Source organism: Martes martes (genome assembly GCF_963455335.1).
Source record: "Martes martes genome assembly, chromosome: 2".
NCBI lineage: Eukaryota > Metazoa > Chordata > Mammalia > Carnivora > Mustelidae > Martes > Martes martes.
In genome coordinates this window covers 205,919,470-206,141,883 of record NC_137889.1, presented here as the reverse complement: position 1 = coordinate 206,141,883, position 222,414 = coordinate 205,919,470, and the positions used below count along the sequence as shown (strand labels likewise).

At 44.0% G+C, this 222,414-nt stretch overlaps 4 protein-coding genes across 10 annotated transcripts; 2 read left to right on the top strand and 2 right to left on the bottom strand.

The window, feature by feature from the left end:
- Positions 1-18,159: 18,159 nt before the first annotated feature.
- GPAT3 (glycerol-3-phosphate acyltransferase 3) lies at positions 18,160-109,336 on the bottom strand. Of its 4 annotated transcripts, none has more exons than XM_080797486.1 (13): positions 108,301-109,336; positions 79,252-79,543; positions 71,967-72,033; positions 38,602-38,872; positions 35,361-35,435; positions 34,798-34,887; positions 32,782-32,875; positions 29,179-29,294; positions 27,941-27,996; positions 26,899-26,984; positions 25,163-25,291; positions 24,365-24,444; positions 18,160-19,418 (listed from the first exon to the last, which is right to left on the bottom strand). In XM_080797486.1, exons 2-13 carry the CDS (start codon positions 79,390-79,392, stop codon positions 19,322-19,324), a joined length of 1,302 nt encoding a protein of 433 aa, XP_080653612.1. In that variant the 5' UTR covers positions 79,393-79,543; positions 108,301-109,336; the 3' UTR covers positions 18,160-19,321. The 4 variants fall into 4 exon arrangements, with proteins under 4 accessions (XP_080653612.1, XP_080653613.1, XP_080653614.1 ...); XM_080797487.1 differs by lacking the exon at positions 108,301-109,336 and adding an exon at positions 106,907-107,010; XM_080797488.1 differs by lacking the exon at positions 108,301-109,336 and adding an exon at positions 80,520-80,536.
- Positions 107,696-125,724, top strand: ABRAXAS1 (abraxas 1, BRCA1 A complex subunit). Its single transcript, XM_080797489.1, has 9 exons — positions 107,696-107,801; positions 109,615-109,705; positions 113,896-113,932; positions 117,158-117,224; positions 118,627-118,820; positions 119,558-119,677; positions 120,870-120,954; positions 123,796-123,910; positions 124,295-125,724. Exons 1-9 carry the CDS (start codon positions 107,715-107,717, stop codon positions 124,726-124,728), a joined length of 1,230 nt encoding a protein of 409 aa, XP_080653615.1. The 5' UTR covers positions 107,696-107,714; the 3' UTR covers positions 124,729-125,724.
- A 2,436-nt stretch (positions 125,725-128,160) lies between these two features.
- On the bottom strand, positions 128,161-133,004 carry MRPS18C (mitochondrial ribosomal protein S18C). The gene is made up of 6 exons (XM_080797490.1): positions 132,710-133,004; positions 131,350-131,402; positions 130,067-130,150; positions 128,993-129,050; positions 128,416-128,475; positions 128,161-128,332 (listed from the first exon to the last, which is right to left on the bottom strand). The coding sequence occupies exons 1-6, from the start codon at positions 132,807-132,809 to the stop codon at positions 128,256-128,258; spliced, it is 432 nt and encodes a 143-aa protein (XP_080653616.1). The 5' UTR covers positions 132,810-133,004; the 3' UTR covers positions 128,161-128,255.
- Positions 133,005-133,073: 69 nt separating this feature from the next.
- On the top strand, positions 133,074-181,226 carry HELQ (helicase, POLQ like). Of its 4 annotated transcripts, none has more exons than XR_013966449.1 (18): positions 133,074-133,385; positions 134,296-135,007; positions 139,334-139,512; positions 140,079-140,279; positions 140,712-140,784; positions 143,026-143,123; positions 144,610-144,708; positions 146,174-146,319; positions 151,052-151,291; positions 153,878-154,019; positions 154,387-154,491; positions 163,095-163,317; positions 165,043-165,200; positions 166,382-166,480; positions 170,636-170,881; positions 173,367-173,480; positions 174,402-174,536; positions 180,480-181,225. XR_013966449.1 is itself a non-coding variant. In XM_080797280.1 (18 exons), exons 1-18 carry the CDS (start codon positions 133,212-133,214, stop codon positions 180,585-180,587), a joined length of 3,180 nt encoding a protein of 1,059 aa, XP_080653406.1. In that variant the 5' UTR covers positions 133,074-133,211; the 3' UTR covers positions 180,588-181,226. The 4 variants fall into 4 exon arrangements, 3 of the variants coding, with proteins under 3 accessions (XP_080653406.1, XP_080653408.1, XP_080653407.1); XM_080797280.1 differs by having other exon boundaries at positions 170,636-170,809; positions 180,480-181,226; XM_080797282.1 differs by lacking the exon at positions 166,382-166,480 and having other exon boundaries at positions 170,639-170,809; positions 180,480-181,226.
- Positions 181,227-222,414: the final 41,188 nt, after the last annotated feature.

Here is a 222,414-nt window from a genome sequence, read left to right as displayed (position 1 = left end):
GATTCCTGGGAGAAGGAGAGACACATGCTTGTTTCTTAAGTGGTCATTCACTTCCTTCTAAAGCCGGCCAATGTCCTTGTCCTTTTTGGAAGCAAATAGACTCTTCCAAACAGACACTCAACTCCTCGGTCCCAAAGGCCCCATGGGTCGAGTTTGGTCCCCCGGCCCCAGACCCCCACCGGGAGGACCCTCCTGAGCCATCCTGACACAGCACATTCCCATCCGACCTGGGGAAGCGGGGCACAGGGCGGACTGAGCGGGGGCCTGGCTCCAGCGGTTTTCACCACCGCTCTTGAGCCTGGGGAAACAGAGCGTCTTCAGCTCACCACTCCGTCCTGTAAAACAAGCTGTCGTGCCTCACGGTTCCGGGTCTCTCCCAGCACCTCCCCGCTGCCCTCAGAGCCCGCAGGCTGCACGGACGCCTCTTCTGGTGTGTTTCCCACGGCAGCTCGCCGCTGCCTCCAGTGGTGGCAAGCAGCATTGCACCCTACCGTGCTCTCTCGCACCACGGCTCACCACGCCCTCCGGTGGCACGGACTGGCACTGCCGGGCCTTCTAGGGTCTCTAAATACAGCTCACAACACCTCCTTAGGTGGAAAGTCACACTGACAGTGTCCCTCCAGATTGGGGACCTCCGAGCCACACCCCAGGATTCCTCCTGGTGCCCAGGAGGAAACCATGCCATTCGGAGCTGCACAGAACCCTCAGAACAGAAGAAACCTGCATACCTCCCTGAGGCCATCCCCACTTTCGACAGCCTCCACTGGTCACAAACTCACAGGTTGCCGCGCTTCCTGACCCCTGTCCTTCACACAGCCCACCGGGGATCCCACCTCAGTGCCAGGCAGATCGGGCCTGCCATGCCCCTAGGTGCGAACCCTAACCCCAGGTTGGGTTTTCAGGCTTCTGTCCCCAGAGACCTGGCCCCCAAGGCATCCAGACTGGGGATACCTGAGCCACACCCCCAGACTTCCACCCAGGAGGAAAACATGCCGATCAGTGCTGCACACGCTCAGAGCGACAGAAATATGAATGGCTCACCTGAGGCCACCTACACATTCAGATCCCCACCAGCCACAAACGCGGAGGCTGGTGTTCAGCCAGACCCCCTCCCTCAACCTTGCCCGTGGAAAGCTCCCCCATGCGGGCGGGGGGATACTCACGGGAGCCACGTGGGTCCAGCCTATGTTCCTGGATGGTCTCAACATGCACATAGTGAGAAAAGTGCTCTAGAATGCCGGCATCCACACAGCCTGAATCACCACCCAATGCCAGCCAATTCTCACAAGCTTTCACCTAAATCGATTATCAATTTGGGCAGAAAGCTCACGAGAATTGGCCAGAAACCTCCGGCAAACTCGTTTCCAGTGGCAAGGGCTTGCGGGATCTCTGCCTGGGCCTAGTCCAGAGTCCCGAGTGGTCGTGGTCCACACCCTGGGAAAAAGCCCTCTACAACCCAGGCCCACGCAAGGCCAACGCCTCCCGCTACTCAGCCCCCTGGGGTGCCCACCCCGGCACTGGCAGATGGGCTCTGCCATTCCCCTAGACCCTGGCCGTAACTCTCGGTTGGGTTTTCAGGCTTCTCTCCCAGGGGCCTGTCCCTCAAGCACTCAGATAGGGGACCTCTGAGCCACACTCCACTACTCCGCCTGCCACCCAGAAGGAAACCGTGCTATTCAGAGCTGCAAAAAACCCTCAGAGCGGGAGAAACCTGCATGCCCGCCCCCCCCCAGCCGCCGAGGCTGCCTGCACCTTAGGCACCCCACCGGGTGGTAAACACAGAGGCTGAAACTCAGCCAGAATCCCCACTCAGCTCTGACCTGGAAAGCCCCCCCACCCCGGGGAACCTTGCGGGAGCCACAAGAGCCCGGCCATGTTTCTGGATGGCCGCGACATGAACCTAGGGAGAAAGCGAACTAGATCGTGGATGCCAGCGGGGCCCAAATTGCCACCCAACGCTGGCCAATTGGGCCAGGGCCTAGGAGCATGCAGGCCCATTCCGCCAGCATTGGGGCGGCACCCCAGGGGGCTGAGTAGCGGGAGGCGTTGTCTTTGTGTACACCTGGCTTGCAGAGTGCTTACTCCCAGGGCTCCGGCCGCAACCACTCGGGACTGAGCCTCGTGGGGCCAAGCCACTGGAAGTGACTTTGCTGGGAGATTTCCGCCCAATTCTCATGATTTGGGCAGAAGGTTCGTGAGAATTGGCTGGTGTGGGCCGCGATTAAGGCTGTGCTTGCACGCATGTTCTAGAGCGATTTCCCGCTAGGTGTGTGTTGCAGCCATCCGGGAACACGGGCAGGCCCACGCGGCTCCTGTGAGGGACCCCTTGCAGGGGAGCTTTCCGGGGACAGAGTTGAAGGAGTGGGTCCAGCTGAGCATCAGCCTCTGTCTTTGCAGCCCAGCAGGACACCAGAAGTGGGGGTGGCCTCGGGGGGGCATGCAGGTTTCTCCTGCTCTGAGGGTTTTGTGCAAGTCTGAATGGCATGTTTTCCTCCTGGGTGGCAGGCGGAGTCCTAGGGTATGGCTCAGGTGTCCCCAGTCTGGAAGGCTTGGGGGCGAGGTGTCTGGGGACAGAAGCCTGAAAACCCAACCTACGGTTAGGGTTAGGTCCTAGGGGCATGGCAGGCCTGATCTGCCGGCGCTGAGGCCAGATTCCCAGGGGCTGAGTCAAGGACAGTTTTCAGTTGTCACATCAGGCTCCGGGCTTTGTGGCCAGGGGGTCCACCGGATGTGGGGTTGGCCTCAGGGAGGCATGCGAGTTTCTCCCGGTCCGAGGTTTGTGCACAGATTCGAACAGCACATTTTCCTCATGGGCGGCAGGCTGACTCCTGGGGTGTAGCTCTGGGATCTCCAATCTGGAGGTCTTGGGGGTCAGGTCTCTAGGGACAGAAGCCTGAAAACCCAACTGAAGATTAGGGCCAGGGCCTAGGGGCATGGCAGGCCTGATCCGCGAGGGCCAGGGCGGGCAAACCAGGGGACTGAGTAGCAGGAGGCCCTGGCCTCATGGGCACCGTCCATGAGCACTGGCTCATAGAGTGCTTTCTCCCAGGGTTAGGGCCACAATAACTTGGGACCCCAGGCTAGGCCCAGGCAGTGGCGCTGCAGGATCATGCCGCCAGAAGTGACTTCGCTGTGGGATTTAGAGGAATTCTCACGAACTTTCTGCCCAAATCGATATCAATTTCAGCAGAAAGCTCATGAACTGGCCTGCGTTGGGTGGCAATTCTGGCAACACTGGCGTCCACGGTCTAGAGCGCTTTCTCGCTAGGTGCGTGTCGCGGCCATCTGGGAACACGGACCCCGCGCCGGCGGCTCCTGCGAGAGAACCGGCGAAGGGGTGCTTTCAAGGACAGAACTGAGGGAGGGAGTCCATCTGAGCATCAGCCTCCATGTTTGTGGCCCAGTGGGGCGCCAAAGGTAGGGGGTGGCCTCAGGGGGGGGCCTGCAGTTTTCTCCTGCTCTGAGGGTTTTGCACAGCTCCAAATGGCATGGTTTCCTCCTGGGTAGTGGGCGGGTGTGCCTCTTGGGTCCCCAATCTGTAGGGCTCGAGGGACAGGCCCCTGGGGATGGAAGCCTGAAAACCCAACCGAGGGTCAGTGTGAGGGCCTAGGGGCGTGGCAAGCCCAATCCGCCAGCGCCAGGGTGGGACAACCCAGAGGCTGAGTAGCAGAAGTCGTCGTCCTTGTGTGCACCTGGCTCATAGAGGGCTTTCACCCAGGGTTCATGCCACAACCACTCGGGACCCCGGACCAGGCCCAGGCGGCTGACCTGTGGGCCCGCACACCCGGGATCAACTTCGCTGGCGGTTTTCTGGCCAATTATCAGGATCTTTCTGCCCAGATCGATATCGATTTGGGCAGAAAGCTCATGAGAATTAGCCAGCGTTTGGCGGCGATTCGGGCCACACTGGTGCCCGCAGTCAAGAGCACTTTCTCGATAGATGTGTGTCACGACCAATCAGGTACCAGGGCCAGGCCCATGTGGGTCCCCTGAGGGCCCCCGTGCAGGGGAGCTTTCCAGGGACAGAGTTGAGAGAGGGAGTCCGTCCGAACATCAGCCCTCGTATTTGCGGCCTGGTGGGGCGCCGAAGGTGGGGGTGGCCTCTGAGGGGGCATGCAGGTTTTTCTTGCTCTGAGGGTTTTGCGCAGCGCCAAATGGCACAGTTTCCTCCTGGGTGGCACGCAGAGTCCTGGTATGTGGCTCATGCATGCCCAATCTGGAGGGCTCGAGGGACAGACCCCTGGGGACGGAATCCTGAAAACCCAACCGAGGATTAAGGCGAGGGCCTAGGGGTATTGCAGGCCTGATCTGCCAGTGATGGGGCAGGCAACCCAGGGAGCTGAGCAGTGGGAGGTGTCGGCCTCGTGTGCACCTGGCTTGTAGAGGGCCTTCCCGCAGGGTTCAGGCCACAACGACTCGGGACTGAGCCAGGCCCAGGCGGCAGCCCTGCTGACCCGCGCCGCTGGAATTGAGTTCAGTGAGGGTTTTCCAGCCAATTCTCATGAGCTTTCTGCCCAGAAGGCAGAATTTGGGCAGAAACCTCGGGAGAATTGGCCGGCGTTAGGCAGCGATTTGGGCCACACTGGCGCCCACAGCATGGAGCGCTTTCTCTCTAGGTGCGTGTCACAGACATCCAGGAACATGAGCAGGGCCACGTGACTCCCACGCTGGCCCCCTCGAAGGGGAGCTTTCTGGGGGTAGAGTTGAGGGAGGGCGTCCAGCTACGCATCAGCTTCCTTGTTTTCGGTCCGGGGCACCGAGGATGAGGGTGGCCTCAGGGATGGCTTGTAAGTTTCTCCCGTTCTGAGGGATTTGCACAGATACAAAAGGCACGGTCTCCTCCTGCTTGGCAGGCAGTGTCCTGGCATTTGGCTCAGGGGTCCCCAATCTGCAGGGCTTGGGGGCCTGGACTCTGGGACGGAAGCCCGAAGAGCCAGCCTAGGGTTAGCGTTAGGGCCAAAGGGCATGGCAGGCCTGATGTGCCGGCACCAAGGCAAGATCCCTGGGGGACTGAGTTGAGGACAGCGGTCAGGCGGCACATCGGACTCCAGGTTATTTGGCCGGGGGAGGCCGCTGGAGGTGTGGGAGGCCTGAGGGATGCATGTGGGTTTCTCCTGGCCTGATGGTTCTGCGTGGCTCTGAACGGTTGCCTCATGGGTGTCAGGCAGACTGCTGGGTGTGGCTGCATAGCCCTCAGTCTGGAGGGTTCGTGAGACAGACCCTTGGGGACGGAGGCTGAAAACCCAAGCGAGGATTAGGGCGAGGGCCTAGGGCCTTGGCAGGCCCGATCATCCAGAGCCAGGACGAGCACCCCAGGGGCCTGAGTAGCAGGAGCATTGGCCTTGCACGTGCCGGGCTCGTCGAGGGCTTTCTCACAGGGTTAGGGCCGCAACCACTCGGGACCCCAGGCCCGTGCCACAGGACGCGAGTTCGCCGGGGGTTTACCAGCCAATCCTCATGAGCTTTCTGCCTAAATCGACATTGATCTGGGCAGAAAGCTCATGAGAATTGGCAGGCGTTGGGCAGCGATTTGGGCCGCCATGGCGCCCACCATCTAGAGTGCTCTCTCAAGAGGTGGGTGTTGCGGACATCCAGGAACACAGGCCGGGCCCACTCTGCTCCCCCGAGGGCCCCTTCCCAGGGGAGCTACTCGGGGCAGAGGGGAGGGAAGTGGTCCATCAGCCTCTGTGTTTGCTGCCTGGTGGGGCTTGGGGGCCAGGTCTCTGGGGATGGAAGCCTGAAGAGCCAACCTGGGGTTAGGGTTAGGGCCTAGGGGCATAGCAGGCCCGATCCGCGGGTGCTGTGTTGGGATCCCCGGTGGATGCAGTCGAGGACAGGGCTCAGGCAGCATGTCAGGTTCCAAGTATTGTGGCGGGGGGGCCGCCGGAGGTGGGGGTGGCCTCGGGAAGCCATGCGGGTTTCTCCCGGTCTGACGGTTCTGCGCACCTCAGAATGGCATGATTTCCTCCTGGACGGCAGGCGGACTCCCGGGGTGTGGCGCCTGGGTCTCCAATCTGGTGGGCTCTGAGGACCCTGGGGACGGAAGCCTGAACCCAACCGAGGGTTAGGACGAGGGCCTAGGGGCCTAGCAGGCCCAATCTGCCATAAATAACTTGGACTCCATGGAAAGTTGAGTTGAGGGCATAGGTCAGGAGGCCATTCAATCTCTGGGTTTGTGGGCAGGGGTTCTGCCAAATTTTGGGTGGCCTCAGTGGGGCAGGCAGGCTTCTCCCACTCTGACAGTTTTGCACAGCTCCAAATGGCACAGTTTCCTCCTGTGTTACAGGCAGAGTGCTGATATGTGTCTCAGGCGTCCCCAGTATGGAGGCCTTCCGGGCCAGCCCTGTGGGGACGGGAGCCTGCACAACCAACCTAGTTTCAGGGTTACGGCCTAGGGGCATAGCAGGCCTGTTCTGCTGGCACTGAGCTGGGCTCCCTCAGGGGCTGGGTTTTTCGCGCTGTTCAGGAGGCCCATCAGACTCCGGGTTTTTGGCTAGGGGGTCCGCCGAGACCGGGGGTTGCCTCAGAGATGCATGCAGGTTTCTCCTGCTCTGAGGGTTCTGCACAGTTCCAAACAGCAGTTTCCTTCTGGATGTCATGCAGAGTGCTGGTGTGTGTCTCCGGAGGCCCCAGTCTGGACAGCTTCGGGATCATGCCTTTGGGGCTGGAAGCCCTCAAACACAACCTAGGGTTAGGAATAGGGCAGACCTGATCTGCTGGTGCTGAGTCAGTTTCCCTGGGAGATGAGTTGACTGCAGGGTTAAGGCAGCCCGTCAGACTCTGGGTTTGTGGCCAGGAAGGTCGTTGAACCTGGAGAATGGCATTAGGGATGCATGCATGTTTCTCCTGCTCTGTGGGTTCTGCGCAGCTCCAAACAGCACGGTTTCTGCCTGGGTGACAGGCAGAGTGCTGGTGTGTGCCAGGGGTCCCCAATCTGAAAGGCTTGGGGTGCAGGCCTCTGGGGATGGAAGCCTGATAACCCATTCTAGGGTTAGGATTATGGCCTTGGGTCATGGCAGGCCAGATCTATCAGCGATGCGTCAGGCTCCATGGGAAGCAGAGTTGAGGGCCAGAGTAAGGCCGCCCATCAGACTCCGGATTCGGGTCCAGGGGGGCCGCTGAATTTTGGGTGACCTTAGCGAGTCATGAGGTATCTCCCGCTCTGAGGGTTCTGCGCAAACAAACAGCAGGGTTTCCTCCGGGATGGCAGGCGGATTCCTGGGGTTTGTCTCAGGTTTCCCCAATCTGGAGGGCTTGGGGGCCAGGCCTATGGGGATGGAAACCTTGGAACACAACCTAGGGTTAGGGTTAGGGCCCAGGGGCATGGCAGGCCAGATCTGCCTGTGATGAACCGAGCTCCACGGGAAGTTGAATTTAGGGTGGGAGTCAGGCAGCCCCATCGGACCCTGGCTTTGTGGCCAGGGAGGCCGCTGAAACCTGGTAATGACCTCAGGAGTACATGAAGTTTTCTCCTGCTATGAGGGTTTTTTCCCAGGTCCAAACTGCACAGATTCCTTTGGGTGGAAAGTGGAGTCCTGGTGTGTGTCTCAGGAGTCTCTAATCTGGAAAACTTGGGGCCTAGGCCTCTGGGGACCGAAGACTGATGAGCTAACCTAGTTTTAGGGTTAGGTCCTAGCGGCATGGGAGGACTGATCTTCCGGAGGTGAATCAGATCCCCAGGGGGATGAGTTGAGGGCGGGGGTCAGGGGTTTCCATCAGACACCTGGTTTGGGGCCACTGGGCCGCCTAATGTCGGGGTGGCATCAGGGGGGTATGCAGGTTTCTCTCGCTCTGAGGGCTCTGTGCCGCTCCAAACCACAGGCTTTCTGCGCGTGTGGCCGGCGGATTCCCGGGGTTTGTCTCAGGTTTCCCCAATCTGGAGGGCTTGGGGGCCAGGCCTATGGGGATGGAAGCCTGGAAACCCAACCTAGTGTTAGGGTTAGGGCCCAGGGCCATGGCAGGCCTGATCTGCAGGTGCTGAGGTGGGCTCCACGGGGGCTGAGTTGAGGGCAGTGCTCAGAAGGGCTGTGAGACTCTCGGTTTGTCACCAGGGAGGCTGCCGAAACCTGGGAGCGGCCTCAGGATTGCATGCAGTTCCTCCCCCTCCCCCGAGGATTTTTTCGCATCTCCAAACTGCACAGTTTCCTCATGGGTGGAGGGTGGAGTCCTGGGGTGTGGCTCCACGGTCCCAAATCCGGAGGGCTTGGGGGGCAGGCCCCTGAGGACGGAAGTCTGATACCCCAACCTAACCCTAGACTTAGGGCCCTGGGGCATGGCCTGCCCGATCCGCCAGCGCTGAGGCATGCACCCCAGGTCGCTGAGAGAGCGAGTTGTTGGCCGCACGTGTGTCTGGTTTATAGAGCACTTTCACTCACGGTTTGGCTCGAGACCACTCAGGACCACGGGCCAGGCCCAGATGGACTCCCTGATGGCCCGCGCTGCCAAAAACGGGTTTGCTGGTGGTTTCTGGCCAATCGTCAGGAGATTTCTCCCCAGATCCATCCTGATTTGGGCAGGAAGCTCGTGAGAATTGGCCGGTGTTTTGTGGCTATTCGGACTATGCTCACGCTCGTGCCCACTGTTTAAAGCGCTTTCTTACTAGACGCATGTTGTGCCCACCTGGGAACAAGTTCTGGGCCCACGCAGCCCCAGTGAGGACCCCCTGAGGGGAGCTCTCCAGGGGCAGGGTTGAGGGTGGGGGTTAAGCTGAACATCAGGCTCCGGGTTTGTGGCCCCCTGGCGGGGGTGGGCGCCGAAGGTGGGGTTGGCCTCAGGGGGCATGCAGGTTTCTCCCACTCTGAGGGGTTTGCACAGCTCCAGACAGCAGTCTCCTTGTGGGTGGCAGGCAGAGTTCTGTGGTGTGGCTCAGGGGTCCCCAAAATGGAGGGCTTGGGGGCCAGGTCTCTGGGGATGGAAGCCTGAAAACCCGCCCTAGGGTTAGGGTTAGGGCCTGGGGCATGGCAGGCCCGAGCTGCTGGCACTGACGTGGGGTCCCCGGGGGGGTTGTGGCCTGGGGGTCCACCGACAGTGGCGGTGGCCTCAGGGAGGCGTGCAGGTTTCTCCCGGTCTGAGGGTTCTGCGCAGCTCCAAACGGCACGGTGTCGTTCTGGGGGGCAGGCTGACTCCTGGGGTGTGGCTCTGGGGTCTGCTATCTAGAAGGCTTGGGAAAAGGGTTAGGGTTAGGGCCCAGGGGCCTGGCGGGCCTGATCGGCCAGCCCGGAGGCGGGCACTCAGGGGCTGCACACAGGGAGGGCGGGCTGCGTGCCGCCGGCCTTTAGAGCACTTCTCACAGGGTTCCGGCCGCGACCACTCGGGACCGCCTCCCAGGCCCAGGCGGCTCCCCTGAAAGCCCCTTCTGCCAGAAGCGAGCTCGTAGGGGGCTTCTGGGGAAATGAGCTACCCAGGCCCTCCCCACTCTCTGCCGCTTTTACATAAATGTCTGTTTCCGGTTGGATATGGGGACTTACTTCTGACTACAGAGAGTGGAATCAAGTATCGATTAACAAGGAGAAATATTCAAGACCTCAAATGCTTTTTTCCCCACCTCACCCCGAAACTGTGGACAGAAACTTCTGGAAAGCCTTCCTCCAATTCCTATGAGTTTGCACTAGCTGGGCCTTGCTTCAGACTGCCTGGTTATCTGCCCCGGCACTAAGCTGGGATTGTGCGCTCTAGCGCCCCTGACAGAATCCACACCTTTGAAAGCTCCATTGTCTGCAAAACACCCCACCCTGGCTTCTCTGCCTCAGACAGGAGCTCTGCACCAGGCAGGAAGTTTCCAGAAGCTCCTGGGTACACTTACCTGTCTCAGTTAAACTCAAGTTTAATTCCATGAATTTCTGATTTAGCTTACTATTTGATGCTGTCCAAAGCACTATTCTGGGGGAGACATTTAGAGTCTATAAATGTTCAACAATTTTGTTGTACATATTTTGTATTTAAAGCTTCAAAATTAGATCCAGTATTGAAGGAGGACAATCACAGACCTGTGCCCCTGAAACAAATAATGCGTTACATGTTAAAAATCGCACGCTCACCGCATCACAGCCGTGCTCCGACTTTTGTCCCACAGAGCCTCAGCTCTCACCGGGTGCCCTAGAAGGCACAGATGGAGGCAAAGGGAGACCAGGCGAACGAGGCTCTGGCCTTTGGAGACCTATCCCAGATTCAATATTATGTTCTATAGACTGTGTTTTAGAGTCCTAAGGGAGGGAAAGAAAGAATACCTTAGCAAAAAAAAGAAAGTGCTTGTGTGTGTGTGTGTGAGTACACATGTGTACGTGTACATATGTACATATGCATATTACACACGTGTATTTGTAAAACAGTTTCTTTTAGGGCTGTTTAATTTGCAACACGCTGTAGCTATAAACTTAAGTGACTCTAAGTGCAAACCGACTACAGCTGAAATGGGGGGAAAAGATTTTATCTACTTTTGTATCCGGAAAATCAAAGGGATTTCTGGCTTCTGGCACTGTCGAATGAAAGGTATCATACTGTATCGTCTGGATGGGTCTCTTTTTCTGTCCACTTTCCTCTATGTTCACTTCGTTCTCAGGAAATGTTTTCCGTGTGATAGCAAAGATGACCCCCAGGAGCTCTAGACTGGGGTAGTTCTTTCCATGTGCAATCTCAGAAGAAAAGACTATCTGTGTCCCTATCACTCTTTCAGACAGTCTCCACTTGACACTTTCGGGTCATATGTCCACCCTCGGACCAGAAGAAATCCTCTAACTCGCCAGCCTAGGGGGGCACATGCCAACATCTGTGGCAGGGTAGGTGGCCGGGAAGAATATGGGAACGAGAAGGATAACATTTCCCCCTGCATCCAAGTAATATCAGACTTCAGTTTGCTTCGTGGTCATGTTAGGAATTAGTTGGACAGTTAGGTGACGGCCTGTCCCTGACAAGAAAATATGGCGTCAGGACATCTAAGATCAAACAGCACTGACCTTGTTCTGTTTTGCAGCTTAGACAGGACCACCACTAGCATTCTGCTCTGCAACCTTTGCAGAAATGACTTTTGCAGAATATCCCAAAATAAGGCAATTAACCATAAAATGTCTGTCACTATCACAGGCAAGAACAGCTAAGACATAAGCCCCCAGATGTCAGTGAAGAAGACCATCAGCACGTGGACATTAACCTAGCAGGTTGACAGATACATCACCAAAGCCCTGATCAGCACAACTCAGCACACTCTGATTGCTTAAGGTAGTTCTGCAAAAGAACTCATAAAAACCCCTACACTTAGAAACGCGGAGACAACCCTTGAGGGCCCCCCTCTCTCTCCAGGAGCTTTGTACTATCACTCAATAAACTCTGCTGCCCATTGCTCTTCGTCTGGTCTACCTCTTCCTTCTTCAAAATGGTGTGACCAAGAACTGTGCACACTAAAGGCAGAGAAATCCTGCAACAGTAATATCACACTTCAGTCCTCAAAATCAGACTTGAAAGCATTGACCTAAAACATGTTCATATTCTTTGTTTATTAAAGCCAAATTAAAATCCACCTGGGAAAGTGACCTAGTTATTAGAAGTGTCTATGTCTTAAATATGTCTTAAATACTCATCTATGTGTAATTTGAAGAAACATGTAAGGTTGAAAGTGAGGGCTGAAAAAAGATACACTCTGCAACCACGAATCAAAGCAAACAAGCAAACAAGCAAAAAGCAGGAGGGGCTCTTGCACGTCCCCTTTCTCCTTTCCTTCTGGATAATTCAGGCCTAAAGCTATAGGCAGGGTAGAGTCCAGTGGACCTCACCAGGGTAGAGGGAAGGCCCTGGCAAACCAAAGCAGGTGTCAGAGTCCACACCTGTTGATATGGTGGGTGGGGGAGATGGGGGGGCAGGCTGATAGGATTCCACAAAAACACTACAGCATGTCACTTCTTGGTATTCCTGCCAAAGAGATCTGGTCATAAAAAATATCATGAAAACATCATGAAAAAATTACCCACATTAGAGGACATACTATAAATAACTAGCTTGTGATTTTCAAAATTGCCGAGGTCATGAAAGTCAAGGAGAGATTGAAAAATGATCACAAACTTACCCATTTATTTAGCAAATATTAAGCTTACCATGTAGTGAAGAATGCATAAACCATATGTAATGTTTGGAAATATGGGCTAATGGAAAGGGAAAAAAAAAAACAAACGAAAAGTGCTTATAGTTTGGTTCACCAATGGAGCGACAAATGAGCGAATGGTGAACCAAACTACTGTAGAACCTACTGGATAGAACAGTTTCGAAGCCACTCCCCTGCCTCATCTTGAGCAAAATTCTGGCTCTTCGGGAGCAGTTTGAGAACCTCCCTCATAAGAAACCAGCACTGAAAATTCCTTCCAGTTAGATAATTTGGTACTCTTTTACTTGTGCCTGATTTAGCAACAACGAGACGTCAGGACTGCCTGCATCGGAAGTTGGTTGCTATAATAAACAGGCCTTAACCAAGGTCAAATCCTCAGTCGACTCAGCCATAAGCATTGTCAGGTGCACATTCCACAGAGCTTGGGTTCAGCCTTCTCCCAGTCACAGAGCGCCATTCCACTGACACCGTGTAACTGTAGGAGTCTGCTTTTCTGTAAACTCTTTCTAAGGAATGTTTAGGCACTCACTATCCCAGCTTATCTGAAAAAAATTAAAGGTCACTGTGAGTTCACTGGGATAGTTTTGTCCAAACATGCCTCTTGATTTTTAAAATTTTCCATCTGCCTCAGTAGATTTCCATAAACCTGGCCATCTTTATCATAGCTGTGTCCCCAGACCCAGAATGGTGATGGACACCGCAGGCACCAGAGATGCGTTTTACTTTATAAAGCCAGCGAAACAGTAATTTGAAAGCTTTCCCAACTCTAACCTGTGATTCCCAACTGATTTTTTTAATGGGCAAGGATATATCTTAACCAACTCAAGGATCTAATTTTCAAAGCTTTTCCAAAAAATAAAAAAATTAAATTCACTTATTTTCAAGAGAAATACATATCATGTTTCACTGTGAGAGGAGACTGACTCTTTGGTCTGGCTCTTCCAGACCTCCCACTCCCTAATCATAGCATGGGGCTCAAAAGGATCTAAAATATCTTAATTCACCAAGATAGAATACATGCTCTATTTTCAAAGCTATCTTGGCATCTTTTCCACATATAGAGCCAAGAGGCCAACAAGTAGCCAGGATCATTCTATGCTTCCCACAAGAGTGAGGGGGGATTTTTGACCCCCATGAAGTGCCATAAAAGGCCCTGACAGGACCTCAGCCCAGGGTGTAACACGGGCATCAAGGGAACTTGTCACTTACCACAGTGCAGAGGGTGCCAACGAGCCTGCAGCTGCTTTCATGCTATTAGGTTACTTATTCTCTCCAAATGCTAGAGACCTGACAGCTTTTCCTGTGTTGGTCTGTATCAACCCGTGTACCTTCATCTGAGCATTTAACTTATAAAGGAACAGTTGTAATTCTGAAGCAGAGAGTTTGTTCTTTATATTAAAATAATGGCTCAGAAAAACTTCTTTTTTAATTTAGAGTTGTTGCTTTCTAGAATCTTTGTCTCCCAACTTAGAACCCACCCTTTTTATATGATAAGAGAAAATTATTTTGAACACTTTCTTAAACTAGCAAGATTATGACTACTCAGGCCAAAGACTGAGGGAAGATTGGTTAACTCAGAGCAGCAGAGCACAGAGCCCACCTGTGGGCTTTCGCGTTGAAGGCATTGGCTAAACCAAACGAACCGGAGCAGCGGTTTGCAGAGCAAACAGAGGAACAGAGAAAATTGAACGCCCACCCATGGTGAGATCTCTAGTCTCCCTTGAAGGTCAGATCTCAAAGGGGTACATCCTTCACGGAAGAAGAAGAAAGGAAAAATCACCCATCCCCCACTCCCAGATGTCAGCGCTAACCCCAAGTGCTTAGTGAAAGAGAAAAATAATTTTCCCCAAAGGATTTAAAATGACTTGGCAATTAAAAGCAATGAACTGCTTATATACACAACAATATGGATGAGTCTCAAGCAGAGAATTCAAAACCACAAGATGGTTCTCATGTGGGTTTACTGGCTAAATTCTCACTGTTTACATGGTTCAATAAACCCCAAACCAATAATTTAGTTTAAAGTGGTACCAGATTGCTAATGCCCTAGAGTAGGAGTGGGCAAACTATTATGGGTAAAGAACCAGAGAGCAAATATTTTAAGCTTTGTGGGCCAGTCACTGCTGTCACTACTGGACTCTGCTGCTATAATGTGGAAGCAAACACGGACAAGGAATAAACAAACAGGTGTGGCAGGCTTACAATAAAATTTTATTTACAAAACAGGCAGAGGGCAGGACTTAGCCTATGGGCTATAGTTGGCTGATTCCTGCTCTGAAAGGCCTGATGAACAATAAAAATCCATAGAAAATGAAAGATCCCCATGAAACATCTCTAAACACAAAATAAAATAAGACTCCATTCATGAGGAGCAGTGCGGGGGGGACAACTCATGCCCTCAAAAGATGTAAGATTTTGGAATTATTGGAAAAAATATCAAATCAGTAAACATAAGATATTTCAAAACTTATTCAAGAGTAAGTACATTTGAAAAAGAACCAAATATAACTCATAGAACTGAGAAATCTAAAAACTAAAACTAAAAAATCAGTGAAAGAACAGTAGATCAGATAGAACTGAAGGGGGCATTGGGGAAATAGTACAACTGAAGATTGCCCAGAAAAAGTCTAGAGAGCAAAGAAATGGAAAATTCAAAAAAAGGGGATTAAGAGATGTGGGACAGAATGCGAATGTCTAATATTTGCTTCCTCAGACTTCTAAAAAGACAGGAGTAGATGTGGGGCACCTGGGTGGCTCAGTGGGTTGGGGCCTCTGCCTTCAGCTCAGGTCATGGTCCCAGGGTCCTGGGATCGAGCCCCGCATCGGGCTCTCTACTCTGCAGAGAGCCTGCTTCCTCTTCTCTCTCTGCCTGCCTCTTCATCTGCTTGTGATCTCTCTCTGTCAAATAAACAAATAAAATCCTAAAAAAATTTTTTTAATTAAAAAAAAAGACGGGAGTGGGGAACTGAAACAAAGACAATACATCAAAGGGTATCTGAGAACTTCTGAGAATTGATTAAAAGCTATCAGTCCACAGATAAGAACCCAACCTGTCTCAAGCAAGAAAATTAACAAGAGATCCACACCTAGATACAACAGGGTGAACCTGTAAAATAACAAAAACTAAGAAACAATTTTAAATACACTAGAAAAAATATTACTTCCAAAAATGCCATAACCAGGCTGGTAGCTGACTTCCCAATACCAACTACAGAACGATCTCTAATGTGCTCGGAGAAACAGAACTCCATCTGAACATACACTTCTACATCCAGCAATAACTTTCAAGGGTGAGTAAAAAATACACTTTCAGAAAACAAAAACAGGGATTTAGCCATTATCAAACTGTGATCCCAGATGGTAACATTAAGAGGTGAGGAATGAAAAAAAAAAAGTGGTAAAAGTGTGGATAACCCTGTATAAAGTAACGGGCACGCAGCTGCTGATGACAACGGTGGTGCTCGCTTGTGGGATTATGTCAGTAACCGAAGTTCATGATATCTATGAATTGGTGAGGGCTGGTGTGAATGACTGGAATTCAAGTTCTAGGGTCCTTGTATTGTCCAAGAGTGTAAGGATAGTGACCCATTTTACACTTTGATAAGTGTGCAAAGTGAAATTTATAAGGTAACCGCAAAACAAATAAAAACCCATTAACCTCCAATTTAAGCAGAGAAAATGGGAAAATGAAAGTAATAAGTCCAAAAGAAGGCAAGAAAGGAGAAAAAAATGGAAGAAAGAGAAAGTACAAAATAAAATAATGAAAAATAAATCCAAATATGTTGTTACACTAAATATAAATGTTGCTGTCCCCTACACCGACAGGTCATATAAAATGATTCAACCTTTTTGGAAACAGTTTGGAGGTTTCTACACTAAAGTTAAACATTCTGATATCCTACTATGGAGAAATCCTAATTCCTATTAAACATACCAATTAGCAAAAAACTCTTGCGTACACCAGGAGACATTTACAACAAAGCTATAAACAACACTACTGTCCATCAATATTAGAAGGAATGTCAAGTTATGACTTTGCATGCCTTCTAGAACATATAGTCATTCACATTCTACTTATTGGCCTGGGTAACACGTTACCAGGGTAATACTGGGAAATACGCTTGCAATTTACCATTGCCCTTAAAGTGTACCTGCACACTTTCATACACACTTGTGTGTATTCTATAACTGCACAATAAAGAAAAAGATAACTGAGAAGCAGAGAACTGTCCAAGGCTGCAACGCCTGTGAGCACTAGAGCCACAAGTAGAAAAGGTCTGCGTGACTCTCAGTCTCAGCAACTTAACTGTTCTTCCAAAAAATAACATCGAATACTACCAGCATCGATCCACTAGAAACCAGTGCTAAATAAACAAATGCAAGTCCACAGTTTCTGTCAAGATCCTTACCAGGACCTCTAGTTTTCAGCACCAATCCCAAATGCCAGCTTCGCCCCACCTCCCATCGCATCCTCCTCAGGCCTGGCGGGAAGCCACATCTCAGAGAGCAAGACTGAGAGCAACTCTGGCCAAAAGGCCCTCCTCATGACCACAGAAGATTATCTGTAGCCACGGGAAATGAAGAACCCTCGAGTTACCAACAGAATGCCCGAAGTGCAGCATATGCACAAAAGGGACGACGGCAAGCCGCCACCACAAAGCTGACTGTGCCTTGGAAAGTCTGCTTACCCAGGAAACTTCCCTCAGGACTGTTCTTTGCTCCAGACTATGATCTGGGACTATTTCCCATGCTTCGAGTATGTTTACTGTTTCCTACCATGGGTGCTCATCCAATCCTAAGATATGCCAGGATATTTCAGAAAATCTTGGCATTCCTAGAACACTGTGTCTGTAAAAAGACCAGGACAGATCTGGAATTTAAAAAGGCAAACTTGAGGCTCAATGAATGAATCTATGCACAGGTTAGATGAAAGGTCTTATCTCATGGGATTTTTCTACCAAATTCTCCCTACCCTTGATATCCCGTTATAATTACAGACGAGTCAGGAGTTTAGAAGACTAAAGTCTGGGTCAAGTATTTCTAAGGTAGGTATCATATAATATTGGGGAAGGCAAATGCAAACACGGGATTTCTAGGGAGCATATGCTAAGTCTGAGCAACACGTGCTCACCACAAACACGTTTGCGGCAGTACAGCAATTCCCCAAACAACTTGAAAATTAGTGGTGTGAGTCAAAGACACACAAAAGTTTTTACTGAGATAGCATTAGATTTTCTAATGACTTTGTGATACATTACTGCTCTAACAGTGCTCTTGGAAATATACCACTTATTGGTGTCCAAACCAAACAGTCGTTAGTTGTCCTGTCTGCTCTTCCAAAAAGTGGGCTAATTAATAAAGTGGCTGCATTAACTCAAGTTATATTGAATATGAAAAGTAAAAGGGAAAAAGGAACTCTCTAAGGGAAAAAAAAGACAAAGAGTCACCCCAACATACATAAATGAATTTGCTGGTTTCCAGTCAAGATCAAAGAGGAGAATCAGGGCACCTGCCTGCCTCAAGCAGCAGAGTAACTCTTGATCTTAGGGTGATGGGTTCGGGCCCCCACTGGGAGTAGAAATTACTTAAAATCAAAATTTTAAAAAAGAAAAAGAAAGATCAAAGTTAAGAATCAAAGTAAAAAAGGATCGGTGGGGGAGCATATAAGAACAGAAGAGTAGCTGATCGTTAGGGAAACCTGTTTGCAAATGTTCCTCTGGCATCAAACCCATCTGGTTCCATCGGAGAGTAAGTGATAGGGCTATGCTGGACATACCTAGAGTCAATTAGAAGAGAGTTGCCTGAGTTCACCTACAAATTAAGTGAAGTCTATGGCTTGCTCAAGGCAGAGTTCACAGGGTCAAAGTCCAGATAACTAGGCTACAAAAAAAGAAAAAAACAAACCAGAACTAGCTGTTCACATCCCCATTTCCCAGACGTTCCAGTCCAATAAAATCTAGCTATGTCATTGATATGGAAAACAAACAACCCTTGTTTATAAGAAGAAAAAATGTAACTTCCCCCAAGCCAGAAGAGGGTAGAGGAGTGGGAAAACAATGGACACACACTTAGAAATATAGAATTTATTTATAGTCACTGTAAGACAGTTTCACATTTTGTACATGGTTACCGGAAGAGAGACAATACTCTCCAGGTTTAACACGGCCATTACATTGCCATTGAACATTGCTTATGCTGTGTGAGTCGGGAAACACTTATTTCCCCTTTAAAAAATTTAAGGCTCAGTTTCCAAAAGGTAATTTTTCCACTTATTTTTCTGTTTAAGGAACTGGGAACATTCTGAAAGAAACCTCAAAGGGCGGAGGGTGAGGGGCAGCACACACACCTGGCTCACTCAGACCCCCGCCGAAGACAACGGGACGTGTTGCTGTTAAGGGCCCCTCCTGTTTGAAAATACGTTTCAGTACAACATCAAAGCAGGAGATAGGAGAGGCACTAGATATAGATCTTTAGTGTACAAACAAGGAAAACTTAAAACTTTATCACCAGTTGCCAGCTAAAAGGATTTATTCAAAATTCACCTACCCATAAATGCACACACAGTAACCTGCACACACTTTTCTTTGGAACAGCTGACCAAATTGAAGTTCGCCTCCAACACACTAGTAAAAAAAATATTTACATTTGCTTTCAACTTTCAGATCAATGGCCACAAATCTGTCCTTTCTCCTCCAGAACGTCCTCCATTTCTCTTTTCGATCTTGCAGTGGAAGGTGACCACGGAGGGGACCTGGAACTGATGTGTGATCGCGCTGTGCAAGGGACTGAAGGGGGGTTGGTGAGGGAGAAGGGGTGAGAAAATGAATCACGAAGACATCATGGGGGATTTTTTTGAGAAACACAGTGAGTTCCACAAGCGTTTGAGAAGCACTTTTTCCCTGCAGAAGTATCTCATTCGATTAACGATGACATCATAATTTTACAAAAGGCAGGATCTGTTTACACTCAGTAAACTACCGTACAATTCATGAAGCGACTGCTATAGCAACAACAAAAGCCGAAACGCCCCCCGCCCCCGTTGGGTTCTGCTTCTGGCCTAAAGAGGTAGAGACAATCCATCCTGCAGAAAAGATGAACAACAACAGCAAATAAACAGAAACAGTAAAACAAAACAACACTCCACTCCCTCGCCAAAAAACCCAACACTTCCCTTTCTAGGGCTGGTTCTGGGAAGCCCGACGTGCTGGCCAGGGCAGCGCTGAGTCCGAGTCAGGGGGCCCCGCCACCCACGAGCATCTCGCTGTAACTCTTCTGCTGCTCTTCCTTGAAGGTGTCCTTCACCTTTGCCCTCTTCAGGCCTCCGTCCCTGGGGTTAAACAGGCGAATTAGTAAAGGATACAGACCCGACAGTGAGCTGCCGATACCCGCTTGTGCCACGACACTTAAGTGGCTGTGAGACCAGGCTTTCCGTCCCTGTTCCACGGCGCACCGCAGCGCGGTACTTCGGGGAAGGAGCGATCCCGCTGACGCTTGACTGGCACATAGAATAAAAAGTCAGGGCGCCTGGGTGGCTCAGTCGGCTAAGTGACCGACTCTTGATTTTGGCTCAGATCATGATCTCAGAGTGGAGAGATCAAACCCCGCATCAGGCTCTGCACCAGGCACGGAGCCTCCTTGAGAGTCTCTCCCTCTGCCTCCACCCCCAGCCTGCCCCCACCCCTCTCTCTCAAAAAAATAAGTTAAAGAAATACACAAAATATAGAACAACATCTCCACTCAGTTTCTTTTTAGAATTTGGGGTTGCTATACTCATATTTCGACTTTATATTGAAACTAGAATTGTTTACCTCTCCTTTCCCCCAAGGAAAGCAAAGTATTGTTTTCTTTCATCTGATCAACTTATGTCTTATGTCAACTAGAAAATCACCTGGAACACTTAAAATATACACACAAGTAATGGTGAGGGTACTGTATGTGTATGGGTAAATGACTTAAAGACAGATGGGTTAATCATTATTCATATCTAATCCTACGTCTAACAAGTTGTATTTTCATTCAAAGCACTACATATTTCAAGTATTTATAATCTTCCATATTCCAAAACAGACTCCGAATAAAAACAAACAGCAAAGTCATAAATTGCATTTAAGCAGCAGTTAGTGCCTGTGTACGCAGCATTCCTTAATTCAGAGCCTGTGAATCTCTGAACCCTGTCCAGAGTGGCAAAGACGGCGCTGCCTGGGTTATAAGGACTTCTTCGGACAACACAAAGAAACAACAAAGTGGGAGCTCTGGGAGGAGACTGGATTATAAGGGGCCACAATTTCTCTCCTAATCTAATGTTTTTGATTTTGAACTCCTAGGGCGCATGGACAGTGAACTTGCTTACTTCATACTGTGCCTGTTTAATTTTAACCCAGCTAAGCACGAATGTTTACCAAGTGCTCCCTGATGAGGATGAATGGATCATAGGTTAGCCCATGAACTCAGTGCCACGAAGACAGAACTTGAGCGACAAACAAACGCCTGCCTGAACCAAATCCAGACTTGAATCCAAGACACAGCCCACAATAAGTCCTCAACTTGGAACAGACTGAGCTCCACACATCTTCCAGGGGCTCAGCTGGAGGAAATTTCCTTGAAACAAGGTTATAAATTGTTGTGAGCTCCCCAGAATTGTCCCAAAAGCCTCTTTTATCCAAAGGAGCTACCTCTAACTATTCACCGCATTTATGTGAATTCTGAATACTAAGAACTAAGTGGAAAAGGGAGAGGCAGAAGAAAGGCCATTCTTTCTTTCCTAAGGTCCAGGCCAAAACTGACCAAAAAGCAACATTTGCCCCAAGCATCCTGACATTATTTTGAGGCACTCTCCTAAGCACTGAGAAAACACACTGCTCTGAGCACCCCAACTGTGCCTTACCCCTTCTAGAGACTTTAAAGTTTTGCCCAATTCCCCTTTGCATTGGCAGCAGATCTGAGTTCCTAAGGAGACCAGCAGCCATATATATAAGCCTGTTTAAGATGATACAGTCAAGTTCCCATTTAATCTAGAAAAAAAAAATTCATACCCAGTGTGTGAATGACACATACACCTGAAAAGGCAGTGAGTCTTTTTTTTTTTTCTTTTAAAGAAGAAGCTAAGGGCACCTGGGCGGCTCAGTGGGTTAAAGCCTCGGCCTTCGGCTCAGGTCATGATCCCAGGGTCCTGGGATCGAGCCCCACATTGGGCTCTCTGCTCAGCAGGGAGCCTGCTTCCTCCTCTCTCTCTCTCTCTCTCTGCCTGCCTCTCTGCCTACTTGTAATCTCTGTCAAATAAATAAATAAAAAATCTTAAAAAAAATTAAAAAAAAGAAGAAGCTAGGTAATTAAAAGTAATCATTTATAACAAAATTGCATATGGCCCAATAAAAGAGAATTGAAAAATTCTGAGGGTCATTTTTTTTAGGATTTTTTTTAAGGATTATACTAATTTGAGGGAGAGAGCGCACAAGTGGGGATGAGGGGTGGTGAGCAGAGGGAAAGGGAGAAACAGACTCCCCACTGAGCAGGAAGCCTGACATGGGGCTCATCCCAAGACCCTGAGATCATAACCTGAACCGAAGGCAGATGCTTAACCCACTGAGCCACCCAGGCATCCCCTAAGGATGCTTTCTGACAGATTTTGTTTAAGCCAATCTGAATGAGATCTGTCCTGTGGCTGACTTGGGTAGGCTATTATCTTTCAAGGATTTCTTCCTCTCTTTGGTGTCTGAGGATACTGATCCAAAGCTCCAAGATTTTCATATGGTTTCCGGGAAGAAGCAGGGCTGAGAAGTCAGGTGAGAAAAAGCAGAGTAAAGAAATGAAAACAATGAGCAGGAAAGAGGAAGCCAGATGCACAGTGAACTTGGATCACTAGGGCATTTATAAGCTAGGACCTGTGTAAGCCTGTCATTTTATGATGCTGTGGTATCCGTAATTTAGTTTCCCATATTTCGGCTTAGGTAGTGTGATACGAATGTTTAGTTTCACCCTCTCTTGACCCTCATCCTGACCATAGGGCCAGCCAGATGGCCGTTAAGTCAAGAACTCACACCCCGGGGCGGTCAGCCAGGCATGGAATTAGAAGGCCACCTCCACAGCTGCCACTCTAAGGCTGCAGCTGTCTTTGTTTTCTATCAACTTTCTAAACCTTGTTAATTCACACAAGGAATTTTAGAAATGGGTTTTCACTACAGAAATTAGTGGCTTCCTAGTTAGCATAATGGATGCCAGAAACAAGTTTCCTGGGTGAAACTGGTTGTACTCAAGATGCATGAATGGAGGGCACCTGGGTGGCTCAGTCAGTTAAGCGTCTGCCTTCGGCTGGGGTCACAATCCCAGGGTCCTGGGATCCAGTCCCACATCGGCTCCTTGCTCAGCGGGGAGCCTGCTTCTCCCTCTACCTCTGTTTTCTGCTCCCCCTGCTTGTAAGCATGCTCTCTCTGACAAATTAATAAACAAAATCTTTAAAAAAAAAAAAAGGTATATGAATGGATAAAATATTCTGGAGACATTCCCCAGCCTTACATAAAGAAGTATAAGAATCCAGCTAGCAGGATGCCTGGGTGGCTCAGTCAGTTAAGCGTCTGCCTTCAATTCAGGTCATGATCCAGCGTCCTGGGATCGAGCCCCGCATTGGGCTCCTTGCTCAGTGGGGAGCCTGCTTCTCCCTCTGCCCCTTCCCCCGCTTGTGTTCTCTTACCCTCTTTCTGACAAATAAATAAATAAAATCTTATTTTTTTTTTTTAAGATTTTATTTATTTATTTGACAGACAGAGATCACAAGTAGGCAGAGAGTCCGGCAGAGAGAGAGGGGGAAGCAGGCTCCCCGCTGAGCAGAGAGCCCGACGTGGGGCTCAATCCCAGGACCCTGGGATCGTGACCTGAGCCAAAGGCAGAGGCTTTAACCCACTGAGCCACCCACACGCCCCTAAATAAAATCTTTAAAAAAAAAAAAAAAAAGGAATCCAGCTTGTCCTTATTAGTCCTTATTCCAGAAGTTCAATTCCTGAGCAGTCCTGGGTCCCTCTGCATGTTCAGTTCATGGTTGAACAGGCTGACAGCCTGACTCCGCCAAATCCTGCTCCGAGAACATGCCTCTAAGTGCCTCCAGTGAACTTTTCATGCAAAGTGTTTTGAAAACACCAAAAAAAGATAAACAGGGGGACTTTATTAAACTTACAGGATCTGAAGTATGATTCATCTCTCATTATAATGTAGGTAGAGTTACCCCTCACTAACACAGACTAAAAGTATATGCACTTCCCCCAAATTCACATATTGAAGCCTAACCCCCAGTATGACGGTATTTGGAGATGGAACCCTTGGGAAGTAATTAGGGTTAGATGAGGCCTTAAGAGCGGTCACTAATCTTCAAGGTAGGACTAGTGCCCCGATAAGAAGAGACACCTGTGAGCCTGCTGTCTTCTCTCTCCCTCCCTCCCCAAATTCACACAAAGGCGAGAAGGTGGCCATTTGCCAGTGGAAAAGGAGAGGGAGCCCTGACCAGAAAGCGACCTTGCTGGCACCCTGATCTCAGGCTACCAGCCTTCAGAACTGTGAGAAAATACATTTCTGTTGTTAAGCCGCCGGGGCTGGGGTAGTTCGTAACGGCAAGCTGACTAATACGCTCACCTACACACAACTTTCCTCAAACAAACACAAAATTAAATCCAAAGTTCCCATAACTAAAATATTTCACTTATTTCCTTTCAAGTCTTTAAGTTTTCTTCAATAGAGTCACAGCAAGGGTTAACTATGAACAAGCCCATACACTGCCCCTTGCTCCCAGGGCCCATTCCCCACCCCCAAATCCATTTTCACTTTCTTCTTCGGCAAAAGAACCCTCCGTTTTAGCTGGACATAGGGCCTTCCGGAACAAAGACAGGCATTCACCAGCCTTCTTATCACATAACTTGAGGTCAGCCAAGAGGTGGGAGTGACATGCCCAGCATCCATCCCGTGCTCTTGACGAGACGGGTGGGCCCCTATTTTCATTCCTGCCTGAAAGCCATTTTCTCCACGTGGAGTAGCGCTGGAGCAGGCTTCTGGGCCCCTGTGGCGGAAGCACACGGAGGCTGGGGGAACACGGAAGGACCTGTTACACCAGCCTGCACTGCCCGTGTTTAAGCAAGAGGGGCAAACCTCTACCTTCTCGAAGCCATCGCCCTTTTACGTAAGCCACTGTCACTTTCCGCTAAACCTCCGGCTAACCAGCACAATCAATGACATTACTGAAAGTGATTTTTTAATAAAAAGAAAATGATAGTACTTCTGAAAATGTCTTACCAGGGAAGCTCAGTCAACCCTCCTTGCACAGCAATGGCGGACTTAACCCTGTTAGCAAACTGGACGGCGTCTTCTCCTTCCTGGGGAAAAGACAGTTACCAGCACGTGGTGGGAATAGAGTTTTCAAATAATTCTTGAAATAAATATATCATAGTCTTCAGATTTGTTTTAAAATGTAAGATTCAGGGGCGCCTGGGTGTCTCAGTCAGTTCAGTGTCTGACTCTTGCTTTCAGCTTAGGTCATGATCTCAGGGTGGTGAGATCAAGTCCCACATCAGGCTCCACACTGGGCGTGACACCTGCTTAAGAGAATCTCTCTCCCTCTTCCCCTCTCCCCAACATGTGCATGTCCTTGCGCCCTTTCTCTCTGTCTCTTTTTTAAGAAAGAAAGATTCACGTTTTAGCTCAGCACTGTTCTCAATCATAGCAAATATCATTTGTTCTATCAAGAAAATGAAGTACTGTATTGTTTAATTTGTATCTCTCACATATATATTTATTACGCCCTTTATTAGTCTTCTCCAACATACAACATTCCATAATATCTGTAGGTTCACTAAACCAACAGCAACTATAAAAACAATTATGGAAAAGAGTTTCTGAATACAAAATAGCCTGATTTGAAGAAACCTGAATACATTTTTTTTCTTTAAATGACCCATTTGCTGAGAAAGCTGGGAGGAAGTCCATCTCTAGCTAATGGGGGTAAGGGAGGCACCCAGGATTTTACGTAAGTTTTCTCGCCGTGATCTGACTGGATAAAGCACAAAAGACCAGTTGCTACCTGTAGAGAGATACCTTTCTGGTCATGGGGGGCATGTACCACACATCACAGACGATGGCCCAGCTGGTCATCATTCGAAGCAGGTAGCTCACCATGTTGTACTTACTACTGTTCCAAAATGCATCCCCAAACTGAGGGTTATACTGAGAAAAAAGAAAAGAAAATACATCCCAGTTATGAATGAAGTGGTGGCCTCTCTTCTCCATATCAGTGGTTCCAAGATGACAAGCCAAACATCTCTATCAGACCCCCAGAGAAAGAGAAGCTACTTCGTTTGACAGAAGGGACCGAAGAAGTAAACCGGGCCAGCTAAGTCCTCCGACCCGAGCCCCAGAGTGCTGCAACAAGAGGGTTATCCCCCCGAGTCCGAAAGATCTGTCTCCCCACTTAACTGAAGGCGAGCAAAAGTAGGCACCGTAACTGTTTCGCTTATTACTGACTGTGTCTTCAGTACACAATACGATGCCTGTCCCCTGGGACCTGTCTGTACACATATCCATAGAGAGAGAAATATCCAGCGAACAGGACAAAATGTAAACAGTTGGTGAATCTGAGTAATGAGTACACAAAGGCCTTGAGGAAGACCTTATACACAAGAGGTCTTTAGAATTCGCTGGTTGGCTAAATAGTTCTAATAGAATGACATCACAATTTTTCCGCCGACCAACTGTGTGACTGGGAGGCAGATTATATGACATCTCTGAGACTCAGTTTACAAACTGAGAAAAAAGTTGTGGTTTCTAAACATTCTGGCTTAGCAGAAAATTATAAATCATTTTCTTCAAATTACATCTAACACAGAATGCAATTATGTAAAACAGATGTGAAAAAAGAAAAGATAGATATAGAGAAAAGGGAATGGTGGTGGGGATGTAAATCAGTACAGCCACTGAGAAAACAGCGTTAGTCCTCAAAAAATCAAAAATGGAACTACCACATGACCCAGCAATCCTGCTTTGGGGTATACGGCCAGGGGAAATGAAAACTAGATCCTGAAGGGATATCTGAACCCCCCAAGTCACTGCAGCGTAGTATTCATAACCAAGATCTGGAAACAACCTACGTGGCTGCCAACAGATGAACAGGGAAGGGAGACGTAGTGCATACACAGTGGGATGCTACTGAGCCACGAGAAAGAAGGAAATGCTGACGTTTGTGACAACAGATGGACCTTGGAAGCACCTTGCTAAGTCATGTGACTCAGAGAAAGTTAAGTTCTCTGCAGTAGCATTTATATGCAGAGTCTGAAAGAGCTGAGCTGACAGAAACAGACTAGGACGGTGGTTCCCCGGGGCCCAGGAGGAGAGCGGACGAGGTGGAGGAACCAGGGAGATGCTGGTTGAAGGGCACCAACTTTCCGTTCTAAGATAAATAAATTCTGGGGGCCTAATGCACAGCACGGTGACTATAGTGAGAAATACTTGATTATACACTTGAAAGTTGCTAAGAGAACAGCTCTTAAATGTTCTCGCCGTAACAAAGAAATAGTAATTATGTGATCTGATGGGGGTGTTCGCTAAAACTCTGGTGGCGGCAAGCACTTTGCAGTACGTAAGTGTATCAAGCCAACATATGGTATACTTTGAATTTACACGATGTTACATGTCAATATAGTTCAATAAAGCTCGGGCAGGGAGAAGGGTATACAAGTGCTTGTCATCCTTTCAGATTTTAAGGTTGAAGTTATATCAAAATAAAGTTACTGAGTCACTGCCCTTTTGGGGGGGCCAGGAAGGGGCATCTGTTTTACCTTAATTGCAACTGGATGTATGGTTCCTCCAATTTCAAAGCTTCCCTTTTTGAACATCATGACTGAAGTGTTGTTGATGCAAGTCCCTGCAGAGCGGTGGAAAGGAGGTGGTGAATATTTTTAAAGGTGGGTTTTTTAAAACAAATTTTATTTTATTTTATTTTGTTTTGTTTTATCTGAGAGAGAGTCAGTGAGAAAGAGAGAACACAAGCAGGGGCAGAGGGAGAGGGAGCCCAATGTGGGACTCAATCCCAGAACCCTGGGATCATGACCCGAGCCAAAGGCAGACACTTAACTGACTGAGCCACCCAGGCATCCCTCAAACAAATTTTAAAAAGGAATTATTTTGATATAAAATAATCTAAAATATTCAAATCAGAGCAAAATCATAGTTTACTATCATTTTGTGAAACAGGTCAATCCCTGCTTAAGGAAGTAATTTAACAGCTCTACACAAGTTTCATAACAAACTTTTACTTCGTTATTAAATGCTCAAGAGATATAACCGGCATAATAGGTGACAATTTCAATACTTTAAAATAAGGATCTTTGAGGGGCCCCTGGGTGGCTCAGTCGGTTAAGCGTCTGCATTAGGCTCAGGTCATGATCCCAGGGTTCTGGAATCAAGCCCCACAACAGGCTGCCTGCCCAGCCAGAAGTCTGCTTTTCCCTCTCCTCCCACTTGTGCTCTCACTATCTCTCTCTCTCTCTCAAATAAATAAATAAAATCTTTTACAAATAAAAAATAAAAATAAGGACTTTTGAAAAATTACGAACAATACCTGTCCAAGTTCATTACTCAGAAATGAGTTTTAAGATCAAAAAGGCACCATGACTTCCAAAAACAAAAACAAGAACAAAACACCATGACTTCCATCAAATGTCAAAAGAAAGCAAGGGATTACCAGCCCAGAGAAGGGCAGCTCATTCCTAGAGGACGGCAGAGATCTGGACCAAGAATGCGAGAACAACCCAAGTCCTTTCACGCTTTTCGTGCCGGTTGTTGTCAACTAAGGCTTGGTCGGCAGCCACCCTTCCTTACCTTCAGGAAAGATTAATATGGGTAGTTTTTTCTTATCAGCAATGTGTTCTTTCAGTCTGTGAGGAAAAACAAGGGATCAAAATGCCACCTTCGTAAAGGTAGAGGTTCAGTCCTCGTTGGTCCTCCGAACACTCTACCAGCGCAAATATAATTGTACAGCAAGAAGGAGGGAAAAATAAGACATAAGTAAAGGAAATCAACTCAAGTTGGCCCCTTTCAAAAGAGCCGAAGGTCATCTGTACTATCTCAGTTGCTCTCATGTCACAGCTAGCGACCTTCAGTGCCTTCTGCCGACTCCTAAGAAAGGATTCGAGGTCATCACTGACATGGGCTCTGGGGCCCCCATGTCAGGAGGGTTGTGTCCTTTTCCATGTACTTATATGTTTGTCACCTGAAAATGGGAATGCGGATTGCTGGACCAGTCGGCCTCATGGCCAGTAAGTATACAGAAGCTCCTTAAACGGGTAGGCTCAGCTTTCCTCTGACACGGACACCATAACGCTGAGAAGGGGCTTCCGGCCTTGAGTCCTGCCCTCCGTGGGCCGGCCCTGTGTTTCCAACTGCTCTCCAGGAGCTGGAAGGCTCAGATAGAGACTTAAAGCCGCCAGTGTCCCACTCAATGCTAAATATTCTCCAACTGGGGAACAGTTTCACTGACCTTAAACAGATTTCAACAAGGACTTTTCATTTTACTCTTAAAGGTGTGGCACGCCTTCACATTTCTAGAAGCAATAAACCACAGGGCCTTCAGTTAAAGGCCTCAGACAAAAAGCTGTTTCCCAATAAAAGCTTCTGGTAGCTCATCTCTATTCCAAATCCTCAAGGCTCCTTCTGTTTCATAAAGAGCTTTAGCTCTGTCTGTCTCTAGATGGACTTAAGTGAGAACGGACTTCTGGCAAGAAATCAGCCAACTCTTTACTCAGCTAAACAGGTACGAATTATTTAACTTTCAAGGTAGTAATTTTTAATTCTGAAAACTCAGGGACTGGGCTATACCCAAGCCACAGCAACACAAACGCATGGGCCTTCTAATCTCATATTTCCCGCTATGACTACAGGCTTAAAATTTTTAAGAATGTAGCTAGGACAGGTGATTCAGCAGAAAAAGCTAACCACAAAAAAAGCTCCACATATTTTAGGTTTAATCCTTAGTACTGCTCTGCCCTCTTTGGCAGGAAGGCCAAGATTTATCAGATTTTATGCTACCCCAAAGGATACCGAGTAATGTCACTGCTTACCTCTTAGTGACCAAGTGTCGATCCTTCATTTCTGAGCGTTCAAACCAGACATGCGGACAAGCCTTGACCATAGCTCTCTGAATAATTCCCATCAATCCACCATGGACCTGACCAACCTAAAATACCATGAGACAAAAAGAAACATATAAAGACATACCTAGGCAAGGAAAGCTTGCCTTTTTTTTTTTTTTTTAAGTACCAGTAAGTTCCTATTCCCCACCAAGAAAAAAGATTGGCCGCCTTCTACTGACTGACGTTCTTAGTCTAATCAAAGGACATGAATGGCCAAATATAAGCAAAAAGTCTTCTTTAGTAGCACCTTTGAATTTGAAGCTTAAAATACCCTAGCTTTAAAAAGTAGAAGTCTTTCAACTTAGTTAAGATAATAGAAAGGCAAATTAAAACTACACTGAAATACTACTTCTCACTCATTACACTGAAAAGGGCTGAAAAGCTTAACAATGCAATGCACTCTGAGCCCCGGCCATGGAAATCAGCATCCCCACACCCGGGGACTCTGCAGGACTCTTGGTTCCGACTCAGGTCTTGATCTCAGGGTCTTGAGATCGAGCTGGGTGTGGAGCCGGCTTAAGGTTATCTCTCCCTCTGCCCAGCAACCCCCTACCCTGCCCTGCTGGCACCCTATCTCTCCCACAAAAGAAGGGAAGGAAGGAAGGAAGGAAGGAAGGAAGGAAGGAAGGAAGGAAGGAAAGAAGAAAGGGAGGAAGGAAGGGAGGGAGAAAATGACACTTATTCATTGCTTGGGATGGGGGAGATTCTAACACCCACAGAAGGAAATTTGGCAATACCTATCAAATCTACATAAACATTTATCTTTCAACTCAGCAACTCCACTTCTGGGAATTTACCCTGAAGATATACCTCCAAAAAATGAAAATACAAGGTTTTTACTGTAACAGTATTTATAATTTCAAGATATTGGGAACCATCTAAATGCCAAACCTAAGAAATCAGATGAATGAACAATGCTACACACACAGAAGAGAGTGCCATGCGCTGGGAAAGGACCGGGGGTTGATCTCTACGACTGATCAGGAGTGACTTCCCGGAGATACTGGGTTGGGGCTTTCTTCGGTTGGGGTTTTAATTTTTTTTCATTTGAGTATAGTTGGCACACAACATTACCATAGTTTCAGGTATACAACGCAGCGACTGAACATCTCTATACACCATGCTAAGCTCACCACTCTGGCGATACCACTAAGTGAAAGAAGCAAATGCCAAAGAGCAAATATAGTATGCTGCCCTTTGCGTGAAATAGAAAGGGAAATATATACATATATTTATTTCTACGAAAAGAGGAAAAGTCCAAAGCAGTGAAGTTGGAAATCTATAAGAGTGGGAGGGAATGGGGCAGAATGGACGTGCGCGGAAATGACACTGTTATGAGTAAACCTTTATTGTTTAGTTTTGACATTTAGAAGCACTCCAACAATAAATCAACAAGGATGGGACTAGCAAACCCAAAGCAAACCAAAACAAACGAACCCGACTATATTTCAAATGAAAAACAGAACAACACTGAAGGAAGGGGGGGAAAAAATCTAAGAAATGTACAAAGATGGTATCTGACCATACACCCTCCGTCTTTCTTCAAGGAGAACTGCAAAATACCCTGGGTTTTGTTTTTTTTTTTTTTTACAACATTTGGTTTTGTAGTAAAATTAGAGAAGCAATTCTGAAACAATTTTAGGTGTATCAGAGGATCAAGAAAATAGGCAAATATGTCAGTACTGTTGGGAACCAGGGTATTCACTATGAGTAAAGGGAGATATAGATATGGACTGGGGGAAAGCAAGAAAGAACCCTGTGGATTACATGAACTGGTACAGACCCAAATTTCTGATATTATATTAATGTTAGAAATAAATACTAAATATCATTAAAAATAGACATACCTTACACACATTTTTATGCAGCGAGAGAGAATGCCAGCACATGCGAATGCAGATAGAGCCAACATAGCAAAAAACCGACAGGGAAACGTGAATAAAGGCATGTGGATGTTTATTATTACAACTTCTCTATGACTTAGCAAATACTTCTAATTCTTTTTAAAAAGTAGAAGTCTTTGTTTAGGAGGAAAAAAGACTCTGAAAAGCCACTGAGAAGAGATCTTGAATATTCTTCAGATACATAGTTTATGCTTAGCCAAAAGAGACCTGTGTGACCTCTGGAGGTCAGCAGTACAGGGTCCCCCCACGTCTGCCCTCTCCAGCCTTGGACTGAAACCTGAACTGGCTTTCTGTGTCTATCACTCCACTCACTGGAAAGGTGGCAGGGGCTATCTTTTTCTAAACTCTGGCTAGTATAACAGCAGTCACATATAATCAAAAAGCATAGAAAATTCCAACAAAATTCTGAGGGCTCAGTCACCCTGGAGTTGTATTCAACTTTTTGTTGACCAGGACACAGAATGAATATGGTCCTAGAAACAGAAAATCATAATTTGGCAAGTTGGTTAAAATGCCTAAACCTCTGCTTTCTCATCTGTAACCAGCCTGAATCTCGCTGGATTACGAGGAGGTCACACACAATGTATGTGAGAGTGTTTGTCCACATAAATGCCAGGAATTACCATATGCACCCAGAATGGTGCTGGGTGTATGTAAGGATCCTACCAAGAGCTGTTAACAGGAGGGTCCGTGAGTGGGCTTTTAAACAAAATCGTGCTTGTATGACACGTGTGAATGTCACTGTTCTTCTTAAGAAAGGGTACATACTATTAACTGATTCCTAACCCAAAAAAGGTTAAGAACTACCAATTCCCATAAGCCTTTTCCTAGAAGTAGAGCTTCCTTGGATTCAGAACGGGCTCCACAACTTAGACAAAATAGTGGATAAAATGTGGTTGCCCAAGAAATATCTATCTGAACTTATTATTTTAGACAAATTAACATTCTGGCAATAAATTAAGAGCTTTTACAAAGGCCTTCAAATCCCCTCAGTGACTAAGAAAGGCAACATGGTATATATATTTGTCTCTCTTGCTTGATCTTCACTAAAAAGTCTGATTTTTTTTTTTCAGTTGTATATGACTCCGTGAAGGAAGACACAACAAATTGGCTGGTAAGGGATTTGCACAGCTCTAAGGAGGAAGACTTGAACGTCTCAAAGTGTTATTTATTAAACATTGCAGGGATCTTAGAGAAAAGAGAATCAACCTTGCAAAGTCCTCTCAAACTCAAGTATGTCTACATTTCAGGAAGTCAACATTTTTACTAACTTTTTTAAAATTTATTTTTTATTTTTTAAAGATTTTTTTTTAATTTTTAAGTCATCTCCACACCTAACATAGGGCTCAAACTCACAACCCCAAGATCAAGAGTCACACACTCCGCTGATGAGCCAGTCAAGCGCCCCAGACTTTCTACTACCTTAGATATAATGGCTTAATGGCTCCTTTCTTTCTTTTCTTGCACATGTAGGGTTCGTTTCATGTATTCCACAACTTACATAGCTACAGTAGTATGACCCAGTCACTTTCTATGTAAAAGTCTCTAACGGGTGCCAAAATAAATGAAAAGTCTGAACAATCCACAAAAGATGCAATTACTTGAAAGGTCCCTGAGCCGCTCTTACCATGGCATAGCATCCGTCCGTGGTCAAGATCAAAACATCTATTGGGGAAGTATGGTTGGCAACACAAATGCCCCCCTTCTGGGGTCTGTACTGCCTGCAATTACAAACAATGGTAAAAAGAAATAAACCTGGAGAATCGTCATTACTTTGCGGAACAGCTTCCATAGATTCACCCTATTTTGCTTTAAAAAGGACATTAAAAAAAGACAGTTTCAAAGTATATGGTCCCATCTTAAAAAGGTTACCTCCAGGCAGTGTGATGGGAGTGGGGTAAGAGTCCAGGAAAAGGGGCCAATGACTTGCCCTTTATATATATTTACATTGTTTTTTTGCAACTATCCATTTTCCTTTTATAATGAAAAAGGATGATTTAAAAATAGTCGACTGAGTTATAAAGATTCCATAAATTTAATATTGGGATCTACAAGTTTCACTCAAGTACTTCCCTATGATTGCAGTCTTCATAAGCATCACCTTTAACAGTCCCACAGTGACCCACAGAGTCAATTTACTGTAGTTTCCTCCCTCCCATCCCCTTAAACAGAGGTTGGCAAACTTTTCCTATTGAGGGCCAGATAATAAGTATCTGAGGTTTTGCAAACCAGCCAATCCCTGTCAAAACGACCAGACTCTGCTGTTTTGACGCAAAGGCAGTCACAGACAAGATATAAATGAATGAGCATGGCTATGTTCCAATAAAACTTTATTCACAAAAAAACAGATGGCAGGCTGCATTTGGCCTCTAGGCCCGTAGTTCAGTTGCTGACCTCTGTCCTAGAGTTCAACCAGTATTTGACACTACCGAAGCAAAGCAGTCTTCATTGGCCCAATACAGAGAAGAAAAAGAACCAAGTGCGTAACAACTTTAACATGCTTTCCTTAAAATTAGAAGAAATTCTATACATAATAAGTTGTGAACTCTCTATGTAATTTAAAACACCTTTTCTATAGATAGTATCTCTTTTAACCACAGTTCTCCCAAAGCATTTTCTTCTACTCCTCATCTCCAAAACTCACAGCTCAAAGACAAAAATCATGTAATTTTAGAAACTTAACGGGCCTTTTATGTTGGTAACACACAGTAAGGCCAAAGAAGATAATGTCTCCCTTCCACAAATGAGACAGAAAGATCCAGTCAACAAAAAAAGAGAGGCTTTTCTAGAACTTTTAAAACAATGAAGTTAAAGGTAAAAAGAATAAAAGTGAGTTAACAGAAAAGTAATTCAAAAGCAATCAAAGTTACTTCAGTCGGCTAATAACTTCAGTCAGGTACCATTCTCCTCTACAGTTGGGGTGAGGGAAGCAGAGTGCGGTGATCTGTGTTCAGGCTCAGTTATGGAACTTCGGGACGGCGGGACTGAGGCTAGGAAGCAGGCCTCAAGGGCTAACGGTCCGTCCTCCTTCCCCCCACACCGCAGGCCTGTCAACGGCCTCACTTTTTACACCAACAGACCCAGCTCACAGCCTGACTCTACCACGAACTAGCCACGTGACCTCAGCCAGCCAGTCCCAGAGCTTCCCCTGTTCACCTACACGACAGGACAGCAGTGCCTGCCCGGGGGGACGACCTAGGAGAAGCACGGGCCTGGCCTGCACCCCAGAAATGCCCAATTATCAAGGGTCATTACATTATTATGTGGTTCCTTCAGCAAATGGATGGCTTTTTAAAAGTGTTTCACGGGGGTGCCTGGGTGGCTCAGTGGGTTAAGCCTCTGCCTTCGGCTCGGGTCGTGGTCTCAGGGTCCTGGGATCAAGTCCCGCATTGGGCTCTCTGCGCAGCAGGGAGCCTGCTTCCCCCTCTCTCTCTGCCTGCCTCTCCGTCTGCTTGTGATCTCTGTCCATCAAGTAAATAAGTAAAAATCTTTAAAAATAAAATAAAATAAAAGTGTTTCATGCAAAACCGTTACGTCTGTGACGCTCTAAGTAGCAGGGACGAACATACTGGAAGTACGCTGATTTCACCTGCTTCTTCTGTGTTTAGGGACGGAAAGGCAGATGGGAGCCGCAGACACTCACTTGTTATGATAATGAATGGTGCCAGAGAGGGCTCGCACACAGATGCGGCAGCAGGTCAGGTGGACCAGTTCACTCAGCCAGTTTCTGAGGCTAAAAGAAAGAGAAAACGGTTGGTGGTAGGCACTCCTAGGAAACAAAACAATAAAACCCTCGATGTGCTCCTTCCAGCAGCCTGTGTTCTGAAACACACGCACCGTTCACTTAAAGTCGCACTGAGTCGTTTAGGACAAAACGCCAATGGAAAATAGCTCCCACCCGACGAGACTACCAGGACAGATTCCTGACCATGAGAAGCTGAGGCTTCTTTGGTCTCACCCCGGTGAGCCCGACCACGTGTTTCTTTCCTGCCTTCATTTCCCCCTTGAAAAAGAATTTCTCACCAGGTACACGAAAGTGTGAAGGCAAATCAAATACAAACTATGGATATGAAAGAGGCCAAATTTTAATACTTGTGTCAAGGCCATAAATTTGATGCAATATGTAGGGATCAAATACTCTTCTTGTGGACACCACTAAAAGGAGTGACAATCCTATTTATGGCTGAGTGGAAGGGAACATTTCACCTGCTGTCTGGCAGCTGCCCAACCAGTGTGGTTCCTATAACCAACAAACTGATCCCAATGAAAGCCAAGGTAACCCTGAAAAAGACAAGGTAATGCAAAAGTTAATTGCACAGTAAGGGGCCAAGGGAAATAACTTAACAGTTCATAAATCATGAGACTGAAAATAAGTTCTATTCCCGCTACACTATGGAATACGGTGCTGCCAGTAAAAGCACTGAGTAAATCTATAGATTCTGACACGGAAGAATGGTCCTGGGTACAATCTGAGAGGGAAAAAAAGCAAAATAGATTTCAAAATAACATGTAGAGTATGACAGCATTTTTCAAAATAATACCAAGCATAACATACAGGTGTATACAGAAGGCCTGGAAACTTCCTTACTCACAAAACTCTCAAAATCAATCATGTAATCCTCCCAGGGTTAAACAGGCTTGTGAAAAGGATAAATTAAAACATTTGACCTTTTGCTTTTCTGAATTATTTTGTTTTTAAATATACTCATATTAACTTCTTGAATAATATAAGAAAAAATTTTTATATTGTATGAAGGACTCATGTTGAAAAGTAGTTACCTTACTTTGTCCAGGATGCACTGGTGGGCATAGTATGATCGTAACTATCTTCCAAAGGTCTAAAAATAACTTGCTCTTCTGTGTTTTTTAATGATGGGGGGAGATACAATTCAAATTTTTCTCAAAATTTGTGACATCTTTGAGAACTCTCACGTTGGCTTACTTAAACGGAAAACCAGAAGTTTTTATTTTTTATTTGCTCTAAATTTAAAATTTAGAGCAAATAGCAAGAAAAGCCCTTTCATAATAAGAACACCAAATTACAGCACCATGTAGAAACCCTTTAATGTAAGTCTGTTGTCCTTCTGTAAGTTCCTGCTAACACAGAGGAGGCCAGTAACAAGGCGACTCGCAATACCACTAATCTCCACATAGACCCTTTCTATTTTTGAAAGGTGCTTTTAATACTCACTTAATATTCATTTGAATCACTTCAAAAAGAAAATAGTTATTTTCAGAAATGTAAGCAGAATTACACAAAAAGATGATATCGAGATTTAAAATCTTTCAAAATAAATGGGGCTCCCTTATAAACACATTGTTAAGGCATTAAGCCTCATTAAAGTCTTAAAAAAAAAAAAAAGCAAAAACCTTGTTAAAGTCTTGGCTTAAGACCTTGTGACAGAGCAATTTGAAGGTCAGATTCAGTTTTCTTCCAATGCCATAGTTTCATGCTAACCACGGATGCAATAACTAAATCCCTGTTTAATTTCATCCACCAATTTTGCAAAAGTTTTAAAATAAAGGTTTGCTACCTTTCCCTAATGAGAATCATTTGTTCCCACACATTAAGTCAGAAGGGGTTACCTTTGAACACATTTAACAACTGGGTTCAAACTACTGCAAGTTTTTATTTGCTGGATTAACAGGCCAGAAGCTTCTTGTTTCCCGTTTAAATAAGCCAACGTGAGAGTTCTCATAGATGTCACAAGTTTTCAGCCACAGTCTGTTTTTTAGGAGTTTTACTGAGATACAGTTCCCCTAGAATACAGTTTCCCCATTTAAAGTAGTCAGTGGTTTCGGCATATTTACCAAGTTGTGCAATCATCAACACAATCAATTTTAGCACAATCTGCTCTTTGAGTGGTCACTTTGCAGCAACGGCTCATCTTCGAAAGCATGTACACGGCCGTTCTCTCACCCTGAGGAGGGTGTACGAAGCGTGGGAGTCTCCGTCCTTCTCTTGTCTTCCTCTTCTTCTTGGTGCTTACACGACTGGCTTATCCTACATCTGTGGTTTCTTTGCAAGAATCCTCTATGTTAACTTCTTCAGTTTGTGAGTGTGAGTTTAATCTATGTAGATCACAGAATCATAACACCATTTGCTGGCACCCACAGCAGGTGAAAGCTAACAGACAAACGAGGGCATCTCAAATACTCGGTCTTGCAAAAATCCTCACTCTTCCCCCGGTGGCCTTGGATACAGAGCCCGGCTCACGGGCCAAGCGCAGACGTAAGAGCAAATCCATACAGTCAACAGAAGCTGCATTTCTTGTTTAAGAATAAAAACAGAATAAATGGAAGCTCGAACTACAAGCCTAGAAATGTCTAATACATAAAAGCGCAACTATGTCCTTCACGCAGACCGATGGACAGTCTTGCACATGCTCAGAGTAAATGAACACCCCCTCAGTCGGGGAACACTGGCTTAAGGTTCAAGCAAAAGTATATGTGAAAACCTGAATTCCACTTTGTTAGCAGAGCTGAAATCATTTCCAAAAGACACACTGCACCCCAACTGGCAAACCGGCAGTATGGGCAAAAAAAAAAAAAAAGCCACACAGAAAGAACTTAGAAATGTGCCTCTGTCTATACTTAAGCAATCTTTCCAGTTGTAATAAACCTAAATGAGGCAAGTGTAGGCCACCCTAGGGAGGGTCAAATGGTTCCAAGTCCTGTGCCAACTTAAGGGGGCTGAGAGCAAGTGCCTGGAAAGCTCTGTTGAGACGGGGCCAAGGCTATGTCCAGGGAAATTAAGCAAGACCAACCGCAGGAATACTGTGACTCGTGCCTATGCCTACCACCCGCCGTCGCCGTGCTGGACACACTCTGGCCACCTGCGCTCTGTACGGCCCGCGTCACTCTGCTCCTCTGAGGTCCCTACGGTGGCTCCAGTAGACTGCACGGGAAAGGACCCCCTCCTTGGAGGCATTCCAGCTCAGAACCAGAGGCGACACAGCTGGGAGCTTTTAATGAGAAAAGTGAATCATGATGGAACTTGGTGGAACAAATTCCGTTCTTTAAATGGCTTTCTCTCCCATGCTAACCATTCTCAGTAATTTTTTCTCTCCTATGCAACTGTGATCTGCTACAGACCAGCGAGGAAAGGCAGTTACAGTTTGGCGGACACTCTGGCAAATGCAAAACCAGAAATCCTCTCTTCTTTTCTCCAACTTCCCTTTGCCGTCTATCCTCCGATGGTTTATGACCGAAAGAACAACATGGATCCCGACGGACATATATTCGATTCTGAATACACACCTTCATTTGGGGAAAAAATGTGAAAGAATAGATACCTCGCATGTTCCTGGGGAGTCCCAGTTGGTGGTGTTTTGCAGGTAGGAAGGGGTGAAATCAGTGCCCTAACACTCTCCTGAGGCCATCACATACGTGATTTAAAAAGAAAGCTGAACCAATGATACCATCAGTTACTGGGCCGGAGACGTACCTCAGGGGTAGCAGGACACAGTAGCGCACTATGACGCCCAGCACCCACACCGTGGTGAGCCGCAGACTGATGTACTGGAAATTCATGTTGGTCCTTGTGAGGAGATTCCATGACACCAGCTCCTCTGAGGAGAACCTCTGGGTCACTTCATCTTCCACAATGGCTTCCAAGCCCTTCTTGGAGAAATAAAACACGTCAGACAGCTCAAAGTCCCTTCCTCGCAGACCAGAGGGCCCTTTTTCCATGGGTGATTCATCTCTTTGGATAATACCTTAAAAGAAAGCATCAGGACATGAGAAAATGCCATATGACACAGGAACTGAGCAATGGGCAACTTGGTGCAGAAGACATTTCAACAAACCTAGTGGGTAACATGAAGCAGATTTCAAAAACAAAACACAAGCAACTGCAGCAGGCAAAGAGGCGGAATCAGTCAATCTGCATAAAATGATCGCTACCCAACGCACTCAACGCCTTACGAAGAAATCTGGTCCTTGATAGCCCTTTTCTTGTTGCACTGCCTCCCTACACACCATTAGGGAAAGAAGTTACAAAACAAACTCTCTCCAAGCATGGACCTAGGCTGCATAAAAATAAAACCTTCTTGGGGCGCCTGGGTGGCTCAGTGGGTTAAAGCCTCTGCCTTCGGCTCGGGTCATGATCTCAGGGTCCTGGGATCAAGCCCCGCATCGGGCTCTCTGCTCGGCAGGGAGCCTGCTTCCCCCTCTCTCTCTGCCTGCCTCTCTGCCTACTTGTGATCTTTCTCTCTGTCTTTAAAAAATAAAAATAAAAAAAAAATAAAACCTTCTGTTTTCCCCGATAAAAACCATAACGCCAAAAGCAAGCAAAATGGCAAAAGGTATTTACCACAAATGGCAAATATGGCAAATGCTGATGTTTCTCATATGTACAAATGATTTTATAAGAAAATCAGTCTCAAGGTCACGAACTGAATTCACAGAAACATTAATAGTTAATAGACCAAAACCTCTTACTAGCAAAGAAATGGGAATTAGACAAAGATTGCCCTTTTTACATCATCAAATCAGCAACATTTTTGTTTATTGATAAAGTTTAATGACACAAATAAGTATTTTCACACTCAATTTGTGTGAACGTGGAACTAGAATTAGTAGCAAGATGTCAAAATCCCTTTCACATGAAGAGACTAAAAACCGGTTCACTGATGATTCCGTGATTCCGATTTTAGGAATCTAACCCAAGAAAATAATCAGAAATCTAGGCAAAAATATTCACTGTAGCATTTTCCGTTAAAGTCGATCCAGACAACATGACACAATGCATCTAATAAATACTGTAGTTAATACCTTAATGTTAAGTGAAAAAAAAAAAAAGCAGGATCTAAAATTATAGTTTAACTAACTTTAGGAAATAGATACACATAAAAAAAATGTCAAGAAGCCCACATTAAGTGGTTAACTCTGGGCAATATGATTAGATTTTCCTCTTTATGCTGTTATTATCTTTCCCATAAAAAAAATAATTCAAAGACTTCTAAAGTAGCATGAATTTTGTAAATTGAAAAAAAATGATTACTGCCACCCAGTTCTGACTACTAAATAAGAATCATAGATGAGAGGATGTGTAAATAAAGAGCAGCTATATATACAATGACATAACTGTCCAATCTTTGCTCTGGGGTGTGTTGCAAAGGAATTTACCTCCTAAATTAGAAAAGCCTTTCCTTTTGAGGTGGAGATTAAGATATTAAATTCCCTAAAAGAAGATCCCCTCTGATTTCCTCACTTTCCAGTTTACTAAGAAATCAGTGAGGAGAGTGGAAAGTGCTGTATTACCTATCCCCTGGAGAACATGTACATGCGTCCATAGATGGAGAGGTGATAATACATCATTTTTTCTGAAGGAATAGCATCATGGTCTATGAGAAAAGAAGGTAAAGAGGACCCGGAGTCCAGAGTCAAGTTCTGTTTAGGACAGTCACCAGCTCTAAGACTCTGCGCCATTCTATGGGTCACCTAACTTGGTGTCCTCCTTTATAAAATTGGAGGTGGGAAAATTTTTAGTTTCTTTATAGGGCTAAAGTTTCATGACTTTACTTTTGGGTTTTTTTGGTAGTTTTTGCCTGTTTTTACCAACATGCAAATCCAATACCTTATCACCATAAGAATTAGAACAAAAAAATAAGTTCTTGAATGATTAGATTATCTTTTTCTGTCATCAAGTCTAAGTGGTTTAACCTTTCCTCACCCTTGGAAAAGGATTTGATTCCCATTCGAGGGTGAACCAGACCGTGTCACTACTGATTTACCCACTTGCTCTGCGGACAGCGGCAATACCTCCGAGCAGGTTACTCAATCCAAGTACTGGCCAATATTCAGTGCAAGAGTTTCATTATTTAGCAATATATAGGGTTTTGTGGGGTTTTTTAAGTCTAGGAAGGGGAGGGAAGAACAAATTATTTAGCAAATCTCAGAATGAAATACACTGGAGACAGTGGACAGTCTTTCTAAAAATAATATTTTTTGGAGGGGTGAGAGATAAGAATGCCCGTTCAAGTTGCACCTCATCATTTAACTGAGCCAGAAGAGAAGAGACATTTCAACAGGGGCCGGCCCCCAGCACCCACCCACCTGATGTGCAATATTCTCTCTGCCCCCGACCTACTTAATTCTGTGTAACTCAAATAAAATAGAACTCAATTTTAGATTTTTGTTAAGCCTCTTTCAAAGGTATGTGGGTGACTTTAATGTCTCTAATCGACAAAGGATTAATCTCCAGAATATATTAAGATATACAAAAAAAAGAAGAAGTAAAAAAAGTATATATGGCAAACAATTCATAAAAAGAGTAAGCCTCCCCCTTGGGGCTCCTGGGTGGCTCAGTGGGTTAAACTCTGCCTTCGGCTCAGGTCGTGATCCCAGAGTTCTGGGATCGAGCCCCGCATCCGGCTCTCTGCTCAGCAGGGAGCCTGCTTCCCCCTCTCCCTCTGCCTGCCTCTCTGCTGACTTGTGATCTCTCTGTCTGTCAAATAAATAAATAATATCTTAAAAAAAAAAAAAGTAAGCCCCCCTTTAATGACTACACATTTTAAAAGATGTTCAACTTCACTATCAGCAGAGAAACACAAACAAAACAACAATGAGATACTATTTCATACCGGTAAAGACTGAGGAAATTTTAAATTGCGTCCTATCGTGTTAGTGAAAATTTGGCCAATTATAACGTAACTAGTATAACCGTACTGGAAAACAGTAATTTGGTACCATCTAGTAAATGTAAAGATATTCACAGCCCGAGACCCAGCAATTCTACTTCCAGGTATAGCTCAGGAAGAGGTTTGTTCAGTAATTTCAAATAGACAGGAAAGGTGCAATGAGAGTTCACTTTATCCAGATTCATGAACTGCCCACATTTTGTCACATTTGCTTTATTGTGCTAGCCCTAGATGTATAAAATGACACTTTTTTCAAAACCACTTGAGAATAAATTGCAGACATCATGCCCTTTGCCCCTAAATACTTCGGCACTGATTTCCTCAAGACACAAGGTTTTAGTTACTTAATCACAATGAAATTGTCAAAATCAGGAAAGTGGACATTACTGCAAAACTAGCGTCGAATGTACAGACCTTATTCAAATTTCGACAATGGTCCCAGTAATGGCCTTCACACCACTTTTTTTCTGGCCCAGAATTCAACCAAGAATCATATATTAATTTACATGTCATCTCTGTAGTCTCCTAATTATATGAAAAAGTTCCTCGGCCTTTCTTTGTTTTTTAAGACATTGACATTTTAAACTAATAATATGTTATATGTTAATTAACTGAATTTAAATAATAAATAAGGGAAAAAAGACATTGGCATTTTTTAAGAGGACAAGCCATTTACTTTGAAGAATGTTTCTTAATTTGGGTTAGTCTCATGTCCCCTCATGATTAGACGCAGGCTGTATACTCTGGGCAGGAGTTCTATGTAAACAATGTGTCCTTCTCCCTAGTCGTATTGGGAACATGTGACTGGCCTGTCCCGTGACTGATGACATTTAACTTTGGTTGGTTTAAGGCAGTTAGTTATTACCAGATTTCTCCACTGTAAAGTTACTATCTTTCTCTGCTTGATCAGTAAGTGGAGAATTATTGTCTGCAAGTATCTGCAAAGGAGAGATACCTTGAGACTAAGGAAACATTCTGCTCCTCAAATCCTCACCCAATGACATTAGCAGCTTTGATGATTCTTACCTGAATAAATTGGTACTATGCGTCTTTTGTTTTAGGAATTTTAAAGATTTTAATTATTTATTTGACAGAGAGAGTGAGCCAGAGAGAGAGGGAACACAAGCAGGGGGAGTGGGAGAAGGAGAAGCAGACTCCCTGCTGAGCAGGGCGCCCGACGTGGGGCTGGATCCCAGGACCCCCGGATCATGACATGAGCTGAAGGCAGATGCTCAACGACTGAGCCACCCAGATGCCCCATGTATCTTTTTTTCTTTTCAAGATTTTATTTATTCATTTGAGAGAAAAAGAGAGTACAGAGGGAGGGGCCGAGAGAGTGGAAGAAGCACAGTCCCCACTGAGCAGAGAACCCAAGGCAGGGCTGGCAGGGCTCGATCCCAGGACCCCAGAAACATGACCTGAGCAGAAGGCAGATAGATGCCTGACCGGCTGAGACACCCAGGCGCCCCACTGTGTTTCTTTTAAATGGCATTTTCTCACTCCTTCCCCATTTATTATTTCCATTCCATCTTTAAAAGAGCTTTTCCGTTACACTCCATAAGTTCTTATAAAACTATGCAAAAGTAGACATATATAAGAACAATTTGCCACATTGTTTGCAACAGCAATCCCAAGGTACATTAGAGAGATGGATATACAGCAATACATACAAATATCAAACCATTACGTTGTACACTTAAAACCAGTATGCTGTAACTGTACCTCAATAAAAAAAAATAAAAAAACAAAGGGAAGCTCGTATAAAAAAGAGGTGGATACATCCAGGGCTACATAATAGCTAAAAGAAATTACCTGGAACACTGACCAACTTAGGTAATTTGCAAACATCATCATGAACAAACGACTCAGAACGATATGTGACGGTGATATTTTTATAGGGCCGGAATAATGCAAAACAATGAGTACTATGTGTTAAGATACGTACGTGTATGGGAAACATGAAAATATGCACAAAAATAATAAACATGAAAATCAGAGTAGTAGTTTCAAGGGGGGAATCAGGGACCAATACACAGAAGAATTTGATTGTTTCTATAAAGTTTTATTTATTAAACTAAGTTGTTTAATAAATAAAACTTTATAGAAACAACAACAAAAGGTTACATGGAACTGACAATTGTTCCTAAGATGAAAATCTATATTGTCAGAGAGCAGTTACCAGCTTAGAAGCTCTTCCATAAGGTACACAAAATCTGAAAGCGGGTATTATTATAAAATTTGACGTCAAAAGAAACACTGCCCAATACATAATATCACTTCCCTCCCTAACTAGACTGGCCACTGACGGTCAGACTTACTGATTCAATTTGCCCTAAGCATACCTTCTGAGAGAAAAAAAAAAAAAACTTCATTCAGTCAACATACGGTCACTATGATTCAGGCCTCAAAGTAAAGGTTAGAAAGAAAGAGGAAGCATTTCTTTTGGCTCCAAGAAATGTTCCTAAGTAAACTAAAAGTTTTCAAAATATAGATGTAAATGCATATCAGATTTAACTGGCACAGACACAATTTTGATATCAGTTTTTATGGTCATTAAGGAAACCTAGTTTTATCAGTAACAAATTAGTCCTGATCCTTCAGAGCAATCCACATTTCTGAAATTGATAAAACCCTGACTCTAGGAAGCATTTCCTTTTGTTTCCTAAGTCAGCTTCAAAATAGTAAAGCCATAGACATTTGGATTTTGTCCTCATAACGAATGCTCTGGTGAACCCGACAAGGTCCATGGTTGGATGGAAATAAAATGAGAAAAACTATCTCTTTCTAATATGAGGGATTAATTACACAAGCTGCCCTGTACCCTATGTCTTTAGCAAGTCATGGTACATCAATAACACCAGCTATGAAAAGTCTGTTAAAAGAAATGGAGGCTGAAGTTAAAACCATTTCAAATATAATTAACTCTAAATTAGCTGAGTGAACTCTCGGAATGACGGCTCATTTAGAAATCACAGTAGTTCTGCCATCCTCCAGATGTAAATCACGCTTTCTAGGTCAGCCGTTAGGGAAAATCAGGGTCCACTACAGATCAAGAGCGTATACAATAGGCTTTATACAGAGGAACAGATCCTTAACCTGCCAATGGGCTCTATTCCAAAAGTTAGAAGCTCAGAGTTCAAAACACACTCTCTCCTGGAAACTCTGATTGAATTAGTCTGTTTCAGCTCCAAGCCCATCCAGTCATAAGCCCAACTAACCCCAAAACGTAGGTGATCATACAGTAGCAGTCCATGAAATAGAAATCTTCAGCACTGTTTCTACCAGAAATTTTTAAATTAAATCTGGTTTGGAATTAACAAAAATACACTTCCTTGTCCTGCAGTGACATAAAGGGGATATTTGGGAACTTTCGGGGTTCTGGTAATGTTCCGTTTCTTGATCAAAATGAGACGCACATGAGTAAGTTCACTTTGGGAAAAACCATTAAGTTGTACCTTTATAATTTTACACTCTTGCCTGTGTGTGTTAAGTTTCAATTTTTAAAAACTTTACTTGCAAACTGCTGTACAATGTTGTCTATAGGTAATGATATTGTATTAAGTACTCAAAAATGTGTTAAAAGGGGCGCCTGGGTGGCTCAGTTGGTTAAGCGTCTGCCTTCAGCTCAGGTCATGGGATCGAGCCCTGCCTCCAGCTCTCTGCTCAGCAGGAGGCCTGCTTCTCCCGCTCCCACTCCCCCTGCTTGTATCCTCTCTCTCACTGTGTGTCTCTCTGTCAAATAAATAAACAAAATCTTTAAAAAAAAAAAAAAAAACCTTGTTAAAAGGATAAATCTCATGTTCAGTGTTCTTACCAAATTAAAAAAAAGAGAGAGAGAATCGAAAGAGACAGTATCTGTGAATCCCGTTTCAGTCATTTATCCACTATAGGATTAAATAAATACTTCCATTATTTAAAAAAAAAAAAAAAAAGTTCACATCTCCCTAAGCAAGGGGGCAGGGAGGAGTTTACCTGTGCGGGCACCAACCACCGGTAGTGAAGGCCTTTTCCTGGTGTGAGGAGCTCATCTGAGGGTCTCTGGTCCACCCTGCCCACGCCCCCGTGTCCTTCCTGACCCTCAGTGTGCTTAAAGCGGAGATCCAGGTGAAGCAGTTGTAAAGATGAGCTGCCTGGGCCGGGGCGGGGGTGGGGAGAACAGACACACTCACTGTCAAGCTCCAGAGGACCAAGACCTACAAACGCCATCGCTGGGCAGTAGTTAAAGACTGGAAGGTCTTTGCACATTTGGCACAACTAAGGGCCTGGGACGGATCCCTCAACCCAGGAGTCTCTGTCCTTGTTCTTGTCCATCAGTCATCGCACACATGCACCAACTACATAGTCACCTGACTGCACAGCTTTCCGGCCCTTTTTTGGTCCCATTTTCCACAAAAATTTAGCTGTAATGCTGCAAGGCTAAGCTCTAGATATACCACGTGCAGAAAATTCCCCGGGCCCTTAGTCGAGCCATAACTTCTAGCACGTAAATTTGACCACGCTTATTTCCCAGAGAATCCTTTGTGTTCCTGATTACCGCTGCTCTCCTTCCTAAGGACTTTTTTAAAAAATCCTGTTTATTATGATTAACTTAGTTAAGTGTAACAATGGTGTCAGGGTTATATTTAAAACAGAAGTCAGGGGGTGCCTGGGTGGCTCAGTGGGTTGAGCCTCTGCCTCCGACTCAGGTCATGATCTGAGCCCCACATCGAGCCCCCTACATCGGGCTCTCTGCTCAGCGGGGAGCCTGCTTCCCCCTCTCTCTCTGCCTGCCTCTCTGCCTGCTTGTGATCTCTCTCTCTGTCAAATAAATAAATAAAATCTTTAAAACAAAAGTCAGTTTTTCACGATGTATACACTGAGGTACTTAAAGGTAAAATGGCATAGTATCTAGGATTAGTTTTTAAAGTGCTTCCATAAAAGGATACACATTAAGGTGAGAACACGGTGTTTCTGGTCGCTTACCTGTATTCTCTAATTTTCTACGTTGCTCACATACTGCATCCGTAATTAAAATTTATCTAAAAAATACTTCCACAGACAAGCCATTAGAGACTCTTAATCTCAGGGAACAAACTGAGGGTTGCTGGGGGGTGGAGGGGAGGGGGAGGGTGGCTGGGGGATGGACACTGGGGAGGGTGTGTGCTGCGGTGAGTGCTGTGAGAGGTGTAAGACTGATGAATCACATACCCCTACCCCAGGCAAATAATACATTAGATGTTAATAAAAAAAAAGAAAAAGCTTCCACAAAGGAAAAACTGAAAAAAAAAGGATAGATGACATAAATTCTTGTTGAATTGGGTGACGAGTACAAGGAGATTAATTGTACTATTCTTGTTACTTCTTAAAAATGAATGCTATATTTTTAAAAAATCCATTTCAGAAACTCATTTGCAAAGTCAGTTTAGCTGGAAATCAATTTCTTCACCCAAATCCAAAGCATTCGTTCGCTTAATCAGTCAGTCAGCCACGACAGAGAGACAGCCAGGCACTAAATAGAACGGCGGGAAAGGGAGCTGAACTCAAGCACGGCTGCACATCAGAAATATCTTTGGAACCTATAAACATACAGCGCCAGGGCCCAGCCCCAGATCCGCTGCACTAGAATGCCAACTACATTTTAAAAAATACACATGATGGATCAAAAAAAAAAAAAACCCATAAGGAAATACATCAAAATATTAGTTCTTAAGCACAGGGTAGCTTCAAGGAGATAAGCACAATCTTTTTGGGTTGTAGTTACACACATATGTTCAAAAACACTTCTAACCTAATGACACTCAAGAAAATTAGGTCTTTTTTGCATAACAAAATTTCATATGGGTGATTTTTAATGTTCTTATTATGTATCTACGATGTCTCCTTTTTCAATAAAGTATATCACAGAGTGAGAAAAGAACTCACAAGTGCTATTTGTTTAAAACCGAAATGACATACGACTAACATACCCCCAAAATGCCCATCATTTAAAAGGCCCAAACTGCAGAGTGTTGAGGAAGACAGGCAGCGGCTAGACGGAACTCGCGCATTACTCTGAGTGTACAACTCATTTTGGATCACCAGTTAGCAGTTTCTAATACTGCTAAGCATACACTCGCCTACCCTATGACTTTCAATCGCCCTGGGTATTGTCCTCTAGCAAAAACCAAGCAAATAGGCTCAGGACAATGGTCACAGGGCTTTATTCCTAAGGGCTAAAAACTGCAAACAACCCATATGTCGATCAACATGACAACGAATTAAATGATGTGTTTCAATATAGGAATTCCACAGCAATTTAAAAAATTCACTGAGTCATACAACATGGAGAAATCTCATAAATATGATACTTTGTGAAAACACGGGTACAAAAGAGCACATACCCTCTGATTCCATTTATGCGAATTTCAATAATAGAAAGACTGAAGGATGACGGAAATCGGAAGACAGGTGACAAGAGGGTCCAAGGGATGAGTACTACATCTGGGCAGGGGCTTGAGAGACTTTTGAGAACTGGGCTGTGTTCTTTAGGGGAACTATGACAGATTCTTCAACAGGTCTATAAATACCCAAAAATACATCTAGCTGAATACTTGATAGCTGTGCATTTTAATATGTGTTAACTGTGCCTCCACTTTTTAAAAATCAGAAACATGTTACATTTAAGAGTTGCCACAATTTGTAGCTATAATCCCAATTAGAGGTTCTAGGAAATCATAGCGCTTTTTTTCCATAAATATTTTTAGATTTCCCATTCTAAACTAGAAGACAACTGACATTTATTGAATGTTTTCTGATGCCAGACTGTGCTAAACCCTTGACACCTACACTTAAATAATCCCCAGAATCCTATGAGGTTTTGTCTGTTACCCCCATTTTACAGATGAGGAAACTGAGACTCGGTAGGGTTGAGTAACTTTCCTGGGGCCACAAAAACAATAAGGAAGAGAACGAGGTTTTGAAACCAACTCTGCTACTCCAAAGCCGATTGCTTCCTCATATCCTTAAGCTTCAAATTCCACATCGCTCTGTCCAGCGCCTGCCCTTTGACAGGTCCCAAAGATATGAGACCTTCCCTTCGCCTCCACGTCAGTCCAGTTCCCCTCGCTAAAAAAAGAACCGAGTCACAGTTCTTCCCAGTGTCTCTCCCGCCTGTGAGGGAAGGAACGGAACTCTGATCTAGGAGACACTGTGCGTGGCCGCATCTAGCATTAATCTGGATACGCACTTGTCACCAACTCATTGACACCGCCTCATCCTTCCCAGATCATTGTAACCCACGTCACTTGTTTTCTTTCCTTTTTTTTTTTAACGAGGGCAGGAATCTTTCAGAGCCTGGAACACATCTGATTCGGTCTCTGTGCCTTCCCATGCTAAGCCCAACAAAACGCAGCCACTGGGCAGCAGCCCACTTGACGCTCCTTCCCCAGTCCCGCCGTTCCTCCAGGTCTGAGCGGTCTGAGGAGGCTCTTCCGTCCAACCCAGGACTCTGTGGCCTCAGCGCGCACGTCCCGCCGGGGTTGTTGCTCCTCACGGTCTCCTGAGGCACCATCAGCTGCCCCTGTGTATCGTGCAGGTCAGTCAAGGTTTAGAAAGCATAATCACTCTTGATGTTGCCAAGGTTTTTAGGAAACACCTTCTATCTCTTTTGGTCCCAACAGCCTGTTACACCCTCACCCATGATTCTAGGTTTGAGTTCAAGGTCGCTGAGACAAAGACAGATTGACCATGAAGCCAACACGGTTCATCTTCCGTCTCCTCACCTAAACGGCTCTTTCCAAGGTCCCACACCTAATTCTGTATATTCTTTTACCTAAAGAGAATCTCCAAATTGTATAAGCTTCAGGCACCCACAAAACTTGCATTTGCCCTCACTTCTGAGTCATATTGTCATTTTGTTGCTACAAGCAACACATCTGTGATAAAGCATTCACCTTGTAAATTAAATCGATTTAGAAGGAGAAATATTTGGGGCGCCTGAGTGGCTCAGTTGGTTAAGTGTCTGCCTTCAGCTCAGATCATGATCTCAGGGTCCTGGGATCAAGTCCTCGGTCCAGTTCCTGCTCACAGGGAGCCTGCTTCTTCCTCTCCTCCCTGCTCATGCTCTCTCTCTCTCTCACTGTCTCTGGCTCTCAAATAAGTAAATAAACTCTTTAAAAAAAAGTTTTTTTTAAATAAAAAAGGATAATAACTTAAGATGAGAGAACCAAGTTATTACCAATAAGTATTAGAACACTGGGAGTTCACAGACACACATTAACATCTTTCTGCTTAATTTCACTTACTATTAATAATACGTTATCTTTTGGATGATCAAATCAGCAATATACTCCTTAGAGGGGCTGCTGTTGGCTAGGTCATCTTTTGATTGTTGTTTTAAGGTCTGAAGTTTCTTTAATTTTGAAAGTGCAAGATTGAAGAGAAAAACAAAAAAATGTGAATGCAAGCAAAATGAAAAAATTCACTACATAGAAGGTGCACAGGTGTCCCTATAGCAGCAAAACTGCTTTAGAAAAACTAAATTACTACATGCCATATACTAGGTCCATAAAAAGAAAAGAGGGTAAAATCAGTACAACTCTCATGACTTGTCATATATATGAAACGTGCTCAAAATAAATGCTGGCTTAGCATCTCTTTTGATTTCCTAAGAGGTACTCGGTCATGATTGCCTCGTTCGGAAAAAAAAAAAAAAAAAAAAAAAAAAAGCATTAGTTATGAAACTATTCATGCACCCCGGGCCATGTTTCCCCAGTTGGCACATTTAAGAGACGTTCAACTTTTAATTCTATTTCTTTTTTTTAAACATAAAAAGGGTAAAGTTTGTTTTAAGTACCTATGTACCCCATCAATTAATCCAATTAATAAAAGTAAAATAAGGGGATGCCTGGGTGGCTCAGTGGGTTAAGCCTCTGCCTTTGGCTCAGGTCATGATCTCAGGATCCTGGGATCAAGCCCGGCATCAGGACCTAACAGATATATTCAGAACATTTCATCCTAAACTGGCAGAGTACACATTCACATTCTTTTCAAGGGCACAAGGAACATTCTCCAGAACAGATCACATACTGGGTCACAAATCAGGCCTCAACAAGCACAAAAAGACTGAGATCATGCCATGCGTATATTCTAACCACAACGCCATGAAACTAGAAGTCAACCACAAGAAAAAATTTGGAAAGACCATAAGTATACAGAGGTTAAAGAACATCCTACTAAAGAATGAATGGGTTAACCAGGAAATTAAAGAAGAAATTAAAAAATACATGGAAGCAAATGAAAATGAAAACACGATAGTCCAGAACCTTTGGGACGCAGCAAAGGCAGTCCTGAGAGGGAAGTGTAGCAATACAGACCTTCCTCAGGAAGCAAGAAAAATCTCAAATACACAACCTACCTTACACCTAAAGGAGCTAGAAAAAGAACAACAAATGGAGCCTAAAGCCAGCAGAAGACGAGAAATAAGAAGGGTTAGATCGGAAATAAATGATATAGAAACTAAAAAAACAACAGAACAGATCAGTGAAACCAGGAGCTGATTCTTTGAAAATATTAATAAAACTGATAAACCCCTAGCCAGACTAATCAAAAAGAAAAGAGGAAGGACCCAAGTAAAATCACAAACAGGAGAGAGAAACAACAACAAACACCACAGAAATACAAAAATGAACGACTGGGGCTTCTTCAAGATAAAAAGCTTCTGCACAGCAAAGGAAACAGTCAACAACTAAAAGGTAGGAGGTGCCTGGGTGGCTCAATTGATTGGGTATCTGCCTTCATCTGAGGTCATGGTTCCCAGGGTCCTGGGATCGAGGCCTACATCAGGCTGCCTGCTCAACGGGGAGCCTGCTTCTCCCTCCGCCACTCCCCCTGCTTGTGCGCTCTCCTCTCTGTCAAATAAATAAAATCTTTAAAAAAAAAAAAACAAAAAAACCTGGGGTGCCTGGGTGGCTCAGTGGGTTAAGCCTCTGCCTTCGGCTCAGGTCATGATCTCAGGGTCCTGGGATCGAGCCCCACATCAGGCTCTCTGCTCAGCGGGGAGCCTGTTTCCTCCTCTCTCTCTGCCTGCCTCTCTGCCTACTTGTGATCTCTCTCTCTGTCAAAAAAATAAATAAAATCTTTTGAAAAATAAATAACTAAAAATAAAAAATAAAAAATAAAAAAAACCCTAACTAAAAAGTAGTCTACAGAGGCACCTGGGTGGCTCAGTGGGTTAAGCCTCTGTCTTCAGCTCAGGTCATGATCTCAGGGTCCTGGGATCGAGTCCCACATCGGGCTCTCTGCTCAGCAGGGAGCCTGCTTCCTCCTCTCTCTCTGCCTTCATCTCCACCTACTTGTGATCTCTGTCTGTCAAATAAATAAATAAAATCTTAAAAAAAAGAAAAAAGGGAAAGTAGGCTACAGAATGGGAGAAGATATTTGCAAACGACATGTCTGGTAAAGGGTTACTATCCAAAATCTATAAAGAACTTATCAAACTAAACACCCAAAAAACAAATAATCCAGTCAAGAAATGCACAGAAGACATGAATGGGAATTTTTCCAAAGACATCCAAATGGCCAATACGCACATGAAAAGATGCTCAACATCACTCATCACCAGGGAAATACAGATCAAAACCACAATGAGATACCACCTCACACTAGTCAGAATAGCTCAAATTAACCAGTCAGGAAATGACAGATGCTGGCGAGGATGTGGAGAAAGGGGAACCCTCCTATACTGCTGGTGGGAATGCAACCTGGTGTAGCCACTCTGGAGAACAGCATGGAGGTTCCTCAAAAAGTTGAAAGTAGAGCTACCCTACGATCCAGCAATCACACTACTGGGTATTTACCCAAAGGATACAAAAATACAGATTTGAATGGGTACATGCACCCCAATGTTTATAGCAGCATTATCAACAATAGCCAAACTACGGAAATAGCCCAAATGTCCATCGACTGATGAATGGATAAAGAAGATGTGGTATATACACAATGGAATATTACTCAGCCCCAAAAAAAGAATGAAATCTTGCCATTTGCAAGGACATGGACAGAGCTAGAGAACATTATCCTAAGTGAAATAAATCAATAAATAAATCAAATACCATAAGATTTCATTCATATGTGGACTTTAAGAAACAAAACAAATGAACATAGGAGGAAAAAATGAGAGACAAACCAAGAAACAGACACTTAACTACAGAGGACAAACTTATGGTTACCAGAGGGGAGATGGGCGGGGGGGGGGGGGATCAGCTAAAATAGGTGACAGGTATTAAGGAAGACACGGACAGTGATGAGCACAAGGTAGTGTATGTAAATGATGAATCACTAAATTCTACACCTGAAACTACTCTTGCACTGTATGTTAACTAGCTAGAATGTAAATAAAAATTTGGTATGAATGGAAGAATAGAAAAAAAAATCAAGTTTTTCAATATACAAACAACAATCAGTTAGAAGATATGGTGAAAGAAGCCACTCCATGTACAACAGCAACCAGAAATATGATTTTAAGAGGAAGTATGCAAAACTTATCTGAGAAAAACTTTAGAACATTCCTGAGAGATATAAAAGAACACCTAAACAAATGGAAAGACATAATGTCCTTGTAGAGTCTTACTCAACCTAGATAATGTCAAGCTGCTCTCAGAAAATTCATACATTCTACACAAGTCCAATAAAAATGAAGAGTCGCATTTCCTCCGGTTCACGCACAAGCTGTATCTCAAGATCGCACAGTAAAACAGCAAGAATAAGCAGGAAGATTCCGTGGAGAAAAAGCAAAGAGGACAATAATCCCTACTGGGTATTAAACAACCTGTTACATCTATGAAATCACTAAACAATGATTAAAACAACATGATGGCCATCAGAAAAGTTCTGATTTTAAAATCATTTGGAGAAATATTTCAATCAGAGAAAGACTATTAAATGGTTTCACTCATATGTGGGCTATAAGAAACAGAGCAGAGACCATAGGGAAGGGAGAGAAAACTGGATGAGAAGTCATCAGAGAGAGAGAAAAACCATGAGAGACACTTACCTGTAGGAAAAGAACGGAGGGGTGCTGGAGGGGAGGAGAGCGGAGGGGGTGGTAACTGGGTGATGGGCAATCAGGAGGGCACGTGATGTGATAAGCACTGCATGTTATATGCAACTGATAAATTATGGAACACCACATCTGAAACTATGATGTAATATATATTAGCTGGTTGAATTTAAACTAAAACTTTTGGAAAATTAAAAAAAAAAAACATGATGGTACATAAGAAGGTAGGTAAACATAGGGAACAAATTAGAAAGTGCAGAAATAGATCCGAACAAACACAGGAAATTAAGGGTGCCCTACAAATCAGTTGTGCACAGATGAATGTTTTAACTGGGTTTTTCCACAACTGGATAGCCCTCTGGACAAACACACGAGAATAAAAGAATCAAAGATTTAAATATTTTTAAAAACACAAAACTAATCAAAGACGACACTGGAGAATTCCCTTAAAACTTGGTCAAAGGAAAATCTTTCTGCTAAAAAACTCAAAATCCAGACACTATGGAAAGAAAATATTCATAAATTTGACTACATAGAAATGGAAAATCCCTGCATAATAATAAGCATGATAAGCAAAGAAAAAAAATACGAGTCACAAACTGAAAGAAATATCTGTATCTCCTCAGAGACAGAGGTTTATCACCTTAATATATGAGAAGGTCCTAGAAATCAAAGTGAAACAGAAAGCTAGGAGAAACATGGGGTACCAGGGTGCTTCAGTTGGTTAAGCATCTGCCTTCGGCTCTGGTCATGGTCTCAGGGTCCTGGGTTCGAGCCCCGCACCAGGCTCCCTGCTCGGGGGGCGGATCTGCTTCTCCTCCTCTCTCTGTCCTTCTTCTCCCACCCCATCTTGTGCTCTCTTCCACTTTCTCTCAAATAAATACATAAAATCTTAAAAAAAAAAAAAAAAAAGAAAAGAAAAGAAAAGAAAGAAAGAAAGACATCTAGAAGAAACAGAAAAATAGCCAAAAGAAGTGAGTAGATATTTCCCAGGAAAAAGAAATACAAATGTTCCTTAAGCACTTTGGGGAGGGTATGTGCTATGGTGAGTGCTGTGAATGGTGTAAGGCTGATGATTCACAGACCTGTACCCCCGGGGCAAATAATACATTACATGTTAACAAAAAAAAAGCAAGAAAATTAAACTCTGCAAGCAAAAAAAAAAAAAAGTCCCTTAAGCATGAAACATGTACAAAGTCACTCTTTGTAACAGAAATGCATATTAAGACTACCCTGAGTTTCTATTTCTCACCTACCAGATTGGCACAAATCCAAAACTTGAACAAATTTATGCCTTTGGTGAAGCTGTAGGGAATAGGCACTTGGCACACACTCCTAGTGAAAGTACAAATAGTGCAAACCATTAATGAAGGACATCTAGCAACGCCAACCAAAGTTACAAATGCTCTTTGACAGAACAATGCATTCAGGTCACAGACTGATGTTACATGTTAATTCATGTTACAGATATAATACTGCCCCGTATTTTTTAAAGATTTTATCCGACAGAGAGTGAGAGGGAGCACAAGCACAGAGGGGGGCAGGCAGAGGGAGAGGGAGAAGCAGGCTGCGCGCTGAGCAGGGAGCCCGACGCGGGGCTCCATCCCAGGATGCTGGAATCATGACCTGAGCCGAAGACAGACGTTTAACCACTGAGCCACCCAGGTGCTCCCTGCAGCAAACCTGAACAGCACCAGGCCTAGAACTACAGTTAAAAAGAACTATTTGCACTCATGTAACGAAATTTCTTGCTAAAAAAGAAGAAACTTTCTAAATAATCAGCGGAAAGGACCACTGGATATAGTTGCTTACTAGACGTCATCTTCGGTCAAAAACCAGAAACAGCCGCATTGTAACAGATGTCCGCACAGCACAAAGAAACACTGTGACAACTAGCAGGACGCAGAGGTAGATGGCAGGAGGCGGAAGTTATACTATGTGGTCATCAAACCACGTATTTTTAAATGACTACGGTTTTGGCACCATGTGAACATATTGCTTATGCAAAAAAACTAAAATATTTTTTCAAGATGTAGAAACCCAAATTTAAAACAGTCACACAAACGCTTGCAGGCACAAAGCCTGCGTGTTCATCGGCTAGCTGTCCCAGAATCACATCACCTGATGGCTCAGCGAGTCCTCAAAATTGCAAAGACGAAACAAAGTGAAACTTGACAGTGACCACTTCCCATGTAACCAGTGCCACCCCCACATTTCAAACCTTACCCCAAAATACTCAATTTCTAGGTCAGCTTTAGAAGTCCCTGGTAATCCCCTACCTCACATGTGTACACACGCATGGAAAAGCACACTTCACAGAGAAGGCATCCAAGGGCTTTATCTCTCAAAAGGAGTTGGTAGATGACAACTATCATTCTTGGGAGAAAAACAGAGCACAAAAGAGTACTGGTGGGCAGAGGAACGAGGAGGAAGAAAACGCGAGTCTCCTCCCTCAGTTTCCGCTCTGTCTGCTCTTATTTCCTTCCCCGGTTGATTCTCGTCTCATTCGTGTATCTTCTCCTGTCCCTTTCCTGTGAATTTTTCTCTAGTGTTTGTAAATGTCTTTCACTCTGTGAGTTCACTAAAGCCATCATTTCAACTTTTACCCACCGAAAATAACTGTGCACCTGTAGCCTGACTTCTTCCCCAAGGCTCACACTTTATATGGCTGCCGGGACATTCCCCTCTCCACCAACCCACTGCTCGTGCTCTACAGGCCCCATAAGCTGGAGAAAGATTTATCATGCAAATAGATGTCAAGAGAAAGCCCAGGTAGCAATATTCATATTCAGAAGAAAGACTATAACAAGAAACAAAGAAGGACACTACACGATAATCAAAGAGACAATCCAACAAGATGTAATAATTGTGAATATTTATGCACCCAACATGGGAGGACCCAAATACATAAAACAGTTAAAAACAAACATAAAGCACCTAATCAGCAGTCATACAGTAACAGCAGAGGACTCAAGCACCCCACTTATGTCAGTGGCCAGATCACCCAAACAGAAAATCAACAAGGAAACAATGGCTTTCCATCTGCACTGGATGGACTTAATAATAGGTATACTCAGAACATTCCATCCTAATACAGCAGTAAACACATTGTTTTCAAGTGTATGTGGAATGTTCTTAGTATTAGGCCACAAAACAAGTCTCCACAAGCGTAAAAAGATCGAAGTCGTGCAATGCATCCTTTATGACCACAATGCTATTAAAGCAGAAGTCAACCACGAGGAAAACTCTGGAAAGACCACAGATACATGGAGGTTAAACATCTGCTACTACACAGTGAACAAGTGAACGGGGAAATCAAAGAGGAAACGAAGAAGGTCACGGAAACAAATGAAAACAAACACAACGGCCCCATACCCCAGGACGGTCCCACACCCCGGGACAGTCCCACACCCCAGGACGGTCCCACACCCCAGGACGCAGCAAAGTGGTTCTAAGAGGGAAGTTTACGGCAGCACAGGCTCACCTCAAGCAGCAAGAAAAGTCTCAAATAAACAACCTAACCTTACATCTAAAGAAGCTAGAAAAAGAACAAACAAAACTCAAAACCAGCAGAAGGAAGGAAGGAATAAGATTAGTTTCATTTGAATGAAATAAAATGGAATCTAAAACAAACAAACAAACAAAAAAACAGAACAGATCATGGAAACCAGGAGCTAGTTCTTTGAAAACATCAACAAAATTGATAGACATGGAGGGACGCCAGGTGGCTAAGTCGGTTAAGCATCCAACTCTTGATTTCAGCTCAGGTCACGGCCATGAGATTGAGCCCTTTGTTAATAAGCTCTGCACTGGACGTGGAGCCCGCTTGAGATAGTCTCTCTCCCTCTCCCCTTGCCTCTCTGCCTGCTCGCTCACTCACTCTCTCTCTCTTTCTCTGATAAGTAAATAAATCTTTTTAAAAAATTGATAAACATCTACCCAGACTCATTTTTTTAAAGGGGGAGGGGCTTAAATAAAATCACAAATGAAAGAGGACACCACAGAAATAGAAAAGATTGCAAGAGAGTATTACAAAGAATTATATGCCAACAAATAGAACAACCTAGAAAAAAATGGATAAATTCAGAGAAACACACAAACTACCAAAACAGAAACAGGGAGAAATAGAAAACTGGAACAAAGAGATTACCAACAATAAAACTGAGTTGGTATTCAAAAACCTCCCAACAAAGAGAAGTCCAGGACCAGACAGCTGCACGGGTGAATTCTACCAAACATTTAAAGAACAGTTAATATCTAGACTTCTCAAACTACTCCAAAACCTAGAAGGGGAGGGAAGACTACCGAATTCATCCTATGAGGCCAGCATCACCCTGATGCCAAAACCAGATAAAGACACCGCAAAAGTAGAGAACTACAGGTCAGTATCTCCGATGAACAGAGATGCAAAAACCCCTCGACAAAACAGCATCAAACCGAATCCAACAACACATTCACAAAATCATTCACCAGGATCAAGTGGGAATTATGCCTGGGATGCAAGGGTGGCTCAACATTTGCAAACCAAGGTCCCATGACCTTCCAGAATGACTTGCCGTCTACCGCCTCTTCTTTCTCCACTTCCCTCTCCCTCTTGCTGTCTAATCCCACTTCTGCAAAGCCACCAGATTCATCTTCCCAAACCTTGGATATCCCCTCACCTAAAGAAGTAATTTCTTAGCCTGGCATTTAAGGCCTTCTAGGACTTAAACCTAAATATCTATCCAATCTCAACTCCTACCTCCAACTCATTTTCACTCATTCTAGCTCAAACCAAACTAAATCAGTCCTTGGGCCCCTAATGTTTTCTGGGCCCTCTTACCCTCCTGCTTTTGGTTATAATTTCTTCCACTGGATACCACATCCCTAAAATCATTCAAAATTCTTCACCTCAGAACCCCATTTTCCCCTTTTTGTGTTTTCTTTGAGCCCATGAACCACCAACTCCAGTCACCACATGATGCAGGCAATGTCTTAACTGTTTATAAGCAAAGACCAAAAAAAAAAGACCAAGTTACATCAAACTTATGAAATGTCATTTCTAAGTTTCTAAAACAAGCTTGAACTAAAGGACACAAGGGGTGGCTTAGCCTATGGCAGTGAGGGTGAAATGCCAGGCAATGGCTTCCCTTAAGAAAAATAGGATGTTAGTTCTTTTTGCTGATTACAAAATGCCTGCCTTTCTCTCTCCTTGAATACACACCCCAATACACATGCTTCTCTGCTGAGAATAGAATGTCAGATGAGCGCCAGAGGCTGAACACCATCCCACGCGGGGACTCCATCACGCCTGGTGGCATCACACACTTGAGATCTATTACGGAGAAGTCGTGTGGACTGGCCAGCGACTGGCACATAAACTCACTGTCATGAACATATGAGTCATTGAAAATGAGGATGTTCGTTTATTTGAGTAGATTTGTACCAACATCATTGCAAGAGGCAGGAAAAGGGAGTGTATATCTGCATGATACACTAACAGATACCGACTTAAACAAAAAGCTTATCACACTTGGGAAAAAGGAATATACTCTTACTCTTTGCAAAGACTTGAAGTACTCTACACAGTGTACACAGCAGATGAATGTGACTAATTACTCATAGTCAAAGCCTGTACTCTCTGTCCAGTCTTAATCTCCTTTTTTCTTGTTTTTTTTGTTTGGGTTTTTTTTTTTTTTTTTCCTAAAGGGATGGTCTCTGGAATTCATGATCAGTTTCCTCTCTGTGTAAGCCAAGAGAATTTCCCCGTTCGCGAAGGGATACCGGGAATCATAATGCTTTTTCTCTAACAACGTGAGGACTGTTACTCAGTATGCATACGCAGTGGCTTTCCGTGAAGGCCAAAGTGAACGTTCCTCCAAGTTGCTGGACTCTCATGCAGTGCACTTTTCCAGATATGCAAAGGTAAAGGGGCCAAATTATCCTACCCCCAAAGTTTGTCCACGACGTCTCTACATCCTCAGGCTTTCGGGTCCGCTCCGTTTCCCAGTGAGATGAGCACGTGCAGGCTGCCCAGCACGCAGCACCAGAGCAGCACAAAGGCAAGGCCTGTCGATTCCAGAAACACTGAGGCAAGACAGGGTGAAAGGCTCTGCGGCCCCAACAGAAAAGCAGACCATGCCCCAGGCTTTCCTTTTATTCACCGGTGTCCCCAGAAGTACAGGAGCCGTAAGGGGTCTACAGGTTTTATTTTCCAAGGAACCTTCAAAAAACAAAACAGGACTCCAGGAAATGAATGTCCTTCCCTAGCCAGCCCAAGCTTTGAGGGAAACAGAACTCTGAGGGAGAGAAGCAGGAAAACCAGGCGTCTGACCTAGAAGTTAGTGAAGGAGAAACAGAGAAGAGCTTTCAAAATACTGAGGTTCACACCAAGAGAGGGTCCTAAGGGTTTTGCACATCCCCCGGGAATGCAGGCATCACTAGGCCACCAACTCATGTGACAGGTTAATTCATGTTCCAGTTGTCATACTGTAGCGTCCTCCTACTCCAACCCAAGAAAAGGACTCTGTCTAATCACAGGCCCACCAGGCTCTCTCCCTTCCCTGAGCCCCAAGAGCCAGTCCCCAACAGACACAGAACTATCTGCTCCCCCTCTCCCCAGTCTTCTGTGGACCAAGCCTACTCCGGCCCCCTGGCCCCTCACCTTCTTCTTCGTTCAAAAACTTACGCTGCGCTGGGGCATCTGGGTGGCTCAACTCTTAAGCATCTGCCTTCAGCTCAGGTCATGATCCCAAGGTCCTGGGATTGAGCCCTGCATGGGGCTCCCTGCTCAGCGGGAGCCTGCTTCTCCCTCTCCCTCTGCCCCTGCTTGTGTTCCCTCTCTGGCTGTCTCTCTCTCTGTCAAATAAATAAATAAAATCTTTAAAAAAAAAAAAAAAAAGGTATGCTGTACCAAGAGCTTCAGCAAGAAAACAGAGAAGATTGGGAAATGCCGTTATAAAACCTCCTAGAGAGAGGGGAGAAGGAGAAGGGGGCTTGAAGGCGCCGCTCCTGCAGAGGACGGACCTGACGAAGACCCTTCTTGCTTTCTCTGCTTATGGAGTCAGTGGCCCACAAACAGATACCAATGTTACAGAGATAAATACGACCAAAAGACAGATTAAAAACTGAAAAAGTTAAAATCTGTATGTGGAATGTATCACAACAAAGAAGACAAGGCACTGCTAACAACTGAAAGAGTTTTGTTACATAATCCATGCCTTTCCTCAAATTCTCAACTCTCCATTCTCCGTATAAAACTTTTCTGTGTAATCTACCCTGTAGCCTGGTCCAGTTTCGGGATCGTTTTTTGCTAAGAAGCTCTTTCTTACATAAAACATTTTGCTTTAATGTAGACCAGCCTTTCCCGTCTTTTATGGTTACGGAAAGAGGGATGGCTTCTTCCTTCTACTAATTAACCTACTGTCATATGAATCATCCTTTGGGTTTTTTTCCCAAATTCCACCATCAATCTTCACAGGTCTGGTTGGCCACTGCAGTCACCATTCGCAGGCTTCAGAATTTCCTCTTTACAGAAACAGAAACAGTAAGCCTGGGATTCTCTGTACCTTGACATCACGGCTAAACCACTCTGCATGGGGCCCGTCATATCTAATGTCACCCTCTTAGCCAACCTTATTTCTACGTTTGTCCCCGTCCACGAACCACACTCACTCCCTCTGCTACACAGGCTACTCCTCACGCCCCGAGTTTGGAAAGTCCCGTCAGCTCGGCTGATCCCAAGCCCCCTTGACGTGGCCGCCTCAACACTAACACATCCACCAAAACACCCTCTCTGAAGTCCCCCATCCAAAACGATCTCTTTTCATGCAGCAGTTAGAATTTTCTTCCTCAGGTTAATTACACTTATTCGGGGGACATGCAACGCCCTCAGCACCGCCTGGCTTCCGGTGGTCCCGGGGAAGTGAGGACACTGGGGAGATCTCCGTAAGGAGGCCGAGGGTTGCCGGAGGGCAACGTTCAGCATCGGACGTGGGTGCACAGAAAACACTCCGAAAGCGCTGTCCACGCAGAGACCGGGGCCCGTGATTGCCAGCGGCCCGTCTCTGCGGAGTTCTGTGACGTTCACGGCGCTGGTTCCCCCACTGAGGGCAGCATCATTCTAGGTTCTGTGCTTTCCGTGCCTGATAGTCTAGAACTCCGCCTCCTGAAGCGGCAGCCTTTTCCTACCATGTAACCAAGGCTGGCTTTTCTTTCTTCTTCTTTTTTTAATAAAGATGTTATTTATTTGTTTGAGAGAAAGAGAGAGAGACAGCACAAGCAGGGGGAGTGGCAGAGAGGGAGGGAGAAGCAGGCTCCCCGCTGAGCAGGGAGCCCAACTCAGGGCTCAATCCCAGGACCCCAGATGCTTCATCAACTGAGCCACTCAGGCACCCCGAAGCTGCCTTTTCTATCCCATTCTGGTGCATCCTCCTTGGGTAAAGGATCTTCAGTGTCACCCCTTCTCTGATGGTTCATTTACCAAAACAATCAAGATTACTTTAAATTCTACTTTGTGTCCTAGGTTACTTAAAACCCAGCTACGAGCATTCAGTCAATGATACCGTGCTTCCAGTTACGTGGGTCAGTACGGCTCCAGACAATACAACCAAATCTGCGTCTAAACCCAATTACTCCAAAGAGTCTCCTCCTTTCAGTTAGTGACCCTTGGGTAGACGGTGTGAGACACTCTATTCTCCAGATCCCGAGGGGTGACAAGGTTTCATCAGGAAGACCAACTCCAAAGCAGTCGGTAGTGAAAAGCTGTCTGCAGGTGTGTGTTAAGGAGGCTACATCATGGTTCAGAGGCAAGGACCCATCACCCAGTGACATCTGCCAGGATTGTGGGAGGGGTAACAGATAGTGGATTTGTCAGCCCGTTATTTAGAAGAGGATACAATCAGAAGCTTTACTGAAATAAAGGTACATTCAATTTTCCTGTTTTCTATAGTTCATGTATCTGTAATGCAATAATTTGCCCCTTTTTAAATTTTGAGTAATTTTCTTTTAGTGTCTCTCAGTTATCAAGACTAGAAATACTGAAGGTGTACTTGATCTCCTAAGAAAAGCAAATGAGAAGAACCAATTCCTTTTTCATCACCATATACCCCAGAAGTAAGAAACTTACAAAATAAGCAATGTTGATCATAAAAGAAGAGGATAGTAACCCCAGATATAAATACTGATCATGAAATTAACCATATGTTTATATCTATTTTGAAGCAAAAATGGAGTGGAAGAATGGACATTGTAATCAGCTGTCAGTCAACATTGCAGAGAAACTAACAGGCATTTAGAATTGACAGGCAGAGTTTCATTTCAACAACTAACATTTTATTTTTTACACTTTTAAAGGTTTTTTTAAATTTATTTGAGAGAGAGAGAAGAGCAAGCGAGAGAGAACATGAGTGGAGGGGGAGGGTCAGACGGAGAGGGTAGAGCAGGGTCCCGCTGAGCAGGGAGCCTTATGCAGGGCTCCTAGATTGAGCCAGGACCCAGAGATCATGACCTGAATCAAAGACAGATGCTTGACTGACTGAGCCACCCGGGAGCCCTAATAACTAACATTGTAACATCTCATCCACTATACTGCTGACCCATTTCTTGGCTGACAGCCCACACTAACTTTGTTGACTTGGACATGACTACTTTGATTAAACAAGAAATCCCACAACAGAGAAACATCTGTAAAACTTCATTGTCAAATGAGCCAACAAATCAATTAAAATGTCAACCTTAATGTTTGGCATTGATGTAGAGTATCTTTTAAATTATAATCCTAAATATTCTCAATAGACTCATTTCTTTAAAAGTTCTGTTGATGATTTGAAATTTAAATGTCATGAGTTTCCTAGTATGTGACAAAAGCCAACATTCAGCAGAGGAGTTCCCATTTGTGGAAGAGTTACTTCAGCCTTCAAAGGGAAAACGGAGAAGGCGGGATTGACGAGAGGACCAGGTAAGGAAGGTATAATTTGGGGAGGGAGAGGTGGCAATGGATTTTGAATAGGAAAGATAAATCAGATTGGGATTTCTTTTCAGTCTGCCTTCTACTCCTTATGTGATCTGAAGCAAGTTACTGACCTCCTTCACCTGTAGTTTCCTCGTCAGCTAAGTGATAAGTAACAAAACTTTCTTCATGTAAATAATTTTGCATGTTGCAGCCACTGTTTAATAAATGGTCATGATTATGTTATTAATAGGGATAGATTTTTGTCTATAAAGTAGAAACAAAGTGGAGAAGTTTTGTTCTTTTGACTGGGGCTTTCTCTGAGGGTAGGGTGGCCAGAGGGCTGTGTTAGGGGAGGACACTGCTCTGGGGAACACTTCCAAAATGACAAACTGGATTTTGGCTTTGATGGGTACCTGGTGAGATGTCTGCTCCTCCCAATGGTACAGAGAACTTCTCTAAAAAAGAATGTACTCTCAAGTTGACTCTCCCATCCCCTGGTCCCTTTATCTTCCCACTCTCAAAGAATCCCTGAGTCTCTACTCTCATCTGGCTTTTTCAACCTCAATCTACTGAGGACTCTAGGACTAAGAGAACTAAACCCCAACAAGATCGCCAACAACTAAATAGTGTTGGGGACAGAACTGTCTAACACCTGCTTTTATCACTTATATTTATTTCTTTACTTTTAAAGATTTCATTTATTCATTTGACAGAGAGACACAGCGAAAGAGGGAACACAGCAGAGGGAGTGGGAGAGGGAGAAGCATGCTTCCCACCCAGCAGGGAGCCCGATGCGGGGCTCGGTCCCAGGACCCTGGGACCATGACCTGAGCCGAAAGCAGACACCCAGTGACTGAGCCACCCAGGTGCCCCTTACCACTTATATTTAAAAGCAAAACTAATTTCATAGAAAATAGGGATAGGGCACAAGGCATATCACCTACTTTGTCACTGCTATGTGATAAGAAAAATGATTTGAAAAATAATGGGATATTTTATGAGCTTTGTCGCTGCTTTCTTAGCATGGGAGACTTCCTTTCTGTGATTTAGGGCTTCTTCACAATGCAATGAAGACCATTGGTCTGACGTGACCTTTTACCTTCTTTCCTGCCAGAACCACTCCTTCCTGCTCACTCACTGTGGGCCAGAATTAAATGCTAAGTCATCTCCTTTCAGAGGTTAGAGTACACAGTTATACCCAAGTCTCCAATCCAGTCTAAAGTAAATCTTCCTCCAAAACAGTATATTTTCATCAGATTATGAGGCAAAGTTTGAACAAAGAACTCTTGTCTCACTTTCTACTTTCCCTTCAAGAACCGCCTTCTCCCCGCCATCCGGTGTTGTCTGCTAACCCCGTTGTTCACAAGCCTCACCTCCCATGCCATCCTTCCCCACACCAGCCACCAAAGACTAGAAAGCAAGTTCTGCTCCTTCAAGGGCCTATTTATTAGAAAACTAAGAAAATTATGCTGACAATATTGGATACCAAGAGATGACCACATTATTCTCAGAGAGCAGTGGTTCCAAAGAAGTGGACAGAAGTTAGGGGAAGAGAAAGGATTTTGCCCCCAGGGGACATCTGGCAATGCGTGGAGACTCTGTTGGCTGTCTCATTAGGAGTTCACCACTATGATCTAGTGGGACATCTTACAGTACATAAGATCCCTCTCCATGACAAAGGGTCATTCAACCCAAAATGTCAGTAGTCCTGAGGCTGAGAATCCCATCTCTAAGAGATAATATGCTTTAACAACTCTTGTTCCATAGTTTTGAGTTTTAATTCCAGGCACTGGTCAGTCTCAACAGAGTTGTGTTTCAGAGCAGGTAACCATCAATCACACCCTTGAGACAAATATTTACTTTCTATTCATATAAAACGAGTTCTATGCCTCAGACTGAAGACTCTAGCTAAGCAACTCTTGATCCTTTATTTGGTTGTGTTCTTTTAATCTTTATGCTTAAAGAATAAGTTTAACCAAAAAAATATGAGTTCAACAAAGAAAAAGATTCCCATTGTCGTATTTGCTTCAGATATTCTCTAAAGAAAAAAACTGGACACAGTTAAAGCCCATCTCCCCATTCTTTCTCTTCCCACCTAGAAAATAACCACTAATCTGTGGTAATACCACTTTCACATTTATTTTATGCTTATCTATATATATCTACATAATTATGTAATATGTGTTTATAGTAGTAATTTTAAATGTTTTTTACACTACACATTTTCTTTTCACGCAACATTAAAATTTGTGTACTTTGTTCTTTTCGTAAATCCCGTTAACTCACTTAGACCGGCTCACATGTTAATTTTCCTCCTGATGAGTGACTGCGTTGTCCCCACATTTTCTTTTCTTTTTTTTTTTTTAATATAGCTCTCTGCAAGACAAAGTTTCTTTTTTTAAGATTTTTATTTATTTATTCGACAGAGAGAGACACAGCAAGAGAGGGAACACAAGCAGGGGGAGAGGGAGAAGCAAGCTTTCCCCCGAGCAGGGAGCCTGATGCGGGGCTCCATCCCAGGACCCTGAGATCATGACCTGAGCTGAAGGCAGATGCTTAACCACAGAGCCACCCAGGTGCCCCTGTCCCCACATTTTCACTATTTGTATCCACTTATAGCAAGTCTCCTAACACATACATGCTGAGCATTTGGCTAGGTTTGATATCTTAGGAGAAGTGGAAGTGAGGGGCTACCGACGAAATTTCATGTAATATGTAAACTTCATGTGATAAATTTCATGTAATAAATATCATGGAATATTGCACTTAGCAATACAGATGACTGGGGCCCCTGGGTGGCTCAGTGGGTTAAAGCCTCTGCCTTCGGCTCAGGTCATGATCTCAGGGTCCTGGGATCGAGCCCCACATCGGGCTCTCTGCTCGGCGGGGAGCCTGCTTCCCCCTCTCTCTGCCTGCCTCTCTGCCTACTTGTGATCTGTCAAGTAAATAAATAAAATCTTTAAAAAAAAAAAGAAAGAAATACAGATGACTAATCCTGCGATTTACAAATGAATGCAAAACGATCGAAACTTTGTCTTGAGAGAGCTGTATTAAGCTGTGAGGATAAAAATGTTCGTTATGCTAGAGAATTTTCTCAGAAACACCTGCTTTTAAGTAATTTTTGTTCCTTCCAGGAAGAAAAACCGTACTCCTTATGTCCAGTAGAGCAGTATCAATAAATAAATAAATGTATCTGTAGGCCATGACTGAATCTAGGTTCAAATAAATCAATTATAAAAACATTTTTAAACTGTTAGGGGGATTTATATATGGACTGTGTATTAGATGATATTAAAAAGTTAAGTTTGAGTTAACTTAGTAGCGCCATGGCTATTTTTCAAAATCCTTTTTTCAAAATGCACGAAAAGGGTGCCTGGGTGGCTCAGTGGGTTGAAGCCTCTGCCTTCGGCTCAGGTCATGATCCCAGGGTCCTGGGATTGGGTCCCGCATTGGGCTCTCTGCTCCGCGGGAGGCCTGCTTCCCCCTCTCTCTCTGCCTGCCTCTCTGCCTACTTGTGATCTCTGTCTGTCAGAAAAATAAATAAAATCTTTTTTAAAAAATGCATGAAAAGATATGAAATCTTATATTGCATTGACTATTTTAGCAAAAAATAAGGAGGCACAGGTGAATCAAGTGTGGCAAAATCTTGACAAATATTGCCTGTGTCAGGCTCATTATACTATTCCTCTACTTTTGTGTGTGTTTGACAATTTTCATCATCATTAGGCACACGATTTGTGAACAGAGGCAGACTAATAAAAGCAGGTAGACATTTGGGAGTGATAAGGAAACTCTCGCTCTATAATCCTTCCATATCCTGTAACTGAGTTATTTTTCTCTCTACAAGTAGCTAGACAAGTTCCAGTCTTTTACCAGCAAGATAACCCCATTAAATGCACTATACTACACATCTGTGAGGACAGCAGATACTGACTTATATTCAGGGAGTTTGCATCAAGACGATACTACTAAATCAACTTAAGTGATTTAAACAGACTATCAACCCCCCCCCCCCCACTTCCCACCAACCAGCTGCCCAGTGGAGCGAGGGAGCGCCTGGGTGGCTCAGTACGTTAAACAGCTGCCTTCAGCTCAGGTCATTATCCTGGGGTCCTGGGATAGAGCCCTACTTTGGGCTCCTTGCTCAGTGGGATGTCTGCTTTTCCCTCTCCCTCTGCCTCCCCCCACCCCCCCTCACGCACATGCTCTCTCTCTCCCAAATAAATAAATAAAATCTAAAAAAAAAAAAAAAAAAAAAGCCTGCCCAAAACAAAATGAGTATTGAAAATGATACTCAAATTTCTGTCACAAAATATTATCCCATATTTTCTACAAATGAAAGAGATTCAGTATTGATGCAACCAATGTTATACCAGAATCAACATGGTTAATCGAGTCTCACAGAAAGAATTCCAAAAGTAAAATCAGAGCAAAATGTCAGGCAACCTGAATTCTCTCTGAATAGGTATAAGATCCGAAGCTTCAGCACAGCATTTTGCCCTGGGGGTGGGGGTGGGGGGAGGAAGCCATGGGGACGGGAGCTGAGACATACAGGGCGGGAGCTTCATTAACAATAGGCCATGAGACCCCAAATCCCTGCGTGTGGTGCCTGTGGGCGTGGGCAAAGGGGGGGATCCTGAGGAGGCACTTCCCGTGCAGACGCCGGGCACGTTGTGGAGGACAGCGCCTACATAACCCAGCCACAGCCTCTATTTATTTGTATTGTTTGTGACACCACCAGGACAAGGGCCAACTCGGGCCTTTCTTCCTGCCTGTTAACTTTTGGTCGGTAAGCATTCAACATGGCCTAGTCATATAAGGCAATTTACCGCGGAATTAGTCTCTAGTTCTGAAAATGGCAGAGTGAATCACGTTCATTATAAGCACGACCCTAACCCTAGGTCATCGCAGTCTATAAGCACGACCCTAACCCTAGGTCATCGCAGTCTATAAGCACGACCCTAACCCTAGGTCATCGCAGTCTATAAGCACGACCCTAACCCTAGGTCATCGCAGTCTATAAGCACGACCCTAACCCTAGGTCATCGCAGTCTATAAGCACGACCCTAACCCTAGGTCATCGCAGTCTATAAGCACGACCCTAACCCTAGGTCATCGCTGTCTATAAGCACGACCCTAACCCTAGGTCATCGCAGTCTATAAGCACGACCCTAACCCTAGGTCATCGCAGTCTATAAGCACGACCCTAACCCTAGGTCATCGCAGTCTATAAGCACGACCCTAACCCTAGGTCATCGCAGTCTGTTGCACAATCAATCCTTGAAATCAGTCAGGTACCCAAGGAGGAGGCGGTGGCTCTTAACAGTCCACAGTCCCTCAGAGGATTTACAACGGAGTGAGATAAAAGTTGGTAAAATCTCGGGCGCCTGAGTGGCTCAGTGGGTTAAAGCCGCTGCCTTCAGCTCAGGTCATGATCCCAGGGTCCTGGGATCAAGCCCCACATCGGGCTCTCTGCTCAGCAGGGAGCCTGCTTCCCTTCCTCTCCCTCTGCCTGCCTCTCTGCCTACTTGTGATCTCTGTCTGTCAAATAAATAAATAAAATCTTTAAAAAAAAAAAAAAGTTGGTAAAATCTCAATCCACCACATTCCTGAGTCTACAAGATGCGCCTGTGCCACGGCTGGAGGGAGGCCCGTGGGCCTCGGGAAACAAACGAGGGCGGCGGGAAGTCGGAACGTTCAGGAGAACACGGTCCCCTGACGGGGGGAAAGACGCAGCTTCAACGTTGCAGCAACGATGAGGAAACGTCCTCAGCGCCGGAAGAAGGTGCAAGGACAGGCCGTCGGAGAGCCCCCGCCGGCGGCCCGTCGGGAGCCCGCGCGCTGCAGGTGGCGGCCGGCGGCAGGTGCCGGAGGCGGGGGAGGCGCTCGGGCCGACGGGGCTCCCGCGCTGCGGGCAACAGCACGAGAGGAGCAGAGCGCGAGCCGGTTCAGCGGCACAGAGGGGCTCAGGAAGTGTCTCCAAACCTCATCAGACACAGGAGCGGCGAGGAATCTGGGTGCAGCACGGCCACAACTGCCTTCCCTGCTTAGCCAAGCCCTCTCCGCTTGCTGGGCCTCTCGCCGGCCCCAGACGGCACCGGCACCCCTGGGGCCCTTGGCCTGCCTGGGACCCTTGGCTCCACCCCGACGGGCTCCGCGCCGACTGGGGTCTCGCCGGCCGCCGCACCGGGACACCAGGCTCCGGAGGCGGAAGGTGCGGCGCGGGCGCGCTTGGGTCCCTTCGGCCTCGGCCGCCGGTCCCGGAGGAAGACGCGCCCGCGCGGACCGCAGACACCGGGCGCCCCGACAGGGCGCACCCCCCGGGACAAGGCTGCCGGGCAGGATGGGAGCCAGGACGGGAGCGGAGGCGCACACCGGCCCGGCCGAGGGATTCAGAGACGAGGGCGGCCTGGCTGAGGCTGAAGCAGATGCCACGCGGTCCACGCGGTCCTCCGCCCACGCGCCCACCTGGGCCTGTATCGCCGCGGCCTGTCGGGGGCCTGTCGGGGGCCTGTCGGGGGCCTGCCTGCTCACAGGAAACGCAGCTTGGCCGCTGCGGGGCTCATCGCACTCACAGGCAGCAAATGCTCAGTGACCGCCAGTAGTCACCGCCTATCTCATGGCTAAAAGGGACAGCTACTCTGAATAAAAGAAGATAAATTTAGGAGACTTCAGCCTTACTCTAAACCACGATGACTGATATTTTCTCCTCTTGTTCACTTCCACTCTCTTCTGGAGGTACCATGGAAAAGACAGATGCACGGCAAAAACAAAAAAAGGAAGGAAGGAAGGAAGGAATCCAACAAGTGACACTCTTCACTTCAGTACCGACTAAACTAACGCTAAGGACACCCTCACCTACTGGTTTTTAATCCTCTTAGCCTACCAAATTGGACGCCTTGTGCATTAATTCATGGCCCAAGATGTGCACCACCACCCCCCCCAATCGATAGGGCTCCATAGAATTTCACTCAAGAACAGTGACACCCCAAATCTCACCAAGTACAACAGAAAACCAGCAATAAAGTTTGTTGTCTCCTTAATCATAAGGATACACATTCAAAAATGTACCTGGAAAAACTAAATATTAGTAGATCTGCTACATCCAAGAGAAGTTATCTGACAACAAAAGGAATGTGTGTAGCCAGAAATACCCAATCTTGGTAAAATGTTCCCAGTGATAATACCTGGTGTTCAAGGAAACACCAGAAAGATCTACTAGTTGTTTCAATCCTTTGAACGTAACAATCCAATTACACAAAATGAGCAGATGTTTTCATTCAAATACTTTGTTTCCAAAATGCACTATGGTATAATACAGTTTCTACAGTTCCTCTCAGACAAGCCTCCGGAAGACAAATTCCTCCTAGTGAAGTGTTTGACATTGTGATTATCTTTAATCCTAAATCAGATGGGCACAAAACTGTTTCTATATTAATTTTGAAAAACACATAAAGGTTTAGTCTTTTAATTAAATCAAATGGCTTATTTATTCCTAATTTCATAGTCATCCCTTCCATAGAATTCTACTCTCCTATGAACCCCTGTCTCAAACAATTCTTAAAATTCTTACCCTCAGTAAAAGAGTTTATTGGAACAATGGCAAAATACTAAAAGGCACAAGCACAAGAGAGTTCAGTGACTTAATTCACTTTTAACAAAAATTGACAAGGGTCTTTACTGTAGGACTTTTCTGAGCCCTTGTTACTATGTAATGTATAGTAACTATGTTACTACATTACTCTGTAATGTTACTTTCTAAAAGCAAGGTGTCACATGTGGTGGGAGTAATTATTTATTTCACATATTACCAATCAGCCTTTAGTAGGAAAGGGTTATCTTGAGGAACATTTTTGAGAACAAGTTAGAATAAGGTGCTAATAAAACCTCAAAAATAGGTTTGACTCTAAGATAGTCTAATTAGCATTATTTTCTTAAATCATGAACTATATCTTTAAAAATTACAGGCAACCACCTTTAAATGTACGCCTTTAGAAATGCCCTATAAGAACACAAAGATGAACTAGCGCACTATTACTTCCTACACAGTGAAAACTCATTCAAAACTCAGCCAGCAGCTCTTTTGCATAAAGAACAAAATTATGAGTGGTCCAAGGCCTATAGAATGCACTGCTTTCTGCATATGTCAAGTTCAAACTGGGTAGATGTAAATTTATCCAGTTTGGATACATTAACCATCATAAATGAAAAAGAAGACTTACCGACAGAAGCTGAGCTTTTAAGACCCGACTCCTTTGGGACTCCTTTTTCAATTCGTATTGTGGCCCACTGTTTAAAAACAAGTAGTGTTGTTAGTGTAAACGGTTCCATAGACATAAGGTAACATACTCGAACCTTACTTACACGCAAGTGGAATTAAACGGTAAGCCCAGCACTCTCTGAATTAGAGGCGCCCTTGTAAACCTCTGAGGTAGCGGTAATCAGAGGCTCAAGCACAGCCTTATATTCATCACTGATTATGCTCTAATAAAATGAGGACAAGATCGTGTCTACCCTATTGAAACCCCTCACGCACCTGGGACCCCCATCAAGGACTCCTTGAAGGCACAGGTTATGGCATCAAGTCTGAGTTCAAGGTACTTAATCCTTCTAGGCCTCAGTTTCCTCATCTGTAAAATGAGGACAATAGTTCCTATTCCTCAGGGTTGCCATGAGGATCGAAGGAGATGAACGCTCACCCTCGTGAATACCTACTAAACACAGGAGCCGAAGAATAACTATTGTTTTCATAACAAATAAGGCATTCAGGGGCTAGACACACTCAGAGACACCTAACTGCCTGCATCAGCAATAGGCTTGCGGAAGGGGGCTGTCCACACTTGGGGAACTGGAAAGGAAGTGGGGAAACGGCTAAAGACATCACCCGGTCACCTGGTCACTTGCCCCTATTGAGATGCACAGGGAAATGTTATGATTATGTGGAACCACAGGTTTGCAAAAACTTAAGAACAGGAAAAATCAATTCCCATTTTTGTTTTCAGTATACATAGGAATATAAAGAAATATACCAAGATGTGATTTGTTATTTTCTCCTTTATATTTTTCCTATGCATTTCCAAAATTATCCACCATGAACATCAGTGTTCAGAGACCACAAGTGAACTTTGTTGATAGCATCCCAGAAAATGACAATGGCTATTTTTCCAGTTTAGAAAAGGAATGATTAAAATTATTAAAATATGTCGATTACAATTCCAGAAGCTAACATTGTCTAAACTGAGTGATTGGAGAGGAAGTGGGAAATGAGAGGTAAAAGGCATTGTGATCATTATAAGTAGGACTTCAGCACCCTCGAAGGAGCAAAAAGAATTTTTCAAAAATATAGTGGCCAAAACCAGGTATTGCTAGGCTCACAAGGAACTAAACAGATTTTTTAAAATGCAAATAAGTAAGACAATGAAGGACAAAGACTAAATAACCTAAAACATATACCTGGAGGTCAAGGAGAAGGGCATGACCTGAGTACATCAGGACCCGCACAACAGCCCAAAGAGCCAAGTAGGAACATGCTATTTGCGCTTACAGAACAGCCTATAAATAGACACTTAATCTTCCTGGCTTCAAGTGGCAAGTCACAAATGATAATAAGACTCAATCTTAATCTGATCGTGCCTTTTTCCTTCTTTGGTGATTTAATGCAGGAGTTCTCAAACTCTAGACATACCTCTCATCTCCTCTCCTCTCGATAGAAGTGAAGGTTTATTTCCATAGTTTTTCACTTTAAAGCTTTTAGTACCTATTGTCATTTATAATTAGACCAAAGATAGAAGAAAATGAAATTTTGTCAATAACCAAACATTTGTTATCTTGGAGCTCACTTTTTATCTTGCGGCCAGGTGATTTTATTTTTTATATAAGTGGCAATGACGTTAGATTAGGACAATTATTCCATGCTCATGTGATGGAAAAAACTGATCTTTTGAGGCTGTTATGGGCTGAATTGTGTCTCCTCCCAAAATTCATACATGGAAACCCTACCTTCCCAGTCCTCAGAACGTGACTGCATTTGGAAACAAGGCCTTTTTTAAAAGGTGACCAAGTTAAAATGAGGCCTTTAGGATGTGCCCTAATCTAACATGACTGGTGTCCTTCTAAGAAGAGGAAATTTAACACACAGAAGCACCAGGGATTTGCACACAGCAAGGAAAGATCGTGTGAAGGCAGTCATCTGCAAGCCGAAGAAAGAGGCCCCAGAAGAAACCAAACCTGCCCACACCTTCATCTGGGACTTCCAGCCTCCAGAACTGTGAGAAAATAAATTTCCATTGTCTAAGGCACGCAATCTGTGGTATTTTGTGATGGCGGCCCTGGCGGACTGATACAGGGGCGTGCATCCTACAGCATGATGTGCTGCAGGGCTCTGCGTTCTGTCACCAGGCAAGTGTCAGAAGACATACCTGCTCCTCAGTCGGTAGCTCCAAAGGTCTGTCCTACAAAATGCAGTTACAGTGTCCAAGACCAGCAAAGTTTCAGGTTGGAGGAGAAGTCATTTAATGCCAAAGGGAATGTGTAGTAGAGAACCATTTTCTCCTGTGGGCTTACTCCCCAGGGAAGGTGGAAAGCACCCAAGTTTGCAGCCAGACACTGTGCATGCGAGTTCTGGCTCTGCACTTCCGGGCCGGGCTCATCTCAGAGGGGAGATTTTTCACGTCTTGGGACCTTGGCTTCATCATCCCTAAACCAGTGACAGTACCAAGATGAAAGATTAAAGAAGGTGATCTATCCAATGACTGCCACACAACAGGCCACAAAGTGGAAAATGTTGGCTTCCTCCTCCCTCCTCACACCCTACAATTTATTTAACTTCCAAAATGATCACTTTTTTCCAGACCGCCATTGCATCTTCCAATAAACAGCTCTGTCGCTTCTACCATGCCAACTGATCAGGTAAGCCCAGAGAAAGAGATGGGGAATATCTCTTCGGAAGTTCTACGCCTCTTCTAGAGGTTATCTCAGAAAACATCTGCCTCCAGGAAACATGAAAAATGCAATTCTGTCCACAAGAAGATCCTGAAGTATGACGGTGGCTTTTAGCAATCCCCATTGTCACTCCCATCTTACTTCCCACCCACCCCCAAAAAGAAAAGTTGAAAGATACTTCCCATTGGGTTCTCACTCTACTTTACTTTAAAAATCCTCTTGGGAAGCAAAAAGCAGCTGTCTCTAATTCACACACAAAAAGTGTTAGGTACGATTTTAAGGTATCTTCCTTTTTATTCATGTATTCATTTATTTGTTTTTTAAGTAGGCTCCACACCCAGTGTGGAGTCCAGTATGGGAACTCATGACCCTGAGATCAAGACCTAAGCCGAAATCAAGACTCACACCGGGCTTGAACTCACAGCCCTGAGTTCAAGAGCTGAGCTGAGATCAAGAGTTGGACACTTAACTGACTGAGCCACCCACGTACCCCTCAGTCTGAGTTTTAAAGCTTAGATCAAAAGCTTGCAAAAATGTGACACTGTCACCTAGATAATGACAACTTTCAGTTCTTACGCTAAAAAGACATTTAAAAATTAGCTAAAAAGGTAAAAGGAGAGGATGAAAATTATATAAAAATTCAAATATAAGGTTTATCCAAATAACAGCAGGCCACCATCCGTAGCATAAAACAGTTTCTCGACAGACCTGTCATCTTGGCAGAGTAAGAACTCGGGCTCTAGATTCAGATTAAAATCCCAATTCTACCACCAACAGCTGTATGCCGCTATCCGGACGAATCCGCTCTGAATAACCATTCCGTCACCTGTCGGCGGGAGTAACACAGCCTCTGTCAGAGAGCCGTGCAATTAAGCACACTGCCTGGGCAGCTTTATTATTACTTTCTGTCATAAACGGCCACGGCCTTTTAATACGCTTATTGTATCTCCAACAGCAGCAATAATGCCTGAGTATTAGAGTAACAGAGGGGTTAGAACCACCTGACATGACATTTATTGACATGCCTTTTAAAGAAGATGAAAAACTAATTGGTGGATGGTGGAAAGCGTAAAGGGAAAGAATAATAATTAAAAAGCAAAAATAGTCTGCTCTGGGTAAGTACACAAACTCATTAAAGATCTGAAGGTAGGTTACTTAGCCACATAAGAGCAAAAGCAAAAACAAACAAGAAAACAAAAACAAAACCAAAGAGTGTTCCAATTCAGGCAGCACTGAGATCGGAGGACCTCCCGCGTATCAGTGCTTTCCTCGACCTCCCCCATGCAGGCGCGCGGTAGCTCTGAGTCATTCCTCTCTACACCCATGCGGCATCTTAAGTGACCTACTCAAGGTCACAGGGCCAGAAGTTCCGAGGAATCTGTCCATGCTTCCAGCTTATTTCTCAAAAGCGGAGAGAAAAATTAGTCCATCAACATTCATTATCTGTCCATCGCCTGTGCTCTCTGGTTGGATTATTCACGTCTCACTGCCCTGTCTTCTCTACTGTTCCTTTACGGATACTCTCTTCCTACCTCAACTTTCCTGTAATCACGAGCCTTGGGCCAACACATAGCAGTCCTTCACCACCCTCAGCCCTGTCAGCTTCTGTGGTTGGAAATGGCTTTTTTTTTTTAATCTTAAATCTATGTTCCTGTTTGAAATAAACATGAAAATTACACACACACACACACACACACACCCACACACACCCCCTCCCAGAGATTCCGATGTGTACATCCTACCATCCAAACGCACCTCTCCACATCCCCACCCCAAAGTTTTACTGTTCATGGTCTGAATTCCTGAAACAATTGTCCCAATACGAAGTTGCAATAATGCTATATAAACTGCTTAGAAATCATGATATACCCCTGGAAAAACACCAGTTTAGAGAAAGAAACCACCAAATCCATTGAAAACTAAGTGCTAAGGAATAATGAGTAACAGAAAGACCAGGCCCTGCACAGAATCAACAAAAAGGCGATGTATTTGTCTAGAACTAAAAACGCCCGAATACTAAACAACCAGCACAATGTTTAAGGGAATTATCCCTATAGTCGAGAAAAGCAATCTACTATAGCACCCAACGGAAACGTCTGTGAAACATCTAAAGCTGTTCCAGCATGAGGAGGAGAAGCCGAGGGTCACCATTTCCTTCTTCTGTGTCTAAAGCAGACATCACTCTGGGATCACAGCTCCTTCCTGAGGAGCCCAGCTGCTCCCAAACACAGGCGCTCCAGTCAGCGACAAGTCAGAGTTGGCCTACAAAATGAGTCCCCATTCCAATTGCATATATGCCGACCATCACTCTGACCCAGTAACTTACGCTAAGCAAAGAGGGTATAGTTCCTTAGGCTGCCATCTACCTGGTTTCCAAGCTACGTGGTCTATCTCCCAGTAACAAGCAGCGCCTCTCTAAGTCTCTTCAACTCTAGACCGACAAGAAAAAATGAAAACTTCAGGCCCGACCTAACTGAAGACCAGGTTCTGAACTGGCTACATCCCTTCCAAGTATAGTAGTCGTTTGCCAGGCAGACAGCAACTAGCTGGTCTCTCTCCTTGACAGCTCTTTTAGTTGTACCTTGAATTATTAAAGCAAGACAGACCGGAGTCAGAGGCTGGAAGCCAGGGTGTGGGATCTCCCTCCACTCCAATCTCACTTGGGGTATAAATTCCAAAAGACACTACTGTACAGGAGAACAACTCAGTCATTTCAGAGTTCTGAGAAAGAGTCCTGAACACCAGCCAAAGAGGATCGTCTGCTACGGGGAGAGTATCTGAAGAAGACCTAGCAGTAAAGAAGCAGCCTAAGAAACTCACAGCGCAGCAGGACCAAGTTCAGAGTGTGAAGCCAACAGGAAAGTTAAACGCTGCCCTGTATCTCCCAGCAGAAACAACAGAACCTTTAAAACCTGAAGATGAGGGTGAAGAATCAAATCCAACTTCAGAGATGACACAGGAAAGCAGCCACAGAAAGAAAGTGCAACAAAAATCTGGGGCAAAACAGGAGATTAGCAGGTAGAAGAGCATTGCAGGAGGTTAGCAGGTGAGAGATTAGCCAGTAATCTCCACGTGGGAGATTAGCAGCTTAGAGATGTGTATCTGGCAGCCACCCCACTCACTGAGGGAGAAAAAAAACCAAGGCCTGCGGGTAGACCGAAGATAAGGGAAGAAAAATGAGAACTTGATTTGGAAGGTCCTGTAGGAGTTAGAGAAAAAAGGGTGGCAGTGTCTAAATAATAATATTATTCATTTTAATTAAAAGCCGCAGACAATGTTTTAGCAGCTAACACCTACAGGCACCCTTCTAGAATGCTTGACATGTTAACTCACTAAACAACCCTGTGCAGGGTTCCTGGGTGGCCCTGGGTTAAGCCTCAGGTCCTGATCTCAGGGTCCTAGGATCAAGGCCCAGCCTCAGGCTCCCTCCAAGCATCTGCTTCTCCCTCTGCCCCTCCCCCCACTCATGCTTTCTCTCTCTCTCTCTCTCTCTCTCTTACTGTCTCTTAAATAAATAAATAAAATCTTTTTTTAAAAATGAACAACCCTATGGAAATAGATGTTATATTGTTATTCCCATTCTACAGATGAAGGAAATAAAGCACAAGAAGTCGGTGACTTCCTTGAGGTCACAAATTGAGAAGCGGAGCTAACTTTGGAAGCAAATCTGAGCGAACCTGTATCCAGAGTCTCGTCCTCATCACTGGACTACAGGTCCTCTCCTCAGTAAGACTCCTGTCTCCACTTAATTCAAGCAAACCACTGACTTCTCTGAGTCTGCTCCCTCCCCTGGAAAAAGGGGGTAACACAAGCCCTCCCTCCCTTCCAAGGCAGTGGGGAGCATCTGATGAAAGAGCAGAAGGGACCCCCCCCCCCAGTCATGTAGTTAAGCTCTGTGTAAGGCTGAGCAGCTCTGGCTCCCCACCCACCAACAGCTTTCTGTGCAGAATCTGGAAGCAGGAGTGCAGGGAGAACAGAGGTCAAAAAAGATACATTTCAATGACATTTCAAGTGCTTTGGTTAGATAAAATTTCCATGACTCCATTAAACTATAATCAGATTTCTCTCCACCGCCCAGCAATCGGTTTCTTATCTTGAGCATAAGCTGGAACAGGATGCCTTCTGGACAGCCTTAGTGCGCGAAAGGACCTCTGAAACCCGGGGCTATAAAACCTGGGCAGAGCGAAGGGACACCACGCACTACATGATGGACAGACAAATCTGCAGCATAAAAGACATTTGCCTTGTCATTCTAACCAATACTAGTAATAAACCAGTGGTTTATGGTGGTCAGAGTGGTTTATGGAGGAAGGTGGTTATGCACCCAGCAAGGGGAAGGACAAGGTCTGAGCCCGGACCCCCTGCACGCTGCGGGAGTAGCCCAGACGCTGTCTCCGCGCGACTGCGGGGGACAAACGCGCACCCCGCGGGCCCGCTGACCTTCCGAGACGGTCTCCTCGCACCAGCTCGGCTCTCAACAGCTCTGCTGGAGGCCACCACCGCCCCGGGGTCTCTCTCCCTAAAGCCCTCAGCTGTGTCGGGGCGCCACAGCCCCCTGGCACTCACCTCTAAAGTTTTCACCAAGATTTTCATGTAGATCTCGGAGATGCCCAAAGACACCCCGAAGGCCGAAGGCAGGAGGATGAGGCCGAGCACCAGCGTCAGCCAGGTGGAAAGGATCTTGCCGGCCAGCTCTGCGCCCTCCATGGCTGGGCGCGCCCTCTCGGAAGGGGTCCACGGAGGCGGTCCGAGCGCGACAGCTGTGTCCCTGTCCCCCGGCAGGCGGCGGCAGCTCCGGGAACAGAGGCGCGGAGCCGGGCTCCGGAGGGTCAGCGCCGCCGCCTCCCGCCACTCACCTCTGCAGGGAAAGAGGAAAGGAAGGAGAGAACTTTGAGCACGACGGCAATTTCCTTCCTTCCCCTTCGGGCTCCTCCCGGCCGCGCCCGTTAACTCTCTCCCCGCCGGAGGCCCGGGCTCGCGCCGAAGCCACCGCAGCGGACGCAGACCTGGGCGCGCCGGCGGGCGACGGGAGCGGGGGTGAGCGCAGTGACACCGCGCGCGGGCCCCACCCGGTGCCTAATTTCCTCTGGGCGGCGTTCGCGACGACTCAGCGGCTGAGTCACCGAGGCCCTCCCGGAGCGCGCGGCCCCGCGGGCGCCCCGCACCACCGCACACGCGCCGCGGGCGCAACGGGCGCCAGGCCGAGCCCTGGGCCGGGGCAGGCTGCGCTCCCGCGCCGGGCGCCCTACTTCTGCGCGGGGCCTCGCCCCGCCTCCCCCGCCACCCAACCCGGAGCCTCCAGGCGGGTCCGCACCGCCCGCGCCGCCGCCCCCGCCCCCCGCCGCCCCCCGCCGCCCCCCGCCGCCCCCCTGCTTCCCCGCGCCCCGCCTCCTCCGGCTCGCCCGGCCAAGGTCCTTTGGGGAGCAGAGCTTTGGGCAACACGTTAGCATTTCTTCACCCCCGGAATGACGCATCCGGGACGCTGGAGGAGGTCGCGGCTGTAACACAGGCTCCTGCGGGGAGAGGGAAAGCACAGGGCGCGGCGGGGCCGCCGTTGGCGCCGCGTCCGGGTCTCCCGCGCCCCCTCCCCCTCCGCGAGCAGCGGCGCGGCCCCGACTCCCGCTCGTCGGCGGAGGGGGAGGCTCTCCCCGCGGCCGCCCTCTCCCCGGCGCGGGCGCCCTTCGGCCGAGGCTGCCCTCTCCCCCGGGGACGGCGCGGGCGCTGCGGCCACCCGCACGGCGCGCACAAGCGCGGGACGCCGGCCGAGCGGGACCCCGCGGCCTCGCCCGCCCGCAGGACACGGGGAAGGCCGAACCCTCCGTGGCTTTCGCGACCTGAGCCTGTCGGAGACACAGCATCGGGCTGCCCGAGCTGCCAGAGCGCGACCGAAAGGGGCCGGAACCTCACGCACACAGGCCTCCTTCGGGTGTCATTTCAAGCTGGAAAAACTGGGAGGGCGAGCGAACCGAAGCAGCCAGTGTCGACGGCAAACGCTTCACAGAAACCTGCCCCTGCCCAGGGCGGGGAGGAAATGCGGCGCAGAAGGGAGGAGAGGAGCCCAAGGCGAAGGAAGTAAAGGCTGGTCCTCCGCACCTCCTGCCAGCTGCGGAGCGCAGAGAAAGAAAACAATTACCACTCGGGCCCAGGAACCAAGTTACGGGGGCGGGGGTGTCCGTCGTTAAGCGTCTGCCTTGGCCTCGGGTCCTGATCCCAGGGTCCTGGCATGGAGCCCCACATTGTGGGCTCCCTGCCCAGCGGGGAGCCTGCCTCTCCCTCTCCCTCTCCCCCTGCTTGTGCTCCCTCTCTCGCTGTGTCTGTCTCTCTGTCAAATAAATAAATAAAATCTGTTAAGAATTCTTTTTACAAGGAACCAAGTTATGAATGAAGAAGTTTCGGGGTTTTGGTTTCTCCGTATGCCCTTCCAGGTTACAAAAAGAAGGAAGACACAATTGCCAAAACTGTCCCAGTTCTTGCTGAAAACAAACACCTATTTAGCATAAAACCTTAAAGATTATAACGACTCATTTAACATCTATACTTGAGGCAAAATTCTTACTCTCCTTATATTTCCTCAAAGGAAGGTGACTGAGGAATGCTGAATGACTGGGCCAGAGTTTGCCCAGCAAACACCCAGGGCCCGCAACTCCGCCTAAGGATGACTCTTTCTAGCCAGCCGGACACAGGTGCTGCCCACAATCCTTAGTCATTTCTGTTGCTCATGACCAAACTCCATGAACTGGCTTAGGTTTGCTGGTTTTGGTTTTTTCACTGCTGTGGAAGAAGTACTGTCCCACAACAGAATGGCAGAATGGGAGTACCGTGGAATGTGTGGTCTTAGCTTGACCGCAGACCAAAGCTCTAAGCTCGGGCTGCTAGTCTTTCTGTGCTTCCGCTTTCTCATCAGTAAACTGGACTCATTTTCGGGTCAGATGCCATTGTGAGTTTGAAACTACTTCGTTTAACAACACAGCTCTCCGCGGAGATCAGAAAGCGAGTGTGTGCAAGTGCGAAAGCTCTCCATCTTCTTCTTGCCTAAAACAGCAGAGCCAAGACAGACTCACCTTTGCAAGTGATGAGGGAGAGGGAGGAAAGGGGAGAGAAAGTGGGTGGTCCCTGAGCTCCCCGCAGCACTCACCTCACCTCTCCCCACTCCTGCAGCCCTTGAGGCGCTTTCAATGAAACCCAAGTAGGACCCTGTTTCCTCTCCTGCAGTTTGGACTCCCTGCACATACTCTGTTCTCTTCCTAGGGCTACCTTGTTACCAATGACCGCAGACTTAATGACTTAAAACAAGAAAACTTGATTTTCTTGCAGGGCCAAGCTCCTTCCAAAGGACTGGGGAGGAGTGGGGATGACACAATCTTTCCTTGCTTCCTCTCCCTTCAGGAGGCTCCCAGCATTCGCTGGCTGGTGGCAGCACCACTCCACTCATGGTCTCAGTCTTGCTAAGTCTTCTCTTCCCGTCTCTTCTTTTCTCTGATAAAGACATTGTCATCCTAGACTCAGGACCCACCCTCACCCAGGGCGATCTCATCTCGAGATCCTTCACTTAATTATACTCAGTCTGCAACAACCTTTATTCTAAATAAGGTCACATTCACAGGCTGGGACTTGGGCATGTCTTTCGGAAGGCTACAGTTCAATCCACTAAATCCACTACACGTATCATCTCTGAAAACTGAGATAAAAGACCCACTTGGAGAGGTTGTTACTGGGATTTGAGATTATATTTTAAAAATTCAGTTGAGGGTAAAATGCTCAATCATGAGGTTGTTCAGAACAATCCTGGTTTTCACCTTTTGTCCTGGCACATATTTTAATAATGCTTCCTATCACTCTCAAAAATATCCTGGTTTGAATGGAAATTACATGGTTCCCTTCTGCTTATATAGTTTCTAAGATCCTTCCCACTCCTAAAATATTGGATTCTCTGAAAAAATCACTGTCAAGTTCTGTGTATGACCCCTTGTCAACACCTGAGGCCGAATGAAGTTGTATTAGGGAATGAAGGAAAGGGATTAGGATCTGTTCACATCTTCTCAACTTCAGTGTGGATAGAAATCCCTGGGGCTCTTGTTAAAATGCAAGTACTTAGCAGGGTCCAGGTAAATCGCTAGAAGCCAACGCAAAAAGATTCCCAAGAGCTGGCGGCCGTTATCCAGGACTCACTTTGTGATTTTGTATCATCTTCATACCCCTGCTTTGATAGCAGTTGGGGGAATGTGAACAGAGGACTTAAGGTTAACAAACTTCGAGCAAATGTCAGTACTCTTATGACTAGATATCTCCAGCAAATAAGATGCCATACTTGAAGCTAAATGATGAATATTGATCTAACTTGAGAGGTAGGGTAGAACTCAGAAACCTGGGGTGAAGCAGATCGCTGAAGCATTTTATTGAACAGACAAGTTTTGCAGTTCTTGTCTCCAGCCTTGGTATGAAACCTCTCTTTTCTCTGATTTCACACCTTTCTTGGGTCTTCATCATATCCCGCCTTGATTCCCATGTTTGCTTTACCATTCCACTGTAAACTGCTCATTATCAGGAATCTTTTCATTCATCTGTATCTCCCTGACCATTATCCACTCCTCCACCGGCACAGAATCTTACTTCATGCCCCACTGTTGTTCAAAGCCTGCAGTGTGACCCTAATGGTGACTAAGTAAAGTCCAAACATCTAGGGCTAGTTCTTGAAGCACTCCAATTTTAACTCCCATCACCTTCCAACAAAACCTTTCTCACCTTCTTTTGGTTTCTGCTGGGTTTCTTCTTCTCTGGGTCTTTGATCACACCATAGTTGCCCTTCCCCATGCCCTTCCCAACATCCCCTCCAACACCCACCCCATGGACCTGTGCTAAACCTCCATCATTTTTTTTTTAATTTTGTGTGTCTTTGTGTTCATTATTTATGCACCACACCCAGTGCTCCATGTAATACATGCCCTCCATAATACCCACCCCCAGGCTCACCCCAACCCCCCCACCCTCCTCCTCTCCAAAACCCTCAGTTAGTTCCTCAGAGTCATAAGTCTCTCATGGTTTGTCTCTCCCTCGATTTCCCCCAACTCACTTCTCCTCTCCATCTCCCCGTGTCCTCCGTGTTATTCCTTATGCTCCACAAGTAAGTGAAACCATATGATAATTGACTCTCTCTGCTTGACTTACTTCACTCAGCATAATCTCTTCCAGTCCCGTCCATGTTGACACAAAAGTTGGGGATTCGTCCTTTCTGATGGAGGCATAATACTACATTGTATATATGGACCACATCTTCCTTATCCATTCGTCCATTGAAGGGCATCTTGGTTCTTTCCACATTTTGGCAACTGTGGCCATTGCTGCTATGAACACTGGGGTACAGATGGCGCTTCTTTTCACTACATCTGTATCTTTGGGGTAAATACCCAGTAGTGCAATTGCAGGGTCATAGGGAAGCTCTAGTTTTAATTTCTTAAGGAATCTCCACACTGTTTTCCAAAGTGGCTGCACCAGCTTGCATTCCCACCAAGAGTGTAAGAGGGTTCCCCTTTCTCCACATCCTCTCCAACACTCGTTGTTCACTGTCTTGTTGATTTTGGCCATTCTAACTGGTGTAAGGTGGTATCTCAATGTGGTTTTGATTTGAATCTCCCTGATGGCTAATGATGATGAACATTTTTTCATGTGTCTGTTAGCCATTGGTATGTCTTCTTTGGAGAAGCGTCTATTCATGTCTTCTGCCCATTTTTTGACGTGATTATCTGTTTTGTGTGTGATGAGTTTAAGGAGTTCTTTACAGATCTTGGATATCAGCCCTTTGTAGTGTCATTTGCAAATATCTTCTCCCATTCTGTGGGTTGCCTCTTTATTTTGTTGACTGTTTCCTTTGCTGTACAGAAACTTCTGATCTTGATGAAGTCTCAAAAATTCATTTTTGCTTTTGTTTCCTTTGCCCTTAGAGATGAATCTTCAAAGAACTTGTTGTGGCTGATGTTGAAGAGGTTACTGCCTATGTTCTCCTCTAGGACTTTGATAGATTCCTGCCTCACACTGAGGTCTTTTATCCATTTCGAGTTTATTTTTGTGTATGTAAACCTCCATCATTTGCCTGACCTCCATAAACTATTTTTACTGATAAATCAGAATGACATTTTGGGTTTCTAGGAGTTAGTGTCAATTCCAAAAGAGCCTCCAGTATTCCCTGAAAGTCGATTATTTCTCTTTCCTCAACGTGCAGTCACCTTAATAAATGGCCTCAGGTCTTTTGGTGGAAGACCAGGAGATATATTAACAGTATAACACTTTCAGCAGTCTTCAAAGGGACCCAGCCTCCCCTTCTTTCAAGTGGTTCTGAGTCTGTAAACTGGCTCAAGTTTGGGAATTAACTGAGGGACTAAGACTATCTGTTTTGTGATTCAAAGTAAACTTCTGTTGACTAAACCTAGAAGTCTTCCACTTATACAGGATACAAGTGAGAATTTAGTACACAACCTGTCTATTTCTTTTGCTCAACCAGTCAACACCAGAGGTTTCATGGATTCAAACTATTACTACTATGACTCTGCTGTCCATTACAGTCATCCTACTCACCTCGTCTGTGGCCGTTCAGTGCAGCCACTTGGCCCCTGTCTTCCTAGAGTCCCATCACATTTAAGGACCCCAGTTCAATGGTAGCAGTTCCCACTGTAAACTCTGACACAGAGAAAAGCAACCACAGAGCTTTTTAAGGATGCTGGAGCTCCCTTTCACAAATGTATTTGTCACCGTTGAAGGAAGAGGTATGTCTTTGGATTTGTGCCTTTCAAGGCAAGTGCCTTGGGGAGCCCATTCCAGGATCTTCTGGCAAAGGAGGGCTAAGTTCTTCAGGTGGAGGTAGAAAGCTGCTTCCGATGGCAAAGATGACTCAGCAGACTTTAAGGGTTCCATGTCCCCTAGCTCTGTCAAGACTGGTCCTGATATCCTCTTGTCAGTCTTCAGGATCCTGTTTCTTCCCAATCGATGCCATCAAATTTTATGTTATAATTCAGTCATTCAGAGGATGAGACTTGAGGCCTCCTTTTCAGAAATACTGGCCCATGGCTCCAAAAGACGTTTGCACATCTCTTACTGTATCATGCTATGGACTATCAGTGCCCTCCTTGTATCCTGAAAACAGAGCCATTGGTGCACTTAAATCCAATCAGATTAAAAAGACAACTCCAGAAAACTCATCCTTTAGATTCTGAATGAGTTTGTATGGGAATAAAAGGCACCGTATGGGAATATATGCAACGATATTGCAATAGCCTTGTATGTTGACAGATGATAGTTATACTTGTGGTGAATATAGCATAATGTACAACTATGCTGTACATCCGAAACTAATATAACATTGTGTGTCAACTCTACTCAAATTTTAAAAAAAATTAAATACCATCAATCTCTCATGTGTGAGAATGAGGGCAAAAAAGGAAAAGTAACGTCTAACTATAAAAATAGTAAAAATAAAGTATTATTATAAGAACAGTTGTGATCTCGTGTACCCCTGAAAGGGTCTTAGGGACCTCCAGGAGTCCCTGACTATATTTTGAAAACCAATGACCTAAATAGAAGTATTTTTCCAACAAAAATCATAGTGCATGAAGGCACATTATTTATGATAGAGTTGGCTAATACCTCATGCCTATGCCTCATTCCAACTTATCTGAATTAAATTATATGACTAAAAAATGAAAAAAAGCAAAAAAGAAATAGTGGTCATTCCACACAGGTAACATTTTGAGATGGGAAACATAAATCTTTTCCTTCTCAAGGTGTCAGTTCCTGGAGGGAGGGCGGGGGGGGGTCTCTCAAAGTGTGAATATTTTCCTTGCCAGGTATGATTCTAGCTTTAAAAACTAGAGTGCATATTTTTAAACTGCTTAGCCCTAAAAGCCAAGCATTTGCTTCATCTGTGCTCAGTCCAAGGAGCAATGGATCTGCTCCAATTTTGGAAGGAAAACTGACATTGGAAAAGGTAGTCTATCCATTTCCATGACGGAACGTTCCTAGGGAACTCTTCAAGGATGGTTTTGACACATTCAACTATCTCTTTATGGATAGGCTAAGAAACTAACTCTGGAATCTAGAATGTGACCCCACAGGGGGCCTGGGTGGCACACCTGGCTGAGAGTCAGAATCTGGGTTTCTACTCAGGTGGTTCTTGGGGTCATGAGATCGAGGTGGGTCTCCCCGCTCAGCCTGGAGTCTGCTTGGGCTTCTCTCTCCCTCTGTCCCTGTGGCTCATGCTCTCTGTCTCTCAAAATAAATAAATAAATCTTTAAAAAAATAGAATGTGACCCCACAGATTCTAATCTGCAGTATGACTGGGAACCACTATCATAGGACCTAATAGCTGAACCTACGCTACCTAGTCTCCAAATGTGGGAGTCAGAACTAGTAGTTACACTTTTTCATGCCATAGCAAGCTGTTATGATATAGTAATATAGTCAATGCACATTTGCTGAACTGAACAGAATGTCCCCAAAGAGCAAGAATGCAGCTTTCAGGAGTACGTCCACAGGGACAAGGGAAGCCTCTGACGAGAAAGCCCGAGCTCCCTTTTCCCCAGTGCATTTATTCACTGATTTTATGTAAATCAGCTGTCAGAAACTAATGGACCTTTATGAAGACCCATCCAACATTTTTTAAGAAATTTGAATTGATTGCCTACATATTAAAATCTTCACACTAAAATTAGAATTTCCAGACTCTCTTATAATCAGGCAACACTGAGCTTGCTTCCTCTAGGACAGAACCTCTTCACCTTCATCCCTCTCACGGTCTTTCGTCATCATTAGGGCACCAATGTATTTCTTACAGTAGGACAGAAATATGAGGGAAATGAGTTGTACTTTGTACCTAAGTCCTTGTCAAAATTTTTCTTCACCTCAGTCTACTTCTTCATTTTCATCACCTGCCCAGCCTCTCCCAGTAGGTGTTTGAATTTAAATCTCAGCCTGCCCAGTTAGAATTTCCTCCACAGGGAATTTTATTATCCCACTACTACCAAAGCTTTAGGGTTTCAGTATTCCCAAGAGCTGGATATTATGATGAAATGAGTTTCTTTTTCTTTTCTTTCTTCCTTTCTCTCCTCTCTTTAATTTTTTTTTTTTTTTTTTTTTTTTTTGTCAAAGACCAGAGATCTTCATTTAAGATTAGAGGAGTCTGGTGGCCCAGTGTCCTGTGTCCCTAGGACAATACTAAAACAGAAGACAGAAGACCCCACTACAGAGTTCGGTATCTCTGGGGAAGGGGAGAGAGATGACAACAAAGGAGAATAAAATTGGAGAAATAATAAAAATGTTGACAACAGTTTCCAGTAAGAAACTGTTGGCTTAGGGAAGGTCTTCTTCCTCAGACAGCTGTCATCACTTTATCCCCAGTAATATCCACTTTTACATAATTTACCGATATTCCCAAAATCTTTTTCCAATTTTGGAAGAATCATTACATTATTATAATAACCAGCAAAACTTCCTAAGAGATGTTAAAAGTTCACTTCATACTCAAAATTCCTGGATAATAGCAACATTTTGTTCAGATGCTAATACTCTATCTAGCCTTCTGAACTCACCTGGGAGTGGGTAAAGTCCTCGACCCTCTGATGGAAGGACACACATGCACTCACACAGTTGCTCGTACATAGGTCTTGGTGGTTTGATGATTCCAGGGATGATTTTATGATTTATCATTCTCTGATGATATAATCAATCATGCACTGAAATTCCTTCATGATTGGAAAACTTGTCATAGAGATTGATTTTCTGACTTTTGTCCTTAAAATATTCACATTTCAGGAAAAATAAAAAAACTTTGGAAGATAAAAAACTTTGAAAAACAAAATGCAACTCTACACCATTTATTTGGACAAGTGGTAATAGCTGGAAACTGGTATTTTAAATATTTTATTTTATTTTTTTAAAATATCTTATTTATTTATTTGACAGACAGAGATCACAAGTAGGCAGAGAGAGAGGAGGAAGCAGGCTCCCTGCGGAGCAGAGAGCCCGATGTGCCCGATGTGGGACTCGAGCCCAAGAACCTGAGATCATGACCTGAGCCAAAGGCAGAGGCTTAACCACTAAGCCACCCAGGCACCCTGGTATTTTAAATATTTTAGATGCATACCTTCCTTTTACTCAGAGTAAAAATAAGTAGATTAATAGTGAAGGAGAGCGGTCAAATTTATCCAAGGATTAGTCTTGGAGTTTTTCATTCTGCAAGTTCATAAGTTATAAACGTTTTCAAATCATAAGTTACCCTTAATTAATGGATTACTGTCACCACCCTATAATACATAGTGCTAAAGTTCACTTCTGCATCTTGAACAGAGAGCAACTAGCTGACAACAACAATTAAAAGAAAACAGCTTGCTGACTAATTAGTAGCTTCAGTGTACTCTGGCCTCTGTTAAAAAGAAAATCTCTTCAACCATCATGATGAGCGTTACAAGGCACCACTGTTACTTAGAATGCTTCACCCATTACTCGTTGTCTCCTCCTCATGCCTCCCCACTGAAGTGGGAGGAAAAACACGGCCCTCATCAAGCCAGAGTTTAAAAGAGACAGTGATGCCGAGCACATTCTAATGCAACTTCCATGCTTCAGTTATTTCCACCATCCTTTTTGCTATTCTAACAAACGAGAACTTTATTATTTTACTTACTTTAAATCCATCAGGTATTATTCTCACTAGAAAATGACTATCAGTGTTTTGGGCAGGACCTCATCATAAATGCAAAGAAAACTAGTTAACCCAACCTCATCCATGAACAAACAGTCAGGTGAAGGCAATCATCTCAGTGCTTCTCAAAATGGAGTTCCCGGAACCACAAGAAACACAAACAGAATCGTGGAGGATCCATAAGTCCTCTGTGAGGAAGCAGTGACCATCAACTCTTTAACTCAGCATTTCTTAAATTAGAGTATACAAACAGAGATCTCAGAGATCTGAGAATTCTCTGGGTTGAGCATCCCAGGAAGATGTTGACATGGTTCTGAGGCTGGTGAACTTAAATCTGAAGGAAATGTTCTTTGGAACCAGGAAAATCTCAACCTATGACTCTGTCATTAAAGACCTTAAAAACTAAATGGTTCACCTATACTATATGTGTTGAATGAATTAAGGAAAACATCAGCGTGCCCGCTGTTGACTAAGGTCTCAACCGCAAACTTTCCTACTGACCTGCATTTACAAAAGTGTGTCAGGGGCACAATCTTTGCAACTCCTGTCTGGAAAATACCATGACCCAGTCTCCCCAGCACTCCTAAAGCCAAATGCAAATGAGATTCTGCAAGATTGCCTGGAATGAGCTACCCTGAGGAGGCAGGTTCTTCTTATAAATTTCCAATGAGGTTAGAGAGAGTGAGACAGAACATCAAAATGCAGACCCACCTCTCCTTCAGTGTGATCATCTCCATTTGAGATAGCTAAAATGGCCCTTGGTTTTAAGATCTAAAATTTGGTTTTATTTGACAGACAGAGATCACAAGTAGGCAGAGAGGCAGGCAGAGAGAGAGGGGGAAGCAGGCTCCCTGCTGAGCAGAGAGCCCTATGCGGGGCTCGATCCCAGGACCCTGGGATCATGACCTGAGCCGACGGCAGAGGCTTTAACCCACTGAGCCACCCAGGCACCCCTAAAATTTGGTTTTAGATCAAGCTTTTGTGGCCAGTTCATAACATCAAATTCACAGGAGACTGAGCTATGAATCAGAAAGCCTAGTGCCATATATATGGGGCTGTGTATATTTTTCTAGTAGCCAGAACATGTTCAAAATATAGTACTTCCTCCTTCACTGTGTAAAAGGGTTGAAAGGCCAAATTCAGAATCAAAAGAAATGAGAGCAAGACAGCTGTACAGTGTTGAGGGTTCTTTCATCCACGGCCAAGTGAGCCCTGGAGCAGCACTGCTGCTGAGTGGCTAAAAGACGAGTTGCCACCCTCCAGCGCCTCTTCCGGCCATGTTATGTGATAACCACTCAAGTCAGCCTGTCTGGTTTCTCTCTTTCTCCTTATTCTACTTGGACTCTCAGCTTCCTACATCAAATAAGTTTCTCGATAGTCAGTGAAGTCATGGTTCTTTTCCTGTTAGTCATTTTTGTCACTCATCTGGGAAATTTATGCTAGTCACTTTCATGGGTGTTCCTCACATCTCTTCTGCAACACATTTACCAGGTCTTCCTGATTTTTTTTTTTTTTTTGCCACAAATGATTCATTATGCATAGTTTCATGCATCCTCTTAAATCATTTTTTGAAAAAAGTGAGGATAGGAGCATCTGGATGGCTCAGTCAGTTAAGTGTCCAACTCTTGAATTCGGCTCAGGTCATGATCTCAGGGTTGTGCAATCAAACCCCATGCTGGGTTCTGTTTTGGGCTCTGCACTGAGTGTGAAGCCTGCTTAAGATTCTCTCTCTCCCTCTCCCTCTGCCCCTTCTCTCTCTCTCTCTCTCTCTACCTCCCTCTCAAAAAAAATAGAGACAAGTTGGAATAAGTAATTTCTTCAAAAACAAAAAGTGATGAGCAACAAATGTATAAGTTATATACATTTATTAAATATATATGAAATAAATGTATACATTATTTTCATCCTCAAAGGATATTCTTATTTCCAAATTCTGGCAATCCAGGGGTATCTTGTTCCATTCTCTCTGTATTGACGTTTTTAGTAACTCCTAGTGAAAAAGTTCCTTCATTCAATAAGCAAATATGGAGGTCAAACTACTTATAAGCCAGATATTATGATAAATCTTAGAGGTTTAAAGATGAATAGAATGGTCCGTGGCGTGTGAAGAAATTGACTAAGAAGGTGCGTAAATACAGCATAACCTAGGATGAAACTACTTTTGCCCCTTCTAATCCACTTTCCACTATGCTATTGGAGCAGTCATTTTGAAGAAAGCATCAGCATATTTTAGCTTATTGGGTCTTACAGCCTTATGTTAGATATCAACAATCCAGCATGGATGTGGTTGCACCAAACGCAGTCCTATTCCTCATTTCTGTCTCTCCTAGTAGAAGATACAGACTCTGGGTCCTTGGCACTGATGCAAAAGCTCTTGATCTCCTGCAAGCAATTCTTAAAATTGGCCTCCCCAAGGGCAAGCCTCCTTTGCTGTTGCATAAGCTATAAGTATAAATAAAGTCAAGAAACCTTTCCCACCACGGAAGCAACTGACTCCCAGTGGAGTGATGGATTCCAGGGAAAATTGATAAAGGAAACCTCCCTAAAATGGAGTCAGGAGGCCAGAAGGGGCAGCTCTCACACCATGACACTCGACATCAGTTACACCAAGATTTGTCAACTAATTACACACCTCAACAGAGGAACGGTCGACAGGAAAAATCAATAGTCGTAGGTCCCAACAGGAAAAAATATACACCACATCTCCCACATAAGAAATCAACTACCACAGCCACTCAGCCAGATGAGAAACCATCATGCTGAACTCTTGCTTTTCTCCAGTGGACTTTCATTCAGAACAACCCCTCCATACAGCCTCTTTCGAGACTGGGCCTTGCATCCATACAAGAGACCCCAGAAAGCCAGCTGCCACAGGGTAACTGTGAGAAGGAGCCTTCATCAAACACTGACTCTGCCAGCACCAACCTCCAGAACTGAGAAAAAGAAATGTTTACTGTGAATAAGCCATCTAGTTTATGGCTGCTTTTGTTAGCAGCCCAAAGAGACTAAGACAGAAATACAAGAAAGTGAAGTTCGGTAATGAAAGCATGGTCTTGGTGAGGAGTGGAGAAAAGACAGTGGAAGATTAAGTGGGTTAGATTTATTTACAGCAAAGAAGTCAGCTATTTTAGGAAATATGTGAGCAAGCGAGACAGCACAAGCTTCAGGGGAGAGGCAGAGGGAGAAGCAGACTCCCCGCTGAGTAGGGAACCCATGGGGGGTTTCGATTCCAGGACCCTGAGATCATGACCTGAGCTGAAGGCAGATGCTTAACTGACAGAGCCACCCAGACACCCCTGGTTCTTAATTTTTGATGGCTGGGCATAGTAAATATTTCTTGGATTTTTTTTTCTTTCCTTAATAAGATTCTAAATTCTTGGAGAATAGGAATCCTGCTTTATATTATCCTCATATTCATGAATTCACAACTATTGAATATCTACTTTAAGTAGATAACTAGAATTCATATAGGAATTCAGCAAAGTGACAGAATATAAAATCAATGCACCGAAGTCAGTTGCATTCCTATACATTAGCAATGAGAGAGAAGAAAGGAGTTGATCCCATTTACAATTGCACCTAAAAACCATAAAATACCAAGTGAGTAGATATCTTATCTTATCTTAGATTAACCAAAGAGGCAAAGGATCTGTACTCAGAAAACTGTAGAACACTCATAAAAGAAATTGAGGAAGACACAAAGAAATGGAGAAAAGTTCCATGCTTTTGAATTAGAAGAACAAATATTGTTAAAATGTCTATGCTACCTAGAACAATCTACATATTCAATGCAATTCTTATCAAAATATGATCAGCTTTTTTCACAGAGCTGGAACAAACAATCCTAAAATTTATATGGAACCAGAAAAGACCCCGAATAGCCACTGGGATATTGAAAAAGAAAAACAAACCTGGTGGCGTCACAATTCTGGACTTCAAGCTCATTACAAAGCTGTAATCATCAAGACAGTACTGTACTGGCACAAAAATGGACACATGGGGCACCTGGGTGGCTCAGAGGATTAAGCCTCTGCCTTCAGCTCAGATCATGGTCTCAGGGTCCTGGGATCGAGCCCCACATCAGGCTCTCTGCTCAGCAGGGAGTCTACTTCCCCCTCTCCCTCTGCCTGCCTCTCTGCCTACTTGTGATCTCTCTCTGTCAAATAAATAAATAAAATCTTTTTTTTTAAAAAAGCAGACACATAGATCAATGGAACAGAATAGAGAACCCAGAAATGGACCCTCAACTCTATGGTCAACTAATCTTCGACAAAGCAGGAAAGAATATCCAATGGAAAAAAGATGGCCTCTTCAACAAATGGTGCTGGGAAAATTGGACAGCCACATGCAGAAGAATAAAGCCGGACCATTTTCTTACACCACACACAAGAGCAGACCCAAAATGGATGAAAGCCCTAAAAGTGAGACAGGAATCCATCAAAATCCTACAGGAGAACACAGGCATCAATCTCTTTGAGTTCGGCTGCAACAACTTCTTGCTAGACACATCACCAAAGGCAAGGGAAACAAGGGCAAAAATGAACTATTGGGACTTCATCAAGATAAAAAGCTTTGTACAGAAAAGAAACAGTCAAGAAAACCAAGACAACCGACAGAATGGGAGAAGATATTTGTAAATAACATATCAGATAAAGGGCTAGTATCCAAAATCTATAAAGAACTTATCAAACTCAACACCCAAAAAAACAAAAAATCCAGTCAAGAAATGGGCAGAGGACAGAAACAGACATTTCTCCAAAAAAGACATCCAGATGGCCAACAGACACATGAAAAGATGGTCAACATTACTCATCATCAGGGAAATACAAATCAAAACCACAATGAGATACCACCTCACACCTGTCAGAATGGCTAAAATTAACAACACAAAAAACAACAGGTGTAGGCAAGGATTTGGAGAAAGGGGAACACTTGTACACTGTTGGTGGGAACTCAAGCTCATGCAGCCACTCTGGAAAACAGCATGGAGGTTCCTCAAAAAATTGAAAATAGAGCTACACTATGACCCAACAATCGCACTACTGGGTCTTTACCCCAAAGATACAAATGTCATGATCCAAAGGGGCACCTGCACACCAATGTGTATAACAGCAATGTCTACAATAGCCAAACTATGGAACAAGACCAGAAATTCACAGACAGATGAATGAATAAAGAAGATGTAATATATATATCTATATATGTAGCTATATAGATATATAGATACACAATGGAATATCACACAGCCATCAAAAATGAAATCTAGCTATTTGCAATGATGTGGATGGAACTAGAGGGTATTATGCTAAGCAAAATAAGTCAATCAGAGAAAGACAGTTATCATATGATCTCACTGATGTGTGGAATTTAAGAAACAAAACAGAGGATCATAGGGGAAGTTAGGAAAAAATAAAACAAGATGAAACCAGAGAAAGAGATAAACCGTAGAGACTATTAATCTCAGGAAACAAACTGAGCATCCTGGAGGGGAGGGAGGTAGAGGGACAGAGTAACTAGGTGATGGACATTAAGAAGGGCGTGTAATGTAATGAAAACTGGGTATTATATAGGGCTGACAAATCATAGACCTGTACCTCTGAAAACAATAATACATTATATGTTAATTTAATTTAATTTAAATAAAAAATATTTATAAAAATAAAAATAAATTTAAAAATGCAAGTAAAAAGGTAAAAAAAATGTGTTTTTTCCTTGAAATGATTTGAATTTGTGTTAACCCACCCATTTAAAATGCCACAACTACTATATAGAAATGAATATTATTGGGTCCCATTTTTTTTAAGATGTATTTGTCAGAGAGAGAGAGAGAAAATGGGGTCGAGGGGCAGAGGGAGAGAGAATTCCAAGCAGACTCTGTACTGAGCGCGGAGCCCAATGCTGGGCTCAGCCTCACAACCCTGAGATCACAACCTGAGCAGAAGCTGAGCCGGAGGCTGAGCCCAGCCGCCCCCACTGGACCCCAGTTTAAGTGAGCAAGCATACGCCTCTCAAGAGTCAAATCTCCGACGAACGCCAGTCTAACAGAGCAGTTGAAGCGCTTTCCTTATTTTGATTGTTATCTTCTTTATTCTGATATTTAAGAACGAGGTCTATATGCAATATTATTCACAAAATTGTTACAGTGCAGGGAGCATAAACCCTTTTCTCTTATTTTCACTGGAATTCCAAACTCAGAATGAACTAGACCTCACCACGTGTTTCTTTCTCTGGAAGAAACACTGTGGCGTTGCTGTCGATTACAACATAGACCAATGTGTAGATATGAGTTTCCCCCATTTCAAAAACATATGTCAATATTATTAATGATAATAATTATTAATCCCTTATTTCTGTCCTTTTTTTTACTCAAATATTTATTTGTTTACTCATTTTTCCTGACATAATTATACAAAGTCTTCAATAAAAGAAAAGTTTCAATGTTTGCATTTCTTTTCTGGCCTTTATTTTATGATTCATTTTATTTCATGATTATTACTGAAAATAATTTTGTTGTGTGGAGGAAAGAATGTCAAAAAAAACCCACACTTGTTCCAGGCGTCAAATATGTTGGACTCACCAGTGGACGGGCTGCCTGCTGGTCCAGGTTATGTCCTCAGCCTGGCAATCCCAGCCTCCAATATTAGCTCTCCCAGTCTCAAAATATTAATTTCAGAAAAATTAATTTAGAAACTGGCTTTGCTTGGGTCATGTCACAGAACCATTCAGAGACCTTTTACATGAGTAGTGTATTAGGAGTTTACTTGTGTTTACTATAAGGGCCTATTTAGCCAGAGTGACTCCATCTCGGTTAAACAGTGATTTTGTTGTTTATGCAGTAAAAGTTAAACTGACCCTGCCCCCCCACCCCCACTCTGAGGAACATACTTAGAAGCAAGTCTGGGAAACCAGTAAAATATGGTCGAGCAGTCCCTGATAACAGAGCCCAAATACAAGGACAGGTCAGGTCAGGTGGAGACATCCAATCAGTAAAGCGCACATACTATCTCCCTAACTACCAAAGAATGTGGGCCCCACCTTTTGGGCACCAATTCTGACCAAGGTGATAGGCTAGTTCAAGTAGCTACTATAGGGTGAATTGTAATTCAACTGGCCAACCGTGTGTGACCTAGCATGACTGTGCAACTTTCTCCGTGTGTTACCATCTCATTGGCCACCTGTGTGTGGCCAGGCTCAACCACATGGCCTTTGCTCTATATAAGTTAGTCTGTGAGGCTGGGAGGGGTCGCTCTCTCCATCAGGGACGGCCTCGACCCATCAGTTTGATTCTCGGTGCTAGCACAAAATAAAGCTTTGCTTGACCTTTGCTTTGTATCAGTCTCGTTCTTTTGATCACGGACCCTAACATTTACAATCAAAGGTAAAAAAAAAAAATGTTAAAGGAGGTGATTAGATGGGAGGGGAAAAGTCTAGGAATAGTGGGCTCTGTTTTCTTTCACTTGAGTCATCTGAATGACTGAAGTTAGTGCTGAGGGCCCATCCCATAGTCTGCCCTGGAGCCTGCTGCTGGGTCCTGGGGGCAAACAATTTCCATTACTTGCAGATTCCCTTCAACCACGGTTCTCCAATGTTAGCAGGCAGTAGCAAAACCAGAGTGCTGTGCTGAACTGCTCATTGCACAGGGTTGGGGCGTATCTAACAGCTTCTCAGCTGCTCTTCCTCCGGGAACCACACCTTGAGACCATTGTTCTGGAAAGGCACGAAAACCCTAGTGATACTGTTTCACATCTACATTTGTTCTGCTGTTGATACCTCTATCTTAATTAAACCAGGACTGCATCATTTTCATCAGAAACTTTCAGTTCCCCCCTTTTGATTAATGTCAGCTCCCAAAGGAACTGGGTTGTCCATAAAGGCTGTTTTTGACATGGTATTTTTAGTTAGACTTAGCCTTGAGATAATGGCTGCAGAGCGACACTTAAACACCTGTATATCAGACAATGGGGAAAGACAAAAACATCGATGACAATCACAAATACCATAAGAAATATTTCGAACTGAATTTTATATTCAATTCTTTAGTCAACCTGGGATTATCCAGTTTGGGTCAGAGTCAGGGTTAAATTACATATCACAAGTTTTTGTTCAAGAGCTTGCAGTCAGGTCAAACAAAAAGCCTTGTAGAAACCAGACATGCAGGGTCTCAGACTGCTCCTGGTAATTTATCTTCCCAATAAAATATGAGCAACAGGTGGGCTTGTTTTGAATTTTGGAAAGTCCCAATGACTACTGGTGCATGCTGAGTTTTCTGAAAGCCAACAACACTGGGATGGAATTTTGCCTATGGGGCGTTTATTAGGAATGAACACCTGGGAGGTGGGTGGGAGGAGGATTAGGCAGAAGATGAAAACAAACTGTCACACAGACCTGGAAAGCCTCAGCCAAACCCACAGGGAGCTCGGGGACATACAGGACCCATCAGTCCTGTCCCTCTTTGGGCCAAAATGGCCAGGGCTTTACACCCCTGCGTGATCAGTTAGACGATGGCTGCTAGGGGGCTTCCTGGAGCTAAAGCAAACCTTGGGGGCTGAGCCTGTAAATCCTGCTCACCAGAATCATGTCCAGGGTACACGCTGTGTTTTGATGAGGTAAGTACAGGAAGAAATGTCCCAGGGATTCTCATCAAGGAAACATAAATGTGCAGTTTAAGGTAACTTGAAGATATCAGTTGCTGTCTTCCTTTAGTTGGTCTGATTGTGGAGGACATGTGCCCTGAATGGAGTTAAACAATCAAGTGAGGGTTTTTATATGGCTTTGTGAGAAAATAATAGATGACAGCTTCCGATATCGGTCCCATGTCTCTTTTCTCTGTTTTCTTTTGTTTTTGTTGTTGTTGTTAGTTGGCTCCACACCCAGCTGTGGAGCTCAATGCAGGGCTCGACCTCAAGACCCTGAGATCAAGACCTGAGTTGAGGTCACAGGTCAGCTGCTTAACCAACTGAGCCACCCAGGGACCCTCCCCCACGTCTCTTTTCTATTCTTGATGTCTCTTGGGTTTCTTTAAGGCCCTGAAAAGTAACAGTAATAACAAGTAGTTATTAGAGGCCTGGTTTCCAATTAAGGCATGTAGATGTACCGGGGCTGATAATATTCTAGAACGTTCCAGGGTCAGTTAATCCAATAGTTGGAAAGCCCAATGGTTGGAAAGAATTGTAGTCACTTCTATTATTTCAGAATGATATTTAGGAATTTTAAAGTTCATTGTTAGACCACGGATCTTTATCCAAAGATCATGGGAGAAAGATGTTGATACCAAGGACTATAAAAATTCTTGGCATTGGGGCCCCTGGGAAACTCAGTTGGTTGGATGGCCAGCTTTTGGTTTTGTGTCAGGTGATGATCTCGGCATTGTGAAATTGAGCCCCATGTCAGCTTGCCCCTCCCTCTGCCCTGCCCCCTCCCCCTGCCCTACCCCCTCCCCTGCTCCCATGCACATGCCTTCTCTCTCTCTTAAATAAATAAATTTTAAAAAATTTTCAAACAAACAAAAACTCTTAGCGCAAATGGCTCCAATCCAAACCCATGCACTAAGAAGCTTGACCAAACTCTAGCATGGTTCCTAGCAGACTAAGGCCAGGTTCCTGGATGACGAACAGCCCCCTCCCCCTGCCTGCCCCCTGGAAAAGCTCAAGACTGCCAAAAAAACTTGCTGTTTGTTTCAGCCAATACCTAATGATAGGCCCTGATGTTCCTTTCTTAGAGCATTTACTAAAAAGGACTTATAATTATAAATCCTTTCTGCATCCCTTTGAGATGTATTTGTATTTCCTATAACCAGGAGTGTCTTTCTCAAGGACCCAAAAATGTAATCATCAGGAAGGATAGGGTCTTTGCCTCCTAGAACTTTTGGGGGAGGGAGGGAGCTTAATTCTAATAAGTGCTAGTTAACAGAAACAGATGGTCTAATCACATCTATGTTGACCAAAACTTTTACCCTTTTTATGTAATTTTTCACTTCCCTGACTCTGCTCAAACCTATAGTTGCTGCCCCTCCTTATACTCTCAATCTCTCTTTAAAAAAATATTTATTTATTTATTTATTTATTTATTTATTTATTTGAGAGAGAGAGAAAAAAAAGTCGGGGGAGGAGTAGAGGGAGAGAACCTCCAAGCAGACTACCAGCCAAGTGCAGAGCCCAACACAGTGCTGGATCTCACGACCCATGCAACCATGACCTGAGCTGAAACCAAGAGTCAGCTGCCCAGCCAACTGAGCCACCCAGGCATCCCCTCCTTCTCCCTTTAAAACACCCTATCACCTCTGCACAAATTAGAATGGAGCTCAATTCTTTCCCCTATGGCACTAGTTACTAAGTAAAAGCTTTGTCCAGCTTTGTTTATCTATGACAATACCCAATGACATCTTGTTGATATATAGATTGTTTGGAGAAAGATTTCTATTTTTGGAAGTCTGCTTATGGAAACCACTTAATGAATCTCAGGATCAGATCTCCAGTGGAGCCAGATATCTGGGATCCCAAACACATCAGGCCGATGACATGAATTGCATCCACCCAAAATTCTTATGTTGAAGTCCTAACCAACAGTGCCTCAGACTGTGACTATATTTGCAGGTAGGATCTTTAAAGAAGTAATTAAGTTAAAATGAAGTCATTAGGGTGGGCCCTAATCCAAGTGACTGATGTCTTCATAAGAAGAGGACATTTGGATATACAAGAAGATACCAAGGATGCTCGTGCGTAGAGGGAAGACCATGTGAAGACACAATGAGAAGAAGCCCTCTGCAAACTCAAGGGAAAAGGCCTCAGAAAAAAAGCAATCATGCTGGCACCTTGATCTTGGACTTCTAGCCTCCAGAACTGTGAGAAATAAATTTCTATCATTTAAGCCACCAGGTCTGTGGTTTTTTGATACGGTAGCCCTAGAAAACTAGTACAGCTGGGAAGCACATTCCCACAAGAGTATGCATTGGAGTTTAGGAAACCTATATAAGGTCCAAAATGTTCCTTTGTAGTATGTTCTAAAGCTGACTTCTTCTGGTGTCTCTTCTTATATCTTATGGTAGTACATGAAGGAGGAATATGCCTAGTAATACTTGTTTTGGAAATGTATCTCCTACATGTTGGACATATACTATGAAAATGGTATTTTGAAAACACTTGGCAATATTAGAAATGTAGCAGGGAGGAATCTGTCACATAGGAGTCAAGCCAATCTTCATGAGAACGTACCATAAATGTTTCATGTGGTGAAAGTTTATGGGGATTTTGAGGTAGGGATTGTATTATGATGGTGATGATGACGATGGCGATGATGGAGTAAAACTTTGAATGAAGGAAGATTATGCTTTTTAGGAAATTCTAACTGTTCTGCTCTTGTACTAGATCGTCTCATATTGTATTCTTAAAGTTTTGGGAATGATATGCACAATGACATTTCTGAAAATGTCTTTCATAGTTCCTTAAGCATTTCACCTGTAAAACGGGGTGTTTTTAAAAATTATCATTAATAGACTATATTAAAGGAATTCACCCTGTTGGAAAAACTATGGCAAATTTTAGAGCATGGCAGAGAAGTTTTAGTGTGAACAGAAAATTTACAAACTATTACAAAAAATATTTCAAACATGTTCAAAGATTTACAATTTGGGTAACTGGAGGAGGCCTGTTTGTAACTTTGTTTTAAGATTATTTGAGAGAAAGAGAGGCATGCATATGCGCATGCGCACGAGTCAGGGAAGGGGCATGGGGAGAGAATCTCGAGCAGACTTCCCACAGAACTTGAAGCCCAACTCGGGGCTCCATCCCACAACCCATGAGATCATGACCTGACCAAAACTAAGAATCGGAACTTAATGTACACAGCCACCCAAGCACCCCTGTAAATTTTTTAAAGAGTTCTTAAAATAGAGATTCCAAAGTCTCTCCATTTTTCAGGTTTTCCTGAGTTATAGTATGCTAATTATAGATAAAGGAAAGTAAAAATCCCGTAAAGCAATTTTTCAATACTTCAATATTGTTTGAAGTATTTGTCTCTGTCATTATGAGTTATTCCTTATAGCACTTAGTTGTCCAGTTTCCTTAGTTTTCTTGAATCTAGAGCGATTTCTTAGTCTTTGGGCTTCATAACGTTGACCTTTATGAAGAGTACAGGTCAGTTATTCTGCAAAGTGTTCCTCAATTTGAGTTTGGTGTTTCTTTGTGATAAAATTCAGGTGATGCTCTTTTAGCAAGAATATCACGGATATGGTGTTCTATTCTCAGAGCATCCTATCAGGAAGCATCCGATCTTGATTTGTCTCTTTACTGGTAATGTTAACTTTCATTGGTTAAGGTGGCGTTTGTAAAATTACTTTTCCTCCTGTCATTCACAAACATCTTTTGGGAAGATACTTGGAGACTATATTAACAGCCTGTTACTCAAACTTTACCCACCAGTTGTAGTATCTGTTGCCTATATTGATGATGATGATGATGATGATGACAGTTTCAAAAGAGATTTTCTAATTTCATGATTTCATCTATATTTATTAGTTCGTATTCTACTGAAAGTAAAAGAGCTTTCTCTGATGCCAATTGTTTGTTAATTTATCAGTATGGATTCCAAGATTCTTATTTTATTTAATGGGACATAATCCATGACTATCATGATTTTGATACTTAAATTGCCTCAGATTTGGTCAGTTTCACCTTCTTCTAATTGATTCTTATGTCAACTTGACTATTTACGTCATTCTTTAAGCCCATCTTTACTTTCTGGAATTAAAAAAAAAGTTTCAGGCTCATCTTGTATTTTCTCTGTGTCAGTCCTTGATATCAGCCTTTTTCCCAAGGAGCGCTAGATCCTTTCAGTGAAGAAAGGTACCAATTATCTTTTTAAAAACCTTTTAAAAACAACTCTATTGTTTGTGTGAATCCAGCATTTAGACTTTTGGTAAACAATCTCTAGCATGGATCCATTCACCCATTAGTCCATTAATCCCAATTAGTAATAGCCTCTTATTTAAAATAGTGTTTTTTAGGGGTGCCTGCGTGGCTCAGTGGGTTAAGCTGCTGCCTTCGGCTCAGGTCATGATCTCAGGGTCCTGGGATCGAGCCCCACAGCCTGCTTCCCCTCCCCCCCCCACCTCTCTGCCTACCTGTGATCTCTGTCAAATAAATAAATGAAATCTTTAAAAAGAAGTTTTTAAATCATAAAACAGGGAAGTGTTCCTAAACCTGACACCTTAGAAAGATACAGAACATAAATGGAAGTTTTTTTTTTTTAAATATTTTATTTATTTGACAGAGAGAAATCAGAGCTAGGCAGAGAGGCAGACAGAGAGAGGGGGAAGCAGGCTTCTGCTGAGCAGAGAGCCTGATGCGGGGCTCGATCCCAGGACCCTGAGACCATGACCCAAGCCGAAGGCAGAGGCTTAAACCACTGAGCCACCCAGGCGCCCCATGAATGGAAGTTTTAAATACAAAGTTTTACATTTCTGTATTAGAAATGATTACCTTAAACACAGAAGTTAAAAAAAACTGGCAAAAACACTTTGAATACTTGACAGAGAAAACTTAATTCTTTTAATATATCAAAACTCTTTTAAATCAATAAGATAGAAACAACAATAGAAAAAGAGCAAATCTATATTGATGTAATTTACAAGAGAATAAATAAAAATGGCCAAATGATGTCTCAGTTTCATGAACAAGCATAGTACCAGTTATAATAATTGAAACTACCTAAGAGGAAATTTTTGACCCATAACACTGGCAAAGATACCATTTAGTGACTATTTTTTTCAGCACTCATTTCTTATGGAACTGTGAATTACAACAGTCTCACCATCAGACAATTTGATGGTATCAAGTAAGTCTTAGCAAATTTTGGTTCAAGAGTACTAAGCACTAAGAGTGCTTCCGGGCAACTAGCTTGAGCAATGAGGGTCTGAGGACGTAAACGGGCCCACAGTGCCCCCCACAGGCTGAAACGAACGGCCCGTTAGGCAACCCTCCTCAACACAGCTCTAAGCCTTAGCGGACCATTGGGCCCAAGTAAAAGGAAAATTCTATACGTTCCCATATTTCCTCACCTTCCCCCGCTAACTGCAGCCCCTCACCACTGACTCCTGGCAGACAGTCTTTGTGTCCTGCGTGCTGTTCCCTTGCAGGGTGTCCAATAAACTTCCATCTCCTCTGTTCTGCTTTGGGTGAATACTTCTGGTTTTTTTTTTAGGAATTAAGAGCCCTGGGTGCCTGGGTGGCTCAGTTGGTTAAGTTACTGCCTTCAGCTCAGGTCATGGTCCTGGAGTCTCGGGATTAAGTCCCACAATGGGCTCCCAGCTCCACGGGGAGTCTGCTTTTCCCTCTGACCTTCTCCCCTCTCATGCTTTCTCTCAAATAAATAAGTAAAATATTGAAAAAAAAAAAGAATTAAGAGCCCTGGTTTTCTGTGTCTTTAAAAAAAACAACAACATTGTATTTATTTATTCGAGAGAGAGACAGTGGAAAGAGCATGAGCGAGTGGAGAGTTGCTTAACCAACTGAGCCACCCAGGTGCCTTTTTTTTTTTTTTTTTTTTTTTTTTTTTTTGACAGAGAGAGACAACGAGAGGGAACACAAGCAAGGGGAGTGGGAGAGGCGGAAGCAGGCTTCCTGCTTTGATCTCCTGCACTGCTTGCTGGTCTCCACCAGAGCCCGTTGCCCCATGCTATGTAGGAAAATCGTTCCCCAGTCAGTTATAATATTGTTACAAAATAAAATTCAACTGAGTAAATGTTAAAGATCTCTTTGGCTTTATTCAATGATTCATAAATCGGGCAGCATCCAATCTAGCAGATAGAAAGGGCTGTACAAAATGCCTTTTCTTTTTTAAGATTTTATTCATTTATTTCAGAGAGAAAGAGAGAGTAAGGGAGGAGCAGAGGGAGAGAGCGAATCTCCAGCAGACTCCGTGCTGAGTCCAGAGTCTGACGTGGAGCTTGATCCCAGAACCCCCAGATTATAACCTGAGCCAAAACCAAGAGTCGGACGCTTAACCCACTGAGCCACCCAGGTGCCCCCAGAATGAAAGACTTTTATATGTAGAAGGGAGCAGGAACAAGGAAGTTATACTAGACAAAAAAGCAGGTTGGCACTTGCAAGTTTGCTTTCCTTTTGGGCATAGAAAGGGTCTATCGGGCAGATGGCCTAACTAGTGCTGATGAGGCACCAGCTGAAGATTCTGTCTCTGGAAGAGCAGAAACCAAGCTAAGTCTCAGTTTGGGGAGGGGGCTTTGCAGATGGGATGCCACTTAAGGCTTGTTGTCTTGTTTTTAACAGCATCTATTCCCATAAAACATTCAGATAAAGGAGACAAAACCTCTTCACATAAAGCCTGTTTAAGCGTTATAATCTTCACTCAAACTTTCACCTTAATTCTATCAACTCTTACATTTCTATATCCCTCAATCTGACTGAAGCCCCTGTTAGGGCTTCACCAGCAGGTGTTGCTACCACAGTGGATGCGTCTCCTGTGTCCAGGAATCTCAGGAACTTCTCTTCCTCATCCTCTGACCATTTTACCCATTCCTTTGGGTAACTTGCTTTGGGTCCCAAGGGAAGGGACCCTGGCCCATGTGTCAGTCTTTATCTAGGTTAATCTGCCTGCCCGTTTATTTATTGCACCAGGTGATTCCAGGCCAAGTTTCTCTTTGCCTTCCAGCTTTTTAAATTCCTCCAAACTGGGGTAAATAGAGCAAACTTGTTTGCAGCATTTTAATTTTGGGGAACCAGAAAGGGGTTCATTTGGTCTACCCAATCTTCAATAGTGCTATATTAAGAACTTTTTTCAACCCCGTCTAGGTCTGCTTTATTTACCTTATTTCTTAATAACCATCTGAAGATTTCTACTTACTGGGAGAGTTCTTTGACTGTCCTCTCTGCCTTTCCCCATTTCCTTGTTAACTAATTTAATTTTTTTATTAGTTTCTGAAAGAGAAGCTGAGACAACACATTCTATAAGACTTCTCAGATGCTTGCTTTTGTTCTGGGAAATCCCATTCTTTCTGTGGTGGTCTAGTGGTTAGGATTCGGCGCTCTCTCCCTTTTTTTTTTTTTTTTTTTTTTTTTTTTTTTTTTTTAGATTTTATTTATTTGTCAGAGAGAGAGAGAAAGAGGACGGGAAAGAGTGAGCACAAGCAGGGGGAGTGCAGGCTCCTTGCTCGACAAGGACTCCATCCCAGAACCCTGGGATCATGACCTGAGCCAAAGGCAGACACTTAACCGCTTAACCGACTGAGCCACCCAGGCGTCCCGGGAAATCCCATCCTTAAGGAGCCGTCATGGAGGTTTCATTACTTTCGCATGATTGATTAAATCATTGGCCATTGGTGGTTAAACTTAATCTTTAGGCCCTCTTACCTGAGAGGTCAGGAATGGAGCTAAAATTCTAGTCTAATCAAGATTTGCAGCAACTAGCTCCCATCCTTGTTATCTAGCTCTCCCACCCGCAGAGTCACAAGAGCAAAAGACACTTCTATCACTTTGGAGACTTAAGAGTTTTGGGAGCACTGTTCCTGGTGGCAGGGACAAAGACCAAATATATTTTTTATTATACCATTGCGATCCTGATGCGTGTGAAGCCCTATCTCCACTGTGGTTTTGATTTGCATTTCCCTAACGATCAGGGCCACCTAGGCGCCCCATTCCCTAATGATTAGTGGTGTCAAGTATATTTCTGTGTGCTTATTGGCCATCTGTATGTCTTATTCGGAGAAATGTCCTTTGCTCCTTTTTTAATTGGGTTGTTTTACTGTCATTCAGTTGTCGTTCTTTATATATATTCAGGAGATTAATCAGATACATGGTTTACAAATATTTCTCCCATTTTGCGGGTTGCCTCTTCTCTCTCTCCATAATGACCTTTGACAGACAAAGGTTTTAATTTGATGAAGTACAATTTGTGTATTTTTTCCTTTGTTGTCTGTGCCTTTGGTGTCATCCAAGACATCACTGCTAAATCCAATGTCGTGAAGTTTTCCCCTATGTCTTCTTCTAACAATTTCACAGTCTCAGGCCTTACATTGACATCTTTGATCCATTTTGAGCTAATTGTTGTCTGTGGTGTAGGGCAAGAATCTAACATTATTCCTTCGGATTTGTTGAAAGACTGTCCTTTCCCTAATGAATGGTCTTGGCCACTTTGTTGAAAATTATCCGACTTTATATCGAGGGTTTATTTCTGGTCTCGTGGGATAGTCTTACATTTTGTTTTTTAATCCTCTAGATCGTCACCATTCATAAAACGGAAGTTATGGGGAAAATGTTTTCATACGAAGAGCGATTTGCTAAAATGAAGGCAGGAAACTTAATTTCAGGTAAGAAACATAATTCTACGTGGTGTGACTCAGCCAACGGGACGCCGAGACCCGGGACGGAGCCGCACCCACTCAGCTCGAGGCGGACACTTAACCCCTCAGGAAACGCAGCCTCACGCGCTCGCGCGGCGCGTCGTCCGCCCGGGTCTGCCCTCCCCCTCCACGGCCGCGAGCGACCCAGCCGGCGGCTCGCGCGGCACGAAGCCGTCGGAACCGCTTACCGTCCGCGCGTGCACGAGAGCCCGCCGAGTCCTGATTCTCTACGAGTGGGCCCAACTGCGGAGAGACCCGAGCCGTCGCGCTCCCGCCGGCGGACATCGCGGCCGGCTCTGGGGGAGACGCGGGCGCGACCTCTGAAGGGGGCCGCAGCGCCGCAGAAGTCCCTGCGAGTAAAACGGGCTCACGCGCTCCGCGGCCGTGCACACGGCACCTGCCTCGGGCTATTACCATGACGTCAGCAGAGCTTCCACCCCGTCGGCGCCGCGGGTACCGGGCAGTGTGCACGGCGCCGCGGGTCGCCCGGCCGCAGCCACGCAAACGCGCGCTACGGTGCTGCGCGGCCGCGTCCCAACACGCGTCCGCTTTGAGCGCGGAGTCTGAAGCCGAAGCCCCGGTGCGACCGCGACCGCGACCGCGACCGCGACCGCGACCGCGACCGCGACCGCGACCGCGACCGCGACCGCGACCGCGACCGCGACCGCTCCGCCCGGGAAGAAGCGCCCCCGCCCCCTGGCCGCACCCTTGCAGGCAGAGGGCGCCCGCGCCTCTACGGGGCCGCTCCTCCCGCGGTGCGCGCAGCGTCTGGGGGGCCGACGCGGGCCCCGCCCGCCCGCTCGCTCGCTCGCTCGCTCGGCCCCGCCCACTCGCTCGGCCCCCGCCCACCCCCTCGCTCGCTCGCTCGGCCCCGCCCACCCCCTCGCTCGCCCGCCCGGCCCCGCCTTGCCGCCGCGACGCAGAGGAGCGGGCCCGGCGCGCCCCGCCCCTGCGCCCCGCCCCTGCACCCCCTCGCGGCGCGGCGCCGGCGGAAGCATGGAGGGCGAGAGCACGTCGGCCGTGCTTTCCGGCTTTGTGCTCGGCGCGCTCGCTTTCCAGCACCTCAACACCGACTCGGACACGGTGAGCCGCGGGGCGAGGCGGGTTCCGGCGTCGGCCTCGGAACGCGCGGGGCGCGCCCGCCGCCGCTCCCCGGGTCCCCGCCCACGAGCTCCCCGACGGCGCCCCGCGGGCTCTCGGCGCTCCGCCCTCTCTCGCAACGGGGCGGTCCCGGGGACACCGGGCCGGCGGGTCTCGGGCGGGACGAGCCCCGCCCCCTCTGACCCGAGTCTGTCTCCTCGCCCGACCGGCGTGTCCCGCGCCCGTTCCGCGCCCCCCGCGGTCTCCGTTCCTCGGGCGCAGCTCGCTCGCGAGCGCACGGAGGGTTCCCGGGCGCTCTGCCGCGGCGCGGGGCGGGGGCGGCTCGCGCTCCGCGCCCGCCGCGCTCCCGGCGCCGGAGGTTTGCGCGCGCGTTCGCCGGCCGGCGGGCCGCTGGGGTTCTCGTGCGGGACGCGGCCCGCGGCCGGCTGCCGCCGGGAGGGCTTCGCGGGGGGCGGTGTGCGCCGGCGGCCGGACCTCTGACCTGGTGCGTCCGCTCGGTGCGGGGGCCTCGGTGCGCTCCGGACGCGCCCTGGGACGGAAGCGCCTCCGTGTCTCCTCCGGTGCGGGCCGCCGGGTCGTGCTTGTGCCGGGCTCGCGGCCAAGCGGCGAAGCGGGTTCTCAAGTGCGGGACGCGGCTCGGAAACTTGCGGGAAGCCCGGAAGCTCTGAGCCCGAGCCGCCGCGCCTGGGAGAATTCCGCCCCGGGCGGAGCCTGCCGTGCGGCCGGGCGCTGTGTCGCTCGTCCTGCGACGCCTGCTGTCGCTGAGGCCGTTTCTGGGCACAGTCCCGACCAGGCTGGGACGGATGTCGTTCGCGCGCGCAGCTGCAGGGGCCGCGCAGACCCCCGGCCAAGAGCGAGCGCGGGGCGGTCCGGCCTGCGTGCGGCGGTGCGGCCCGCTTCGGGGCGTCTGACCGCGGTGTCCGCGGAGTGCGGGGGCCCCTGGTCTCTGCGGCTTGCGCGGGAGCGCGCGGGCAGGCCACCGTGCGAGCCGGGCCCGCGTCCTCTCCCTGACCGCTTCCCTCCCGGGGTTTGTGCGCGGCCCCGGGCGGCGGAGCTCCGGGGTCACCCGGAGACTCGGTAAAGCCTCGTCCCTGAAACCTTCTCCTGTGGTTTTGTTAATGGAGGGGAGGGGGCGATCTTGACTCTTTATAAAGGAGGCAAGTATCCGTACTGTCTATCAAGCCTTTCGGGTCTTTACATGCGCCAAGGGAAGTAATTGAAGAGCCCGAAATTCAAAGACATCGTTGCTGTCGTGGCAAATGCCTGCATTTTCAAGACGAGCAGGAGCCACAGCTCCGCGTTTAGAACTCAGACTGAGTTCCAGACCTTTAATACTCCGTACAGTTGTTAATCTGCAAACTCTAACCATTGTGTCACTTCATGGCTCAGAAGCATCCACGGGCTTCCAGAATCCAGGCTTTGACTAGTTACGGGACGTTCCGTGACCGCTGCTGCTCCTACCTCTGATTTCATGGCTCGGAAACGAGAGCCTTCTCTGTTCCCGGGCTGGCTGCTCTGCCCCTCCTCCTCCCAACGTGGTGTGTTCGTTTCTGACGTTAAGCCTTTTGTGTTCCGGGTGAGGTGTTCGCAGTCTCTTCTGCTCACTGCTTTACTCTCTACTGTTCCTGTTTCCCAACTACCCCGGGAGTGCACCGGGACTTCCCTTTGGGTACCTGGGGCTGTTTCCCACATTTTGTATGCGTTGTGAAACACTTGGGAAATACTGGTTCGTTAAGTGACGGAGTAGTTAATTCAACCACATTATTCCATATACTGCTTATTTTTATCCTTATAGGAAGGTTTTCTTCTTGGGGAAGTGAAAGGTGAAGCCAAGAATAGTATTACTGATTCCCAAATGGATGATGTTGAAGTTATTTATACAATTGGTGAGTCACTTATTTCTGTGTCTCTTATATTTGGTGATTTAGGCTGAACGGGATCAGCATAAATGAGTTTTTAAATTGTTTTAAGAAACAGATAAAGCATGTTAAAGCAGATTTTGTTGCATTCGTTTTTCAGTTAAAATTATGACCATGGTCTACTATAGAGCAAGAAAGAGTGTGGGACATAGGGTGTATGTAAGACTACCCTGCGGAGAAAGGATGGAATAGCTCCTGTTTATGTTTAAGTGGCAGGAAGATGGCCCAGCAAGCAATCCCCCCGCCCAAAAAAATATAAAACAGTTCAGACAAAAACATAAAATACCGCAGAAAAGTTGGAAGAGAAGAACTGAAAAAATACTGATTAGATCACTGAAAACCCTAAGTAGCTTGCGGAGTGTCATGGGGGAAAGGCCAGCCTGCAGAGAGGTTGAGGGATGGGTGGTGAAGCACCTGCAGCAGATGGCAGCTTATTTTTTCAGGAAGAAGGGAAAAGGAAACATAAAAATCTATAGGGGGTTTTCTGATTACCTAATGTATGATTTTTTTCTAAGCATATTTTGAAAAACAAGATTGGTGGTATGGTTTATAAAAGACGTGGCATGATGACATCAGATTGTCTCATGACCGCTTTCCCGTGTTAAACGAGTCTCTAAGTATCATCATTGGTAACTGCATTGTATTCGCTGTGTGACTTTCGCAGTCCTTTAAATAAATTACCCATTTTTCATTTTCATAAATTACACTACAGTGAACATCCTTAAACACTTTTCTACATTGATAATACATAGATTCCTGGGGGTGGTTTTATGGTGTCGGAAGGTATGAGCATTTTTAAGGTTTTTGATCTGTATTAGCAAATTGCTTTCCAGAAAGATTGTGTATCAGTTTATAGTCGTGTATGTCATTTTTTTGTTTGCCACTTTAAAAGGTTAGAAATGGAAGTATATGTGTAAATTTACATGTGTATATAAATGTAGCATATATATTTGAAGTAAGTATATAAAGTAAATTCAGTCTCCTTAGTCTCCTCTGCAGCATCCCCTGTTTTACAAGTATCTTTTTGCTCATTAACAATACACAGGTATATAAATGTGTATATATTTATATATATATACAAATGGGATTATCCTATACGTGGATAAATATTTCCAAGATAAGTATCTCCACTGATACTGTTCTATTAGCGCACAGTAGTATCAATGTGTATAATTTGCCCTTCTTTCTAATGGCTCTGTATTTACGCTGTATTTACATACCAGCACTTATATAATCAGCTATGAATGACTTCCTATTTTTTGTTGTTAATACAAAACAATATAATGATAAACACTTTTATAGTGCATATATCTATATACTTGAGTCTATTGGAAAGTCAGATTCCTTATAGACCACTGCCTTTGGAAAAGTCATGCTATCTTAAGATTCCTCCACAATATGTAAAAGTGCCTGGGTGCACATACTGTTGCTACCACAAAGTATTATCCAATTTTTTAATCTTTGCCAATTTGATAAATGAAAACTACTTTAATTTGTATTTCTTAATTACAGATGAGGTTGTTTATTTCTTTGGGGGCAGCTTTTGTTTTTGAAAAAGACAGGCCTGTTGCATGCTTTGACTATATTTCTGCTGAACTATTTTGCTTTTTCTTACTGATTTGTAAATTACATTATAATGTGAGGTAATTGGGCTTTTGGCCTGTGTTGCACATGTTTATACAGTTTGTAATTTTACTTTGTTAATGGTGTTTTTTTCAGCTCAGACACAAGCTTGCTTTCTTTATTTTTAAAGATTTATTTGTTTGAGGGACAGCTGGGTGACTCAGTCGTTAAGCATCTGCCTTGGGCTCAGGTCATGATCTCAGGGTCCTGGGATCAAGCCCCACATTGGGCTCTCTGCTCCCTGGGGAGCCTGCTTCTCCCTCTGCCTCCCCGTTTCTGACAAGTAAATAAATAAATAAATAAAACCTTTTTTAAAAAATAATGATTAAAAAAAAGATTTATTTATTTAATGGGAGGAGGGGCAGAGGGAGAGAAAATTTTAGCAGGTTCCACGTGGAACGCATGCGGGCTTATATTTCAGGATCCTGAAATCATGACCTGACCCAGAAACCAAGAGTCCTACGCTTAACCCACTGAGCCACCCAGGTGCCTCCAGACACAAATTTTAAAAGCAAACCCTTGGGGCATTTTCCCCCTAATTGTAAGTGGCATGCTGCCCAAGGTAACCAGATATATTAAGGAGTTTAGGCAACCATTTATTGAACAACTCCATTGTGCTGGGAACAGTGTTAAACTTCAGGGTATTATTAGGCAAGTGCTGTAGGAACACTTAAGAAATAGCTCAGATTATTTTAAAATGTTGGATTATTAGATGACTAACAAGTAAAATCCAAGATCTGCAAATGACTGCACTGCTTTGGCTAATGCCATTTTCATCATACACATTTTTAGACATACATCAGAGTATGTTTGGTCAGTAACGGACTGTTTCTGTTCAGTCTTGTTTTGTTTTTTTCAAATAGGGATTTATCTGAGGATAACATCCATTTGCTAGGAGAAAATTGTCTAAAGAGGATGGTCACTTTCACTTTTTTTTTTTTTAAGATTTTTATTTATTCGCTTGACAGACAGAGATCACAAGTAGGCAGAGAGGCAGGCAGAGAGAGAGGAAGGGAAGCAGGCTTCCCACTGAGCAGAGAGCCTGATGCGGGGCTCGATCCCAGCACCCTGGGATCATGACCTGAGCCAAAGGCAGAGGTCCTAACCCACTGAGCCACCGAGGCGCCCCTCCCTTTTTTAAATAGACTGAATTATTTTTATTAATGTACACATAAAGTTATTGAGATGATGATTTCATGTAGTTTTCTCTTTAAAGAGAAAATACAAACATGCAGAGATGTCTCCAGCCTTCAGATGTTTACTCGAAGAGATCGTTCAATAGCAATCTGATAACGGCTTTCCTCGTCTAGCTGAAGAGTCACAGATTCTCTGTAATCAAACTGCTGTCTTTAATTTTTTTTTAAAGATTTTTTTTTTAATTTATTTAACAGACAGAGATCACAAGTAGGCAGAGAGGCAGGCAGAGAGAGAGAGGGGGAAGCAGGCTCCCCGCTGAGCAGAGAGCCCAATGCAGGGCTCGATCCCAGGACCCTGGGACCATGACCTGAGCCGAAGGCAGAGGCTTCAACCCACCAAGCCACCCAGGTGCGCCCTGCTGTCTTTGATTTAAGTGACTAAAAAAATTTCTAGTACTCTGGCTATGATCTGACACACAAATAGGACATGTCACGGGAACCGTCTGAAATACATGGTTGTTGTTAGAGTGATCCAGTAAGTGCCGTCTGGTAAAATTTGATTTTTGACACAAGGGACCCTTAAAAGTGGGAAGCCTGGAAGAACTTACATTTTCTTTGTTGTTTTTAAACTAATCTCTGCACCCGGCGTGGGCTCAGATTCACGACCCTGTGGTCAGGAGTCACATGCTCTGCCAGCTGAGCCAGCCGGGCGCCCCAGAACTTGCATTCTCTTGGCAGGTTGCCGTGTTACCAGGTGTGGGTGTTTCGCTCCTGTCGTTCTCCAGTGATTTTGAAAGGTCTGATAGCTTGAACTGCTACAGGGAACACTGTATTCATCTTGGTATTTCCTACAAGATTTATAGTGATGTCTTATGCAATAGAATTTTCTCTCTTTTGCACAGTATCTGCAGCTACCAGAATTTAGGTGTATTTTTATTGGCGAGAATAAAACTCGCTTCCTAAAAGACAACTGGGTTTTTGTATCTTAGTCTGGAGCTAACATTAACAAATCTTTTATGAAGCAACTACTTGGAGTAATAGAAGATAATCCCTTTAGCTGCTACTGTTGTCAACTGGGTAAAATTAGAGTATGACCTTTTTAGAACTCAAAGAAAATAGAGCGACTTTAAATTCATCTCTCATGTTGCCGTTCGTTATGAAACCTGTTTAGAGGGAATGTAGTGTTCAGGTTAAGACTGAGGCACTGGGTTTGAATTTTGGCCCCACCACTCTCTCTGCCTGTTACCTCATCTTTTAAATGGAAGGAATGATGTAACATCTGTGTCATAGGTTTGTTGTGAGGATTAAATGAGATAATGTTAAAGTACTTCCTCACTCAATATATGCTATTCAAACGAATATTAATGGAATCATAGCGAAAAAATTTCTTTTTTCCAGACATCCAGAAATACATTCCATGCTATCAGCTTTTCAGGTAAGTAGTCACAGCAAGTAAGTGATCCACTGTGAAAATTGCCCTCTGCAATGAAGTCATTTTTTATACAAAACATTTTAATTATCAGTTATACATGGTGGTACTGATAAAAAATGAAAAGACTTTTAAAAAAATACCTGAAAATTCCCTGTTCATTTCAACCCTGTCTGATAGTTGCTTCTCTGTGTTTGCTGTGTGCTTGCATAGCCGGTCTCTGCTGACTCCCAGCTGCCCGTTCACCAAGAAGGTTGCTTTTCTCACACTCAGTCACCTCACTGCATAGTGTCCGCTCACTGACTCGTTCTCATACAGCAGCAGCCCTTTTTCCTACTCTTTTATTCAGCCTGTTTCATCACTTGTTTTCTCACTTACCACATATCTAATGTCATCTTTTGTCTGTTAACTGGTTAGGTTCTTTATCTAACCTGCTTCCCATTGCCTTCCTATGGTGAAAATTTGTGTTATTAGTCGCACAGATTATAATAGTACTGTAGCCCTAATAGGCTATGGTATTTTTTTTAAAGATGTTATTTATTTATTTACTTGAGAGAGAGAAAGCGCGTGAGCATGAGAGGGGAGAGGGTGAGAGGGAGAAGCAGGCTCCCTGCTGCTCTGAGCAGGGAGCGCGATGCGGGACTCGATCCTGAGACTCCCGGATCATGACCTGCGCCGAAGGCAGTCATTTAACCAGCTGAACCACCGAGGCGCCGCTAGGCTGTGGTATCTTTGAAAACTTTTTATTGAGGTATAACATACATATAGGAAAGTACACACATAAGTGAATTTTCATAAACACCTATAATCACAGCATGGTGTAGTCTTAATGAAATAACTTTATGATTTATATAAACTATACTTGAAAAACCAGTGTTACTGTCTTACGGTCACACTGTACATACACTGAGGTTGTGTAAGAATTGCAGTGGAGCATATGGTAAGGGTGAAAAAGATCTGTGGTAGGGGATGACCGAAGTCAAGGCTTCTTGTGGTCTTAAACTGCTGCACCAGAAAGAGGGAGATCTTGGGTAGTGTTTTGCATACAATGGACATACGAAAATACTTTCTGAATGAGGGATTCTTGGTGGAGACTCATAAAAAGTACTTCCCTAAGGACTCTGGACCAGCAAAAAGATCAGGAATGAAGAGTGAAAGGGAAAAGTGATTCGGTGTCTCCTGGCAACTGCCCTAAGAAATTATACCGATTTAATAGAGCCTTAGGATGGAGGAAGCCCGTCTGACCCAGGGACGAGAAACCCATGCCTCAGCCTTTTTGCCTTGTAAGATAAAGAGGAAGGAGGCATAAGGAGAACCACCGGAAAAGGCTGTCACTCAGTTAAGTTTTCTACACACTTCATTTTTCCTTAGCAAAACCTTAGGACTAAAAAGTTCATGATGGAACGAACGCCGTAGAACCAGTTAGCAGTAAAACAGAAACTAGAAGAACGAGGATTTCATCAGTTCTGCTCCCAACAGCATACCATGGTGTCGCTTCCTTGTTTTGAATAGTACAGTTAAACATATTAAAGCCTTTTGATACCATACTTCTTGGACTCCCAGTTGGATAAGCTTTAATGCCCACTTTTATGTGCTAATACAGAGGGTGGCAAAGTATGGCCCATTTTTATAGGGCCATCTTGAATAGTTAATGTATTTTTTAAGGGTTGTTAAAAACAAAACAACAGAAGAATATGCAGCAGATACTATGTCCAGCAAAGCCTAAAATATTTACTCTCTGACCCTTTACAGAAAAGGTTGCCAACTCTTTTCTAATAACATTGTTTCTCAGAGGTTTCCACTGAAAAACACTGAATCACTTATCAAGAATCTAGAGGAAACATCTGGAAAAGAGTCCACTGAAGCATAAAACTCAGTCACTTAAAAAATTATGCAGTTTAACATGAATTCTGCACAGTATCATTCTATATAAAAATGTGCCTCTCCTCCCCAGGAATTTCACATAAAATCGTGTTTGCACAGAGTATATACTGTTATCCTGTTGTTTCTTATATACCTCGTGTATTGCCTGATGCCCCAGTTTGAGAAGTGGAAAGTGGACCAGGCTAGAGAAATACAGGAATAAACTCTTGTATTTAGAGTATTCATGTTAGAATAACAGCTAAAGTGGAGGGATCTGTTTGATCAGTGGAAATCCCCTTTTGATAGGTGGAACACTTCATTTTGTCTATTTTCCCATTAAAATTTTTGATGGAAAATTTTTAATGTAAGTCGTAAATTTAAAAAAAAACATTGCTTATTAAAATATATTTTTTTCAGTTTGACATACCTAAATTTTTTCAGTACAGATTAGAACCACCAGTAAAAGCCTTATTACAGTGAATATTATTTACAAAGGAGTTTGCATAACAGGTATTTCACCATCATAGAAAAGAATATTGTTGATTTCAGTCAATGTTAAAAAGAGGAGAATATTATCTGCAACCCCTGTTATTGGAGAAGGAAGAAAGCTGAAAGTAAACACTCTAGAATCTTTTTTTTTTTTAAAGATTTTATTTATTTATTTGACAGATCACAAGTAAGCAGAGAGGCAGGCAGAGAGAGAAGGGAGGAAGCAGGCTCCCTGCTGAGCAGAAGGCAGTGGCTTTAACCCACTGAGCCACCCAGGCACCCCGCACTCTAGAATCTTTTAGGGTTACCCTTCCAGTTCTTCCTACATCTGTGACCTTCCAACAGAACAAAGACAACTAAACCGATACCTAAACACCTTGTCCCCTCCCCCCCCCCAAAAAAAACCCAGAACGATCAGCTCCTAAAGTGCTTCTCAGCTGAATAGAAGTATAGCTTTTGGAATTAGCAATAAATAAACTTTTGTTGTTGTGTTTCATTACTCATACATTCTTTTGTATGTATCAATATTGTAAAGTTTTAATAAGCAGATTGTGAATGAATTGTGAACTGGCTATGTAAGACTTTAAAACTTTTTATATTTAATGGATAGTTTGTTTTAGGCTTAAGAAAATATGATGCCCAAATTTATTTCTTGAAATTTCTCCACTCCTTTTCCTTTCTTGTTGTTTATGGGTCTCACATTTCTACCACTTTAAGTCTGTTAATTTGAGAAATTTCTCTGTTATTATTTTTAGAACTTGATCTGACCAGCAAGTGGGTATATGGATTTTGGTTGGGTAAGGAGTAACTAAAATTAAAAGTGCTAGTAAAATCATATTTTTAGCCTATTTGAAATGCTTTTAATTTTGGCTTTTACAGCTTTTATAATTCTTCTGGTGAACTAAATGAGCAAGCACTGAAGAAAATATTATCAAGTGTCAAAAAGGTATTCCCTGACTTACCTTTTGTTTGTTTGGTATTATATGTATTATTTTCAGCCTGAAAAGCATCTAATACTTCAACAGAATTTTTAAGCAGCACTTGTCTTCACAATGTCCTATAAGCAGGTGAGGAAAGGCTTGTTCTTTCCAGAAATTCAAAGTTGTGCTCTGAGAGCACAACTAGTCATTAAAAGTATTAATCTTGTTCTCCTCCTCAACTGTTCTAATTAGCATTGATCTCTTCCTCTTCTACATTCCTGCCACACACCTTCCCAGTACCATTTATTCTAGGACCTAATTCATTACTGTTATTTTACATAGCTGGAGTTACTAGCACTTTGCTATATAGAACCTCATTTGACCCCTCTACACATACTTGGTGTTAAGATTTGTTGAGTGATCAAAATAGGGGTTTTTTTCCAAATACAAAATGGCGGGGGAGAGGGGGTTCCTTCTTAAAACATTTTGATCTCTGAGTTGAAAATAAAAGTAGATTCAGTAAAAGAAATTTCTTTTAAAAACCATCTTTTGATGAAAATGCTTTTTAAATATTTATTTTATATTTTATTATAAAATTACATTATATTTTACATTTAAAATGTACCTGTAAAAATTTTTTGGTTTTAAAAAGAAGAGAACTCATTTTAATTTCCTCAGTTTAAATGTACAGATACAAAACTTAGTTGCTAAAGTTGACATACACAGATCTCTAAGCAAAGTGGTTGCTTTCGTCTTATAATTACCAAGCTCTCAGCGAATGAGATTTATTTTTCCAGTTTAAAAAAATTTAGTAATACTTACAAGTTTGTTCAGCAGATGTTACAGTTTATAAAACCATTTCATAGGATCTTATTCAATTTTGAAACCTCTGTGAGGTAGGTGATATCATTTCCATATAAATTTCAGTTAAAAGTTGTTGAGTTCAGCTTACTTATTTAGCAAACCAAGTACCCAAACAGGATGTTAACTAGTTTTCCTTGACATTTTCTTCATTTAAATTTTGACTGAAAACTAAGATTTTAAAATAGCAAATACCTCTAGGAACTAGAGGAAGTTAGGAATTTTTTTTCTCTATATTAACTAAAATAGTAGCCATGTAACTGAATGGAAAGTAATTTGACTATAAATCAGTTTGCATACTTTAAAAGTAGTGTAGGGATGCCTGGGTGGCTCAGTCAGTTGGGTGAGTATTTGCTATTTTAAAAATAAAATATTTTAAAAAATAAATAGAAAAAAGAGCGAAGTATATATTGAAGTCTATGCTTTATCTATGCCCCAAATCTTGCTAAATTTAAGAAAGCCATTTATAAGGCTGTCAACTTCATTGCTTAATTTTGATAGTAAGACACATAATAATTGTAACCGTTAAGGTATACACCTGATTTTTTTTTTTGTATTTTCTCTCAGGCTGTGGTTGGTTGGTACAAATTCCGACGTCATTCAGACCAGATCATGACATTCAGAGAGAGACTGCTTCACAAAAACTTGCAAAATCATCTCTCAAGCCGGGAACTTGTTTTCCTACTGTTAACACCAAGCATAATAACAGAAAGCTGCTCTACTCATCGGCTGGAGCATGCCTTATATAAACCTCAGAAGGGGTAAATGTTGGCCAGTCACTGGCTATTTTAAGTTAATAGAAAAATATACCCAATGCTTTCATTTTACTTTTAGCCTCTCACCAAACATTTTCAAATATTGTTGCATTAGATTGTCACAATAACCCTCCAAAGTTGGTCTGCCATGTGTCTTTGTAGATGGGAAAATGAAGGTTAGATAAGGAAATTAGAAGCCCGGTATGGAACGTTGACAGGTGTTTTTGGCACTGAGCATTTGTTCTTATTTCCCATAAGGTAGAGAACTGGTTGCCGAAGGACATGACATGGAACTAAGCCTAGGTACTTGAGCAGCTTTTCTCTAACTCTGCAAGGAAGCAAGGTCATCCTTGATGGCCCACCAAAATGAGTTAATACCCCCTCCAAGTTATATAACACTCTCATGGAATGTGAGAGTTAAGTAAAAGAATACCAACTAATTTTATTATTCATGGAAGACAGGATAAATCTCAACAATACTGCCTATTTTTACATGTTAAAATAGCCATTGAAGTATTATTTTCACACAACTATCTTACACTATGCACATTTCACTGTTTTTAGAAGGCATTTGCCTCGAGTCAATAAATTCTATTGCAGGTGAGTAGTTTAGAATGGTTTTTGTTGTTGTTTTTTAATCTTACAGGGGAAAGGTACTCTGTATATAACATGTATAAGTTTATGTAGGTATGTAATAGGTGGATGCTAATATTTCACTTGAAGTTAAAATTTTATTTCTTCAGACTTTTTCACAGGATACCGTTAGTGGTGGCCAATCTGGGCATGTCGGAACAGCTGGGTTATAGAACCGTGTCAGGCTCCTGTGAGTCCGCTGGTTTTAGCCGAGCAGTAAAAACACACAGGTGAGGTTCTTCAACTGCTTTCCCACTAAACTTACTCCTGTTCATGTTTTGAGATTTATTTTTTATTACACAGAATAAAAACGAAAGGAGAACTAATAACCACCTTACACGTAAACCAGACTGTTTTTACTTTCTCCGTATTTCCTTCTAGCACTTGTCCATTTATAATATACAAAAAAGGAGGGGTGTTTCATATCCTGTATAAGTCCACATATGTATTCTAAGAATAAATAGCTAGTCTCAAAATAATTTTCTAAGGCAGCAGTTTAGATTATAAAGGCATGAAATTAGACTGAATATTAAATAATGACAAAAATATGAGGCTTTAGCCAAGATTCACTCATACTGTATAGGCTACTGAACTGTAACTTTTTTGTGGGTTTTTTTTTTTTAGATTTTATTTATTTATTTATTTGACAGACGGAGATCACAAGTAGGCAGAGAGGCAGGCAGAGAGGGGGGGTGGGAAGCAGGCTCCCCGCTGAGCGGAGAGCCTGACATGGGGCTCGATCCCAGGACCCTGGGATCATGACCTGAGCCGAAGGCAGAGGCTTTAACCCACTGAGCCACCCAGGTACCCCACTTTTTTGTACTCTCTAAGGAAATAATGTCAGAAATAACACTGGGACTATAGAGTGCTATATAGTCCTGGTGGAAACTAAGAATAAGGGACTCAATTTTTATTTATTTTTGTGTCCCCACAGGATTAACCATTTTTAATAGAAACTGAATACCACATTTCATTGATTCAGAGATGCAGAGTTTTATGTCTCAAATTGGGGTATTTTACAAACTATGCCTTAGCCCTTTCCTTTTTTTCCTTTTTGTTATATAAAATAATGTTTCTTTCAATCAGTGATGACTTAAATTCAATAAAATATTTTTAAAATTGACTGGTCCCCAGTCCCCATTGCCAAGAAGGAAACCGTTTTCTTCCCCTCTCTCTTTCAGTCTTTATTTTTACTTACCTTCTTTTGAGTCCTGGCAATAGAAGTTAAAAGAGTTTGAAGTCTGCTAATGGGAAGATATATGAACTAAGTTTTCTGATTGATTTTGCTGTGAACAAGTGGGTTGACAAAATATGGTCCCTACAAAACGAGTAAAAAGAATCTTTTCAACTACAGATACGTGTTTCATTGTGGCATTAAAGCGACTTCTATATATTTGCCTGACGAAATGCTAATTTTTGCAGCCCTGAATTTTTTACAGAAGATGGATCTTTAAAGGAGGTACATAAAATAAATGAAATGTATGCTTCTTTACAAGAGGAACTAAAGGTAAGTTAACATATCAAACACTTAAAGACTACTTCCAGAGTTCATATCAAATTGATAACTGAAATCTTTAGGGATAACTTGGCATTTGATTAGGTTTATATTTTTATAGCAGTTTAGGTTCAGTAACAAAGATCTCAGTCTCAGTGTCCTACAAAAACTAAAGTTCAGTCTCACTTACATTATATTCTGGCTGTAGCTGTACTCTTTTTTTTTTTTTTTTTTTTTTTTTTTTTTTTTTTTGTAGCTGTACTCTTCTAAGTGCTATCTTCATTCCAGGATCCAGACTGAAAGAGCACCCATATGTGGGACATGCTCTTCTCATGACAAGGGAAAAGAGCAAGAGAGATGAGACATTTCACAACAGCTCTTAAAACTTCTCAGAGCTGGCATGTCACTTCCACTCACATTTCATTGGCCAGATTATATATCCCTATTTCATGGCAATAGATAGGGATATATATAATCCTTTTACGGGATAAAAAGGGAAGCAGTATTTGAGAACAAAATAATCTACCACCCCGTGCTAAATTCTATCTCATTGAATCAGCTGGAGAAGTAGACCTCAGGATGGGATTAGACATGTAAGAGATTTATTAGGCCTGAGAAAGATAAAAGGGGGGAGGAACAAGAGCAGACAGAGAGAGTTGTGATGCTGAGTCTGACACCGGAGAAAGGAGACAGAGAGGAAGGGGAGGACGTTTGGGTAGAGCTTTAGACTGCAGGGCCAGAGTGGTTTCAGCCAGGCTGCTGGGGACTCTGAGCAAAGCTTTCCTACTAGAATGGATTTGTACTAATAGCCCACTGTGTTCAGCCATTGGTTAAGAGCAGCCTAGGGGAAGCGTGGCTTCAGTAATGGACCCAAAATGATGGTAGCTGGGGCCTTTAGTCAACTAGGCTTCTCCCAAATGGAGATGTGAGTCGTATATTCCATGGCCACCATATTCATCGATAAGGCAAATTAAGAGAAGTGAGGTTAATACATTTTACGCTACTAATACTGCTCACTATTTTTTAATGTGAATGGTAATATGGGAATTTTAGAAAATAGAGAAACATCCAGAACCCCATCATTGTAACATAACTATTTGCACTTTGCCATATTTTCTAGTTTTTCCCTAATATATAAATGCTTTTTACATAGTTGACAGTGATGGAAACTTACAAAATTTCTGCCATGATTTTTATTTAACGTCATGAAGCATTTTTCATTTCAAAAACATTAATAAGCATTTTTGTTACATATTCTTTAGTTCTGTGTATTTCATATTAGCAATATATTAGAACTTCTATGTCAAAGTACTAACTTGGCCTAAAACAAGGAATGTAGAGGTATGTTACAGGAACTGTAGACAGAAAGCAGCCGAGCTTCAGGAAGGAATTGGTACCAGGAGCTGGAATGCCACCAGAACTTATTTTCCCCTTGTGTCTGCACATTGGTTTCCTGCGTAGTACCTACAGATCTGTTTGTTCATTCACTGGCTAACCAGAAAACATTAAGATCTGTTCAGAAGATTGGGATTTGTCCGCTGGCTATGTGATATCTCTGCTTGGGTCAGTTAGGGTGAACGTTGGTAAAGGGGTTACTGGTAAACTTTTATGGCATGGTGGACAAGATGGTGAGAAATAGGCTGGGCAGATAATCCTAAAATGTATCCATTTTAAAACTAAGCATGAAGAAGTAAAAAAGTAACATTCTAAAACTAGATGTAACAACATATTACCCTATAATTGGAAATTAGTTACTTGTGATTTGAAGTATACCAAGAAACATCATCTTACCATAAATTTTTATTATTTCCTTAAAATGTATTCCCAAAATGAAATTGTAGAGTCAAAGGGTATTTTAACTAGTACTTAAAACTAATAACTGGTAAGGCCAGTCTGCTTTTCAAAAGTCATTTCTTATACACTAATTAAAAATCTGTAACAGTTTTTTCATAACAAAAAAAGTTACTTTTCCTTATTGTCAGTTTAATGTTAAATGTTTGCAGTAAATGTGCATCTCTCAAAATACTGCAGTATTTTTTTGTTCCAAAGTGACTGAAATGTTTTTTTTATTTCTGTGTCTTACCAAGCAGATAACTGGTGTGATAAAGCTGTGTATAAATGGGAAGTTACTACATCTGGAAAACATTTTATTTATTTTTTTTTTTTTTTTTTTTATTTTTTTTTTTTTTTTTAAAGATTTTTTTTTTTTTTTTTTTTTTTTTTTTTTTTTTTTTTTTTTTTTTTTTTTTTTTTTTTTTAATTTATTTGACAGAGATCACAAGTAGGCAGAGACGCAGGCAGACAGAGAGAGGAAGGGAAGCAGGTTCCCCGCTGAGCAGAGAGCCCGATGCGGGGCTCGATCCCAGGACCCTGAGATCATGACCCGAGCCAAAGGCAGAGGCTTTAACCCACTGAGCCACCCAGGCGCCCCCATTTTATTTATTTTTTTAAATATTTTATTTATTTATTTGTCAGAGAGAGAGAGAGGGGGAGAGCGAGCGAGCGAGCACAGGCAGACAGTGGCAGGCAGAGGCAGAGGGAGAAGCAGGCTCCCCGCCGAGCAAGGAGCCTGATGTGGGACTCGATCCCAGGACGCTGGGATCATGACCTGAGCCGAAGGCAGCCACTTTACCAACTGAGCCACTCAGGCATCCCTGGAAAACATTTTATAACCTATAAAGCACCATATAAGTGCTTGTTGAGTTCCTTCAGAAAATAGCAAAATAAAGTGTTTATAAAGGCTAATAATACTTGATACTGTGTTACCACAAAGGATTTCCTATACTTTGTGAACCTAGACTGTAGTACACAACTTGAATTTTATCCATGCCCTTAAATTCTTTTATTTGGCAGAGTATATGCAAGAAAGTAGAACACAGTGAGCGAGCAGTAGAGAAACTACTAAAGGACGTAACTAGATTGAAACGGGAAATTAAAAAAAGAAAACAGGCACAAATTCAAGCAGCACGTAAGTAAAAAGTTCACACATCACTACCTTCCATGCGTTAAAAAAAATTCTCACTGATGTGAATTACGGTACGGGTGAGCTGACTATGCTAACTGATCATCTACCTTAGGGTAAAAATAATTGTTTTAATACTCTTAAATCCTACTGAATGAAGGTATTTGTAGCTAGACTATATTGCTATTAAAAAAATACAACTTAAACTTTCTTTTAGAATATAGTGCCGTATAAATTAGAATTTGGGATTATGCACGCCATTTTTCTCAATTTAGAGGATTTGATGTAACTGTTCAGTTAAAGTCTTTTTAACTTTACTGAAAAACAGATTGCTACAAAAGCTTTGTAGAACAAATATTGTATGTTGAACTGTTGTTTTGTTTTGTTTAGGAGAGAACATCGAAAAAGACCCTCAGGAGAACATTTTTCTTTGTCAAGCTTTACGGACCTTTTTTCCAGATCGTGAATTTCTTCATTCATGTGTTATCTCCTTGAACAGTAGGCATATTTCTAAAAGTAGCTGTACTGCCAACCACCAACTCAATGTGATAGACAACCTGACCTTAATGGTAGAATACGCTGACATTCCTGAAGCTAGTCCGGCTAGTGGTGCACCACAAATGATTAAACGTAAAGCTTTAGATACCGATGATGGATGGCAGTTCAAGAAGTCACGGCCATTAGAGACACAAAACAAACCATCTAAAACAGATACTGATAGTAGTAATCAAGAAAAAGCATCCACAATGAGCAGCCCTGAAACAGATGAAGACATTGAAAAAATGAAGGGTTCTGGTGAATATCCACAGTCTCCTACATTTTGATCCTTTTAGGCCAGAAGGACATTTTTAATTGGCTGAAGGGTAAAGCCATTTATATTGTTTTTACTATGTTTAGGTATCTGCAGTAATACATAAGTTCTGGTACATTTATTTTTTAAAGCACTTTATTTTAAAACCATAACCTTTTTTGTCCACCCCCCCTCCCCGCCTTTGTTAAAGATTTTAAGTAATTTCTGCACCCAACATGGGGCTTGAACCCCCAACCACAAGATCAAGAGTTGCATATTCCACCAACTGAATCAGCCAGGCGCCCCGCCCTTTTTTGCTCCTTTTACAAAACTGTTGAGGGAAAAGCTTAAATGATATTCTTTTAAACTTCTATAGCATTCTTTAGAAGTGGAAAAGAAAGACTAGCCTTATTTTCACAACAGAAAAAAAGATGTCTAAAGTTAATACGAAATGTATTTCATTTTTATCTAAGTCATTGCAATTCCTGCTCTTTAAGTTATAAGTGGCTAGAGTTGCCAGATAAAATGCTGGACATTAAAAACTTACTGTTAAATGAGTAATTGAATCTGAATTGGAGTTCAAATTTAATTACATGCCCTATATTTCTATTTGCTAAATCTGGTAGTTCTAATTATGGCAGAACTGTAATGCAGCACAAATCTCTCTCCCTAGTCTAGATCCCTCTACACAAAATTGAGTGAATCCAGAATTTGAGTACAGACCAAGCCTGGTAATGCAGTGTGTCTGAGATCAGCAGCTGGTCAAGTAGCTGAAAAGACCAGTTAAAATGGGACTCAAAAATGGTACATATGTGTATCGGTATACATATGTCTATCACAGAGATTTCATTGCAACATGAAGCAGAATTGTACATTCATTTGTCAACCTCTTGTTGTAGGACTAGGAACTTCTCTGTGAGAATATTGGTGTTCCTGTGTAAATCACATACATGACTTAACCTTTACAATTCCAAGTTTTAGTTTCTTAAGAGTGAAGAATTTAAAGAAACTTTTGAAAAGCAACCTAAGTACAAAATGTTGGTGTTTTTTTTTTTTTCATTTCACAGCACCCTCCTACTTGCAGCTTTCTTCAGTTGTCCTAACCACACCTAATCTGACAACTCTTTTTCTTTTCTTACTTTTTTGCAAGTCTTTCAAAAGCATTTACTTCATTTTCATTGCAAGAATAACTTTAATGCTCATACTTCATCAGTACAGTGACAGACAAAACTAACACAGGTCTGGGGACAGAACATCTGCCTCTTGGCGCAATGCAAAACTCAACAGGTTTGAAGAGTCCTGGGCTTCAGTATGATTTTGAGTTTAACTCCCAGTTTAACCCAGTGAGTTGGTTAAGTGGAAGTTGGCTAAGAGAGCTTTTACTATGTTTTTTGTATTTGTCTTTTCCTTAATTGTGAGAATTTTCCACGAAGCTTATACATCATATGAAGCCTTCATGTTTTACTCACTGGATGAAGTGCTGAACACACACTTTGACCATTTTACTAAGTGACAGAACAAATTCATAGCTATTATCAAGACTATTTTTTATCTTTAACATGCATTAGTTACCATGGGGTGCTAATGAAGCCCACATTAACAGCAGGGATGTTTTGTACAAATTATTGAGTTTCTGCTGGGATTCTCTTAACTGGTTACCTAAGCAGCACTGTGGTGTCACAACCAGGGCAGGAGGAGGGGTAATAGGTTGGCAGTCTAAAGCCTAATTTAAAAATAACCATAAACAGGGGCACCTGGGCAGCTCAGTTAGTTAAGCATCTGCTTTCGGCCCAGGTCATTAACTCAGGGTCCTGGGATCAACCCCTGCATCAGGCTCCCTGCTCAGCAGGTAGTCCGCTTCTCCCTCTCCTTCTGTTCCTCTCTACCCCCTCCACCACCACCTTGTGCTCTCTCTCAAATAAATAAATACAATCTTTTTTTAAAAAGTAACCACAAACATCACTAGAGCATTTAGAACATAACCTAAAACAGATAAAGACTAAATGCAACCAACAAATGAACTACTGGAGGAAGTCCCTGAAAGCACAAGACTGCTGGACTGAAGCAAAGGTTCCTCACCCACTCCTGTCCTTGGACTGTACATTTTTGCCTACTGTTCCCACAGTGGAAACTGTTGCAAGGACATAGCCTTGAGAAAGTAAGGTGTTGACAACATATGGATTGTGTGTGTGACTGAACCCAGTTAAGGCCTTAATATAAACTAAAACTAGCAGGCAGGTGCGGAGATCTACTTGGCTTGTGGCCACCCAAGACAAACTTCTAAGTTCCCTTGTTTGCTAAGGGAAACTTAAAAATCTTGGAGTTACCTGCCCCTTCAGTCTCTCCCTGCCCTCCATGTACCAGTTTATGAACCAACAGATAAAACAGGCTAGACATGTGCGAATAGATGTCTTCTGAAGGCAATAGATTTTTCAAAGGCTGCTTAAAAGAAACATGCCTTCATACAAAGTTCAATTCGCTAAAACACCATAGAGAGGTAATGCATTTAGCTCATACTTGTGCACAATGATCCATCATCTTTGAAGAAAGAAATGCTAAATTTCAGAGAATCTTGCTGAGGTCAGTACCAGCTGAACTTCCATAATTAAGTTTGATGACCCAAGTTTCAAGGTATTAAAAGAAGAAAAAGGGTCCCAATAGGTCATTTTTCCCCAATTCTCATCTTTTGGTGATTAGCCTATCACGAGTGAGATAGTTCTAGACCATATGCCTATGGATCATTTTAAAGTATGCTACCAAGTTTTAAGATAGACGAGCCCAGGAGTAAATCTGAGGTCCTATGACTGCACTACTATCCATCCCCATGTAACATCTCTACAAAGGGAAGAACCAATGTCCTAGCCAGGCATACTTCTCTTTGCCAGTTAGAAAATCTGAGCAGGGGTTCCTGGGTGGCTTAGTCATTAAGCCTGAGTCTTTGGCTCAGGTCATGATCCCAGAGTCCTGGGATCAAACCCCGCATCAGGCTCCCCTTGGCCAGGAAGCCTGCTTCTCCCACTCCAGTTTCCCCTGCCTGTGTTCCCTCTCTCCCTGTCTCTCTGTCAAATCAGTAAATAAAATACTTTAAAAAAGAAAAAATCAGCAATTTTAAATCCATACCCTGCCACATGGAATTTGTACATTAACACTAGCATTCCGCCTTCGTGCACCTATATCCCTTAAATCCCATTTATAAGACAGAATCTGGGCCTAAAGTAAAATTGTAATATAAGTCATCCTTTCCATATTTGAAATCCCAGTGAGTTGTATGAGCCTACTGGGGACCACCTTACAGTATCAGTTTTTAAAATTTGTATGTATATAAAATGTAATGTGTATTAACATTTTAAATAACTTGTTTTCATTAAAGAACAGTGGAGAGGAAGCCTTACTTTTTCCTTGAAAGATTTCAGTGAAGAATTAAAAACTTAATACTTCAGTTTCAAAAGATTTAGCTGATTTTCTACCCAAAGGTTATTAAATCTTGTAACTTGAGTCAGTATTAGAATCATATGACCATTTATTATAAAATATGTTTATTGATGATAAGACTCATATAATTTACTCCCGATACTTGATGTTACAAACTTTAGGGTCTTTGAGATATGCAGGATCCTTGTATGTAACTGGCATAAACCCTGTAAAAGAAAATGAAAATGCTTCACAAACAGTCACAAGCAAACTTTGGATTAGCCTGATTCAGTTTTTCAGGTGCTCTTACCCATTATTTGAGCTCTCTTAATTGCTTTTGTGATTTCTTTCTGTTTCTTCCCACAAAGACCTATAAAAAAATGCTTTCATATTCATAAAAAATGTCAACACTCAAAATGCATAGCAACTATCTTCAGTCAAGGAAAGGCTGGCAATAGCCAAGCAGTAAATCTCATAGGCTTTGCAGGCCATACAGCCACTGTCGTAAATACTGTGATGTAGTTCACAAAGCAGCCATAGGCACTATGTAAATAAGCTACTGACAAAAACAGGTGGGAGATGACTTGGCCTATAGGCAGTAGGCCCTGGGTTAAATAAGTAGTCTAGGAATGATTACAGTATACTCCAAAACATCAATGCAATTTTCTTAAGCCCTCATTTTTTACATGTTTTCCGCCTATAGTTAACTCTGAGCATAAGAAGACATGTAAAATAATAATCCTTTTGGCCTACGAAGAGGCTTTCTCAAAGTACCTGTAGTATCTAGTGATTTATAGCACAATTTGAAAATTTGACATTTTTCTTAAATAACAGAAGTAGATTTGTATAATTTTTTTAATAAGCTGCTAAAATAGAAAACAAAATACCTGTTATGTGCCTTCCATAAATGCATCCAGTAAATGGAGAAATAAACTGGGACAAAAGCTGTATGAGTTTTATTTGGAGAAGAAAAAAAATTTCTATCAACACATCTGTTCAACTTTATGTAAATTTAAAAAATTATACATCACTGTCAAGTTATGTAAAGGTTTAATAAATTTCAGACAAACTTCTTAAAAATACTGAACTATGCTCATTCTATTAATAGGTCATTTTTAAAAAATTTTTTAAATAATTAAATGAAAAAACTGATTACTAAAGTTAACTTCTTTTACTCAGTGTGTCAAAACAGATTAATGTACACATTTCTTCAGAGCTAAAACTGTTTTCTTGAACTTTTCCACAGATACTTTCCTATAATACTATTGCTTGTAATAAGGCACTAAGCATTTCATCTGTCACAAGAGGCTATCACATTGTATCAGACGTCAGTGAGGTCTTCAAGAGGTACAGGTACATCACACCACTTACCATAATTTATGTTTTATTCATGTAAATTATTTAGTACTTTTCAGGTACCAGGCACTGTTCCTGGCACTATGCATAATCCTTCTGGTAAGATGCATCTTTAACCTTCTCGGTTTTCATCTAAGGTAGCTACCACTTTTTGCTGCTGTCAGTATACTTAACTCCGGCATCATCCTCTCCCCTACATTTGCCACTTTTAATTTGCTGAGCCCTGGACAACAGATAAAATTGCATCTGAAGCAGTTATACCAGCAGTGTTATTAGTATGGAGTCCAAATTCACCAGAGGAGATTTTTCGAAACTATTCAACTCTACCAACTAAGAATCACTGCACAGTGAGCTGCTGGTGACCTCCAGGGAAGACAAGAGAACACTGACCTGAAATAACAGTGGATGAGGGAGAGCCAAAGGGCTCTCATTAGAATAAAACAGAGATGCCTTATACATAGAAAACCAGATTTGAAATTATGAAGCTACTAAAACAGGTGCCTCTAAACAGAGCCTGTTATGAAACTAACTTGATCCTCCTTAATTATGACTAACAAAGGAGCAAATCCTAAAATCAAATATAGCGAAGTAAAACTGTATCTCACCTGTACGTTCTTATAATCTACACGTTTTCCACACAAGATGCATTTTTTAAGAGGCTCCTTATAAGGATTTTCCATTGGAACGGGCTAAGATAAAGGAAAGGAAAAAAATCTGGTAATACAGTTTAATGTGTTAAATTTAAAAAGATTAAATCTTAAGGTTACCACATTTAAATCTATCCAAAGGATTAGCTGTACCCTTCTATGAAAAAGAAAAAATACAACAGCTTGGCTTATATAAGAAAAATCAGTGTATCTGAAAAGGAGTCACCATTTTAAAGATTTCAGTGTGCTCGTACATATTTTGTCCAAGTACTCTGGTTTGGCTAAGGAGGAATTAAATCCTGGAGGAGGATTCTGGGATAAAATACAATCCTTGGGGAAAACAAAGGTTTATGGGAGGATAACTTTTGTGGTCCCAGGCTGCTTTATCTATGCCAGATATAGACTCTTAATCTAGAATGGCTTTCAAGTCCATAACCCCCTGTAGTTGTATGCAAATTTTCAAATGACTGAGACTGTGAGCTTTTTTCTGAGAGCCCACATTTCATTAGAACCTAGAAGAGCTCTAGTAATTCCCTTTACTCCCTTGAACTCTGGTGTGCATTAGATGACGAGAAGGATGCTCAAGGACTGGAAGAGTTGTGTGTTTTCCAACTCCTCACACCTTCTTAATCCAATTTACACGCAGCTCCCATGCAATGACGACATTCCTTCTCTACACTGCACTAAGTGCTTTGTATGCTTTGATGAGTGTCACATCATCTTTGCAGGTAGCAAGAAAATTTACACTGGCTAAGCCCAATGCTAGTACTTGAAACCCATAAAGACACACCTACAGGCTAAAAGACACGATATAATGTCCCAGCATAAACTTTAATTTTGATCCTTCATTTACGAAAACAGCCCGTGCCCACCGCCAGTAATGAAGAGGACATGGGGAAGAGAGCCGAGGTACAGGTAGACTTTGTAATCCCTCTGTGGATATCTGGCAATGACTGCACCCACCCAAACTATCTTTTTTAATTTCCTAAGCATGTATCCTTAAATTTGGGATCTAAGAAGAAAAATGTGGTGTCACACAAGTGATGCTTCTGGTAGGACTCTAGGAATTCTCTTACTTCAAAACTCAATTAAGTGACAATTCAACAAATTATAATTTTCAAACTCAAACTGCTGATCACCTTAATCGTTTTGTCCTTCAGCTGAACTCTATTCCAATACCTAAAATGTAAGAACGCGGTCATATTTGCAAATGCCTTAAAAGGGAAGGAGAAAAGTCTTACCAGATCGTCAGGGCCGGCCACCCGCTGATACCGTGCACAGCCTCTCCAGGGCACTGCAATTAAACAAACGGCAACAAAGCAATTCTTTCGTCCGCTCTCAGCTCCAGCCGGATTCCGTCCTCATGGCAGCACGACGAACCGGGAGTGCAGCGCAAAGACCGGCTTTATACTCACACCCGGTGCGCGGACAGACGCCTCTGGACGAGCGGCAGCGTGAGGCCGGAGACCAACGGGCTTCCCGAGGCCTGCGGGAAAGCGCCCGTCGCGCCCCGCCCCACGCACCTCTCGCCTGCCCCTTCCTGAGACTGACTTTCCCCCACTCCGCGGGTAGGGGCAGATTTTAGGGCCGGCACTGGAGGGGAAAGCAGGAGGAAGCCCCCGGAGGCACAGGCCGGCTGGGCGGCCGCCGGCCGGGCTGCAGCAGGGCTCCCTGCGCCGTCCCAGCGTGGACGGTCCGTTGTGGCCGCCGCTCCCGCAGGGGGACCTGCTGCGAGGACAGAGCCTGGAGAACACCACGCGGACCGTGCGTGACTGAAGCCAGCGGGGGGCCCCCGAGGAGCCGTCACTGGCGGAGATCAACGCCGGAGGAGAGACGCCAGTTCCCCCTCACACTCGGGCCCGCATCCGGGACTCCGGACGACCGCAGTGCACTACCCGGGCCTCCGGACACGTCCCGTCCTTGCCAGCTGCTCCTGGAGCTCGAGGCACGTCAGTCCCTGCCGCTGCTCGAGAGTCACGCGGTCGTTCTTTCCGCGTGTGTGATAGGGAGGGGAAAGGACTGGAGGACATCCCTGTCCCCTTCGCTGGACGACACCGGTCACGGCGGCGACCGGGGGCGGAGCCGGGGAAGCGACTCGAAAGGTTCCGAAGACGAGTGACCCAGGCGCAGCGCAAGCCCAAGCGAAGATGATTTAAAACAGGCCGGGGGGGGGGGGCTCCTCTCCAAATCCCGTACCTGCTCGTTTTAGACCAGGAGGTCCCGGAAAGGCGACTCCGCTCTCCACGGTCGGCTTCGATTCCGTTTTACCACTCGGGAAAGCAAAGCGGGGCGCCCGGGCGGCTCGGCGGGCTAAGCTCTGCCCGCGCTCAGGCCGTGGTCTCCGGGTGCCGGGATCGAGCCCGCTTCCCCGTCTCCCTCTGCCCCCCGCTCGCGCTCTCTCCCGGCCTCAAATAAGTAACGTTTTATAAAAATAAAGTAAAATACGCGTCAGGAACCACGACGGATCCCGTCCCCCTCGGGGAAGCTCCTACTGCCCGAAGAGCCGGCGTCCTCCGGCCCACAGGACGACCCCCGCACCCAGGGAGCACCCAGGGAGCGCTGCGGCGACGGCCAAGAAGGGTCTGGGACACGGAACCGTACCCGAGCGGGTCCCACGGCCCGGGAGGCACAGAGCGGCCTTCACGAAGTGCGTCCACGGCTTCCTCCCCGGACCACCGCGAGCAGCGCCCAGGGCCGCCATGGGTCCTCGCTCCTCCTCTTCCGCTCCTCTCTCCAAGCCGTCCTGACGAGTCCCGCCGCGGCTCTTCCCCGGCTGGCCCGAGGACTCGGTTCAAAGGTTCCGCGGGCGAACAAGAGCCGGTCAGGTCTTCGACGCGCCGGCGCAGCACCTTTCCGCTCTGACGCTCCCGGCCGCGAGCCTGGGACGCCTCTGACTGGAGAAGGAAAAGGCGGGTCCCTACGCTCGTGCTTCCGCTTCCGGTCTGAGAGCCCGCGCGATTGGTCTGTGGTCTGAGGTGGATGGAGGGGCGAGCGCGGGGTCCCGCACCTGCTGCCCGCGCGCTGCCCCGCGCTCCCCCTTCCACAGGGGTCTGGCGACGGGGTCACGCGAGGCGGGGTTCGGCCACGGCCCTCGGCCCCTGCCATGGACGAGGGCGCTTCCCGCCTCCGCCGGCGGGTGTCTGTCCGCAAAAGGGACCGTCCGAGCCCAGGGAGCGGCCTGGCCGCCGGCAGCGCGGCCGAGCCCCGGCAGGAGCGGGAGGAGGGGCCGGCGGCCGGGAGCCGGCGGAGGAGGACCGCGGAGGTGCAGCCGCTCGAGGTACGGCCCGCGCAGCGCCCGGACTCCGCGAGCGCCCGGCTCGTTGCCCGCGGCGGGGCGGGCGCCGACGGCGGGGCGGGCGCCGACGGCGGGGCGCGCCCACGGGAGGAGCCCGCAGGCCGGCCCGGGCGCGCGTAGAAACCCCGAGGCCGCGCGCGTGCCTTTCCGCGTGCGCTCGGCGCGCCCGGTGTCCGCGGCCCTCGTCGGCCTCGACTCCGGGGTCGCTGGTAGCTGTGGCTCGCGGGGCCTCGCCGTGTCATTCCCGTGTCCGTCTCCAGGGCGGAGCCCGGGACGGCGTCGTCCGTGCCGCGCGCGGGGCGGGACGGACGCAGACCCGGTCCCGGCGACGGCTCGCCCGACGGCCCCTGCCGCACGCCGGGCTGGGGTCTTCCTAAGCCGCGTGGTCGGGGGGGACCCGAGATCGCCGTTTCCGACTGCGGGTCCCGTTTCCTTCATCACTCGCTGTCAGTTTTCCCCCCAGTTCACGTCTCTCCCGCCGAGGAGACCGTCGCAGGCGCTGTGCGGGCCCGTGCGGGCCCGACTCCCGGGAACAGTCTCCTTAGCGCGTCCGGTCGCGCAGGGGCGGCTCTGTCGCCCGCCGGTCTCCTTGCGTGCGGGTCTGCGGCGAGCGCGGTGCTGCGGTTGCCCCAGACGTGCGGCGGCCGGCGTTCCCGCGGGGGTCTGCGGGTCTCGCTGCGTCCTGGCCGCCGGCAACACGTCCCTGCACCCCCGCACCCGGGGACTGCCGCTGGCGCAAACCACTTCCCCCCTCTGGCCTTGCGGAGCCGATAATCTCCGCTTCGTCGCTGACTGACATTTAGGAAGTTGTGTACCTGGGATAGCTCTGCGCTGGAACGTCTGTTCTTAATGAAGCCAGAACTGACCGTAAATCTTCTCGTTTTCTTTCCAGAATAATGACAGTGAAGAGGACATGTTCGGTGACTGTGACAGCTTTGCCGAGAATTCTTTTTTAGCTCAAGTTGACGACGTGGAACAACAACATATGCAAGTTTCTGAACGTGGAAAACATGCCACCGGGCTTAGCACCGAAGGTCTTTGTTTGGAAAGCGTCAAACGCAGCGCACTCGGCACCACTGCTGTAGGCAGCTTCGCGGAATCAGAAACGGATGAGCACGTGAAGAACCGGAGCAGGCATGAGGATGTCTCTGCTGAACTTGACATTTTGTATGATGTACCTTCTTCACAGGTTTTATACTTTGAAAATTTGCAGAACTCTCCAGATGATTTGGGCAACCAGTGTACTGAAGAGAGGGATTGGGACGCGTCCTCTCACAAGACTCTGAATGACGAATTACCCCAGAATAGCGTAGAACAGCGCCAGCAAACTGATGATTCCTCTTCAGAAGTCAGAAGTGGTTCAGAAGAAAATAGGAGAAAAAGTCTTAAAGAACATCTAAAAAATGCCATGACTGGAAATGCCAAGGCCCAAACGCCAGTGTTTTCTAGAACTAAACAGCTCAAAGAGACTCTCCTGTCTGAAGAAATTAGTGTTGCTAAGAAAACAATCGAGTCATCATCAGATGACCTTGGTCCTTTTTATTCATTACCCAGCAAAGTGAGAGACCTTTATGTTCAGTTCAAGGGAATTGAAAAATTATATGGTAAATGCTTTTTGCTGAAATGAAAAAAATTTACCATTATTACCACGATACCAGTGCAAGTCAATAGAAATCAGATGCTCCTGCGGTTCTATATTTCATCTTAAGAAATAAAAATATCGGTCCTCTCAACATTCCATCCCTAACATCCTGCTACTGAACCTCTTTCCTTCCCTTCATGGTCACATTTCTCAAATCTGTTATCATTGCTGTCTCCCTGTCCTCACCTCAAATAATTCCCAGCCCACTTTGGGGTCTGTGCTCTCGTTTAAGATGCAAGGACAAGGGTGTCTTAAATCCATTGATACTTTCAGTTCTCACTTGCCTGACTTCTCAGTAGCTTACATGACACAATTGACCAGACCCTTGAAACACCTGTTTCTTGACTTTCTGACATTCTCCTCCTGGTTTTTTCTCTGTCTAGCTGCTTCTCAGTTTTCTTAGCTGCTGTGTCTTTGGCTGACTCTGTCTTCTGTACAAAAACTTGGAACTTCCTTTGACTATTCATGGCCTGAGTGAAAATGTCACTGTTAGTGATACCATTGATTAAAACTAAACATCTTTAAAGACAGCAGAAGTTAAGAGTTAAGTGCAAGAGATAGTATTAGTAACAGTATATATTGTAATGTTTCTCAAAAATCCTGGGTCCTTGCATATATTTTTGTTATGTGTCATTTTAGACAAAGAAGGGATGGTTGCTGACACCCTCAAAGATGAGCCTGTTGACTGATTAGATACTTCATCAGTATTTCCGAAACTCCTGTGTTAGTGCCGTAGGAACCCTGTGAAAACATGGTTCTCATCTTGGGGAGGAGATAATCGGGTGGAGAAGTAGAACTACAGGAAACAAAATAATATAAGACCACAAGAGTCTAATAAATTCTGAATTGTGAGGTTTGCAGTTAAGGAGCTAACGGTGTGTATTGCTCTTGAAATAGGTATTAACTTTCTTCCCTCTGCTTTTCTCCTAGTACCTTGTTCTTTGTTTAAGCTGCATCTCCTGCCAGACTGAGTACCCTGAGGACAGGGCTCTAACTCAGCTTTTTCTTATAGAACTAGTTCTGTGCCTGGTACACTCTGGTAGGTTCTGAACTGCTGGGGGTCGTCAGCTAGTTAGGAATTCGGGCCCTGTCACCGAAACACAGGTTTGTTTTTTTTTTTTTTTTTTTTAAAGATTATTTATTTATTTATTGTCAGAGAGAGCACAAGCAGGCCGAGTCGCAGGCAGAGGCAGAGAGAGAAAGAAAGCAGGCTCCCTGCTGGACAAGGAGCCTGATGGATCCTGACTGGATCCCAGGACCCGGGATCATGATCTGAGCCGAAGGCAGCAGCTTAACCGACTGAGCCACCCAGGCGTCCTGAAACACAGGTTTTGCACTCTGAATCTTAGTTCCTGATCTCTTAAAAAGGAATAATACCAGTAATGATTGATTTGTAAGTTATGTTCTGCATCAAGGACATGCCAAATTAGATTGTGGTAACTGTCTGTAGCTATATTGGTAGCTGCTAAGTAAGAACTTCAGTAAATAACAGGTCTTTAAATCTTTTTACTTATAAATCTGGCTTAATGACATGACCAATTTAAAGCACAAGTGTGTGTGTGCCACCTTTGATTGCGCTAAAGCAGTGGTTCTCAAAGTGTGGTTCCTGGACCCCAGCATCAGCATCACCTGAAACTTGTTGAAATAGGCGTTCTCAGGCTCCGCTCTAGGCCTCCTGAATCTCAGGTTGTGACCTGCCAATTGGTTTTAACGAGCCCTCCAGGGGATTCTGATGTGCCAGAAGTTTGAGAACCACTGAGCTTGAGAACCTCAATCTTGTACTGTTACTTTTGCCCTTTTATTATAGAGTTGCATGGTTAGTGTGTTTTATATAAATGTTCAGAATCAATATCTTTTTTTAATGTGTGAAGTGATATTACCAAACATTTGCTATTTTGGTCATTGTAGTCTTTAAAAATTAGAGTTGGATAAAATGCAGAAATGGTCAAGTTGTATTTTCTTTTTTTTTTTAAGATTTTATTTATTTATTTGACAGACAGAGATCACAAGCAGGCAGAGAGAGAGGAAGGGAAGCAGGCTCTCCGCCCAGCAGAGAGCCCCATGCGGGGGCTCGATCCCAGGACCCCGGCATCATGACCTGAGCCAAAGGCAGAGGCTTTAACCCACTGGGCCACCCAGGTGCCCCCTCAAGTTGTATTTTCTTATAGACATCTGAAGTTCCATAGATAATGGATGATACCAGTCTGAAATATCTTTAATATATAAATATTAAGCTTAAGTATTTAAGTATTTTTGAAATATTTAAACTGAAAAAAAGTCATTTGCACATATTTGGGAATCACCAAAATATAAGAAATTAATGTCACTTGCCTGTCATTCAGACGTAACTTTTTTGTTGTTGTTGGGGTTTTTTTTTAGATTTTTTATTTATTTTTCAGAGAGAGTGTGCACGTGCAAGCGAGCACAGGCAGACAGAGTGGCAGGCAGAGGCAGAGGGAGAAGCAGGCTCCCCGCCGAGCAAGGAGCTGGATGCCAGACTAGATCCCAGGACGCTGGGATCATGACCTGAGCGGAAGGCAGCCACTTAACCAACTGAGCCACCCAGGCGTCCTGCAGACATAACTGTTTTTAATACCTTTATAATACATCCTGTTAGTCATTTTTTAATTTAATTTTTTTGGAAAACATAATACATTCAAATCCCACTTTTCTATTATATATTTGTTTCTAATATCTGTACATAATTGGGTTTATACAATCCAGTTCACATTTATGATCTTTTACTTAACTGTACATTGAGCAGTCAACCACCTGTTTTCAAGCTGCAAAGAATGATACAGTTGTGCAATAATTCATTCACCTTTTACCCCTCGAAGGCTCTTTGTTACATACAAACACTGCTGTGATGAACATTCTTGCACATAATCTATGTCCTTGCTTTTATTTCTGTAGGTGTAGAGACCTAGAAGTAATACTGCTAGCTCAAAGACAGTGTGCAGTTTTATTTTCGATACTGTTTGCTTTCTAAAAAGATTATAGTATTTTATGCTCTCAAGGACCACCCTAAGAATGTCTATTTGTCCCCAATCAAGTCAGCTCTGGATTTTCCATGTGTGAAGCTTTTGTGGTTTTTGGTGGTAGTAGTTACTTGTACTTTGTGTCTTTATTTTGCCAACCCAGTAAGTAACAGTGGAGCATCTTTTTGTGTATTTCTCTCTGCTGTGAAATGTCATCCTATCTTTTGCCCGTTTTTCTAGTGATGAAATACTAATGTGCGTTTTGAAGACTTTCGATGATCGACGTTGTCAGGTTAGCCTACAGAGTAGTTACACTAGATTTCACACTATGTTTTGGGTCTGATATCCTTTTTATGAATTCCACTTTGCTAAATTGTGAAACTCCTAGATGGGCCAGTTAATAATCTTAGTCTTTTGTATTTTAAAGATTTTTATTTTGGGGGTATAAAAATAAAAGCCATTTTGGGTGGCTCAGGTGGTTAAGCATCTACCTTGGGCTCAGGTCCTGATCTCAAGGTCCTGTGATCGAGCCCCATATTGGGCTCCCTGCTCAGCGGGGAGTCTGCTTCTCCCTGCCCCTCCCTGCTTGTGCGCTCTCTCTCTCTCTCTCAAATAAATAAATAAAATCTTCAAAAAAAAAAATAAATAAAGATTTTATTTTTAAGTCATCTCTATACCCAACGTGTAGAGATCTTACAACCCTGAAATCAGTAGTCGCATGCTCTATCGACTGAGTCAGCCAGGCACCCAATCCTAGCCTTTTATGTTTTAAAGATTCTTAACACTTCAAAATGGCATTCAGACCAGAGTTCAGCTCCCCACGAGGGCCAGGTGAATAGTCTTTCTTAGTGTGTGTAAAACCTCGTAGATATCTTTTTCGTCCTCCCCCTATTTCTCTAGGATGTTGTTTGTGTAGAAGAGGAAAGGAAGCTTACATGATCTCCTTGCAGAACAAAAGAGGAAAGCCTAAAAACTCACACAGATCCTCGTACTGTCCTTTAGCTCTTCTCATGTCTCAGATTACGTCCCAGGCCACTGTTGGAATCTTAGACCTAAGTGCACATCTGGCAAATAGATGGCTTAGTGACCCACTGTGCTACCCAGACTTGAATTAGAATTAGATTCTAACTGGCTGTGTCCACGGTGCACTAGGGATGCTTACACTTAATGTTGATGTATAATTACACTTACCGTTTTGAGAAGATGATCTATAGAGTGGGATTTGCGTTTTCCTTCTTAGGAAACTTTCTTGAGACTGAATTGCAGAAGGGGAAAAAAATGCCTTTTTTTTTTTTTTTTTAACTCCACAGAATGGCAACATACTTGCTTAACATTGAATTCTGTGCAAGAAAGAAAAAACTTAATCTATTCCTTGCCAACGAGTGGTGGAAAAACCCTTGTGGCAGAAATTTTAATGCTGCAAGAACTGCTTTGCCGGCGAAGAGATGTTCTAATGATCCTACCATATGTGGCAATTGTCCAAGAAAAGGTGTGATTGCTTTTTAACAAACAGCATTTGCTGACATTTTCACATTAAAATATAAAAAGTAGCATAAATGTAACAACTTTTCATTGAGAAGAGGTAGAGGATATTCTCAGGATGTGCAAAAGCAAGTGTAGGACCTACCAAAAATCACTTCTAATACTAATTACAACAAGAATTTTATTCTTTTTTCTAAACTGGCAGATTAAATTCCATTTTAATACTGATACTTAATATATTGATATTCAAACTGCCTTTTCAAGCAGAAAGTAACCAATTATTATGAAAGTAAGTAAATTATTCTGGGTTTGTTTTTTTTTTTTATATCCGAGGAGACAGTTGAAATTTATTTCCACATCGATTATGTGGTTTAAAAGTTACATTCCTTTTGCAAAGAGCCACAGATACTAATTATGACATTTCTTAGATATGGATGTCTTATCTGTGACCTTGTTCTCATTCATTGGTATTATATAGTATTTTAGATTTTTTAAGAAATCAACATGAGCACTTGGTAATTGAGTTCATAATTATCTGATTTTTTTGTATGTTTATTTTAACTAATATTCTAGATTTCAGGTTTGTCAAGTTTTGGTATAGAACTGGGCTTCTTTGTTGAAGAATATGCTGGAAGCAAAGGAAAATTTCCTCCAATTAAAAGAAGGGAAAAAAAATCTCTATATATTGCCACTATCGAAAAAGGACATAGTCTGGTAAACTCCTTGATTGAAACTGGAAGGATTGGCAGTCTGGGTCTGGTTGTTGTAGATGAGGTTGGTAACTGTTTTTATAATTATCAACATTTTTATTATACTAACATTATTATGTGTATCTCCTTAGTACCTCTATGAAAATAAGTAACTTGTTTTAATAGATGGACTATACAGATGAATACATTTCATGCATGCTTGGTAATCTTAAATTCAGTTTTGTGTCAAGTGTTTTTTGAAGAGTGAATAAATGTCTGCATGTATTCAATTTTATAATGGTAATTATGAATTCTAGATATGTCAGGATGTTGCCCCCAAGCCTCATTAACCAAAATATCAGTGATACAGTGCATATGTATTCTGGTTGCTATATCCAAAATGCTTAAGAGTTATAAAGCAAAGATAACTTCATTTCATATAAATAAATGCATGTTCTATATAGGCATTATATGCAAATTTACTTTTCTTCCTCCCTTCTGTTTTTAAATTTCAAAGTTGCACATGATTGGTGAAGGGAGCCGTGGGGCTATCCTGGAAATGACCCTATCAAAAATCCTCTACACTAGCAGTAAGTATTTTTTTCAAATGTGGTCCCTAACTGATTTATCCTCAGGAGGCCTATGAAAGACTGTTTTATCACTAGCTAGATGATATCCCCTTGGGTAAGATACTTAAGCTTCCGTCTTTGGATTTTTATTTCTAAAGCAAATTCAGAAAATTTGGTTGGAAAAATGGGTAGATGAGCAGAGCTGTGAATATGAAGGAGATTAACATCCGGACATCCCATGTTATTCTCCACTTACCAGCTGTGCATGTGTGGGCATGTGACTCAACCTCTCTATTTCTTCATCTACTAAATGGGGATGATAATGGTACCACCTTGAGGGGGTTGCTGGGGGATCGTATGAGTTAGTGTAAAGTAGTCAGCACTTGCTTAGCACGGAGCGCTCAATGCGCGATTGTTGCTGCCGCTGCCATCAGTCTCACCCTGGTCAGACCAGGAGAGCGGCGAATGCAAGTAGCCACTCGAAGAGCTCTTTGCGACATCGGATGTTCTTTTGATACTTGTTCTGAATTTATAGATTTATAAATTTATATTTATATTTATTTATAGATACACTATTTATAGATATTATTTATATTTATAGATACACTATTTTAGTGTATCTATATTTATATATATATTTATAGATACACTATTTATAGATACACTACTTATATTTATAGATATTTATAGATACACTATTTATAGATACACTATTTATTTCCTATTTATACACTATTGCAATAACTTTCCTATTTATAGATATTTATAGATACACTTTCTATTTATTTCCTATTTATAGATACACTATTGCAATAACTTACTAAGTTATATATTGCAATAGCTTATTTATGGAAAAGTTATTTTAAGGGCCAAATATTAAGAATTATTTTTAAAATTTTGATAGCTATGGTATCTAGGCAGGTCGTGGCACTTTATAATCATTCATTAAAAAAAATTACTGAGTACCTACTTTGTGCCAGGCACTGTTTTTAGTGCTAAGGATATAACAGTGCGTAACACACAAAAAAATAACCCTGCCTTCATCAAACCTGTATTTTAGTGAAAGTGAGCAGACAATAAGCAGATAAACAAGAAAACATACAGTGTGTCAAATGGTGACAAATTCTATGGAAGAATGTAAAGCAGAGGAAAAGAGGAGAAGCGTTGCCTGTTTGTCAAATCCAGTGCACACTGACGGTCCTTGGCTGGCTTTCCTTCAGCATTTGATTGTTTATCAATTTCCTTTCCTTTGAGTGCTGAAGCACTCTCTCTGTGGGGATCGTGTGTTACCATGAGAGAGAGCATAGCGTAATGGCTGAGGACGGACTTGAGCTGGATTAAAATCCTGACTCACTTTTAACTGCATATGTGACCTTGAGCAAGGTATCGCAACTGCGCCTCTGTTTCCTTATGCGTCAAAATAGATGACAGTGAAATGGGCAAGATTGGTGAGGGGGAGTAAGAGGTACAAACTTAGAGTTACAAAATAAGTCACGAGGTTGGGAAGTACAGCCTAGGGTATATGGTCAGTAATATTGTAATAACGGTGTATGATGACAGATGGTAGCTGTACTTATCGTGGTGAAAAGTGTGTCATGTCCCGCATTGCGGAATCACCATGTTATACGCCTGAAACTAATACAACACTGCATGTCAGCTATACTGCCATAATAAAGCATTTTTTTTTTTAAATGGATGATAGTAATAGGTCCTGCCTGACCGAACTGCTCTCCTGTGGAAGGCAGCCACTTCATACTGCCCAAGAGGACATGTAGTTTCGAGTTTTACTCCACCTTTGTTTAAAAAGAAAAAGAAGTTGACAACCTGATAGCAAGATCCCATTAAGGGCTTTATTTGGCAAGTGTTGAGGACCTGTTCAGCCCTGCATCCTACGCTGTACCTCTGCCTTCAGGCATACCTGTGGCACATGTCCTAGCTCTTCGTGGCAGTGGTCCAGAGAGCCAGCAGCAAGTGTATTTCATACTCATTATTGCTGCTTAGAAGTCTTGATGAAGATGGGACTTTTTGCCGAGTGTGAAGTTCTGTAGAATTCCAAATGGCAACTTTCAGGTCACGGAAAGTTTTCAGTCTTTGTTTGCCAGAATAATACTCTGCCAATATCTTTTTATTTTTCTTACCTCCTCTCACTCCCTCCTTTTCCCAGATCACCCAGGAAGAGTCCTGAACACAGAAAGGTTACTAACTTACTATTGTGTTACACCAAGTAACACATTTTCCTCTCTCCTTTGGATTTTCTTTTAGAAACAACTCAGATTATTGGCATGAGTGCCACACTGAACAATGTTGAAGATCTACAAGAGTTTCTTCAAGCGGAATATTACACCAGTCAGTTTAGACCAGTATGTACCTAAGGTTTGCACTGTATGGATTTGTTATGTATCATCTCACTCAGAGAGACAAGGAGGAAACATACCAGACAGTAGGGAAGGGGCATAATTCCCCCGACCGTGGCTATATGCTAATAAGAGTTTGTGTATAGAGAATATAAACTCTGGGGTTAGGGATTGTGGCTCGGGTCACTACTGTGTCTGTAGCACCTGGAACAATGCTTTGGCCCATGGGCCTTCAATGAATACTTACTGAGTGAAATTTTCCAGGCCCATTCTGTTTTTCCACTTCTTAATTCTGTAAGGTAAATTTTTTTCATTTGGTCAAAATTCAGTCATGTTTTGAGTTATTAGCACATAAAACCGTTTATCTTGAAAGTTAAGATGTTTTCAGATATTTATGCTTTTGGTAGTTAGCAATGCTCTTTTAATAAGTTAAAATGTCAGGGAACCTGGGTGGCTCAGTGGGTTAAAGCCTCTGCCTTCGGCTCATGTCGTGATCTCAGGGTCCTGGGATCAAGCCCCACATCCAGCTCTCTGCTCCGTGGGGAGCCTGCTTCCTCCTCTCTGCCTGCCTATCTGCCTACTTGTGATCTCTGTCAAATAAATAAATAAAATATTTTTTAAAAAATAAGTTAAAATGTCACGTGGATTTAATTTAAACTCGCTAGTAATGGTATCCCCAAAAGACTTAAAGTAAATAAATATAATTCACAGTTATCTGAAAGTAGCTTATAATGAACATATACTCTCTGTGCGGTACTAGTGTGTATGCATGGTCAGTGTCCAGATAGCTTTTCAGAAAATAATTACTGAGAATCACCAAATTTTAATTTGAGATTGGATGTTTTTGCATTTGCACCAAGAGAATTTTCAGCAGATACTTGCTGACTCCTTTTAAAAACGCAATGAACTGTATTTATAAACATTTTTTATAGGGCGCCTGGGTGGCTCAGTTGTTTGACTATCTGCCTTTGGCTCAGCCAGCATTGGACTCCCTGCTCAGTGGGAGGTTTGCTTTTCCTCCAGCTCTGCCCCTCCCCACTGCTCACGCACTCTCTCTCTTCTCTCTCTCTTTCTCAAATAAATGAATAAAATCTTTAAGATTTTTTTTGTCTACAAATACTTAAATTAAAAATAATGTGATATTTACAATTAAAACTGATGACTGTAAGACAGAAAATTTGAGATCTGAGGAATAACACAAGAATGTGAACATTGACTTATTTGTCCTTCTTGTGACGAATACAGAAGTGTCTGCTTTCCTTTTAGATAGTGCCTGTTCAAAAGTATTTTTTTCAAGGATAATAATCTCCACTTTGATTGAAAGGGAAAAAGAAATGGTAAAGAAAAAACTTTTACATTGAAGCATGTTTTACATACCTTAGAAAAGCTACAGTTTTTCTGTTGTCCATTTTTAGAACATTTTATGAAATTTAAAACTCTGGAAAGAGGAATTTGTATATGGTATTAATTGCAAATGTCTTTCCAATCCAAGGTTGAATTAAAAGAATATTTGAAAATAAACGATGCCATATATGAGGTTGACAGCAAAGCTGAGAACGGCATGACTTTTTCACGTCTCCTTAATTGTCAGGTAACATTGATAACCCTTGAATATGAGGTTCCCACCCTTGGTGCCCTAAGAGATATTAACGAGAAGCAGCTGGTGCCTGACATCTGTTGCACACCCTACAAACTGCTGGTTCAAGGTAGTTTCCAGCTTGGACGTCAGATCACACTGTGTTCCTTTCTATGATATCAGGTCTTAGTGAAGTTTTCTGTTGGTTTGTTTTTTGCAGTTACTGTAAACAAATACCATGTGAAAATCAATGTGGGGTAGAAAAAGAATGGCCATTTCCAATCTGATTCTAACATCTGAAAGACTATGCGGTGCCCAGCTGTGCGCACATCCTGTCAGTGGGCTGTTACGGTTAAGAATGAGATTATATTTTCTTCATTCAACTGATGCATATTATTTATTCAAACGGCTACTGAATTGTGAGGAAATACATATTTAAGTTGTGTGAACCTAAGTACCTAAGAAACAAAGCTGTTAGGTATTTCTTTTGGCCCTGGAGCTCCATGAACCAAGAAAATCTGCAGACCTCTCCCTTAAATGTTCATTCATTCAGCAATAAGCACAAAACGAGAAGAAATTTTTGTGGGCTATGTAGTTGAGATACTGTGTACAAAAATGTTAGTGACTGCTGTGTTAATGTTCTGTGACTTATATTAAGGATATTAAAAAGGGGAGAAAGGGATTTTATAATATTTTAGAATTCTGTAAAGGTGTATTCTAAATCTGTATCTTGGTTTCCAATAAAGTTGAAGGAAGTGAGATTTTTTAAATTTAAAAAAAATTTTTAAAGATTTATTTATATATTTATTTGATAGAGCGAGATCACGAGCAGACAGAGAGGCAGGCAGAGAGAGAGGGGGAAGCAGGCTCCCCATTGTGCAGAGAGCCCAATGTGGGCCTCAGTCCCAGGACCCTGAGATCATGACCTGAGCCTAAGGCAGAGACTTATCCCACTGAGCCACCCAGGCACCCTGGAAGTGAGATTTTTAAATAATTTTGTGTTTTTAATATTGTATTGTTAAATATTTTTCCATATGTTGGGTTCCATGTGTCTGCTTGACAAATACATTTTTTATTTCAGAAAATTTATACTGTAGTATGATTGAATCCTGTGTTTTTGAAAACTATTAGTAATAGTAAAAGTATATCTTGTTTACGTGGTCCTTTGGCTGTTATTAGGACCAATCTGTGTTTCTCTCTGTGGACCTCTTTGCTTTGCTCTGGTAGAGATGAACATGCAGTGGGGTTATTAATAACATTTGCTATTTTCACTTCTTTAATTTAAAACCAAATACACCTAACAAAACCATAATGACCTAAAAGTGGGACTTAACATTTTGATGTTTCATCTGGGTTTCATCTTTTCTTTTAAATGATCAGATTTATCAAATGAGAAGTTCAAAATTACAGAGCAGTCTGGTAAATGACAGGTTTTCATGGTTGCTAACTAACTACCTTGTTCCTACATCTCGTTGTACAGTATTCTGATACTCTGAAAAAGGTGGATCCCGATCACTTGGTAGCATTGGTGGCAGAAGTCATTCCCAATTATTCCTGCTTAGTTTTTTGTCCCACTAAGAAGAACTGTGAAAACGTAGCGGAAATGATATGCAAATTTTTAAGCAAGTATGTTAATCTTCAAAAAATACTCTGTTTTATTTTACCATGGTTTACATGCTGTGTATTCTGTTTATTCAACAAGCACTTATTATTTCTTGTAGAATGTTACATTAAGTTGCTGTACTAGATTCTAAGGGCCCTAACCCTGAAGAAAGTGTAACTGTGAAATTCATATCTGTGAAATAGCCAAAGAAAAATTCTAAGACTACGTGAAAGAGAGTGCTGACCAGTATAATGGCTTAGATCAGTGATCCTCAATCTTGACTGCAAATGAATCCTCTCAAGGGCTTTTAAAAATCCCAGGGCCCAGGTTACATCCCAGACAAATCAGACTGTCTGCGGATAGGACCCAGGTATCATTATTTTATAGAACTTTCCAGGCAGGTTCAGCATCCAGCCAAGGTCAGGAACTGGCTGTGATAGAGGATCAGTCACTAATCACTGCAGATATGAATCATTATCGTTTTCAAAGATTTTTTTTATTTATTTATTTATTTATTTATTTATTTTTAAAGATTTTATTTATTTATTTGACAGGCAGAGAGCACAAGTAGGCAGAGAGGTGGGCAGAGAGAGAGAGAGGAAGGGAAGCAGGCTCCCTGCTGAGCAGAGAGCCCGATGCGGGGCTCGATCCCAGGACCCTGGGATCCTGACCTGAGCCACCAGGCGCCCCAGATTTTATTTATTTATTTGAGAGAGACAGAAGCAGAGAAAGAGAGCAGCAGAGGGGTGGGGCAAAGGGAGAGAGAAGCAGACTCTCCGCTGAGCAGGGAACTCGACTAGGGGCTCAATCCCAGGACCTTGAGACTATGACCTGAGGCATATGCTTAAGTGACTAAGCCACCCAGGTGCCCCATGAATCATAGCCCAGGTGCCCCATGAAGCATAGTTTAGTTTAACCTTCTCTTTAATTAAATACTGTTGCTTTTGTTTTCTTAGTAAACTTAACACTTATGTGGACATTTAAATTAAATTTCTTAGGTAATTAAGTAATTTATTAGTTTGTAATTTGATAGTATTTTAATATTGGCTCTGTTATATTCATAGAGATAAGTGTAAAATGACCTTGAGTATGAACAGTTGAGTTTTTTTCTGTACCTTTGTGCCATGTGTAGTTTCATCGGATTTTTCAGACTTCTTTTTGGCCCCCTAACCAGTGCTGTATTACCATGGACCATTATTACCCTGGATTCTAGTTTAGGCAGCTCCCATCTCCCCTTCCAGTCCTGCTGTCATGGATTAGTCTGATAGAGTTAAATTTATTGACCAGCACAAAGATCTAGATGTTTGGGATAGAGTCAAGGAATTTTCCATTTTGGTAACTAATAGTCTGCCTTTACAATGATGATGTTGATTTATAAAAACCTAAGGAAATTAAATTGTCATTGAGGTGGTCTCAGTAAGTCATTTGTTTTCATAGACTAAGGGAATTTTGGCACTGGCTAAGTGATGTGGAGATTTAGAGACTAACATTTGACTGGAAGACATGCGATTTATTAGTTATACCCTTGAATTATTTTGCTTGTGGATGATAATAGTTTACTTGGATCATAAATGTTGATATTTAACACTGAAGCACTTAAACATCTGGTTTTCCAGGACCCTTAGTTAATAAATTGTAATGGATACTTTTTTTTTTCTTTTAAGATTTATTTATTTATCAGAGAGTGTGCCCGAGCCAGCGCAGGGGCAGAGGGAAGGAATCTCAAGCAGACTCCCTGCTGAGTGCAGCCCCTACACAGGGCTCAGTCACATGACCCTGAATGACCTGAGCCTAAATCAGGAGTCGGATGCTCTACAGACTGCGCCACCCAGGCACCCCAATACTTGATACTTTCTTTTTTTTTTAGATTTTATTTATTTATTTGACAGACAGAGATCACAAGTAGGGGAGAGGCAGGCAGAGAGAGAGGAAGGGAAGCAGGCTCCCCACTGAGCAGAGAGCCTGATGTGGGGCTCAATCCCAGGACCCTGAGATCATGACCTGAGGCAGAGGCTTAACCCACAGAGCAACCCAGGCGCCCCCTGAGCTGACACTTTTTTTAAAGATTTTACTTATTTGAGAGAGAGCAGAGCACAAGAGAAAGCACAAGCAGGGAGGGGCAGAGGGAGAGGGAGAAGCAGGCTCCCCGCTGAGCAGGGAGCCCGATGCGGGGGCTCAAACCCAGGACCCTGGGATCAGGACCTGAGCCGAAGGCAGATGCTTAACAACTGAGACACCCCTGGACAGGCACTTCCCCTAGACATTTTTAGTGGGCAGAGGTGCCGCATAATAGTTAAAGACAAAATATCGCATGTGTTCACGCTGACACTTCCCACTCAGATCCAGGAAGAAAGGCTTATCGCATGTCCTTTCTGTGTTTGGATCTTCTTCCTCATGAGTATCTTGGTTCCCAGGGACGGTAGCATCACTGTGTGATTGCAGGAAAGAGTTTATATTTCTTTTCTTTCTTTTTTTTTTTTTAAGATTTTTTATTTATTTATTTGACAGAGAGATCATAAGTAGGCAGAGAGGCGGGCAGAGAGAGAGGGGGAAGCAGGCGCCCTGCCGAGCAGCAGAGAGCCCGATGTGGGGCTTGATCCCAGGACCCTGGAATCATGACCTGAGCCGAAGACAGAGACTTAACCCACTGAGCCACCCAGGCATCCCTATTTGACACTTTCTTAAAGAAATAGGACTTAACACTTTCTGAAGGAAAATTTCCTCTAAAATCTATTTTGCATATTACTTGCTGCTTTCATAAGCTGAATATTCTAAGTATAGTTTAGCACCCTTTTTTATGGGCTATTGATTAAGAAATGGTGAATCATGTTTTACTCATACTATTTGATACTATTCTGTAATTCACATGTAGCTGAAGTAAAATCCTAAGCTAAATGGCTTCTGACCCAAGCCGTGTCTGTAAAGCATGATTTCTTGAGCATCCTGGGATGTCCACTGTATCCTGTAGACATCCTGGGATGTCCTCCTTATCGTGAATGGCATGCGAAGCTATTGCAGTAAAGCCGCCTGAGCAGTAGAATAGGCGCTATGTCTGTTTAAGTGCAAAGACTGAAACAGATTTTTCCCAAGTGATTGTCTCAATCGCAAGGAAAATTATCATCTTTTTTATAGCTGTCACTACCTTTGACTTCTAAGTCAAGAACGACTTTTAGGGGCGCCTAGGTGGCTCAGTGGGTTATGCCGCTGCCTTCGGTTCAGGTCATGATCCAGGGTCCTGGGATTGAGACCCGCATCGGGCTCTCTGCTCAGTGGGGAGCCTGCTTCCTCCTCTCTCTGCCTGCCTCTCTGCCTGCTTGTGATCTCTCTCTGTCAAATAAATAAATAAAATCTTTAAAAAAAATAAAAAAAGAATGACTTTTAAACACCATTTGCCGACAACTGATAAAGCTCTAGTCATATCAGTTTCTGTAACAATCTCCCCCAAAATGATACCACTGTGCTCTCTTAGTGTAGAATTCAGGCTGGGATCCAGCTCACTTGTGCATCCTTATTTCTTTATGCTTCATTCCCCTCGCAGTTCATCCGGATGACTCTCTTTGTCTATGCTCTGAACTTCTCGTGTCTGTGCCTTTGATCATGCTTTCCCTTCTGCCAGGAAAGGGTGCTCCCCTGCCCCTTCACTGTCACCTCTCTGATACTCCCTCTTCGAGAGCCAGCTCAGACCTCTGCTTCTGCCGTGACCCCTTCGCCGTGTAACCATGTCTTACCCAGTCAGCTATCAGTAGCGTCTCCCTTCTCTAACATTATGTGGTGATTATCCATATTTTCACCCCACGTAGGACATAATTTCTTGAGAGGAGTTCGTCGTGGACATCCCTTTCGTGACCCCACCCACGGACTGGGAAGTGGTAACAGAGTCTGCTGCTCCCTCCTCCGCTGTCACTTCGAGTTCTTACGCCCATGACTCCTGACCACGCTCTTCCCAGTTCTTCTTTGTCCTTCTTGTATTCCTTGCGCCCTGTTTCTCAGCTTCTTGTGACGTCACTGGCCTCCTGTTGGTAACATCAGAGTAATAGAGCCAGGGCTCTCCCTTATTTCCACGAAGCACCCTGAAACAGAGCGCACGTGTCATAGACTGTGTTTTTTGGCGGCTGGTATTCGAAGTGAGTGAGTTATTCGTTGCACTTACTCTTTCAGTCCTTTCTCTCTTTTCTAAAAGGAACTTTAATAGGTGCTTTTAAATGCAGAGACGTTGTGGGATACCACTGACGGTTCTAAAATACTAGTGTTTAGACAGTCAGTGTTTTACATTAATACCTGTGATTTGATTGTAAGTAGGTTTCCATCTTGAGAGAAGAACATTTATGACTTAGAATTTTTTTAAAATTCTATAAAAATCATCAATAAAAATATATATTCTAGTGACAAAAATAATGGTGAACATCTACAGGAGGCATCCAACCCAGCGTCCATGGGTTCAGAGGCAGTATAAGAACGAACGTCGGGAAGTCCATGAACTTAGAAGCAAAGTGTTACGTTTATATTATGTTTTTTTTCTTCCTTAGCTTTAATCAGATTTTCATAGGGTTCTGTGATCCACAAAAAGGTTGAGAGAGTGCCTAATAGTTGATGAAATCAGAATCAAATTCTAAGAACATTTTGTATACTGAGATTCATGAAAGTAATATATTTTTTAATAAAGAATGTTTACATGTATCTACTAAAATTAAAACAGTAGGCAGTTTGTCACTGTAAGACCGAGGGTTTATATTTCTAACAGATCTTTTTCCCTAGGGAGTATCTGAAACACAGGGAGAAAGAAAAACATGAGGTGATTAAGAACTTGAAGAGTATCAGCGGTGGCAACTTGTGCCCCATCTTAAAGCGCACCATCCCCTTTGGTGTTGCTTACCACCACAGCGGCTTAACGAGCGACGAAAGGAGGCTCTTGGAGGAGGCGTATTCCGTGGGAGCTCTGTGCCTTTTCACCTGCACGTCCACCCTGGCAGCGGGTGTGAATCTACCAGCTCGAAGGTACGGTAGCCGTTGGCCAGGCTCAAAACTTTTTAATTCTTAGCTAGCTAAGAGCGTGGGTTTTTTTTTCTTTTTAAGATTTTAATTATTTATTTGACAGAGAGAGAGATCACAAGTAGGCAGAGAGGCAGGCAGAGGCAGAGAGGGGGAAGCAGGCTCCCCGCTGAGCAGAGAGCCCGATGCAGGGCTCGATCCCAGGACCCTGAGATCATGACTTGAGCCGAAGGCAGAGGCTTTAACCCACTGAGCCACCCAGGCACCCCTGTTGTTGTTTTATTCTTTCTCAGGAGTGGCTGAGAATTTATCAGACGCTTTTTCATCATTTGCTGAATTGATTGTTCGGTTTGTTTCCTTCAGTTTATTTATTTATGTTTTAAGATTTATTCATTTATTTGAGAGTCGGGAGACGGGGAGGGAGAGTCTCAAGCAGACTCTTCACTCAACACTGAGCCCAATGCGGAACTCCGTCTCATGACCCTGAGATCAGGACCTGAGCCAAAACCGAGAGTCCGCTGCCTAACCAACTGCGCCACCCACGTGCCCCTCATTTGTTTCCTTTAATATTTTAATGAAAAGTAACCAGTAGATTTCCTGGTATTAGAATTACTTCTTTGGTGTTCTCCCTATCTGGTTCGACGTTAGGGTTTATTTTTCTAGTTGCAAACAGCAAGCTCTACCATTTTTATGAACTGAGTTTATTTAACATAGGTATTTCCTTGAAAGCTTAGAGAACTCATCCATAAAGACTTCAGGTCTAGTATCTTTTCCAGAGTATATCTTTGACCATCTTTTCAGTTATTACCCAAGTTATGGGCTTTTATAACTGATGTCTGCTCTTTATAATTTTTATTTAAAAATTTGACTTTAAAATTTGTGACATTTTTTCAAAAGCTTGGGTGATTTTTAAAAATCATCCACATTAAAAAACATACGTATTTTCTGTTGGATACGCAGTTTTATACATCTCCATGAGATCACAGTTATTTATTGTGTTATCAGCTCCCTTGATTTTCTTACTATTTGTGATTCTTCGATCTGTCCATTTCAGGGAGTTGTGTTAGTCTCCCACTATTATTATGGAGTTATCTTTCTCCATTTTGCATTTCTAGAAGTTTTTGCTTTGTATTTCAAAACTGGTTAGGTACACAAAGGTTCATTTCAACTATCTTACTGCTGAATCATACTTTTTATCAATATAATTGGTCCTTGTTTTTCTCACTGAGTGTTTTCACTTTGAACACTAGGATTACATTTTCCTTGCAAAGTATATCTTTCTTTGCTCTTTTATTTTCATCTGTCACAGTTTAAATTTTCCATTTTTCAGACAATTGGAGAATGAAAAAAGAAGTTAAATATCTTATTTCTCTTATCCCAGTTGTTACTCTTCATTGTAACAGTTGTAATCAAACATGCTTTTCTGCCATTTTTTAATTAATCAATGACTGTTTCCCCTCCTGAACATAACAGTAGTCTTACTCCTTGTGTATTCTCCTGTAGTGTCTCATGTATGTTGCAGCTATCCGGAATTTTAGTGCCAGATTTTTAATTGTGTTTCATCTTATAGTCCGTAATTATTGAAACCTTCCTGTGAATTATACTTGTTTTTTTGCTTACTGCTGCCTCTTATATCCCACGTCTTCCTTCTATGATTTACTTTTTATTTTGCCATCCTTGAATAATTCTTTTTTTTTTAAGATTTTATTTATTTATTTTTTGATAGAGAGAGCATGAGTGGGGGACGGGGCAGAAGGACAGGAACAAGCAGACTCCATGTCGAGCGCAGCACCCAGTGTGGGGCTCAATCCCAGGACCCTGAGATCATGACCTGAACCGAAGTCAGACACTTAACTGACTGATCCACCCGGCACCCCCCAATTAAAGTTTTTTAAGGTTCTTTCTGTTCCCTGTTTCTGACAGACATTTATTCTGTGTATTCTTGCTTTTCTTCATGCCCTTAGTTTTCTTCAGGTGTTTGTAATCCTTGCTGTCTACTGAGGTTCGTAAAGGAGTAGGTTGATGAGCAGATAGATGACATAGGTCTCTCACTCTTGAACGGGAGAGCTGGCTACAAGCTTCGAACTACATTAGCAGAATTGAAATTACTCTATTTATAGGTCAAAAACAGTCGAAACCTGCAATGTTATATAGTTGACATAACATAAATTAATAAATATGCATATGTTGGTGATGCGTGACCCTATTTTTCCTATATGGGGTGTAGAATCAGTCTTTGGAGGCTGTTGCTCTAGTAACAGTCAAGCTCTGTAGGCAGGCCAGCATGGTCCTGGTAGTTACTAAGTTTTGTGTGTTGAGGTGAACCACTTAGTTCGTCTGTGTTTCACTTAGCCCCTTCATAAAAATTAAAGTGAAATAATAAAGAACGTTGTTACCAAGAATTTTGTAAGAATTACTGATAATGTACATGAAGAATCTAGGACATCACCGGTTCTTGTTAAATAGCAGTGACTTATTTTGAGTTAACATGTCATTAAATTTAATATCACCATGTAATGAAATTAAGAATTAAAAAAATAGGCAGTATTATAGAAGGAGTATCACTTTTAATTAATATTATCAATTCCATAGAGTTATTTTAAGAGCTCCCTATGTTGCAAAGGAATTTTTAAAGAGGAGTCAGTATAAGCAGATGATTGGCAGAGCTGGCCGTGCTGGAATAGATTCTGTTGGGGAGAGTATCCTTATACTGCAAGAAAAAGACAAGCAACAGGTAACCATCTGGCTGTTGGTTTGTTGTTTTATCTTTTTTTTTCGGTCTTTGGTCTAGCCCTTTTATGATATCATCTTTTAAAAATTAATGATTAATATTTCTTTCAATAATGTTTCTTTCTCCTCTACGGTTGGGAATTATAAAGAATAGTTTGAATACTTTTGTAGTTCGGGCGAGCAGTGAAAAGTATTTTCCTTATTTATAGTTCTTCCATTTTCATGAGAACACCTGCTAAATTCTTACTTGTTTCTCTTTATGTCCTTAACACCCCTGTTTCCACAAAATCTATGCAAAATATAAAATTTTATATGGAACACTTAATTTTTTTATAACAACACAAAACATAATATTGCTTTAACTTTTGTAGGTATCAGAGTTAATAAGCAGACCATTGGAAAATTGTTACAGCCATCTTGTTCAAGAATTCACCAAGGGAATCCAAACTTTGTTTCTCTCTTTGATTGGTTTGAAGGTATTTTTCATTATTTTTAAATCTTATCACCATTACCTGAGATAATAGAGGTTTAAAAGTTATGAGAACTGTAAGTATGAAAAAAATGCTGACTTCTAATCTAATGTGGAAAAGAAAAATCTGACATGATAAATCTGAATCTAGATGTATATGTCCATTTTAGTGCTTTGAGTTTTATGAAATATGAAAAATGAGCAAATCATAACTGTACATTATTAGAAGTGAGAGACTTTTTTGTATGCTCTGGGGGATATAAAAAGCTGTAAGGACATAGGTCCTGATGTGGGATTATCCATCATCTCTATCCTGGTTAAGAATAAGATTCGCCGGTAGTCCTGTGATCATTCTAGGATATTGTAAACATTTGTGAGATTAGTATAGCCTTTATCAGGCAGAAATTTTATTTATTTTTTTTTAAAGATTTTATTTATTTGACAGAGAGAGATCACAAGCAGGCAGAGAGAGAGGAGGAAGCAGACTCCCCGCTGAGCAGAGAGCCGGATGTGGGGCTCGATCCCAGGACCCTGAGCTCATGACCTGAGCAGAAGGCAGAGGCTTTAAACTACTGAGCCACCCAGGCGCCCCCAGGCAGAAAATTTAAAAAGAAAAAGGCACAGCAGGAAAACACTCTTTTTCTTAGAAATTAGCTCTCTCTTTTAGGGTTACTCTTGAGTTAAACTTCTTTTTTATGGTTGTACTTTTTTTTTTAAGATTTGTTTATTTATTTGAGAGAGAGAGAGAATGAGCTGGGGGAGGGGCAAAGGGAGACAAAATTTCAAGCAGACTCAGAGCTCACCAGGGCTTGATCCCATGGCCTTGAGATCATGACCTGCGTGGAAATCAAGAGACAGATGCCTGGAGTGCCTGGGTGGCTCAGTCGTTTAAGCATCTGCCTTGGGCTCGAGACATGATCTCAGGGTTCTGGGATTGAGCCCTGCGATGGGCTCCCTGCTCAGTGAGGAGTCTGCTTCTCCTTCTCCCTCTGCCTCTCCATCCTGGCTTGTGCTCTCTCTCTCTCTCACTCACTCTCTCAAATAAATCTTTTTTTTTTTTTTTTTTACTAAAGATTTTATTTATTTATTTGGCAGACAGACATCACAAGTAGGCAGAGAGGCAGGCAGAGAGAGGGGGGGAAGCAGGCTCCCTGCTGAGCAGAGAGCCCGATTCCGGGCTCAATCCCAGGACCCTGAGATCATGACCTGAGCCATAAGCAGAGGCTTAACCCACTGAGCCACCCAGGTGCCCCTCTCTCAAATAAATCTTTGAAAAAAAATCACTAACCAGCTGAGCCATCCAGGCACCTCTGTGGTTATTCTTAAGTTAAGTAAATTTTAATTTTGTGCGAGGTCATTTGGCCATAAAGTGGCAAAGCCAGGGTTTGAATTTGTTGTTCCACGACAAAACCAATGCTCTTGGGGCACCTGTAGTGGGTTAAGCCCCTGCCTTTGGCTCAGGTCATGATCTCAGGGTCCTGGGATCAAGCCCCACATCAGGCTCGCTGCTCAGCAGGGACCCTGTTCCCCCTCCCTCTTTGTCTGCCTCTCTGCCTACTTGTGATTTCTGTCAAATAAATAAATAAAAATCTTTAAAAAAAAAAAAAAAAACCAGTGCTCTTAACCTGTCATGCAGTCTGCCTTCTTTAACCCATACAGTTTAGGTGAAAATAAAAGAAGAGATTAATAAACAAAAATACCATAAGTTTTGATTACCTTGTAGATGTATAGTGGTAACATTCCCTGGCAGTTCCGAATAGTGAAAGGTTATAAGGAAGAAAAGGAATCAGTGCTGGGTAGTGAAAGAGATAGAAGTTGTAGATCTGCGGGGCGCCTGGGTGGCTCAGTGGGTTAGAGCCTCTGCCTTCGGCTCAGGTCATGGTCCCAGGGTCCTGGGATCGAGCCCCGCATCGGGCTCTCTGCTCAGCGGGGAGCCTGCTTCCTCCCCTCTCTCTCTCTGCCTGCCTCTCTGCCTGCTTGTGATCTATGTCTGTCAAATGAAGGAATAAAATCTTTAAAAAAAAAAAAAAAAAAGAAGTTGTAGATCTGCGGAGAGAAGGAATAAGCCGCTCAGAGTACTTCACGTAGAACTGACGGTGAGAAAGCTTAAGGTGATGTGAGGTGACAGTCAACAGAAGAGATTGTGTAGCTCTAGACGAGGGCTACAGATCCTGAAGAGTTGAAAACTGGGTGGGAAAAGGTAGGCCAGAAGTGTGCTGTAAATTGGGGGAAATGGGAAAGCGTGCTTAAATTGCAAACTATAGAGTTGTGACACTGTCACTTGTCAGTGGAGAATTAGTGACATGTGGTGGTTGAGAGCAAGTGCTCTGATATCACACATGGCTGTGTCCCAGTCCCAACTCTGTCTCTTATTACTCTGCTTAAGTTATTAGCTCTCTCTTAGACCTTCCTCAGTTGCCTTATCCGTAAAATGGGGATAATAGTGTAGAGAAGTATTGAAAGACTAGTTTAGAAGCAATTGTAGTAACCCACATAAAATGTAATAAGACCTGCAGTAGAAGGGTTGCCAAGGAATTAGTAAGGGAGGGGGAGCTCATGAAGATCACCAAGTCTTATTACATTTATATATTCGATAAGGTAACAGACTTAGAGTTGGTGAGTAGTGTAGCATCATTCAGTGAGTTACGGTTTAGATTGGACTGTAATTTGGGTTCCTGCCTTGCTGGCCTGTACTCTGTCCAGGACACCATTGTATGTGTAGAATATTCCTCAAATGGGGCGCCTGGGTGGCTCAGTGGGTTAAAGCCTCTGCCTTCGGCTCAGGTCATGGTCTCAGGGTCCTGGGATCGAGCCCCGCGTCGGGCTCTCTGCTCAGCGGGGAGCCTGCTTCCTCCTCTCTCTGCCTGCCTCCTGACTACTTGTAATCTCTCTCTGTCAAATAAATAAATAAAATCTTTAAAAAAAAAAAAAAGAATATTCCTCAAATGCCCGTGAAATATCTCATCATCGTATACCGTATTCTGAGACTGTAGACAAATATCAATACATTTAAAAGCATTGAAATCAAATAAAGCACGGTATCTAATGGAAGCAATTATAGTATACCAGCAGTAATAGAAGGGTATCGGGAATTACTCAAATATTTGGAAATTAAATAAGTATACTTTGACCAAAATCATTAGGGATATTAGAAAATATTTCGAATAGAAAGAAAATGAAAAAAGATGTATCAGAATTACTGGCATGAACCCAAGGAAGTGCTTAAAAGGACATTTATGGCTTTAAATCCTTGTTAGAATACAAAAAAGATCTAGATTCACTGGTCTAAGTTTTACTTTAGGAATCTGGGTGGGGGGCGGGGGACTCAAAGTAGAATAAAGGAGATAATACAAATAAAAACAAATGAAATAAAAAGTAAATAAACAGGATAAAAAATAATGAAACTACAAGCTAGTTCTTTGAAAAGATCAGTAAGATTATTGACTGATTTCATCAGAGGGAAAAGAGAGAACACTTCAGTTACCAATATTAGGATCATTCCTAATAGGGTCATCACTGAAGATCCTAGAGATATTAAAGCTATAGTAAGGAATAATCCTTGAATAACTAACTAAGGTCTTGAATGCTAAAAAAATGAATTCAACTACAAATATTCTTGGAAGACACAATTTCCAAAATTGACTGAAGAAGTAAAAAATCTAGTCCTAGATCTATTAAAGAAATTGAATTTATAATTTAAAACTTGCCACAAAGAAAACTCTAGACCTGACTTCACTGGTGAATTCTATCAAACATTTAAGGAAGTAATATCAGTCATACACATATTCTTCCAGAAAGTAGAGGAAGAAGGAATACTACTCATCTCACGAAACCAGCTTTTTTCTGATACCAAAATCAGACAAAGATGTTACAAGAAGAAAAAACTACAGGCCAGTATCTCATAAAAATAGATAAAATCCTATCCAAGTATTAGTAGTCCAGCAACATAATCAGAGTTTATTCCAGTAATGCAAAATTAATTTAACATTCAAAATTCAATGTTACCGTTCATTTGACAGAATTCAACACCCATTCATGATAAAAACTCAGCAAACTAGGAGGAGAAGAGGTAAAGGAAGTTTATTTAAAAAAAAACAAAAACAAAAACAAAAAAAACTGGGGTGCCTGGGTGGCTCAGTGGGTTAAGGCCTCTGCCTTTGGCTCAGGTCATGATCCCAGGATCCTGGGATCGAGCCCCGCATCGGGCTCTCTGCTCAGCGGGGAGTCTGCTTCCCCCCCCCCACCCCTCTGCCTGCCTCTCTGCCTACTTGTGATCTCTGTCTGTCAAATAAATAAATAAAATCTTTAAAAACAACAACAACCACCACCACCACTACAGGTACCATCACACTTAATGGTGAAAGATTACATGTTTTTCCGTCTAAGATCAGGAAAAGAAAGGAGGTCTGCTCTCACCCTACTTTTCAGCATATATCGGAATCCTGGCCCGTACAAGACAGGAATGAGGGCATATAGATTAGAAAGGAAAAGGTAAAACTGTCTTATTTGCTGATACTAGGTTCAAGAAAAAAATCCAAAGGAATGTAGGGAAAAAACTAGAGTGTAATCAGCACTGTCATAGGATACAGGTTCAGTGTATGAAACTCAGTTATATTTGTGTACTCACTACAAATAATTGGAAAAACAACTCCATTCACAATAGCATCAAAAAACATACAATACTTAGGGACAACTTTAACTAATATGTGTCAGATCTGTACACTGAAAACTGTAAAACTTGAGAGAAATTAAAGGAGACCTAAGTAGATGGAGAGAGATACCATGTTCAAGAATTAGAACATTCAGTTTTGATCAGATGTTACTTCCCAAATTGGTCTATAAATTTAATGCAATACCAGCCAAAATCTCAGTAGTTTTGTTTGTAGAAATTGAAGTCTGGTAGAATTTATTTGGAAATGCAAAGGAGTAGATTAACCAAAATTCATTTTGTGAAAAAATGACAAATTTAGTGTGTTCACACTATTTCAAGAACTAACTATAAAGCTTGAGTAATCAAGACAGTGCAATATTGGCACAAGGATCATATAGACCAATAATAGATCAGTAAGTCCAGAATTAGGTCCACGTATGTGATCAGTTAAAAAAATAATAATCTCTACACTCAGCGTGGGGCTCGAACTCAGGACACCAAAATAAAGAGTTGCGTGCTCCACCAACTGAGCCGGCCAGGCATCCCTGTGTATCATCAGGTTTTAGCAAAGGGTGTCAGGATATTTAAAGGGACAAAGGATAGTTTTTCTCAATAAATGGGGCTGGAGCAACTAGATATCTATGTAGAACAATAACAAAAAACTAACCTGTACTCTTACCTCTCACTAATTTTGTCAAAAATAATTAATTTAAAGTGGACCATAGACCTAAACTTAAAGGGAAGAACATATAGGGAAGAATTTCTTGTTACCTTGGGTGATTTCTTATGTGGGAAGCAAAAAACAAAAACCATGAAGGGAAAAATCTATCAAATAGAATTCATCATAATTTTAAAAATTATCTTCAAAAGACAGTGCTAAAATGAGAAGACACAGGACATATAATACATATATCTGACAAATATGTATGTGAGATAGGACTCTGAAAAATGTGGAATTGGGAGGGAGTTGGGACTCACTTAAGACGGGAGCACTCAGGTAACAGACTGGGAGGATGGACTTGGCCACAGGGGTACGGTTTCATGGGCCTGGCAGTCCAAGATCTATGGGGCACAACAGTTGCATTTAAATCCTGTTTTAACAGTTGAAGTACAGCAGCAAGAAGTCTAGGCAGGAGATTAGCTGGTGGGCAGCTGTTGTTCCAAGCCTACCCACAGGAGGCAGAACTCAAGAAACTGGACCCATCCATGAAGAGGTCAGGCCACCAGGGTTCCTCTTACACCTTGGGGTAAGGGCTCACAACGGGGCTGTTCATGGAAGAAGGCTGGAACTCCAAACACAGTGGAAAGCAGGAAGACCTTTAAGAGTTGGAATTAAAGCAGCAGTCAAGTCCTCTGGACAGAAGCACGCAGGTAGAAGAGAGGGGAGAAGCAAGAAGGGCAAGGTCTGTGACTTGGGCAGTGAGGTTGGGGGCAGGAGGATACAGATGAGCACCCCTGGAGAGACTAAGTCCTTGCTGTGGTGGACGAGAAGGAAACTCTAGGAATTAATGAGAGCACTTAAGTTGGGCCATAGGATTCGGGGAGCCTCCGGTTATTTATTGGTCACAACCATATTTCAGACACCCTGTTACACACCATGTGTTTTATCCGGTCCTTGCATTACCTTCAAATTAAGTGATGTAATTCCCCTTTTACAAAAAAAGAATCTGAGGCAGAGAGGCAGGTTCTGTAGGCTGCTTGTAGCTTTATCCCCGCACCTGGACACTGGAGTCCGTGCTCCTAGTGTCTGCTGTCTGGGTCAGTGTGGTTGTTCCCTCACTGGTCTGACTGCTTGCATCCATTCTGCCATGCCTTCCCACATCCCCTCCAAATGATCATTCACGCAGATTGGTCTTGTCAAAATGTAAACTCCAAGTGTGCTACCCACCTCTGCTTAAAATTTGTCCCATTGGTTTCCCATTGTTGTTAGGATTTAGGAAGCCCAAGTTCCTTGTCATGGTCTACCATGGTAGATTTGGCCTGTGCCTGTCTGCATTGTCCTCTCTCACCAGCCTCCTTGCAGTCTGCACTCCAGGCACACTGGCCTTCTCGGTCCTTCCGCACCAGTGCTCTCTAAGCCTGGGACTCGGCCATCTTCCCCAGTCCCTCTCTCGTCTCACCCTCACCCACTCGACCTGGAGGCTTCACTTAACCATCCCTCCTCAGGGAAGCCCCCTGTTTCTCTATGTCCAGTCAGTTTACTGTATGCTTGAGAGAACCACATTGATTTAGTAGAACCTATCAGTTTGTAATTATATGCTGGTTAGTGCAGTGATCCCTGTTGGAATGTAAGCCCTGTACCAACAGGGCTTTTTGTTTTTACTTGTTTTGTTTTTACTTGTTTTTGTTTTTTTTGTTTTTACTTGTCCCTGACTCCCAGTGCCCAGCACAGTCCCTGGCTTGTGGTTGGTGCTCTGTCAGTACTTGAACGAATGAATGGATTAACTTTGGAGTCAGGCATGGGTGAACCTGAAGGTTGGGGCAACAGTAGAGAATCTAGCTTTGAGCTGTGGAGGCCAGAGCAGAGGCGAGACCAGTGGGTGTGAATCACTGTGCTGTAAGGTTTTTGTAGAGGGATAGAAAAATAACATGATGGTAGCTAGAAGGATCAAGTATCCCCAGTGTTAATGGAAATCAACCAGGTAGAAAACAGTTCAGCGACTAAGTTCATTGATAATCTACACACTGAGAATCAGTCTTGAATATCTTAAAACTGCAATTTTGTCCTAATTGAATATTATATTTAGAATGAATTTGGGGGTGCTTGGGTGGTTCAGTCAGTTAAGGGTCCAACTCTGGATCTCGGCTCACGTCATGATATCAGGGTTGTGAGATTGAGCCCAGCATCGGACTCCCCACTGGGTGTAGATCCTGCTTAATATTCTCTCTCTCAAAGAATAATAATAGTAATAATAAGATATCAGAACATTTCCAAGAAAGTGAATTTTACTAAAAGGAGGAAAAGCAATAGGAAATGTCTATGCCTCATCATGTTTTTTGTTAACCCTTATTTGGGTTTGGTATCAAATGACTACGTTTTCCAGCTGAAAGTATCATCAGAATTGTAAGAGAGAGAAATATGCTTATTGATTGGCTATATTTTAGTACAACATGCTGATTTCATTAAAATTAGCTAATACAAAATTTGGGACGCCTGGGTGGCTCAGTTGGTTGGGCGGCTGCCTTCGGCTCGGGTCATGATCCCGGCGTCCTGGGATCGAGTCCCGCATCGGGCTCCTTGCTCGGCAGGGAGCCTGCTTCTCCCTCTGCCTCTGCCTGCCACTCTGTCTGCCTGTGCTCGCTCGCTCGCTCTCTCTAACAAATAAATAAATTTTTTAAAAAAAGTTTAAAATTAGCTAATACAAAATTCTAATTCAGCATCATCTCTATATCTGAATACCAAATGGAGGGTTAAGTATTACTTATGATTGCCCTTATAGGTTTTAAATAGTGACTAAGGGGGGGGAAGGGAAGGCAGCAGCAGAACAGGAATGAGAGAGGCAGAAAGAGAAGAAGACTGCTGTTTATTTTTAGGTGATATGCAGGAAATATTGCCTGGTCCTGTTTCAGTGGAGACTTTCGGTTGTGTTTTGCGCGGGGGTGTGTGTGTGTGTTTTAATATCATTTCTATTGCTAAAGAAAGCTTTTCCAGGTGGATGGAAAGGGGTGAAGGGAGGATTTCTGAAGGAGGCTGAGTGGGATCAGTGACAATTGGAGAGTAAACAGCACAGCTTTGGAGATACTGTGAAAAGTTACTCAAAAATCTGAGGAGTTTTTGAGTGAAAAATATGTACATGTTTTCACTAGAAGTATGAATATGATAACTTCTTTAAATTGTTTCTCGTTAATTTTAAAACTTCACTATACAGTTATCCTTATATACATGAATATGTCAATTTCATACTAATTTATTTCAGTAGCTTTGAAGTATGCTCCAGTGACATCCTGAATTGTTTCAGATTGCAACAAATCTCGATGACATATGTCACTTTATGGGTGGTACATTGTTTGGTGTTCAGCAAAAGATTTTGTTGAAAGAAAAAAGTCTGCGGGAAATAACTGTCGAATGGCTTAGATACCTGACAGAAAAAGGACTTCTACAGAAAGACGTTGTTGATAAGTCCAAAGAAGAGATCGAATACAGCTTTCATATTACAAAACTGGGACGAGCTTCTTTTAAGGGTAAGAGTTTACCTAAGTTTCTAAGGAAATGTGCTGGGGAAAAAATAGAAATTAAATCATTCTCTTTCTTTAAATTGGAACTGTAATTTCATATTAATAACATTAATCTTATAAGCTATTAGACTACTTTAGTTTTTAAAAGTTGAAAAATCAGGGCGCCTGGCTGGCTCAGTAGAGCATGCGACTCCACCTCGGGGTTGTGAGTTCAAGACCCACATTGTGTGTAGAGCTTTCTTTAAAAAAAATTTTTTTTTGTAAATAAATAAGTTGAAAATATGTTGGGGTTTTTTGGGTTTTTGTTTTCATTTTTTTCAGAGAGGGACCAGGGAGGGGCAGAAAGGAGGGAGAGAGGGAATCCTAAGGAGACCACATCCACCAGGAGTCTGACTCATGGTTTGATCTTAAAAGCCTGAGATCATGACCTGAGCCGAAATCGAGAGTTGAACGTTTAACCAACCGAGCCACCCAGGCGCCCTGAAAAATGTTTTGAATTACAAGTAATTTAAGATACTGTAGAAGTATTTGGGGAAATAGATGGTAATCCCCCTTCACACACCCCCTCCCCTAGCAATCATGCAAACCTTAATATCCTACCGAGGATAACAATTTGGCATATGTCTTTTCAATTTCTGCACATTTCCTTTCAATGCATAATACATACTTGTATACAAGTTTAAGATTTTTTAGCTTTTGTTTTTAAATAAATAATCATTTGTATTGTTCCAGAATTTGCTTTTTTTTTGCTTAATATCTTAAAAATTGTTCCATAGCAGTGAATGGTTTTTTCTTAATGGCTACATCATAATTTACTTAATGAAAAATAATACAGGTCTGTTGTTTAAAAAAAAATCCTTAGAACTCAGAATTATGTAAAGGAAAATCCCATTCTCCTATCCCATTTCCACTCTCCCAGGGGCAACCACTGTTAACAATTGGATGTGTATTCTTCCATATGTTATTATGTATATAGATAAATATGTGTATGTATATACATTTGTGTATATGTATATATGTATGGATTTTATTATATATCATATATAAAACATTTATATATGTTTTATACTTTATTTTTTAAGATGAAATCATAGTTGTAGGTATTTTTTGGCAGCTTGCTTTTCTTACTTAAAATATTAGGAGCATCTTAACATGTCAGTCCCTTTAAATCTACCTCATTTTTCTTTGACTACTGTAATCATCCGTAGTCTGGATACCGTCATTTAGTTAACCATTCCCCTATTGATGGACATTTGCACAGGCTTTTTGTTTTCTCAATTGTAAACAAAGCTGCAATGGGCATCACTATTTATGTATTTTTGAGTATATGTGGAAATGTTTCTCTGGGTTAGATTTCCAGAAACAAAGTATTTGGGTCAAAAGGTGTGTACTTATGAAATGTTGACATATACTATCAAAATGACCTCCAAAATAGTTATGCTAAATTACATAAGAAGAGATTTTGGTGGGGGCGAGGGTGAGATAGATAAAGGGGATTAGCAGTACACTCATCATGATGAACACTCAGTGATGTACAGAATTGTGGGATCACTCTATTGTACACCTGAAACTAATATAACACTGTATGTTAACTATAATGGAGTTAAAAAACTTGAGAGCTTTTGAAGACTTTTTGCTATATTTAGGAAACTTCTAAATAAGATGCTTTAAAAATCACATCGTTTCCCTTTTGGTAATTGTGAAAGATGAAATATTTGATCTTTCTTTTAGGAACTATAGATTTGGCTTATTGTGACATTCTCTACAGAGATTTGAAGAAAGGTCTCGAAGGTCTTGTGCTTGAAAGCCTTCTTCACCTGATTTACCTAACAACCCCCTATGATATGGCTTCTCAGTGTGTCCCTGACTGGATGATATACTTCAGGCAGGTGAGATTATAAGGTTCTTCAATATAGGCTATTTTATTTTATTTTTTTTTTGGCTATTTTATTTATTAATGACAATGGAATTTTTGTCAAGTGATTATTCACTTTTTGTCTGTCCTAAAGTATATTTGAAATTGGGTCTTTCATGTTTCAGTTTTTTTAAATAGTAATATGGCAATAGCATCTTCAGTTTATTTAACTTAAATACTACTTTTCTGTTAAATATAAACATGTTCATTATCAGAGGAAAAAAAAAGAGGATCATCCCTGGTCCCATTCCGCAAAGATCGTCACTGTTACAGTTTGGTGACCACTCCACTTTATGTTGCCTACAGTGTGAAGAAAACCGTGAAAGCTGGGTTTTTTTGGAGACTTTAATTACCTGAACGCTCTATTAGAGCCAAGCATGATGACTAAGCCTAGTGATGTTAATACTGAGAAGGAATGTTGGTTTTATCACAACAGGAAGGTGCAGCTGGTCCTGCTTACTATAAAACCAGGCGGTTGAGGGTAGTCTATTATGACTTTACTGTGAGCGCAGCAGACGCAGGAACGTGTGTTAAGCAGAAGCAGTATGCAGCTCTTAATTGCAGGAAATTACCTTTCTTTTAATGTCCTATTTTAAAATTGTAACTAAGTTTTTTAAGTGGTACCATACAATGCAGTTACTGTCAGAAGCTTTCCCTCTTCTTCCTCCCCACCAGACATCATCTCAGTATTAAACATAACCACATAATCTGTGGAAACCACAATGCTTGTGACCATGCCCTTAAGTATTCTGCTAAAATATGTTATATTTTAATAATGCATGTTTAAGCTTACAATTTGTATAAATAAGTTGGTGGTGTTTTTCTCATATCCTTTAAAAGCGTGAAAATGTGGTTATCAGGAAATACTGGATTTGGTTCAAAAGGCAGATTTTTTTAAAGTTACAATTTGAGGGGTGGCTGGGTGGTCCAGTCAGTTAAGCGTCCCACTTTTGATTTCCGCTCAGGAGGTGATCTCAGGGTTGTGAGATCGAGCCCTGTGTCAGGCTTTCCGCTCAGCAGGGAGTCGGCTTGAGATTTGTCTCTCCCTCCCCCTCTGCTCTCCCACACACACTCTCTTTCTCTCTCTCAAATAAATAAATATTTTTTTAAAAGTTACAATTTGATTTTTTTCTATGTTGCTCTTTTTACACGTAGTTTAGCCAGCTCAGTCCAGCAGAACAAAACGTAGCTGCTCTTCTTGGAGTCTCTGAAAACTTCATTGGGAAGAAAGCATCAGGTCAAGCTATAAAAAAGGTACCATAGTCCTTTTTTCTCTTCCTAAGTAAGTTGACTTAGCAAAATTAATGCTGTTGTATCATCTCTTTTGTTGATTTGGTCTTTTCATATTTTTTTCTTTAAGTTAATACGATTCCCATTTTGCTATTAAAAACGTGAGGACCAGAAATTTGGGCATTTTTTAAAAAATATTTTATTTATTTATTTGACAGATGGAAATCACAAGTAGGCAGAGAGGCAGGCAGAGAGAGAGGGGGAAGCAGGCTCCCCACTGAGCAGAGAGCCCGATGCGGGGCTCGATCCCAGGACCCTGGGATCAGGACCTGAGCTGAAGGCAGAGGCTTTAACCCACTGAGCCACCCAGGCGCCCCTGGGCATTTTTTAAAAACAGTATTTTCGGATGGTGTGATGCGTTTTTTTGTATGTGTACCTTTGCATTTCTGAAACACTCTGTCAAGCACATATAAGCTTCTTATCGTAGGAGAAGGTAAACCATCTTAATCTCTTTTTCTTGGGCTACTTATGGCTTACATTATAAAAATTGTAAAGTTTTTATAAAATGTTTTATAAAATGTATATAATGTATATAAATGTTTTATATATATAGCATATACATATATATACTATATATATACACACATATATATACATATATACATATATACATACTATATATATATATAATGTTTATAAAATGTATATAATCCTGAAATAATTTCAGTTCAAGGGAGGAAAATGTATCTTCCAGAAACTTTTTCTTTAAGTAATCTCCACACCCAGCGTGGGGCTTGAACTTATAACAAGATCAAGAGTCGCATGCCCTTCTGACTGAGCCACCCAGACAACCCCTAAAACATTTTTTTTTTTTTTTTACATAATCTCTACACCTCATGTGGGGCTTGAACTCATGACCCCAAGATCAAGTGTCATATGTTCCTCTGACTGAGCCAGCCAGGTGCCCCCCCACACCTAGAAACTCTGTTAGGCATTCTGCTTGATGTCAGAGATTCTAAGATAGGGTGGGTTTGAGGTTTTCATTGTTGTTGTCGTTTGTTGTTCTTAAAGAACTCCCAATCTAGTTAGTGCTTGAACTACATAAAATTCTGTAGAAGGTTGAAGTTGATAAATTAATACTTTTTTGTGTAATATTCTTATGTTACAGTGTTTTGAAGTTTAGTCAACAAATATAAAGCAAGTGTCTAATACACTAACTTCAAGAGGAATGGAAATAGGGGCGCCTGGATGGCTCATTTGGTTAAGTGTCTGCCTTCAGCTCAGGTCGTGATCTCAAGGTCCTGAGATTGAGCCCCATGTTGGGCTTCTTGCTCAGCGGCAATCTGCTTCGCCATCGCCCTGCACCCCCACCCCCACCCCCCAGCTAGCTTGTGCTCTCTCTCAAGCAAATAAAATCTTTAAAAAAAAGAATGGAAATAATTTTTTGGCAAACATGCCTTCAAATCCTAAAGTTAATATCATTTTCTGCCTTATAATATACTTTTTTTCATTTTTAATTTTATTGGTAATCTGATCTTTATTGAAACCTAATTATCTTACCTGTCATTTCCCCTGTATCTTTAACTACATAAATATTACTAATTTCATTTTGAAAAGTGAAAGATGGTGGGACGCCTGGGTGGCACAGTTGGTTAAGCAGCTGCCTTCGGCTCAGGTCATGATCCCAGGGTCTTGGGATCGAGTCCCACATCAGGCTCCTTGCTCAGCAGGGAGCCTGCTTCTCCCTCTGCCTCTGCCTGCCTCTCTGTCTGCCTGTGCTCACTCTCTCTGACAAATGAATAAATAAAATCTTTAAAAAAAAAAAAAAAAGAAAAGTGAAAGATGGTATTTACTTACATTAGAATTGAATGTTTAGTTGTTGAGTGTTCATGTTATCACAATATTTTGATTGGGTCTTTTACCTCAGAAATGCCTATGCTGCTTAGACATTCAAAATGTTAAATAAAAATATTTCATAAAACAAACGTTTTATATACAACTTTAACATATAAAATAAAAAATAAAAATAATTTGAGGGGCGCCTGGGTGGCTCAGTGGGTTAAAGCCTCTGCCTTCGGCTCAGGTCATAATCCCAGGGTCCTGGGATCGAGCCCTGCATCGGGCTCTCTGCTCCATGGGGAGCCTGCTTCCCCCTCTCTCTCTGCCTGCCTCTCTGCCTACTTGTGATCTCTGTCCATCAAATAAATAAACAAAATCTTAAAAAAAAAAAAAGAAGAAGAAGAGTCCTCCTTTAAAAAAAATAATAATTTGAAACTCATTAACAAATAATAAATATTTACAAAATCTTTTTAGAATAATGCATCTTTTTAAACTTGTATCAGAATTTATTTATTTTATTAACATATAATGTATTATTTGCCCCAGGGGTACACGTCTGTGAATCATCAGGCTTGCACACTTCACAGCGCTCACCATAGCACATACCCTCCCCTGTGTCCATCCCCCAGCCACCCCCTCTCTCCCCACCCCCAGCAACCCTCAGTTTGTTTCCTGAGATTAAGAGTCTCTTATGGTTTGTCTCCCTCCTGATCCCATCTTGTTGCATTTTTTTCCTTCCCTTCCCCTCATAACCCCCGCCCTGCCTCTCAAATTCCTCATATCAGAGAGATCATATGAGAATTTATTTTTGTTAATGAAATATAGTCAATAAACTTTCAGTTGATTTCATTTCTAGAGAACACATTTACTTAAAATCAAATTTATTTCTCTACATTGAAAAAGACACTCCCGTTTTTCTTTAGATATTTCTTATGAAAGATCTTGAAATTGGTATAAAGCATCTTATCCTACCTTGTAAAAAAATTATATCATTTTTCTTGGCTTATAAAATACATTCTAAGCAAAATCTACATTGACTCAAATGAAGGTGCACCAAAATTGGGAAATTGAAAAGCAATTTCTCCTTACTAGCAATTCAGTTATCGTGATTTTCAGCTTGATGCTTTTTAAAAGTATCAACATGTAGAATCCGTAATTCAGTCTTCAATATGCCACTGTAAGTTCTCATCCCATTCTTTTACCACCATAGGGGATACAATTTTATATTTTAGACCCACTTTTTCTCCTTCCAGTTCATCCTGTCTTTCCTCTGGCTTTAAGCATGAATTACGCAGTTTCTAAGTTAGCTTGATATTGGTTATGAGATACTTTACACAAGAACTGGTCATTAGATACTGCAGGCAGAAGCAGGTACACAGAAATTGTCAGCTCTAGGCAGGTTTTTCTGTCTCAGTGTTTTAATTTTAGAAACATTAATTTTTTTATCATGACCATGTAGAAATCATAGAATCTAATATTTACTCTTAGTCTACAATATGGATAAGCTTATTAACATACCTATCCAAATAAATGCATTTGTTTAATTACATTCACGAATATATATAACCTGTAAATACCACAGTAAATGTAAAGGTCTTCCCAACTCCTTCCTTTCCTATATTCTTTTCCTAGGGCTACCACAACAAATTAGTCCAAACCGAGTGTCTTAAAACAGCAGAAATTTATTCTTTTGCAGTTCAGGAGGCCGAAAGTTCGAAATCAAGATGGCTTCCTCTGGAGGTTCTAAGGAAGAAAACATCTTGCTTCTCTCCTAGCTTTTGGTGGTTGCTGGCAATCTTTGGCGTTCCTTGGTTTGTAAATGCATCCCTCCAGTGTCTCCATTGAACACTGCCATCTTCACATTGCTTCATATTTGTGTCACTCTGTGTCCTCTCCTCTTAGAAAGACACTGGCCACTGAATAAAGAGCCCTAAGTGTGCAGTATACACGCAGGGTGATTTCATCTCAAGATCTTTAATTAATTACATCTGCAAAGATCCTATTTCTAAAATAATGTCACATTCACAGGTACCACAGGTTAGGAGGTAAACATACCTTTTTGTGGGGGCAGACACGATTCAACCCACTACAGCTTCCCCTGTAGAAGGAAGTTTAAATTGGAAGTAATTTGGCATATTTTCTTTTTTTTAATACTTGGGAAAATGATCATCTGAATTAGTCTGAAGTACTTATGGGAGAAACTTAGTTTTATTTCTGTGGAATCATTCTGTTCTGGCTTTTCTGTAGTATAACTTCATTCAGATTGCCTTCTGTCCAATTTCAATATAATGTACATTTTTAGCAGGTCCAGGACATAAATTTATTTGCTTATCTTTCTAGAAGGTGGACAAGGACATTGTCAACAGACTATACCTGTCTTTTGTTCTTTATACCCTGCTCAAAGAGACCAACATCTGGAGTGTATCTGAAAAATTTAATATGCCTCGAGGCTATATACAAAGTCTTCTCGCTGGAGCTGCCTCATTCTCCTCTTGTGTGCTGCATTTCTGTGAGGTAATTCCACTGACTACATGACGCATGCCTCATGCATCTTTCTGTTTTGACTGCTGCTAAACTCATAAACCGGTTAGTCATTATTTCCTCACTGTTGACTTGTCCTATTAATACTAAGCACTCTGTATTTAATATATACTTGTTTTTATCTGCTTATGAAAGTCCTATATACTAACTTATGGTAAAGATACAAAAATGGCAGAGTCACCTAAAATATATAGCAAACGAGTAGAAAGCACCTAGTTATGGGGCCCCCGGGTGGCTCAGTCAGTTAAGTGTCTGTCTGCCTTCAGCTCAGGTCGTGATCCCAGAATCCTGGGATCGAGCCCCGCATCGGGCTCCCTGCTCAATGGAGAGTCTGCTTCTCTCCCTGCCTCACTCGCAACCCGCTTGTGCTCATCTTCTCTCTCTCAAATAAATAAATGAAATCTAAAAAAAAAAACCTTAAAAAAAAACAAAAAAGAAAGCACCTGGTTATCCCTACTCATAGAACCACCACTAGTAGTGACAAGTCTTTGGAATCAACTCTTAAAACCACAGTTCTCCACCGATACAGATTGTGGGGGGTCTCTCTCCCTGGTGCTGACCATGGCACGTGTTTGATGAGTGCCTTACCGACACCCAGCAGCCACCTTGTCACCCCTGGGACCACGCTCTCATGATCGCCACAGTATTTTGCCATTTTTGCTTCCAGTGTCTGGCAGCTGCTTTAGGTTTCTATGTCAAATGTGTAGTTTAATTAACTAAGAAGAAAACTTTATTTTGGCCATTTGCATTTGGGATGCATTTGTTTAAGACTTTACTAAAACCAGCTTTCAGAGTTTCCTTAAATAGCATAGCAAAGCTTACCAGACTTTCTACTAGGACAATTTTGGGGATGAATTGATAATATAAGCCTTTTTTGGCTGCATTTAAATTTCTTCTAATTAAATGGTGTAATAATCCTTCCATATTTGTTTCTATACTGAATTTTTTAAAAACATTTTTCTCTCATGAATCTTATTTTTAAATTTGAAATCTTCATTTTCCCCATCTTAAATTTCCATATTCTATGTACGTATATGGCAGTTAATTCTGTCATATGTATTAATGAGTAAATAATCCAGAATACTGACTTTGGGTTGAATGATAATTATTTTAGCAAATTTGCATTTAATATCTCCTACTTATGCTAAGTTTTAAATATTAGCTTACATTCCCTAATCATGTGCTAGCTAAGCAGTAGACAAAATTTATAGGTAGTTAGAAGCTAGCCTTTATTTTCTTAAGTTTTCTGTGTTTGTTTTTCTTCATATTTAAAGGTACTTCCCCTAAAATTCTTTTTTTTTTTTTTAAAGATTTATTTATTTGACAGACATCACAAGTAGGGAGAGAGGCAGGCAGAGAGAGAGAGGAGGAAGCAGGCTCCCCACTGAGCAGAGAGCCCAATGCGGGGCTCGATCCCAGGACCCTGGGATCATGACCCGAGCCGAAGGCAGAGGCCTCAACCCACTGAGCCACCCAGGCGCCCCTTCCCCTAAAATTCTATCCCTTTGTTTTACTTAGGATTTTAAGGACTTCAGCCTTATAGAATTGTTCAAGTAAAAGAAACTGTATCAAATTTGAAAAACAACTATAACTTGATAGTTGATCCTAGACACAATCTACCCAACAACTTGTGCTCTCATGAGTGCATTTTCAGTATTTTAAAGTGTTTTTTCCTTTTTAAAAGCTATGTCAGCGGTATGAAATAGTACATCAGTAGTATTAGTTAAAATGCCTTCAATTACGAGTAACGGGAAAAACCCCACAGAGGTTTAAACAATAGCAAACCAAGATTGCCACGTGTAACAGGAGAGCGGGAGCCAAGGCAGTTCAGGGTTGGCGGACTGGTTGTTCTGGTCAAGGTTTTCTTCTCTTCACTCTGCCATCTCTAGTGCATTGGCTGCTCTCCTGGTGGTCAGAAAGTAGCTGGCTAATGCCACTGCATGTATCACGTGTGCTCACAGTGACACCCAGCCGTTAGAAAGTGACCTTTAAAAAACTACGGCAGAAATTTTCAGACATAAAATAAGACAAAATAGTATAGTAAATGCCCATTTACCCACCTTTAGCCGTGATTGACCAGTGTCTTCCGGTATTTTTACTGTTAAATACGGCTGCTAGGATTTTTTTGTTTTAAATATTGCTGCATCTTGCATTGGGATCCTTCCATATGTAATGTTTTGGCTTCAGGATGAACCCCCAGAGCTGGGGAGTGTTTTCAGTTACTTGGGAAAGAGAAACTGTGTGTTCACTTGCTGGCGTTCTGATAAAAAATGAACAGAGCTCTTCTCAGTGGCTCGTTTTCCAACTTTACGTCTTCTTCCTCATCCCAGAACCACTTAATCAAATCCCTCAGTCTCTGCCCATGTTTCCTCATGATAAGTTTGTGTGGAATTGTTGTTCGTCTCTGGCTTTACCAAGTTTCAGAACTTACATGAGGGAACACCCACCCTCTCTGGGCCCCTACCGTGCCAACTAAGCTTAGAAATGACTTACCAGATCTAAATTCTATGTATTTCTTTGTATTTTGTAGGAACTTGAGGAGTTTTGGGTTTATAGAGCCCTTTTGGTAGAACTTACCAAGAAGTTGACTTACTGTGTCAAGGCAGAGCTGATTCCTCTCATGGAAGTGACTGGAGTTTTAGAGGTTAGTGGCTTCCCAGTTTCCCAACTGAGATGATTTCAACTAAAGAAAAGTCAGGTTTGACTATTTTGTAAAGTCTTATCACAAGGTAAATAAGAATGGTCTTATTCCTCATTTATCATGAGAGGTTGGGGTGTGTGTGTGTGTGTGTGTGTGTGTGTGTCTGTTTCTTTATTAAATTGTTGTCATGGCCTCCCAGAAATCCCCCATCGATCTGGAAGCAGTTCTGATGAGAAAAATCACATTTGTGGAAAAACACAACAGTAGGGATAAGATTGAGACTCCCCGGGTATATGGTCCTTAGTGTCTCCTCCTTCACTGCAGCTGAGAATTACCTCCTATCGGTGTAAACTCAGTGCTTGTCTCAGGAAGTGGTGATTCGGAGGCAACAAGGCTTCCTTCCATTTCCTAAGGGAGTGAGAACCAAGTATCCTCACCTGGTTTCTCAACTTTTTGTTTTTAGCCAACTGTTGATTTCAGCTTATTCTGTTATTCAATCCTTCCATCAGAAGCGTTCTTCTGCCTGGGAACACGCACACACACACAGATGCACGCACACGCACGCACCCCAGCAGTCCCCTGAGTAGATTGTGAAAACATTTTAAGGATATTGCACTAGAACATCTTGACCGGGCATCTAAAATAATGCCCCTCACCTTAGTGCCTGAATGAATTTCTCATTCCTGATTGCAACACGCATTGGCTAACTTAAGCTGCACAGAAAGCCGTCTTGCAGTCAGATTGGGACTACCCAAATTCATATTTTAAAATTTCTCTGGATTCAGATGTGTTATCTCTTCATATTTATTATTACCTTAGTCTGTTTCTATCTCTTGCATGTGAAATTTTTCCTTCAATAAGACACTTGATTATTTTTTTCTAGTCCCAAATTCTGACCCTGCTGATTTGTGTAATACCTTTTAGGGTCGAGCAAAACAGTTATACAACGCAGGCTATAAAAGTCTGATGCACTTAGCTAATGCAAATCCTGAAGTGCTCATAAGGACAGTTGATCATTTATCAAGACGCCAGGCCAAGCAAATTGTTTCATCAGCAAAGGTAAGCAAACAAACCGTTTTTTACCCTTCATGATATTTTGTAGTGTTACCTCCTTATACTTTGGACATAAAAGCAAAAACATTTAACTATAGACACAAAAGTATGTACTTACAATATGTGGATAAAATAGTGCATCTGTTATGATACAAGGCTCGCAAAAACAGAAAAAGCACCTGCTAAAAATTAGGCAGTCTCAAAAGTCCCCTGAGGTACAGAGAATGCTGGAACTCCCAGAATTCTGCCTCCTCACGCTTTCCACAGAAGGCCCCTCCTCGGCATCCCTGATATCTGGTCTTCCCACCTTTGCACACCTTCGTTGACAAGGAGCTTACGACCTCAAAAATTACGTAGTTCTACTTCTGGACACTCTCCGTGTTCCAAAAAGCACCCCAATAGTGAGGCTAACTGTTGCCGCCTTACAATATCAACCATTACGTCGTAAGTTCTACCTTCTAGAACTAGTCTGTTTTCTTTGTTCCTATGGTTGTTCTTCACATATTTGAAAACAGCTCTCTTTGTGTCCAAGCATTTCTCTTTCCTGTTTCTTCATCTGTATTAAATGATGTAGCTTTAGGCAGTTACTGTCCTCCTAGTTGTCCTTTTCTAGACAGGGGCCAGTTTGTCTTTTGGACCTGTCCCCGTCATTGTTGGGCTTTCTTACTTTTGGGGTATATCTGTTAGAGTCTAATTATTAGGAACAGAAAGCACACAGTAATTTGAAGAGGAAAGTTCAATATAAAGGATTAGTGACTATAACAAGGTTATTAGTTGACTTCCAAGGGGTAGACAGAACTTCAGCAACCGTGGGACGGAGTAACGAGAAGAGCATCCGCCCTCACCCACACCACCGATGGGATTCACTGGAGAGAGGGTGTGGCCAGGGCTCTGGGGATGGCAGATAAGGTGTTCAGCGTACCAGACTAGCACTGCAGGAGCCGTAAGAAAAGACACACCAAAACCGGGAAGAGAAGCCCCATCCTCCGGCGGTCCCTCCAGTGCCCTCTACTGACAAAGCTGAACGTTGTCCCAGCTGGCAAAGGAGACCGGTTTACAGGATTCACCTCTAGTGTCTGTCTCTACAAGACAACGGGGGATGGATTTGGAGCTGAGAGACAGTAAAATTGATAACTAGGCTCTTGCGCAAGATAGTCAAGGTTCGGCTTGCTTTAGTCATGCAATCAGCCATTTTTCCAAAGAGCTGTAGTTCTTTTTGGTGAAGAGTGGTATTTTAGAAACCCAAGTTTGAGCAGCTAAGTCTGCTCATAACCAGAGAGAGATATCATTGTTTCTAGGTTCTTTTAGCAGAGAGAGCCCGTATATGGAGAAATGTATATTTTTCTCTCCTTACACGTAAATTGTTAAAGGCCATGAATTCGTTCGGTAACTCCAATTCTAATTTTTCCAGGTACATACTGCTGCATAACAAAGTTTTACATCACAATTTAGCAGCTTAAAACAGCTATTTTATTGTGCTTATGTTTTTGTGGATTAGGAATTCTGGAAAGGTTTAGCTGCGTGATTCTTACTTGGAGTTTCATGCAATTACAGTCAGATTTGGACTGGGGCTATAGTCATCTGAATCGGACTGAACTGGATATCCGAGATGGTTCACTCACGGCTGGTGGTTGAAAACGGCTGCTCTTTGGGGCTTTCAGCTTGAGCAACTACATATGGCCTTTCCACGGGGCCAGGGTTTCTTACGGCATGGCAGCTCAGCTTCAAGAGGAAATGTCCAGAGAGGGGGCATTTTGAGAGATCAAGGCAGAAAGGGCAGGAAATCTTCTGAACTAACCTCAGAAGTTAAGTAGTTTCACTTCCGCTGTGTCCTGTTGGTTGCTAGAAGACCATTAAGATCAGCCCAGATCCAAAAGAAGAGGAATTAGACCCCAGCTCCACATGAGGGCAGGGCCACATAATTTGTAGTCATTGGTGATGTCCGCCCTCTGGTCACAGATTATTTACATTCTTCCCACACGCAAAATATACTCATCCTTAAAAGATTTATCCCTTTGTGGCATCAGACTCGGGCTCAAGGTCCGGTGTTTCTTCTAAATCAAGTCTAGGTGCAGGTAATGCTTCTTGAGCACAATTTTACAGATATGTTCCTCTCACTCTGAAGAGCTGTGAACGAAAGAGACACACATACCATGGTGGACAGAGACAGGAGAACCACAGTGTCCTGCCATTCAGAAGAGGGAACATGTGCCACACATAGAAGCAGTTCTGGTATCCAGCTGGGCACGTGGGGCTAGTTGCTTGGTTAGGACTTATTTCTCCCTGGGAATGATTCTTCCTGGCTTTGAATCGCTCGTTAGAATCATTCTTTCTTTCCCATAAGGAATGGCCCATGTTTGCAGCTGGGTAGCTTTCTCAGTCTTTTCCCTGTCCATAGACGTTCAAGGGCTCAAAGGTTCTTTTTATTTTGTACCATCTCTGCCACTTTTTTTTCAATCTGGTATAATTTCTTTTAAAATATTGTGTGTTTCTTATTTATCTATAGCTTAGGTTTCTTTTCTTTCTTTCTTTCTTTTTTTTTTTTTTTCCGTATGTAAGCTCTATGCTCAGCGTGGGCCTGGAGCTCCTGACCCCAAGATCAAGAGTTGCAGGTTCTACCAGAGCAGCCAGCCACCCCTAGCTTGGGTTTCTTATAGCATGGGTCTGGGATATGAGCAGGAACATTCAGGAGATCTTGGAATGGTCTCAGTCCAAGAAACTAATGCAGAAACTGCAGTTTCTTGTGACTACCTTTGAAAATCACACAGCATCATTTCCACTACATTCCATTGGTTACAAGTGAATCCAGGTTCAAGAGAAGAATCAAATCCCACCTGCCAATGTAAACGTCAAAGAATTTCCAGTCACCTTTAATCCACACTGATCCCACACTACAGGACTCATTGTAGTTCTACCCTTTCTCTTATTTTTACTTCCTTTCTCCAACAGTGAGACACCCAGCTCCTGTCTTCATCAGCATATTTGTCTGTTTTGCTCAATCCTAGAATGCACTGGAAATAATTTCAGAATTGTTAAACCATACTATTGCAAAAAAAACTATGAGTTCAGTATTATATATGCTCTTTTTGTCTTTAGTCTGAGAATATATAACTGAAATAATGTATTCAAATGTCACTTTTTAAAAAAATCTGCTTCACTGTGGTTATGTAGTTCATTTGAAGAGCAGTTAGATTCTGTTTGTATCCCATTTTAGTTCCCCCCATCCTTGTGTATTTTTAGTATGTAAAACATGAATATATTTTCTGTATTTTAAATTGAAGTAGTTTTACTAGGATATCTTTACTTTCTTTTATTTCTGGAAGTTTCCTTGGACTGTAGTTTTATTTTTGTAATTAATTGATTTATTTGAGAGAGAGAGAAAGAGAGCATGACACACTCACATACACGTGTGATCTGGGGGTGCAGCGGGAGAGAATCTCAAGCAGACTCTCCACTGAGCATGGAACGAACCCAACCCGGGGCTCGATCCCTTGACCCATGAGATCCCTATCTGAGCTGAAGCCAAGAGTCAGTTGCTCAACTGACCAAGCCACCCAGGCGCCCTAGATTGTAGTTTTAAATATTAGTTCAGTATGATCCACTGTTTCATTTTTCTTTCTTAGCAACACTAGTTGTATGTATGTTGAATCTTCTTTGCCCATCTTCCATTTCAATCTCTCTGACCCTTTTACCTTTTTTTTAAAGATTTATTTATTTATTTGAGAGAGTAGGGGTGGGGGTTACAGAGGAAGAGGGAGAGAGATACTCTAAGCAGACTCTGCGCTCAGCATAAAGCCCGATGCAGGGCTCTATCTCAGGGTCCTGAGATTATGACCTGAACCAGATGCTTAACCAACTCTGCCATCCGGTGCCCCTTTACTTTTTTCTTTATCTCATTTTCATCATCTTGTTTTCTTGTCCCACCCCTGTTCCTGCTCTCATGACCCTAATTAAGTTTTATTATAACCTACTCTTCTTTGATCACTTTGTTGGTTTTTATTTCTAATATGATTTTGCCTGTTTCTTCCACTTCTTACCTGAGCTTACTCGACTTTGGTTTCATTTCTTCCTGTTCTGGGTCCATCTCTTTTCCTAGTTTGGGACTTATTCAGATGTGTTTCCCCCCCGTATCTCCTAATAATATTTAATTTAATAATATTTTATATTTTATATTAAGTAGTTTATTTAATAATATTTAATTCAGTTTGGAATGTTGCATTACAGTTCTTCTGCTTCATAGTTTGCTTTCAGGAGAATAAATTTTCATGAGCTGAAGAGCTTTGATTCTCATTTTCTGTTTTATTTTATACAGTAATTCAGTATAATAAGAACTGCTTGTGCCCCTGCACTTGTCAGACAGAGATGGCCATCTGGAGTGGCTGATGAGAATTCTGGTTTAAAAGTCTCTTCTGTCCATGTAGCAAAGGATAGTTTAATGAACAGCTTGAAGTGGGAGGGGAGTGCAAAGAAAAGTGTGTTCTTTGATTTTTTTGTATTTCCTTTTGTCCTACAGCATCCTAAATTTTGCCCTCTTATTCCCCCTGCTGCCGCCCTGTGCAGCTTAAAGGGCTCCTCTCCTTTTTTACTCATCTCCCCCAGAGGGATTGCCTTTCCAAGGCTGCCTTCCAGAGTTGCATGGGCTTTCAGTCCCTTCTTGTAGGCAGTGCTTCAATCTATCAAGAGTCTTTTCTCAGTGTTTTATACTTGGGGTGGCCTTTCTCTCTCTGGAGGTGATTATGTTGAATCTAAAACCTTCTGTTTCCCTCTTCTCCTTCCCATGTATTTTTTTCTCAATCTCACCATCTCTGCAATGCCTTGGACTGGAAGCTTGAGAAAAGGTTCTGCTGCAGTTTGGCAGGTATCTTTACCATAATACAAAGAGACTGGTGTTCTCTGTATTCTAGCAGACCCGGCACATGGCTTCTGTGCCGCGTATCTGCTGCTCTTCTTGGTCTGTATAGCTCTTAAAGGGGGCACTGGGAGATTAGTTTACGTGGCCACCATTACTTCGGCTACTGGAAAGCTTGCCTCATTGCCTTTTAATCTCTTTTATCTATAATACTATGCAGTGCTGTGCTTTATGTCAAATGAGTAGAGTGTGTTTTCCACTTTCATTTTGTGTCCTATGATTTTTTTCTCCTCCATGTGATTTTGCTGAACTATTTGTTATAAAACTTCTGTAACAGAAGTAATGTAAATTCTGCACCCCAGTATACCCAACACCTAGCTGCAGCAAACACCAAAACTATACATCTGGTTTTTTGTTTTTAAAGTTTATTTTTTTAGTGATCCCTACACCCACTGTGGGGATCGAACTCACAACCCCAAGACCGAGAGACTCTACCAACTGAGCTAGTCAGGTGCCCCTTTTTCCGGTTTTTAAAAGAAAGAGGGAAGATCATTACTCAGCAAATATTCATTGACATTTACTATGTGCCACATTCAGAAATATTTTCTTGACTCATTATGGTTCTTTTGAAATTAGCCATGTTAATTTTAGGAGCTTGAACAAAATTTTTCTTTGAAACGCTGATAGAGATTTTTAAAAGATAGCATACTAAACTTTGAGGAATAATAAAAAGCATGTATAAAGGATAACATTTTCAAGAGCTAATTAAATTTTTGCAAAACTGCCTTAAATTTTACAGATTGAAAGTTAATTTTTAAGTAGCTGAGTCTTCAATAAAACAGATCTTTGAGACTAATAAAACTCCTTTATTTTTCATATACCAAGTGCCCTGATCAGCTAAAATGGCTTTAGCTAAATGCTTCAGTTTCATTTCCTATAATCACTTGTGCTTAAGTGGCTATTTTTCATTCTCATTATTGGTCTTAGTGTCTGGATTGCTGATGCATAAGGGTTCAAGTATCTAATAGACAGTGGTAAAGATGGCAGCGGCTCTCTGACAATGCATATTCTGGCCTCATGTCTTGATGTTTTTATTGTAGATGCTGTTGCACGAAAAAGCAGAGGCTTTACAAGAGGAAGTGGAGGAGTTATTGAGATTGCCTTCCGATTTCCCCGGTATTGAGGCCTCTTCGACTGAAAAGGCGTGAAGCTGTCTGACGAGCATTTTCAAACAGTAATGATTTATTGTGCATATTTTTATTGAAGATTCCTTATAATTTATCAATGAAAAAATACATTTTAATTATACATGAAGAACTGTGGATGATGTTTGAATATACTCCTCACCTTCCCATTAATAATCCATCTTCTTTGACACTTGTACATGATTTCTCTGCTCAGATGTTTAGTGTCCAGCACCTCAATGAAATCCAACGGCTTCCACTTATCTGCAGCCTGCATCTGCAGCCAGACCTTGTATTATTCTCTTACACATTTTTTCATCAAACTAGACGAAATTGAAATTGAAATCCCAGAAATCCTCCCAGAAGGGATTTCCAGACCCTTCATTTCCTAATTGTTTTTTGGTTTGGGGTTTTTTTTTGCTACCCCCAGTGCATGAAAATTTATCTTTAAGATGTAGTGTGTGGGTGCGCGTGGGTGGTCTAGCTGATTGGTCATCCACCTCTTGGTTTTGGCTCAGGTCATAAGCCTAAGCCCCACGCCAGCCGCCATACTCAGCGTGGAATCTGCTTGAGATTCTCTCCTCTCCCTCTGCCCTTTCCCCTCCTTGTACACACACACATGCTCTGTCAAGTAAATAAATAAAAAATCTTATTTAAAAATGTACCGTGTGCTTCAGGTGTCAGCTACAAACTCTAAAGTACGGTCTCCTCTATGAAATTGTCCAAGTGCGTGCTCTTCCCCACCCCACATGTGGGTTCTTCCCTCCTGTGAGTATTCTGGGCCCTTCATTACGCCCATGTCTTTATTCACACCACTAGTTTGAAATCCCCTGGAGGGCCGAGACCTTTTTTGTCATCTTTGGATGCCATGCGGCACTTAGCCCAGTCTATCACACAAAGTAGGGACCTGTGCAAAGAAGTACCCAAATTAGCAACTCAAAGATTCTCTTTAAACACAACTTAAATATTGCCTCTCCCCATCCCTTTTTAGATTTATAGCTCAAATGTCGATTATAGGAAACGTAATAACTAGCAATGTTTTTGAGGGCTGGACCGGCTTAAAGATTTACTCATCTGTCTGGGACACCCACTGGAAACATGGAAAGAGATCCACGGTCTCAGTTCTTTGTGCCTTAACATTTTAGACGAGGCTATTATAACCATCATTTCCCTGGTAATTTCTATGTGCCAGGTCCTGTTGTCTTTCATGTGTCTGATTTAATCCTTACGACAACATGTAAGGCCCATAATATTATTACTTCCATTTTATAGATGAGTAAACTGAAACACAGAGAAATTAAAATAACTTTCCCAAAGTCACGTACAAGTTAGTTGCACAGCAGAAGTTCAGACCCAGGCTCTCCCAACTGAAGTGTGTGCACTTAACGTTCATCCAGTCTTGTCTCAGTAGGACCCGCCCATTTTATCCACTCCTAAGTGTCCCTTTCCCCTGGCCTTGATCATATCCCTAGCGCCACATCTCATTCATTGACACTCCGCCCTTTGTACGAGCCGAAGTGTGGCGTCCAATGTCTCAGTAAGATCTTGGGTTTCCCCGCACATATTCCGCTTGTTACAGCTAAAAAAGTTGTGAAAGAGCCACTGGCTAGCCTGCTGGCTGCCCGGGTCCAGCCATCGAGGTGTGCTCACAGTGGCTCATAGTTCAGTCTTCATTTTTTTAAAATCTAGAAACCCCAGTTTCATGAGTCCGCCCGAGTAAGCAAGCCTGAAGATGAGTGCTGATTTTTGCTAACCAATTTATAAGAAACTGAGAGGTGACCTTGATTTATTTCTATTTATTTGCTTTTAATTGAAGTATAGTTGACCAACTTAATTTAAGATTAGAGATGGCAAGATTGGGGGGAGGGGGAGCTACCTTTACAGAAACCAAAGTAGCTCCGTCAGCAGTCTGGGACAATCTCCTGTGCCCTCAGTCAAGGTTTCTCTAGGTCAGTTCAACTAAAAGGCTATGTGAAGTGTAATGATGCAGTAGGTTAGCCCTAGAAGATTTTAAAATGTAAAGAAATATGAATGTTCCAGCTCTACAGAAGAAGGGAAAAGGTCAATGGGAACAGGGTGAAAATAAACTCAAATACACTTAAGAATTTAATATATAAGAAATGTTTTTCCAGTTCATGTGACAGAAATCCACATATATCTAGTTTCCACGAAAAGTAATATTTAGTGACCACATTCTCAAGCCACAGCAGGGATAGAACTGGCCTGAGAACGAGGAGAACCAGAGACTCAGCACCATGGGGGACTTGCCACCTCCCCTCAGGCAACTCTGCACTTAACAGCTTCAAGACCCAAGCAGAAAGAGCTCTACATCCCATCATGACAAAGGAAACACCAAGGATACGTAAGCATTGTCATACTTGGTTCTCTTTGACAATTTCTAGTCATAATTACATTGATAAGTGTATATTTTCTTTTGTAACTTAATGGTAATAAGGATGACAAGAAACTATCATTTATTGAGGGTTTTGTCACATGCCAGGACTACTAAACCATTTGCCCATGTGTTATCTAGATAATTCCTCTCAGCCATCTGAGGTATATGTTATTTTTTACTCTAAATGTTACAAACAAAGTGTGCCTTGCCCTGGATCACCCCATTAAGTAACAGAGCCTCACACCCGCATCATGCTGATAACTCTTTTTTTTTTTTATCATTATTGTTGTGTTTATTTACATTATGAGCTACCCTGCACATGTTTGGGAAGGAGTTGATCAAGATGGCAGACTTAACTGGGGATGGAGATATTATCCTGAATTATCTAGTGGCCCCACCTAATCACAAAAGCCCCTATAAAGGAAAGAAGAAGTTCAGGAGAAACAGAGTCAGATGATGTGATGTAAGAGACCCAACGAACCATTACTGGCTTTGAGGGTGGACTGGGGCCTCAAGCCAAGGAATGCAGGCAACATCTACAAGCTGGAAAATGCAGAGAACAGATTGTCTCCTACAGCCTCAGGAAAGAACTCAGCTCTGCTGATACCCGTTAGCCTTCTGAGACCCTCTTGAGACTTCTGACCTTCAGAATGGTAAAATAATAGAATTGTGTTGTTTTAAGCCAGTGATTTGTTGGTGGTTTGTTATAGCTGTCATAGGGAACTAATATATTTGAAAATAGCATAGAACACAATTAGAAAACCACCATTCTAGAGGGCCCTTGCGGATCACAACATATGAACATTCTAAGTTAAATGTATTTTGCCCATTGAAAGGACAGTTTTATATTCCTGAAAATTGTAGAAATTAACTGCAACAAATGCCTACCACTTCTTGAAAGATTTATTTTTTTTATTTTAGAGAGACAGGGAGAGTGGTGATGAGGGCCAGAGGGAGAGGGAGAGAGTTCCAAGCAAACTCCATGCTGAGCACAGACCCTGACACAGGGATCTATCCCGCAACCCCGAGACCATGACCAGAGCCGAAACCATGAGTTGGATGTTCAACCAACCACACCACCCATGTGCCCTGCCTTCCATTTTTTTTAATTGCACTTTTCTCCAGTGAAAAGTTTTTTTTTTTTTTTTACTTATCCTGTTAACAACAGCTTAAGTAAAACATAAAAGTCCTACCTCTGGTTGATTAAAACAAAAGAACAACAACAAAAAAATCCAATTACCACAGACACTGGAAGTTTGAATCCCTAACTCTGAGGAGTTTTACAAGCCATCTGGTCTATTAGATTTTCCCACACCTTCTTTTTTTCTCTCTTAAATGGGCATAGAGTGTGTTATGATAATAAAGAGGTCTGTGTAAAACTATGAAAATGTGGGCCAACAACAAGGGACAAAGATGTATGCTAAACGATTTTTTTCCTTGGATAAAATATAATATTGTCTCATCACACACAAAATTAGAGAAGATCCACAGGAAGTAACCTGACTCCTCACTCTGTATAAAGTGCAGTAACACCACCTTGATTCTGAATAAATGTGTAAGCACTTAGAGAATTATGATAACATCCTGCTGCCCATCCTAAAAATGGTGAGGGAATTCAACATCATTTTGTTGAAATTTCCCAAAGCTGTTTGAAAGCTCCATGAAAATATAAATGCATTTTACTGAAGGTTTTGGATATATTTGGCCTGATGCTTGATACTGATGGAAAACAAATTTGGGATATTTGGTTCTTGTTTCCTGCCTAGTTAACATGAACCATGAGCCACTGATGAAACAGATGAACCAGGGTACAAAAGACCAGGGCTTATCGACACTAGAGAGAGAGAAGTGGGAGGTGGAGTTTTTGAGAAAGACCTGGTAGAAGAGGTCTGCCGTGAACTAGTTGCTAACAGGGCAGAGGAATTGGGAATGTCTGAGATAGAAAGGGAGAAGGACGTCTGGGAAGGGCAGACATGAAGAGTCTAGCTGAAGTAAACAAAGTGAAGACTAGCCCACACCATCTGGATATTTGAGCTCTTAAAACAGTAATGAGAACCCAAAACAACAACAACAAACAAACAAAGCAGCAAATGGTGACTACTCTCTACTTTCTAATCTGGTTTCCCTCCTGATCATTGAGAGGCACTGATGACACCTGACCGAGGTGCGCACATTGTGGCCATATGGACAGAGCCATGTGGAGATCAAGTTCATAACCTCAGCCCTGTGAACATGGTGATCAGTCTAAACTAAACTAAACTAATCCAGACACTGGTTAAAGTGGCAAGGATAGACTTTATTCAGTAATAACCACTGCAGTGGGGAAGAGGGTCCAGTGTGAACAGAGCTCAACTTCTATCCATGCAGAGGGGATGGGTGTCTTAAAGCCAGAATGAAGGAGTAAGGAGGGGAACAAGTGGGAGTCCCAGCAGACTGGGTTTAATCATTGGTGCTTATCTGGAGGAGAAGCAGACTTCTAGTATCTTTGCGACAGGAGGTAGTGGTGTGAGTTAGAACAAGCTGCCCATTGCCAGGATCGGGGAGCCGGAGGTGCCCTGCACATCTGCATTTCAACAGGGGACTCCAGGTTCTTGAGCAGGCAGTGCTGGGTAGTAGCAGGCTGCATATTTTTCCCATTAACATGTTGACTATGACATGCCAGTCCTTCCTGGCCTGCCAGGCCTCTGTGGACAGGTCTGCTGCAAGACTTATGTGTCTAACCTTGTAGGTTAAGGACCTCTTGTCCTGAGCTGCTTTCAGCATTTTCTCTTTATCTTTGAAACTTGTGAGTTCACTATTATATATTGAGGTGTTGACCTATTGTTATTGATTTTGAGGCGGTATTAATGCTAAGCAAAACGAGTCAGTCAGAGAAAGACAAATACCATATGATTTCACTCTTCTGTGGAATTTAAGAAACAAAACAGATGAACACAGGGGAAAGGAAGGAAAAATAAAATGAGAACAAAGAGGGAGACACACCGTAAGAGACTCTTAACTCTAGGAAACAAACTGAGGGTTGCTGGAGGGGAGGTGGATGGGGGAAGGGATAACCGGGTGATGGGGAGTAAAGAGGGCACTTGATGGAATGAGCACTGGGTGTTGTAAACAACTGATGACTCACTAAATTCTACCCCTGAAACTAATAATACTGTATATGTAAACTAGATTGAATAAAAACAAAAAACAAAAATCTGGGGAGACGAGATGGACAACTGCAAGCTTCCCAAAGTAGCTGTGGAGGTTTTGGGTGGGGTATTTCTGGGGCCTCATTATTACCAGGTTTTAGCTGGAACAAATAGTACTTCTCTGGGCAATGTTCTCAGGCAGATAGTTTAAAGAGATTTGGGGCCTCCTAGGGGTGCAGCCTTGAGCAATTAGAAGTCATGTTAGTGTTTGCTCAGGTCTTTTAGCAGGGCCTTCTGGGGGCTACAGAGTGGATGAAATCATTAACGCTGAGAGTCTGTAGGTTTTATAGTTCCAAGCTGAGGCCTGGTCCAAAAGAGTGCCCTGAGGAGACTATCTAAAGTGTGGTTAAAAAAAAAAAAAAAAAAAAAAAGTTTACTCAAGGAAAGGACCTCGTCACTCTTTAGTTTTGTTCAAAACGCATCACGAACTCACTTAAAAAAATTCCATCACCAAGACTGATATCTGTTTTCCTTCAATCTATATTACACAACCTTAGTTCTTGGTTCTTTTTCTCAGCATGATCACAGGGTGGAGGAAGAGGGGTTTGTGTAAGTAATCCCCAGTCTTCACATAGCTTTTAAGTTCATCTTTCAAGACTCCTGTAGCAGGAAAAAGCTGAAATGACCTTGAACAGCTTCCCCTACCCCTCGCTTGGGCCCAACCAGGTGCAGTTCAGAATAACCTCAAAGGGACTTGAACTTTTATAGGCAACAGGCTACTTTATTCTTCCCAGCCAGTGCAGACATACTAAATCAAAATTAAATGTTAATGATGGTGGTGTCTATGCCACTCTGCTGGGGAAACTAAAATGCAGAGAAACGAGCCTCTAACAGCTGTCGGTAATTGGGTCACTGCCTTCCCCTGTGCCCCAGCTTCCTAGAGTTATGCCAGATCCCTCCATCATTAATGACCCTGCTCCCGGAAAGACTCGCCTGTGCCAAGATGTTGGGCTGGAGGAACATGTGTTCTTGCAGCAGCTGAAAATCCTTGAGAGAAGCACAGAGAACATGAGTCCACATCCCACAGAGAAAAGGTGAGAATGTTGTGATGCGTCCCTAACCAGGACGAGAACAAGAGGCACAAGCTTGGCAGCTGCTGCATATGTCCTTTTGTTACTGAGGATAGTGCGTACTTTGTTACCTTTTCCTGCCAAATGAGCAGATTCTAGCAGATGCTGCAAAACCTCTTGTCAGTTCGGCAATGAGAGTCTTCCCATTATTTATTCCAAATGCAGAACTGGGATGTTTCTGATGTGTAGCAGCTTATGATTTCATTCATAAATAGTGGCTGATTGGATTCCTACGTCTGATACAAGCCACTAAGCAGGCTAAGACCAAAGAATCCCAGATTTCTGCTCTTCCGTCATGAACTTCAGTGAACTCTAGAGAAAGAGAAGGTTGACTCCCACCCTCGAAACAGGTGCCCTGGCTGGTCTCTGCTAGAATTCCGGTCAGTTGCTCCCTAGGTGCAATGGCTTATTCCGTATCTCTGGGAACACGTGTCACATCTGCATTGTGAATTAAGAGGTTTCCCAGTGTTACTCGGGTGTTTTATTTGGACAGTTTGCTGCTGCTTATAAACCAACATAAATTGGTAGTTTTCATGTCTGGGACCGCTGGGGGCATGGTGGAGGCCTCTCGGATGCAGAGCTCTGAGGGCTATCAGGCAGTACCACTAAGGTAGCAATGCGAGTAGACCCCGAAGTGAGCCACTGGGCTTGCTGTCTGGGCACTGTTTCCTCCACAGTGGAGGACTCGAGGAGAGGCAAATGGAAAAGCTGTATGACAGTCGACCACAGAAAAAGAGACGGGTCAGTCGTTTGCTGAAAAGCAGCATTCCCTGCTTCTTTTTTCTCTGAATTTCAGGGCCTGGAGGCTGGACACTTCCATTTCCCAGTGTTATGCCCCAATGACGGGTCCGTGATTAAGGGAGCGAGAGTGATACAAAGCGAAGGTCAAGCAAAGCTTTATTTCGCACCAAGCATCAAGAATCAGACCGAAGGTTCGGGGCCGCACCTCTTACAAGAGAGGGTGACCCTTCTCTGCTTCACAGTCTTGCTTTTAAGGGCAAAGGCCATGCGGTCGGGCCTGGCCACGCACAGGTGACCAATTGAATTACAATTTACCCTAGTAGATATTTGAATCAGCCTATCACACCTTGACTAGGATTGGCGCCAAAAGAGTTCCCAAAGGGCGGGGCCCATACTCCTGGGTAGCTAGGGAGACAGTATGCAACCCCCTACTGATCGGACGTCTCCACCTGGCCTGACCCACCTTTGTATCTGGGCTTTGTTACCTAGAGCTGGTTTCCGGGACTTGTTTTTAAGTGAATCCCCTGGGGGAAGGGGAGCAGGGTCAGTTTAAGGGTTAAACAACAAGGTTTTTGTTTAACCTCAATGAAAGCCTCTTGCTAAAATATAAAAATATAAAATAGGTCCTTACACCAGGCTCTCTTGCCTAGCTGGCCCTCAGTTGGGTTAAACCTGTGGGGACCGTAGGTAAGGAAGAAGTTTTCCTCAACCATCCAGGGCTCTAGGCTGGGTCTGAAAATTAAGCCAACAGGGACAGAATTGATGAGGGAGCAGGAGGCTGGCTGAGGACAAAGCAAAAGCTGGCACCTTGCACCCCCTCTCCATCCGCCCCCCTCGGTGATGTATGTGACATTCCTCAGGTACCCCTGACTGCCAAAACAAATAGTTAACTTGCTGAGATCACAATCCCACAAGACAGGAGTCTCCCTTGGTTTAACAAAGAAGTTACATTATCAATAGCACAATTTCCAGAGGCAAATGACTCAGTTCCTCAAGCCTTAAAGTCACCCTTCCCTCCATAAACAAAACTGAAGGAGGCTGGGGTAGAAGGAAATGTAAGTGAAGTTAAGTTTCTTCTGTACCTAAATCTCACTAACAAAGACGCTTGATAGCAGGATTGTGACATGCCACCAGGAATCTCCCAACTATCTTGATGTTAATGGCTCGCCAAAAGACAGCATTGATCAAGCCCCTAGTATCCCTGCACCTTGTAGACCCCTTTAGCATATGAAAACTCCGTTCAGACCTCCCTTTCCCTCACCTTCTCCCAACCGCAGGGTGCATAACCTGCCATCCCTCACAACCCGGGGCGGCAGCTCCTCCTGCCCACGGGTCCTGTCCCCGTGCTTTAATAAACCACCATTTTGCACCAAAGATGTCTCAAGAATTCTTTCTTGATCATTGGCTCCGGACCTCAGCCCACTGAACCTCACCTAGGTTCTAGAACTTCATCAGAATAACAGGAGAAAAGTACACAAATTTATTTAATATAGGTTTTACATCATGCCCGAAGAAACAGTTAAACCTCAGTATTGTTATGCTCAGTAGAATGAGGAGTGGGCAGTTGTGTAGAAATAGAACAGGTAAGAGAGTATGGGGTAAGCCTAGTATAGGAAGCTTGATAAGTATAGGAAGCTTGATAAGCCCTGTTTGTTCAGATGCTTCTCCGTGTCCCTTTGTCTTTGGAGATAAGGATATTCCTTTCCTGGGCTGCAGGGAAAACACTTCTCACATGGGGGTTTTATTACCTATTTTGGAAGAAGGGCAGAAGGAAGGTCACTGTGACCTTCCAACTTCTGTTTTCTGAAACTCCTTCAGCTTAAAATATTCAACGTGCTCCGGTGCTCTATTTGTGGGTAGCATGTCCTGAACCCCCTGAGGACCCATCGGAACCCCAGATAATGAAGATTATCTTAACTTGAAGATACTTGATTCAACAGAAACAGCAAGAAGCTCTCGTAGAACTTCCCTTACGTGACTCAAAGGAGAAACTTCTGAGAAATTTAATTTCCATAAATTCCCTGTGGGGGTGGGTTTGCTCGCAGGAGAGAGACCAAGAGTAAACCTACCATATTCCCCTTCCCTAGGGCAATGTCACAGTGGAAAGACGACCTGCGCCTGTACAGACAGACATCACCCCACATTTTCTTATCCTGTTTGTTCTCCTAAAACCCACCCGTCTTTCTTAGAGAAACTGTTTGTTCTCCCAATAGAAGGCTTTTCTCCAGCTTCTCTTTCCCTGACTAATTTAGGCATATACATTCCCAAATTCTCGTCACAGCATCTGGTGTGTGAAACTGACGGCCCACACAAACTAACTCTGCCTTTTCTCTTGTTAACCCGCCTTTTGTCAGTTAAATTCACAGGCCCCCACTTACTGAACCTGAGAGGGTAGAGGAACGGTTTTTCTTCTCCAGTTTCTCCCATGAGAGACACCGGTAGGGAGCTGGGCAGCGTCTCCGACCATGGCTCCCCTGGGATTCCAGCTCCTGCCCGGCAGCCCCTCTTGGGCCGCAGCTCCTCTGGGAGCTTCCCGTGCGGGAGGTTCTGTCAGGGAGCGGGAACTCCTGTCCCGTTCACGGTCCTCCCAGCCAAACTAAGAATCAAATAGACCCGAAACAGATTAACAGGAGAAAAATCAAATTTAATAACATATTTACGGAAATCCACATAGACACGGAAATTCCAAAGACAGTCAAAAGGAAACATACATGTCATTCTGAACTAAGCAGAAGGGGGTAGGAGTCTGTGTCTTCAAAGAGAAGGAATGCGATCGTCCGGTAAGCAAATGTTTGCCGAACCACTCAGAAACGACACAGAGGACTTGGGTCAAACGGGCCTTGCTAGGTTCTTCCCTGTCCGCCATGTGTAGTTCAGAGTGTAGGTAGGTCGTTGTCTGTGGTGATAGTTCTCTACCTGGAGCAGTTCCTCTATCCAAATTCTTTTTAGGCAGTTGTGGGGGAAGGTAAAGAGCTTTTCCTGAATCGGCTGGGTCTCGATTGTTTTAACTAAAAACAAGCTTTATCCTAAAGTGGCCCACCTTGAGGTGGCCTGCCCTTGGCCTCTATGGTTCCCACAGATGGTGGTGGCTCTGGCTCCTGGCCCCCTGATGATACCCTCTTCTCCCTAACGGCGGCTTTCTGCTCTTGCTAACAGATGCTTGCTTCTCCCTCTTTCCTCCCCCATCCTTTCTTTGACTTTTCAACTATTGCAACACTTTGTAAGCAGTTGCCTAAATCCTATTCCCTCAACTGAATTATCTAGGATGGGCTCTGGTTTCCAAACTGCACCTTCTCCGATAAACAGTCACGGCTTGGTCCTGCTCAGCACCATCGGGGCCCCTCCAACGCCTGCCACGCTTAGACTCTTTGCGGGAACAGGGCATCCGCTGGTGTTTGAAGACCGCAGGAACTCAGGAAGCATGGACCGGCTGGTAAAGAGAGGGACAATGGAGCTGTTTGGCCCGGGCGTGTGTCCGTAGCTATGAGAAAGGAAAGATGGGGCCCAGACAGTTGAGGGGAGACAGACGGCCCAGCTCCCGGAATCTGAACATTGCTAAGACTCCCCCAATCTTACTGCGGACACCGGGACATCAATGTAAGACACGTGTAGAGCACTGAGCTTGGTACCTGTTGAAGTTCCTTCATGTAACCCAAACTTCCGAGGGTCTGGTGTGTGCTGCAGAGGATATAAAGATGAATGTGGGGACGCTGGGGTGACTCAGTTGGTTAAGTGACTGACTGTCTTCGGCTCAGTTCGTGATCCCGGGGTCCTGGGATCCAGCCCTGCTTCGGCTCCTTGCTCAGTGGGGAGTCTGCTGCTCCCTCTCCCTCTGCCTGCCACTCCCCCTGCTTGTGCTCTCTCACCACCTCTCTCTGTCAAATAAATAAATAAAATCTTAAGAAAAAAAAAAGAGAGAGATGAATCTGATAGGATCTGGGCCTTAAGAAACATGTAGCTTAGCACCAGAGAAGGCTTTCTCATAAATAACCCACAGCAAAAGTGATGAGGAGAGGAGCTTCAGAACGAAGGTAGAGCCCAGTCTGGGGGAGATTAGAAGGGGATGTTAAGGGGCGCCTGGGTGGCTCAGTGGGTTAAGCATCCTCCTCCAGCTCAGGTCATGATCTTGGGTGCCTGGGATCCAGCCTTATGTCGGGCTCAGCCACCTGCTCCGCCGGGACCCTGCTTCTCCCTTTCCCTCTGTCTGCCGGTCCCCGCTTCCTGCGCCGTGAGGACTGAGAAAGACGACTAAAGCTATTGTCGGGCTGGAGCGTGGGGAGGTGAGGGAGACTGGCTGCTGGTGGTGCAAGGAGGGGTGTCCTCCTAAGGGGCCTGGCCGTGGATTCCCCTGGAATAGCGGTGCTCGGACTGTGCACAACCAAACGCTACACAGAGCGCCTCCGACGGGTGTGGCTCAGGGAGCGAGAGCCGAAGACTTGTTGGGATCCCGGCCCCGGTGAGGCTCAGCTGCCTGTTGGGGCTGCAGTTTTGTTGTCGTATTTGTTGTTTTTAAGATTTCTATTTACTTGACAGAGAGAAAAAGAGCATAACCAGGGTGAGCAGAAGGGGGGGGCTCCCCGCTGAGCTGGGAGCCCAACGTGGGGCTCGATCCCAGGATCCTGGAATCGTGACCTGAGCCCAAGGCAAGATGCTTAATCCACGGAGCCCCCCAGGCGTCCCTGTTTTGCGGGGGTGGTGGGGGGAGAGGTCGTTTGTTCTTTCGTTTCTAGAGACTGTGTGCGTGTGCCCGCACCAGACAGGGTGCGGGCTGGGAGAGAGGGGCGGAGGGAGGGGGCGAGCGAGCGTCCGGCGGACCCCCGCTGAGTGCTGAGCCCCCGGGGGGCTTGATCTCACCGCCCCGGGATCGTGACCTGAGCCCAAGCCGAGTGGGACGCTTTACCGCCTGAGCCAGCCGGGCGCCCCGAGGGCTGCGTGTCTAGACCGTTGCCGAAGCCGGTGGTGGTCAACGGAGGGCGACCCCCCCCCTCTCTCCGCGGTGGACATTTGATTATGACCGAAGACAGTTTTCGCTGCCCCAGGGTTACGAGGCTACGGCGCTCTTGTCTCACGGAGTCAAAGAACGAATCTCGCGGACACACAAGGGTGAAGCGGAGTGAACGTTTACCAAGCGACGGTGAGAACAGAAAGAAAACAGCTCTCTAGGGGACAGGGGTCCGGGTGGCGTCTTTCACGGAGCACTGGCCGGGGAACTCAAACCCTCTCGGTCCTCCAGCACTGAGAGCGCCACGTGCGCCCTCTTGGTGCTGGCTAAGTTCCCGCGGTCCCGCTCCGGGCGTCCCGGTGGTATCTCACCTCGGCCACCGAAGACCAGCGGGTGCTCGTCCCGGTCTCCTCCTGTTCTCCTGTCTCCGGCTCTGTAGGCCTCGGCGTCTCTCCACGTCTGGGACCTCCGTGAGCCTGGTCCCGTAGCCCCTGCGCGAGCCTAGCCCAGCCTCGGGTCTCTCCCTGCCCACACCTTAACCCTTTCCTTACTCAACAGGTTGGGGAGGGGCTCGTTCTACGGGCATCTAGGGGGGAAAGGGGCCAGGAGTGGAACTTAACACCCTACAATGCACAGGACTGTCCCCGCCACACAGAATCATCGGGCCCCAAAATGTTAACAGTGCCGTAGCTAAAAATTCCTCGGTCTAGGCAATCAGAAAAAATATGCTGCTGCCGCTTTGCCAAAAAGGAAAAACTGCCAAAAAGGAAAAACTTGACATTCGCTGAATTGCTTTTCCCTCCTGGTTCTCTGACGCTCACACAGTGAGTGAACTGAGAATTCACCCACGCTGTGTGTAAGGGCAGATAAGGGCTTCACTGGGCCTTTTGGAAACAAAGGAAGAGAGCTTCCTTTCCCTTTTCTTTCAGAATTTCTTTCTCTGGTTTTTCAAGCAAAAGATGTAAATCTTTTTATTGGCTAAATAAGCCTGTCGCCAGTCTCACAACTCAGGAATGTTTCCCTGGAGGACCTAGGACCAGGAGCCATCTCTCTGAAATGTAATCATCAGGGAAGATCGCGCCCTACCTCCCAGTTCGCGGGGACAGGACGGACCTAACTTCAACGATCATCTGACTTCAAATTGCAAAACCCACCGACTGTCACGGGTGCAGCCCCTGAGCTGCGAGAGAGGGAGATTTCCTTCTGTCTTTGCCGTTGGTAGCAGATGGCCCGAGATGCGTATCACGTTCTAGCCTAATGCTTATTCAGTAAAAAGATGATTTTCTTTCTCTTCTTTGTAGACAGGTTTTCTGAGTTACGAAAACATTTAATTTTTAATTATAATTTCCCAACAAATGCCAGTTTGTTAGAATAGTTAAAAAGCAAAATCTGTCCAAGACGTGGACGCATATTTCTTGCCTTTTCCTAGTAAGGCCGTTTGACACCCATTAATTCTTATTTACTTTTTATCTCGATTCAATTCAAGATTAAGCTCTCTGTTGTTTAAGTGTCCTTATAACCTGTCCTTAACCAAATGATAAGAAACATTAGTATTGTTTTCAAGTAAGTTGTATGTGATCTTAAAATCACCTTTGTTTAGAAAGCACATTTCACTATTTCATAATTCCTTTCCGAGAAATTATTCTACCCATTTCTTTTTTTTTTTTTTAATTTTTCCTTTCCTTTGTGAATAGGAGCTTTGCTTGATAAAAATAGCTCCCAGGACTGGGCTCTAGTAAGAAGTAGTGACCAGCCCAGGCATTTTTGGCAAATAAAATAAAATGAGCTGTGGTTTCCAGTTTGGGGGGCAAATATTGAAACCCTGAGATAAAAAATAAAATTTAATTGAGTAAATGTTAAAGATCTTGTTGGCTTTATTCTACAATTCATGGATCAGAATCCCATCTAGCAGATAGAAAGGAGCTCCAAAGAGCTGTACAAAACGAAAGACCTTTTTTTTTTTTAAGATTTTATTTATTTATTTGATAGAGAGAGATCACAGTAGACAGAGAGGCAGGCAGAGAGAGAGGGAGAAAGGGAAGCAGACTCCCTGCTGAGCAGAGAGCCCGATGCGGGACTCGATCCCAGGACCCTGAGATCATGACCTGAGCCGAAGGCAGCGGCTTAACCCACTGAGCCACCCAGGCACCCAATGAAAGACCTTTTTAGGCAGAAGGGGGCAGGACAAGGAAGTTACCAGCAAAGAGTGGATTTTTGGCGGCAAGGTCACCTTCCTTTTGGGGGCCAGCAAAGGTCTGGGAGGCAGATTACCTCTGCAGAGCTCATCAGGTGACTCCAGTCTGACTGGTCTCAGACTCCATTCCAGGGAGAGGCTGAGACATTCTGATGTAAGCAGGAAGGGTGAGGGTTCCCCAGATGATGGGTGACATCATCAAAACGATGTGACCTCCGACAGCTGGACTAGGGCACTCAAGACTCCCCACCCGCTCCCCTGTCCTTGGAATGTGGGTTGCACTTGCCTTTTCCCGCTCCTAGAGGCTGCTCCAAGGACATAGCCTTGAGATGGTGATGTGATGTTGAAAACTCCTGCCCAGTATGCTTGACCGAGCCCAGTTAGGGCCTCTTTATAAGCTCCTAAGATTTGGAGGACAGGTGCGGGGATCCATTCATCTCGCTGCCTTTCAGGACAAGCTCCCTGTGTGAGTCAGATCCCTTGGCTGATATTGAAATTGTCCCCTGCCAGCCTGGTGTGGCCTGTCTCTCCCTTTGGTCTCTTCCTGCCCGGTGAGTACTGGGGCTGGTTTCGGGTTACACTGGGAAAGCTCCCAAGAGGGTTGTGAGCTGGAAAAAGAAAGATGAGACAGAGCTTTTGTGAAACAAGAGAAGTCATTTTAGATTTTCCCTGGTCTGTGTTTGATCATCCAAGCGCACGGCTTGCAGAACTTCTCAGGAGGTGCGGAATTACAAAGAAACTCAAAAACCTTCCTTGTGAAGGGTGTCCAGGGAATGCGGGAACTATTAGTCTCTTCAAGGTCTGCGAATAGCCTTTCTAGATCCAGAGACAATAGATCAGTGCTGTTTCTAAAGTAAGCAAGGCCCCACACACCTCACCTAAGATAAGGCCCCCAAGACCCCACTCAGTCCATTCCTGCTCTTGGGGCTTACCCCTAGCCCCTTCCCCTTGTCCAAGTTTCCTCTGCTTCATTTTAATGTTAAAATCTCCGCCCAAGGAGGAGCACAGGCCTCTGTAACATCACTTACAAGGAAGGTAGTGTGGTATCCTTAAGATGCATGCTCAACCTTATGCCTACCCCTATGTAGGATGATAAAAATCCCTTTCTGAAGATTTACCTTAACCCTAAAGAGAAGAAACCCACTCAGCCCTGCTGCCGGAGCTACGGCTTTGGAAGTTATTACTTGTGATCTCATTTGCTGCAAATAGAATTCCCTTTGTGTGACACCTCCACCTGGGGTGGTCCCCACCTGTCACTCACCCAGGAACAAACTCACGTGAGTTCAGTTACAACTGTGGTGACATTAAGTTAGGAATTAAATTTTGGTTTGGTGACGTGGGCTTGCACAAGTGTCTCCACTTGGGGCCTGCGCTCTCTCTCTTTAACACTTGCATCAACTACAAAATCCTAGAAGAAATGACTCTTCTATCTTCTCTGTAACCAGTGAACAAGGAATGATGAATATATACGTCAAGTTAAAAAGCCATGTCAAATCTGCATTAAAGGTGCCGCAGCAACTTCTTCCTAGGAACATCGCCAAAGGCAACAGACGCAAGGGCAAAAATGAACTATTGGGATTTCATCAAGATCAAAAGCTTTTGCACAGCAAAGCAAACAATTAACAAAACCAAAAGACAACTGACAGAATGGGAGAAGATACTTGCAAATGACATATCAGGTTAAGAGCTAGTATCCAAAATCTAGAAAGAACTTATCAAACTCAACACCCAAAGAACAAACAATCCAGTCAAGAAATGGGCAGAAAACATGAACAGACATTTCTGCAAAGACGACATCCGGATGGCCAACAGACACATGAGAAAGTGCTCCACATCACTCGGCATCAGGGAAACACAAATCAAAACCACCATGAGATACCACCTCACACCAGTCAGAATGGCTAAAATTAACAAGTCAGGAAACGACAGATGCTGGCGAGGGTGCAGAGAAAGGGAACCCTCCTACACTGTTGGTGGGAATGCAAGCTGGTGCAACCACTCTGGAAAACAGCATGGAGGTTCCTCAAAAAATTGAGAATAGAGCTACCCTACGACCCAGCAACGCACTACTGGGTATTTACCCTAAAGATACAAATGTAGTGATCTGAAGGGACATGTGCACCCAAATGTTTTTAGCAGCAATGTCCACGATAGCCAAACCATGGAAAGAACCTAGATGTCCATCAACAGATGAATGGATAAAGAAGATGTGGTATATATACACAATGGAATACTATGCAGCCATCAAAAGAAATGAAATCTTGCCATTTGCGACGATGTGGATGGAACTAGAGGGTATTATGCTGAGTGAAATAAGTCAATCAGAGAAAGATAACTATCATATGATCTCCCTGATTCGAGGAAGCTGAGAGGCAACGTGGGGGGTTTGGTGGGCAGGAAAAGAATAAATGAAACAAGATGGGATCGGGGGGGAGACAAACCATAAGAGACTCTTAATCTCACAAAACAAACTGAGGGTTGCCGGGGGTAGGGGGGTAGGGGGGTAAGGAGAGGGAGGCTGAGTTATGGACATTGGGGAGGGTATGTGCTATGGTGAGTGCTGTGAAGTGTGTACACCTGACGATTCACAGACCTGTACCCCTGGTACCCCTTGTAATACATTATATGTTAATAAAAAATCTGCATTAAAGGTAAAAAAGCAAAAAACAAAACAACAATAATAAACCCAGCAAACAAGAGTGATCTAGGAGATACTGCCTGTCTTGTATCTCATTACTTAGTTTTGCTTTTTAAATAATATTTATTGAGGAGGAAAGAGCTTTTGTATTACAAAATTAATATTTGCTGCTAGAAATTTAGAAAATAAAACCCCCTAAAAAAAGACATTTTAAAATGTCTTCACCCAGAAATAACTCATGCTAACACTTTGGTATGTATTCTTTCCTTCTTCCCTCGCGAAGGCACACATTTTCACCATGTAATTAAACACACTGCCTGTTCCTTCTGTGTACAGGAGAGAAGGGTCGCTGTGGACGTCTGTGGTTCAGACATGGTTCAGCAGTTGCTAGAAGCAGATGAGAGCAATAATGATCACACTGGGTTTTTTGGCAGAATCATCCATCCTTGTCAAGATAACATTCCAAGATGTTTATATTTGTACATAGTGGAGCTGCACAGCCACAGATTAAAAAAAAAAAAAAATAGCTCTTTTCCAAAGGTTTTGTAGCAGAAAAGACTTTTTCCTCTATTCTCTTAGGTGTAGGGCCCATGGCCTGTGAATTAAATGGACAAAACTAGATTTTTTTTTTTTTTGACAGAGAGAGAGATCACAAGTAGGCAGAGAGGCAGGCAGAGAGGAAGAAGCAGGCTCCCTGCTGAGCAGAGAGCCCGATGCGGGGCTCGATCCCAGGACCCTGAGACCATGACCTGAGCCGAAGGCAGAGGCTTAACCCACTGAGCCACCCAGGTGCCCCAAAACTAGATTTTTTTTTTTAAGATTTTATTTATTTATTTGAACCAGAGAGAGAGGGAACACAAGCAGGGGGAGTGGGAGAGGGAGAAGCAGGCTTCCTGCTCGCCGGTTGCGGGGCTGGATCCCAGGACCCTAGGATCATGACCTAAGCCAAAGGCAGACGCTTACGTCCTAAGCCACCCAGGCACCCTGACAAGAAACAGGGTAACAGGAGAAGGTTTATCAGTGTGCACACAGGAGCTGGTAAAAGAAGTAGCTGGCTAGTTAAATGGTTAAAGGTTTGTATATCCAACAGCTTCTAAGAGAAGAAGTCGATTCCTTTAGCAAACACGAGTGGATTTTTAACAGCACAAACGGGAGATAAAGAAAATCATGGTTTGTTTATATGGGTGCCGGTGGTCTTTCTGTCTCCTTCGTGGCTTCCCTGGGGGATACGGGGTAGGTTTATTCTTGGTCCCTCTCCGGGAAGTAGAAACAACCCCAAAGAGAATTTATGGCAGCCTCATTTCTTAGGTTCTGCTTTTAGTCAGATAAGGGAAGCTCCAGGAGGGCTTTATTCTACATTGGTTGAATCTCAAATATCTTCAACTTAAACTAATCTTCATACCAATTCTGGGGGCTCCTAGTAAGTTCCTACACCTTCCAAGACAGAAGAGCAATGGAAGGGTCGGAAGCACTTTCTGAACCATGGCACTGGGCACAGTCCTTTATTCACACAGTTCCACAGGTTAGTTTTGATTCATTCTGTTTGACAAATAGCACACCAGAGGCTCAGAGGAGCTAAGTAATGGGCCCCATAATCGGAGACAAACTGTGTTTGAGAGTCTAGAACCATCCTACTTTTATTCAACGACACGCTTAGCAAGTGAATCCTATGTGGCAGGTTTGACACGAGGGACTGAGGATCCCAAAAACAAATTGCTCCTCCCTCCAAGGCATTGCAGTCGAAGGGGAAATCAAAGCAGAGGGGTGATTAGTGCCGAGCAGGTGCTGTAATAGCGACGGGCCCTCTGCTCACAGGTGCAAGCTGGCGCTACGGAAACCCAGAGGACGGACACCAGGATCAGCCCGCTGACAGCCCTCCGGCGAATCCGGCCCTCCCAGACCTAGCCGGCCACTATGGGTTGGATTGTGCCCTCCGAAAAGATAGGTTGAAGTCCTAACCCCAGGACCTCAGGTGGTAGTCTTACCTGGAAATAGGGCACCGTAGCAAGAGTAAGACAAGGTCGGCATGCAGCGGGGTGGCCCGGAAGTCCGATGTGACCAACGTCCTTACGAGAAGACGATGTGAAGACCCAGGAAAGAAACCCATGGCAGAGGCAGAGATCAGAGCAAAGCGTCCGCAAGCCTCCGCTCAACTGCCTCCTAGGAGTGACCCTGTCCTGACGGAGCCTCTATTCTCTCCAGCTCTTCCATGTTACGAATGTTAGCGGGACAGGCCTCCCTTTGGGGGTGGGCCTCTGGTCGGGTTCCCCAGATGCAGAACCTGAGATGCCAATTCACGTTCAAGCGCTCTACGGGGAAAGCGTCCCGGGAGGAGCCGAGTGGGAGACGCAGGGCAGAACAGGGGAAGACGCCGAGGCACACGGTCTCCGCGGAAGCCGGGCTGCGTCTCATCACCTGGAGATGCTCGTGCCCTTGGAGGCTGCTCGTACCCTTCTGCACGGGTCAGTCATTGGACAGCTCGGGGATAGGCGAGGGGCTAGCAGAGCCTCCCGGGCAGGCCAAGGCAGCACCTCCGTGGCTGAGGGCAGTCTCTAGCTAGGGCAGCAAGAGTGCGTGTTATCCGCACGCCTCCCCCCCCCAGCAGCCGTAGGGGAGTGGGTGACCTCTTGGCAAAAGGGATCTGGTCCCCCCACACCAACCACCTCTAGCACAGGGAGCCTGCTGCGGCCCTGTGCTCTTCTGCCTGGGTGGGCCAGTGTGTCTCATCTGGGAAAATAAAGACCCAGACCAGAAACAGAAGGCCTTTCCTCCTGCAGTGTCCCTCTAGCACTCTCTGTCGACAAAGTCTAACAAAATGCTCACTGCCAACAAGAAGTGCTTAAAGGGTCTAGCCCATTATCACAGAGCAGACAATAAAGGATAGATTTTGAACCAAGTAGCAATAAATTGATAGCTGGTGTAGCCACTGAGATCACATCTCCTTTTGCTTTTCTTCTTTATCTCCATTCTTTTTGCATGTTTATAACATTCACCCCAAAACATGAGCAAAAGAGCCTGTGCCGCCCCACTCTCTCACTTGAGCCTGCAATGCCGGCCGGCTAGGCCAGTGCTCAGTCTCCCACTGCCAGGAAGCCCTGAGGCGCGGATAGGACCGGCGTGGCCTGGAAAACAGTAGGAGAAAACCCATTGGAGCAGCTCAAAGGCCAGCTCCTTTGAGGGGTACTGGAGAAAATAGGGGTCAAAGCCAAAGAGCTTTGACCAAAGAGCCAGATTCCGCCGTGCATTGTCGGAGCAGATACAGCTGCTCAAACTTGGTGAGAAAAATGATGAAGTTCTGGTTGTTGAATTTGGTCTCAAAGGTCATGCTGTTGGGGACATTACTGGAGTCTGCCTTCAGGCCGTCAAGTAGCCAGAGTCTCTCTTTTGTTCTTATGAGTTTTCATAATGCAAATGGGGTATTAATACATTTTCATAAAAACATTTAAAATTATATTCCTATTTTCTACTAAAAACACATTTGAAAATAAATTTCCAAGAAATTAACAAAAGAAAATGGAACAGCAGTCTGTTTTCCAAATAATATCTTTTTCATTGTCATAAGGAGAACAATTTTTCGTTATTATCCCCAGAAGATACAGAGGACTGTGCAAAGCTCCAGGTAACGTCTTCTCCCATCCTGTTCTCTGTGGTGACCGACCTCCAAAGTCAGTTTCGCATCATGTGCTCAGAGCCTTAATTTAGGATGTTAGAGCTGAGTGAACCTGTCAGGCACAGAACTCATTTACACTCAACCTTGCAAAAGCAAAAACAAAACTGCTCGTGGGTATTATACACTTCCTTTTTTCCTTTTCTTTTTTAAAGATATTATTATTTTTTAGAAAGATTTTATTTATTTATTTGAGAGAGCAAGAGCACGAGCTGGTGAAGGGCAGAGGGAGAAGCAGACTCTCCGCCAAGCAGGAAGCCCTTTTTGGGGCTCGATCCCAGGACCCCGGGATCTCAACCTGAGCCGAAGGCAGACACCCAACTGACTGCCCCATCCAGGTGCCCCTAAAGTTACCATTTTTACGTAATCTCTACACTCAGTGTGGGGTTCGAACCCACAACCTGAAGATTAAGAGTCCCGCGCTCTACCAACCGAGGCAGCCAGGCGCCCCACACACTTCCTATCTCTAGGCATTAGGAAACAGTTTTACATTACTTGTTCTGCTGGATTTTTTTTTTTTAGCTTTTAATTGTGCACTTACATGTATCAGAAAAGCTATTCATTTTCTTCCTAATGATCAGTAAAAAATGTACTGAAACTAAGAAAATGCCACCATCTTTATGAGGTGACGTTAGAAATTATTATTATTATGTTCTTACATTTTCGGGGACGTTGCCATTTAGAGGATTAGTGGTAATTAGTGAATACCATAATACAGTATATTTAATGAAAATGTCATTGATGTTCTATTATGTCTACTTTCATGAGTGAACCAAATACTTTAAAATATTTGTCAATTTGCTGATACAGGTGAGCTTGGTGAGCCGACCGGAGCAGAACACTGTGGAGCTCCAGGTTCTGGTGACTTCTCTGTAGCCACATCTGATGGCCACAACAAACAGAATCAGAATTCATTCTGTTAAATGCCTCATTCTGCCACCCGTCCCCCGTTCTTACTGTTCTCAGGGGCTATCAAAACACCGACTGGGATTGCGTTACGTGAAGCAAGTCAATCAGAGAAAGACAATTGCATCTGTTTTCACTCGTGTGTGGAACACAGGAATAGCGCGGACGACCGCAGGGAGGGGAGAGAAAACTGGACGGGAAGAAATCAGGGAGGGAGACGAACCACAGAAGCTGGGTGATGGGTGTTAAGGAGGGCGCAGGTCGTGGTAAGCACTGGGCGTTATACACAACTGATGTACCACCGAACAGTACAACAAAAACTAATGGCGTGCTGTATGTCCGCTAAGTGAACATAATAAAACAATTTAAAAACACCGTTTCTCTGCTACCCTCCGTTCGCACCTGTTACCCCTCCGAGCTGGTGTTCCCCAGACCATGCTCACGGTCCTCTTCACTATGATCACGGCATTAAATTGCACCTTGCTGGTTCTGAGCTCCAAATGCGCACCCCTAAATTACCTTTCTCCAGAGGTCTGCATGCAACTTTCATATCCATCTACAAGCTCACCGCCGGGCCGCGAAGAAAACTGGACCACAAATCAGAACTGGAGGTAAACCCGTGTGAGTTCGATGGTGCCACCTGGCCTCTCCGAACCTGCTTCCAAATCTGTAAACTGGGGATCTTTGTCCTGCTTTGTGCGAACCTCACATGAGATCATGCATAGGAAAACACTCAGTAAAAGGCGACTCTTCTTTCTCAAGATCTTACGGACATGCTGGTGCTGCTGAGCATACTTTACACTTATTTCATTTGGTTCTAACAACTCTGCTTTTTTTCTTTATTAAAGGTTTTCTTTATTTATTTGAGAGAGGGAGTGAGAGAGAACATGAGCAGGGGAGAGGGAGAGGCAGGCTCCCCACTGAGCAGGGAGCTCCATGCAGGGCTCGATCCCAGGACCCCGAGATCATGACCTGAGCTAAAGGCAGAGCCCAACTGGCTGAGCCCCTCGGCGCCCCAAGACACAGATTCTTATTCTTATTTCATAAAACGAGAAAAATTAGGGCTTAGAATGCTTAAGCCTCTTGTCCAAGACCACAAACTAGTACCGGGGACAACTCTAAAACCCGTGCTTAGCTCTAAAGCCCCCCACAAGCAACAGAGCCCTCGGCTGCAAGCGACAGGAAGTGGCACGGGTGAGGCTAGTAGAAGCGCAGTGCGGGGTGCCACGTGGGCCTGGGGCCCGGGGCCGCGCGGGGCAAACTAGCTGGAGGGAAGGACACTCCAGGAAACAAAACGGAAGGACATAAAGTCATCTTTCAGCCACGACGGTTGGGAGGGGCCTTGTGACACCAGGCACGGCCGCCGGCTGCCGTTGCTGTAGGACGTCACCGCAGTTGTGAAGAGCAACTGTCTGCCCGGATTCAGAGTCCCAGGGGAGCGTCAGACCGAGGGGGCCCGGCACGCACCCCCCTCACCCCCCGGACCGAGAGGAGGGAAGGCGCTGGGGCAGGAGAGGTGGAGACCCCAGGTTCCGCGCATCCCTCCGGAGACAGAGGACTCCAGGGCAAGGAGGGAGGTAGATTTGCAAGTGACCCGCCTACGCTGCCTCCTCACAGGCCGAGGGATGCCCCAGCTGAGCCGTGGAACCTTCTGGTGCTCTTTGGAACCCGCGCGTAAGTCGTGGGTGCAGAGCAACAGAGTTGCGCACATAGACATGGACAACAGTCCAGGAAGGACATCATCACAGAGCGGATGAGAAAAGGAAGGCTTGTTCAGAAGCTGATGTGGGAGGGGTGCCCGGGGGCTCAGTCAGTCAAGCTCCTGGCTGTGGACCTCGGCTCAGGTCGTGATCTCACCGCTCTGGGATGGAGCCTACGAAGGGCTCGCTGCTCGGTGCAGAGTCTGCTTGTCCCTCTGCTCACACTCTCCCTCTCTCTGAAGTGATAAATAAATAAATATCTTTTTTCAAAAAAGGTGATGTTGGAATAATTAGTTAAAAATTTGGAGAAATAAAAACCGTTTAGGTTCTCACTTGAATAATACCAAAATAAGTTTGAGAGACTTTAGTTATATAAGTAAATAGAACAAAAAATTAAGGAGCAAGTGGGTGGCTCAGTCTGTTACAGCAGCAGACTCTTGATTTCGGTTCAGGCCGTGACCTCAGGGTCACGGGATCCAGCCCGGAGTGGAGCCCCACACTGGGTTCCAGGAGCAGCGGGCCGTCCGCTTGTCCCTCTCCCCCTGCGCCTCCCCACTCCCCGCTCATGCTCTCTCTCTTTCTCTCTCTCAAATAAGTAAATAATATCTTTTCAAAAAAAGAACAAAGAATTCAAAAACTATAATTAAAAAATTGAACAAAAGAAAGATGGGCATTGTTTGACTACATAAAACATCTGACTCCTTTATCTAAAAATAAAACTAGGATTTGGAAACAAATGTGTTTGGTATGAACGATGCTGAGAGTTCAGCAGTTTAATCGGCGAAGGACATTGTTATGGGCTGACTGTCCCCTTAAATTCATGTGCTGAAGCCCTTATCCCCAGTACCTCAGAATATGAGCGCATTAGGAGAAAGGGAATTTCAAGAAGTAATTGGGTTCAAACGGGGTCATCGGGGTGGGCCCTGATCCGTGTCGCTCTGGAAGAGCAGATTAGGGCAGAGAAGCCCAGAGGGCCGGCCGCCCGAAGACGCAACCGTCCGCAGCCACGAAGAGGCCTCGGTCGGAAGCGCCGCCGCCAGCACCTTCGCCACAGACTCCAGCCTGCGGACCGCTCAGAAGACAGGTTTCTGTGTTGAAGGCGTCCGGTGTGTGGTAGCTGGTACCCCCACCTGCGCAACTCATGCAGACACGCACCGAGCTCTCACGGAAGAGAGAATGACGCAAAGTCCTCCAAGCCGAAGGGGAACCCTCACAAAAGAGGTGACTTTGGAATCTGGTTCTGAGAAATGAAGGGGAATCATTGACAGTCAATGAGCCTGGATATTTTTTAGAGTTGATTTGCTTGTTTTTAAAGAAAAACACTTCGTGTTTTACCAAAAATGAGTGACTTTGAAACACTACATTTTAGTTAGGGAATTTGTAGGAATGAAACAAACCCAGACAACAAACTAAATGAAGCTTTGTCCAAACAGGAGTCGTGTCAGGAACCATCTAGAAGCGTCCGTATCCCTTTGACGGGCTTGGGGGCGAGCTCGTCTTTGGGTCGCCGAGGACGGATTCAGGGCGTCGGATCTGTTCGTGCCGAGTCACTGCTGCTGTGGCCTTTCTGCGGCCGTGGGCTGTGTGCGGTGGACAGCCCGTTGCTGCCTTCCCGGCTCCCTCCTAGCGCGCCCGCGAGAGCTGCAGGGCTGGGGAAAGCAGGAGTCGTGCTTCGCCTCCCAGACTCCGCTCGCGAGGGTCTGAGCAGGAGCTCCGCGCCGGGGAGAGCCGCGCCCGCCTCTGCTGCCTCCGTGACCGGCCTAGGCCCTCTCTCTGCCTCGGGTTCCTTGTCTGTAAAACGGGGCTGACACGGCCTCGGCCTCCCAGGGCTGTTATGCGGACTCCGGGGTTCGGTCACGCACGCTGCCGAGACTGGTCCCTCGTACCAGCCCGCGTCGGCTCGGCTAACTTGGAATCGTCGCTGTGGTCGTTCTGAGGCAGACGTGAGCGGGGCCATCGCCGCGGCCATTCCGAGGCCGGACGTGAGCGCGGCCGTCGCCGTGGCCGTTCCGAGGCAGACGTGAGCGCGGCCGTCGCCGTGGCCGTTCCGAGGCAGACGTGAGCGCGGCCGTTCCGAGGCAGACGTGAGCGCGGCCGTCGCCGCGGCCGTTCCGAGGCGGACGTGAGCGCGGCCGTCGCCGCGGCCGTTCCGAGGCGGACGTGAGCGCGGCCGTCGCCGCGGCCGTTCCGAGGCGGACGTGAGCGCGGCCGTCGCCGCGGCCGTTCCGAGGCGGACGTGAGCGCGGCCGTCGCCGTGGCCGTCCTGAGGGCAGACGTGAGCGCAGCCGTCGCCGTGGCCGTTCCGAGGCGGACGTGAGCGCGGCCGTCGCCGTGGCCGTTCCGAGGCGGACGTGAGCGCGGCCGTCGCCGTGGCCGTTCTGAGGCGGACGTGAGCGCGGCCGTCGCCGTGGCCGTTCCGAGGCGGACGTGAGCGCGGCCGTCGCCGTGGCCGTTCTGAGGCGGACGTGAGCGCGGCCGTCGCCGTGGCCGTTCCGAGGCGGACGTGAGCGCGGCCGTCGCCGTGGCCGTTCCGAGGCAGACGTGAGCGCGGCCGTTCCGAGGCGGACGTGAGCGCGGCCGTCGCCGTGGCCGTCCTGAGGGCAGACGTGAGCGCGGCCGTCGCCGTGGCCGTTCCGAGGCAGACGTGAGCGCGGCCGTCGCCGTGGCCGTCCTGAGGGCAGACGTGAGCGCGGCCGTCGCCGTGGCCGTTCCGAGGCAGACGTGAGCGCGGCCGTCGCCGTGGCCGTCCTGAGGGCAGACGTGAGCGCGGCCGTCGCCGTGGCCGTTCCGAGGCAGACGTGAGCGCGGCCGTCGCCGTGGCCGTTCCGAGGCAGACGTGAGCGCGGCCGTCGCCGTGGCCGTCCTGAGGGCAGACGTGAGCGCGGCCGTCGCCGTGGCCGTTCCGAGGCAGACGTGAGCGCGGCCGTCGCCGTGGCCGTCCTGAGGGCAGACGTGAGCGCGGCCGTCGCCGTGGCCGTTCCGAGGCAGACGTGAGCGTGGCCGTCGCCGTGGCCGTTCTGAGGGCAGACGTGAGCGCGGCCGTCGCCGTGGCCGTCCTGAGGGCAGACGTGAGCGCGGCCGTCGCCGTGGCCGTTCCGAGGCAGACGTGAGCGCGGCCGTCGCCGTGGCCGTCCTGAGGGCAGACGTGAGCGCGGCCGTCACCGTGGCCGTTCCGAGGCGGACGTGAGCGCGGCCGTCGCCGTGGCCGTTCCGAGGCGGACGTGAGCGCGGCCGTCGCCGTGGCCGTTCCGAGGCGGACGTGAGCGCGGCCGTCGCCGTGGCCGTCCCGAGGCCGGACGTGAGCGCGGCCGCCTTCCTCTGGCAAGGGCCGTCCCCGGGTTTTTGCAGCAGGTCCTGACGGCCGTCGGGAGCTTCATGGGCGCCCAGAGGCAGCTGGTCGCGGACCGAGGCCGTGGAAGTGGGTCTTTGAGAGCAGCGAGCCCTGCTTCAGCCCGGGATTCCCTCGTCGGCCAGCTGTGCAGGATGTTCTTGAGATGGTCCCCGAGGTCCAGCCTAGCGCCCTCTCCGACAGCCCCGGCAGCCACGGCCTAAGTTGTTCTCACCTTTCCAAAAAATCCCTTTCTGAAACCACACGCGGAGTGGCGGAGCGGCCTCTGTTTCTGTCAGCGGGTGCTGAGTGACCTGCCACGGGAGCCCCCCTCCGCTTCCCTTCGCCCCAGTTACAGCTGTGAAAACAAGCAAGGAAACCGGCTTAGGAAAAGGCTCCACAGATCCGTGGTAGGACTGGCACAGCCCAGCTTTTTAAACAGGGTTTTAATTCAGGGCTTTTTTTTTTTTTTTTAGATTTATTTATTTATTTATTTATTTACTTGTCAAAGAGAAAGTGAGAGAGAGCACAAGCCGGGGGAGCGGCAGACCGAGGGGAACCCGACAGGGTCTCGATCCCAGGGTCCTGGGATCATGACCAGAGTTGAAGGCAGATGCGTAACCCACTGAGCCACCCAGGCGCCCCTATTCAACGCTTTCCTGCTAGCTCAGACCCTGGTGGCCTCACCCCAGCTTCCCACAGGACCCCAACAGCAGAGGAAGCGGAGGAGGGGAACCTGCATGTGTCGGCTTTCCCCGTCCCTGTGCCGGGCGCTGCTCTGGGGGCGAGAGCCAGTCTTGCTCATCTCGAGTTCCCGGTATTGGCAGACGCTGTCACACGCCTGTCACACGTCTGCTGAGGGGTGCGAACTGAGCTGTTGAACAGGGTCGATCACGGAATTCACAAATCTCCATCGGAAAGGGAAGGTCTCTGAGGAAATCAAAGGGAAGTGACCCTGAGCTTGTTTGGCGCAGCGTTCCCGCTAGTATGTTTGGTTGGACTTACTGTGCAGTTTGTTTACGTTGAGGTAGGAAGGGAAATCCTAACAACAGCAGAGCCGAATAAAACAGTTTGGATCATGGTCTTTCTTCACTTAAGATGACATTACTCCTAAACAGACTCTTAGCCGCAGAGAACAGAGTGACGGTCCCCAGAGGGGAGGCGGGGCGGGGGGGGGGGGTGAAATAGGTGAAGGGGAGTGAGCGTTCACTCGTCAGGGTGAGCACTGAGTGATGTCCAGAACTGCTGAACCACCACCTTGTGCATCTGAAACCAATGTAACACTGTATGTCAACCATACTGCAAGTAAAATAAAATAAAAGAACAAAACGGGAAAAGACTGCATTACTCTTCTCCTAAATAAGTTAATTAAAAAAAAAAAAACGATTCAGATTCTGTACCTATTATTTAGTAGGGGGCCTTTATTTCGTGGTCAAACTTCTTTGGCTTACAAGTAAGAGACCCCAAACAAAGTAACCTCAGATGAACGTAAGGGTCTGTTATAAGATGCAGGGTCACTTCACAGGCTCCAAGGACAGGATGTGCACTCAGGTTCACAAGGGACTAGAAGCGGGAACCATGAAGCCATCAGAAATGAGCTACTCTGTCTCTCTCCCTTGCTGCTTTGGCCTTATCTACCTTTACTTCGCTCTGTACCTCTGGTTCTCTCTCTCTCTCTCTCTCCCTGGGCTCTACAGATGGGGGCAGGCCGGCTGCCCCAGAGCAGTGGATTCTGAACCCTGTTCACGGGGCCTCCCACTTGCCTACCAGCGGTCCCCCTCCTAGATCTCTATCTAAATTTCCCAAAAAGGAATGAAACACTGGCAGGAAACACTGGCCATCACCTAGTACTGATTTTCTGCCCGGAATCAACTCTGTGGACAGGCGGGAGGAGCCATTCTCAGAGGTGTGAAGGGCAGTGTGTGCGCAGCAACACCCCAGGGAACAAGTGCTTTAATGTGGAATTAATATAACTGAAATGGCCTGTATATCAGAATATCATCACCTCCACATTTAAAAAATGATACTTTTTACATATGAACGTTTATCTATTATACGTATATGTTATTCCTCCAATAGCAACGTAAAATAATCCACATGAACTCAGTGGCTTTAGTATTTCCCTTTTCCAAACAACATGACATGGCCACTCTGAGAACAGTTCCTGGAGTTAACTAGGAAGTTAACTAGTGAGATAAATAAAAATAGAATTCTAGATGTTGCCGGGTGGCTAATTCACCCGCAGGATGCAACTGAGGCAATTTGAAAGGGGACATCTATTTATTCAGACCACCAGGGCAGCATTTAAGGAATTATTATTCAGTTAAATGAGGGTAAATAGGACCCTGGTGACTAAAAAATTTGAGGCTGCTTCCAAAAGCTCTCATTTGCACCTGGGGAATAAAAAGAAGAATCCAGGGGGAATAAATAGCCAGACAAATAATGCGAAAGCAGAGATTCTGGGCCAAGGAGGAAGCCCTATTTGAGACACCAGGTATTGATAGGAGGATGGAAAGTGTATTTGCAGGAAGGTGACCATAGCAAGGTGACACAGGGCTTTGACATTGGGGTGTCAACATCAAGGACATATGCCATATGACTTCTCAGACACCTGCTTGAGCGTGGGACCGAGGTCCAAACATGGCAGGTATGAAGCTTGGGTAAGAGGAGCAGCCTCCTATTCACACCTGGCTCCTGGGATCCCTGCTTTATGTCGCCTGTCCTCGTCGCTTATCCAAAGCACGTTTCCTTCATCGTCTCCTGTCCTCGGCGCTTATCCAAAGCACGTTTCCTTCATCGTCTCCTGTCCTCGGCGCTTATCCAAAGCACGTTTCCTTCATCGTCTCCTGTCCTCGGCGCTTATCCAAAGCACGTTTCCTTCATCGTCTCCTGTCCTCGGCGCTTATCCAAAGCACGTTTCCTTCATCGTCTCCTGTCCTCGGCGCTTATCCAAAGCACGTTTCCTTCATTGTCACGATGTACACTGACTACGCCAATTTTTTAATGTCCTCGTGTATGGTTTTTGTGCACAGAGTTATTTTCATTTTAAAAATTAACATTCAAAATCTACTTCTTAAGCTTTTAAGAAGTCACGGTTTTAAAAAAGTTATAACTCTCTTGACAAATCTAGACAACTTTAGCACTCACCTTAAAGAAGGGTTTTTTAAAGTGAGTCAATTCCCTTACATATTTCCAACTATATTTACACATTTACCATATTTGATTTTTATTTCAAGTATTGCTTAAACATACAAACCTTTTTATGTTCTTAGGAAAGTTAGAATCTAACAGATTAAACTTCTAACATCTGAACTTAAAATCATGGGCTGAATCAGTTGCTCAATTATACATTTAGCTGGGAATCACGAAGCTGAAGTATTATTCTAACAGACCCAAATCTCTGAAGCCCTTAAATATCAAGTATGCACAGTTTCTTTTCCACCAAAATATTCATATATAGGTGTGATTTTCCTAAACATCCCTAACCCTGGCCCTCTCTGATGTTGAGCAATGCTTCTCCACCAGTGAAAAGAACACGTTGTCCCACCCTTGGAGAAATTACCTTCTCAGATGCCTGAAAGGTTGCAGAACAATCAGAGATTCAACCTGGACATTGAGCCTCAATTACAGACCTCAAGGTCTGCTTTTCTCACAATCCAGACCTAGGGCGAGGTCCCTTTTATGATCCCTATAGTTTTCTATGCCATGATTTAAGGAGGAGGTCAGTAACAGAAATGACCTTCATTTTTGAGAGTGGCACACTGTCTAGGACCTATGGCACTTTGAGGTGCCCACAAATATACTTCAATTTTAATTTCTTTTATTTATTTATTCATTGTATTTATTTATATATTTTTAATTTCGAGTATGTTCCATGCCCAACATGGCGTTTGAACTCACGACCCCGACATCAAGAGCCACATGCTCTACTGAGTGAACCAGCCAGGAGCCCCTGAATTTCTTTTAAAATCGGAAGAAAAATATTAATGTAACAATAGTGAATATATAGTGCCAAATCAAGCTTGGATTATATTCCTCTTTATACCAATACTGTAGTAGAATACAGTTCCTAATATTTTTTTCTCACAAACAAAGGGACCCCAGAGCCTCTGAACGTCATAATATAACCCAGGTCATGGTTTACATCCTTGAGTGTGAATTTTGTCAAGCCCTGATTCTTACATGAATTTACAGAACTCTGACACCCCACCTAGACTGGCCCATCACGCCAATACATTTTGCATTTCTCTGGCCCTTCAGATATTTAAATACCTGAATTCACAGCACTATGTATTCTTTTTTTTTTTTTCTTTTTAATTTTTACTATCTGGAAGGGCATACAATCTTTACATGTGTTAAAATGCTACACAATTAACTAAATTTTGGCAGTCACTTCATAAAGGAAGCTATTCAAATGGCAAATAAGCATATAAAAAATCATTAGTCATCAGAGAAATGAAAATTAAAACCACAATGAGATAGGAATATATGCCTGTCCCCTCTGCATATTATAAAGCAACAATTTTTAAACCGGACAAGACTTGATGTTGGTGGGGATATAGAATGACCAAAACTCTCATATGTTGTCCATGGGAGTATGAAACAATACAATCGCTTGGAAGGAACTTTTGGCGATTTCATAACAACCCTATGACACACCCAATAAGCTCACTCCTAGCTATTTACACTGGAGAGATGAAAGTACATGTTCACAGAGACTGAAATAATGGTGTTCTTAGCAGCTTTATTCATATTAGCTCAAACTGGCAACAACCCCAAATGCCCATCCCTAGCAAAATGGATAAACAAACCGATACATTCATTTAATGGAAACTGCTTAGGAAAAAAAAAAAAAGAAACATTAAAAATGAACCTTGGGACACAACACAGCCTGACTAATTTCAAAAACAGAATTCTGAGTGAAAGGCGCTTTACACAAGACTGTGTAATATGTGATTCTAGATCAGGTTAAATTAATAGAAGGTGAATAACATCGGAAGGATTGCCTGCGGGGACGGGAGCAGGGGTTTGCTGGGAAAGGCTCTGAAGAAACTTTCTGAAGTGAAAGAGGTTCGGGTTCACACATTTGTAAAAACTCACCCATGTTACACTTAAGGTTTGTGCATTTGTTAGAAAACAAAATTCAACCGAGTCAATTTTAAAGATCTTGGCTTTATCCCGCAATTCATGAATCAGGCAGCATCCAGGGTAACAGGGTGAGAGGAGCCCCAGGCACAGGACAAAACGAGGATGGAAAGAACAGAGTGGGAACGAGGAGGTTACACTAGGTAAAGACAGAAGGAAACAGTGAGTTAAATACCTCAAGGTCACTTTTCTTTAGGGGACGGCTGGGGTCCCTTAAGCAGATTACCTAACTAGTACCAACCACATGATTCCTAACTGTTTCAAGATTCCGCCTCTGCGAGAGCTGAAACTGTGATTAAGTTTAGGTTTGGTGACCGGGGACTTAGCTTAAGTGACTCCACTTGGGGCCTACTGTCTTGTTTTTAACACACCATATGTAAATTTTACTTAAAAACAAAGAGAATCTTGAACACATATTGAACTTGAGGTAATAATAATGCGTGTTTAAGAGTAAAATATACAGTCTGCAATTTACATTGCAATATTAAAAAAAAAAAAAAAGATTATGGGCAGGGGCCCCTGGGTGGCACAGTTGGTTAAATGTCTGACTCTTGGTTTCAGCTCAGGTCATGATCTCAGGGTCCTGAGATCAAGTCCTAAGTCAGGCTCAGCACACAATGCTGAGTCTGCTTGAGTTTCTCTGTCCCTTTCCTTCTGCCCCTCCCTCTGTGTTCTCTCTCTCTCTCTCTCTCTCTCTCTCAAATAAATAAATATATCTTTAAAAAAAATTATGGGCAGAGAATTTAAATAGACATTTCTCCAAAGAAAATATATAAATGGCCAGTAAGAACATGAAGAGACACTCAGTGTCACTTGTCATTAGGGAAATGCAAACCACAAGGAAATACCTTTTGATATGAAAATACCAAAAAGACAGAAAATAAAAGCATTCAAGAGGATGTGGAAACAGTGGAACCTCAGATATTGTTGGTGGGAATGTAATAGAGTCACTGTGGAAGAGAATTTGGCAGTTCTTCAAATGTTAAACATAGGGGCAGCTGGGTGGCTCAGTGGGTTAAGCCTCTGCCTTCGGCTCAGGTCATGATCTCAGGGTCCTGGGATCAAGCCCTGCATGGGGCTCTCTGCTCGGTAGGGAGCCTGCTTCCCCCTCTCTCTATGCCTGCCTCTCTGCCTACTTGAGACCTCTGTCTGTCAAATAAATAAACAAAATCTTTTTTAAAAAAGTAGTTTAAAAAAATGTTAAACATAGACTTAGCATACAACTCATCAATTCCACTCCCACTCCCAAGAACTGAAAACATAATCACACAAAAATTTGCATAAGTGTTCACAGGAGCATTATACGTTATAACCAAAAAAAGGAAACAACACAAATGTCTATCAGCTGATAAAGGGACTAATACACATGGTATATCCATCTGGTAGAATACTATTCAGCCATGAAAAGGAAGGGGGAAATGTGTTAAGTGAAAGAAGCCAGACACAACAGGTTACATACCGCATGATTGCTTCTGTATGAAATGTCCAGAATGGTCAAATCCATGGAGACAGAAACTAGATGGTGATTTAGAGTGACTGCTGAATGGGGTAATGAAAATGTTCTGGAATTAGTGGTGATGGTTGCACAATCTTCTGACACACACAAAAAAACACTGAATTGTGCACTTTCAAAGGGGGAACTTACAATATGAGAATTATATCTCAATTAAAAAACAGGATGGATTGGCAGAGGGTTGGTTAGATGGATAGACGTATGATAGAACAAACACAGCAAAATGTTCATTGCAGCATTTAGACGATGGTTATACGGCTGTTCACTGTACAACCCTTTCAGCTTTTCTATGTATCTGCAAATTGTATAATAAAATGATAGAAAAATTATGAGTAGTTAACAACTTTTAGGATTAGTCTACCAACAAGTAACAAAGGACTTTTTTTTTTTAAATAAAAAGCAAAATATAAGCAGAGGATAGGTGACAGACAGCTAGATGACAGAGACCATAAGCCTTTGACCCAGCAAGTCTGCTTCAGCAGCGTACTCTAAGGAAATAATCATATCTTACCTGAAAAAAATAAGTGTGTGCAAAGAAGGTTCCCAAAATGTTGTTTATCATAACAAAACGTTTGGAAATAAATGAAATGGACACTGTGACAGAAAGGAATCTCAAAGCATACACTGAGGTATGTACTAAATATAAAACTTCACAAGCATTTTCCACAACGATTTTTATTTTGAGCCCATTCCATAGAAGGGGTAAATGCAATCTCAGTCGATTAAGACGTTTCCCTCTTCTATAGTCAGGTCGGAGTTCTGGGCTGCATGCCGGGGGCAGGCAAGGGGTGGGTGGCACTGGTCCTCCTGACATCTGCTTCCCCCACGTCAGCTGGAACTGACATGGGTCCCTCTGCCCCTTGGTGACCTGCAGGCGCTCTCTGCCCGTTACAGCTTCATCACTATTTTGAAACACTTACTGTGAAAAAGTTAGTGATATCTAAAAATCCATTAACTGTATCAGAAGAGTCCAGCCTTATCTTGGCCACGGAAGAAAAAGAATTGCTGTGAGAGTCTTTTAATACAATAAGACTGCTTTAAAAAAATTGAACATTGCCAGAGCACCTGGGAGGCTCAGTCAGTTCCGCTGTCAACTCCTGATTTCAGCTCGGGTCAAGCCCCAGGACCGGCTCCACGCTCAGCGGGGAATCTGCTTGAAGAGTCTCCCTCCCTCTGCCCCTCCCCCCACCGAAATAAAGAAATAAATCAATCTTTTTAAAAATTGAAAATTGCTTATTATCTGCTTGTGTGAGCAAAATTTTATCAAGAATTTGGGGGTAGAGGGATGGGTAAAATGGGTGAAGGGGAGAGAGGGGAGCAGGCTTCCAGTTAGGGGATGAGTAAGTCTCAGGAATAAAAGGTTCAGCACAGGGATGTCGTCAGTGGTGTTCTAGTAGTGCTGCACGGTGACACAAGGTAGCTACCCTTGCCGTGGACCTGGCGTAACATACAGACTTGTCAAATCCCCTTGCTGTACCTCTGAAACTAATGTAACACTGAGTGTCGGCTCTATTTCAAGTTAAAAAAAAGGGTTTGAAGAGATTATCATTTGAAATTTTTCATCAAGATGGCGAACAGCCATCTGGAACACAACCATGGATATTAAAAAGTTTTGTTCATGAAATCAAACTCCAGTCTTTTGTTTAAAAAATGGAAGAGACAATATGTGGAAGTTATCTAGCAAACACATGCTCTGCACTTATTTTTCTTATCGTAATTATATAACATACAAAATGGAAAGCATTGCTCACCAAGTGTATATACAGATTTCCTCCGAAGCATTAGCTTCCCCCAGAGTGCCCTGCAAAAGCTGTAGTTGTCTGTGTGTGTCCCGATGCGTGCCAGGTCGGGAGACGGCGCCAGGAGGAAATGGTACCTCTCATGCACCTCATACAATCTCCTTCATGGATTTAGGGTTAGGCTTTTGGAAGTGAAAGCGTTTTTTCCTTTCCCTTGCCTTTTCACCCCAACCCCCAGCCCCCGCAATGAACCTGGCTGACTACTTGTTCAAAAGGAAAGACCAGAAAGAAAAAACGAACATAGAGGTTGCTAAAAGGTTACAAATGTTCAGCTATAGGATGACGAGGTCTGAGGATCTAGTGTGAAACACGGCGACTACAGTCAATAATGCTGCATTGTATGATTGAAATCTGCTTAGAAAGTAGACTTTGAATGTTCACGCACACGCACATAAAGATAAATATGTAAAGTGACGGATGTGTGAATTAACTAGATGGGGGAGTTTTTCCACAATGTATGCACATATTAAGAAGTCACATTGTATGCCTTAAACACCTTATCATTTTGTCACTATACCTCAGTCATGCTGAAATTAAAAAAATATTTTAAGGACATAAGCAATATATATAAAACAACAGTTCTTAAACTGTGGTCCACAGTCCGTGAAAAGTCCAGACGGCCTTGCAAGGTCAAAACTCTTTCCACGATAATACATAATAATTTCCATTTTCCTTCTCGCATTAGAGTACAGAGTAGTTCTCTAGAAGTTACGTATGTAATGTCACAACACATTGATTACAGAGATTGATAGCAGCATCCAGCTGTCTCCTATTAAGCTAAATATAAAAAAGACCGACAGAATGTGGAACAATGCCGCCCTCCACACTGTGTTTGTTTCAGAGACTGCAGCTAGGGCTCCCGGGTGGCTCAGTCAGTTGGGCCTCGGATTCTTGATTTCTGCTTATGTTATGATCTCAGCATCATGAGATCCTGCATCAGGCTCTGCCCTGGGTGTGGGGACTGCTTGGGATTTTCTTTCTCTCTCTCTCCTCTGTGCTCGCTCGCTCTCTTTCTCCAAAAAAAATAAATAAATAAAAAGGAGAGAAAATATGGCTATCTCATAAAGATTGTATTTATATTAATATCAAATGAGTTCATTATAGTTATTTTTAAATTAATTAAATGTTTTTAACTTACTAAGTTTTCTAACGATTCTATTTATTTGAGAGAGAGAGAGAGAGCAAGCACAAGCCAGGGAGGGGACAGAGGGAGCAGCAGGCTCCCCACTGAGCAGGGAGCCCAGAGTGGGACTCGATCCCAGGACACTGAGATCATGACCTGAGCCAAAGGCAGACGCTTAACCGGCTGAGCCACCCAGGTGCCCTAATTTGTCGGTTTAATATCTAGTACATTAAATATCACAGATATAATACACACACACACACACACACATTCTTTGGTAGTCTCGGTAATTTTTAATTGCATAAAGGGGTCCTGAGACCAAAAACTTTGAGAACGACTGCCAAAGTTTTATTCGGCCACACATCTAATATGGTAGAAAACTATGCAGTCATTGAAATGGTGCAGGAAAACATATTTACTAAATGAAAAGGTACCCTCTTTACCCTTTCTTTGCTAAGTGGGTATGATCCCAAATTTAATTAAGACTGTGTGTGCGTGTATCCACAGGAAAAATGTATGAAAGGATGCACGTCAATTAATGCTCATTGTTTCTACGCTGTAATAAGGTGGAGATATTTTTTCCTTTTCTATTCCTTTTCTGTATGTACTAGCTAAAATTTTTTTATTGAGGTAAGAAATGTCACATAAAATTCACCGTTTCAACTGTCTTCAAGGGAACGGTGCAGAATACCCTCCTCAGTACGTCCACCCTGTCGTGAACCGGCTCTCCAGAGCTTCTCCCTCTCGCCCGTCTGGAGCTCGGCCATTGGTCGACCCCACTCGCCCCAGCCCCCGGCGAGCGCCCTTCTGCTTGGCGAGTCCGACGGCTGCGGGGGCCTCGCGGAAGCGCCGCCGGGCGGCTCCTCGCCTCGCAAGGCCCATCCGCGCTGTGGCCTCCCCGGGCTTCCTTCTTTCCCGAAGGCCCCGCGATACGCCCCCGTAAGGCCCTCCACGTGTTCCCGTTCCGTCCGCCACGGACGGACGTTTGCGTGTTTCTAGACAGGCTGGTTTTTAGCAAAGAGCGCGCATTCGTGTTTAAGCCGAACAAGACAAAGCCGTTTCCATTTCGGGACAAGACGAGCCACGCTCCCTGCTGGCGCGCGGGGCGCGCGGGGGACCGAGACGCCGCGGGCACCTGCCGCTCCGCTCGGCCGCCGGGGGCCTGGCGTCGCCCCCCCCCGCGCCCCCCCGCGCCCCCCCCCCCCCCCCGCAGCGGGGTCTACGCGGGGGCCGGTCCCGACGCGGCGTCGTGCGCCCTCAGCCCTCAGCCCTCAGCCCTGCAAGATCTCGAAACAGCCACCGCGCCCTTCCCCCCTCGGAAAGTTAACAAGAACTGGTTCGACGCGCCAACCGTCAGCCCCTGTGTCCCCAGTTCCTTCGTAATTCTTTTCCACCAAAGTTTATTTGTCTACGTTGACGTGATGAGGCTGTTTCTAGCGCTTCTGAGTAGGTTCTTTAATGCACGTTTCTCCTTCAGAAGTAAACGCGCGCGGGGCCGCTCCCAGCGGATGACCCCAGACCGAGGGAAGGGCCTGTCTCTGTCGGCGCCCCGGGGGACGCCCGCCTGCTCTCGGAGGAGGGGACGGAACGAGACCCAGGGTGCTCACCCGTAGTACTTTCCGTTTTCTTTTTGAAGGTTTTATTTATTTATTGGACAGACGGAGATCACAGTAGGCAGAGAGGCAGGCGGGGGGGGGGGGAGCGGGCTCCCCGCTGAGCAGAGAGCCCGACGCGGGGCTCGACCCCAGGACCCTGGGATCACGACCTGAGCCGCAGGCAGAGGCTCAACCCGCGGAGCCCCCCAGGCGCCCCCATAGCACTTGTTTCTTAAGAGAGTCCGAAACTACCTGATGCCGGGTCAAAAGTCAAGAACAGAGAATCTTGCCTGTAAATGTGTTATGTGATTTGTGGAATAACGCACCACACAATGTGTGTCTGTAACACCCGGCACTAGCGTAGGACTCCCGCTCCCTCTTTCCCCACCCCAACCACTCCCCTATTTCCAATGCATTTCCTGGAACTCTTCCTTTTCTGCCCCCTGTTTATAGTGTTTACACTGTTTACAGAGCCTGGGGGTAACAGTAAATAATGTCCCACTTAATTCACTTTATTGTGCCTTTTTAATAGGTTCTCCAGGGCCTTCATCATCCCAGAGACAGGAGACCAAGATGGGGCAGTCGGCTCTCCTCTGGGGACTTTTGGATAATCCCTCAGCCTACACCATAATAACCTGCTTGATTATTGTGTGTGTGTGCGACCTCTGGAACTCGCGAGTCCTTATTCTAAGGACATTTCCTGCTTTCTCCGACACCCTCTGGCTCACTTACTGGATCCAAGGAGCCACTTTCCTACAGACACAGAGAAAAGTTTTAAAAAATATTGTATTCATTTATTTGAGAGAGAGAGAGCATGCGCAGGGAGGAGGGGCAGCTGGAGAGGGAGAAGCAGGCTCCCCACCAGGCAGGGAAGCCCCAGCAGGGGCTCGATCCCAGGACCCTGAAATCACTACCTGAGCGGAAGGCAGACACTTAACAGACTTAGCCACCCAAGCACCCCCTAAACTTTTTTTCTTAAGATTTATCTATTTTAGAGAGAGAGAGAGAATGTGAGCGGGTGGAGGGGCAGAAAGAGAGGGAGAGAAGCAGACTCTGCACTGAGCCCAGAGCCCGACGTGGGGTCTGATCCCACCACCCTGAGATCGTGACTTGAGCTGAAACCAAGAGTTGGGCACGTAGCAGACTGAGCCATGCAGGAACCCCCAGATATAAACTTGATAGAAGAGAATGGAAGCTTACTGCTGCTTAGCTGAACGCTTGGCACATGGCAGGCACCCAGTAAATATCCGAGTGACTGGACAAGTAGACAAATATGAGCTATCACCTCGAGGAACAGCGGGCACGATACAGGTTAACATCCTTCTCTCCAGACTCCAGCACATATTTGCTTTCGGTTTCCCCTTGTTTTAGAGTACAGTTTGAGAACCAAAAAATTCAAACTAAAATTCAAATTTAGTAAGTCTAACCCAATATCTTAAAACAATGCAGTTTATGTGAACTATTTAGACAGCCTAAATGGAACAAAAAATGCTTAGGAAATTACCCCCACTAAGGGATTTCTACATTAAGAAAAAATTTTAATTTTCTATACAGTTGAGTAAAACAACGATTATTTTCTGAAGACATCCCGAAATCAGCCTGTTGTCTCATGAGTGTTTCTAGTTGAGTAACTGTTGACCAGTTGTTGACCTTGTGTGAGTGCCTCAAAACCCAATGCCATTAGAGAAAACCAACCCACAGTTCACATGGAAATGATACCACTTCATAATTATTAAATGATCCACAGGAACTGTCCTAGTTCATTTGAAGATTTTTCTTTTTTTAAGATTTCATTTATTTATTTATTTATTTGATCGGGGAGGGGCGTAGGGAGAGGAGCAGAGAATCTTATTTTTTTAATATTGATTGATTGACTGATTGATTTTAGAGCGCACATGAGTGGGAGGGGCAAAGGGAGAGGGAGAGAGAATCTCAAGCAGACTCGGTGCTGACTGTGGAGCCAGACATGGGCTCGGTCTCACAACTGTGAGGCCACCACCATGAGATCACGACCTGAGTGGAGACCAAGAGTCCCATGCGCAGCCAACTGCACACTCAGACCCCCTGAATATTTTCATTTCTAATTCATTCTCATCACATAACTTGGGAGTCACAAGTCTGTGTAACACGGTGGGAAAACCCTGGACTTGGAATCAGAGAACTGGGTCTGAAACTACTGTACAAGGTTATTGTGAAGATTAAATGAAATATTGCTACTGATAAAAACATCTGTTGAACACCTACTTCATATTGTATATGGCGCTAGATGTGTTACATACATTAAGTAAATTCTCAAAATAAGGATTGTGAAATATGCAGCATTATTGCCTCTTTACGGATGAGGAAATGGGGTTCTGGGAGGTGGAAAAAGTGGCCAAGTTTCCACAACCTCTCAAGATGTGGGCTAGGATGCATGTAAGGGGCTCTCACTAGCGTGTGTGTAAACCGGAGCTCGCCATAAGAATGTGGGTGTCTAGTGACCAAAGTGTCTCTGAAAGGATCATTCCTATTAATATCACTTCTCTGGCATAACGGATCAAAGCAACTTAGATCCAGGAGCCCGACACTCATCAAATCTCAACCACAGACCATCATTTGTGCAAGTTGCTTTTCTTCGCTTCCTCATTTATGTTTTCCCAGTTTCCATATTAGTAACTTATATGTGAGCTGCATTGGCCCACATCTCAGGATGTCACGAGGCCTCACTGGTTAGAAAACTTGCAAAGATCCACTTTCCAAATCACTCAAATATTTGAAAGAAACTGTTGAGAGTTTTGTCCTTTGAGGCGGCATTTGGGTCAGTGTCATGGCAAAGGCAGAGAAAGAGCCTAGGCATCTGCTTTCCCACCCCTGTGCCTACCACCATATAATCTCCTGGTGACTCGGTGTTTACATAGGAATTTTTTTCTTAGGTATTGTTTCAGGATCTAAAGTTGATTCAGGTTGCAAAACAGTAACTGATATACCCACACAAACTCCAAACTGTCCCTATATAGTTAACTTCTAAGTTGCCTGAGAACAGAGCTATGCAAATTAGATGTTTATTTCAAAACAATCCATTCTTGTTTACCCATTTTTTTAATAAAGTAAGCTTTACACCCAAAGTGGGGCTTGAACTCATGATCTCGAGGCCAAGAGAGGCCATACAGACTGAGCCAGCCAGGTGCCCCCAGTTCATTCTCATTTATTGCTCTACAGGTGGTGCAAACTCAGTAAAAAACCTCAAGGGTTTTGGTGTCATTCGTTTAGTCCACAAAGATGTACTGGGCGGCCACTCAGTGCCAAGCACGATGCCAGGAACTTTCGCGAGTGCACGAGGCGCGACAAAGGCCGTCCCCGCAGACGAGGCCAGCCTGAGGGCAACGGTCCCGGCGCCCGCAGACCCCCGGCGCCCGCACACCCCCCGCGCCCGCAGCTCCCGGCGCCCGCAGCTCCCGGTGCCCGCAGACCCCCGGCGCCCGCACACCCCCGGCGCCCGCAGCTCCCGGCGCCCGCAGACGGCCCGGCTCCAGCGGGTGCGGGGCGCAGGGAGAGCCGCCCTCGGGCCTTCGGGCCCAGCCGCTTTGAGGAAGCTGCACTTGAGCGGAGACGAGCTGCCGCGTGCCCGGGGTTGTGCAACCGTCACGTCCCAGCTGTGGCCTCTGGACACGTCCCTGCCTCGGAGCCCGAGTGCGGAGCGTGACGCGAGCAGCGCCCGCACCGGGCCGGGCCGCGGGAACCCGACGGAACGCGACGGCGGCCTCGGGCGCGCGGGGCGGCCTCGGGGCAGGGGCTATTGGCCCCCCGCGCAGCGCCCCGGGGCGTCGAGGGGGAGCGGGAGGGGACTTCGGGGGGGGGGAGGCAAAGCCTCCGAATCCGGGAGGCGGGCGCTGCCCTAAGCCGGGCTGCGCGTCCGGGGGAGCTTGGA

Bases quoted from the DNA above. Each gene is read 5' to 3' on its own strand.
- GPAT3 (XM_080797486.1), bottom strand. From the start codon at position 79,392: ATGGAGGGCGCAGAGCTGGCCGGCAAGATCCTTTCCACCTGGCTGACG. The intron at 35,436-38,601 runs GTACGTCTCCGG...TGTCTTTTTCAG, and splicing joins TGTGTCCTGCTACCCCTGAG to GGTTACCTTGGCTTTCATTG. The intron at 29,295-32,781 runs GTAAGAGCGGCT...ATGGTATTTTAG, and splicing joins CGGACGGATGCTATGCCATG to GTTGGTCAGGTCCATGGTGG.
- ABRAXAS1 (XM_080797489.1), top strand. From the start codon at position 107,715: ATGGAGGGCGAGAGCACGTCGGCCGTGCTTTCCGGCTTTGTGCTCGGC. The intron at 109,706-113,895 runs GTGAGTCACTTA...TCTTTTTTCCAG, and splicing joins TGAAGTTATTTATACAATTG to ACATCCAGAAATACATTCCA. The intron at 123,911-124,294 runs GTAAGTAAAAAG...TGTTTTGTTTAG, and splicing joins GGCACAAATTCAAGCAGCAC to GAGAGAACATCGAAAAAGAC.
- MRPS18C (XM_080797490.1), bottom strand. From the start codon at position 132,809: ATGGCGGCCCTGGGCGCTGCTCGCGGTGGTCCGGGGAGGAAGCCGTGG. The intron at 131,403-132,709 runs GTACGGTTCCGT...GTTTAATTGCAG, and splicing joins GGGCCGTGGGACCCGCTCGG to TGCCCTGGAGAGGCTGTGCA. The intron at 128,476-128,992 runs GTATTTTGTTTT...ATTTTTTTATAG, and splicing joins TTATGGAAGGCACATAACAG to GTCTTTGTGGGAAGAAACAG.
- HELQ (XM_080797280.1), top strand. From the start codon at position 133,212: ATGGACGAGGGCGCTTCCCGCCTCCGCCGGCGGGTGTCTGTCCGCAAA. The intron at 151,292-153,877 runs GTACGGTAGCCG...TCAATTCCATAG, and splicing joins GTGAATCTACCAGCTCGAAG to AGTTATTTTAAGAGCTCCCT. The intron at 163,318-165,042 runs GTAAGAGTTTAC...TCTTTCTTTTAG, and splicing joins GGGACGAGCTTCTTTTAAGG to GAACTATAGATTTGGCTTAT.